Source organism: Anopheles ziemanni, chromosome 2 (assembly GCF_943734765.1).
Source record: "Anopheles ziemanni chromosome 2, idAnoZiCoDA_A2_x.2, whole genome shotgun sequence".
Lineage (NCBI taxonomy): Eukaryota > Metazoa > Arthropoda > Insecta > Diptera > Culicidae > Anopheles > Anopheles ziemanni.
In genome coordinates this window covers 77,723,104-77,958,961 of record NC_080705.1, presented here as the reverse complement: position 1 = coordinate 77,958,961, position 235,858 = coordinate 77,723,104, and the positions used below count along the sequence as shown (strand labels likewise).

The window sequence follows — 235,858 nt, the reverse complement described above, 5'->3', positions numbered from 1 at the left end:
TCGAGCGTTACTCCGGCGACTGTGCGTGTGTGTGATCGGTGCTTGGCAAAAAGCAGTCAGGGGAAACGCGCGACCGCTTCTGCTAGGTTACCGTTTTCTTGAAAAACCCATCCTTCCCGATCCTTGCTTCGGGACGAAGGAGGCGAAGAAAATGTTGTACTAAAAAAAACGGGACCAAGAAACCAAAGCAACCAACAATAATAACACCCCTTTCGGTTGGCACGAAGAAGCACACTACGGGACACGAACGGCCGTCTTCGGGTAGCGCCGTCTTCGGGAAACGCGCAAGGACCCGTCAGGCACCCCGTTCCGTGCCGCAGCAAGGAAAAACCTTCCCCCTGGCGAGTCCTTGCGCGTGTGCTAAAATCTTTCTAGCTCCGCCTTTTCTTTACGCCATCTCGGTCGGCTCGACCGAACGGGCTGAGGAAGCGGGAAAAACTCAGCCCGCAAGGATGCTGCGCGAAGAGCGCATTTTTCTTCCCGTCGTCGAGCGCATTTTTCGGCATCTTCGCGCTTCGCGTTTCTTTTTCCCCCATTTTTCCTACGCGCGAAGAAAACCGTCGAAGCAGCTCTTTCGGGTTTTCATATCGTGCTGTCCTTTTTTTGATCAGCTCCGCAAAGATGTTGTAATGAGGCGCGAATTTTTCTTCCCCCTCAGCACTCCCGAGGAGGCCGCGTGTGTGTTTGCGTGCGTGTATGGGTGCGGTGGCACATCCAATCGGAACATTTTATTTTACCGACGCGACTTCTCGAGGATACGGCGAAGGAACGAGTGAGCGTCAGAAGGAAAAAAACACACACCGAAGAAAAAGGAGGTCCTGTCGCGAGCAGAGAACGGTTAAGAAAATGAAGGCAAGATAACGTTACCGATGTACCTGACGTTACTTTATTTCTTTCGGTATATAGTAAGTTATTGTGTGCTTCCTTTTAATTTTACTTCAACATGTCAACTAAAATATGGAATGTTTTACTTTTAACAAGGACGACTCAAGGTTTTCTTGTAAAAAATCTTCAAGAATAATCATTTTTTCAAGCAACGCTTACTTCGATGAAACGTCTTCGGAACTTCGGCTCATGCGTCAACAGTGTAGTTGTGCTCGCAGCAGGATATACTTTCTTGCGCGCACTTTTCCAGACTTTCCCTCCGGTACATAACACCACAAAGCACCCCACACCGGGTGCGGGTTGGCGGTTGAGATTTTCCTCCTCGCGGAAAAGGGAGTCGGTCGGAATTTTTCGGGTACAATTTTTCGCCTCGCTCCCGGCAAGCTATCGCCGTTTCGTTCCATCGGCCGGTTGGAACGTCTTCACGACGAAGGATGATGGAGAAGACTCCTTTCCCTTTTTTTCTGTGCTTATTTTCACCCAAACGAGTCGGTGCCTTTTTAAACGCACGAGCGCGCGGAAAAGTTCATGTACCAAACCACCACCAGGTTTGGCAAAAATATACAACACACTACAACCGGGTTGGCCGTTGGCCGTTTTTTGGGGAGCACGCGAACACGGCCGGGCTCGTGTGTTTGTGTGTGCCTTCTTGTAAGGACTCTCGTGTGTGAGGCGTTCGGCGGGAAAGGCCAAGACGGCCGAGGATTTTCCAACGGCCAGCAACCGGCCAGAAGCGGCCCGTTCCGTTGGCAGGTTTTATTTATGCAAAGATTTCAACCGTTAACGGACGTGTGCCACGCCGTGTTGCCGCCTTTTGAAACGGAAGAATTCTAGAAGGTGAGAACAAACTGGATTTTTTTACTTCTTCAGTGTGTGTATGTGTGCAAGTGTATATTTTATTCGACTTACCTGGTCAATTGCATTGCTAGCATTTTTCTTCTTCATTTGAAGGGGTCGACTGTTTAACGGTCACTTCAGTCCTTTTTTCTTTTGGTCTTTTTATTTAATGTCAATGGTTTGCTATTAATTCTGCTATAATTTTAATTTCACCTTTTCCATTCCTTTACCATATCGCCGCAGGACCTCTTAAAGGCGCAAAATGGGCTGCTCGGAGTGGAAAACGGTTAGATACAAAGTCCGGTCCGTCCCGACTCAGGGCGAGAAGTAAGTTTATATAATTCGTGGAATTAATTTTCAACGTTTTCAACACGTCCTTCAAATCGTTGGCCACCAAAGACCAAAGCAGAGGCGAACCCTCAACGCACCTTCCCGGCTTTGACAAACCCCTTTTTTCCCAAACAGTAACCCCGTGGACTGGTTCCGGCAGGACGGAGACAACCGGCCACCGGCAGCCGAACAGCTGCTGCAGCGATTCGGTCAGCTGAAGCTGGACCAAACCGGAAGCCACGAAGGACGCGAGCGTCCGAACGGTTGGCTTGCGACGCTGCTTCAGTCGGTCATCCTTTAGTCGCCTTTCGATGACCATTCGGTAAGGACACGCGGTACTCAGGAGGACGAAATTAATCGAGGCGCTTCCTGGGTGTGTACGTGTGTTTGACTTCCTCTCGGTGTCGGTGGTTTGCTATTCGGATGGTTGAAGTACTCGGGTGCCGAGTGCTTCACAAGTGTAAGTGAATATCCTGCATCAAGGATTGCGATCTTATTACTCAAAGCTCCACAAACGAGCATTAATTGTCGTCATTCATCTTCACTGTAAGTTCAATAAGTGGTGTGACATAATGGCAACAAGGGGATCTGTAAACCAACTCAATGTAGCAGTACGTTAAACTATATCAACTAACACAAATAATCAATCGCTAGTCGTAACCGTGCAATGCTAGGCTTAAAAATGATCAACCAAACAGAAATAATAGAAAACATTGACAGTGAAGTAAATGCAAAATGGTCACCGACGTCCGGAAGACGGTCAACGTGCAGCAGGCAGCAAACAGAAAGTTATTTCGTTAAAGTTGCCCAACTCTTTTAGTTACGTCATTGAAAATTCTCCGATGTGCCACGTGGGCTGCCGGGAGCCAGCGCTCATCAGCAGGTGCTTCGAAAGCGTTGCTCGATGGCCTCGGGCTCCCTGCACCACCGTGGCACTGCGAGGGAAAAGAAGCAGCGGCCAAATGTTCCTTCTAGAATGCGTAACATGCGTACTTAAACAAAGCCAAATAGTAATCGTAAGGCACATTTTCAAGTTAGCAAACAGTTTCAAGCGAATAAGGAATGACTTCTTTTGAATAACTTGTGAGAAAACGTACCCTTAAGTCACGAGAAAAAGGCACTGAATATTATCTGTAAGCGATAATCGTACAACCGTAATGTAACGCGTACTCACTTTATTAATCCATCTCTATCTGCGTGTGTATATGCCTGCAGTTGTACTTATAATGGTGTATACTAACCAAATGGAATATCTATAAACAAAACGTTGCACGAATATGAAGCAGTGGGAATACGGTTTGAATAAACCAGTAAATAATTTTCTCATAAATCAGTATACATATATAAGACATCGGAAAATTTTTAGAAATATGTCCAATTTTGCGAATTAATGTCACATATTGACCTGCCATAAGGTAAACCAAACGAACATGTACTTTAATAATTGTATAAATATTTGAAAAACAACAATAAACAATGATCACACATCGAGTCCCAAGAAAACAAAACACGCAAAATGTATTTTGATTAATAACTTGCTTGATTATATAAATGATTTTTACTATATCGGTATAAATTCTCAGTCAAATGCATAGAAACAAAATTTTCTCTATTCCATATTTTGGTGTTAGATAAGGTACAACGTTCCCTATTTTTTTTCGTTAGCAAAGTACAGAAAACACATTTCACATTTTTCTAAATTTTCATAGAGTGAAAAATTGTGGAAAAATTGTAGACCTATGAAATTATTTAAATTATCGTTTATGGAAAAAATTAAGGGAACACGAGTTTCATGATAACTTATTTATGTTTAAGTTCGCTACCAACCATCAGCAATCTTACATTAAGAACATTTCGTTGCACAGAAATGCAATCCGACTTCTAAATGGCTCGCATCGTAAATCAGTTCCAAACAACAACCCTTGCACAGTTACAACTCGAAAGCAAATAATCTTCTCTCCCATGAATTCTACACGAATCACTTCATACTCAACTCATTAAACTCAGACGGCTCAGACCGTTTCGCCAACCGGCCAGAATGCATGACCATCGGTAGGATTCAAGAATTCCATCACGTATCCTGCGTCCTGGCGCAAGGGAACGGTGCACGGAAGTGACATCGACGCGGGCCTGCACTCGCCACGTTAATCCTTCGAGAAATCACGCTCTCGCAGAGGGGTTGTCTTTGGGAAAAGTTCAATTGCTGTCGGTATGCAAAGCGAAGGACACTCGCACCCTTCGTAAGTGCGTTGAGATGCTACTGTCCCGTCTCGGCTCGCTGTCCGTACCTGTTGAGGCGCAAGGGGTTTCTCCTTACAATCGAGCCGGCGCCTCATTCTGGTCATCTGCAGGAAAGGGTTGTCCTTCCGAGGGAAAATCGTCCTTTGGAACAAAAAAAAAACAAAAAAGACAACGTAACAAGACCGGCCGAGGACCGGTCAAACCGGTTTCAATCAGAGACCAATATGCGTCGGATTGTTGTCCAGATCGCGCTTGTGTAGCTTTTCCCCTTCACCCAGTGGCCCGCATGGGTTGTCCGCTCCCGGGATCTTCGGATGACCCGTATCGGAATGCCCTCGAGCTGGAAAGCGAAAGATGGTAAGCGTTTGGCCGAAGACATGAGGGTCTTATCTTAATATATCATCTTTTTCGTCCACCGGAAGGATTTTTCCTTGCATACCGCGCCAGTGACCCGGTGGAAGTGATGAGAACGTTTTCCAACGAATCGGTGGGAAATAAAACTGGTTTTGGACATTGACCGGACCGGGTGTCAAGTTGATCGTTAAGACATTTTCGGAAAGGATGAAACGGGGCACCTCGATTTTATTTTTATCTTGGTAACGTAAGACTAAAGTGCTAAAGTAAAGAAATTTATGAGTGATTTTGAGAAGTTTTAAATTCCATTCACTTAATACATTTAACCATGTTTTTTAACATTTAACCTACTGTTTAATTACTGGAAAAAAACATTCAAAACAATTCTATTAGTTTGTACTAGACAATGTATGATTTTGAAATCAAATTAATGTTGTTGTAAGATATAATTGAACTTATTCATCAAACAATATTTTTTGAAAAATTGGGAACAAAAGTAAAAACACACACAAAATGTAAAAAAGTCAAACAATCAAAAGAAACATGCAAACAATCAAAAAGAACATGCAAACAATCAAAAGAATTTAACAAGAAATAGTTCCTAAACTTATTCCATCGGTAAAAATGCTTCCTTACTCTGATAACTGACCGAAAATTCGCACCAAACATAAATAGTGATAAAAGATGGCAAGAAATTGCTGTACGATAATCAAATCAAAACAAATGTTTCCTCCTTGCGTCTCCGTTGCCTGTTGATCTGCATATCATCTTCTCATCGGTCCCTCCAGTTTGCCCTAATCCTTTCCTCCATTCAAGACGTCACAGACTCAAATCCCAGCCCGAAGCGAGCACCTCGGCGTCCCTTTTGCGTAAGTTCGTTGATGACCTTTCCCTTTTCCAGGCCACCGGTTCACCCTTTCCGCGTTCGGTGCGGTCGAAATGGTCCGGACCGAAACTGTCCCGAGCCCGGCTGGACGGGAAGGAGAGGAAGGGTGAAAATGGATTGTCCAAACCGGTCCTCTGGGTGACGCGGGAAATTCAGCCAAAAAAATCGGCTGGGGTGGAAAACTGGACTGGCTACTTTTGGTTCGGACGTTCTGCTAAGATGCGGGATTGAAACTGTCTGCTCGTTGGTTTGCATCTTTTTTTTTCTCACTTCGAGAATCCTCTCCGCCGATCATTATGGTGTCCCTTTTTTCGAGGTCCGAGTGCGTGATCTGATCGTGGGAAACGGAGCCACTCGGCCGTTTCACGGAAACGGGTTATTTGTTGGGTTTTCATTTGCATACGGTTGCTAGCCGTGGCAGTGTCGTTAAAAGTGCTGGTCCAGCGATTCGGGGCGAACGGATTTTATTGCCCAGCCCAGCTGCCGATCTCAGCGATCCCGGTGCAATCGAGAACGATGGCATTCGGTTCCGCATGACGTTAACTTGACCTTCGCTAATTAGTGTTGAACTGTTGCTCGATGTGGAACGTTGGTCTTCGTTTTAATTTTCCTTAGTGTGGAATCTTAGAAGGCCGAATTTGTTTTGCAAAGCCGTTAGAATTGAAGAGTGAGATTTTTCTGTGCCATGAAATGATTAAAATGTGCAAGAAGAAAATTTTAAAATATTCTTAAAGTTATTGATTGAAAAAGAGAAAACTTATAAAACCAGATTCGGTTGTAAAATTGAAAAAGTAAGTAACATTGTACGGTAAGTAACATTGGCAAATCCAGATCACAGTAAATTTGATGACAAAACAAAAGAAGTAACTTGTAGAAATAGATACTAAACTCTTTCATAGTAAATTAATTCTCAAGGGTAATGAGAAAAGTAATTAAAATTCTACATCAACTTCTGCGATGCTCTAGCGCCACACCTAACGTTTCCCCATTTGTGTCACGAAGTGATAAAAATGTATAAACAGAAAGTTTCAAAATATTATGAACGTCCAAGATTAAAAAAGAGAAAACCAATAAAATCAGACTGTTGTAAAAATGTAAGAGTAAGTAACATTTTACGGTATGAAATATTAGAAAATCAGGATCAAAGTAAATTTGAAAGTAAAAATGATGACAAAACAAAAGAAATAACTTGTAAAAACAGATACTATACTCTTTCAAAGTAAATTAACTCTCTAGGTTAATGATAATTAAAACTTTTACATTTACTTCCGAGATGCTGTAGAAGCACACTTAACGTTTCCTCATCAAAAACCAACCATTAAAGGAACACACCGCTAACAAGCAAAATCATAACCTGCATTTGAATCGTTTGATTTTTTCTCTTTTTCGTTTTTCGAAAATTATGTTTGTTTTTCTTTATTTCGTTCATCGGGCGTACTTTTTCCCAACAAAGTGCCGCACACCCCACTTGAAGTTGGCGTTTTTGTCCGTCTTTATGTAAGTGTGAACTGGCCCACTCGTGCCCCGGACCGATGCCAGCTTCCGAGGCGTTTCTTCCCACTGGTGATTCCTCCGCTCGGGTGAGTTGAGCTCCACCCGTTGCTCCTTACGTTGTCGATCGGAAGATGCCGCTCTGTGTGCAATCATCTTCACGGCGATATCATCTTCATCATCGTTACTTCGATCGCCGATGAACCCGCCTGCCAGATGCACCCGCGTCCGCCCGGAGCTGTCCATCTCTCTGAGGCGCTTCGGTGGTACCAATGGAGAAGGGGCTGGCGTGGGTATGGAGAAAGATTTATTAACCCTCCCCGGTCGGACAGTGTTTAGCAGGAAGTGGAACGATGGTTTAATGCTTACCCTTTCCGATCGCAACCGTGGACGCCGTCGGACGGTTCGAGCCAACCGTTAGCTGCACCAGACAAACCACTGACAGCACGAGCAGACATCGCGCATTCATGTTGCTGCTGGAGTTCCAAGGCACGTAATTTCACCGACTCCACCCGGGTTGACAATCGATCACAATCAGTAGCCACGCAGCGGAATGATCGATATATTTATAGACCTTCACAAGTAACTCGTGGACATTTCCCCGTGACGTTAGTTCCTACCTTTTCTATATACTGTTTTCTCTCTTCATACTTTTCAACTTTTTTCGCGTATTTTTCGTTCTCTTTTTCTATCTCTTTTTTCACACCCCTTGCTTAGTTCACTTTTACATTGGCTTCGGTTTTCCACGCCATTATCAGCGCACGGTTTTCTTTTATGGCTGTTATTTCACAACCAACTCTCCTTCCCTAGTCGGATCCAACGTACCGGAAACTCAATCAATCGTAAAATCGTAACCAAAAATGGAGGAAATCAGCGAGATTTCGATCAAGAGGATGAATTAAAACAAAAATATATCGAAAAGATAGACCGCCCAACGAAAGCGGGGAAAATTGGGTGTAGGACGGAAAACAACGAAAATTGTTGGCATTATTTTCTATTCCCTCCGCTCCACGCAGTCGGGGCAACGTCGAGGAACCAATCCGAAAAGGTGCCGACAAATGGTAAATTTTGTTTGATTTTTTGCCTTTTTTTGGCACAAAACACAAAACCCCGACCTGGTGGCCATTTTCGCGGGAAACAGGGTGGTGGTTTCGCTAATGATGAACTGTCCATAACGAACCAGAAAATATTTCCGCATGCATGGTGCTCTAACAAATTGATCGTTCCGCGCGATCGTTCGGTGGTGTTCGATGCAATGATGGTGATACTGAGATTAATGGGTAAATATTACCTACTTTCAAGCTTTTTTTACCAAATCGATAAATCTACTTTTTATTTGGTTGATTCCGCAATGGGTTTAAAGAACATTTTATACCCTTAATGGTCGTTTTAAAATTCCTTTAACAAGCGAATTTCTTTCAAAAATTGCTTGGTACTGATTATAAAACAATGATTTATTTATGCAACCGAAACCAGTTCGAAGGTGTTATCCGTCACATTAACCGCATGAAGTTAACCGACTGCCGGTGGTTCACACGCCGTAAGGCCGTCAGATTTGTTCCACTTTTCTGCTTCACTTCACCGGGGCGCCAGTATCTCAGCCCCGGGAGGTCTCCAGCAGTTCCCTGGTCTTGCTAGTCACGTTCAGTTTCGTTGAATAAATCTAGCTCGATATAAAACTCATTTCCATATTCTCCATCCCGGTCAGTATGGGTTGATATTTTGCATCAGGAACAGTGCACCGTGCGGGTTTTCCCGATCTCCAGTGGCCACATACACAGCTTGGTTTGCGAATTCAGTGCAGAAAGTGCATCGGTTTTTGTTTTTTGTGAAGGGCGATGGCTGTGACTTTGAGTCACCTCCCTGGTGCCGTGCTGTTGTACGCGTTGGTCGTGCCGTCCGTCACCGGAAGCTACCTGCGTGACGTGGAGCTGATCGGACCGTCACCACAGGCCGACTTCAACACCGTCTACTACTACCCGAGCTACGTCAAGGGCGAGGACCCGGTCGAAGAGTTCAACCGAAGGCGTCTGCACGTGGACACCGCGATGTTCATGGACGATGACGTAAGGGCCGCGAAACGAAAGCGCAAGACGTTCCCGGGCGCCATCGCAAGGCGCAATCCGAAACTGCGTGCCCCGGCACCGAACCGCGTTGGGCAGCCCTCCGACCACGAGCGCAATTATTTGAAAATTCGCCAATCGTCCGGCGGGCCACGGTACGTCCGGGACGATGTGGAAATCTTTGACATCAAGCAACACGCCAAAAGAATCACCAAGGCAACCGATCAAGCGAAGGAACCTCGTTCCCGTCGAACTCCTAGAACGGTCGCAATGGAGGCGTCCGATGATCGGCGACGTTACGAGGAATCTGATCCGCAGATATTTGCCTACGAACGTGCCGACAGTCCGGAGGTGATCGCTCGGACAAATGCTCGACGCACCGGGGAAGGATCAGAGGATAGCAAATACTTCCAGTAAGTCTCACTGAGTAGCCATTACTGTTCACTTTATTAAAATGTTATCCTCAAAGAGATACCTTTCAGCTGCAAAAGTCTCCCCTGGAACTAGAGTTCGGCCACTTGTTTGAGTCAAACGATGGCTGGGAAGAGCGGTACGAAAGGCAGGACCATCGCAATCATAGGCATCAAGGAAAAGTAATGATTCTTGCTCTTCAATGCCTTTGGGAAAACTAGTAGAACCTTTAAGCCAGATCTAAGATATTAAAACTGTTCCAAACTATTTAGCTTTGATTAATAAAATGTCTCATTTAATCGTCTAGATATCTACTAACCCCCACCTCTATCTGCTTCTTCTATCGCACCGTAGATTCGTTGAGGTGTTTGGTGATGGTTCGCATGTAGCCAGCTCGAGGCGTGGAAACGATCGGCACTACGTAGAACAGTTTGAGCGCGGTTCGCACGATGCGGGGGTGTTTCAGAAAAAAGTTAACTATCCTCTAAAGCTACTCGACGAAAAAACTCACCTAAACTAACACCACCTCGTGCCCACCTTTCCGCAGGTCAAATGGGCCGACAAGCAGGGAGGCTTCGGTGAACACTACTGGGACCTGAACCACATCCAAGCGGCCGAACCTCACGATGGCTAAAGGCGCACCACCGATTCGAGGCAACAGCCGTTCGTTAGCGTAAAAAGATTAGCGTGTCGTTTGTCCCAATTTACGCCGATTCTCGTCCCTCAGGGCAGTTCCAGGCAGCAGCGTCGCCGAGATCTCCGGATTAGCGGAGCAGTTAGGCTACAAATGTCAAGATCACGCCGTGGCTCGCGAATCTATCGTTCGGCGTTCGCGTTCACCAAACCGGCACCGCTTGGCTAAATGATGGACTGTAATAGGTATACCACGCCGCGTTTGTTCCTTCTTCCCTGGAGTATTAGCCGTTTCGGTATGGTGCAGAATTTTGCGATGATGATTTATAGCAAATAAACATTGCAAACGGACCTATTATTGACCTCATTACCGGTCTAATGATGTCATAGGGCAATGTCTTTCTTTACTTGGCACTCCAAGAAACGTATAAATTGAGGTTCACAATGTTCTTATAGCGTAAATGTATCGAATAAATATACTTTAAGGTTGTTTTCGAGATAAAATTGTCAAGTCCCTTTGAGTCATCCAATAGCTCAAATCAAGCTCAGACCGACCGTAACCGCTGCGAGCATACCGTTATGATGTTCCACATTAATTATGTCACGGGTTACATCAACCGCAACATCGACTTGTGTCCCATTAGTTGTAGCTAAAAACAAAAAAAACCCTAAATCGATTGAAAACAAATCCGAACGAAAAGGGAACACGAAAGGCTGAAAATAATAAAACATAACCAAAATGGATATAGTACATAATGCTCTGCCCAACATGCCAACGAGACGACGTCGCGGATTCCTTCGGGGGACCACCGAAGCGTATCGTGGTGGCTGAGGGTTTGTCCGACATCTTTTTTTTTTTCTTCTTTCTTAGCCCTCCGAAAGGGAGTAATGGCACGCGATGTATCGAACGGTACGTTTAGGTTACCCATTTCTCCTGGTTGGTAATTTTTCGTTTGAGCTGCGTTTTGCTTTTTTGTTTTACTTTTGTTTTTGTGCGTACTTTATGATTATGTCATCAGGCCGGCTGGTCAGGCAAGAAGGGAGTGTTAAAGGGGTGGGTGAAAAAACTGCACCGAGAACACGACACGATCGCGAAAACGCGACCAACGAAAGGGAACACTGTCTGCCTGATCAGACGCCGGGGTACCAAACGACTTCAAGAACCGGTTCGAAGGTTCATACGCAGACACACTTCTGTGAACATGCGTGTAACCACCTCCTTCGGTGTAAGTCGCTGTGCATCGCCGAAAAGGGCCCGCTCGGACCGAGGAGTTTCCCTGCAAGAAAGCGAAAGCTAACACCGAAAACTTACACTTCAAAGCGTGCAAAACGTCAGGGAAGCGTCCTCCTTCACAAACCGACATAACGTGATGCTGCGAAATCGTTCGATCGAACGCGTAACCTGCAACTGGATCAAGTTTACGCTCTCGGCGATGGACACATGTACCATAAGTGTCCCCCTTTTAGGCACCTTTGTGTGTCAATTACACGTGAGATCTCATTCGAGCGGACCTGAACGAAACGGACGCGAATTTGAGTCGGGGGCGATTTTGCCAACCGCATTCGTTCGTGACCACGAAAACCAGAAACTATAGATCTTCGCCATCGCACGTGTGGAAATGCTTTCGAAAGGTGGTGGGTTCTTTAGTTTCCTCCGACGAATCTTACGCAGTCGGCAAGATAAGACAATGGTCGCGATTTCGCGATGAAGTGATCATGAACCGGGCGCATGAAAGCGCAGCCACCGGGTTGGGGTTGGACTGGTTGTGATGTGTGAGACGTACACATGTTTCACATTTTCCACCCGACATGATTGGCCAATGTGGCATCAAATCCAGACCGAGATCGTGAGCAATCGCGAGTAATTAAGCTGCGGCTGCGGCTTAATCGGGGGTGCATTCCGACACTGGTCGATGGGGGTTCCATTTTTTCCAGCTTCGCTTCTAATTACGAGCGTTGCGAGATGATAAAGCTAGCGCAAAATAACTTTCATGTGGTACTCGTGAGATCTTCATGTGGTTTCGTACAAAAACGATCGAGTTTGACCCAAGAGGAAGCAATAGAATGGAGTTTTCATCAATTCTTACAGGGGCTTTGTAGAAAATTAAAAGAATTTAGGTATGGAAAACATCACTAATAGTTGTAGATTGTTTCGTGTTTCTCCAAATAATATTAAAAAATGGATCATGAAACAGTGATATTATGAATAGACTGTTAATTACTTTTCCCTTTTTTACCATTTCCATTTAATTTTACACTCGTTTTAACCTTTGCGGTTATTTTTAGCCTTCGGACCTACTGGCGGAAAAAGTTGAAAGTCTTATTCAACCTGATGCCGGGCGTTGCTGAAACAAAACGTTACTGAATTTCAATTGGGCACACAGTCTACTCATCACATGCGCATGCAACCGTGAGCCGAACGAATGAATCGAAACCCGGCTATTAAAAAATCGCTACATAAAGAATCGCCCAGTTCGCGGTGCACCCACAACGTCGTGTTGTGGTTATATCGATCGACGATCGCCCGAGAGGAGCCAATATCGATGAGTGTCTTCAACAAACCACCACACCACCAAGCACTTCAGCAGCCACGAAGCTGCCCGCCATTTGCCCGCCATTAAAGTGGGAAAATGTTTTTATTTGAACTGCTTACATTCGCAATGGCAGCGGGTCTGGTCAACATAAGTCAAGTTGCCCACCATGTGGGTCACCGTGTGAAGGTGTCGGGCGTAAAGGCAACAACTCCGGTCCAAGCACAACACAAAACCGTTCGTTCCACGTTCGGGGTGGAAAAATCCGGGTCGATCGTCGATGCTCGTCGGTGCAACAACATAATTAGTGTTGCCCAAAACAAGATCGATCGCCTTACGCGCGGGGGTGATCGGCCGGGGTTCGCAAACCGCCGCGGCGATGATGATAACCAAAGTCTTGAGAAGTGAGCCACGATCGCGATCCCAGCGGGTAAGGGTCGCCATCCGGCGGCCATCCGTCAAGAGCCATCGATGGCGCAACCGTTCAACCCCTGGCGAACTTCACCCATCGAAAGAGGCAAGATCGCGAATCAAAACGGTCCCCGATCTTGCTGGGCCGATCTGCAACGAGCCGGCTGGTATTTGGCGAAACCCTTTCCGCGAACCACCCCCGGTGAGGAGACGAAGGCCGCGCAAGATTGTTTTCCTAGCGGCTGCGGATTCGGGGATCAGCCGGGCTGTACTTATGTAAAGCTTCGTGCCCCGGAGCGTGCGATCTGAAAACTGAACTACCGAAAAGAAAACCGACCCGCAAACCGGGACACGATCGAACGAGGCAAGGGAACGAATGAACGAAATAATAACAACGGTGGCTTTACCACCCGCACGCCGACTGCCCGTCGGTCAGCGAGGTAACTTTTTCGAGAGGTTTACCGACAACAGTAACTCGCACGCAAAAAGAAGTAAACCATAGTCCCAGCCTTACTAGCTTCTGTTACGGATGACAGCACGCGTAACGACTCACAGGGCCTGCTTAGAGCAGATCGACAAAGGTCGACATACGCTTAACAATGCGAGCGAAGTAAAGACGACTTGCTATATTCTCGCTTTCGTCGGGCGGATTTAATCGCACGCCGTGTCCTTGAATCGAAAGTTATGTCAATTTCACCCGACCTGTCCGCCAGCTGTCCGCTCCCGCTGGACGATGATTACGTAGCCGCAATCCGCAATCTGGAGAATGGCAAACATTCACGAACGCAGGGTTAAAACGTAGGAGTGCGGGAAAGTGCTCCCACTCGTCCGGAGTCCGGTGATAATGATACCGGTCAGGTCAGCTGTTGTCGCTTTGCACCGTGTCAAAATAATGTCGCTGGAGTTGGGCACTATAAATCATCCGAAAGTAGGGAAACTGCAAAATACGAAAACTGTAGATCATTTGTGATGGATAGGTTGTGATTATATTTATAATAAAATTACTCAAAAGCTGCATGGATCATTTTGTTATAAGATACCAATTGGTTTGCAACCGCCTTCATTACACAATTTTTGTTCATAAATCCAGCTCAATAGAGTTATTAAATCACCCGACTTTGTTGTTAATCGACGAAAAACGGGACACAATCGTTACGCAATCGACCCAGTTCTAGCAAAATTTGGTACGCACTCCGCGATGTCGGCGTAAGTAGATCGACCGTTTCCAGCGCTCGACCAGAAACCCGCCGTCGGGTCTTAACAAGGGGGCACCTTTCTCTCTAATGCTGGCGAGCGGACTGGACTTGGTTTTCTTTTTTACTTTGCTGCTAAGGTTCCAACCCTACCTAACACTCCCACAACGCCTTTAAATGTCACCCTCCCAAGAAGCCTCCCAGTAACGGGTAGGTATCGCTTAGACTAGACCAAACTTATCACCACCCGTAATCGACCCAGAACGCAACGGCTCACACGCAGCCAATCGTTCCCTTCAAATCGTCGTGGCTGGTGGACAAACAGCTGACAGAAGAGAGGGGAACGGGGGACGGACCTACCCCTGTTCGAAAGTAAACCAATCAACGCCCAACTCGGAGCCTTCAAACTCGAACTATGCTTGAAGTGATAGGTTCCGAGTGAGAGATGGTCTATGACTACGAGTACGAGGGTCAGAATAATATGAGTAGAGTATGAGCCATATAGTTTTTCTTCTTCTTCGAGCGTTGTTCCGGCGCGACCTTAACTTCAACTTCACGGGTGATCCAAAACCTGGCGCACCAAGAACTCCCAAGTACCAGTTACTCGGTGTACCAATACTGACAAATTGATGGAGTTTTCAACCGCTAGGACCACACCCTCCACCGTTGGTAGACCGTTGTGGAATGTTCCCTTTCCAGAGGCCACATTCTAGGATGGGCTAGCCTCAGGCATCTTGCTGGGAGATTGATCGGTCGTCCAGCTTCTGCTAAATCTATATCTTACCTTGTGAGTCGATCGTTCTGAAAATGCTTACTAAGTTTGACTTACCGAGGGTAAATCTCAACTCTGGTCAAATCCTTGGAACATAAGAAAGAAGAAGAGCTTGTCTGACTTAAACTTGGAAGGAAGAAGCCTCGTGCTATCCAAATGAACTCGAGTGCAGCAATGTTTACAAACCTCTTGCCACAGGAATAACCCAGTACAGCTTGGTTTCGCACCGTTTCGTGTGAAGGGTCCAGTGCAATGGACTCCGCAAAGGGGGCTTGCCGTCGGGCTCCCGCCTGGGATGGTTGGAGGTGGTATCGGAGCTACCCGAAGTACCATGTTCGCGCCCGGCCGCCTGTTTCGGGCCGCGTGCGTCGGGGACAAATTGAGCGAAATTTAATTTCAACCCAATGGTGGTGGTAGACCCCCACCCGGTTGGCCGGTTCGATGTCGGGCGGACCGTTGGCGTCATATATAAATCGGCTCGTTCGGCACAGCTGTAGTTCATTGTGGATTGTCGACGTCGAGATCGCAGTAGGTAGATCGCAAACAGTACCGATCGAGAACGCGTGTGTGCAACGGTGAAAGTGAGCTTTTTTCTAAGAGCTCCAATAAATATCCAAACAAGAGTGAACGATAGTGTACCGACCGTAGTGTGAGATAGTGCAATCATGCGTGGCTTCATAGTAGCGTCGATCTTGTGGGTTGGATTCGTGTCCGCCTACCCGCAGCAGGCGGTTGATCCTGCGTACCTTCGCCAGTACTATCAGCAGATTGCGCAGGCTGCCGGAGCACAGAATGCGGCTCAGGGACGTGCCGATGCCACGCCAATCTACGAGCAGGGTGCCCAGGAGCAGCAGCACATCCCACAGTATCTGCCACAGGCGCAACAGGTAAGGCTCGAGCGACGTGTTTTCCGGTGTTTTGGTGGTGAAATCGAAAGAATTACCTCTTCTTCGTCTATATCTAGGCTCAGCGACCCCAGTACCAGCAGCCTCAGGCCAGACAGTACCAGGCTCAGCCTCAATACCAGCCGCAACAGGTAAGATATAGACATAGACAAAGATAGGCGCTTTCTCGCGTTCAAGAAACTTTGTAAACAAAAAAAAAGGTTGATCATTTCCTTGTTCCATATGAACATGGTGTATGTTTTTGTAAAGTAACTTGGTACTCTGATGCCGCCTCGAGATACTTCCAAATGTGTTGAAAACAGCCACTGTTTTGGGAGTGTACGATCGTTCGTAACACTCCACTAAAGCGGTTTAACATCCAGGAAGCTAAAACTTTCTTTATTGCCCACGTTTTTAACACCTTTTTTCCTCCCCCGCCTCTTCGGTGCAGATCCAGTACGTCCAAGAGCAGCAGTACCAGCAGCCGCAGCCGCAGCTGAAGGTGTCCAAACCACGGCCCCAGCAGTTCCACCAGGGAGGTCAAAGACAGCAGGAGGAAGAAGACAAGGAGGACTATGATGTAAGTTTACCAAGCGCTCGCGTCTTGACATTCACAATTGCAGCGGAACACGAACGAAAGCGAAAGTCAATTAAAGACTACCCGAACGGAGGAACGGCGATGCGGGAGTCCGATCGTAAAAAGAGGAGCGAGGGATCGCATGATGTTGCATGCGGACAAAGTAGAGAAAGACCATCGGCGGCAACGGGTTGGGGAAACTTGTATTTCCGTATTTCCTCAAAGACGACCCGAGAAACCAGCTAATTGTACACAGCTTTTCCCTCGTGTTCCTTTAACGAGTCACCGGCTTGCCTGGTAGAGGAGTCATCGATGTAGTCGGATTGCACGGAACAGGTTGTCCACGGAATGACCATCTTCGCCCGCCCAAACCAGCTGTGTACGTTGAACTTCAAACTCCGGGGCGGGCAATGGACCGGCGCCACGTTTGACGGGTTTGCCAATTATGTAGATCGCCGATGCAGAGCACATCCGGACGCTGCGGCCATAATAAGCACGGAACGCCCTGAAGCAACATCTTTCCGGTTTTCTTTGCTTTGGTCAAAGACTCCATTGCTTTCCGGTTACGGCGAGCTTGAAGCAAGGCCTAGACCGAGACCTACTGTACGGTTCGGCCTCGTGGCGATCATGCAGATCTTGTTTTCCCCCACCATGGTCCTTCTCCGACTTGATTTTCTCTTTCCGGAGCATCGAAGATGGTTCGATGACCGATCTCTCCGATCGCTCCAACCGTGATAGCTGCATCGGATCGTACCGGGTGGAAAATGCAGCACCGTTTTCACTGTTTTTCTGTGGCGTAATGTGCGCTCGGCGGGATGGTCATGATGCGGTGTTAAATAATCTTTTTTCCCTTGTTGCCCATTTCGTCAATGGAACCGCTTTGGAACGGGCGGCGGTGCTTACGAGTTTGATGAATGAACGCAACGCCTGCTGGGTACCGATGATTCTTGGCTCCAATTGCATTGTATGGTTGTTACCGAAAGTAAAAGGCAATGAAAAGACGGTTCAACCGCGGAAGAAATTTGGCAGTTTTCCACTCACATCTTGTGCAACAATTGGGGTTGCGAGCGGTAACGAATGGCCACTTAAACATTCCATGCCACATGCCGAAGGAAAGATTTATTTTAACACGAGTGTTATTTATAGCGGTTTTTGGCCTTTTTCTTTGCCCCGTTCAATTTGATCCATTGTAATTCCTGCTCCCTAAGCCCAGGCCCATGAATCAATCAAACTTTCACCCGCCGGCCCTCCTGGGCAGCCTGTGCTGCGACATGCAAATACATCGCCGTTGTTGTCGTCGTCGTCGTCGTCGTCGTCGTCGTTTTTCCTTTCATTGCTCTCGATCCGCGCAATCTCCGAAATACGCCGGGCTGAAGGGATGGTGAAGGTTTAACCACCGACATGTCGTTGCATAAGAGGCCGGCGACGCGCGCACCACATGAGCTGCAGTTCGCGCCGCTGCTCCAAAAGCGAACCTGGGGGAGGACCCGGCACTCGCGACGTGGTAGAAAGGTAGCACGGTACGGCAGCAAATGTGACAGCTGTGACGCGGCCTAGCGACCCCTATAATGGGGATGACATAATGGCGCGGTGCAGTCCCACAACCACGTGAAACTCATGATCATGGGTGCATGTTTTGACATGAGAGCGAGGCGAAAGGCAATTTCCCTATTCTCGGCGGGCAAAGAAGCTGTTCGAAAGAGAGTTCAGTTCACGAGGGATTTTGATGATCTTTGGAGATCTGGGGCCCTAAAGTGTGCCATGGTGAATATCTCTTCTAGAGCTTTCATGGCAGCTGGTTTTACGAAGTGTACGTCTCTTTTCTCAAAGTTTTGGATTGGATTAGCCAATTGCCATGAATTTCACACGTTTTTATGAAACGACGGTGATCTACAGCTTACAACTCTTACCTCAGAATTCTTCGGCAACTTGTTCCTCTCTAATTGTCACTCCTGATCTATTCCCTTTTTCAGCCAAATCCTTCGTACCAGTTCGGTTTCGACGTAAAGGATGACGAGTTCACCAACTACCAGAACCGCAAGGAAACGCGCGACGGAAACGTAATCAAGGGCAGCTACTCGGTCGTCGACTCCGATGGCTTCATCCGAACCGTCACCTACACCGCCGACCCGAAGGAGGGCTTTAAGGCCGAGGTCAGCCGCCAGCCGACGGACATCGTGGTCAAGATCCCGACGCCGGCCCCTCAGTCAGCGCACGAGCGCTTCGCTAGCCAGCCCCAGTCGAGCGGCGCGTACCGCGTCCAGCAGGCTCCCCAACAGCAGCAGGCCCAGCCGCGCCCGAGACCGCAGGAGTACTCGCAGTACCAGTAATCGTGGCAGCTAGCAACCTTAGTTCCCATAGCAACCTGAGGAGAGAGCAGTGGAGTGCTGGATCTCTTGCCCGCTGGATTTAGGAGTTCCAAAAAAAGAAAAGAAACAACCCGCACAATTATCGAGTGTGGGGAACCTTGGGGAACTACTCCTTAACTTATACGTGTTGTTAGAACTGTTAGAACTTGCAAAAGGCCCGACTAGGAGGCATAACCGCGCCGATCTCTCAAACGTCTCGGGCATCGCCTATACTGACTGAACACCAAATTACTAGCTGGAACGGCCAGCTGGTATGGGAATCCTCTGCCAGCAGCTTCTCCTAAAGATGGACACAACACTCTTTAAAAACACAGCCTCTCTATCGTGAGGACATGCCTAGGTGACGTTTCGCATCATCGCAAGCAACTGCTCCTTCACTTGTCCTCGTCTTAAAGTCATGATATTTAAATAAAACAAGTTATCACTTAAATATACCAATACATCTGTGTCAGTGTTTACTCTTTCCCGTATCTTAAGGACGGCACAGAAATAGCATAAGTTCATCTCATATTTCATTGGACCAATAACATTCATCGTAAATCCTCAGTACACCGTCGCAAACCTACTGACAGATGTACAAATAGTTTATCATAAACAATTTTTCCCTTGGAAAAAAGAACCTCTCCCTAACACTGCTTTGGCAGCATATCACAAACTCATCAATCATTGGATGAGGGGAAAATCCGCCTCAAACCCCCAACGCGACGCTAACTCGAACAGATCCCCAACAACTTCACCACGAGCGCATCGTAAAAATCATCCGGCCTCGATCGTCATCGACATTCGGTGGACGCCGGAAAACTTCAGTCAACAAGCGGAACGGCAAAAGAATGTTAAAATAAATGGAATTTATTTACTGCCCGCCGAGGGGTTTTCCGGACGTTATCGTTCGCGAACACCGCACACACACCGCTCCCCAGAAACCACCAAGCCAACAGCGTTGTGAATCTCGGGTTTTTGAGGTTAGTTCGTTATGCTCCGCGTCATCTTGCGCCCCCTAAACATGTCATCTTCTCTCTCTCGCTCTCTCCGTTTACCTTCTACTTGACTCAGGGCCGAGGACACGCTAAAGCTGTGATTCGTTTGCGCAACCAGGTTTCCTTCATGTTCCTACCCAAAGGGAACCATTTTTCACCTCGCGACACACTGACTCACGGCTCTCTAGGAACTCTAGGCGCTACCGACAGTCGACCTGCGCAAACGGGACTCGGTCGACTCTGTTTTTCCCCATTGAGAAAACCCCAAACCGCGCCATTAAATTCCCGCCAGCATCTGACAGCCGATCAACGGCTGGTCGCTTTTTCCCACTCTGAGATGTTCTGAACTGACCGGCGTGAAGAACGTGGGCGTCGAAGTAAAACAATCGCACCATACATTGACCGCGAACGACGAGCGTCCCTTAGCACCTCTAGCCTCTCCCGCAGGAAATCCACCAGGTCCTCTCCCTCGTTGCTGGGCGGGAAAAACGGTGAAAAACGATTCTCTCGGTGGGCACAGTCAGTCTGATAGGAACGCTCGGTGGTAGACGTTGGACCAGGTTTAAAGCTAGCTGCATCAAGACAAGCGTTTGATCACACCGTCCATTTTCTCATCCGTTCTCACTTGTTGTTCCCGGAAGTGTTTCGGTGTACGTCACCGTAGGGAAGGTCAAGTTTGACACCTGATCAGGTGGAGACAGGTGAAGTTCAAGTGATCGAAGCGTGCCAAGTCATCACCTGTCCCGCCACAAGAGGACGTGCTGTAGACGGCCGGAAGATGGACGTCGATCGTCATCAGTTTGAGCGACCCGCGTTTTGGAGACTCCCGCAGACGAAAACGTTCGAGCTGCCATACGGAAGGAAGCGGGTTCACTTCAGCGAACAGGTGCGTATCCGATTGCTAGACGACGCTTGTTTGGTTTGTGTGGTCGTGTCTGTGCTGGTTGTTTTCCCATCGTGGGAAAAAAGGAAAGGAAAAATCTTGATGATGCCGAATGCACAGAATGCAAATTTACAAACACCCTCGCGTATTTTAATGATCACCCAACAGAGGTGCTCTTGTGTTACAATTTGGCTACTTATCGCCTTCATGTTGTTGTTTTAAAAGTGGATCAGATTTGTCTTAAAATAAATTGAAACACAGTACAAAAATAATGACACTCGCAAGTGTGTGTCATCTCGCGCGACCGAACGTTCGTTTGTACCCTTGAATTATGGTTGGAAAAATTATGGTTCGCCACTTTTATTGTGTCATCTATTTATATGATACGGGACGCTCGAACGCACTGCGAACGCGTTAGCATTAAATAATTTCCCGCTGACAGCATGTACACGACGGGGTAAAGCAAAACTCCGCACATCGAGATTGGGATGTCGTTGCGTAAACAAACTTTTCAATCAATGCGGTCCCATACCGATCCGTTCCATTTTCTGAGGCTGGGAAAGCAGTTGCCAGGTGACACGACCAGGACTCGCGTTGTCGTTGGCGACGTCAGAGAGTTGCCTCGTCCTGCGTCAGCTAGGAACGATAACACACACAGCTTTTACGTAATCGGTTTCACAAGAATCGATCGCGATGGGTGAAGCGGTAGCGGGAAGGATTCTTCCTTAGTTTTTCCCGCTTGCGGTCTGTGCTGTGTTTTCCGAGCTCCGCTCTCGATAGAGGTTTCGATTGAAAATTCGTCTGGTGGTTCCTGAAATAAAACCGCCGGCCACTGTCCGGGAGCTGTCGGATAGTTTTGAAATGTTTGCCCATCGAGCCATTTGCCCGAACCGATCCAAACCTATCTTTCCAATGGTGAGATAGTTTGCCATCTTGCCGTTGTTTACTCACTGCACTACAATGTATTAATTGAATAGCTGTCTTGTGTCCGTATGTAACGCTGCAGCTTAATATGTCCGCTTTTGTATTACTTTTTCACAGAAAATTTGTGCCGTAGTATCTATAAGATCAATAAGATGTTAAATTAAATTAAATAAAAAGCGTATATTTTTGATTCGCCAACGTATGTTGATGTTTTTATGATTCATTTGGAAGTTTTTTGGTTATTGTCAGCAAATTTTTTTAAAATATGTTTTTGAAATGTTAATTGACATTGTTATTACAATTGTGAAGAAAAGCAATTCCAACATTTGCTCCAACAAAACGAAATGTATCTTTTATTGTGCATTTCCTTCTTCCCATCGCACAAGAATCGGTAGCCCCGAAATGTATGCAATGCACAAAGCACCAACAAGCTTTCCAGGGGTGAAGAACTTCTTTTTCATGTTTTGAACCAAAGAACAAGCTTTTCTTTAATACTCTGTAAAGGGGTTAAAAGAAACCCAGCTAGAAGCAACTACAGATTTTATTAAAGGGGTGCCCGACCCTCTTTAAGGTTTCCTCACTCCATTATTAATCGTAGGTACGAACGCGTGCCACAATGCATCTTTGTCCGTCGGCATCTTGAGTGAATGTTGACAAGATATAGAGAAAAGTAAATATGATGTAATGTTTCTGTTACATTGTTTTTACTTTGCAGTATATCATGTCAACAAATTATGTAAATTTTGCTAATTGTATTTCTTCTTAAAGCAATCAATAGAAATGCAACTAAATTATCGTAGGTTTATAAGCGGTCTTAACCAATTAGAGACATCTTAACCAATTAGACCAAATTATCAACGAGACATTTGAAACTCATATTTTCATTTCACAAACTTATTCAACAAGTAATTTATGGTCATTCTCAGGTATTTTTCCAAAAACAGGTTTTTCGTAATTCTTTCTCAAGAAAACAACAATTCTACACAACTTGCTTCTCATAAACTACTTTCCCACCCATGATGGCAATGCCTAATCCAACACTGAGGACGATCCGCAGACATTTGTCCCAAAAATCGTCCCAACGCGATGCACCTCGGGTCAGCAGGATTGACCTGCCGGAAAATGGTGTCCGGAACCGGAATTCGGAACCTACAAGGAGCCCATACTCGTTCCATGCTGGAAAGGCCCGACTTGAGAAACCGCGAAGGACGTCGTTCCCATTACCAGTTGTTTAAAACTTGGCCCATGGTACATTTTTTAAAAGTCGACCATATTTACCTTTCGACTCGATGTTTTGGTATCTTATCCAGGTTCTGGGACTTTTACAATATTTATGGAATCACTTCAGTTCAACTTTCTCGGTCGCAGGAGTAAGATCCTATATTTAGCGTTGTTTTTGAAAGTAATTCAAAGGTGATCACAAGATAAGCTTCAACACGTGAGGTAATTTTTAAAAGAGATTATGAACTATTCCAGCTTAAACATGATTGATTTTTCATCCGCAAAATTAAAATAATTTATAATCATGCATATTTCGCAATCATTATTGTGCATAATTAAATCAAAAGATCGATCGTTTCGTGTTGACCATCAATCGTCAATCATCTGTTCGCTCGCATCATCGACCGCTACGTGTGTGTGTGTGTACGTCTAGCTCAATCTCGGTAAGACGTTTGTTAACACCGCCACTTGAACTGACCTATATTTAGCCGGGCCGCAGAACCAGACGCCATCCAAAGCGCCGTGGATTGTTTTCCTAACTGCTCTGAAGAGTCGGAAACAGCATCTTTAAAGACGTAAACCCGAATCGATTGGACCCTAAACTCACCCCATTGCTCGCCGAACAACCCACTGGGCAGCCACATGCCCGGAAGCTGTCTGGCTGAGGTGGAGGTATGGCTCTCGTCTGGTCGGGGAAGTTCAACAGCCACCGGACAACCGAAAAGCGTTTGCCGTTTGTGGACTCAACAATCAATCGAAGTCCGGCAAGCGAACGGCCCTTCAAGGTGGTGAACGCCCGCACGCCCTGGAAATAGGACGTATTTTCCAACATTTTCAATGCCAACCTTACGTAGGGGCATGTGAAGTTATTGCTGCATCTTCGAAAGCCGTCGACATATCTGGCCTGGTAGCTGGCAAGTTAACGGTAGAGCTGGAGGTGCATTGATATCCGGTACGACGGGAAACACATGTTGATCGACTTCCTTCGTATGTCGGCCTTCGTATGGTACCTTATACTGGGTCGTGCGTCCGCCTACGGTGAATTCGTAACGTATAACGATAGGGGCACACATGAATGCTCTGTGATAAATGCAGTAGGATGCGTTTCAAATTGAGGATTGGTAAATTACCAAACGGATGATCTCATGCTAACAACATTTGATCGAATTTCCTTCTTGGTTCATCCAAAAGGTTTTATCTGAATGGTTTACTAACCATTTTGCTATTGAAAATCTGAATTATTTTCTTTTAAAGTTTTGTTGGATCAAGCTAAATTTAAGTAATCGAAATATTAATTGCCGTTTTGTGGTACATCTTGCGTTTAATTTTAATGATTGTGCTTATGAAATCACTTTTGCTTAGTTCCCATAATGCTCGACTTTTAATGATCCAATCAATTTTTTTTTTAAATCGTTGAAAATTTCCCAACATGCATGCCTTGAATGATAATGATTTAAATAAAGTACAAAATGCAAAACATATTTCCATCACAATTACACAACACGAATGTGTTGTGTACCGCGCATTGCTTGGCAAAACCGCGGCATAAGTCTTAGAAAATCTGTTTTCCAACTTCAACCGTGGTCTGGGAAGTAAAATGGCTCCCAGACATCGTCGAAAGGATTCGCGAAAACTTCTATGAACGCGCACGAACGCACCCGCGCTTTTGTATTGGTACTGAATACGCCCGTTACTAAGATGGTGGTGGTGGTGGTGGTTGAACGCACCCCATTCGCAGAACGGCTCACTCCTTTCGTGAAGGGATGAACGTAAACCACCCCGTCGCTGTCCTACCGCCGGTTTTCTACTCACCTACTGTGGTGGTAGTGGTGGTATGGAAAAATCCGCTTCACCGTGGGTGTGTTGCGTAAGTGCGCGCAGGAAGCCATCTTTTTCGCGACATTGTCATTTTAGTACAAATGATGATGGCGGCCACCAACGTCGGCCGGAACAAAATGATTCCAAAATGGTACCGAATAGCTTAATAAATTTGCTAAAATTAAACGAACTTGAATTAAATGTTCTGAATGTTTCTTGCTCCCATTGACGAAATAAAAAGAACAAAAGTTTCACCTAGTTCTTCATACCGCAGTAAAACCTTTTGTTTTCATCATCGGTGATTTTCGGAAGCGGAGTAAATGTTTTATCTCCCTTTAATCCACCATTAAAACCACATAAACCCGCATCGAAAAACACCCCTCCACCCATCGCACAACCCAAGGCGTCGACGATGGGTTAGTTGGGAAATTTTCTAAAAAACTCACCACATTTACGGTTATTTATGTACAATCAAGAACTGTCCACCAAAATCACTGCCCCAAAACACTAGCTGCACCCCGTGGACTTGGGGAACTCGCTGTGCAGCTACGCTTCCATGGGCGCTGTTCGAGTTCGAGTACGATGCACGATTTTCCTCCACCAGCATCACCGAGGGGGAACGGTTTTATTTTCGTCATTCACAAAAAAAACTCCGTCGGAACATGGTCTACCGGCACAAATCCACAAACACTGCACCAACTCCGTCGAGAGAGTGTCTGGCAGCTTGACGATTATGAGTCTCGCTGTTTCGGATGACGATTATGAATTTCAAAACCATCAATCCGATCGTCTTTCGTCAATCTCCAACAGCATGGCGATGTCTCAATCGATACGGAAAAGTATCTGAAATGTCTTGAGTAGAGAGCGATCCATTCGAAATGTCCTGTAGTTCTGGTGCGTGTCTTTGCGTGGATTAAGTTCGGGGGAATATTTTTAGAACCCGCCTTGCAACTGTTGCAACAGGTGTCCATGAAAATTCCCATTCAAGATTGTGATCGTTTCAAGATGTTCTCTGTGGAGCGTCGATTTCGTGGAATTACATTGGGGTAGTGCTTTTCGCAATTTTTGGAAAATGTTTCATGCCAAACTGACTTGAATTACTATCGATTTTCAAATAATTTGTTGAATTTTCTTGTTAAATTTTAGATTGACAGTACTATATTATGTTGACAGTAGTGTATCTTGATGCTACAAATTAATTTCTTGAAGGATCAGAACCGTTTCAGTTCAAAGTATATTTTTCATTCTATTTAGAGCATCAGTGATTCGCTCGCGGATTAATGCGGAATCAGTTTAATTACTCATCCGTTACTGGCCTCATTCCATTTCTTCAGTCATGTGCCGTCTAATCTCGATCGATGAACAGGTTTTCAAGAGGACTAAACACTAGTGCAATGTTCAGTAATCCCAAGAAGATTAGATTTTGCGCACCATCCACGAGGAAAGCCAAAATCAAAACCATTCCACATGACATGGAAAACGGTAAACATTCGTTTTCATGCGGACTCAATTGCAACACTGTCTCCTGCTCGGGTCATCCCAAAAGGCCACCGAAGCAGTTTGATAGCAAATGATTCACGAGCACCGTGTGTTCCCCGCCGTGTAACGTAAACACCGGCGGTCTCTCGAAAAAGAACCATGTTATGCCCGGACCGTTTTCGTCAAGCCAGTCATCAGAGGTATCATAACGAAAGACGTGGAAAACAGTGGCAATGGTTGCCTTAGACGTGAGTTGTACGTACGCTTGACTCACTGCTAGAATGTGTAACTCAGAGTGAAACGACGCCTGGTCATATGAGCCAAAGGAATGCAATAGCGTGACGATCAGGTCACAGAGTTCGTTTGGATGAGCTGTTGTTTAGTTACTCTTGTTGTGAATCATTTTAATTTTATAAGTAGATTTAGTAGACTCCCAAATGGCTTATGTATGTGCAAAAGAACTGACAATGTGGAAAAGGTTTAAATTTTTATGAAAACCACACAAGCGGATCTTTTGCGATGCAACAAAAATCGAACAAAAATATCAACTCATTTTCTTCCTGGGGAGGAAAACTCATCCGTGGGTGCTTTCATCTGCATCCTCCCTTCGATCAGCAGATGAGCACGTTTCTCTCGGCGCAACACTGAGTAACGCGAGTGCCTCCACCTCAAGCTCAAGACGTTGGCAGAGATCAGGCTGTCAACAAACGGCTCGTATATTTCTCCTCAGCGCCGTTGATCTGGTACGAAAGAAAAACGATACACTCAACCTGAAGCGCACGGGTTTCGCGCAGGGAAAATATGTAGCACAACCACCGGCGGCGATGCGAACTCATGCCGTGTGTCCCAAGCGCGGCCCCTAGCGAGTGACCACGTCCGTCGGTGATTAAAATAAATATTTGAATTTTCCGTTCCACCACGCGCGGGGATACGGAACGCTCCCGTGAAAATTCAAGCATCCCCCCTGCTCAGGTGGTGAGTGCTTGGTGAGCAAAACCAAAACAAAAAAGGAGCACGAAAAAGAAGCCGAACGAAGAGGGTGGGGGAGGGCTGAGATCACTCGAATCCCAAGCTGGGCGACCGTCCGCAAAGGCGAGCAAAAGTGCAACCAGATCAAACGGCGAGCGAGATTCGAAACAGTCGAAACGGAAGCGAGTTCGGTGCGAGCGCGTGCAATTCATATCTGGTGTCCTGAATTGACTGAGTGAGCGTGATTGTGTGTGGAAAATTGCAAGGAAAACTCCGGACTTTATATCGATTCCAGTTTGCGGGAAACGAGTGAAGTGGAAAAGTGAAACTTACCCAAACCTTGCTTTCGAAACGGGAAACCCTTGATTTCCCTTCGAGTTCGGGCCCCGAGAGTTCGGCTCGCAGGTGTGTGATATAATAAGTGGGAAGTGAAAATCAAGAACCCAACCGCCGCTCCGGTGCGCTGGTGATATTTTTACTGAACAAATTTTCTCGACCTTTCGACCGCGCAGTGTCGTTGAATTGATTCTCGGTCGCTAAGGCAACACTAACTTGCTCGGTCGGCTGGTGTTGGAAAAGAAGTGAAAGCAGTGTGCAGAAGTATTGTTGGTGTAGATTTTCCCACAGAAGCTAGCAAGCAGCTGCGTCCCAGCTCGGGAAATGAGCCCGAAACCACACGATTTCCTCGTCACACTGCGGCGTCCTTCGCCGCAGGTCGCTTGGGGCATCAGGCTCGTCGGTGGCACGGACCTAAATGCGCCCCTCATCGTCACACGGGTAGGTTTTTCCGAAAGGGGGCAGGAAGGTTTTTCGCGCAGCCCACAAAATATAATCTGCAGTACGATGGCGACACTTTACTTTCTTTTCCTTCTCGATCAAAACTGGCGATGACTTTGAACGATACAAAATAAGCGAAGGTTATGTCCGATTGTCACACGAAGCAAGAGTTTTCCCCACCACACACTCACACACACTTACACAAGGGCAGTCTCGAATGCCATCCTGTTGTGCTGAGAAAAACAACCGGGCACTCGGCTGCCCAACATCTGCAAACGGGAAAACTCTCGGCGAGAAGCGTAGCGGCAGCAGCAGTATGGAAGCAGGACGCGCTGTCAAAACAAATCGCGCTTGCTTTGTTCGATGTTGAGTCGAGGAAAAGCCGAGCGATGGTTGCCAATAAAATTTAAGTGCTGCTTGAAGTGCACCCAATTTTTCACCGGGATACGCTGTCGGGCTGGCAACACCCCGCGGGTTGGCAGAAGTAATTTTCCACCACCTCACCAACAAACCGAGAATCGGTGAAAACCCGTTCACCGAAAAGGAAAACGAGCGTTTGTGTTCTTTTTCTATTCGTCCGTTATCCTTTTGAGGGTTTGTTCTATCGTCATCGCAATACTTTTCGGGCGATGGTATAACTGCATCGATGCATCGCGAATTGCATCACTCTTTACTTTGGTAAGATTAATGATGGTTTGTTGCAGAAACGAAAACATTTTCCCTTATTTTCACGTTCTACACCGACTGGGACGAAAAAGAAACGACGCAATATGGCTCATTCTGGGACTGCTGTAATGTCTCTTGTTGGCGCATATTATTATGAAAGGTCGCTCGGCCACATGCTGATAAACATTCTACTTTATGGCCTCATCGCGCCGCTGCTCGTGGGATACGGTGCATTTGTGCTCGACTGTTTTCCGTCGATTTTCCACCGTTAACGGTTCCGTCGGTTGCTTCGATGCAGGGAACGATTTATTTTGATAAACCGACAGAAGCTTAAGGTATTAAATTGGGTTTGAATAATATTTTCCCAAGCGCAATGTAGCTTAAGGATGCACGCGAAAGATACAAATGATGGGTTTCGTAATACATTGTTTTCATTCTAGAGTGATGCAAAGGAAAGTTTTTCTTTTTCAAGAAATCAATTCTTTTCTCAAAGTGTGTTCTAACACATAAAAAAACACCTAAGTTGTATTACAAAATTAATGTTATTTGCATTGAGGCAAACTTCCCCTAGCCATGTGTTTTCCGAGCGCCACATCGAAACCCTTGACGGTTTACTTCCGCTCGAGTGCGAGGAAACGGTCATGACGCATAGCGGCGACGCATTCTTGGCAGCGGTTTAAGATTTTCCTATCGCTCTTGCCCGCGTTTTTCTGAGGTGAACGAATTTTCCGTCGTACGCAAATCGTGCTTCACACGACTTGCTCGCATGACGAAATGAGTTGGTGTGTACACGTAAAGGAATCTTTAGTTACGGCCAGAGCAAAACAAAACACAGTGCATCGGTCATATCCTCATTTTCCGTTAAAAAAAAGCCCATCCGAAGCGAGCTTCCTTTTGCCACTCGCCGTCCTTGGTGGACACTGATGGCCCAGGGTGACAAATTTGTACCCCAATACGAAACAAATTAGTACAATTTCTCTTACCTTTCCATGGAGCTTCGTAGAAAAATAAAACACAAACCTGAGTTGAATCATGTTTACGTTAACCGCGCAGAAACGCTTCGCCCGAGTGGGTTTGGTTCGTTTCGTTTTTCAACGCTTAAAATAATTTCCCACCGAACTGTAACGCTGTTTCTGTCAGCGATTTTTGAAAGGCGTCCACATTCAAGTTGATTAACCTTCACGCGATGGATAGGCTAATTTCGCTCACCCTTAAATCCTTCGTCACACCCTTCGGGGTTTCTAACGAGATTTCCTTTTTTTCCTGTATTCACTACGTTATGTGTTCTACATAACCAGCGACAAGATGCGTTAACGTTTATCGCCTCACTAATAACTGGGTTAGCTAATTAAAATCGACAGCGAGAGGCAAAGCAACGAGCGCCGTTTGAGCTTATCTTTTACAAGGCGGCGTTTGACGTCGGCAGAAACCTTGATAAATGGGATTTTGTTGTTTTTGTAGAACAGATTTGGTTGAACTAGTTTGTTCTTGCCGTTTATGAAAACGTATTAAAATACTCTATGCGATATTTATTATTTATATATGCAAAATAAAAACATCAAATAACGCGTAATACGCTTTCAATATTAAATCATCTTTTCTTCCAACAACCATTTTCCTCCCTCGTTTTAACAAAATTTCTAATTCATAGTGATTCTTGCGCAACTTTTCCTGAGACATTCCTAGCCGTAAGAAAACGGAATCTCTCACCTCCGATAGAGGGAGGCCCAAACTGCCAGTCGTAAAAAAGTCGCACTCGACTGATTCAATTCCCTTATCTAATTTTCTTGCAGTGCTAATTTATGCATGAGGAAAACTTTATCCTTCCCGTGCGCAAAGGATAGTGCTGTCGCAGACCTTTTTTCCTGCTTTTTTCCCGTCGTATACTTTTCGATAAGATAGTGTGCACAAACCCGGGGTTTGAAAGAAGAAAATTTTGCTACCGAAGCCCATCCGCCCGGCTTCCATTAGAGCGTTCTTTGCAAACTACTTCCCTCACTGCCGGCCCCGAGACCCTGCTTGCGGAAGAGAAAGCGCAAGCCATTTGTATTATAATTTATGTTCAAAGTGTTTTCTCCACCGAGGCCCCACACTCATTCACTTTTATCGAAAGCGTACCAACACACCGGTCGAAGAAAACCGCTGTGCAGCAAATGGTGAAAAAGATAAGAGGTTGAAAGAAAATTACACCCAGACTTTCTTACGAACCTTACCACCCACTCTTCCTTTACGTGACTACGTCTCTTTCTCTGTCTCTATGTCGAGTATCTCGGGGGGAGACTTTTTCTAGAGTTTATCGTAGGAAAACTTTGTCGTCGCTGATTTTCTTTTACGGCGTGCCCCAAACTCTCGCCGGTGGGTTGGAGTTGTACGGGAACGGGGGGTAAAGGAGGGTTTGAAGGTGGGTTTCCTTTCGAGTGCAAGACGTTCTCGTCTCGAGTACACAAAAACCCCACCACCTTGGGTTTATGCCGCTGTCGGAGCCATTTTTAATTAATGCGAAAATCTTAATTAGATTTTCATTTATATTAAATTTCTAGATAATTTATTATTTTAATCCTGCCGAACGGGCTAAGCAGCTTTGGAGCCCGGGCGTTCCGGGACGCAGTCGTGGCCCGTAAAGGACTTCCCATTTTCTGTAGGCAAACTGCGGGGGATGGGAAATCAACCGGGAGACATTTGCTCTAAGTTGGTTCATGCCAAACCCATTTCGAATGCGATGCAGTGAAGAAGCGGGCTGTGATTTCGAGTTTCAAGCACGCAGATTGTACACAAAAATGGACCCGTCTGAGACGATGCATGTAAAGGACCTTCCCAAGACATTGATTACCATTGCCACACTGGGAACCGATGGTTGTACAAATAAGTCACTTTTGGTTACATTCTGGTCGGGATTCAGGAAGGAAGAAATATGTCACCATTTTGGGGTGCATATCCTTCCCATAAATCTCCATCTAGGCAGAGGAAAAACACAACCCAAAACCATTGCATGGGTTGAATTTTGTCCAACTCCCAACACCGAATGGGGCCAATGTAGCGAGACGCCGGGCCGAAAGAAACTCCTAAAGATGCCGAGATTTTTCCGCCAACACCGCCGTCCCTTTTTATGGAAAACTTTTAAAAGGAACCACAGGACGGGCGGGGCCACACCCAATTTTTCTCCTCCCCGAACCGTATGCGACAGAGGGAAAACTCGGCATCCCCAGGAAAAAGGGGTTGGCTTTTTCTCGTCTTACCCTCGCATTCATTAGCATTACAGCGAAGTCATTTCGGTTGGGAAACATATTTACAAAGAACGGGTTTGCCGGGACACTGTTTGCATGATTTTCCTCCCCTATGATCTCGACTCGCCTGGGACGGGGATATCCCGTTTCGGGATGGAGTGGGAAGGGAAAAGTGTGCTATAAAACACGCACCAATCCCGAGCCAGGCTTATGCTTTTTAACGACCGAGAGGGGTGTGGAAATACAACGACGAAGATGAGGTAAAGGTTCTTTCGCTGCTCGATACAAGGCGAACGTGCGAGGGGATCTTTTATGTTTCGGGTCGATCGAAGAAAAGAAAATTCTAATCTTAACTATCCTTTCAACCTTCCCTTACCATCGGGAATGGATTTCTTTGAAACGTGTCCTTTTGAGCGGGTGTAATCTTGCAAGGATCATCAGTTATCAATATGAAGGCAAGATGTTTTCGAAGGCTTTGCTTAACCGTAGTGCACCGTGGAAATGGCGAAGGAAAACTCTCGTTTTTTGACGAAGGTAAATAATAAACATTACAACCCGGTTGAGATTATCAGTATATTTTATCACCAAAGCATAATGGAAAATGGTTTTCAAAGGGAATGTCAAAAATAATTAAATGATGAATGTTTAATGGATCTTTTGAACCCCTGAACGGATAAGTTTAAATAAGATTAACAAGCTTAACTGACGATGAAGAATTTGACACATATTTAACTAGTGCCTTGAATTCTTGAATATTGATTAAAAATAGAATATGTACAATAAACTTATTTTAACTAATTTATTTTCAACAGGGAACCAAATTTTAAACTAAATCGCCAAACCGGACTGGGTTGAAATGGAAATTTTAAATTTTGAAAATACAATAAAAAGAGTTTATTCGGGTATTCCAAAACTTTTCCCACGATTGTCACAAGGAAACTCAGGTTTAATTTGAAAACGATGATACACAATCCTACATATCCGGAAACGGGTTGCACGTTCGGCCAACGTCCCGAAGAAGGAAAATCCTGTTATGGAATCCAGTTTGACAGGTTCCGAATTGTGGCCAACTTCTGGCAGGACTCTTTGTCGCTTACGAAAAGGAGCTGTTTGAACTTCATGACTTGGAGAAGTTATCCTCAATAACGCTTTCTTGCTGACCGATCGAAACGAAATCAAAGCATTCCGAGGAAAACTGGATTGTCGAAATGTTGTCCCTCGTGGGAAAAATCCTCAGAGAGCCCCTTTTTCTCACAGTTCGCTCGCTTTTCTTTCCCCGACCCGTCCCGTCCGCAGGTACAAGTCAACAGTCCGGCCCAACCGGAGCTGCTCCGCGGCGATATCATCACTAAGATCGACCAGTACGATGCCCGCGACCTGACGCACAACGACGCCCAGAACCTGTTCCGCAATGCGGGCAACCAGATCAAGGTGACCATCCGTCGGGACGACAAGGTGGCCCTGCACCAGAGCGCCCATCCGGTCAACGGCAGTCCGGCGCCGGCCCCGGGAGCCTACGCCCAGCCGTACCAGCCGTACGTCGACCCGGACCAGCCCGTCGGACGCTTCCACCAGCCGTCGGCGGCCGCTCCGACCCCGACCAAGCCCCAGCTGCACCAGAACTTCCCGCCGCCGGATCCACAGCAGCTGCTGCCGAGGTAGGACAGCCCCGAAGCCGACGACTTCTTCCAGAATCTAACCGCTGACGCGCTCTCTCTACCCCATTCCAGCATGACCTCGCCGTTGCCGCATGGCCCGCAGGCGTACGCCGCCGCTCTGGAGCATCCGGTCGAGACGCTCCCGCGCACCATGTTCCCCGGGGTGGACGAAACCGGAGCGTACCATCTGCCGAAGCATCCGTATCCGCCACCGTCACCGGCTGGGCTGAACGATGCCGGCGAAGCGATTTCCAATCAGGTAAGCCAAACCATCAAGCGGTTCCGGGCCTAAAACCCCTTCGTTTGCTTTCGCTTTCGACCTTTCCATTCGAGTGAAGGCTTTCTTTTCGTACGGATCTCATGCGTTTGCTAACACCACCGGACAATCCTAGACAGTATTTGGATTGATCCTGAAGAAGTATCAAGAAGGGAAATTAAAAGGAATTTCTTGTCCAACCTGTTCTTAAAACTAAACAGTTTGACAGTGTGAATTGACCAATCATGTAAATACATGAAGCGTTTTGCGACTTCCGCTACATCATGAATCATATTTTATTAACTGAAGTTTAACTGATACAATTTTACTAAGTGATCTAACAATTTTGTAGTTTTTGGGTTTGATTTACATTTTGTTCTTCAAATGTGGACTTTTTGAAGAATATTTTCATGTTTATTTGTTAAATTATTGCGAAAGTAACCGCAGGGCCAGTTTTGTATGAGTAATAAATAATAAATGAGCATGAGGAGATATTCATCCCAATATGAACCGTTTCTAGTATCATTTGTTATTTAATTAATTTTTTAACATTAACATCGTTTTTATTCAATAATCGAGAAAAATCATCTTTTCGATGGTTCTTATTATAAAGTTACAAATGAATGGTTTTAACCGTCTTAATGCAACAATATGGGTGTTTAAAATATTATCCACTAGTTTGTGAACTAAAAATACTACAGTTCATTTTGTATTCACAGATATTATATTAACCTTTATGCAAATAACACTAACTGAAAAGAGTAAAATAAACAGGTTTGATTACTTACAATTTTACATTACCTTCAAAATCGAAAATGAACTCCGGCGCATTACATCCCTTGTTCGTTGTAGTTACTACTCTAGCGCAATCTTGCCTGTATAAAACCGCACGTCAAAAGCATCCACATCATCAAACAAACACGACGCAGAGGAAAGGGGTGCGCGACACGCGTTGGGAAAATTTTAAATTACTTTTCCCGCTTGCAAAAACGACAGCGGAACCGAAAACTTATGCTTCAATAAGACGAGCCAGCGGTAAAAAGGCGCGAGGAGCCTTTCGGAGACGGGGCGAAACATTTTAATATTAACCCACGCCTTCTTTGCACAATTTTCACCCCCGGGCTTCGCTCATTTTCAAAACGATAAGCGTCGGCGGGCGTTGTTTAGAGCTTTTCCATGGCAACCCAAGCAGCGAACGAGTTTGCTTTGCTTGAGCAACTTTCCGTACGGTTGTTGCGCCACCTGACAGTACATCTTCCTCGAACGGAGGAAGGATGCTTTCATGAATAAATTAAATTTTCTTCCACCGCGCGAAACCGTGTGCATTATAGCGGAGCCAAAGTAGACGCCAGTGCGCCGTAGAGCCAGAGATGGAGAGTCGGTATCTTTCGGTTTCCCCGGTGCGTGGAAAGATGGGCGCGCACTCACACTGCTTCACGCTGGGATGGAAAAGTGACAATCTAGCCGACGATGAGTTAGAATGCGATGCAGGGTTTGAAAAGGGTTTGGTAAACAGGGCGCTCGGGAGATCGAGCCTTCGTCGCAGGGAGGAACCCTTTTTTTCCAGCAGCCCTTTCTTCTCGGAAAGTTTCAAGACGCTATCACGATGCAGCCTCCCGAGCAGCCAACTTGTATTCTTGGCTCGTGCCTCGATGCCACAAGCGCGCGCGTGTCGCTAACGATGATTGTTAACCTGTGACACATTTGTGTCCTCTTGGTATGAATACAAACACACACACGCACGTGACCGAAGAAGGCAGGACCTGCGCCATGCGCGTCTTGGGGCTGATTTCAGGAAAGGGTTGAGGCTTCCTGCAGCATCTTTAAAGGTACATGATTGTGGGAAAAACAGGTATGGTTGGAAGTTCCATGAAAGTTTTCAAAATGGAATAAATAAAATGATAAAGAAGATTCTGCAATGTAATAGAATAAGACAAGGAGATCAGCTCAATGAAATGCTTTTAATAAAATTAAACATAAACACACATGATCCATCAGTTCGTTCATTTTTTATATTTAAAAATATTGTAAAATAACAAGAGAAGCCTTTGAAACTGAATAAATTTTCCTCTCGGTTAAAACTCCTTCTGGTTCATGAACTTCCATCATCCTCAATTCATAGCATACACATTGTCCTGCCATAACTCTGATCATTTCATTAGCGGAAGACTTTCATGACTTTACCACGAAAATGTTCCCCATTGCGGGGGAAAACTAATTATTTTCCAATACATTATTGCTACCTCGTACCAGAGAATAAACGTCGAATTGGGGATGAAAATTCTTAGTAAAATAAAACACTCAGCGCTACTCGCGTAAGAGGTACCACGATTTGACGAAGTCACGTGAACAGTATACGCCTTTTGATGGAATTTTCGAGTGAGGTTCGAAGGAGGTAACACTAGACCGCGGCACGGGGAAATCAAATGAAGATTGAAGCCCGGGCAAATCCACTTGCGGCACTGTTCCAAGAGTTAAAATTTATTAAATTTATCGTCCCAACCAAACCAACGACGCAGTTGGCGCTGGCTGAGGCGAACGGTTTGGTTGTAAAGGAACATTTTCCGAAGCCGAAGCAAGGAGGCTTCTGGAATCCCTACCATCGCTTGGGCGAACGGTACGGAGGGCGTACGAAGAGGCAAGGTACTTATCATGAGTTATTTTGGCTTTCGGATCGAACGCTCGACGGAGGATTCGCTGGGCAAATGAAATTACTTTCCACGGCTCGCAAGAAAGACGCGTAAACAATCTGCTCTTGCGCGAACATTTTCCCCCACACGCCAATGGTATCCCATGGCAACGGCGGGTACGGGTTTCCAGCGCAACGATTTTCCTCGGGCGAAAGTTTCTCGCAGCGTCGCAAAAGGGGCCGCCAAGCGAAAGTTTTCCCTGGAGCTGAACGATGGATGGAGTGCACGATGTGTTGCATACATTTAGGGGCAGCGAGTAAAGCTGTTCGGTTGGAATTTTCCCGAAAACTGTTCGTTGGCGTGTAACAAAATAACTTGTTCAAAATGAAGGAATTGGAACTTATAATTAGGTAAAAACTAGTAAAATATGTTTTATTATGCAAATCATCATGAAGCACATCCTCTTAACCACAAATAACCAATACAATTTTGGCGTAGGCAACAAACGAGGAGGACATAATCACAGATTTTAAATTGTTCTCTTAATGTTGTAATAGGTACGGTCACACGAGACGAACCTTTGATGGCGAACCTTTCGCACACTATTACAAACGAATGCCAAAAAAAGGTTCGCCGAACCTTTTAGCGTTCACACGTAACGAACCTTTGATGTAGTTTCATTGATAGTTGGTAAGAATAAATCAAAGTAAGCATTGTAAACAAATGGGGAAATCGAACGGAACGTCAAAAAGGTTCGCGGCAAAGGTTCGTGCTATCCACCAAAATCGGTGAACCTTTTCTGCTCGAAAAAGGTTCGCGAACTTTGCTCGATTCACTAACACATTCAAGAAAAGGTTCGCCGAGCGTCCAAATTCGAGCAGGGTTCGTCTCGTGTGACCGTACCTAATCAGTTCAGATTTCTCCAAACCTGATGTTCGGAATCCCAAAACCATGACTTAAGATCAATCAATTCAAGTTCATTACATACCTTGTTGGTATATTATCAAGAAGAACCAAAACATGCGCCATAGTCAAGCACGTTACGCGTATCACTTTGTTTACTACCATCACAATCCATGTTGTTTGTGAAATTGTTTGAAATTATATTGTGTACGACACAGGAAAATTGAAGGTTTTGCATGATCTTGCTATATTTTCGTACCGGCCTTGACATCGCATCGCTTTTCCGAGGCCTTCAGGAAACTGATAGTGAAACCAGTGCCGTGGCACACTTCGACCAAATAAATCTTATTTGCCCATCAGTTCGACCTTGAATTTCCCGACCACCCAGAGCACACGGTTGTGGCACCGATCCAACGGGCTCTGCCAGCTGTGTTTTGTGCTCCCGGTGCGCATCGGGTCAGATCCCGCCGTCAAGAGCAATGTGTGTGTGTGGGTCTGTGTATTCAACATGTGGCAGCATCCCACCCAAGAGTCCGGTCAGTTTAGGGCCCCTCTCCCCCCCACACCCATCTTCCGGACCGGCTTGCAGCATACGAATTTTCAAGTTCGCAGAAAACAACACGAACCGAAAATAGTACCTGAATAGTGTCCGTCGGTCGGTCGGAGGTGAATGAAAGTGAAGTTCTGCGAGCCCTTACTCCCCCTCCGTGACGGGAAATGAGAAATGGGCGAAGGTTGGTCATCCCGAATTCAGCGTCTCGCCACCTCGATCTGTCCACCATCAAGTTCAACTTGGCCCCTGACCCTGACCGACGACTAACGAGCTCACTCCCGCCGGAGTTTAAGAACCGGACTCCAATCACCTGTGGAAACATTCGCACCCTTTTCGCCCCCGATGACCCCTTCGATGTTCGGTCGAATACCTGCCGAGCGAAGGAAAGGTAGACGTATCATCTCCAACATTCCAACCGCCGACGGCCAGACGACACACGCTGGTTGGTACAATAAACTCATGCCTCCTCCTGCAAAATACCTCAGTCTCGACGAAAGAGACTGACGACGAAAGTCAGGGCTATTCTGTTCCTAAGAACTCAACACACACACACCCACGGAGTAGAAACGTAACTGAGCACAGCGGGGTAGAACCGGCCGATGGTCAACGCAAGTGGTTGGCACGATAATTTTAGCCAGCTTCTGACACCGACCCCCACACCCCGGTCTGGCCAGCCCCGTCACCTCATCCATCCACTCCCCAGAGCGACCGGCCGTTTCCTCTGCGTTTGCGAAACTAAAAATAATCTCCTCGAACCATTCGGGATGTAAATGAGGTCACGCCAAAAGTCCTCGGGTCGGCTTCTTTGGCGGACGGCGCTCATATTATATCGTCGCGCGTCGCAATCTTTTGCGTGTTTTTTGTTTTGCACGGTGCGCACAGGATACGAAAACAATTTAAACACAAAACGATAGCGGGTCGACATTTTGTTCGAAACGAAATAGGGCCAAACAGAAGCATAATAAACCCAAGTTAACAAACCTAACCGTGTTGGGTTGACATTAACTGTGAACTCTGGCAATAAGCAACCAACACCAAGTGCATATCATAACTTTTTTCCTTATCCTTCGCCAATCAAAGGCCAAAAACAGAGCATCCTCAAGTCCTTCCAGCTGACATGAAAAATGACTGCGAAACGGATTGGTGGAATTTTATGCTCCCCTTGGCACAGTTTGTACCGTATTGTGTCGTTCGCACTCCTCTGCAGGCCAATAAAACGTTTTTCACCGTGAAATGAGCTGGCCGATCTTTATTTTCAGATGTTCTCACTTTTCATTTACCACCTCCGTCCATGGAATCAAATTTTGCCAACCAACTGTGTTGGAATTTTGGTGCAGAAATAAAACTATAAAGAAATTGTTCTAGAACCACCAAATTAATGTTAAACATCAGAGAACATTTAACATTTCTTGTAGCACAACACATTGGCAAAGGAACTTTAAAGATTCAAGAAAACTTTACCTCAAATACGTTCAACTAAAAATAGTACACTGATCATTCATTCAATATAATTATAACGATAGTGATCATCCATTTTAATCGAACATTACCGCACTTCTTCAATCTGCATCAATTCGACAAATGTTTGTAAAAAACTGAATAAAGTAAACAATTCATGAAGATGGCAAAAATACTAAAGTAAATAAAGTAAATTAAATCCATTATCGTTTCATTAGAAACGTCCTTGTTCTCCATTAAATTCCACAATCACTAGGTATAAACTAAGTTTGGCAATTAAACATGCTAAAGTAAGTGATTTTCAAATAGAAAACAATCTTGTCTTTTCCCATATCGTTCTCTGGCTATTTTTGCAGCGATTTCCGTACCTAATAACACACATTTATACAAATGATACACAGTCTCGTTGACTGCCTCACACAACATTATGTAACATACTTGCTGCATCGTTACGATAATCTCCCTCCGTTCCGGAAAGCTGATGAACCAATATTTCCCTTTCGTCAAAATAAACAACACTTGCACTGAACGGTTCGAACGGGCATAGGAAAACCACCAGGCACATCGGAGAAAATGTGATCTTTGTAAAGGCAAAACGGAAATGGCTAGGAGTGAATGCACGCGTACAACCCGATCCATTTCCACGGCGAGACAGCTCGAGCGCGAGATCAGTCGATCGACAAATTCTTCTCCATCAACAAACGCAACCGGGGGTTTGGTTTTCCATAAGGCCCCTTAAGGGTGAACGCTTGCTTCAGTCGACTCTGCCCTTCGACCACCGAGTCGGAGGGGGGAACTCAGGACAAGGGAGGGAAGTGGTGAAAAACCCGACGGATTCGTGTACGTAAACAAAGTTGGCCACTCTTCGGGCAACGGTTGGCGCGCATTTCCCACGCGCTGGCAAACGTACGTTTTTTTTTATTTTTTGGTTTTTGCTGCTTTTTGTCCAACAAAAGCCATTTCGTTTCTGATGGTGGCTTCGAAAATGTGTGTTTTTGGTGTATTTTTATTTTTCCCCTTGTGTGCTTCAGTGTATTTTCACCATCCTGCCGCCACGTCCTGCCCATTAATCTATCCTGTCGGCCGAAGACCACAGACGTCACTTTCTACACTATACCGACACGCACTCATACAGACACACACGCAGGCCAGTGGAGTACAGCACAAGTCCTTGGTGAAAGAAAAACACCACCACCCTCCATCATCACCATCCCGCTTCCCCCCCACCCCAACCGATCGCGAACGATCGCGGCCAGCTATCGAAGATTTTCCATTCGCAAACACGACCGGTCAGTCGCTCGCGGGAAACGTCCATCGACAGATCGGAAAACAGTCGGCTCCGGTAGTTGTGCGGTTTACAGCTTCAGTCACATTCTGCTTAGTGCTGCTGGGCTTAGGGTTGCGCTTAGTGGTGGTTACTTTGTAAACACAGGAATATTTCCCTTTCACTTCTTGGTTTTTCTTGGCCCCGACCGTTTTTTTTTTCTCCAGGCCGTGGAAAGCCTTAATTTGTTTGTGTACCACACGGGTTGGGTTTTGTGTGAGTGTGCTTCTTTTCTGTGCTAGAGCCGAGCAGTAGGCGCAAAACAGCAAAACAAAATGGCCTCCGCTTATCAGTACCGTGGCTCGCCCGCGTTCATCCATTTCGCGCATCGCAATGAAAACTACGACGAGGCGCAGATTGATTACCAAGTAAGCACTTTTTCCAACGATGGAATGGGTGGTGATGGTGATGCCCATGTTGGCCAATATGTGTTCGTGTTTGCGCGTTTGTTCAAGTTGTTTCATTTTGGATCCAGAGGTTAAATGGACGCTGTGGAGGAAGCAAGAGTACGTACGGGACTTTTCCGACGTGGAGTACGAAAATAAACATTTCAAACTGCGTGAAACGTATTCCCATCTACACCCGTGCTATGATTATGTGGCTGACCGTAAGATTGCCCAACCGAAGGGAAGCATTAGTCCGAAGTAACGATTGATGGCCATCTTTGACCGGAGCATTGTTTCAAGGTTACCCGTGACGTATGCTTGATTCGAATGGTCGAATAATCCCTTATTCCGAGCTAAAACGATCGATCATAAATTAAACTCTTCTCAACCGTCAAGTGCTTCAATAGAATTCAGGCCCGATCGATTCCGTGTAACAACTTACGGTACCTCGATGATTATGAGTCAGTTGTTTTTCCAGCTTGACGAACGGAATTTCGATCATTCTAGAACATTTGTGCAAAAAAAAAAGGGAAAAATTACTTTCACTCACCAACGTTGGCACTAGAAAATGGCGATAAATCACCCACACCAGTTGTTCGTGGGGCTGAAAAGCGGACCGAAACAGAACGGACTTTGTGTAACGGGAGCGGCTTGAAGGAAAATCGAGGCTGTGTTGGTCGTGTGCTACCGATGCTGGTTGATCGCTTCGAGTCCTCGAGGCGTTCTAAAAATAAGGTTCCCTTGTAAACGCCCTCCAGCTTTCGGGTGGGAGGTCCGGCGGGCCGTTTGCTGACCATCCGCCATGTCGGTGGTTGACCAGAAATGTTGCCAGATTTTTCCACTGGTTTCTGTCTTGCAAACCGGGGGAGAAGGAGAGGTTTCCGTGATGAGGTGCTGGATAAAGCGGATGAGGGTTGGCATGCGATGCTGGCGTGGTATGATGCACGAGAAGGTGATTATGTAACCTGGCCTAATAGAAATGATTTATTATTAGTCATGGTCAGTATTACAAACAAGCTCTAAAGGCGATACGAAACTGAGGTCAGACTTGTCATAACCCTAGCATTCCATTGCAAAAAACAAAAATAATATACATACGAGGAATAATTTATATTAAATATGTTTTTTCAAGTCTCAACATCAAGTCAAAACAGATCATTAAAAAAGGTTTTCCTTCTGAAAAGCAATATTAGTGAAAGTGAAATTTACTTTAATGGGTTAAAATGGATAAGTTATTTATTCAAAAATATTGATTTCATAGTATTCCTACCTTTATCTAAACTCGTTAGCTCAATTTAGGAAAACACGTCTTACGTCATACTAACTGTCTGCCACTTTCTATTTCTTCCACATGGTTCGCTGCGCATTATTTACATTAAACTAATTAATCCTGGCACAACAAAACTGCCTGCATCTTCCGTTGTAGAACATTAAAACTCGATGTGCCATGAATGACATTGACATAGATTTTTCTAGAAGCAAATCCCTAGCCCGAGGTCAGAGCACACGGATTAAACACGACGCGTGATCCTGCCACATCCTCTGCCACCCCCGGGGGGGTAATATGTTCCAACAGCTGTACCGAAACTGTCCTAAAAATACACTTCATTCACTTTAAGGGCAAAACCTTCAAATCACGCCATTGCCTTCAATATGGGCAAGGAGTTTTTCTTTTCCTTCCACCTGTGCGCCATTTTGGCGCGCGTTTTTGAAGCGCGCGCTTGCTTGTATCCGATCCAAACGTTGGCGCAATCATTTCACGCACACATTGGCAAGACATGGTCTACATGGTTTCGCTTTTAGGAAATTTTTCTCTGAAACTTTTCCACTCTGGCAAGCGTTGAGATGGAAACGGGGCGGAAAATGGGTGCCTTTGCTTTCGTAGTAGGCTTGGAGAAAATAAGTTTAGCTCATTGAAACGAACTGAAAACATTTAAAAAACTAAAAAAAAACCTAGCAATTTTTAAATAACATTTGAATGTGCATAAGATATTTCTCGATCCACAAAAAGAAAATAGTAAATTGATAAAAAAAGGCTTTTCCGTCGTTCACAAAACTGGCAGTGTTGCCAAATAGCTTTTCTGTCGTATTTTCGTTTTACTCCATCATCACCAACATGAGACAACACAAAACCCAATACCGTCCTGTTTGTTAAACCCTGTATGTGTTTTCTTTCTTCCCTTTTCTTTCTCTCTCTCTCTCTCTTCTCGGTGTTTCTCCTCGTTCCAGCCGTACCGTACCACACCGTTAGTCCTGCCCGGTGCCAAGGTGCCGAAGAAGGATACGCTCCCGACAGAGTCCTACCTCAGACACCACCCGAACCCGGCCATGCGTGCCCCGCCGGCACATGATTACACAGACACACTGATGAAACAGAAGGTACAGCAGTGGCGCTAATCGCCAAGGCAGTGCGGGGGAGGGCTAGAGCCACCACCCTCCCGCCAGCTTCACACGACAGCTCCTCCCCTCACATACAGGCTCCTTCACAGAATTGGGAAATCGGCCGTCGGCTTAAGGAACATAAGAAATTCGCTTCAAAATATTTACCCTCACGAGATGAAAACACGCCACACATCCCACAAATTCTCGCCTCTAGTGAAAATCTGCCCTCCCCGATAGGATAGGTCCTTGAGTTGTTTTTGATTCTATTTAGGTATTCTTGAAATAAACTAGCTTTTATCGAAACGAAACACGTCGGAGGCGCGAGTAGATAATTATCAGCACCAAAAGAAAACCACTCATTCACAAACAAAAACCAAAAACAAAACGAACCAAGCGTTAGATGGGAGCTGTATCTTAAATTATTTCTGTTCTTCCTTTTCTTTCCGTCATGTGTCATCTCAATTGTCTCTCAACCCCATCTCGTACCACATATCTCTAAAAAAACAAAACAAACTCGAATCAAATGATAAACAATTGTAACCTTTTCTACTGCCCTCCCATAACGCCGAACGAAACAAAACAATATCAAACAAATCCAATGCCATGTAAAAACCCCCAAACCCAAACTCAACAACATCAACATCCTCATCGAACAAAACATCTCGCAGCTCGCGGAAACCGTGATTCATCGAGTGATTGGCGAAGAGCCACCGTCCGGTCCGAAGGTGTTTGTCCACTTTAGTTCTCTTTCGTTGGCTTTCCGATGTTTTGTTTTTACCTATTTTTCTTCTCTGGTGTGCGAACGTCCGTTTCACTTTGACACTGTGCTGGATTGGTTTTACTGTGCAAGCCCTTCGACAAAATGTGACGTAAAGCTCCCCGGAACAGAGCTGATACCGCTTCAATCCTACGTTGAAGGCCAGGGTTTGCCATTGCGCTTTAAAATTATTTCGCTTATTTACTTTGATCGGTTTGTTTGATTACTATACCATGTTGGTACTATTCAATCAAGATTATTTGTTCTTTCTTTCTTTCTTATTGTTCTGTTTTTATCTTTGTTTGCTTGTTTTGTTCCTTTAATTTCCCGTTTGAGTGCTTTTATGTTTTACGTTATTGTTTTTGTGTTTTCCTACATTTATCATCAACCCAAACGGGTCTGAGAATCTATTTTTCCTATCCTCTACTTAAACACAGCGTAAGCTAGTGATTTCTGTTTTCTTTGTGATTTTATTGTGTTTTATAATGTCTGTTCTTTGTTCAAGGTTTTCCCGTTATATATCTGCTTTCAAACAAATTTTTTTGTCCATGTTTCTGTTCAAAGATGATATTTCAACACTCCACATTTGAATCACTCATTTCTGCAGGTCGTCCACAAGCAGTTCAACTCCCCGATCGGGCTATACTCGGATAACAACATTGAGAACACCATCAGACAGAGCGCTCCGCAGCAAACACAAACTGTTCCGTAAGTATTATGACATGGCAGTCCACCCCTGGTCTTTACATTTTTCTGTTCCTTGTTCCAAAAAACGTATGGATAGCTATATTTTCTAGCGTGTCAGTAGAGATTTTGTCGGTTATAAAATAAATGTATGAAGTACAAGGCGCCTCCATCGAATTGAAATGTTTTAAAAAAGATTTCAAAGTAGCTCAAAAAATTTGAAATTTTATTTTTCAGTTATATAATAATGTGAATCGATATTCCCTAAAATAAATGTAATAGTGCAGCACCATACAGCTAACCATACAGTAGTTTCCTCCCGTTTTCCCGACCCATTCCGATCCACCCCGAAACACACAACGTTTCGCAATCCCGTACGCACCAAACCAATGAAAGAATTTTATACATTTTTCTATGCACACAACCAGATCGAACGGATACACCAATCGCCATCGGCCAACGAAAATTGAAGGGTAAAGCAACCGTTGTAGTATAGAGCTGTGGTTTGGATCGTAGAGCACCGCCGTAGAGATTATTTTGTCGTGCTATGTTTGTTTTATTCTGTTGCGTTTCGCTTGGCTTCGATATGCGCTTGTTGTTGCTCGTTTCGTAAGACGGAAGGTTGGACACTCGTTACTTTAGCCTATCCTTAGCTTGGATTAAGCAGTCGCTTATCATGCCCTAACGTAAATGCTGCCAGAATCCATCCTGATGCTCGTTCCTCGTGGGTTTAAACCACATTATTCACCAGCGTCCATTATTTCACCCCGATTCGTCCTCGTTCCCCTTCCGCACCTCCCCGTTACTCTCGTGCGCAAACGTTCCAAAACGTTGCCTCTATACGCAACAACCATTGGCACGCAAGAAGGCAAAAAAACCGAATCAGATTCGATCAGCTTTTGATGTCGCTAAAAGGTGTCTGTGCAATGTGTTGCTGTGCTTAGAACGATGAAAGTTGTAAATATTTGATGTAGTAGCATAGTGGCAAACACTTTTGAAGCTAATATGCTGAAGATAAAGTTAATCGACGAACGCTGTAAACAAGGCCAATCCTTTTCTTCCATCAAATCACCGAAAGTAAAGAAAAATCCCCCCTCGCAACTCGCATGCAAAATATCCCATAAAAAATCATTGCGGAATGCCTTCTTGTTTCTAGCATCTTCATCGATCTGTCCTTCCTGAAGCAGAAGCAAAAGATCCTCGACGAACAGCGCCGGCTGGAGCAGGAAAAGCAATCGCAAAAACAGTATCCCTTCCAGTCGTACGTCTCTCCGTCGGTTTCGGGCCGCACGTCCCGCCAGCAAACCGTCAGCCCTGCGCCGCCTGTTCCACCCCTACCGGAAGCGTACCAGCACGTTGCCGATCACTATCAGCCCTAGGCGTCGAATAACGTCCAACTCTCGTTCATCTGCTTTCATTAAACTAATTGCAAATACACTTAAAAGGACACACGCACCCATCGTCACTGGCATGTGCACACTAATGTCTGGCAGCTTATGCGGGAAATTGCGTTCGAATTTTAATTAACAACTTCTGGGAGACTGAAGAGGCCTTTCGCTTAATTTTGGGACCAAAACTACTCAAAAACATATAATGTCTTATTGGCTTTCGGTCTCTTGGGACTTGTAAAAGAGTTGTCTTGAGTTTATTGTGATTTTTATTGCGTGATAACTGTTACCAAATAACACTATTTATGTTAAACGTTAATTTGGAGGACCAATCACCTTTTATTTATAACATAAGAATTTTTTTTTTTTATTGTCAAAATTTAAATTTAATTATAAAATACCGTTTACTTCATGATTATTTCTCAAGTTTGAGTTTTTATTTCACATGTCAGATTTGGTGTTGATTTATTTAAATCTGTTTCGATGTTTGTTGAGTTCTTATTTTAATTCACGTGAAAAAAACTTCCACTCGTGTTCAAAAATATGTGTGCCATGTTATTTGTTATCTGTTGAAAAAACCTTGTTTGTGTGTTGTTTATAAAAATAAAAGAAAAACCTCAGACATAATTCTTCACTGAGGCTCTGCAAGCGTCACGGTCACGATCCTCTCATCAATTTGGATGGTTATCTAACAGTGTTTCGTTTTTTATCTCTTCCTTCAACCGTGCTCATCCTTCATTTTCGTACCACTTGCATACATTTCAAAATGTGTACTATTTATGATACATCGCGCGTGTTCGTCCGCCGGACTCCATTAATGTCGCCCGTCACATTTGTAAACGTGTCAAAACTAAAATGTTAAAAAAAAATACCTGCAACCTCCCTGATACACAACGTCACATCGCCGATCAAATGCCCACAAAAACCGATGGCCAAAAAATAATAATAATGCTGAAAATGAAACATCGAAAACGACAACAAAATTCTCGCGGCCCCGATGAAACGAAAACGCCCAAAAATTTGGCCACATGCCAAAAATAAAACGCTGCTCCATCTGCTCGTGCAAAACCAAAAACGAAAACACAAAAACACGGTCAACAAATGTAATGAAAATAAAAACCCAAATCAACGTACGTCATCGGCGGGACAAATGGGTGGAATGATGCGGGACGATCATGCGCGCGCCATTTTGGACCGCCGTGACCGAGCAGCTACAAGAAAACCGTCGTGTTTGACCCATGCAAGAGCGAAACGTACCGCGCGCTGCAGGAGGGAACGGGAGATGGTCTGCAGGAGGTGCCGAATCCGATTCAGCAGAAAACCTTCGCCCCGAACCGTTTAGTGCCAGGAAAGGTAAGTTCTACGTTGGTTTTTATTCTTACTTATCCAAAGTTTCACCACTTCCACTATTTTTGTTGGATTATTCTCATTCGATTTCGTTTATTTCATTTGAAACCTAAACTTGATCTTTAAAACGTTTCTAATCTGTTTTTTATTTACATTTCTCTCTTAACAGAAGCCTAACGCCAATCACCCCGCTCCCCAGCCAGAATTCGCGTACCGGGTCAACTCGATGGGCGAGCCGAACGAAAAGATCCACCAGAGTGGATCCTTCAAACGTTTGATGCTGCACGTCATGAGCGACATGGACTAAGGGGACCTGGTGTACCGTCACGGGTCACATTGCGCCTCCATTTCCACCACCGTGGACGATGAGGATGTTTCTTACATTACTTGTTTATTTTCTTTCAATTTATAATATTCTCATACAGTGCCTTCATCATCGCATACCATTCGTCTATCGTGGAACGAAATAGGAATACTCCATACAGACACGTTATGATGATGGAACGTCACATCCTTAAACCCATCGTTACTTTGTAAACCCTTGTTCGTGGTACACGAACATGACGTAGTAGCTTCACTAGTTTTTTTCCCGCAATTCGAAATTGAAAAAAAAAATACGATAACAAAAACCCATTCGTCTCTAACCTTCTCGAACGAACTAATCTTTTCCCCGACTAACACGAAGCAGCTGCAGTAAGAGAACAAAAATGAACAAATTGAGTTGTGTAAATAAGCAGCATTTCTCACCCTGTACCCTGTGAACCCTATGTTAATCTAGTAGCCCGAGGAATTTCAAGTTTTTTCCGTCGTTTCCTTCCGATAGCCTTCCTATCGATCATGCTTTGATATGATAGCTAAGCATCACGTTTTGCACACCCAATTATTTATTTATTTATTTATTGATCAACGTATTTACGCGATTGTATATTCGATTCTACTGGCCGCACCGCTTGAACGGTGCCGACCGCGAGTGTATGTTCTAGTCAGTCTGATTGTTTGTTGCCAAAAACTGGCCTGGGAACCACTTTCCGGAAGGCCGCACAGCACAACTTTCACGGGCAGTAATAGTTTAACTTCTTGAATGTTTTATTTTAAAATAATTTTACAAAACATCAAAGAACGCAATACAAAAGCAGAACAGGAGTTCACGAATCATACATATTTTACACGCAAGCGATCGAAACTGTGCTTCGTTTTACGAGTTGTAAGTTTGTTTAGTGTTAACTGTGTTTTAAATCACACGCGTATGGTTTTGCAACGTTACCTCCATTTCGGGGGGTCAGAAGCGGGTGGCGCCATGCCATGCCGGAATTTTGTTGCCATATTACCCGTTCAGATTAACCGATCCACTTTGCTAGGGGGTAGGGCTAGGGACGCCATCGGAAACGAGCGCACCAGATGGAAGGATAGATTAAGTAGCAGGTGGCACTCTACGGCTTTGGAAGAGATTTATCTATTTATTATATATCTACAGTTTATGTACAGTGATATCACACCACACATATGATCGATGATGCAGAATAAAGATGAACTTATTGTAACGCACCGCGAATGGTGAGAAAATCCGCTTCATGTTTTTCTTTGTCACGGTGGGGCGATCTGAAATAAGACAAATATTATAATATTATACATATTGCAAAACCAAATTGAATATCTAAAGCAGTTAAAAGAAATCTCGCGCGCATCAATACCTTGTTTTGTTAAAATGAAATTCTCCATCATCCGTATGCCGTTTGTCGATGAGTATAAAAAAAACGGACTTGAGGACACCGGTGTCATGATTTCATTTTATTTTTTATTGATAAAACAAACAACCATCATAAACCCCTGATATTGATTTTAGTGGAAAAAACAGGAGATTCATGATTTTAAATTAAATTTCAAACAACGCCTTTTAAATTTAAGTCCAGTACTTTCAAAACTGTAAGATAGATGGCGCCAACGCTTGCTTTGATAATTTTGAAAGGAGCTTTTGATGATTCAAAATTTAATTTCTATCGTTAGAAGTAGTTTTGATTCCTCCCATCTTTAGTAGCGTTCGAAGGTTGTCCTGAGGTTTATTAGAAGTAAATAATAAATGGAGGAAATGGATTCCTACTTGGGAATAATAAAACACCATTTGCAATCGTTAGCTATGGTTTAATACATTTATTTGTATGATTTATGTAAAAAAAAAATCGCTATCGATCAGCCACGATAGGTGATATTGTAAGTATACGTCCTATATAGTCTCAGATTAAACATCGCTACTTTTTCTCTCTCTTTCCCTCCTTCTTTTTTCCCAGTACCCCCTGCGAAGGGTAGCAATACAGCACATCGCCCTATACCCCGTTCCCTTTATGCGGGCAGCAGATCAAAATCATCGTTCACATTCACCATCGGAACGTACGTATCGTCGATGATCGGTTTTGCCTTGAACTCACAGAGCGCGTGCTCCTTCATGTTAAACTCCCAGTCCATCCTCTGTACCGCGTGCAGACTTTCTGCCTCGTTGTGGTGGCGCAGCAGCATCGCCTCCTTTATTTTCTCCCACTTGTCGTCCACATCCTGCAGCCAGCTCAGAAACAGCCGTCCATTGTACCGGCTGCGTGCATTCCGATCCTTTTCCTCCTGCTCGGGCGTAATGATGTTGTACACCTCTTCGTCCTTTAGGATCGTGCAAACAGAGAACGGCACCGACTGGTTGGCTAGGGCCCGGGCCGCCCGTCCATGTACTCGCAGGATCTCCTGCTCCACCGCCAGCACAAGTTTCTCCTTCTCGACGATATGCTGCATCTTGAGCTTGTGGCGCTCTTTCTCCTGCCCGTGAAAGAGCTCCCTCAACGTGGGCGGCAGCGACACGGGCACCTGAATGAGGGGTTCCGCGGGCATCTTCCCGGCCAGTGCGTACGTGCACCGGTTCATCAGGTAGTCCTTGAAGCCCTGCGGCGGTTTCGGCTGCACCGGAAACAGACCCCGCTGGCGCCGCTCGATCTGCTTGCGAATGTTCAAGTACATCTGGTAGCAGTTGGTGATCGGTTGATCGTGTGGGTGTACGTCGGGTGTTTCCTCGCGGCTACCCTCTTTTTTGTCTTCGCCGGATGTTCCCGCCCCGCCCCCGCTGCTGGTACTGGCCGTCGCGGCTGTACCGGAGGATGTGGAACCACCACCACCGGCACCGGAAGCCGTTGCGTTCGCACCGGACGCATTTGTACCACCGGACGACGCCTGTTCTTTATTGTTCTTTATCTTACGCTTGCGAGGATGGACGGATGAATCCGAGGTTGACGATGAGGACGAAGACGTTGACGACGCTGATGAGTTTCCGGAAGCTCCCGCTGCGGTACCAGAGCCACTACCGGACTGGCCAGATGCGTTTCCATTCGAACCGCTACCTGTCGAACGACCACCTTCGGTGTTCCCTCCTGCCGGGCCGGAACCCTCCACAGACGCACTACCGGCAGCGGTGGAAGCACCGGAAGGACTCTTCGGGTTAACACCACCACTGTTCTCCGTCTCACCAGCTGCAGCCGCTCCAGAAGCACCCGTGTTAGGACTGTTTGACCTATTACCGGCTGCTCCCTGGCTCGTGGCAGCTCCAGCTCCACTTCCACCCGTTTCGCAGCCACTGTTCGAATGCGGCGAAGGAGATAGACAGCTTTGCTGCTGCATCTGCGGCGAAGAGTTGTTCGAACGGTCCACGGAACCGTCCTTCAACGAGCTGTTGCTATTGCCACCGCGGTGCGAGCTACGGAGGACACGCTGCTGCGTGCGTTCATCCTTTGCCGCCTGGGAGGGGTTCTTTTCGTCCGAGCTTTTCGAATCAGCCGGACTTGCACTACGCGAGGAGGTGCTTTCTTTGTCCGCCGTTGAATCATTGCTGAAAGGAACGAAAACGTTAGGATAGGATAGTTCACAACGCTGACAGCTATTAGATAGCTCACCTGTTTGAAGATGCCACGACATACGGCAAGGCGGCATGATTCCTGGTGGACGCATTCTTCCCGGTTCTAGTAATTCCACCGGTTTCCGCATCACCTCCCGCATTCTGCTGTGGAATGACGATCTTCAACGGTGGAACCTTCGGACCACCAACGGAACCACCACCAAAGCCAGAATCATTCCCCTTTCCACCGCTCAGTCCATCATCGGCCCCCGTGCCCCCTAATCCTCCACTCTCCCCATCGCTATCGTTGCTACTACTCGTGCCGGAAAAACCTTTGCCACTGGACGACGACGAAGCCGACCCTCCGACACCGGTTGACACATTACCGCCTGCACCCTGCTGTCCCGCAACCGCTCCGGTGGCTCCACTCCCGGCCGCGTTCCTCTCACCAACCGCTGCGGCCACGGACGACCCGGGTTGAAGTTTGGGGCTGGCACAGGGGCTCTTGCGATCGAGCGCATTTTTGGCCGACAAACCCAAACCCTTCGACGATAGTGTCCCACCCCTGGAACCCTTTTCCTGGCGTGGTGTCGCCCCTCGACCACCTACGCCCGATTTTCCACCCCCGGACGTCCCGGACAGTGAGCCAACGGATGCTTCCTTAATGCCGCCAAGCGGGTCAACGTCCTTGCGCTTTTTGCGCCTCGTTTCTTCCTCGTTCTGCAGCAGGCCCGACTCGTCGCCACAGTCTGCCATCTCCGAGTACGGACGCTTGGGTACACCGGAACCGGACGAAGAAACTATCGATAGTCGATCACTGCCTGCTGCGTTCGTCGTCGAACCCATCGCCTTACCATCCGCATGACCCAAAGCACTGGCTTTCGATTGTCCATCACCCAGATGCGCGTGTAGTCCACGCTTTTCGTCGTGCTCCTTGGACGCCACCGTCCTATCGTCGTGCGTCTTCTGCCCTAAATGCGTAACACCGTCGTGATGGCCACCTCCCGACGAGTGTTTCTCTTCGCTCGCTTTATCGCCCTTCTTGGTGGCTCCACCGGCACTACTCTCTTTCTCATCGCTCGAGCTCGAGCTGGAGTCCTTCGGGGTGGATTTAAACTCGTAGATATCATCCTCGTCCTTATCCTTGCCGCCGCCAGAGCCGGCCGCCCGGGAACCTCCCATGCCACCGTTGCTCGCGTCGTCTAGGTCAGTGTCCCGGTGATGGGCCTGGCTGTTGATGCTGCTATGGTTGTTGTTGCTACTAGCGACGGAACCGTGTGACCTTTTGCCCGTACCTCCGACGCCACCGATACCACCGGAGCTGGAATCTGCGGATGATTTCCTCAGATGGCCATGCCTTCCGGTTGCATTGTCTGCAAAGGAGGAGGAAAAAGAGAGTTTAGCTGTTTGTCGATACATATTAAACAATTTAACAAAAAGGACATAATACATAATACAATTTGAACACATTTTTTCTCATCTTTGTGCCATAATATACAAATAAATTTAACATTTGACCGGAAAGAATATTCTGTAAAGTATCAGCAAAAAAATACGCAGATATTATTAAAAGCTACGACACGGAACTAAGGGAGTAATCAATAATCAATGTTACGCCAAATTGAAAAAAAGTTTGTTAAAATTTGCAACAACAAATCACCACACTCCCTCCATATCCGCTGAGAATATAAAGAGTATTGCTTTAGTATTTGCCAAATGGAATGTAAGGTAGTTCGTGTGGCAAATTTCCGGGAGTATACCAACGAGAATTCTGTTCCGCAGTAAATCAAACACGAAAACATCACAAACTTGTTGGCAAGATCGTTTCCCTTCCTTCCTTCCCAGTCATTTGGCTGGCGAATCTTTATCGCAAACTGTCGTTTATTTTCACCCACGACACAACCGTACCGCCATGGAGTACGGCCCCCTCCCGCCTAAGCCAGCCGCCGATAAGCGATACGACTAAATAAAGGCAAATATCCATTCCGTGGTTCCGCAAAACCCGCGGAACAACACACGCCGCCTCCGTGGGGGCCTCCTCTCCGTGTGTAATGAGGCCAGACAAACAAACGAAAAAAAAAACAGACCGCGCCGATTCGATTCCCTCTGGCTCCGATGGCGGCATCGAATCGCTGTCGAATGTCGAGCGTAATATATCCCGAGAGCGCACCGATATATTATTTGTTCTATTTTAATATTTCCTTCTCGCCAAACGGTGGGCCGATGTGGCACTTGGGTGATGGTTGCGTTGACTCCCTCCACACTCCGGGGCCAGAAGAGGGGTGGTAGGAGGCAGGGAGTAAAATACTTTATACCACAATAAAATCGCAGCCAAAACCACCCTACGGCACGCCCGGCAAGGGGTCGTCCGCATTCTCCTTCCTTCCCCCACCAATGATCCGGCGGCGGCCCTTTCCATTGGCCCCCATAAACCGTTGTCGAAATTGATGGATCTTCTCGCCTTCCAGCGTTTATTCCGAGAGCCGAGCGACGACGATTGGGTCGTCGTCGTCGACGTTGTTAGTGCTTCATTAAATCAATCATAAACCGATGTTCCATAATTTGAACCCATATCGTTTTCGATCGGTGCTTCCAGGGAATGAAGATGGATCTAATCTCCAGCCGGCCACATTTAGGAGGCAAACTCTATGGTTTTGCGATTGATGATGAAATCCTATTATGCTGAACATAGAAAGACATTCCGCGGTGTCCTATGATGTTGTCGAACGGGGAATGGACTTTTCGTCCTCGAACGTTGATCCACGGCGACGATCGAAATTCGTTCGAAGCCTTTTTGACATGGAAAGCAATTACAGAAAAAAAAATCTGCGCCCTACGCAGAAACAGTTTTACGACGGCTTGCCGAAATGGAGTTCGGGCCTAATCCTTTTCCAAGGAAACCGGGAAAACACATAAATCATTGATGTTATGCTAAAAACCGTTCAAAAAGCGGACGCGTCATCGTCGGCTTTGAAGTGGTGCGATTGCAAGCCCGATCCTGGGCAAGATCCTGAGAAAATATGATCCAACCGACATGGCCGTGGGATGGAAAGACCTCCCTCCGTGGCAATGTTTTCTTCGTTATAATTTTTACCAGCTTCCTCAACACACACACACACACACACAACAAGTCACATCATGCCATCGTATTGCAGATGCTTGCACGGTTTTGCCAAGTTCCGCCCGGCATCGTTTGTGCCGCGTGAGGGCAAACTTTTACGACCTTATCCCGAGAAACCCGCCGGGGTGTTCAGGTCTCGCCAGCAGCAGGAAAGGAGAGCTGCTAATAAGAGGGGGATGAGAAAGAAAAAATCATCTGGAAGTATTTTCGACACGCTCTAAGCGAAAAGTTTATTATCTTCCAAGAAACTGTCGTCGGTGAAGAAGGCGAAAAACAAAAAAGAAACCATCGCGCAGTGTTGCATTCGTCCTGCGCGCCTTCTTTTTGCCACACACAGAACAACTCGTTCCGACAAGCCATCGGTTGAGACGGTTGAAAAACCGTTTTCCCACACGCCGGGGCCTGGGAAAGGAAGACCTGGCATGACTTTTTCCATCGAAACCACTCGAAGGACACGTGACTAGTGTTGGGTAAAGTAACACTTTTCGATGAGCCGTGTGGCGGTACCACATACAGTTGACTGTGCTGTGCATTTGTGGTAGCATAGTAAAGTGCCATACAGTCATACAACGTTTCTATTTATTCAGCAAACGTACAAAACTGTACCAAACAGTTTCTAAGGAACAACTCGGATAAGGATAACTTTCTTCTTGGATTTGAACCTTTCCTTTCGCGCTTCATTCGTAGGCTTTTATTCCATGATTTTCGTAAGGTGGCAGATTTTTTATACAAACAATAATGTAAAGATTATGTGATAACGATGTTTAAAATTTCAAAGACTGGTTCATACTAGTGTTGTGCTTAATGAATGTTTTGAGGAAATTCTTTCATATGAATCTTTCAACTAAGCTTCATTCAGATGGATTCATGAATCTTTAGAGCAGATTCATCTTCAAACCATAATGAATCTTTCGAAACCTTTATGAATCTTTCATGGATCCGTCACGAATCTCTACGATTCTTTTATTGGCGTAGATCATGCGACCAAAAAAAAGAGGAGTTTCTCTACCCGTTTTTGGCTCATCACTTTTCATCGGTTGATGTATCTTTGGGATTCATGAATCTCTCATCGAAAAATTTATGAATCTCTAAAACGGAAAGAATCATTCAGCTTCGTGAATCTGAATCTGAATTACACAACTCTAGTTCATACATTTTATTCCTGTAACTATGGTAGCTAAGGAATTGATAACCCAAGGAACCAAAGATCTTTGGGCGAGATTCATTCGTATGAATCTTGCATATGAAAGTTGATTCATGAATCTTTTGGGAATCGAATCTTCAAAAGTTGATGAATCTTTCTAAACCTTAATGCATCTCCATGATTCTTTTAATGGTGTGGATCATGCGGCCAAAACAAAAGGAGCTCCCTCTACCCATCTTTTGGTCTTTAGTTTTCTGTTCTTTTTCGAATTAATGAATCTTTGGGATTTCTTGAATCTGAATCGGATTTACACAACTCTATATAACACTTTACTGTCGTACCACATTTTTATTTTTTTGTGTGTGTGTGGGGCCACACTTTACTATGCCGTCAGTGTGTTGGTTGGTTGGGTAGCACGATGACACACGACCCAACACTACACGTGACGCATGCAACGTGTGCGTTGGGAACGTGTGTTTGCGTTCATGAACGCAGAAAGGAAACACTGGAAAGTTTCGTTCGTTTTTTCAACTTAAAAAACTTATGCTGTATTTATAAAACTTCTTTCCCTGGCAGAAATAGCAAAGAAACCAACATTAACATTTGCAATCAGTAAGGTAATGATGAGAATATGTTTGGACCTCATTTTCATTAATCACTTTTTTCCCTGTTTCCAATCCGTCCAATGAATACATTAGATTTAAAAATGGCTTATAAATCATTTTCTGCATAAAAAGTCGTCGAACACGAACAAAACCTTCAACCTAATAGAAAGAAATGTTAAAAACGCCTCTGGCAGGATCTGTTCAATCTTTAGCTTGGTTTTACAGCGCTACCGCAGAACAGAAAATCCTTGAGAAGTCGATTCAACGAAACGCAATTCCACGAAAAAAATATGCAGAAATGAGTGGATTGTTCAGAAACAGGATCATTTACGATTTACGTTCGAAGATTTTTACAACTTCCTGCACAAGGGATATCTGCATATTTATGACTCGCTGCTGGCCCGGGTCCAGCACCTCTCCGCACAAAAACCCCTCATCCTCCTCCTCCGCCTAGAAGCACTTCGAACGATGACTGACTGATGTCGGTTGTGCAGCAACAAAGGCGCGCATGCAACCCTTAAAAAACCCATCCCATGTATCGCCTCCCGTTGGGAGATTTTTCCCCCTCGGGGCCACTACCGACACTCAAATGTCCACTACCATCGAGCACCGGTCTCGGGCCGGCCCCCATCGAACATGACCCATCACACTTGGGAGTGTGTGTGTGTATGAGTGTGCGGACACATTATTACTACTCGGGGAAAGGTGTGACTGATATCCGGAAGGTGGGTTGGAAGCCGTTTCGAAGGGTTGGAGAACACGACGGACCGATTCTCGTCCTCCGTCATCCTTCTATGGAAGGTAATTTGAATTTTCCCCTTCCCCATTCCCGCCGCACCCGCACCGACCGTTGAGATGATGACCGTTGCCGACGTACCGGTGGAGCAGTTTTTTTACAATTTTACTGCTGCACATTTTATGACACCTTTTTGCACAAATTAGCTAAGCCCCGAAGACCTTGCGGAGCCGGTAACCGTGGCACACAACCCGGGGATCATCCGTGGTGCAGCAGTTTTGCTGTCCTGCTGCCGACGGAGGAAAGCCGAGCTTTAACACGGCAGCAGCCTATTTCATGCGAAAGGATTAAAGTTTCCGGCCCAACTCGTGCGGGTGCGCATGCAATGATACGATGCGCTTCGATTTATGGCGCCCATCACGGTCATAATCATTCGGACGGGTTTCGCGTTACGTATGCAGGAATGCAAAGCGAACTATGAAGAGGAAATAATAATTCAATTTCGTTTTTGTGTTTTACGACCAAAGTACGATTGTGCACGTGTGCACGGGGCGTAAAAAAGCGGTGGATTTAATTAAAAATTAAATTTTCACGCCAAAGGCGTTGGCGGCGCACCATCGACAAGCTCCCCGCAACCAGTTCAATTATTGTCAAACATGTCAATGTGCTGGATGCATTCATAATGCAAGTCAACCGGAATGAGTTTTCCATTTTTGTAAACACATTTATTTTAACTTTTTAAGGCTACATTTTTTATTAACTTTTGTTTTGTGCTATGGCATCATCTAAAACTCGTATTTCACTTTATCTTCTTTGCGGTGATCGGATACTTTGTGTAAACAGAACAAAGTGCGACGCGAAAGTAAAGTGATATGAAAATAAACAAATTTTCAATGCATCCGCGTTGCGATCCTTGACAGTTTTTCACACAGAAACAAGTCAATCCAAACGATTCTACATTCAATAAAAAAAAAAGACCGAAGTTCGTCACTGCCCAATGGAGACCACTTTGGAGAAGACGAAGCAGAGACATCGTATCGTACGTAGCGTGATACCAAGTGTAAACAACAGATGAATTAAGATATAAACAAACTCCGTCCCGAAGATCGGCAGTTAAACCGACAACGGAGAATAAAATGATCGCTAAGCGCATAATCACTCCGGGCACAAACCACTCGCACCCGCAATGTGTGTGTGTGTGCCATGTTCGAGGAGCCACGCCAGAGGGCACGTACATGCCAGCGCGCGGATTTACTTGGTCTAGTTGGGCGGCTGGAGGGAAATGCGAACCCCAATGGGGGGAGGTGGGGGTGGAAAACAACGGAAAATAAATAAACAAAGGCGTTTGCCTTGGCAGTAAAATCTTAGACCATGAGCTCATTGGTCACATACAGCGTGACAACAGCCTTTTTTCTGGTGTGAACCAGAAAGTCGACCGGAGAGAGCAAAATGGCCGATGGCCCATCATCATCACGATGGCTGGCGGGCGCTTGTTGAGTTCTAATGTTTGGAGATACATTTGTTACTTCACTCAACGGGCAAGATAAACCTCCAGCTCAAACAATTCTTTACTTGTCATATTTTAATGTGTTTGTTCACTTGATTAGTGTGTCCCACTTTTAAATCATAATTCATTATTGGTCTTTACACTTAAGTCCCGACCCTTTCTAAAGAATGTTGCGTTCCATTTTCTAAACGCTTCCAAAGAATATGATAATTATTTAATTACTTCATGCCACAACACACTGCCGGAATGAGGATGGAAAATATCTACAACAGCTAGTCGATAAAGTAAACACGCGGTTGCAACGTGCAGACAAAACTTTGGCAATAAAACAAAAGTATATTAGACAACTTTTAAGCCTCCCTTTTAAGTTCCCAGTACCATCCCAGCAGGAACAACCGATGTTCGATTTATATTCACTCTGCTCCTGCGTACGTCGTCGCCACGTGCTGCTCACCTTGGTGTCTCATTTTCTCCCGCCAACCGGGGGGATGGGAGGCGTCACCCGGCAGTGACATTCGCGGTCCATTGCCGCCCATCGAACGTGGACGAGATGCCGGTTGCCGAGGCACGGCACGCAATCTATCACGGAGGTCTCTTTTATCGTATCGTATTAGAAAAGAAGAGTGCACCGTCGTCCCGCGGTTCGGTTCGCTGGTGGCCATCGGCAATAAATCACTTCATTATTATGACAGGCTCATGCATTCACTTGCCCTACCTCCCTCCCTCCCTCCATCCCTCACATCAAACCAGACAGAACATTTTCTTTCCTTTTTTTTTTGGTTGGTTGCCTACTCGACCCTCGACGGAATAAATCAGCCGTGTCCTTTTTTTCGCGCCGGTGGAACGGTTTCGGTGGCCGTTGTATTTATCGACTGTTTGTCGATTTTCCCGTTCATTTGCATCAGGATGAGAGGACACCGAAGAGAGAGAGAGAGTCCGATAGAGTGGACAGTTTCTCCTTCTACGCTAATTTTCCGTGCCACTTTAGTCACGCGAAATTTATTCCCAATGGAGCAACACTTTTTTTTGTAGGACACTCCGGTCCGGTCTGGATGGCCGATGAAATGATTATGTTGGAAAGGGTGACAAATGTGTTAGGGCGTTCCATTAGGTTATAACATTAAAGTACCGTAAATCCAACGGGATAAAATCCCCAACTTCAAGGCATGGAAAACGGATGATGAAAAGGAGCGAAGGCTTACGCTGTCGCTTATACAGTTGAACCTGTATAAATAACGTGTTTTAGCTAAAAAACTGTACAGCATAGAAACAAAAGTAGACCATAAGTAGGTTTCACCTTTACATTTTTCAGTAAGTAAGAAGCGTTACACTGACAGAGCTCTCACAACTTAGCGATATGTTTGTACAACATAAAACATTGGAAAACAATGCAATCTATTGAGAGGCATTATATAACGGAACACTTGAAATAGTAAATAGGGCTTAAAGCAGCACAAAGTCGTCTCATTGATAAAAGGCCAACCGATGACTACCATACCGCATCATTTCTCCGTTGACGAAAACCAACACTCGGGTTGCATCATGCGCACAATACTGTAGGGTAGAATGCGTTTTTCTTCCATTGCCCTCGCCGGGTTACAGGCAAGTGCACCCAATGATCATGAAAAATCGGACCATTTTCCCTCCGGTCGAAACACTCCAACCCAAGAATAATAATGGCTACCAGATGCCCTGACCCCGAACACCCCGAGAGCAGCCCGTCCTTCTACAACCCAGAGCGCACACCCTTTGGTAATGATTTACCATTAGTCACACAGCCCTTTTGCCTTCTCACTGTGTCCTCCCCCCTTCGGGTCTTCTCTCCGTGTGTCGGACCGATTCTCGGACTAATTTATCGAAAATGCACACATGTCCTCCCATGGTGGATCACTTTCCGACATTGGACGTCGACCTCGAACACACGAACGGGCAGAAAATCCGGACGAACCTCGCTCGGTCCATCCACCGTGTGTCGAGAACTGAGGGCGAAGAACTTGTTCCTTCGCGCCGCCAAACGCTATGTCAAGATGTCGTCGCCCGTTCGCTAATCGACGCGGCGAACCAACATGCGGTAAGTAATAAAACAAACGAATCCTTCTACTCGCAGCGCCGCGACGACGACGACGAAGACGACGACGGCTGCTCGGCGGTTATGTTAGCGAAGAGGAAAAACAAAATAGAAAAAACTTCAAACAACTAAAAGCAAAAACAAAAAATTGGAACAAAATAATACACAGATCAAAGAAGAATGTGTTCGAATCGAAAGGAGTAAAGAAAAACCGCCCGACAGCGGCTTGCAGTGCGCGGACTTTAATGTTTTTTCGTGCGGGAAGAATTCACCGAAAGGAAAACAAAAACAGAGAGAGGGCGGAAAAGAACTAAGGAGTAGCGAAAGTTTCAAATGAGTAACATTCTTTTTGTTCACTGAAAAAACAAAAACCAACAGACTCACTACTTCTAACGGACGGTTGGTGGAAGAAGGGAAGCAGCTTCGCGATTTGACGAACCTTTCGCGCGATCGAAGAGCGAACGGACTTCAATTCGCCCGGCGAACCGGGCCGGGAATGGATGGAATGCATCCTGGCGTATGCACCGGTGGATGGTGGAGGGACGGTGCATCGGTCCAATCACCAAACCCACATCTGGACACACAGACGGGTGGCGCGGACCAAGAAAACCAGACCGCGGGCCAGAATTGGTTCACGTTGACAGAAAGCGAATGGATGGGGAGGTGGCCGGTGAGGACGGTGGTGAGCGCGAGTCCGAGTGGGTGGGTGGGTAGGTGGTGGTTGCGGTTGGTCTACTTCTGATGCAGCGCCGACTGTAGCGATAATAAAATGGAATTAAATGAAATCGAGACCGGAATAAATTGGCACGCACCGGAGAGAGGAGCCACTCCGGACGCAAACCCCGGAGGAGGAGGTGACGATGAAGAGGTTCGCATGACTTGAAGCACTCGAAATCGCACCACAAGGCACATACACACGCATGTACCGCGGTGTCTGTTGGTCACTTTATTTGCACTCCCCGGGACCTTGGATAATGTCGTCCCTGACACGAACCGTGCACGGCCCATTTGCGCAGGCAAATTTATGAGTGGCGACCGTTTATGTGAAACATCATTAAAACTCAAAGCCCACAAACCCTCACCCGGTGACAAACAAAGCACCGGGGACACAATCGGGAAACTGTCTGTGTGCGTTTGTGTGCGTGTGACGAAGTAAAATAATTAAGAAAATTATCCGCCATATTTCTTCCAATATTCATTGCTCCATTAGTTCCTCGCGTCAGTTCTCACGCTTCCGAAAACTAGCTTCCTTGTGTGTGGGTGACGTAACCGTAATCTCCTTATTGTTACAGGGCACTAGAAAACCCAAACAACACTTGACCATCCGGAAGTCGGTGTTAACCCGGCGCTAGAGTGCTTGATGACTTGTCGCCGAAGGAAATTATACGTACCCCGAGGGCGGCGTTGGTACAACTACTTCTCGCGATTTCACAACCTCTTCTCACGATGGCTCACCGTACAAAAGGTGCTGCCTGCCCCCGAGTTCTATTTGTTGTGCCGCACAGGGTTCGAACTCCGAGCTGCCTTTCTTCTTCGCTAGCGATTAATACATTTCCCGGCCACTATACTTACGTTTCCTTTCCTGGCACCAGCCTTCTACTCCTCCTCCAAGCCCGGTTAGTCTCGCGTCTTGTTGATACAGTTGTACCGTTGGATTGAACAAACATGCATTACATGTGCGAGCTCCTTTTGCCCGTCATTCTCCATTCTTTCCCTTTCACTCTGCCTCCCGATTTTTCCATCCCATCTGGACCGTTTCATAGAAATAGACACACATACACACAGTGTGGTAGTGGTCACCATGGCGGGGTGGGGCAAAAGTTCCAATAGATTCGCATCACGTGCGCAACAACGGCCGTGTGGTCCGGTCCGTGGCTCGCCGCCATTCGCCGCACGACGCGTTGTGCTAATCCGCCTCGTAAGAAGGTGCCCACCGTCTTAAGCCACCGTTCGTTGGAAGAAGGTGCCCCCCGGGAGGGAAACGGTAGAGCACAGAAGTCAAGTGGCAACCAATGATCCCTGCCCGGTTGTGAAAATGATGGATGAATTCATGCCCCATGAATCCCATCGGCCTTGTGCATATCTGAGAATAAGGGACCAATCATAATAAGTAAGGATGTGTAGTGGTGGATTGTCTATACTATTGCTTTCATTTGTTCATTTATTCATTTGTATATATTCTGTTTAAATATATATTATGCGGATGGTAAATTATTATTCATACCATGAATCCTACATCGTTTCTTACTGCTTACTGTCTCAAACATATGCTTGACGCTTCCTGGAAGAACATCCTCAAATCGTTATCAATATCACGCTGTTTCTATTTTGGCACACCTGTGTACCATTTTTGGTTCACTTAAAAAATGCATATTTGATGTTTTTTATGATTTAAATAATCTTTTAAATTATTTGCTTATCATAAATCCACTCCTTAATATCCATCCATCCATCTTTTTTGCACGATGATAGCATTTTTATCTATAAAATCCCTGACAATCAGTTTCATTCTAAACCAGATTTCCTTGCATTTGTTTTGGCCCGCTTTTATAACGAAAAAAAAAAATAATTTAAAGCTCAAAACCATCAAATAACCTTTAGATTAATCTTAAAAACACTCAAAATGAGTTAAAAACACATACAGTGGTTGCTTATATTTCAATGTGGGTAAACTACAGCATTATGGGTTGATTTTCTAAAAAAAATCTGATACAATCGCTTGCAAATATGGCGCATTTAATTAGAATAAATCCATATTGACACTATCAAAAAGGTCAGGGAGCATTTTTATTTGAAAAGAGTGTGATAAATGATCTCTTTTCTAGTGAGTCAAAACTCCCACACTTACCCTGGTGTTGTGTGAATCTAACTCAGAACCATTGAATCTGACTGAGTCTTTGAAAAGAATCAATGAATCTGAATGTCCATGATAGAGCGCGATGTTTCTGCAAGGTTTATGCATCTCAAAGATTCTCCTGGAACCCCAAAAATTCAGATTTGAAAAACAGTTTAAGCCCAAAAAGCCACTAACTTGATAAAGCGAAGATTCCTTTTCCCGTTCTTATTCATCGCAAACCCATGAAGGAAAGGAAAACCCCTTAGGTTTTTGGTCGCTCGATCAATAAGTAAAATGTTTCACAAACCTTGGAGATCTGAATGAATCTCATTCATCGGATTCGACATTCGATTCGTGAGTCATATGACTCTCATCGAAAGATTCACGAAGCACAATACCACAATCAAGAGCTATCGGAACAACGTATTACCATTTGTCTTTTGCATCGTTCGAGCAACCCGGACAGATAAATCATCCTGCCAGCACAGTTCCATTAAGCCGTCGACCGGAGCACCTTCAACTCATCATAAGCGCCTAGGTTGGACTTAGGTATGTCTACTCGAGGCTTAACGAAGCTTAAACGGTTCACACTCGGTGCTCGGGCAGTTGGTTTGAATAATTAAGACGGCAGTCGGAATCCCGGAAAGCCCACCCTGCCCCCGTCCGTCCGTGCGGCCATCGCAATGGCGGGACGATTAATGTGTCTTTTTACCGCCCCGCCAGGGCGTAAACTCTAGGCAAAGTCCGGGGTAATTAGACGATAATAAAGAGAATCCCTGTACAAACTGGACGACTGGTTGGCTACCGCGCGAACTTGTGGATTTTGTTGCAATTGCGAGCGCGGCTTATCTCGTTTCGTTCCGATGGTAGAATTGCGTTCTTTTCGTTTTTTTTTTGCTTCCGTACCGGTACGGAAGAGAGTCATTGGTTGGTGTTTTTTATTTTGCTTTGTTACCTTTACTCTGCGAAAGCACCACCGCTGCCGTCGTAACCGTCGACGGCGGGTCTCTTGGCAGTGGGTGATGTTGTTGCGATAAAATCGCACCTGATGCAGTGCCTCGCCGTTGCATGTTGCAGCTACTCCTCATTCGTTCCGACGTTCTGACGACCTACACCGAAACCGGTGTGTCCTTGGGACGGCGGGTTCGTTTGCGATAAACTGTGAACCGTCGTTGTCGATCTGGAAGCGCCTATCCGTTGTCGACCTTTTCGGGCACAAAGCCAAACGCACACAGCGAGATTGGCCCACCAGCACGACGTTAGTCCATAGCGTCACACTTCACCGGCGGATGTGGACGGGACGTTGGGAGGGGGCCCCCACAGAAAGGGACTCCAGTTGTTGCGCACACTGCTCACGGAGAACACACACACTAACCCTCCCGGAGCGGTCGGGCGACAGTTACCAGGGCGATGGTCGGCTCGATAGTGGCACAGTGCGACGGATCGGTGTAGCGGTCCATTACGAACGACATTAACCGAGTGCCAAGTTTCTCGCGATTTCGCTATCGGACCAACATTCGCACATGCTGGTCGACTATAACACTCACGGTGGTCCGGTAACGAAAGGAGTCGCTGGATGCGGCCCGATCTGGAATTGCACAAATGTCACTCGCTAGTGCCCTCTCCTACGTAGATAGGCAACACCCTACTATTCCTATACTGTGGCAAGGATTGGGAAAATAGAGCACCACCGGATAAGCTAGCGAACACAACTCGGAGGAGTGGGTTTTCCAATTGATTTTTTTTTTTCATTGTCCTTCGTCAGTTTCGTTTAATGTTTCCGAGTTTACAGTCATAATAAAATCGATAATAAACGAAAGCCATCCCATTAGAAGATGATGCGCTCTACCAACTCTGTCTTTTTGCACACTTTTCCTAACACAACTTTCGAAACAAGAATCGATTCCACAACAGAATGCTTATTATTTCTTGGGCAGAAAAAGGAACCTTTCGGACTTGTAGTGAGAATAACAAAGGTTTTTTTAGGGATTGAAATCATTGAAATGAGTGGAGTCTTTCAGTAATTGTTTTGTGATTTAAACCACATAAAATCATCTATTAGTCCTCAGAAATTTGTAACCTTTACAGTAAAAGAGTTGCTAGTCTCCAAAGACTTTTGACTCGCAAGCAGGAATTCGAATCCTAAGAATGAGTAAGAGTAACTATTCGCTTTAAAGGTTTAAATCCCAAGGCGAAAACCGAATCCCTGAAGAGTTCATTAACAAGTAAAAGAAAAAAGTAACAATTTATTTCTTTTCTTCATTTTGGACAGTCAACCGCAATCATTAATTTGGGATTCGAATCCCTCTTGCAGATTTGAACTGTTGACTCCATTTTATTTTTTCCAAATCTCTGCTTTATATTTAAATCCTACCATGAGATTGAAATCACTTAGGAGTTACAGAAACTATCCGTGAGTTACAGAAACTATCCGTGATATTTGAAATCTTACAATTCATAAGCAAGATGAATTGTAAAGACACATCATTGTGCCTAGGCCTTCTTCAGTGTATCAAACACCCAAATTCGATTAAACCCACCAGAACGTACCTTCCTGCAAGTTGAGCGTTGTAACTAACATGACTAAATTAACTTTCCATCCCTTCCCGTTCCCAATTATCCCACCTTTCAGTGCGCTTCATCACGCGGAAATGCTACCCGCCAGCTCCACAACAAACCTTCCGCTTCCACCGGTCAGTAGATGTGTCTGTTTCGAGCGAATTCCCTCCGGTGGCTCACGTAACAACGGCCGGTGAGTGCGTCGGTGACCAATCCTGGGCCTTCGATCGGGCGCCGGTGGATTTCCAGGTGATGTGACGAGCAAAACGAGCCCCGGCTGTAATTCCAATCAGCGTTCCATCGGATTCTATTTCTGCCATCAAGCAACCCAAATGACCTGTGCGTACATCACGCGGGCGCTGGTGCCTAGACGCGTGGCTCCGTGTCGAACGCGACCGTTACATCACACGCCAAGCAAGCGAAATGTCGTCCCACCTTAGCGGTGGGAGATGGCTGTGTGTTACGGGGAGCGATGGGACCGATTGGAGAATCTTCTGGAGGGAAGGAATCGACTCGCTTGAACGCCCGAGTTTACTTGGAGTTAATATTCACTGAACGAGCACAGAAAAACCTCTACATTCTTGGTAAAACTTCCAGCAAGGGTAATGGTATCAATAGTGGCGCAATTAGTCATGTAACCAAATGATGTAGTTTATAATTGCCAACACAAACTTTCACATATTTGTACAAATTATGATCGAAAGATCACTATTCATATGAATCTATTCATATAAATCGTTTATGTCCTCCTAACCTTTTGTCCCTATAATGGACATATGGTTTCGAAAACTTGGAAAAGACTGAATATATTGCGACTGTAATTTTTTTTTGAAGCATATTTTGAACAAAAGAGCCAAATAACCCATAGACCAATGCATTTTTCAGCGATTTGTAACCATAAGAAAATCATGATTTTCTTTATAAATTCTTAAGGAATCCAGCATATTAGTACAACCTGTTTAGAAAACATGAATTTTGAAGCTTCTATATTACGGAATGGGAAGGTCTATCTTTTGAACGCTCTGTAGAAAATCATAGCACATTTCATACAATACTACAACCTCTAATTTAAAAGAAACTCTGATTCATATTTCATTCTGTTTTCTCTGTGACAGGATCATGCAGTTAAAGTCTTTAAAATCAAAGCTTATGATTGAAGTCACACTGAATTAACTTCAAGAGTAGAATTTGCTTCAATTATTCAACCTTGTTTCATACTTCCAGAACAGGCTTGTTTATTTCACCATAGCCTACAATTCGTTAACTCTTGCTAAGCGGTTTCCTAAGCGTCGGTACTTCTTCCACAACAAAAAAACGACACAAATAATTGCTTCCAAAAGGACAAAAAGTAAAACACTTATCGAAGGCATGTCGACGACTCTCGCACTTCCAATTCTCACTCGCTCTAACGGCGGGAGAGCTCTACATTCCAGCAAGGCACACAAACAAATTCTCGTACATTCGATATGCCGCGGAGGATGGAAATAAACATGCCACCTATCGCTAGCAATTAGTCAAGATTATGTAAAACCAACCGCGTCCCGATGCAGGGCACAACCTACCATCACAACCACCCCAAACCAAACCAAAGGAAGGCAAACGCTGGTAGCCGGTGTTCCACGACATCTCATTGAGCGTCTGTGTGTTTGTGTGTGCGCACAACAACAACTGCGGGCCAGTTCGCAATCGTAATTTGCATTTTTCACCCCTGCATGGCCTGACCCGGTGTGCATCAAACGCGCAAGCAATTGATCGTCTGCGTCTTATCAAAGCTCCAGCACGTCGAACGAACTCCAGAAGTCGAGGGGGATGCAACACATACGGGGGGACTCGCGCTAGTCGTCTCTGAGCTGAACTCCTGAAAGCTAATTGTCATCCGCCATTCGGACGGATTGCGCACACACGGGCCCTGGATCGAATGGATGGGTGAGCATCCAAGTTGCGTCGTGTCAAGGATGACACACGGACAGTGTGTTTGGCACGGGTTACCAACAACTCCTTAGGTTGAGAAGCATCACTAAACAGGGTGGGATGCAACAGAATGCACTTTGAATGTTATTTATCGTAATGCTTATTTGAACAACAGATTGTCCTTCCCGTTTCAAGCTCTTGTATCGTTTAAAAACTCTTGTAGAACTGAATAGAACTGAGTCAACAAAAGTAGTCTTTTTGTTAAGATTTCGTTCAAAAATACTTGGTTTTGTTTTCTGATATAGTAGCTATATGCTAACTTCCACTCCATTTTTTAAGTTTTATCATTTCTTCTATTTGGTTAATGTTTTTACAGAATTTTGTTTTTAATTCGTTTGATAACGAACTGCGCGTTGTAGGAGGATTTGTTCAACTTGCTAGATTATTTTTTATACAATCATGTTGGATTAACTTTTGTACATCGTCCACGAATGTAGCTTTAAAAAAGGTAGTAAAAGCATGCAATTTTGTTTTTCTCCCACACTGCCACACGTCTCCCTTATCTCCCTTGTTATCGTTCTAAGAACTGTCGACTAGAGTTGTTAGCCTACACAAGTGAGTTAATGCATTTTGCTTTTGTCGTTTTCCACCATCGCAAGCCATCATTACTCATCGCCATCGGAAACGATGTTTATAGCTTTCCCATTCGAACACTATCGTCTCGCTGAGCGAACGATGGAGCTCTCCTCTGTGCGGTGGCCTTCCCTTGGTGCGGTTGTTTTATGTTCCGTCGCTGACACAACGCGTAGTCCATTGGGTGCTTCGCGTTGTGATCGCGATGCATTTTCTAGGGTGAACACCCCCTCCTCCATTTGCTGATGCACCGGCACCAGCACCATCTCAATCGGCACATATGCTCAACCTGAGCCGACACCGAAACCCCACCGAAGCCGGGCCGGGTAAACATTATCCGTCGTTCGGACGGAAATAAACAGATAAACAAACGCTAACAAATAAACTTCCTGTGGGATGCAAAAAAATAAAAATAAAACGCACACTAGTACCATCTTCGCCGTGCCAAAAGATCGGCGAAAACGTGCAAATCGGCAAACTAGAAACTGCGGCTGCGCTTGAAGCTGTGTGAGTCGCACAAAAGCAAGCAAAATGGAAAAATACAAACGTTTCCAATAAACACTCTCCTCCGCACCCTTGGAAGACGGCGAAATTGTTCGATATCGCGTGAGGATCGACAAGCGGGGGATGCACGCAATAATTCCGTCTTCTAAGATGAGACTTCCTCCGAATTGCGATAAAAACCGTGAAAAGTGCAGCTTCCCCATCTGGTTTCCCAAAAGGGGGCAAAATCAACCAAAGAAATCAAACACACAAAAAGAAAAACCGAAACCAATGGAACGGGAGATCAGAATCGATATGGAACACCATCTCTAGTGCCAGTCATCTCTTTATTTCTCTTTCACTCTTCGCCGAAACGTCACCAACTGGTGCGCATTTTCTTCCGACAAAACAGCGCTGCTGTTTGTGCGCGTGCAAAGGGTGAAAATGGGTGAATCGGATGCATGCACGGAAAAGTGTACGGTGCAGCAGCGGGAAATTGCACCGTGTTGCATTCGCACCAACGTGAATAAAATAAATTACGAATGAAGCACATCGTCGTGTTCATCGGGAGTCGCGCACACTTGCACCGTTCGGAGGGAGAGGGAAGGGCGCGTAGGAAGCAGCAGTGACCGAGGGGGGGGGTTGACAGAATATTCTTGGAACGGAATGTGTTTTGCTCCCCTCGAGTGCCACACTTGAGAAGCCACTCGAACTAAACACCTCCAGCCTGCAGGGCTTGAGCAGAGAGTAAATGGTAGATTAAATTCACTGAAAACGCGAATCCGTTAACGGAAGCAATGGTGCTGGTGATAAACAAAAGGACCCGAATGGCGTATTGTGGAAGCACACTTTTGGGCGGTGGTAATGTTGGATTGACAAGTGTGCTTGAACAATGCACAAATGCACGCTGCAGCTACAGATGATTTACACGCGCGTGAATATTAAATTACTCCGTGTTCTAGTTTCTTTGCCAACCATGTTGTTCATCGGTAGCTGAAACGATCTTCTGACGGTTTGCCGAAAAGTCATTTTATATTTGAACAACGGGAGGGAGAATCCAAGTGAAGGAAAAACCACGTGCATCATTTAACTGCCAGACGACCGTGGACGGCTCAACATTGGACCCATTGGCCTATGTTTGTACAGCTGTCTTTTTATTCAAAATTTTTCTAACCTAACGCACGAATTCGTGGAAAAAGGAATAACAAAATGACTTCAAAATTCCGATGAACGATACGGAGAATGTCGCTGTGTAGAAACGATCAAAAGGTTTGCACATTGAGGATCTCAAAATTTGAAATAGTTAGCTTTGAAATGTTACAAAACAATTTCATTTCATTGAAACAGTAGAGCAACTTCAAAATTAATGCGTTTCAACTGTGTTAAACTTATCCAATGAAGAACTCATACATTTTATATCGATATTAATAGTATTAAATGTTGTACTTCCTTTTTTCACATTCTAAGATTGCATGATTCTCATTTGCCTGAGATAACAATACATAGACATTGCTGGAAGACATCAATTGTATACTAGATTTGATTCCATCAGCATCGAGATGCACTCTTTTCGTGCACGTAGAAAAAAAATCCTTTCTCCACCAGGATGAACCCTGGTTCCGATTGATTCTCTCACTTTACCTCTTATCCTTACCACGACACACGCGATGACGATGCACCTATAGTATTCGTCCGTCAAAGCGGATCGAATTCATTTGGAGGATCTTATTTGTCATGCTAACAAGTCCTGTAGTCTACGGGTGTCAGGTGGGTGTATGCGTGTGTGTATCATCACAAAAAAGGTGACATTTAGACGTCCACCGAGGGTCCCCTCAGAGGGGATGAAAATGATGGGGTGTGATTAATTAGCACCACCACGCACAACGCAGTCGATTGGAGGAAATTCGATGCCAAACCAAAAAAAAAGTGAAACAATCCGCGAGTGCGAATCTGAATGCTCACGCTCGAATGGAGATGAGAAGAGTCAAAAACAAAAAACAAAAATATGTACATTCCCCAACGACCGTCAGAAGAGCACACACAGAGCAACCGTGAGGCAACCATAATTAATTGACACCTTTGTGACGCTTTTTGCGGATGAATGCGGAACGAGCGAGGACCGACAAACATCGCACAGAAAAGAGACTCTTTATCGAAGTACAACCTCGTTTTTTTTTTGCCCCCATTTGCAACGTGCGTAACTACTATGGAGGAAATATTTCAAATTCCATTTCGATTCCTGTACATACAACTTCCTTCCTGCAGGTCGGCCGCCCCGGTGGCGAGGAACACATTCATCTGAAAATCTCAGCCACAAATCTCACCAAATGTGTGGAAATGTATGGCGACACACAATAAATTGGGTAAAATATGTCTTCCTTTACTTTCGGGTCCAATTGATCCAAGAAATGTTGCTGGCAAAACCTTGGACGATCCGAAGGGGGTTTGAATGATGATGGAGGGGGTAGTGGATGTTGATCTTGACACAATCTGCCAACAATAATGTACACACACACACACACACGCGGTTTCTCTCTTTGTCTCTCTCACTAGCCCGCTCTCTCTCTCTCTCCTTATTTGTTTTAGAAGTGAATCGTGGTTTTATCATCGTCGTGAATCCTCTTCATTCTCTTAGACGGTCAAGCTTGCATGTGCTTTATCGTCTCATTTTTATCTTCTCTCTTCGAAACATAAATAAACACACACACAGACACACACACATAACTTTCATTCATCCCCTAAAAGAAAACCGAACCAGACACAATAATCTCTCATTCAGCTCACTTCTGCCCATTTCTCACGCCTAGTGATCCCAACATCTCACACACCAACACACGCCCGCCGCATGCCCTTTTTGAACGACCATTGTGGGACGCGTTTCTTTGTGCGTGGTCACACTTTTCTAGCACCCCAACTCACCCCCCACGATGGAAAAGGGCGCCATTGATCACCCACTGCGGAATGGAACCACATCGTGGTTGAAACAAAAGACCACCAGTACGGAACAACGGGCCAATAGTAGTAGTAGTAGTAGGTTGAAGAAAAAACAGCTGTATGGTACGCTGCTCTTCTCGATTTCCGCGCGGAGAGAGATTTTCGTGGGAAAATGCACTCGGGTCGAGAGCCGACACCGATGAGGAGAGGAAAAACGCTACCACCCCAAAGAGGGGTCGTCACTTTCTAGCGCGCGAATCGCGAAGTTTGTTGTCATTTTTCGTACAACTTTCAACCCCAACCTCCCCCAAAACGCACCCCTATTTTCGGCGCCATGTGTACACTAGAGAAGTGTGCGGTCCTTGCTGGTACCAATACTACTACTCTGCGAAATGCTACTACTCACTGGTTGGAATGTTTTGTTGTGCTTCCTTTTTTTCTTCCACCCCGTACACAAATGAACCCCAACGACCGCATTCTACCAAGGCGAGGGGGTGGTGGGGCGGTTGGCAGGGAGGAATTACAAGGTATATCAATGCGTTAATAATTCATCCGTCCGTGTGGTTCATCAGCACGGCGAGAACACAAGGAGAAAATTTGGTTCAATACCAACGAACAAATAGTGTGTCGGTGGGAAATGTGCTCCAGGGAGAAGATGAATGAAAGTATAGAAACACGCAGAAGACACAAAAAACTCCAAAGGAATACCATAAAGGTCGGTTCGAGGTAAGAGACTACCACTTTATTATAAAACAGGCCAACTTTTACGAACATTTGACCTTAAACAAAGCAATACACAAACAAAACCTCTGTCGATTTCTTCCAATGGGGGTGAGTATCCACTCGGAAAACCATCCCCATCGGTCACTTTCAGCTGTTCGTTGATGGTGGTCGAGAGAGAGGGGTGGCTTATCCACTTTGCGGTGAGAGTTATCAAAATAATTCGCACACCGGAAGCCGGACCGGATTACTGGCTGGGTATTTGAGAGTGGAGAATATGAGTGTGAATATCTTAGTAGCATATCCCTCCCCATCCCCCCAGAAATCGTGCTCTAAAAACCACGCAACTACTGAACCGCGAAGGGTGAGCTAATCAGCGCCATGCAGCATGCCCCCCATCATGCTAACCCCGCATGAATCGAACGCACGAGGGACGGAGAGAACCAGAAACGCTGCACGTTTCTTTCGCACACAACGCTTAACGCGAAGGAAAACAATTAAAATGTGTTTAGACAAAATCGTCCGCGTTACGCGCTCGTTCGCGAACAGAAAATGCTTACTAAAAACACGACGGATGAAGCTCCGCATCACACGAAGACATTAAGAAAAAAATGCTTCATCACGGTTTGGAACAAATTTAAACCATGTCCTATAACGAAAATTAACAGTCAGTACTCCTCTCTTTGAAATGTTTATTTTAAAAGTCAGAACAATGTTTACCCAACATAATCTCATCTTTTTATATTGCATTGAAGCTGACATTACTGACAGCTACTTGGAGGAATAAGTAGTTTCATTCATCCCAATTAGCTATCTTTCTCGCCTTCCAATTTCTATGGTCCAATGAACGAAATAAAATTAAACAATAAAGAGAAACATTGGAGAGGCAAAATAGAATCCCCCGCGGTAGAAGACAAGTGGAGCCATAATTTCACCATCTCGATTTAGCGACACTCCGAATCCGATTGTTTATTGTTTCGGAAAGAAGAAACGCCGCTCGGACAGGTTTATGAGTTTGGATTTCCATAAGAGTTTAGCTTTTTTCCTTGTGTAGATAGCTTAGCGTTCTAGTTCAGTGCCGAGGGATTGTAGAACATTTGAGTTCACAAACGTGGTTCTATGTGTGTAAAGGCCAAATACAAGACATACATTTTTGAAAGATTTTAAAATAAATTACATTCTAAAAAGTTGGAGCTTAACTTGAGCTATGTTAACAGAGAGTATCAAAAGCATGCTGCAACTATTATCTTACTGAAACCTCTTCCTTCCACAAAGCGAACGAAAACAATAGTGTGAAGAAAGGGAAAAGAAAAACTGGATTAAAACAGGGAAACGCCGACCGGTGGGGCGAGAGGGGATAATAAAAGTGGACAGCATAAGAGGCGCGAGAGACAGTTTGCACCGCCGTCCGATGATCAACTCGCTATTCCTCGTTCTGTTGTGGTTCTTTTTTAGGTGAATGAACCATTCCCAACCTCTCCTCCTCCCCCAGGACAATCTTACGCCGCGTCGTTACTATGCCCATCCCCACGCGCTGCCTCCCCACAATCCATTCCGGAACTAAATGGCGGGGGGAGGGTTTCCTCTAACATTGAGGCCCTTTTTTCTGTTGTGTGTGAAGAAAGAAGAAGTGGCAAATCATTGTGCAAGAAACGCTGCAATAGCAAGACAGAGACAGTAGAGCGCAGGGAAAAACCAAAACACGAACAGAGGAAGCAATAAGGGACGACAACGCGGTGGTACAATAAAACACACGATACCGACGAACACTTGTTTCGAAGTGAAGAGGCGTAACAACGATGTGCACGCACGTCCATTCACACCGAAGCACACATACGGCACACTCTCTTGTTGCTAACGGGCGCGTGAACACACCGAGGCACAGCGTGGTTGTATTATTTTTCTGGCACAAAAGTATGACCATAGCAGGATAATTTCAAGATGCACCATGCAGGATGTGTGTACAAAGCATTGTTTGAACCGATGCATCCTTGGGAGGGAACACTACACAGCGAAAAACACACGTCATGCGAGCAATTCAGTTCACATCAAAACCACACGATGTGACCTGTCATTTGCGAACGATATAGAGATACGGCCGACACCCGCGCTCTTCCAGATACGCACCAACAACAACAACAACAACAACACGATGCTCTGTGTGGCGGTTATGTTGAACGTTGACGATGCATCACGTCCCACCGCGCGATCATCCCGATGACCATTCTCGCACCGCACACAACAATTCCAGCAACCAGAGCGCAGTGGGAAGAAGGTCAAAACAAAAAATCTAAATAACGGAAGCAAACTCGACGACGGCGACAACGGCAACGACGGTGGTGGAGGCGGCCGACGCGATGAAATTGAATCTTCTGCGCGTCCGGAAGTGAAACGGAGAACCGAGCGCACCCGGGAAGATCGGATCCGACACCACGTCCGTCGTTGGCAAAAGGTACGAGATTAAACCGGGTACGAAAGGGACACGGCAAGCCGAAGCAAACGGGAGAAACAGGGAACGAACGAGCGCGAGTAAGTGGTTGGTGCGTAGGAAGGCACACGCGGAGCGCGGCAAGGGAATGGACCACCGGGAACCGTGCAAGTATGCGCGAGGTACCCGCAAACAAGCACGAAAAACGGGAATTGTGACACGAGGAACAACAAGTCGCGAGTCGCGGCGAGTTTAGTGTGTACCGATGAACGTTCGACCGACGAATGAAACGGTCCACCGTTTAAAAGGCCGTCCCAGGGTGAACCGTGGTTGCGATGCGATGGTCGCAAGAAGACGCGAACGAGCGAGAAGCAACAATATATGAACCGCGCGCAGCGTGCAACGAACAATCGGTTCACGAGCCCACCGCCGCATCTCATCGCAGTGAGCGGCCGGACGCGCGAAACGGCGAGCGAGAGTGCATCTTGCTCACGCACCCGGTCACGTTCATCATTTTAACCCTTAAATCATCCGATCACCCGACGCAACACTTCAATGGGCACCAAAAAGTACGACCCACAATTGCATAAAACGAGAAATTAATTTATTCCATGCGAAGAGTGTTCGTGGTGTAGCGGATAAAGGCGTTAGCCACCGGAACCGATGATCGTTAGTTCGAATCCCAATCCCAATACGGGTAGGTACGAAAAATCGAAAAAAGGGACAAACAAAAAAGAACAAATTTGTCATTCTCTTCTGACTTTTAACCTTTAACACCAGCTGATTTTATAAAACAAAGAGATCTACGGATAAAAATGAATCATTCCAATTCATCTCTCATTCATGGAATCTCCGGCTATGAGATGGAAAGAGACCGCAGCCACGGCTTCTATATACCTTTCTCTCACTCACTTTCTTGCATAGTTTTGCTCTTTCACATATTGTTTCAGTACCTGAAACGATGGATCATTCTCAGTCCATTTCACTCACTCTCTTTTTTCACGAGGCCAGCTCGCGCGTGAGGAAGAGGAGCGTCTACTTTTACTTTCAAGTTTTACTTTCCAGTTCTTTAAAATGCTTCTACAATCTAACTAGAACTAACCAACTTAACATATTTGTTCATGTGTTATAAAGTAAATGAGTTATAAATAAAATAATAAAATACATTCCAAACAAGTTTCATAAATATAAACAACAAAGTACGCATAAAACAGAAAAACAGCAGGTTGCAAAAGCCGACTTACTAGACAGTTGTTGTAGAACATCGAAATGGTTCCGGGTTGTAAACACTTGTGGACAAATTTTGTACTTCCAATTACATGGAAGCAAGGACATTCCGTTTGTATTTAAACATCTTCTCATTACATCGATTCAGTTCACTTGCCTATCGATTCAATTGTTTCATTCAAAAAAGGCAATGTAATTTTGCAGAAGTCGACACAAAAATCTCTCAATTGTACTACGCTTCTTTGTCAGTGTTATAGATGAATTGAACCGGTGAACGATGAATACAGGAACCTTTGTCTTGCGAATATAAATTCTAATTACACCAAAACCGCCCAAGGCACGGGGCGAAACAACGGCGACATCCACACCGAACCCGAAGCTCCCCACCACACCGGAAGAATCACGCGACCCACTTGACATTATCGACTCGACTCGGCGCTAAAGAATGACGGCATGCTGCTAGCTATGACAAGGCCTGTTCAGCCGTTGCTAATGAGCGAACGAAGAAAATATGCTTTCTTCCTCATTGTACCAGCAAAAGTCCTTGGTTACCCCCGTAATGCTTCTCGCTCGACGATTTTTGGAAGGAAGGGGAAGTGAACGAAACCCCAGCACCGGGGTGGGTTCGGGTGAAATTATGTGATTATAAACTAAATTTAGCTTCCTCCTCCCTCCGACCCTTGGGCAAGCAACAGGGAGGATTCTGTGCGGAACCCCTCTCCCCATAACAGTGGTAAAAACATATTGGCGAAAACAAACTTCCGCCGACGCGCCGTGGAGAACGAAACGGGCCGGATGGATACGACGGAAATGTAGGATCATCATTTCACCGATTGACAAACGCATCTGGTGGTTTCACTTCCTTCCTGTAGGGCTTAGAAGACACTCCCGGAAGTGGCAACATCATCTAATGGGGGAGAAGGTGGCGAATGTTCTATATTCGAATACTTTCAGTAGATTAATAAATTAGCAGAGAGGAGGAGAGACATTTGTCCAAGAGCAAACTAACACGGATAATTTTTGTTATTTTGAAGCAGTAAATGAACTGGTTTACAGTTGGAATCCCCTTCATTTGGAAAGATTTTCTTTGCACTAAACACGACGTGTTTACACAATACATTTTTTAAAAAAACACAATACATTTTATTACATTAACAAGCTGAAAGTTTTACCACAGGACACGTTTTTTATTACGATAACAAAAATGTCCAGTCACATTTTCAAAAACGAGTGTTTGTTGATCAAATGGCATTCACATTAATTTTAATTTATACATGAAAAGTACTAGTTAAATGTATGTACCAGTCGGCTTAGATGTAGTTTACCTGCAAAAGACAAGTTACAAAACCAAGCAATGGGAAAGGACATACTCATAATCCAACCCGTCCTATCGTTATGCGCACTAGAGTCGCCATGAATAAATACTACGAAATGGCGTCCTTGAAACTTCTGGACATCAGCCAAGCGAAAACCCCGACCCGGCATCGCTTGAATTCCAAGTGGAATGCACCGAGCGTTACCTGTTCGTCCGAAGGACGGGGGAGAGGTCTCTCGAACCACTTCGACGCGAAAGCTTCTGGAAAGCGTCACCGCCGCGTACAACAAATGATTGTGATTTACTACCCACAACCCAACAGCCGCGCCCCGTTCCGACCCGGGCGCACGAGGGGCGCACAACACATGTAAATTTATTGATATAAAATAAAAATGGATTAAAACTGGACGATGATGCAGGGATCCCGCGGCCACCAGCCTCGTGATTCTTCCCGGTGCATAGAAGAACGAGCTCGTTATAAATTCCCTATCCCCTACCGGCTTTCGAAGTGTACTGCAAAGGATGGAAAATGGGAGCGCATGGGAAGGGATAAGAGAAAGCAAAGCATGGCAGCAGGAACGGGCGTCTTGATGGGGACGAATGCATTTTCTTCATGCACGATTTGCCGCATGCAAATGATTTGTATCCCACTTGGCGCGCGCGTCAGCGAAAGAGGACACGAAGACTCGGGGATGAACGGCAACGACGGCTTCGAAAATGCATTCCCGTACCGGACGGCATAGTTGTTGCTTGCGTCCCGTCGCATCGATTGCAGTGTGTTGCTGTTCCCCCTCCCGGAGGGATAGGCGGGGACTTGAGCATACATCAACATCAAGCTCGGACGTGCAAACGGGGGGAGGCACACAGCATGGCCAGAACAAAACCACACACCACCGGATGAAAAATAGTACATCCAATTCATCCCCCAGATGGTCGGTGAACGGAGTAAAAATGAACGATCTTGAATCTTGCGAGGCGCTAAAAACGACTCGAGTGTCGACGGCAACCAAGCATCGTGTCCGGTTGTGGTTACCGGGTAAGATCTAGTCTCGAACGCGAGCCTCATTCACTCACTCGCTTGCGCGGCTCGTGGTGGGATGATCACGATGCTGACGGCGATCAAGATGATGACGATGGCGATGGTGGTGGTGATGATGATCATGATTGCAAAATAAGGTGATCAACCTTCCCGGCGGCGGTGACGGCGGTTTACATTTAGTTTTTTTTTTGTTTTTCTTCTCAATTCATCTATCTCAAGGAAGCCGCAGATTCCAACGCGGGAGAGTATGCTCACGGAAATAGAACGTGATCGAGAGAAAGAAAGGGTCTGTGACAGGGTCAAACCGACGTCTGTTGAAGCAGGGCAGTAGAGAGATGTAAGTATGTTTTCACACGAGCCGTTTTTTTTGTTTCGGAAGCGGCATTGCTTTTGCAACAAGGCGAACTATTTCGAACCGTTAACAACGTTTATGAATTCGATCCCCATTCTGTACCTTTAAATGTCTCTTTAATACGGTTAAATTGAGCAGCCGTTCTCTCAAGGCCATGTAAAGTAACGAAATAATGTACAGTTGATGCATAGATAGAAAGTACAATTATAGATAGGAAGTACAAGTGCAAACATAAATCAAACTCTCAGTAAGTGACATTATTTTCAATTCGATAAATTACCGAAAACTCATTACAATAAGTACGAAAAAGTATCATTTGTGCATAAACGATTTCCCCAAAAACAAACTAGTATGCTGACGTCGTCTTGATGGTAACAGTCGTAACGGAACGGAGAACTGTCTTAGAAAGTTCACCATACACATTTGGTAGCGGTTTTCGTGAAGAGGTACCGTCAATGCTGAGCACCCCAAACCAGCAGCAAGTTATATGGGCAAGATGGTGGGGGCGAATAATTAGGGAGAGGGAAAGCGAACGGAAAACGCACGCAAACCCTCCGGCTTCCAAGCGCGCCGGGGAGGAAGCGCAAAAGAAGATGAGATGCTAGCGACGAGCCGACGAGCCGCGCATTAATCTTTGCCGATAACCTTTACATTGAGTCATTTAAATTATTCATCCCGTTGGGGTTTCACGGGCCGATGGAGGAGGGTGCAAAACGTAGCCAGCGAGGGAAACCCATAAGGTGGTGGCTCTAACTCTCATCCGCAGCTCCACTTGTCGCACGGTTGGAGAGCTGCGCTGTTCGACCAACGGATCCACCCGGGGGTAGTAGCGCTATGGCAACACCCGGCTGCCGGTGGGATTGGGTTTGTTTAGCCAATGTGAGGCAGTGTAACTACCACCCTCCCCCTCCGAGCGCGACAACCCTTGGGGAGATGAGGAATCCCGAGCGTACCACACCACCGTACGCCATCCGACGGAGTGTGCGTGCATCATTTCAATTAGACTTAATTATCGCCCGGAGTGTGTGCGTTCTTGGCCCGAGAGAGGCGCGGCCTTCAATTTGAGCCTAAAGATTTGAGATATTTGGGTTCGGTGGTGGTCGTGGTGAAGTAAGGTCGGAGACAGCGTTAGCAGTCATGACGACGTCCGGAAGAGTGAAAAAAAAGGAACATTGCGAACCGAAACGAAGGTTAAGTTGTTAACACCTTTTTTTTACCCGAAAATATTTTCGCTATTATGTATGTTGGAATGATTCCAATAGAATTGTCTTCCACTGAGACACATGAAACAAATATTTTAATTTATTAATTTAAGTTTCAATAAACACACTCTAACATAACGGCGAGTGCAGAGCGATACAAACAACGGATTGCCCTGAACGGGATTGATTTTATAGCTAACCTAGGCAAAAACAGGACAGTAAACATTCGTTAATAGTTCACGCAAAAGTTCCAAGAACATGTTCATCTGATTTCAGTTTTGTTAAACCAGAAATTAATCCAAACCGCTGGGATGACCCTCAAGTTGTTTCGTTTTGCTGATTCGGCCTTCTTTTTAACGCCTCGTCGCACTTCTAACGTCACGTAACGAGGAAGGCAGTGAGGAAAACATTACACAACAGCGTTAGTTCACGCCACATCGTACCAGTAACTCCGTGTTTTCCTTTGCCTACAGCGCAAACAGCGGTGGATAGGTTCAACCGAGAAAACAGGGGTGATGTTTGCCTGCAATGTTCCCGCATTAAAGGATAACGGCTAGAGCAATGCAAACTGGTGTAATTGGCAGTGTTTATTTGGATTTAGAAATAGAATAATCTGTATGAAATATTAGGAATTAATGGATAACTGTGCTATGAATCACGGTTAAGAAGGATGTTAAATTCTAGAACACCCATGCTCATGTTTTTGAATGAGTGCTAAAGTTACTAGAGTTCATCACAAATAATGAATTTCATGAAGATCTTTTAGTTCAGTCTATTTGCATCAACACCCATTTGTTCAGAAACAATTAGTTTCTATCGATCATAAAAAGTATTGGCGTTGGCAACAAGGACACCAGTGGCTTAGCCAACGGTGAGTTCGATTTCGTTATGCAAACGGGCGGGAAGGAGAGCATTTAAATTCCACCTCCAACGCGTTGGCGTTCGTGAATAAACGACCAAATGACGAACAGTTGGGTATTGTCCATCGCCTCATCCACCCCACACTCCCGATGCGTTCGTTGACCGCAGAGGTCGGCGGAGGATAACCTCTGCGATCATAAAAAAGACGGGAGCCGGATTTATGGCGCCTCCAGCAAATCGTGACGATTTGTTTTATTATTTCTTTTTTTTTGTTTGCTATGCTCAAAATGTGATAAAACATTCTCGTAGGATGTGAAAGTAATTGACATTTCAATTATGTTATTGCTGTCCACCCAAGCCGCTCTGTTTCTTCGGTGGCTTTGAACCATGATCAAGTTTTGCAGAATCAATTCTTTTTAAATAACTGATAACTGCTTGTGCTTGTAAACTGTTTAATAGATATGATTGTACATAAGTTATTAATAAGTGAAGCATTGTATGGTGTACAAGACTCTATTCAGTCTATTGAAGTGTAGAGACGTTTCTTATCAGAGAAACGTGCCCAAATCATCAAATATTTTTAATTACAAGAACGGACATGGTCCATTCGTTTATTGTTTACGCATATATAAACTACATATTCAATGCAGTACGATATAATTTAGTTGAAAAAAGAAAAGGAAATTCTACTTACCCCTCGCCTGTAGCAAATAGTTGTACACCGCCGCCGCGGCTACATCACACGGGGCCTTTCCTTTTTGATTTTTAAACGTCGGATCGGCGCCCCGCTCGACGAGCATTTTCACCAACTTCAGCTGGCCAGTAATGGCTGCATCGTGCAGTGGAGTATCATTTTCCAACCCGGTGGCGTTAATGTTTGCGCCCGCTTTTACCAGCGCCAGGGCGACGTTGTAATGGCCATGATTGCAAGCTTCGTGCAATGGTGTCCAACCTGCGCGAAAAGATGTAGGCAATATCGTATGAGTGCCGAATAAATACACAATTTTCACCACCTTTTAGAGTGGTGTACAGTGGTTTTGCTGAATTCTTCTAACCCGTTACTACTAAAACCCTCTGTTGTGTCATTAAAGGATTGCAGTAAAGAATTCAGTAATTGAAAAAGGGTAAAGCATTCTTCATCGATCTTATATAAGGCCGAATGCATAACCATAAAACGTGGCTTAGGACGCTTTTAGCCAATAAATCTTCTTTTTCTTTGGAAAATCTGGCCTCTCGTACGAGGTAGGTCCGGTCTCAGTTTGCAATCAAACGAAGCGTCTTCCAAAACCTCTAGCTCTACCTCGGAGCACCAGCCATCAAATATTACCTGCAAAATCGGTCACATTGGGATTAGCTCCCTGCTCTAGCAGCTTCTTCACAGCATCCTGATCTCCCTTCTTGGACGCGATATGAAGAGCCGTCTCTCCTCGTTCATTAATGCGATCGCGCGTCGTCCTCGAATGTGCCGACCCAGTAGTACTTCCGGGGCTCATATCTGAAAATGTGAACAATTGTAGTGAATCTTGCTACCCAGCGTTGTCAATCTTGTACCTACCGGCATCATTTGCGCTTGAATTCGAAGTCATCTGCATGAGCAGTGCCATCTGCTGGCGTTCGGACATTGGCGCCGTAACAGCTATGCGACCAGATCCGCCAGATCCGGCCCCAGACATTCCTCGTGGTCTCGATGATGAAGGCATGCCGCTTACATCCTACAACGGGAAAGAGGAAGTTTTGATGGTTAGTTCGTGAAACGCGCTGCAAAGTGCGTGCAATGCAACGAGAAAGATGATCATAACGACTCCTGGCACCAGCCGGATGATGCGGTACGTGGTACTGCTAGACGTAAACAAACCAAGCAGCAGCAATGTGCAAACCCACCGGTACATCGCATAGATAAAATACATGCCGGCGTTTCCATCAGCACTGTTCATTCGTCATAAAAATGTATACAAACTGAAGAAAACAAAACGGATTGACATTCTGAATTAAACAGAACGCTCTAGAATGCAAAGCAACCACCAGTCGACGGTCTCTTCCAGGACGCAGCGTATTTTGTTCGCAAAATGACGACCACCCACACGTTTGGACGGTTTTCGTCACAGGAAGAACGTTGCACACATGTTCAGTGACAATTAAAACACACTTGCAAGTAGCTGGACGAATGATAACATGGTAAAATATTGGAAATAAAACTCACTTTCTTAAGGAAGTTGCTCATTTCAAGTGACAAAATGCGTTTCTGAGCAGTGCTTGCTGAGGTACACAAACCTGTGTCACTTTTGCGTTGTGGTCTAATCTGGTCTAATCTTCACTGTCAGCAGCAGCTGTCAAATGGCCAGCTTAAAATGTCCGTTACAGTGTGCCTTGAAATGGTTTTATTTTCAAATTAACATTAATATTGGTTAGTACGAAGCTAATGAGTTGATGTATTATGTAGGATTAAGAATGGGTGGTCACGCTTACATCTGTGTTGGTCCAATTTATGAGAATAGAAACATTTGGATCAATTTTTGCTTTCAAGTTTCGTTTTAAACAACAATGCAACAGTCAACCAATGCGCTTTCTCTTTTCAACCAACATTTTGTTTGTGATCCACCGGGGAGTATCCACATTTTCCCGCACTGCGCGTGAATACGAACGTCTCGAGGTGCGAAAGCACTAAGAAGTGCCAATACACACGAATGGAGTGTAATCACACACCACAAAACGACCCATGCATAGTGGAGGATAAAACGAAAGAGAGCGTGCGCCTCCATTTCCTGTTATGGAGCCGAAGAACGCGCCAACACTCTCAAGTTTAGCAAAGCTCATACTCTCCGAAAGGAAAACCGTGCCAGTTCAAATGTCAGCACCGTGAGCTTGCTCGGATCATTTGTCGCTGTGTTTGCCTTTGGCCAGTGTTGTGGTTATTCGTACGGGGGAAATAGAGTGGAACTAGTCCTCTCGTCAGGTTCTCCACGGGACTGGTACTTATCTACATGTGTTTTACAGCACGCTAGGGACAACGCAACAGCCAGCCAAACAGTGCAGCGGAACGCCAAAACGCTGCTAGTCAGCCTCAACATTGCGCAGCCCCAACAACCAAAAGCAGGAGCGAGATAGTGCGTATATTTGGAGTAATTTCTGTTGGCGGGTCGAGTTGGTGAACGATAGCAACTATGCACACCCTTTTTTGCGCCACATAAGTATCAAAACATAATGTGGAAGGATGAGTGATGGGGGGAAAAAATACCCTGAAAGGAAAGCAACGCCATTAGTGTACCTTGAGAGCTCGTTACATTTCCCGGTGTGGTGAAGAAAGTGGAGGAGATTGTTGTTATCTTTTCTTCCGGTTCTTTTCGAATGCCATTCGTATATCTTGTCTTGCGTCTTATAGCAACAGCGATTGCATACTTTAGTGGGATAGAACGTGCGAGCGTAGAACACAACAAGGATTTATTGTGCATTTATCAAAACACTGCAATATAAGTATATTACTTGAAAGCACAACTATGAAGTGTGCAAGCTACTGCACTTATATACAGCTTTGCTGATTATTGTGTGAAAATAAGGACCCGAGGGATACGTATATTGCTGTGGTTGCATACCGGCAATATTGGCATAGGTACACGTGAATGTGTGTATCCGCAAAGTGCATCTACATTGGTGTTTCACTAACAAAATTATATTTTTTCTTACCATCAAGTGTGAATCATCTATTGAAATGTGAAGTGAAAGTGTAAAATATAATTATTCTTGAGAAGTTTCATTCTAAATAACGATTGAAAAAACTACAAAAAAGTGAAAGGTAGCTTAAAAAACAAAACAGCAAAAGTTCAAAGTTTTTTAGTCATCGAGGTAGGTGACGAATAAATCCGCAAAACTATTGCCGAAAGCGAACTCGCACGAACGCAAAGTGTCAGTGCGCGTATCGTGTGTGACTCGTAAAGACCATTTTGGCCACAATCGAATTTCGTAATCGAATTAGAAAAAATGTTTCCTCACGCTACCTGCCTGCTATGGAACATAAACAATCGTAGGAGAGCGCAGGCATTGCCCGTCGAAGCCGGAAGTAGAGAGTGGATTCATGTGACCGGTGGCACGGATGCGGTTCACTGCAGCATTCACAACATACCAGGCCCAAAGGCTACGCCGAATCAGGTGAGTTTATTGCATTCCATTTATTATGTGCTGTTTTGTGGTTTCGTGCGGTTGATGTGTTTTTAAAATACCAATTTTATCAAATCATTTAATGTTTCCAGTAAAACTGATTAAAACTTAAATAAATATTCTGTTAATGTTTACTCTGGCAACTATCGTGACCTAATTTCGTGGCATAGTTTATATTAAAGATAATGACTTACATTTAATTAAATACTGTTTCAGTTACCAGTCCATAATTTTTACAATCGTTGGTTGAATTTCGACGCAAGACGGTCGGTTTGCCAGAGAAAGAAATAAATCCCAATTCACAAGGGACCAGGCGTCTCCACCAAGTTCCTAAAAGTAGTTTGGTACATAAGAATGCTTTCCAATATACCATGTTGTAGCTCCTGAAGCTTAACCCGAACTTATTTTGCATAACAATATAGTTCCAGTGGTTCTGGGACTAATACTAAATATCGGTCACGGCCTGCTGTGCCCGTTTAATACGCATTTCGTAAATAAATTCATGTTTCCTCCGTGCCGTGCCAACGATACTACCTTAAGGAAGCGTACCTCTACGTTGGCATGAAACCTTGAAAGTCATTTTTTTACGTGGATCGAGACCTTCGCTGTAAGCAGCCGCTTTGCAGACTGCTTCGCTAGCTTTAATCGTTCGACTGCGGTGCACACAAAGGCATCGAATTTTGTACACGTGTAAACGATAGAATCGATTCCGAGAACACGACACGGTGTCCTGGGCGGGCTTAATTAAAGTAATTGAAATAAACAACATGGCAAACCTAACACCACATGCGTAGGGAAAAACTAACCGATTAAAATACGTATCGCAGGGAACTGGTATGGCTATCTGTACCCAAGAAGTATACCTCAATAAAGTCTTTTGAATATGTGATATGATACAAATGGGGGAATGTATTTGCGTGTTAAATCCCTCGGCATCAAAGCTAGCCTTGAAGGTGCACAAGGCTGCTGTCGCAAAAAAAGGCATTTATTCTAACAGCCTTTTTCCACGCCGCAATTGTTAATGTGAGAATACGAAATACAGTTTTGAGCTTTATTCCACGGTTTGCTACGACTACCGATAATACTTCACGCGCATCGGTTTATATACCGTTCTGGTCGTCACAACAGTGATGCCAGATCCTTAACTCTCCAAGCAGAGAAATGTCTACACAAGGTAGTTATAACTAAGGTGTGCTAAACGGTGCTTATTTCTAACAGCAATTATACGTATCGATTTGCTAGCGAAATAATTGGATAACGGCGTCACGAGTGCGATTCGCTCGGCCGCTAAACTCCAAATGGCAAAGTTTGCGCAAAGAAAAGAAACACAAACTTTCCCCATCTAATTCAGTGCTAGGGAAACAGCTTGTGAAAATCACAATAATCCCCAAGCCTTTTTCAATTGCCACGCTAATGGTCGATTGGGCCGACCGATAATCGACTCCCCCCGGGTTTGGGAAATCGATAGGGAGATGAGTTGTTTTTCACATTATTGGGTTCAGCGACAGCCGACCGCTTATCAAAATCGTTCGTCCAAATCCGACCGTTGTCAACGTGCGGTACAAGGAGACCGCAGTGGGGGCAGGGTATCGCCATGGATAACCTCTAGCCGATAACCGGTCTACGATGGCAGTTTGGGAAAAACAAGTCCCGATCATCCACCCTGCCGCAACATATTTGCCAATGCTTCGTCCCGACGTCAGGGCGGGCGTGGGAACGCCAAACAGAGCCATAAATTTAAATATCCATACTAACGACTGCCCTAGCTGCCAAGGGCAGAGAGAAAAAACCGGAATATACTGGCTTAAGTGTGTGAAAAACTAAGCACGGCCATCACTTTTTGTGCGGTTTTTTTTTATTCGCTTTTCTTCATTATTCTTCCAACCACCCGGTCGCTTTGCTTGGTACAGAGGCATCAAACGTGCGAAAGGGAAAAGCCGACGGACGCTGCTTTTGAAGGGCGGCTTGTCTGGTAGGAAAGTGGTGCCACAACTTCGTTGCCCCTAGCCCGTAAGTGTGCCATTATCCAATAATGAGGACAACGATCGACGCTCTATAGATTAAGTGAGCCAAGGATGGTAATGGGGGAGGCAAATTTATATGCTGCCGTAACTTTCCTGAATGTCGTTTATCAATGCCGGTCACAAGAAACCTTTTTTGCCTGGAGCGGAAAAGGGCGGCGATATGTTGTGAACGATGGGAAAGGATGGTAAGCTGGCAGTTGATGAAATGAAGAAGCGGCTAGTTGATAATCAACAGACGTGCTGTTTCTCTGGTCGATTCATATTCCATGATGTTGTTAACGCCACGATTGGTCTTGGGATTGGGATCAATAGCGTACGCGGACGTTATACTGATGACAATGAGTATTTGCACGCTGTGTTATTTTAAAGCGCGTTGTTCAAGATATACATAATTAGGTTAATGTGAAGAAATATTTTATGCAATGAAAAACATCCTTTTTTTAACTGTTTTTGTATGCTTTCACACATTTTAAAATTGACAGAAATCCTTTTCAAATATTTTGACGTTTATATCTGCAACCGATAAATATTTTGATTACTTTTGTTTACATTTGCCAGAAGTGTTGAGCGCAGTTGTGGGGCGTTTATTTTAAGAAGCAAACGTTAAATCTTTAAATAAAACATATATTTTTTGAATGACCTCTTCATAGAACATCTAGTGTTTGAAGAGTACATTGCATCGTGAGGCTACGAAAAATGCGAAATTGCTTTGTTTACAAGTGCGACTGGAAGCACAAAGACAATCCGAAGAGAGCCATGTTTGTCGTACCAAAGGTAATACTGTAAGCCGGTTTCAAACTTTACGTAAAACATCTAGATTAATCTCGTCATCCGTTACCTCGCAGGATCCGGAAAAGTTCAAACTGTGGAGTGACGTACTACCAAAGCACCGGCGGCTGACGCACAACGACCGCGTTTGCGAGAAACATTTCGACCCGGCCGACATAGTACGCGACTGGTTACACGTAATACGGGGAGAAACGAAAAAGTTGCAACGTTCCAAACCGTACCTTCGTCGGGATGCTGTACCTCGTTATTTTGAGCTGAGCGAGCTCGAATTGGATGCTATTGCTAGGAAAAGCAAACGAATGTCCGTCATGCCGGGACGGAAAGTAGGACCAGTAGAACGGCATTTACCAACCGAAACTCCACCCGAGCGCAGCCCACCACCGCAGTGTGAATTGAACGAAAGTGAAGCGAGTTCCATTTTTGAGGATATCTACGACAATATATTCGAAATTGAGCTTCCTTCTACACTTTGGGGGGTGCATCGTGATCCGGAGAGGAAATATATTGCCTTCACCCGCTTCAAGCTACTTGATAACCCGGAATCGAGAACATCGAGAACACTTTTGATTAAAAGTACATTAAAATGCTGTGCCTGGTGTGATTCTAATTCCCTATTCGAAGATGACCTTCGCGCGAAATTGGCCTCACAACAGAACGGCGAAGAACAATCAAGGTTTGAAGTCATTAGTAGTATGTTAGATTCATTAGAACAATTGATAGGCGAATCTCAAACCAAATAGCACATTACAACTAAGTCAACAATGTAAGTACCATAATACTTAATATTTAAAACATTGTAAAATCGTAAAAATAACAAATCGAGGGCATTAGGTGTTCGAGAATTAACTAAAAATAAACATGAAAAACACTTTGATGTATGCCGTTTCATTCAGTCGACTTTATTTCAATTAACATTTATACTGATTTACTGCCAAACTTCGGAGTTTCTATAAAAAGGAGAAGTTTTGCCTGTTCCACTGTATTCAATTTTACTTGATCGAGGAACAAGAAAAATTATACGAATGAACGTTCAAAGCGATAGCAGTCAGTACCATCTTCACGACGCCGTCGACGACGTGGCCACCCCGCCGGCCACCGGGGCTGGCATGACATTATTGATGCACTCTTCCTTGTTGATCAGGTGGCAGGTTTTGTTTACCAGATTCATCAGCTCGTTCAGTCCGAACGCCCAATCGTTCAGCACCTCGGAAGCCGTCTTTTTCTGCGAGAAATGAATGATTCCAGCCGGCCGGTCCGTCTTCACCTTGAGCGTACCGGTGTTTACCATTCGGGATAGATATTCTTCGCACTCCCGTTCGCTCAAATCCAGCAGTTCGGCCATTCGCTTCAGATTGATGCGTGTGTAATAGTTTGAAATGATGCGAACATTGTGCTCGATGAGACGATTCTTCAGCTCAGCCCAGCACTTTTTGCCATGGCTCGTTTCCTGGTTAAAGATGTCGAACGTGTTCAGCTCGGCACCGTAAACCGTGCAGAGAGCATCGAAGTTAATCAGTTCTTTGCACATGAACAAACGCAGCAGTTCTCTGTGAAAAGATGGACAAAACAAAATCTTAGTGTCTGTTCAAAAAACGATGATTTAGCATGCCCTTACTTATACACGGGAAGCTCCTCAAGCAGTTTGTTCTTCGATAGGTTGTGCATCATATCGACCTGTTCGTTGTCGTACGGAGAAAGAATGCAGTAAAGAACAGCGTAGATCATCATTTTCTGGCGCTTTTCGGCCTCCTGGGCGATCATGTCCGAGTCGACTACGGCCAGATAGTGTCGGGAAGTTTTGATGAAGGATGAGTCCTTGTCGAGCCGAATCATCAGATCGTAATACTTCAGCTTCAGATCTTGCTGTTCGGCGTCGTTGAAGAATTTAATGTTAATTTTCTTAGCAATAATCTGCGTACGAACGAAATCCTGCTTTGCCAAACATAGGCGCATCTGCTCGAGGATCAGCTCCACCTTCTCCCGCTTGTCCATTGTGCCGTACGTTTCCACTTGCAGCTCCTCCATGATGGTAGCGGCACCCGTCACGTCCCCGTCCGCTTCCCGAATGTCGGCAAGCATCTTTGTAAGCCGAGCACGTTCAACCTCCACGTAGATCTTACCTTCGGTGACCGTGCGTAGGGTGTCGATCAGTTTCAGCTTCGTCTCTTTGTCCGGAGTTTTGTCCACGTACGTGCAACACTCCTGGATCATCTTGGCGACGGCCTGCTTCGATTGCGAGCGCCGTTTCACCAGAATGGTAACGTACTCGTTCAGATAGTTCCAATTGCGGGCTTCGAAGCAAATCTGTACGATGGCTATCAAGACGCGGGCGCTCGATACCATGTCGGCACCGATGCGCGTTTGTTTTTCCAGCTGCAGCAGTACCTCGAGCGCTTCGTTGAATTTGCTCTCATCCTTGGCCATCTCTTTGCACAGCGGAATTTTCTCATCACACGTTGCGGTGTAATCCACTTCCATCTTCACAATCCGGCCCTCGAAGGCGTTTATGTCCATTGCCTGGTCCATTTTTCCACACGATTCTATGCGTATGCGATGATGCTAAACAAAATCACAAGGAAAGTGTCTATTGTTTGGGGTGAAAGAATACGAATTTAGCAGAGACAACTAACGATTTGGAGACACATAACCAACCTGTACGTATTTGTAAGTGTTTTCTCTGAGGAATTACCACCGAAATAACGAAAACAAATTTTTGCAGTACGCCACGAACTGCCGACAATGGGAAATGATTGGTCACTGTGGTTTGACAGAATTCGTGATTTGACAGACGTCACTTGCTGTCAAAAATGATTTCAAGTTGTAAAAATGGATAAAATAACAAATTTGCTAATAACTTTTAAGTCTCTCAACCGAATTTGATAAATAACTCCTCAAACGAAAGGTCTTTTTCATACAAACAACGTTGATGAATATTAAAACTTTTACGTGTTTTCAAGTTTTTGAGGATTTATTACCGGTACCACAGTTCACATTACCGGTTCGGCATTCGGCCAATTTTGAACCTACCGGTAAATTACCGTTGCACTGGTCTAAAAGGACAAAGTTTTTTGCTTTTTTCCAACATTAATTGAAATAAAGATATAATTTATGAAATTAAATCAAATTTTATGTCATGCAATAAAATATTTTTAATAAACAAAAATAATTTAAGATCACTTTTGTTCCACAAGCGGAAGAATTTACTGATGAACTCAAAAACAGCCATGAATCACATCTTTCAGTTCAGCTTGCTTGTTACTGTAATCTTAGGGACTCAGCTCTTCTTTATTAAATTTTTGTTTTAATTTCCATTTATTGCAAGTAAGTGTCTAAGTGTTTTGAAATGAAAATTGATTGAAGCTAACATCCAATTTCAAATTTGTGTTAGCTGTTGATAAGAAAATGTAGTTGCTATTCACGTATTTAAAATAAAAAAAAACTTCTGTGTAAAGCATTTCAGATGAGATACAAAAAGGTAAACATTTTCTGAAACATGCGCTGGCTTAAACTAACTTCACCATGAGATCAATGCTTCCTAAAAGAACCTTTCGTTTTGCCTGCGGCCAAGAATTTCCATTTTCTAAGATTTAAAATACGATAAACAAAATACACACCAGCTACAGCGAAAACAATACGACCACCAGGGACGACGGCGACGACGATGGGGTAGAAATAAAACATGGCATGTTAACCTTTTGGGCCAAACTGTCCCTTTCGATATCGGACGGGGACCATCGCTGCGGGCCAAGATGGCAGTCTATAAAAGCACTCACGCAGTGTACACTGTACGTCCGAGGCAATGTACATATCTGCTAGCATAAATCCATCGTGCCACCAAAGAAGGATCAGTAAAGTTCAAACACGCATTCAAAAAATAAACATACCGTACGAAGCCTTTGCCATTTTTCATCACAGGTCAAGTCGCAACGTGCCAACATAGAGCAACAGTTTTTCTTCGCCTTCGTGGAGCTCAGAGTTTCTATTGGCAACGAAGTGGGTGGCATGGTTGGTAGCTTGCTGTGATACAGATACGTTTCAATGATACTAAGAAATTAAACTTAAATGGTAGATGTTTTTTACTCTCGAAATTATGTAAAGTGTAATGTATTTTGCTAAACCATTACTAGCTTGAAGGACAAGTGCTAAGATATTTAAAAAAATAATAAACAGGGTTTAAACGAATTCAACTTCAAAGAAGCCATTCTTTTGAAAATAAAATAGACGTGATAGACATGCATAAATTAGAAGTTTAATTTAAATTATTCGGAGAAAAGGAATGTATTTGCTTTGATAAAAATGCAGTTATTAAATTCCCATAATTCGATGCCACCGATGTGTTCGGGGCTTTAATGGATCTGCCCTTAGTAAATACAATACACTGCCCTTCCATTAATAAATAATAAGCATTCCTTCCACTTTAGGAACGCAGAAGAAATATTCAAACTTAGTACAACATCCATACGACGTACGCTTCGAAAGAAACTCGCTAGCTGCAGGTGAAATAACCTTCAATTACCCTCGCGTATCGCAAAAAAAGCTCCATTCACCAGATGCGGGACAGAGTTTCCCGGAAATGTAGCACAACTTACAGCCGATCCCGGCTGCCCCAACACATCGACAGCTGGCAAGCCCACACACAGCTGATCCAAATAACCCAGAGTACCTTAGAGTGTTGCCGCTTCGAGGACCGCACAAACACAGTAACAAAAACACACATCGCATTGCCCGGAAGCCGGCTATGGCGGGAAAAAGGACCTCCCGTTCCGCGAACGTGAAGCACACGTTGCGCGGTGCTTTTATTTCTGTACGGAGCTATTTCCTTCGAAGTGCGAGAAAAAGAAGCATCTGGCGGCTCGGGCAACCCTAGCCAAAACCACCTGCGAAGGAGCACCTTTTCAGTTCAAGGTTACACCCCGTGAAGGCAGCGAGACTTGAGCTTCCGCCTTCGTTGACCTTAGGCCAGCCCGCCGACAGAAGATGCAAGTGCAACGCCATTTAGCTGGTCCGATGCAACAGCGCGCATAATCACTGACCACCTTTCACCCTCTCCCACCGTGGCTAATTCCGGAACCCCCCGCTGCCTGAATGTGGAGGATCCGACGGCGTGGGAGCGTGTTGCATTTGTCGCTCACTTTCTGCAGAAACCGTAACGGAAGGGCCCGTTGGAGTTTCCCGTGCCCTGGCGTAGGTTGGTATGGCAAAAATAACTTCATGCGGCCTTGTAGAAATTGCCGATAACGAAGGCAGAGGGCTTCAATTCACACAAACGCACTCAAACGTACACAAGCAGATGCTTCCGAAAAACAACTCCGCATGGGGGGCTCGTTTGGTGGAAATTTGTTTATGTAAAATGATCCAGCCCCAACGCATGCCAAGATTTAAAAAAAAATAAAATAAAAGAAAATATAATCTTACGTCCTCCGATACATCGGTTGGATAAAGCTCGCGACTCTTATGGCGGGCGGAAGCACTCACGAAAGCTCGGTGTGAGTTACTCGCGAGCGCGGATTTTCCCGCTCCAACGTGAGCTCCCGCAGGTGAGCTTTTCGCCTTCCGTGTCCTTGCATTCCTGCTGGTCGAAGGACGCTTCATTGATGGAGTGGTTGTCCGGAGGAAAAAATAAAGAAAACAAAATACCTCCCTGCTCGCATACATCGAAAATTCGACGGCTCGAAGATGCTTTTTCCTAATTTCCTGCTGTCACTATGCTTATGCTCCGCAGGGGACATTGTTCCGGTTTACCGAGATTAAAGGTATGCACGTTGTTCAAACGGAAGTAATATCTACACATCAGTCATCAGAAACATAAAAAACAATGTGTTTTGACGAGAAACATTTGTTTGTTGAGTTCATGAAACTTGAATGAAATGAAACAAAACAGGAGTTTCTCAGAAGCTGAAGCGAACCGATACGAAAGAGATGAATAAAATCAATCAAATAAAACTAACAGCCTCATCCGTATCAGATTTCCCTTCGATTTCGTTGTGTGGAGAAAAACAGAAAACGTTCAACAGGTATCGGTCGCATCGATTCGAATCCTTTTTTCTCCGAAGCACTACGGCCCGCCTACCGATATTGGACGATCGTGCAGAAGAGATACGCTTAGTCGAGCTCTAACAAATACATTTCCACATCCAACGCTGTTCGTTTGCTCGTTTGGTGAACCGTGGAAAATGCTTTCCTAATGTTGAATAAACGAATGAACCCTAAAAGTGGTGCCTTTTCAGCACTTTGCTTGTTTTGTTTCCGTCGGATATGGCCAGGAACAGTCCAATGTTAAATATTTGAGTGGATTTTATCTCTTTCCTCATCGAAAGAGTAAGCATTTTTTCGTTTTAAAAAAACTAACAAGCACACGTACAAAACGGCATTGAACCAACGCCACGGTTAGAATTTTCCATCGGAAGTGCATTTTATCGTGGCTTCCGGCAGCTCCGGTCGCTGGCAGGAAATAGAAAATAGTTTTGATTTTTGCATTCAATGCCAGCCGGAGGAACTTTTTGCGAGGGCTTGACAGAACGATACGCTCCCGATCGATCCGAACTTGTTAGCTTTTCCTTTCCAAAAGATGCGCCGTATGATAACAATCGAAAGTCCTTACAAGCTGCTTCCCAAGGAAAATCCCGACCATTTTCATCGTGGAAAAAGTCAGCCACATCAACAATCCATCCAGGGGGATTCGTTTCGTTTTTTGTACCAAAATACTGATGAAACGATTGCACGGTAGCCAAGTGGTTAGGAAAGAAGCTCAAGAACCGATCATGGCATAAATACGGTTGCTAACGGATTTTTCCTTCCAAACAATCGCTCTTCCGCATTTCCATTATTATGGAAAACGATTATCTTGCACAGGGGTAAGATTTTCCGGGTTTTTTTTCGGTGGCTCTCGACGGTTGTTTTTCTATCCGGTTTTCCTGCAGCTCGCAGCATAAATATTCAGGCGGGCGGGAAAATTGAAGTGCACACTTGTTCGTCCTTCGTCGGCATTGGCTTTGAGGTCGTTAAAGACAGTCAAAGGCTGTCTCCCGGACGAACACACACACAAACAGTGGACGAGCTTTGATGAGCAATAATTTGCCACGAGAAAAAACCGACTAACCTAGGACCTACTCACCAGGAGACCCAAAAGTCATAAAAATGTATTTAAAAAAGTAATGCTAAGGAAAAAAATGATCGATGGTCGGTGGGACGTTCCAGTCGAAATGTTGATGGGAATTTTGTGTCCATTCCGGTGCGCAAATCTCCGCCGAAAACTTGCCGGACCGGCTGGATGGATGGATGGAACATTTGCCACCGGAATCCTTGCCACCGGAGCGAGCGTTTTGATGTTTTACGTTCCGTTTTCCGGGTACGATTTTGTGCGTTTGATTATTTCTTACTCTTATTCACTGCCTATTTTCCCTTTATTCGTCTCTTTTGCAAACCATTCGAGTCAACGTTTCGGTGATGCGCCGTATCGCATCATCTGGTCTGGCAGAAGGTCTCTTGGGGTGGTTTTCCTTTCATTTCTTTTCCGTTTTTTCTTGTTTCCTTCACTTAGGGCTCAAGATGGCCTCTTGAGCGTGTGCCGCCATGGAGAAACTTTCCCGTATCTGCAGTTTATTTGAATTCCGCTTCGGCCAGCCAGGGTGGGTGGAGTGGGGTGGCTCGAAATTCGAGTAATGATTTTTATCTCCGGTATTTGATTCAACTACTGCCAGAAAGTCTCTGTGCAGCCGGTTCAGCAGAAAGAACGCTTGAGGTTTTTTTTCTCTAATTTTTGTTGTCCTTGTTCTTTTCTAGTTGATCATTTTCATTTCGTTTTGTGTCGCTTTTCCTTTACACATTCAGCTTTTTTCCAAGAACGGTTGGAGGGTTCATACTTGAACTAACTAGACTTCTCTTTATTGAACATTTTTTTCCGTTACTCAAGTGTTTGCAGGATTGTTTTGCCATTCATAAGCATTTTTAATTTAATTCCATCTTCGAATGGGTAATGAATCGGTTGGCACAGTTGGTAATTTTATGACTCGTAATTTGGTTAGTTTAACGTTGATGTTAGAGCATTGAGTAAAACGTTTCTCTAGAGAGATCTAGTTAAAACTAAGTAAAAGAAAACCAAATCCATCCGTTTCCTGTCCATTTCCAACCGCAAATTAGGGGCGGAAACTCTTATACACATTTCATTATGAAATTACATGCTCGGAATCTGGTGCTCGGAATCACGCACGATGGCAGGTTACCATGGTACCATGGGCCGGGACCTCGCCGGGCCAAATGTGTGAAGCCAAGTCATATACGGCTCGGGAAGATTGAAATCGGATTGCTCTCACATCGTGCGATTTCGTGGAAAAGTCGGGCGAAAAAGGGAGGAAAAAAAACAAAGGCCCGGGAAAACGGATAAGTGTTCGAGCGTAGCCATTTATCAACCGGTACCGTACCATCGCCTGGCATGGACTTGCACGTCCCACACAATTTTCCCAACGCTCGATGCTCCTAGCCTCCTTCCAATCTGGTGCTCGCCATCTCTACGTTGGGACCGTCATTCGTTTTTCGCAAGCAGAGCCGATCCGGAGCATCGCCAGGCAAAACCGACCGACCGTCCGACCGACCGAAAAACAGGTGGCGGTCGAACTGGACGAAACCATTGCCCCGGGCATTGCGAACTAACCCCTAACCCTTACCCCAGAGTCGTCCGTTGTTCCGGGTTCCGGTATGCTGCCCTGCCATGCTGCCCTGCCTAATCCCGGAGCCAATGGATGGTGCGATGCACCGATGATTTATCACCGGGGCCCGCTTGGTAAAAACGGGGACGCGTGGGGAGGGGAGGAGGGGCATAATGATGCGGGAAAGATGTTTCGGGAAACGTTTCGAGCGCACTCCATTTTGTGCGGTTTCCACGAGGACCAAGGGAGGGCACGTACCAGGTGGGATTGTGGTGAATTTTAATTCCGGGGCGGATTTTGGTCAGTGGAAATTATGTACCGTTACTTAAAATTTTCAAATTCAACCCCATCAGGAAAATTATGTTAACCTAATTTTGCTGATTCACGCACTGGGACTTAAAGCATTTGTTTTATCATACAAGTGAAAACTTGCTTCCCCGGAGTGATTTAAAAAATGGAACCAATGTAAAATCATAGCAGAATAATAATCCTTTGGGATGTTGTATCGCTTTTATTCTCAAAAAAACTTCCATTGTTTTTGTTTTTGCAGAATGTTTATTTTTTAAGGTTGAACATTCTCGGTAAGGGTAAATATATTTTCTTTTGTACAATTTTTCATCCCTCTGAATATAATAAAACACGATTTCGGTCGATCCCACTCGCCAACCACCCCACGCTTTTGGGAGGACGTTTTTGCACATGACAGCACCGCCTTTTTTCCACCCCGACTTTCGAATGCACCCGGGCTGCAAAATGCAAATGATCCGGAAGCTTATTATGATTATTGATTCGTGTTTAAATTAATGGTGGATCGTGTGCCCGTGCGCGAAACCGGTACGCAAACGTGAATTTTCAACATTCGGTAGCATTTCGATTATGCAGCGTTTACCATTTTAATTGATTGCCTTCCCGAACGGTGCACCGGCCGGAGGACATTCTCGCTGGCGTTGGTGGGTTATGTTGTTTTTTTTCTGTTTTTCATTTTGACCACTACAATACTCGTGAACTTGAATTTGACGGTTGCACATCGATTGATCTATTAAATTATTGGTTTTTTGGTCGGTTAACTGTTTTTCTCGCGCGGCAATCGAGAACTGTTCGGGTGCGTTTCTAATTACTTTCGAATTAAATGATAGCCAGTGGAAATACATTTATACGTGTTGTTGGCAAAATAATGGAAGGTACCATGGTGACTTCAAATGGGTGGAATGAAATTTACTTGATATCGAATGATGATGGATTCACGATATTTTTCATTTCAAATTTCGCTATTTGCAAACATATTTATAGTAGAGCTGTCAAAAAATAATGAATTTAAATTACAGTCAAGCTCCACATTCTAACAAATTAAGTTTGCATGCAAAAATCGCCGCGTGCCGAAAACCATTTCCATTCTTTGAGGGATGTTTAAACAACAGCACTGTTCATTAGCATAAAGAACGGCGTGAACAATCTAAAAATCACATCATGTTGATCTGATCCGATGCCACGGAATGAATTTGCAAATGCAATCGTGCCGGCGTGCATTTGTTGTACATATGCTCGATTAGGATGCACAACTGCTTGTCCTGCAATTTTCCCGTTTTTCTTCATTTTTCCTTTCCTCGCCAAAGTTATGTAGCCCCGAGCCATGCAACCCTATACCGAACGGACGGCCGGGGCGTTTTTCGTGCGGCGTTCATCAACGTCGTCGTCATCATCAACATCATCAAAATCAACTACCAAAGGCCCACCGGAAGCCGGGCGTTCATTCGGTCCCCTGCCCAAGGTCCCGATGCACCCCCTTTTCCTCCCCCCGATTTGCCATCCAACATGGGAATCTGCCGCCCACCAGCCGTGTTCTCAAACGGCCTTCTGCGAACGCTGGTTCCAATCACGCTCGAATCGTTCGTCCGCGTCCTTTTTGATTCCGCATCATGCTTCATGCAACCCCCGTCGGGTGGGTGGGTGCGGAGCATGGCCGGCCTGTTTGCATAAGCTCTCCGGTGGCAAAACTATCTATTCATTCATTTCCCCTCATTCCCCCCCCCCCCCCTCCCCCCCACCCGTGTTGGGCGGTGGTGTGTGCGTGTTTGAAGAGTGATTTTCCTGTGTTTCTTCTTTTTTCCTGTGTGTGCCCCTTTTTTCCCCCCTTACTGGTACTCATTCCCCGTGGCGTGGGCTTAGTAAATCTCGCCATCTAACCTAACAAACTCTCCCGTCTTCCCCTTTACCCCCCTCGGTGTCGATGAGACCACCGACACGTTCTGGCAGGAAGCAAACCGGAAATGAAAAAACATCTCCCTTCCGGTGCGGCCCGGGCTCATCCGGCGGGCACACCTTCAGCATGTAGGTTGGGGGATTCCATATTTGAAGTTTTCCTCCCCCGTGCAGGAGTGTATGCGTGTTGGTAACAGGGGAGTTTTTTTTTTTGCTTTCCTGCACACCTTTCATGTTCCGTGTGAAGTCCTTTGGTGCTTAGAACGAATGGTTTTCTCCGTTTGGAGGTGGCGGAGAGGGGGGTGAGTGGGTGGGGAAATCATTAACAAACTGTCGGTAGGGTTAAACTTTTTGCTTGTTTTAATTTTCTGCTAGCCTTTATAATCCTTTTGCTGCGAATTCTGCTTTTTCCACTCGTTCCGATGAGTTTTAAATTATTTCTTTTTGATTTTTCATTATCCTCTTAATAAATACATACATATCGGGTGATTTCTATTCTTTATTATTTGTTTTATTTTTATTTATTTAAAACATTATAAAACAGAACAAATGTATAAAAGCATAGTTAAAGGCGCTTTCTGATTTATTCAGTGGCGTTCTAGAATAGTTTCTTTCATGTTATTTGTAAATATAATGCATTCGACGTTAGACGTTGTTAAAATTTATATATTTCATGGGCGATACACTTGTCTAGCGCTTTTAATTTTGCTGCTCATGTTGATTACACATGACTTTAAAACACCTACCCGTCCCGGAAGGTCAATGCGGGGGTTTAAAGCGGGGTGCGAACACAAAAACAAAACCAAAGCGAAGCTTTTTAATCAACCTGTAACATATTCTCGTTTTTCCTCGTTCTGCCCACTCTGGTTGGAGGTCTTGGTTTCTCGATTCGACGTTCGTAGTTTGTGTGTATCTCCCGCTCAAAAGTTTCCCCCCAGCAGCGGAAGGTATAGAACGATTTGATGCACACGTAAGAGCAGAAAAAAAGGAAGAAAAAAATGAAACTTTCCCAGGGATCAGGCAGTAGATTTATGCTCGAAAGCGCTTTCAACTTGCAACTCGTACACAATCGCCCCGGTTCATCATCCGTCCGCATTCTTGCTCTAATAAACCCGCGCTCAGCGTGCAGCGCACGGCCAGAAGCGGCAGCAACAGTGTTACCAGAGTGTCCTCTAAAAACAACGAAAACGAGAAAAAAAAACCTCTCGGGGGAAAAGTCTTTGACAGTCGGAACGATCTTTATCCGCATCCATAATCCGCGCGCTGCGTCGTTTGGTCCGGAGCGAATTCGGAGCCTCTTTACTTGCGTTAGGGGAAAAAAGGGGCGAGCAGTTAGGAGAAGTGAAGGTTATGTCTTCTGGCGTGCCATCTACATATTACCCACTAACCTCAATTTTATGCAAACGCCTCCTCCACACGGCGACCTCCTTTAACTCCCCTGCCGTTGGCGGACGGGCATTCGGGTGGGGGTGCGGTTTTCCCGTTTTCCTTTTGCGTCCTCTCAAGGCTCTCGGCGTCGGTTAGGGGAAACGGAGTCGTCAAATAAAAACACCCATCGTTTTTATTAAGAGTCGGGTTTTTTTTTTCGTTTATATCATTCTGAAACTCCACACCACCGTTCACGAATTGGGGAAGGGGAGGCCAGAGGAGGAGGCCAAAACGGTGGGGTCAGTCAAGGTGACCGCGCGCTGCTGGTGGGCGTCGGAAGGAAGGTGACAAATAAACGTCCTGCAGGAAAAGCCACCCCTCCCCCTATGTATGTGTGTGTATGTGTGCGGGTGGCTGAAAAGCCTAAAGGTGGAAATACGTTTATTTTGCTGCCCCCTCTTAACCTTCTTTTTCCTCCCCGCGAAAACTCACCCATCGCTGCGTCCCACGGGACGGATTCGAAGCTGTGTTTGGGTTTTCGGTGTGCGAGGATTTAAAATCGCTGGAAAAAGCGCTCACCAGGTGAAATTTATTTACCCTCGTGTAGGTAGATGTTCTTTCTGATCTTTTTTGTCGGCATGATTTTATTTCATCGCTTTTTTTTCACCCGACCTGTCCGGGCATTTGATTCTATCGGAGCGGGAGAAAAAGAGAGTCGGTTGGTACGATGTATCTTTTGCAGGGCTCTTCCACCAGTAGCTTAAAGGTCGGTGGTGTTGAAACAAGACAAAATGAAAAACAAAACACACAAAATGAGAAGAAAAAAAACATGAGGAAAAATCGCCATGACTTAATCGTCGAGCTGCTGTCGGAAGCTTGGTGCTGTTCCACCCGGAGCTATTTTTCATCGGCGTAGATTTTGTTTAGTTTCGATTACGACTCCGAGCTGCAGGATTAACTTCAGCATCTGACTAACGATTGTTGTGTTTGCTCCCTCCCTCCCTATCCTCCCTCGTGCCAGGTAGAGCGAGGCTTGTGTATCCGTTTTTTATATCAGAGCTTTTGTCTTTATTGCGTCTTCCGATCCTTAACTGAAGATACTTATTGTTGATATTTGTTAAGGAAGTTTTATACGTTTTGAACAAAATGCAACTTGTAAAACTATTTTTAATGTAAAATAATCCTTCGTCTTAAACACGAACTGTATTTTTTTCAAATATTGGATGAAAGAGGCTTCATTTCGAAGGAGAAACATTAAAGGATGAAAGGATGAAACCATCTCTACGAATTTTCGGCTTCTGGCCGAACTTAGCCTGTTCCGAGTACCACTGAACATTATCAACCGGTCGCCGGCGTCAGTTCATAGGCCAACTACCAAAACAACGACGCGCGTCCGGAAGGTGAAAAATAAGAGTCGGAAAAGCAAAAAAAAGCAGGACAAATCGTTAAGTGAAAATGTGTTCTCTCTAGGTCCCTCGGGGGTTGGTCGCAAAAATATGAATACATAATCAGCTATAATGTTTCGATGTTTAGATGCCGTTGATTTGTTATGCTAATTCTACGCACGGGTCTTCACCACCGCTCCAGTCTCGCCTGCCTAAAAGGATAACGAGCCTAGGGTCGCGGGCGTGGAGAAGTGGTGTGCTGGATAGAACGAACAATTCCCATAACCATGGCAAACGATACTGCCGACCATAAATTCTTACCCGTTTTCTGGAAACTCACTTCCACCAAAGACTGAGCGGGCACTTCACCTGCAAATACGCCGATAGACATGTCCATCTACTTAAGGGCCTCTCTCTTATGACCGGATTTCTTACGATCCGCTGCTTAAGCCCGCGGTTACAGGGACCACATTTGGTCTAATCCTCAACCCTGTGGGATTCCTGATTTTTGTTTTTTATTTATTCAATGCTTTTCCCGTTTTCAAGCTTGCGCTAATTTTCCAAGTAACACTGCTCGAGAGCGAACCACGAAACCACCACTGCTGTTCCGATGGCTAATTGTGGCCAAATTGTTCGGGAGCTTTTAATTAAAATTTAGGAATTAAGCGATGCATAAGAATTAATTCGAGTTTACGCTCCCTCCACCGTGGCGATTGGGGGTCGGTTATTTTCCCGCGGGAAAAATAGCCATCGGAAACATCCAAGCGGGGGAAAAGTGAAATGGAAATCGCGGGAAACCGTTCAATAATTTCCCATGACAAGAAAAACCGCTCCATTGTCGGTTGTCGGGGAGAACCAGCTGAAGAGCACTTTGGAACAACGCTGTAAATTGCTTGATAATAGGCAGATGTCTCTTTAATCTTTTTTTCTGCCCAAGATGGTTGGAATACACAGGCTTTCTTCTAAGATGGATAGGAAAAAAGCATCGTTAGGTTTGATTTCATTTCGAAGTGAAAGTGACATCGATGGTGGTAGCTTCGCAGACCGCGAGCCGCAAACAACCGATCGTTGCTCGATCCTCAATCAGAGAGAAAGAAGGGGAAGAAAAACGAACGATAGAGAGAGATAACGAGACAATAAGAAAGATATTGGAATGGGAAAAAAACGTGACGGAGTTAGTATGTAAATTTGATGTAATAAATTAAAACACTGGGCCCGCGCTGGAGAAACGGGTTTTCCGTACCCACAGACAACCCTGGCGATTCGGTGTGATTTTATCTGAAGCTGGCCAAGACCGGCTGGAGCCGGTGGTTCGTCGAGACCATGGGTCCATGCATCATATCCGTGGTTTGGGGTTCGATGTTTGTACCGGTAAAATTCGGCGCAACGTTTCATGGGAAATGTTGGGAAAGAAAAGCGAAAGTGATTGTACGCATCAAAAGCCCCGAACATGGTTTTACAGCAAGTTATCATTAGCTCATTAGCAAAGGTTTGCATAAAATACCGAATCTCTCGAATTTCTTATGCCACAATTTATTAGAAATTGAAAATCAACTTGAAATCAACTGCATTTCCGCTGAATGTCTTGAAGAAATTGTTTTGAATAATTGTTCGCAGAGCACTGAGCGCTCCGGAGCTGAGATAAAAATGAGAATGAGCGGATCTGTCGAATGCCGAAGCTTTTTCCATCGGTTTTCCCGGGGAAATATTTTCCAACCGTCCGACCGGGCGTTCGTCAAGCGCTGGGAAGAGGATTTTGGGGGGAAGGAAACCTGTCTGAAGCTAGGCTGGCAGTGTTCGTTTTCCTCCCGCTGTTTTGCAACCATTTCACCAACGCCGTAAAGCTTTCCGTGCGGATTGGCTCGGAAGCTGGTCGTGGGTTGGCCCGCCATGGTGTGGATGCATCGCTGGGACGAAAGCTTTCCTCGGGACGCGGGTGCAATCGGATAAGCGTCGTGGGTTCGAGAGGCTCGAGCTGCTAAATAATTTATTATCGATCGCTGCCGAAGCAAGCGGTGGCCAACAGCAGTGGTCGCGGGCAACGTGTTTTTCCGAGCAAGGAGAGATGCTGTGCCGTGAGAGAAAGTCTGTGCCAGGGATGCCATGAGAAATTGGCGAACGGTTGGTCGGTTTGTTCGGGAAAGCAATTGAAGCGACATTGGCAGACCAAGGTGCGAATACCAGTCGCACAGGCCGTACCGAGCTTTCACACATGCCGCGACTGGACGCGAAGTAGCTCACTTTAGCGTAATATGTATGGCACATGGTAATAAATATAAAAATTCGAATCAATAATCTGTATGTAAAATGTATATTCAACTAAACGTGGGGTAGAGAAATGAATAGTGCAGGATTAAAATGGCCTAATTAATGTTAGAATGACAAACTATTGAAAGTGGAATTTAGTAGCTGTGTCTATGCAGAATCGCACTGCATAAGGCCTCAGTTTTACAGAAAATAAACATAATTACGATATGATCAGCCTGCCGGAGTTACCAAATCCGTCGTATGCAGTTATGCAGTTCATATATGAGCTGAAAATAAATGGAAGGTTGTAGGAAAACACGTGTGATGCATAGCACCAGCCTACGAGGATTTAATAGTTTCTATTGGATATCCAATGCTAGATAAAAGTTCCCAAATCTACATAATAATATTTAAAATGTAGCTCTTTTATACAAAAAATGCCTTCAGAATGTATAAAAATTATTAAATTTTTTATTTAAAATTCATATCGTTCATATTTCGCGGACAGTTCGCGAAATAGTTCGCGGCGATAGTGTAGTAGTATGTGTGGAAGCTCTGATGCTCGACCCGACATGCTGCGAGAGAGAGAGAAACATCAAAACATGTTTTTTGTCTCCAGGAGAGAAAGAGAACAATCACGCGAGAGGAAGAGAGAAAAAGAGAATGAAAGGCAGAAAATCAGAGAGAGCCAGAGAGAGAGCGATATGGGTTTTTGATTTTGTTGCGGCTTCGAAAACCCGGGACGTGAGGCTCTCCGTTAGTTTTAGCACAGCTTTTGACGGAAGAAGGTGCGCGCTTCGAAAGCAACCGACCGACGCGAAACTGGTCCAGACCCGCGTCCCCATGGCAGCAGTACCCTTCTCGGGTGTTGTGCAGCGCTAAGGTGTGTGACAGCTACGACAAAATCAACCACATTCCGCGATTGTTCCCCCTGGAATCGCGGTTTGTAGGATTTCGGTCTTGTGGACAGTTTCTTCGCCAGCGGCAGCAAACCTCCATCGAAATGGAAACGATGCTGTTTGGTGCGTTTATTGTTTAAGGTTTGCTTCGACACACTTTTGTTGTTGTTGTTGTTGGTGTTACTCGCGATGCCAAACGTCAAAATCGCGACTGCTTTCGCGGTGTGCTTCTTCTTGTTGTTCCCCGGATGAGGAGTGCACCGATTGACGGATGTGTACGTGTTTGTGTGTTTGTGTGCTGCAAACTACACTCCAGCAATGATCGTTGAAAAAGTTAGAAACGTGCCTGCACTCCCTCCCAGTTTTGAACTTTAATAACCACGATAATACTCCGTCGAAGCGAGAAAAAACCCCACCTTCAACTCTTGTGTCGTATGCTTTTTTTTTTTGCTGGAAGGCATCTAGTAGCCGTCGACCACCAACTACCCAGTTTCTGCCAATGCCCAACATGGTTCGCATACTCCTGCGTGCCCGGATGGACACGTAAAGAACTTCCATATAAATGCCGTCTGGTGTAGGGAATAAGTGGTACACACCCCACCTAACCCCGCGGGGTAAGCAGATTCCAAGATCGGTCGGAATATGCAAGAAATTGGAAGCGCCAGGGGGTAGTGAATGATGGGACCGAGCAAAGAAAACAAATGATCCATGCGATCCACGACACAACAGTTCTCATGCCACCGACAACAGTGCGTTGGACGGGTCTCGGGTGCCTCTTTAGGTCATCCGCAAGTGAATACCGTGTGCGTGTGTGATGTGCGATGGTTTCTTCGGGGGGAAGAATAGCTGGAAAAAGAAGGTTCTCCTAACAAGACCAGCAGCTTCTTCCGCGACGTGTTGTGCTGTTGATGATGATGTTGATTCGGTCGGCTGTTGGTGTTTTGATTGCGAATAGAAATGCCCACTGAAACTCGAAAAAGTATTTTCGCAGTCAAACTGTTATTGCCAAAGTTCGCCAAGTGTCGGTGGAATTGTGTACCGTGCTGATAAGCTCACTGCTTAACCGTGCCGTTTAACTTGGGGTTTTGTTTATCTACGTCGCCTGGAGCTATGGAGGGTGCATGGAAATGTCAAAGGTGTTTTAAATGGAGATAGTTGTTTTATTTTTAATTCATACAGGAAGGCACCGTCGTAACCTGTCTCAAACCTGTTTCGAAATCATCCACAACGTTACACCGCTGCGAGGGAAAGTTGTCCATAGCAGCTATTAATTACAATCAATTCCATTGACCAGTCCAGTGGTCGCCGTGGTTGTGCGTGTGTGTATCAATAAACAGGGCACCTGCTGACGGTCAGTTTTCCATGCAAAAGTGCTTGAATGAATGGAAATTGGTACAAAAATGGCATAAAAATACCTAACGTTGAATGTATGTTCCTAGAAATATATTTGTTTGTCAACAAAATGTGAAGAAAACGCCAAAAACCAAGAGATTTCCAATTTACCAGGTTAAAATATTTTGTGGTAAAAAGGTAAATTTAGTGTTACCATTATTGCACTAAAAATGACATTGCCTACGACTGATGAAACACAATATTCAAAGGTAGAAATATGCTATTGACATTTCAAATTGAACTGTAATACGGTAGGCATACTTTATATGAGAAAAGAAAAATATGATTGACATTTAAACCTGTTTATCAAAGGGGCTAGAGGGTTGATAGGGGTTGATCATGTGGATAACAACATGATTACAAAAAGGAAAAAGTAATGTGTGGAAAAACGTGACTGAGTAAGCAAGGGAAAGTCCGACTGGAAGAAACGAATAGCTGCCACAAAGTAGCAGCGAAAGATTGTTTATTTTAGAAAAAAGGTCTCTTATACTCTGAATAATTGATACATTTTTATGGGTTGATTCGCTAAATTCAAACGTTGAAATTATCAAATGACTGTGCAAACCACATGCGGTAGAATTTTGCGTTATTACACGAGTGAGCGGAAATGTTATACAAAACGGCCCGCGAGAGCCCATTTTGATTTTGATTGGCAAATTTCTAGGTACGGATGGCATTAAAACCCCACGTCTAATAAGGGTATTAATAAAAACCTTGATAGATCAAAATCAAACCTCGATCCTATGTTCATCCTTACTGGAATTGCAACAAAAATCAAACAAAACAACTGCGCGCCAAACGATGCGCTGGTAAATTTCTTAATGAAAATTGTATCTATTTTTACCAGCTCCATGTATAGGAATGGAAAGCTTTGCTATCCTAGTTATTTGCAATTGCAAAATGTCTTCAAAGTCGATTTGAGACTCTTGCATGTTCTTTTTAAAGACGATTCGTTTTTGATCGAAATGAAATGCCCGTGGAAGCAAATGTCAAACTGTGGCTTTTCCCTGTATAATTCAATGTGTAGATGCGAGAATTTCTCAAAATTATGCTAAAAGAGAGCAGTGGAGAGAAAATATGGTACGATGGAGGTCGTTCTCAACGACACGCTTTTATGTACAACATATTTGCAACCGTGAGTTTCATCTCTTGTGCTGGAAATGAATTTACTGCTAGCAGCGAGATTTATGCTGCCAGCAAATTGGTGGAGGTTGCCCACCGTTGTTCTATGCTGCTCTATTTTTCCCAGCATGTACTCGTTATGTGCTGGTGTTGTGGAAGCTCCCAGGTACTGATAATGCTGCTTCTTACCGGTAGATTCTACCTATACTAAATAAAAAAATAATCTAATTTGCTCGCCATGCCAATCATAGGCAAGAAAAGCTATTGCTGAGTGTGTTCGTAAATTCAAGGAAAACGTTCAGTGGCATTTATCACCAATGAGGGTTTAAAAATCGTGAAAATTTCTTCACTGCACAATACCATATACCTTTTAAGGGCCACCGATTGTAGCCCCCGGACACCGATGCGAGAGTAAATGACTGCCAGAGATGGTCCAAGGAATCCCACCGTCCTTCGACGCCGTCCGGAGCAGGATTCCAATGTCCCAACCGTCACAACCCTCGTAAAAGAGAAAGCACCACGGGAGCGAAAAACGACGAAAAGAGAAATTTGTTTAGAAATACCAAAATGAGAAAGTGTGAGAGAAAACTCTCGGGCTGTTACTATGGTTACCGAAAGGAGCAGGAGCTACGCTTCCTTGCTGCAAACGACTAGTAGAGCTCCATCAAGAGCTTTCTTTTTGTTTTTGCAATGGGGAGGAAAAATAAGCGCGAACTCTGGGAAATAGCACGCACGGAACGCATGCCGGGGAAGTTTGGCTGGAAAACCAGCCCATTGGCAAATGGAACCGAGGAATGCAAGTAGATCGTATGAACTTGCTTTGGTTTTGCACCACTTCAGCGTCTTGCCTCATCCCTCGGCATTGGTTCCGCCATGGAAAAGTCCTTTGGCTTTTCTTTTCGAGGGATGCTTTTTAATTATGGCTGCCTGGAAGCATATCGACGCAAACTTCTTCGAGAGAGCATACTTGTCCCGAACCGAATAAACCGCAGCGATAGGAGAAGAATTTTCAAAATGGTTTGAAAATGACGCTTAAAGTTCACCTTTGAACTAGAATTTTTAATCTATAAATAGACATCGGGAAAAAGCGCTCTTCGGAAGGTTTAATGGCGTTGTTTGATTTTCTTTCAAGCGAACTTTCTCAGCACACGGTGTCGTGTGGTTTTTTGCCCCACTCGCGGAAAATCGCGCGCTTATGCGCATGTATTCGCCACGCAATACCGCTCAACAACACAGTTATCGGTAAATGGTAAATAGATCGGAACCCCTCAACGTGGAAAACTCGCAACCGGTTTGTTAGTTTCCAAAAAAGCCGTCGAACACAGCAGGACCACGAATTAAAAAGATATCACTCCTGCTCAGGACCCCAGTATATTCCAAGGGTGAAAATGTTGGGCTTTCCAATTTTCCCAAAACAACGCGCGCGCACAACGGTACCCACATTTGTCTCGACCCTCTCCCCTTTCCTCGACAAGGCCCCATCGATCCACACCTCCGCCGGAAGCCAACCCTAGGAAACGATGTTGAGTTAATTAAAGAAAATTAAATTCGTGTGTGCCCTTGACGGTTGCGAATACCGCGAACGTTTTCGCGCGGAAACCCATCGCAACCGGAGGTCGAAAGGGTGTACGCTCCAAGCTTTGCTACAATGTGCCGATTGTGTTCCACAGAGAGGCACACACACACACACACCGTGTGGCAGCCGGAGTTGATGACGCAAAACAAACGGCGAGTCCGAATCTCGGCGAGTCGGACGGGCTCAGTAAAAGGGCAAACGGGTTTGCCGAGATTTCCCAGGAAAGCATGTGGCTCCGGGTTGGTGGCTTCATCAGCGCACCATCCGGCAGTGGTTCGATCCGGCGGGACAGGAAAATTGTGCGCTTTCGTTGCTATCTCGTAGTACGGGGACGTCCCAGTTCGACGATGTTGAGGGACACAAATTCAATTTATCTACTAAATTGTGCACTGGACAGTATGCTCCTCCAGAGGTGGCCAGTGACGTCAAACGGCAGCTAGCAATGTATGCTGCTGGAGGTATAGCAATTTTACGATGTTTAATTTTTTTTATAATTTTAATCAAATATCGTTTTCCTGTTTTCTGGCTTTTACTCCAATATTTTAATTTTCATGATGAAAAATGTTAACACCCGCTACGTAATCCTTTATCAATCCGCAGTCGAGTCCTTTTAACACTGCGGATTGCACAGTCCTTTCTGCACCGTAAACGAACACGGGAAACTTGCAAAAAGCTGCAGTCTATCAAAAAAAAGAACGACGAAACATGTGAAACAAATAAACAACCACCTAGGTCCTATTCAAAATAGAACACCCCGGACATTCCCTTCCGTTCTTCGAGGAACTAGTCCGTGTACACGTCACCGTCCATTTTGCCAGATTGCACCGTTGCCGAGGTCGCGTTTAAGCCATTTCCCGGCTGAAGAAATGCCGAAGGACACTGGTCAAATGACATTTGATACTGTGTCACGAGAACATTTGTTACGTTCGTTTGTTCGTTCGTTTGTTTTAAATGTCAACGGAACAGGGAGTGGGGATTTGGACCAAGTTTTTCCAACAGTGGAAGGGGGGTGGGGGTGGAATTTCTTTTTTGATGGTAAGAGGTATTTCGGTAGAGTTTATGTGCCACTCCTCCCATCCCCCTTTTTCCCTGTTGTTTGCAATTGTGAAACTAAGGTGTTCTTGGTAGCTTCAACTATAGGCAAAAATGAATCCTCCTTTTGCTACTCTGAATGCCAGGGAAGTGTGCATAAGAAGAAAAAACAAACTAAGAAACAGCCATAACACTGGATCGTGTTCGTGTGCAGCAAATCAGGCCGACGGACATGATGGAAATGATGACGACAACGCATGACGATGAAGCCAGAACGGACGCTTCAGACGGTGGGGAAGAGAACGGCAACACACACACATACAATCGAAACGTAATATGAATTTAAAAAGGACCCCTCCGCGGCATCCTCCACTTTCCTTAAATTATCCCAAATCTAAACGAAAAGAAAAGGTGTACAAAGAAAAGCAAAACGTCAGTGAAAATTCTTCGTCCCATGCAGAAGAAGGAACGAAACAGCTTAAAGACAATTTCCACCGAGCACATACACACACATCGACACCACCGTCAGCTTTCGAACGTCTGCTGGGGAAGAGGTGGGTGGAAGATGCAGGTCCGGAGGGGTGAGTTAGTGGGGTGGCCCGATTTTCCGTCGCTCTTTTCCGTCGACTGCAAAATGCTAATGAATGTGGGTCGGAACACCCCGGGTTTCTCTTCATCCCATCTTCTGCCCCCCCCCCCCCCCCTCCCTTCCCCGACCCCTCTTCACCGTGGTCCGAAATGGGTCGTGCACGGAATCGGGCGGGAAGGATGCGAGCAGCAAAAGAAGAATTTATAGCGTTTTTATGGAAAATTTAATAGAACGTCATCGTGAAAAATGGATTCGCCCGGCGCCCGGGGTTTGGGGGGTTGGGTGCAAGGGAACGGTAAGGGCAACCGCGCCAGCAAAGGAAGGTAGGTCTTCTTTTCGTCCTCCGGCTGACTCGGTATGCCCTCCGCGTCGTGCGTGCGTGTGTGTGTGTGCTGTTGTTGTTGTTTGGCGTGTTTGTGCGATTTGGGTTGGCACGAAAACCGAACAAATATGGATGCCACGGGCTGGAGTGGCGGGGAGACTGGAGCCCTGTGGCCGGTTTTTCAAACGATGCACACATTTGAATTTTAGAGAGCTGAAAGCGGAGGAAAACGGTACGGCAAGACCTCGCAAGAGGGGGAGGAAAACAAAAAAGTTTCCCGCCGGGACTCGAGGGGGGAAAAAGTATTCTCTTTCTACTCCTACCTTTTCAGTCCTCCCCCCCCCCCCCCCCCCACTCCAACCATTGTCCGTCAGTGCTGGCGCAGTATCGTCATCGGTGGCGTCAAACTGTAGGAAGAATCACTTCCCAAGGTCCACATTTCCCGAGCCCGAGCGTGTTGTGTTTCAACTTTTCGGCCGGCGTTAATCCAGCTGTGAGCGTTATTTTTGGTCCGAAACGGAATCGGTCTCGGTTTCCATCTCGGCATGCTGCAGAAGGCGAGCCGAAAAGGTCCACCGTTTGGTGAAGCGAAAATTTCGGGCTCATTAGGAGCAGGGGGTGGGTTATTTAGTTTTTTTTTTGGTTCCACGATGTTTTTCCACGGTCCTGTCCTCCGTGAAATCCAGTGCAACTACGCGTTATGCAAAACCGGACGTGGGAGAACCCGTAGAGTTTCAAAAAGTCTGCCAGTAACAATTGTTTCCAAGGATCGAAAGGATTAACGCCTTGTTTTTGTTATTGTTGAAAAGATATTAGGAGTGTTAAATAATTCCTGCTTCATTTTGCAGCGGAATGGAAAGGAAACATTATCTAAAATAAAAGAACCGATCGCGAACCCTACTCAAAGGGAAAATGAAAGCAGGATAACAACTCTTATTGGAGTAGTCCCGGGTCGAAGTCCTCGAAGAGAAGTCCTATTTTTAAAAGCAGCATATTTACACTCTTCACGCCTACGTCATGACTTCCAAATTGTTGTTTGGCCAAAATAATTGCCATCCCGCAGTGGGGAAAAAAGAAAACGATCGGCACCCAGCATCCCTTTGGTGTACTCGCGGCTAATGCCGGTTGCCTGGTGACTTCATTAGAATTAATTTAAACCCTTTTTCCATCGCTTCATTCTCGGCAGCTTCCGGAGCCGCTGTTTCGAGCCACGGTTTCGCGGTCAATCAACGGGCTATCCACCCGGGCACGGATATGGATGAAAACCAAGGAGGGTTCAAGAGTGGTCCTTTTAGGAAATTCCCTTCTGTTGTGGTCGTGTGCCGGCCCGTTTCCTCTTCCCGGTTGCGATGAGCTGATTTTTTGATGGTGTCTTCACTTGTCGCACTTTCTTCCGGACGCTCGGACGCTCGGTTTTTCTACCGCACTCCAAGCACGACGGGGAGGCCAATGGCATTAATAAACATGAGCCAAACGCACGGGACCGCAATGCATGCGGAAAACCGGTACTGGAAAAGCGACTTAATTGATTTTGCAAAACTTTTGCCACTCCGCCTCCTCGATTTCCTCCGTTCGACCGGTGCGGAATTAATATGCCGAAGCTCGGGAGGGCGTGATGGGCCGTGCTGTTTGTGGATTGTTTCGTCAGTTTCAATCCGGTCCGAATGAGGCGGCAAAACGGACCCCACTTGTGGAGGGGTTAAAAATTCAAAATGTGTCTCTACTCAGGGATGTAAACGCGCGCGCGGGGGGCGCGATGGGAGTTTCTATTTTTTTTTATGGGGTTTTGTTCGTAGGCTCTCGTAGAGACCCGTTCCGGTTGTTTCCCGGATCCCTTTTGTGCAAAACTTTGATTGAACTCCGTCCGCGCCTTTCGTCTACCGGAGTGAGGGTGTGTTGGGCAAAGTTTTATTTACGTTTGACACCCGATTGTCCCGAGCCGGGGTCTGAGTGGCTGATCGCGTGCCCGGCCAAGGGAATCGAGCAGAACTTTCCCAAAGTGATACACATTCGTGTTCGGGTGGATATTAGAAAATAAGGACAGGGAATTAGCCCAGCTGTGACCGAATGCTAGCGAACACGCTGCTAAAGCTGCGTGTCCCTGTTTTCCGTATCGAAGTTTATGACAGCTTTATTTAATTTCCACCCCTCCCTTTGGGTTGAACGGTTAAGCGTTCGTAAATTAATTCCACCGGACTTTTCCAGAGACCAGAGACAATCAAGCGAACTCGCAGGTACAATACCAATTCCCGAGTTTCTCATCCTAGACTTACCTGATTTGAAGCCCCTTGGGTTGGGTGTTGAGGACATTCCTTTCGCCCGGCGGAACGTAACGCACATTCCAGAAAACATCCACAAATTTATGATCCGAAACCGCTTTACGTCGGCGGCGTTAATCCGGTGTCCCGCAATTATAAACTTTTGCCCACCGCAGGATCGCAACGGAAGTCATTCCGATGTCCATCGCTTGCGAAAGAAACTAACCCACACCCCCTTTTGCTCTCGGGGAAGGGTGCTAGCGGGGGAAGCCAACCGCGCGTCAAAAGTTGCACGGATGTTTTCCCCCCCGACACCCGACCGAGCGAAGGTATTCAAAAAACTAAACTAAGTCCGAAAGTGGTCTTAGTTGGATTATTAGAAGCGTCTACGGCTCCGGGGAATCTTGTCCGGTGCGGTGACGGTTGTCTTTAGGCGGTTCAAGTTTTAACAGCGTCCTGGTTCTACAACGGGAACTAATTTAAACTTTTAACCGTTCAGCAATGCTGGCAGAGGGTTGAGTTGATGGTTTTGCTGTTATTTTCGTTGAAACTCACCTCGGAAAATCGAGACAACATTTCGTTTTGGTTTTGGTTTCATAAAATTATCACTATCATCTATGCCTAAAACAAATTATATTAAACCTAATGTTGACAATGAAAAAATGCCCTGAGACACGAGTTTTTAATAAAACGAAAATTGGAAAATCCAAGATATTTTTCACTACCTTGTCATTTGATACAAATGTGTTTTGTTTTGAAGCACTTAGACTATAATCATTCAAAATATTTGTTTCAAAGGTTGTACCCAAGATCAATACAAAGACAGGTCGGGTCGAAGCTATTTTCTGGTCCGCCATTGTTGTGACAGTTGGTTTAAAAAGTGTTTACAAATATACTTGCATGCTTGTGGGCGATCTTCGCACACATCGTCGCGAAAATGGATCCTTTTGGTCGTCATTATTGGCGAAATTAAGTGTGTTGGTCTGCCTCATGCGCAGCCTTCCTCCCGAACATATTCCGAACGCCTCAATTCCTTGCTCTGTTGATGAAACATACCAAATTTGCAATTTTACCCCACCATCCTGGCTGCTCGTGAGCATCAACCGACTGTCAAAAAATTTCCCATGATCGTTGGCTCGTTACATATGAATGCTGCGACCTCTTTTCCATTGATCTTGATTGTACCTTCTTTTTTAAATCGATTGTGTTTTATTTCCAAGTCCTTATTTAAAAAAAAAATATTCAAGGATTGCACGCTTTCAAATCAGTTGTAAGATGCAAACGTGAACAATATTTAACACAATATCGATGTATAGTATTGTGCACATAAGTAAAAAAAAAGTATTTTGCCTGTTTAACCCAACCATCGTGCTATGTATCTACCACAATTTTGTCGGAGTGAGTGGTTCAACCTTCGTGGCTCTTCACGGCGGGTACTTAAACCTTGCTTGTGTACTTACAAAGTTGACTGCGAGAAGAACTCTTACGGTGAAGCCCGATGACGAAGCTGAGCCACATGTTCCCCACGCTGATGCTGTCCAACGCATGTGTATGTATGCACGAGTATGGTGATCTTCACTCCAGCGCGGAGATGTTTTCGAGACGGTTGTTTTTGACCACTCTCCCGAATTTCGTCCGGATCGCGATCGTTCGGCCTTGAGTCGCGCGTTCGTCATCCGTGGTGGTTTGTTCGCCGTGTGTACGTCTCTATCCGGACTGGAGATCACCAACAGCTCGTGGAGGTGAGCATAGAGAGCCCGCTATGAGCCGTTCCCTTCTGTTATCGAGAGGCGCTTGCAATGATGCTTTTTCGGTTCACACATTTTCTTGCGCGAAGCTCAACCGGGGCATTAGTGAGAGCGCGTTAAAAAAAAAATCTTCGATGATCGATAATCGAGCTCAAAGCGCGGTCTCCGCCCTGTGTGAAGAGGCGGGTGGCTGGCTGCAGCGTGCTGTCACTGGCACTAAATGGCAGTTCGTTCGGTTATTTCGGATCGTTAGGTGAACGTGTTAATTTTACCAAAACTGACGGGGACCGCCTGTCGTCACCGGGTACGCCCTAGGTTCACCCAAGTGTGTGGGGTACCTTCCACTCACGGCCAGGTGATGTGACGTGCAACTAGTCCAGTCTGCGAGAGAGAGGTAGTGGGGGTGCGAGGTTTTTGTCGCCCGAGGTTAGGGGTGATGTGCCGATCCGATTGCCAACCCGTCGTCGAAGGCAAACGGGTTTTCGTCGAGTACTCTTTCTTTCAGCTTCGGTTAGTCGGTGTTGTGACTGACAGCTTCTTCTTGATGCCTGCTGCTCGGTTTGAAGTTGAGCTGTCACTTCTTGGGATTCGGTTCCACCGGGGACAGCACTTACTATTTTCGTGGTTGAACGAAAACGGGTAACAGATACTACACACGGTACACGCTGTATATTAGTAAACGGTCTTCGCGAGTTCGTCCTTCGACAACAAACCATGCCCGACATAGCTCCGGTGCGTTAAACTTTGTCGCCTACTTAAGAACTTCGAGGCCTACTGTATGCTCCGAAACAAATGTCATCTAATATCCTTCCCTCCCAATTGTCAGTATAAATCAACGTAAACAGTTTGTGCTTCGTTGCCAAAAAAACAACAGAAAAGAGTGTGCCGAGTGTTGTGCATCGTGGAAAAATGATACCACTTGGATAAAAAGCAGGTGTTGTTCAAAAGGTGCGGAAGGAGAAAAACGTTGTCGCCCACACCTTGTAATGTGCACTCATAAATGTGCAAGCATAAGTGAAGTGCAGCAGTGCGGTGCAGTATACCGAGTGAGAAAGTGAGTGTCACAGCCGAAAATTATGACCCAGCGTTTTGCTTTTATCAAGTGTTGCATGCTCGTGATTTGCATAAGCGTGTAAATTATTCCTGCCACATGTTTTCGTGTCCAGCCGGGGGGAGGGGGCGTTCAACATAAAGCGGCGAGAGCATAAAACTAGTGAGAGCAGCATCTGCTGCTGCAACGCTTGCAGTTCAAATTAACACGTGTCGGATTGTGTTTGTGGGTCTGTGTGTGTGGGTGTGTGTAAGTGCGGTGTATGCACACACACAGTCGGTTTTCCATGTTTTCACACTTCACGGTGCGCTTTAAGTGCATTTTTATCATCTCCCGAAGCAAAGCGTGAAGCAACGCTGCTAAGGTTTTCCCGTTCTAAATCAACGCTGCTAAGGTTTTCCCGTTCTAAATCAGTGGAGGATGCTTTGTGCCACCGTTGACGTATTGCTGAAGATGCATCCTGTTAAACCGGTTTGCTTTGATCGCTAGAACCGAAAAAGGGGAAGGTCGATTGATTGGACCATGAATGAATGCGCGCCAGAATGAATCGGTAGATTGAATGAAACCGTGCGGCCATCTTGAACTCCATTCGTTGGTCCTGTCCGAGTACAGGAAATTGTGTCGAGCCCGGAAGGAGCATAATTGGTTCCATTATACAACAACTGCAGCATAGTTGTTCGACCTTTCCGTAAGGTGGTGAGAAAGAGTGAGTTCCGGAACTCGAGACATTCATCCTCCACCGTACCGTGCCCATTACCATCGGCGTCCTGTGTGCGTGTGTGTTGTGTGTGTGCGAGGAGCACCGGAGGGGTGAGTGAGACGCGGGAACCGACGGAAAGGCAGCCAACCCGGAAAAAAGCCGTCAAGGTGGCCGCGACGAAGAGATCCCGCGGGACCTCGGCGTCCGAAGGTCGCCTGGCAACGACGGCAACAACGGCGGCGTCGGTGGAACACACTAGCGCCACGACGGGCGGCGCCGGCGACAGCAGCACCATCAACAACACCGGCCCCGTCGGTCCCTCCTCCTCCTCCACCGCCACCGCAGGCCCCGCTCCGGTCGATCCTTCCGGCGGTAGCCTTCGGTCCTCGCAGCACTCCCGCCAAGGATCGGTCGATGGCGTGATGCAACGATGCGGCCTCTGCTCCATCATCTCGAGTCTGCTGCGGCGCGCCATGTGCGTCGGGTCGCGGCGTGGTAGCGGGGAATCGTACTACCAGGAGCTAGCGGAAACCAATGTAAGTACCGGCACTTTTCCCGGCCAAGCCAAGGAAATCTAGAGCTGGTGACGTTTTTTTAACGAACAACCAGGCGCCTCCATTAGTCCGGGAAGGGATTGAAAGGTTGTATTTTGCGTGTGTGTAACCCCTCCGTTTTAATCCACAACCTTTTGTTCTGGAAAGTATAAACGGTTCCTTTACTAGAGAATTAGTTTAGCTCGGAAGTGTTTTTGACGATTTCTTTATTTTTTGTCATTTTGATTTTTTCATATGGAGTTCATTTTCAATGAATATAATAAGCACAAAAACAATTCTATCAATAATACTAAACAATAATATCTATCGTTTGTAGATAAGAGTAGCGAAATAATAAAAAAAAAACATGTTAGTAGAATTTGTACTTTCAGAACAATACTAAAAGGCATAGAATCAAAAGCTCATGCAGATGATGTATATTCCAAATTAATAGAAAATGGAAAAATAGTCTTCTTCGGAACTATTGATATCATGGAACTATTGATAAGAATAACAGTATCGACTGTAACGAGTTTGATCTGTTTAAGGTTTGCATGTATGATTGAAACTAATTAAGTTAAATTATTTTTGAACTAAAAAGATATATTTGTAAAATGAAAAGATATAATTTAAATGAGAAGAACATAATTTTATCAAAATATGATTGATTTGAATTGGTGTTTGGTAAACATGCTAACTATCAGAAAAAAGCCATCAAATTAAAATATGTCTCAAAAATTGCTTAACATTGGCATGAATGTGTGGCTATTCTAGCATAAATTAAATTCCACAAGAAGCCAATGATGATGTTAAAAAATTAATGTTGCAAAGAAATAAGGCGATACTTGGCATACCACCGTTACTCATTCGCTATTTTCCACCGAAAGTTGACGCATCAGGTGTAACACCGACGTTTTGTCACTATTTTAAGCCACCTATATTTAGCATTCCCGTTAAACACGAACGAAAGGGAAACTCCAAAAATTGCCCAGCTTAAGATTCCAGATAGATCTGCTAATTGAATGATAATCGGGCGCCGTTAGAGTCGTTCAGATTACCGAGTCTCCAAGCCGGTTCGTGTTTGGAAGGAAAAAAAAGGACAGAAATTAATAGTCAACTGTTAATTAACACTCAACTGGTTTTACCATTGAGATGTTGTTGAAGCTGTGAAGGTAATTTTGCTTTCCACAAAAACGCATGCTAATTGGTGTTAGTAACTAGAAGTGGGGATGTTTCGTTTGAATCTCTTTTCATACTAATTTTGCGCACATCTACTGATACGGAAGCATGTGTTTGAATCAAGCGGTCGCTCGGACGTTTCTCGGCTGAGTAACTTGTCTTTTCGGTTTATCACCTCTGCAGCTTAACATTGAAGAGGGTGTCGTTTGCTTTCTTCGCGGTTGATTTATCCTAGTACTTCTTCTTATGTAACAAGTTTCCAGATACTCGTCTGGTTAACTTTCCTACGCCATTTATCACAAATGAATTGCCTCGGGCAAGAGCAGTTCCATGCTGATGGTCCCAATCGATCGGGTTTCCTTCCGGCGGCCAATCTTTTATCCCTTCTAGCTTAAGGGACAAACACGCTAGACCCCAAACTAATCCCCGCGAGGTAAATAAAATATAATTTGGTTACCGGGGAAGGAAAAGTTCGCCGCGGAACACAGTTTCCACAAAATATGGTGAAATCCTTCGCCGTCCGATTTGACTAGCTTTACGACTGGAAAGCCATAAAGAATCTTGATCTATATGCTGCGATAAGAAGTTTACGAAGACGAAGGTTGTGCAAAATCCTTTTCGGTGTGAAGTCGCTCTCTCTCTCTCTTTCTCTTTCCCTCTCCCTCTTCCTACTTCCGACCATCATTCGGCGAACCTTTCAATTCAATTCCGCATCCGTCCGTTGCAAGAATGACCGGCTTACAAACACGACCCGCTATTCCCTTCCCGGGGGAGATCCAAAGAGGTGGGGTTGGGGCGATGGGGGCGGGGGGTGTTCGATTCGCCAAGTCGTTGGCTTTCGGCGGCTTTGCCTTTGGCTTTCGCTACTTTGCGCTGGAGATTAGATTGTTTAACAACGCAAACGGTGCAATCCCCCGAAGGCAACCACCGACCTTTGATGAAGGCGCTCGGGCGGCTCCGGCCGGGGGGGATTAAGGAAGCGGACCCGGCGGATCGCGGACGACGACAGCGCGAGCCGAGAGGGTTTTGTGATGTTTATTTACACGGTGCAAATATGCATAACGTCCGATTAAGTACTGTAAACAGCACTCTCGGGCAACACGGCTGGCCGAAGACGGTCCCACCCGGGGTGGCTCGGGTGAAATGCGCCTCCTTGTCGGCTGACTGGGAAGTGCTTCTTTGCCTCCCGAACCCTCAGACAATGCGGAAGCAGGGAGTGACTTAAAGTCCATTGCGTTATTACGGCCCGGGGTGTACACCGTAATGCAATGGCATTTTGTTTGTTTTCCGACTTACTTTTTTTCAGATCCAGCAGATGTTTGCTCGCGTTTCTCACTCAGTTAAATTCTGATTTGAAAAGACTTTCATGTTGGATTCGTTGCAGTTTACTTGCAACAATCAGTTTTTATATGAATCTAAAATAACAATCCGTTCGAAAACATTGTGACACAACTAAAGTGATTCTACATCTTATTTTGCCGAGGCTCCCATTTTATAACAAAACTACTTCATCCAGCACAAAAAAAATTGGCAGATGAAACTCGTTGGTTTGCTTGTTTTTTCAACCATCTGCCGCCATGAAGATGAGTTTAAGTGTGGCATCGCAGCACAAGGAAGTGCAAATAAACAGTAAAACCCCTTCGTTTGGTCCACAAAACATGCCTTCTCATGCCAACACATAATACTCGTTTTGGCAAAATAAACCAAGACATTTCGGGGGGGTCGGGGAAGTAAAAGAATTGTACACAGTGAAAAAAAAGTATTAAAACACCCAACTCCCTGTTCGACAACCGTGTCCTAACCCACCCGGCGTAGCGTATGTGTGACGCGGAGAAACGAAACAGATGGACTCTGGCTGGGCTCTGCTGCGAACAAAGGATTGGCAGGGATTTTCATCTCCATCCGTGCCGCGACTAAAAATCAATAAACTTTTCTCAACTTTTTCCCAGCACGTTGCGAAGGTAAATGGAAAGGTGGAGAAATGGGGGGAAAAGGGTAGACTTCTGAAGGGCTTCTCCCATCAGCAATAAAAGTTGTGAGAAGTAAAGACACATTCATCGCCTTGGATCGTCCAAGGGATTAAAAAAGGAAAATAAATAATTAATTTTTTTTTATCATTTTCTTCCTTCTTGTCCTTGGAATATGATTTAGTTTGAAATGTTTTTATACTCACATTCTATCGTAAATACCGGTTGCAAAAAAAAAACAGTACCGCGGTAATTCTCGGAGCAATAAAACCACCGCCATCAATAACTAGCAATGGTAGTTAGACACCCACGGGAAGCCCCATTGTATCGGGCCATTTAGTGATCTTCCGACCTGTTGAACCCCCCCCCCCCCCCATTTATCCCCACGATGGAACACCACCAGGGAAAAAGATATTCTTCCCCGCCAATCGAACCATTAGCGAGCGCAAATGGAAATGGGTTGTAAAAGTGCTTCCACCCGCCGTCACCGGGCGATTGATGGGCAAACACACATCTCTACTCGCCGTTGTAGTTTCTTTTCTTCCCTTCCCTTCATTATTCTCTCTCTCTTTCTTCCTTTTACACCCTTTTCTAATCCCTCCGTTCGGTAGCTGTTTCACCAAACGGCGGTGTGCTGATGGAAGGGTCCGTGGCGCGCGCGAGCAGGATCAAGCAAATGTTGCCTTTTGCGAATGTATCGACGCGCGATGTTTTCCAGTGTAATTATTTATAGTTTAATAAACAAACTGAAGCCCCCCCCAGCACGGGGTGGTGGGATGGATGGCAGGGGTTTGCGCCGTAAGCACGAGGGAGGCGGTCGCGGTTTGTTTACATCACGCAAATGCTTCTTACGCCCAAACCGCCAAGCGTGTTGAGCCCCCCTTTTTTGTTGCCCGATGATCTTTACTACGATGGCCAAACACATGGAACGCCCGGTGGGAGGAATGGAGCGGGGTGGTGGAATGGAAAAATAGTAGGTGGTCAGCTGTACGAAAAGACGTATTGGGACGCGGTAACGTGGTGAGAAATTGATTCGGATTCGGAAGGTTTCGTAATCGAAACTCGCTGCGCGCCAGTTCTTCTTCGATACTTTTTTTTTTTGGGAAGGGAGAAACGCGGGAGGTGGTGAGTGACTGCCGAAATCTAAATCCCCGTTCCGGAGTTGAGAACGTGCCGTGGATTTGCTGTGCGTTTGTTTGTTTGTGCAGTGAACCGGTCGGATCTCACACACGCGCGCCCAAGCGCATGATGCAACCAATTCCTGCACCTGTTGAGTTTACGTTTTTCCTTTCCTTTTTTCTCCAGTGTGAACCCCCTCCCAAGCCGGTATTTTTATCAGACACTTACAGCAGTGCCATATGGGTGTTTCTTCATTCAATCATCCTCTTACTCCTCGGGGTTGTTCCTTGCCCCGACGCATCGGTCAAGCTGGTCACCTTTACAGAGATTAATTATCGGTGTTTGAATAATAAAAAAGAAGTAAGGGAAAAACATGTGAAATCAGTTAAAAGACTCAGTGTGGGGGGGCTTTGCAATGTGTCCTAGGGTCCGATGTCACCCGCATGTTCCTTTGACATGTCTAATAGACTTGTATGTTTTTTTCTTTCTCTCCTTTGACTTCGCTACTTTGATCAACTTTTTCTTCTAACTCGCAGCAAACTAGCTGACGAAGCGATAAGAAAGCATGTCTAACAAACTTGGAGGTTATTACTTTGTACTCTTGTTACACTCTACTGCTACTGCACCTTCGGAAAAAGATTGGGTGTAGCTACTAAGCCGTTCCACTGCGGAACATTGGCAAGTCATTGGCGACGAACTACTAGTAATACTGTTACTCACGTTAGTATTGGAAGAGAACTGGTACTAACTGCTGCACTGCCTTGTCCTGTTGGAACCCGGGGTAAACATCCATCGAAGATTGTCGTCCATTGGCGTTTGTTTATCGCTTAATCGGTTTCTTTTTTTCCCCCGGCACTCGCTCTATTTGTTGTTGCCAGAGCAAAGATCCACCTGCTTCCTGGAGTGGGTCATGAGTCAGACAATATATTGGTACAGGTGTGATACTCTTCCACATGTTGGAAAATTCATTTCTGAACATCGACAAGTAAGTGTAGTCGTATTAAAGTTTGAAATCAAAACGGACAGTTGTTGCAACTCTTTTGCGATTAACATCTCAAGCAGAGACCCGAAAACCCATACATGAATTTCATTCCAAAATAGTGGTTATACCTGCCATCCATTCTAATTCTACTTGATAAGTACCTATAATCCTAGAAGGAGTTTCACAGCCCAATTTAATGTCTTTTGTAAAGTTGTGTAAATCTGATTCAGATTCATGAATCTGAATGAATCTCTGCCTCATAAGGGATTCATGGATCTTTCGTCGAGAGATTCATGAACCCTAAAGACACACAAGTGATGAAAAGTCACTAGCCAAAAATGGGTTGAAGGACCCCTTTTTTTGGTCGCATTGTCGACGCCTATGAAAGAATCGGGGAGATTCATGACAGATCCATGAAAGATTCATGAAGATTAATTAAGGTTTCGAAAGATTTATTAAGCTTTGAAGATTCGAATCCGCTAAGATTCATGAATCCATCGGAATGAATCTTAGGTGAAAGATTCATATGAATGAATCTCGCAAAAAGATTCACAACACTAGTCCTTTGCCTTCAAACATTCAAAAACGTTCATCAGGAAATCAACAAACTACATTTATGTTGTCTGATAACATTTATGTTGTCTGAAACGGTGTCTGATTGTCTCGCACCTTCGCTGATAGTGTGGCTATCACTTTGGTGTGGTTTTATCCCCTCTCCACCATCCGTTTATCGACGCTAAGACACGGGAAACCACAAAAAACAGATCGATAATGCTGGAAGAAGTCTCAGATTGTGCACGCCTTTCGGTTATCGGCCTAACTTCGGACGCGTAAATCTCTTCCAAAATCCAAGCCAGCAAAAGCCGGTAAACGAGCAACCGATGGATGGCATGCGGGGCAATCGAGGATTTCGGTCCAATTCCGGAGCGTTAGGTTTGAGGAACGACCATGTGTGAGTGTGTGTCCATATCAAGCATTGATGATATATTCGATGTGTTTTTGCGCGGATAGTCCGGTTTTCCCAGTGACAAAGGTTACGCCGTAAGTTTTCGTTCATTCATCCAACATTAGCTCATCCTCTCTGTTGGCAGCACTTCGTTAGTTCCACTCCCCCTACCTTAGTTCTGTTTTCCCTACCCCATCCATCTTTTTATCAACCGTTATCAATTGTGTTAATTACTACCAGTTGATGAAATCGATATTCGTAAGCATTCCGAGGCTCGCTGTCCAAACCGCTTCCCTTTCCCGCCAAGGTAAACGTATCCAGGGGGAGGGCAAAAAGTTCAGTTTCTTAAGACGCTGACGTCTGAAGAGAAAACCAAACCACACATACACACACCCCCACACACGAGTATGACGAATTCATTTCGCGCGTTTGTTGATGTTTCTTTTTTCAATTATGCTGTTGTTGATAAGACGTCCACCCCGTCCACACGCTTCAAACACCGTACGAGTGAGAGAGGGGGGGAAGGACCACTATCTAGCTTTTGGTCCGGGGATGGATGGATAGGCAGACAGAGCCCAGTCCAACCCCAGCAGAGTTGAATTGCGTCCGGCTGGTGGGCTTCGCTGTTGGGCCGGTGGTTGGTTCTAGCGTTCAGATCTCGGTGCGTGGCGGAATGTTGGGCGACGGCCGGACGGGGTGTTGTTTTGTAATTGGGTGTCTGCGTCAGATTACGCAAGCAAAAGAAACCCCCCTGTTTCGCGTCAAACACGTGCCACAAACGTGACCTTATTCCTTTCTAGGTCGGTGAGCAGCCAGAATAAAGAGAGATCGTTCAGATCGTCAGTAAACGAAGTGCCCGGTTTTGCTCGATCTATTTTCCGGCCAATCAGATAAGCCTTTTGAATTATATAGATTACGGAGAAGAATAGTTCAAAATTGAAGAAATCTCGTCGCTTTTGAACGACGAGAGTTTTTGGATTTCTTTACTTGATTATTTTGCTTCAGAGTAAATTAAAAAATTAAATTAAAGTCAAAACATTTTTTACGCACTCGTAACGTTTTCCTCTTTTATTGCGAGCTACAATTATGGTGCTGCTCGGTCTTTCCGCATTCAAATTTTGTTTTATTGCCATTTGATTAATTCTCTCCTCCTGGTCCCTCTCTCCGCCATCGGTATTGTTGACGTTTCACGCTCGGGTCGCAACGAAACGCAAACGAAATAAGCGTGTCCCATTAATCCAATCTCTTTGATATACTGCGCGGCGATGCTCGGGCGAGATAGCAGCTCGGCCGGACTGGACACACGGGGCAAGATTTGTGTTGTTATCAAAATCACGGACCTGTTAGCAACCGGGGCCGGGTTGTGTCGCACGGGACGACGGATCTTGCGTGACACTCGGCGGGGTTCTACGATGTTGTGTTTGTTTGGTTTGGTTTCTTTTTGTTGTATCGAACCAATCAACGCAACACCTCTCAATCAAGCGATTAGAGAAAATCGCTCCCGGGTCGCGCGTAAGAAGCGTAAAATATGTCCCTTGCAAGCCGTGGTGGAGTATTTTTGTGACTCGCGTGTCCATCGGTGTTGTGTAGTCGACGCTTTTTAAAAAAATCGTCTTGGGCCCCGCAAACAAGTGCCGCATGTGGCGCTTGTCAAGATCGCCGGGCCTTGGGGATTAAAGCAAGCCGTTGCAATTGCGATGAAGTGGTCGTGGGCCACTTCACCAGCGAACCGACCATATAACGCCCACCACACACGGTAGCCGTTTCGGGCGCGCCCCGGGATGATGTGAATTACGACGCACTGGCCGAGCATCATTTGCGCTCTGAAGTGGGTCAAGCCCCGCTGAAATCCTTTCGCCACCGATCGAAGATTTGTTTGTGCGCCTGCACACTTCACACAATAAGCTGGAATAATGGGCTTGCGCTTCTTCTTCTGCGCCTTCGACACTTCGGGGGGTACTCGAACTTGGGAAGTTTGATTTATATGTTCCTTTGAAGGTGGCAAGGCAAGCATCCATCGACCATTTGTGTTTTTATTTATGTAATCTCTGAGTTACTCGTAAAAGAGCTTATGGTATGGAGATACTACTAACAATATTTATATTTTTAATCGTTCAATCCGTAGCGATGGAACCTTACCTTCTCTCTCTCGTGTTCTGTTCGGAATCGTCTAAATGCTGGAAACTTTTCAATCCACTCTCGGCGCTTTGGGGACCGGCTTCCTCCACGGTTTGGATCGCTGGCGCAATCGTTTGTGCGCCCGTCCGTATGCGGTACGGTATGCGATTCAAATTAAATTGTTGACTTTACGACACGTAGCGTTGCTCCATAAAGTCTCAGGCCCATCCACCCTTACCCCCTCTTGCAGCCTGCTCATCCCGGCGCTCCTGTCAGCGACGACGATTGGACCATAAAGATATGTGCCTCCGGCGAAGCCCGACACTTCACGAGTGTTGCCCCACGTGTGTGTGTGTGTGTGTGTGCGTTTGCAAGGGATGGGTTGGGTGGACGAAATACCAAGCCCCCCTCGTTTTCTTGGGCGATGCGTATAAGTGTTTGGCAAGTTATATCAATTGCATTTAATGACGAGTGTTTTTTTTTTTACTCCCGCGATTGCAAATATTATACATTTTTTGAAGGCAAAAGAATGATTGTATAAATCTTGCTAATCCTTTTAAGGTGCTACACAATATGTTGATTGATGTACTAAAACCATATATGGTTGTTGTAAAAATTTCCGCCGTTCTTTTTTATCACTCGTCCAGCAACAGCTTAACTCTTTGACTACCAATGACCGACAAAGTGGGTGACAGGCAGTTTGGAACTTCCCACGAAACTCATTAGGTATTCCACTACACTGGAAGAGTTATTAAAAATTCGCGTTAGGAATGCTTACTCTATTTTTTTATTGGTTTAAAAACAAGTTTTAGAGTTTATTTTGTAAATAAATTTTATCGAAAATGATTGTACTAGCAAAATGTTCTAAAACCGCTTGGCAGTCAAAAAACACGCTTACACTAGGCTAAAATAATTTTTTACAGTAAAATAATTTTTGACAAAATTTGTTTGTAAATTTTCTAAACCAACGGTTTTGAGACACTAGGCAAAGACTAAGCTTCCCAAAAGATATATGTTTGGAACTTCTGCAGCTTGTTTATCTATGAGTGCTTTTTATATCACGTTGGGTACCAAAGCTGCTGAACGTCAGCTGTCATTAGTTCTGAAAATTGGTTGACTTATGGAGATAAGTAAAAAAAAATGCAAGTAAAAGCTATGATAATTGTTAAAAAAATGTTTTCGAAGCTTTGTTTTTTGCTTAATTTTCGCAAAGCTTCAGTTTAACACGTTGACTGCCACGTCACCCAAAAGTGGGTGACAGCAGCAATAAGTTCTAAAACGTGTTACACCCATAAATAAATGGAAATGCAACATCAAAACTATAGTAATGTTAAAAACATGTTCTTTGGAAAGGTTAGTCTTTGCTTGGCCTTCAAAAACCGTCGGTTTAATAAATGTTATAAACAAATTTTATTAAAAAAGATTGTACTAAAAAAGTGTGCTAAAAACGCTTGGCAGTCCACATGATATTAGTGTAAAGCGCTGATGAGGATTGCTGAGGTCACTCGCGAAACGGGTCAATGTGTTAAAGTACTAATTTAATGCTCTAATGCAGTATGAACAATATTATGTTCGGTCTGTAAACATTGTGGTGAAATGTTTGACGAGAAATTTTTATGTATTTGCTTTATTTCAATCAATCCAGCTTGTACTCATGAAAAACCTATGCAGAAGGTGTGTTTTGTTGCAGTTTGTTCAATGTTTCCTTTTTCTGTTGACTTGCCTCTCTAGAAGCCGTGTTCGTCGGCCAGATGCGGTAAACAGCGCCAAAGCAAACACATAGATTAAAATAAACAAGAGCAAGGGAGAAACGGACAACCCGTCGGGTGCAGCTCCGAATCGAACCGGTGCAAATGGTTTGCCATCCGAACCGATATTCACCGCCGATTGACGGTGTGTCGCACCGAATGCAACTGAACTTCGTGCTGGCGCAGCGTCGGCCGCGGTATCGGATGGTTGATTGGTGGTAGTTGAAATAAAATATGAGAAAAAAAAACATCCCTGACCGTTACGTAAAACGTGCCCGATGAGAACGTGTCCGGCCGGTGGTGGCGGTGTCCCGGGTGCCAATTGCGAACGGGGTGGTATCATGGCGTGGCGTAACGGGAGAGAACTTTGTGTTTCTTCCCACCCGCATGGATCGTGATTGTGATGGCATTTTTGTTTTTCGCAATTAGCCTCAGTCCAAACAGGAACTGGAAAGATTCTAATCAAATTTGGCTGAGCGTAGGAAAGTTCCGGAGAGTTTTGAGATACTTTTATACTAGTTTGCAATTTAAAAATCTGAATATTGTTTAAATTACACTTTTACTTTTTAAGCTCATACCTTGTTTAATTACCTATTCAAGGAACTACTTTTAAATAAAATAAAATTACCTTTTTAAATTACACACTACACGTTGGTTCTATCAATTTCACGTTTTTTTTTTAACAACACCCACCCTTATCGTCAACCCTGAAAGGGTCGATCCGACCCTTGAGCGGTCGCCAGCAAACAAGCGTCCTCCATTGAAACGGGCAATTTAAATCACCGTATCACCCGGCATGGTGGTGGTGACCCCGTGCTCGCCTTCGTACCGGTGCAGCGCGCAATTAGTGGCTGGCGGCGGCGGCCCTTACGCAATCGAGGCGAATCGAAAATTGCCCTAGCGAAACCCATAACTCTCACTCGTCGCACACACGAGACGCACAAAGTGTACTTGAGCGAGTGGGGGAGAGGAGTTGGCGGGTTCTAATTTTCCAATTGCTGCGTTGTTGCCCTCGGCGTAAGGCGAGCCCCACGCTCATTACCATACGCAATCCGTACTTCCGAGCGGGCAGGAGCTGCTGGTACGAGGGCCCTTGCGTGGGCCCTTAAATGGACGAAACATTGCAGGGAAAAAGGACCACCGTGTGTGTGTGTGTGTGCGTGTGTGCTAGCAGGGAGGTTATCTAGGTGGTCCTCTAGACGTACGAAAGCGGCGAAGGAAAGCGAAAAAAAGGGGAAAAAAATAGTAACACACGCCGGGCGCACGTTTGAAAATAAAGCCAAACTACTACTGCACGGTGTACCAAGAACAACACCACCATCGTCATCATCGTCGTCGTCGTCGTCGTCGTCGTCGTCGTTCGCGCCACTGAACCGCGTGTCAAGATAAATAGAGATAAAGTGGGACAGGTTGATTGAGGTATGCAATTGATAAGTGTTTATTGTGGTTGATGAAGATAGACGGGTTTGCGATTGCGGGCGATACATCCCAACAGCGGGCGAATAAGGGTCTGGTAGGGTCTCCGGATCCCGGCGTACGGTGGACGGGGGTTCCTAGAGATGTTGATCATAGTTTTATGCAAGTGTTGATCCACCAGCGTCGTGTCGGTCTCATCGGTAGCGCGGCGGAACCCTTGCTGACATTTTGCGTGGCAAAGCGGACGATGATGACGCTGATGCTGGGTGAGAGGAGGTGGCGGGTGGTTGGTCATCACGGCTCGGATGAAGAGGAGGAGGAGGAGAGGAGTGCCCTCGTAAGGCACGATCGTAAGCAGCACTTTAGTTCCGAGCGCTGGCAACGATCGTGTGCCAGTTGAGCTTAGTTGAGCATGATTGATACTGATCTGAGCTCTCGTGGATGCCATTCTCGGCCGGCTCGTCTATGACATGATCGCGCAAAAATGCCCAACAAATGCGATTTACCTTGTACATTTGCGTGCACAGTGCTGTGTTTGACATTAGAGCTCAGTGATCACATAACGATTAACAATGGAAACTTAATGAGATTGTAGATAAAATGATTTTTAACTCTTTTTTAACAACAAGTATGGTATTTAGGGAATTGTTTTACAGAATATGTTAATTTAATAACAAAAAAACACACTTCTTTTTAACAAACTTCTACGGTTTATAAAAAAAATTTACAAACACTAATGGAAAAAGAAGGAAAGACTTAGGTAGCACAACTTGGAGAAGGGAAATTATGAAATGAACAATAAAGATACCAATTATAGTGAGTAACAAATTCGAGATCAAGGCAAGATAACGTGTTTGTTATTTAAAAAAAAAAATAAAAAGGAGTCACAGAAAGCCATCATCCTCATTCTGTTGGAAAAGCGACAAAAGTACAAAGTTTTACTTTTGTAACGCCGCGTAGTACGGTTTTTAGCTAAAATAAAGTAACGAGAAATTGTAATCGAATAAAACTTTTCCAACACCCTTCCCATAATTATATAACTTCTTTGCATAAATTCTTAATTAGATTATTTGTGATGGTTTCTTTGTTTAGATTTGATAATTAAACATGAGTACTCAATTTCTTAAATATCGTCGATCTAGTATTTGCGCACCAACCTTGAACACAAAGTAATGTCATAGATCCCAGAAAACAAATCCGCATTGAAAAGAAAGCCTCAGGAGAATGCAAAAGATGTAAAAAAAATTTGAAAGTATACAAGAAAAAAAATAGATAACATTTTTAAATAGCACTCAGCAATACTAACCTCAATTGCACTTCGAAATAACTCCTAGTTGAGGAGAAGAAGAGTCCTAGAGTTTTACAGTTGGGCTTGTGAATCTTCATACAGGATCCTATAAAACCAATGCTGCATTCTGTTTTCTGAAGCAGCCGCAATCCAACTCATGCACTGCATCAAAAACAAACTACTAAAACATTCTCCAAAACACTATATAGACCACAGTTGGGTTTAAACTTTTACGTGGCTTAAACTAACGATCCATAAAACACCAGCCTCTCCGAGAACATAAACGCTGGTACGCTTTAGTGTTCCAAAAGCGGCTTTACGGCAGCAAGACGAAGTCTTTCCTCCGCGCCTCCCCCCAGGGCCCTGCATAATGTAATTCACTTGCCATCATAAGTTACCGTTGCGATGCGCTCGGTGCTGGGTGTTGGGAAAATAAAGGCATTATAAAAATGGAGATGTTACCGGAAAAGCACAGCCTAGACCCCGCTAGGTCCTGGTTTCAGAGTGCACCGAAGGTAGCACTCGAAGAAGCTGCGAATGGGTCCTCTAGTGCATCAGCCAGTGCAGCCTGCAATGGCGCTCGAAGGGCTCGCGAATGCGAATGTCGTAAACTGTACTTAAGAGAGCCCCCACGTACTAAAAAGCAACGGCTTCATCTAATCGAACGCGGTTCTGTGGTGGTTTGGCGAAGGATAGGTACGTTTCTCGCGGAGCAAGGACGGTTGAGAGGTAGATTATTAAACTAAATTTTCTGATGAATCATTACAAAAGTTCCCATATTCTCAGCGTGTTGGAGGGTACGTATGTATGTGTTCTGGTAGGTTGCTAGAGGACTACTTCTTGCCCCCCCCCACTTTGGCTGAACCCACTTTAAGCTGAACCGCTTTTATGCTCAAAAATGGCATCGCCCACAAGGGGCCAACAATTGTGGTGCGAGGATGTGTACGACGCCAGCGTGGGGAGGGTGAAGTTCGTAACCTCGGCTTCGTATACACGCCCGTGTTCCCAAACCCATTACCTTGCGGACATGCTGCATGGCCGTAATGACGATGATGATGGTGATGATCATTGGGATGATGCGGTGCTGCTGCTGGTAGGATCTCTGTTCAACTCTCCTCTCCTGTACGCGTTTGGGCTTTCGTGCAGATTCCAAACACACCTGGAGCGCGCACAGGTTTTGTGCGGTACTACCGAAGTACCTCAGCAGTAACTCGTTTCATTACGAATTAAGAGCATTTATAAGCGGCGTGGGAAGTTGTAAAATTTGCGTGCGGGTCTCAGATATCTGTACGACGCGGTGGCCAGCTGTGCATGTGTGTGTGTGTACCTTTGGGTACCCCTATAAGCAAATCCCTTAAGGTAACCCTTAACGGTTGGAAACATATAGTTCGTTTTGGTAAGCTGTTGCTCCGTTAGTCCTGGATTTCGTTACTTTCAAAACTCGCCTCGGAGTTTGGGGTTTGAGGGGGCAACCTGTTGTTTTCACAAAAGGACTATTGCAGTACGCACGTAGAGTACATAATAGTGGTACATCTGATAATAGGAGGATTAAAGGCGAGTTAAAACTTGTAAATAAAATATGACCAAAGTAGTCTTTAATAGTGTACAATATTGTGAAGTAATTCGAAAAAGTCGTTATACAAAAGCCATCCGTATAAAAAGGGTGTACTGAATGTCTATATGTACATTTCAAGGGTCTTAAAATTCACGTCGAATTTTTAAAGTCCTGTTCTACTTTGCATTCCTTCTTAAAGCATGCTTTTTTCCGAGCTCAATCAACACGTGCATTAGCGGATGCCGTCAGATAGACCACTTAACAGAAGCTACAGATTTAAAACTACCTCTATTATCATGTCTGTCAAAGACATTTCCAACAGTTGTACCGATTGCCGCAAAGTAGTCTCGCCTCGCCAACTACTAAACCCGGTGTGTCGGGCAATGTAATCTGCCACACGACGCGCCGATTATCTTCGCTCGGCGACGGGTAGAACTGTTGTAACTGTCATCGAAACACCTGTTCCTGATTGGAGAGTAATCTTTTTTGTGTTTTTCGCATCACGACGGAGGTCTTTCGGACGAGTTCTGTTTGCACGATTGCTAAAGACAACCAGCGCCTCATTGAGTAGCAAAGCGACAAAGACAAACCGAAATTGTCTAAAAGAAATTTCACAACTAATCTAGCAGGGCATTTCAGAGGGGATCAGAGGCATTTGTGTGTGTGTGGAAGGGCACGTGTGGAAAACTGATTACTTTTTCCCCAGTTTGACATTTGCTATGCGTGAAGCAAATGGCGGCAGCAACTTTCTTACTTTTTCTCCCCACCCGCTTGATTTGGAATTCTGCCTTTCGTATGAATGTTGATTTTTGTCGAGCCATTTTTCACAACAAAAAAAAACAAACTCGACATCGCGTTCCAACGGTGACAGCAGTTGTTCAAATATGTTAAACAACCGCGGGGCCGCCTTTTTCGAATCGCTTCGAGAACGCCGTTTTGTTTCGGTAGCAAAACAACGGCGACTTCGGCAAACAAGCCCGCAGTTCCTTTCATTCGTTCGTTTTTCTTTTTCCTTTTCTGATACGACCCTTTTCTCTTCTCTCTTTGCAGGTGAGTGAATGCGGAATGCGTTGAAACATGTGACTGGTGCACGAGCGTACATGTTTAAGTATGTGAGCGATTGGCTATGCTTTGGGAAGTGGTGAGAACAAGATTCAACAAACAGCAACACTGGCAGGAACTTATCGAACATGTTAACGATGAAGCATTTCGTCAATATTTGTTCGCCCTCTCGACGCTTTCTTTGCCGATTTTTATTTATAAATTGATAAATTCATATAGGTACCCAGTCCCCAAACCGCTGATTCATTAAATCAATAGGAATAGGAGACACAGTATGAAAGTTACATTCATTACTCGTAAGGTTTTCTTTTCGAATATTGAATGTTTTCAACTTAAATATGATATAGCATTCTAAAACCTGCAGGTTATGCCAAAGGTGGAAAAACGAAAGGCCACAGTGTCGTCTTCTACTGGGACAGCAATTGAAGTGGGTCTCATAGGTTCATTAATCGTCGTGTCGAATGCCTCGATGCACCGCCTTCAGAGGGAAGAAAATTGATTCAAACGCGTTGGTGGACGTCGACAAGATAGCGATCTCGATCTCGGTGTCTAAACCCGATGGTCATCTACCGTAGCCGATCGGGAGATGTTTAACCGGCGGCGGCGCATCGTTGGCGTCGTAGTCATCGGCGTGATCACACGCGACCTTTTCGAGAGATGCCCATATTAACGCTGTTTGTGCTGCAATAGAAGTAAACGCAAAAGACAGAACGCTCGTCGTCGGTTTACGATTGAATAATTGATGTCTTTGATTGGATGGTGGAGCGATGGACACGAGGGGATGGCAGACGACGGTGGAGATTAAATAGATTCTCCTAACTCGACGAGATCCAGTCCTCCAGTTAGCCACCCTCAAGCCATTAAATGGGTGCGATTTGCCCTGGAAATGATCGTTACCGATAGATTCGTTCATTTGAATCGATCGTCTGGTGTAAAACTGTATGGTGCTTACGACATTTACCAGGAAGTACCAGATAGAAAACATTTATTTTTCTCGATATCCTATTATTTATGTAAGGTTTTCTATATATTACTTCTTCTCTAGATACTTCCTATAATTTACAACCTTATCCTTTCACTCTCTGAATTCAACTCTACTGCTGTTTTTTATATCACTCCTTTTTGTATCCTCCTCTATAATATTTCAATGTCTACTTGATTGTTCCCAACTCACATTTATAGCATTTAAACATTTCGGCAACAAAAGAAACTACATTTTTTTGACATAGGCTTTATTAGTATTTATATTAGTTTGGTTTATTTAAGTACCTAGTTAGTTAATGTTTCAGTATTAAACTTTATTGAAACCGCGACTGCATTAACTTTTTCTTTAAAGCCGCAAACCGGACACAATATCGCCCGTTAATGAGGTCCATTTGCATGCCAACGTTCACACGACGCACGTAACAACCTTCCCCTCCCCGGTGCGTTGAAGGATGCGGTGCGGTTGAAGGATTTATGAAAGTTTCCCGGCTAATCCTGGGCTACTTCCATGGAATTCGCTTAGTTGCGGTAGAGTTTGCCATTATGCACCACCAACTACCACCACCTTTACTGCGATGCTCTTTTCCCTCCCCATTTATGTATGTACGTTCGTGTGCGGGATTGAAAATCCTTTTTTGTTCCCTTTTTTGCACAGTTTATAATTATGTTATCACTCGAGGGATGTGGTAAAACAAAAAAAAAAGTGCTATCCATACACCCGTGGGAGCCATGTTGGTGGCAACCGGTTGACATGTGTATTAATTTATGGTCGCTCTGATGACGTCCCTGTCCCGTTTTGCCCCGGGCATTATCATTCGGCTGCCCGGCTTCGTTAATGCAATCCAATTAATGTATGCAACCGGCTGCCACGTTGAGTAAAATAGATTAATTTGAACTATTTACTGTTGCCGGTTGGGAGTATGTGGTTACAGCGAAGTGGATGTAGGAAATTTATGATTTAAAGTTGATGATAAATATGTTCCCTTTATCGACGAACGAACTGTAAAGTTTAAACTGGCAAAAAGAGGTGGGAAGATATAAATGGCAATACAAAACTATTAAATAACGAAAATATTATACAAATGACATTATTTTAATGTATTTAACCCCATCGGCTAACATGTTAATGAAAATAAGAAAATCAATTACCTTCCCCAGCCGTTAGTTTCGTATCGAAGGCAGTAAAGTGTAGTGTAACATGCATTAATCTAGTCATTTGCTTCGGCTGACATAATAATTATCGTTAGTAAAATGGCTTGCCGAAAGCAAATTGTGTGTGTAATAAATTTACATCCTTTCCCCCTTTTTTCATTTAATTATTCGTTCCTATCAATCATTGGCCCTCCCTCCCGGGACCAACAACCCTTGCGGGAACTAGGTGTAATTTATGGAAGCGTTAAGGTATTGCACTGGATTTATTTAATCATCCGCCGGGGGGAACCCCCACACATGTTTGCCATCTGATAGTCAGGATACAAAGGAACCCCCGAATACTTTTCAAAACCTCAAACTAACCAATTTGCAAAGTATCGATCGGGTCGGTTTTTGGGGAAGGAATTCACGGGTACCGGCACACCTCGGTGCCGAAACATCCGTTCACATAACCGAGACAGTCTGGCTAAGCCTCCCATCGGATGCCCATCCATACCGATGTTCTTCGCCAAGCCCACAAGAAGGCGGCGTACCCGAGCGGTAAGGAAGCGATGCGAACGAGAAAATGAGAGCAATTCCGTGGGCAATTTGAATTGCTCGTCTACGGGTGGGAGTCTTGGGATGATAAGACATCTCGCCCCCGCCCCCCTTGGAGAATTACCCGAACGGGTGGAAGTAGTCTCGGTCGGTGGTTGCAGTAACTAACGGTTTCGGATAGCAACCGAAAATGAAGCGCGCACGATCAGCGGTTGTGCCCCCTTTGGCAACGGTGATAATAATTAATTCCAAATATGCGCTCACGTGTCGGCTAACAATGGTTGAGAAGCCGGTTGGAGTCGGTTGAAAACGAAGCCAGGTCTAACGATAGTAAGCTCGGGTAACTTCACGGTTGTAACAGAATCTCGGTATTTAACTTCATGTTTAAACATCTTTGCATTTGACTAAAATTGGTAATCAATAAGTGTATGAAATTCCATCAGTTTCCTTGCGAGACCTAAGGGTTTATTAGGTTTATTAAAGGTCAAGCCGGTTCCCTGCGGTTCACTAAACCTATGGTTTAACAACCTTATTTATTGTAGCATTTCAGCGTGCACCCCCAAAACATCCTCGAACACAAACACACCACCACAAGTTTAATCCGTAACTACAACGCCAACGATTGTGTTCGGAACGCTCGGAAGCTCTCAGCTCAGGTCAGGGTGAACAAAACCTCGAAAGTAGCGTGAGCCATAAATCAAGCACCTAAGCTTCAGTTCGTGCTTTTCTTCATCAGCCAACCGACCGACCGAGCAGCGCATCATCGCCAGCGTCATCACCACCTTCCGTCCACCCGGGACGATTTTCCCGAACGAGAAAAGCAATGAGAAGACGGTCGCATCCTGGATTGTGGAGGCGGCACACAGGGTGTTGTTGCGCTGCACAAGGGACTGAGGGTATTTCCCTACCCGCGCGACGGCGCAGAGACGGGAAGGTGGAAAAATAAATTGGAAACGGAGAATATTCTAACTTAAATTTCATTATCGCTCCAGCAATTGCGAGCGTTGTTGTGTCGAGGCGCAGAAAGAGCCGAGCCGAGAGTCATCAGCGCGCCGGGGAAGAATAACACCAAACGGCTGGCAGTCGGGAAAAGCCGTCGCCATTGCCATCGGGGGTATCTGATTTTGTTTTCCCAACTTGTTATGCCATCGGTAGAAACGACGACGAGCCAAGTTTAACCAGCGAATGTTCACTGGAGGAAAACGATACATGAACAATGGCTTTCCTCCGTGGACTCCGATGTAGATACGACTCCCACTTGGAAACACACACACACGCAAAAACGTGCGTTGCCGGTAACAAGGTCACGAAAATGCCATCTTTACCTTGGCAAATTCTAGTAGTTATACCCCCGCTCAACGCCTCTTTGCTCTTTTCCCTGCAAAACCGCCGAGCAAGTACACAATTTTCCGGCTCTCAAACGACTCTCGATTGCTTGGGTGGGAAGTGATAGACACTCGGGTATCGGGAAAGGACGAACGGCCTCGTCGAAGGGCAAGAGGCGCACTCCAATATTATCGGTTCGGAATGTGTCTGTTTGCGTGTGTGCGTGCGTGTGTTGGTTTTCGGTCGTCATCTTTGCCCGCCGCCATCATCAACGGATCGTCGGATCGAACGGATCGATGATCAAAACCAGGCCAAACAGCCACACCATTATTATGACCCCTCCTCTACCCCAAGAATCCTCACCCACCCTTCTTTCCCCCGACCTTCAAGAAAGGCCCGGCTCTAGCGAACTACCGGGCGCCTCCATTTCCGCACGATACATAACCACAAATTACCGCTCTCGAAAACCCGGGGCGGCGTATCTCTGGCGCTTCGGCAAGCGTTTTATTCCGCAGTCACATTTTCCACGCCTTGCGCCGTATCGTGTGCCCAATTTCCGCTCTCACTTCTTCGCCTATAAGCTGGGGAAGAATGTGAATTGTCGTCTAACCAGCTTCCACCCCGTTTGGAAGTTTAGTAGTTTTGGTATCCCATTTTCATCGCGTTCGCTTTTTCGCCTAATGAAGCAAATCTATGTTTTGTGTGAACCTGAACTATGTGTAATGATATCGCTTCGGTGAGGAGTTCTTATGCAGACCATTTGCATCCCCCCTGGCTCGCCTTTGAAAGAAAGGAAAATCCACACCCGGTGGAAGCATCAGCATTTTCGAAGCTGAGTTAAAAAATGCTGAAGGTGCGAAAAGAAGTTGGTAGGTGCTGGGAAAAGATTTAATATTCTCTCCACCGTTCACGATGGAGCACGAAAGTGCCCGTGGCTACCACTGTAACATGATCGTACACGTACACAGTAGAACTCCACTATCGGGCGACGTGCATACGTGACTGTAGAATGATTTATTTTTATTGTTTGTTTTCTTTGCTTTGCTACCGTTGCTAAATGTTGGCAAATAATCAACTCGAACAGAGGTGGGTTAGCAAATTGTGCATATTTGTTGAACCTCTTCACTAAAGAGTAGACTTAGCAAAGTAGGTTGAACACTTTTAATGTTGCTTCTTTGTAAAACGATCGTTTTACATGGAAGAAAAATTAAAACGATGAAAGGAGAACAAATTAATTCTGGCGTCGCTGCGAACGAGTTGCTTTCCTGTGAAAGAAATATAAAAATCATATCAATTTCAAAAGAATCACATTGGAATTGCAATGCCACTGTTTACGGGGAAACAGCTTTCAAAGAATATAATTCTGTGTAAGCAATGAAATGTGATTGCATAAACCCCCAATTACTGGGAAACCATAAATATTGTGTGTGTTTTTCGACACTGCAAAACAAAAATGAGACGGCTGTTTATTTTCCTCCTCCGGTATTTGATTTAATGATGTTATTCGTTGTCAAATTACTTCTTAATTTGATGTTATTGTTTCTCTACTGCTCGTGACTAGGTTTCTTCCATGTTTATTTCATGTAAACCCCCCTGTTACACGTATTTTGGATGCGAAACTGATTATTCATACGAACCTCCCAGCATCCTCAGGCACCGTTAGTTTAAAACGCAGTCAACGAACCCAACGCGACTTGCCGAAAAATAGCCTAAAACATGTCTCTTCTCGGCAAACGCAACCCAAAGAAGCGCTCGATGTCGTCGACATTCACGCGGTGACGCAATGTTCCGACGGCGACGCTGTCCGAATCGATGACGCGCAGCTTACGTGTGTGCCAACAGTGGCGTTATGTGTGTGTGTTTTTTCGTTACAATCCCAATCCAGAACATTTTCGTGCGCGCCAATGCGGCGTGGCGTAATTTTGATAATTGTTTTGTTTTCGTTTGGCACTTGTTTGGCTTGGCTTGGCAAACGGTGTCAGGTTACGGCACAAGACGTGTGCGAGGGGGAGGGGGGGGGGAATCAAGGGGCACCTGAGCCGGGTGTGGGGGTAACGAATACATCCGTGCATAATGTTGTATGGTTTGTTTCATTCGTGAGATGCTGTTTTCCTCGAAATTGCTTTATGGATGATTGGAAATGGTTTACAAACTGAAGTTAAATACCTGACAATCGATGTAATTAAATGCATCGTTTTTTGCATTGCATTGAAGGTAGAATCAATTGGAAATAATTTTCATCTTCTTACTGGTTTCCTTCAAGAGATCCAGCAATCGATTTAACTCCTGACTATTCGTGCAAAATGGCATCTAAAGAGAGTAAGGTCGAATATGGGGTAAACCGCCTGATTTAGCAGAGTGTTGTCCTTTTCTACAAACTTGTCGCAAAATCCCCCCCCCCCTCCCACCCCCCCATAATTTCGCCCTGAAAACCGCTGTGCACGTGCCTTTGGATGGAGCGAAGAAGAACACTGTCCGGAAGCGGGAAACCTTCAAATACGATAAACGATGAGCCGAGCAGAGTCAACTCTCCATGGTATGCCGGTGATGGATATGGTAGTCTGCGAGGAACGGACACCCGGCCGTCCATTTCTTCCTTCTTTCTTCGTCCCTGCAATGGGACATTTGTTTCCCACCCCGGGGCAGAAGGAAGAAAGAAATTCCATTCGAATGGAGAATAGATAGGAAAAAGCACCAGCACCCATACCAGGAGTCGTTCACTGCACGAGATATGTGTGTGTCCGGCAGCTTCCTTCAGCCGAGAGTAATAAGGATATATGGCGCAGACATCCTGAAGAGAGGAGGGGGGGGAGTTGGCCGTCGAGAGTCCTCTCGGGTGCGTCCTTCATCCCGCACCGAACCGAACCGGCTCACTTAGGACGTGCGCTTCATCTTCATTCCCTGCGGGGGGTCGCATAAAGCATACATCGAACGTAAAAATTTATTGATTTATCTTATCGGATCTCCGTGTGTGCGGCCGTGCTTTGCGTTGGCCATTCTTTACCCCGCCAAACGGCCCTCCGCAGGCATCCGGTTGGTCCCGGTCCTCGGGTGCCTATTCATCGAGATCTTTACTCTGCCACAAGCCGGCCGGACGATCGTTCGTCGTCTTGTGCTCGAAGGCTTTAAGGCTTCGTTGTCCCTTTCGGGAGTGGCCGGCATTCGGCGAGCATGTTTTGCCAGCCACGGGGGGAGGGGAAAGACGGAGGTGGGGGTAATGATGGGGTGAACGCCAGCGAAGAGCGAGCAGAAACGCTACTTATAACCTATAATAGAATTATTTATGTACACACCCACGAGAACCGGCTGTATTCAGCCGAAGCCGACCACCGACCGGAGCTCGTCGGTTTTCCGTCCGTCCGTCGGTTTGTGGAAATGGTTCGGAAGCGCAGGGGGAGGGGAAGAGGGGGGGGGGCGGGGAAGGAAGTGTACGGAAAACCGACAATCGTACATTCTTCACTTCACCCATTGTGAAACGCGGCATTGTTCACGACTCAAGACAGCCCGCTGTTTGCGAGAGGCTGGTGTTGGCGGCTTGTACTGACATTCGGCAGTTAGTTTAGCTTTTGCGGACAATCGGAGAAGTTCTTGAACGCGGGGACTCCATGCAACAAGGGTTGTAAAAATTGTTTCCGAACGGAGCAAAAGTTCAATTGGGTGTTTGGTATGTTTGTTATGTATTTTCGCTTCATTTCATTGGTTGACATTAATCAATCCTTGCAGCATGATTTTCCAGCCGTTGGCGTACACGACATTTAATCACTCTTATGTGTTTTCGCGATATGCTTTGTTTTTTTATCGTTGGCACTTGTAAGCTGCTTACAAGGCTTCATAAATTTCATTAGATCATTGGACAACGATGGTTATTTTTGGAACATTTAGAGCCAATGGTAGGTTTGTTATTTTTTGTAGAGCATCAATCACACTCGTCAGTGGGAGAGATCTTTTCAACGTAATCGACGCACATATCATTTTTTTGTTTTTCTCACAAAGAGTAAGTCACATTCCCACCGGGAGTAGTTATGGAAGACAGGTAAACATCTTCACAAGAAGCTTAAAAATGATCCTTATTAGTTTTGTGCTTCATGATTCTTTTGGCAAAATTCATTCATATGAATCTTTAACCTAACATTCATTTATATGGATTCATGAGTCTTTCGGGATTTGAAACTTTAAGAGGTTTGAAAATTTTTCGAAACCGTAATGAATCTTCATGAAATTGCACAAATTTCCATGATTCTTTCGTTGGCCTGGATTATGACACCAAAAAAACAAAAGCGGTTCCCTGTACCAATTTTTTGTGCATGACATTTCATCATCTTACGTTTTTTTTGCGATTCATGAATCTCTAATTAAAAGATTCATGAATCTCTAAAACACAAGGAACCATTCAGATTCATGCATCTGAATCTGAATTACACAACTCTAATCTTCGTATATTAGATAGAACTTCTAAGCAACTATTTACCTTCAACATGGTCTCCATTGTGTACTCTCAGTTGAGATGGTTTGTTTTCAGAATTTTAGTTTTACAATTTAGTAAACATTCACTTTTTTTTCGTTTATAGCTAAACGCTACCTTCTTTCCTTTTATTAAGAAATATTGAATTCGCTAAATATGAATCGCACACGGCGAATCATTCACCTTCAGCAAGCAGCTGCGTTCGCACGCGTTGCGAGGAAAGTTCAATCAATCTTCGCAATTTCCATATGCTTCACTCCATCACCTAATCAGCGTCAGCACCGCCTCTCCCTCTCCAGCCAGCCCTTGCTACCCGGCCACACTCGGGAGTCAACTTCGGTGGCACTTTTGTCAAAAGAGGTTCCGTCATAACGGGGAGGAGGGGGCAAAAGTTTTCCGCAAAGTTCGGGAGCCAATTTTCCGTCTGTCGATTGCTTATGCCCTACCCTAGGACTAAGGACGAGGGAAACTGGGAAAAAAGGAACGAAGTAAAAGTTGACTTTCCCACGGGTGGAAAACCCCGGAAAAAAGCTTTCGGACGGAAAATTGTATCGAGCTCCTCGTCGTGTGTGTGTCGGTACTGACGTTAAAGTTCTCCGGCGGCAGCAAGCGGGCCCGTTGTATACCTTTCCAATTAGAGCCTTTTACTTCACTGTCACTGGTGCTGATTAGTTTCAGCTGGAGGAGCGTGTTCACTTTCCGTGCTCTGAATCATGGTGAAGGGTGGGGGGGGGGGGGGGGATGGCAGGGGGAGGCCGCATTGGAGATTGATGTTTGCAGAAGTTGTGAATTTTTCTCCACCACACCAGCTGTATTTCGGCACGACCCTCTTCCGCCACCGGGGAAGGGGCTAACGAACGTTTGATGTTTGCCCTTGTGGCTCCTTCTCCCTTTTCCGAAGTAACCGAAGTAACTAGCAAACTTTGTCCACCCATCGCAAGGGGACGCCTCCGTTTAATCATGCTAAGGGGGGAAAAAACATATCAAAACGGTGGGAATTGTTTTCGCTCTCCGAGGGGAAATATTTTCCCGCGTCCAGGTTTTTTTTGTTTTGCGGTCGACTGTCATTCGCAAAATCTTTGCATTATTTTTCCTAAGGTCGCTCCCCTCTGTTTTCTACAACGACAGACCCCGAATGGTCTGTGTGTGTGACTTCATGCCAAAATCAATGCAATCACGCTGATTAACTTTGACTCGCACTCGGTTGGGGGAGGGGGGAAGAGTTTCCCTTGGTTTTTGGGGAAGCAATTTTTCCTCACGTAACTTTGACACCTTTTCGACACCTGGTGTTGAAATATGAAAATGAACTTCGCATTTTTATCGACACAGGGGAGTGATTGAGGCTCGTTTGCCGGTTTTGATTAAGTTATGTTTTTCCGATGGGGTGGTTTTACGTTTTCTTTTTTTTCTGGATTTTGCACGAAAAGGAAAGAAAATATTCGTATTGCGATGAAAATAGTATCAAGCATTACATCTTTAAATACTTCATCCTATCAGTTCATTTTTATATCCCGCGTGTAAAATCTTTTCCAAGAAAAGTAGCTGTAATTGAAGCGGTGCGGAGTTGGAAATATCAATGACAAAACCCATCATGTAATCAGTACAATGGGACAGAGAGTTGAATTAAAAATATACATGTTACAACGAATTAATTTCCCTTCCGCCAACGCCAGATGGATGTTTCAAAAATAGCAGTAACTTTACATAATGGTGGGAGGTGGCTGGAAAACGCGTTCCCACAACACACACCCACCAAAACCACGAAAACACCAGGACCTGCCCCCTTGCAACCGGACTTGCTTGCGCAATATGCTTGTACAAATGTTCTACAGATTGAGTGGCCGGGGGAAAAAACGCGAGGGGAGTGGCACAAAGAAAAACGACCGGCAAGGGCCTGGAAGCGACTCGTGATTCGTGTAGGAAAATCAATCCGAACGTATCGTTTGAATACGTTTTTCCCCGTGCGCCAAGTGGTTTTTTGCAGGTGCATGGGGAAGGGGGAGGACGGACGCATACCTACCGCTCCCGGGGACAATCGAAGCGGGAAGCGACAACTCTTAATGGCCGTGGAAAAATGGTTCAACTTTTGCTCGTCTGTACTGACGTAACGACTGCAATTTAAGCCGTTCCCGAGACATTGATCCCTGTTTGAGCACCGACCGGGTGGGAGAAGAGGTAAGAGAGAGAGAGGGATGGCTTGGGATAAAAATGGCACCATGCCAGCCTGAAAGTAGGGATTGCGGTCCGTCATCCATCCTCTTCCCGGTGCCGCCGCCGCCCCGGTCTGTGGTCCGGGTTTTGGTGTCCTGGTGGATGGCGAAAAATAAATCCTTCTCGCAACGGCAATGAATCACTCGAACCTGCACCTCGAACTTTGCCTGTGGATTGAGGAACAGCAAAAGTTTTCAGTCGGTATGCTACTCCTCATGCATGCATGTGTGTATGTGTGTATGTCACAATCCTTGAGTGAAAAGTCGAAGTAAAACAGCGACAATTCAGCGATCACCATTGGTGTGCCTCCCTCTGTCTGTCCAGTTTTTCCACTAGTTTCAACAGAACTCTATTGCCTTCCGTGTTCAGTTTCGTCCCAACGCTGACTAGCACAACATAACGAAGCAAACGGCACGAAAAGCACATCCTGCCGCCTGCCGTCGTCGACCTAAAAAGCTTTTATTTCTGGCTTCCCTTTCTGGTCAGCGGCTGCAATATGATGTATAACCTCCCGTTTCCTCCCGGCGGGCGACGCAGAAACCGGGGTGGGAGCGTGAGGTGACGTTTGTTGAATTTTGCACCCAAAGCATGTCCCGCATGATGGAGGAAGAAGGGAAGGAGGGGGAGGGGAAAGTACAACGAATGATTGCTTCGCAGCTTTTCCGCTGCAACTGGCTCCGGATGGTCTTGGGATCGGTGACTTTCTTGGCTGTTGTTTGCCTTATCGTCCTTCGCTTTTCGCTGGTTTTTCCTCGAATCTAAGGATAATTTGCTTTTTTACTTCCCAGTTGTTTTGTTTTTACAGTCGAAGGAAGAAAATTTTAAGCATCTGTTTTTATCTTACCACTCTCAAATTGTTTGGATTTTGTTTGTTGGAACTTTTTTCTCAACCTTTAAAAAAAAATTACCTTAAGTCATGAGTGGCATCTTCACTATTCAGTACAAATACCGAAATCGAAAAAACCCTTCCCTTCTAAAAAAATAGTTCGCAGTTTCAATTTCGGTCCAACGGTTGCACAATATTTGTAGCGTTAGTTATCTGATGTAGAAGCCATGTATGCTGAAATATAGTCGCTACTCTCGCCCGGTTTTCCATCATCATTTTGGTTGCCCCCCCCCCCCCCCCCCCCCCCCCCGTTTGTCCAAGTTGGCATCAATAGTTCGCCGAACAAACTGTTTTCTTCCCCGTCTATCAAATATCTCCATGGCGGAAATCAAATAAAAATGGCTCTGGAAGGAAAGCAAAGGAGTAAAAAAAAGAGCGGGAAAATGAATGGAGCAAAGTGTGCACAGGAGGATAGCTTGGGAAAAAAACTCCGGCTAGTCCGGTAGTGCATTCTGGAACCAGGTCAGCCGGAGGGGTGTGTCAGTGACAACGGTGGGGGAAACGAGGGGGGGGAACTAAAGCTTGCAACCGAAAACCAACTCCAGCCATTCCAACCATTCCGTGGTGGTGTGATCCTTCTGCCGGTACATCTCTCGTTGGTGCTCGGGAAAAATAGGCTAATGACCCGTTTGGAGCTACAAACGACCCCCCCCCCCCCCCCACCCATCTTCTGCCCCTTCTCCGCGCTCCCCACGGATCGGTCGGATTGGATGGTTGCCCACTGGTGCCTGGTATCGATTGCTTCGCCAGACTTCCGGTCTGCCAAATGCTGCAGGGAAAACCAAGTGACTTTAGGCAGTCATCGCGAGAGGAGGGGGGCGAATGAAGAGGACAACGGTGGTCGTTAGATTGTGGTTTTCGTTCGTCTCGCTTGCTTGCAGAGGTGAAGAAGGGGGCGTTGTGTGTGGTGGAGTGCTTTTTCAGCACATTTTCGTGGCTCGCCTTTCGCCTTTCAGGCGTTCCCTTTTTCTCCACACACAAGAAAGTTGCACTTTGGAGTTGTGTTTTCTTTTCCCGTACCATCTTCTCCCTCGATTTGGTTGTGTGTTTTTTGTCTGTGTTTTTGCTGTTGAACATTTTATTTACCGAAAGAGGTCAGAAGCGCGCGAGACAAACCGTACGCAGATGGCACTTGCTCAATGTTGTGTGTGTTAGTTTGTGCTACTGAAGATGGACTATCAAACTTGCAATGGAAAAAGCGGGCAATCGGTCACCGGGTCCGTTTGGCACTGGTGTGCACTATGACCCAACTACATAACCCTAGTGGGGTATCGAGACGAAGAAGGAATGATGACGTAAAACGACGAAATTTCTAATTAGGACACATGCTGTTTTTGCTTTTGTGGTTTAGTTTCATCAAAAGTTCTACGAAACTATTCTTGATGGTCTAATGATCGGTGTGAGAAGGATATTGAATTGTTCATAAATGAATTTAGTTTTGTTTTCTATTCTATACACGCAGCTTTTTAATTTTATTTAAGATCTTTTTCTCTTTTAAAACACTTTCTGTGGTTATATTTATTTTTTAAGGAATGACAATTATCACTTCATGTTAAATTTTTTGGAGTCATATTAAAATCATAACCATAACATTTTGTTTAGTTGAACATATTTTCACGTTCTCTAATAGCCATAATTTCCAAAGCAAGCAGGTAAAAATAAAGAAAGAAAAGGTTGTGGGTTACAAGCCTTTCTTTTCTTTGGGGCCCATCACAATGTGCAACATACTCCAGCGTTGATGTAATGAAGGGAAATTCGGCGAAGGTTGCAAATGAATTCACCAAATTCCTCCCTAACGCACTTGTTCGCTCGGTCGTACTCCGCACGGCCAGTTGGGGCTAAGATTTCGCTAAAGTTTTACTGCTCCTCATCGTCCCACGCTCGGCATGCTTACGCTAAGAAAACTTGCAAAGGCCCACCGCTAGGCCAAAAAGGAAGAGTACGCCTTTCGTCAAAATGGCGTAAACGCGATCGTAGCAAATTGCTTAAACGAAACGAGCAAATGCGCAGCCCCCCCAAAAGGAAGCCGGTGGGGTGGGGGGAACGATGTTAAGGGTGTAGGACATCTTTAGGCGTAGGACCGTTCTACCGATAGGGAACGGTCGAGACGGAATGCGGGGGCTTGGGAAAGCCCACTCCAGTCACGCATACCCCGATCCCCGTTTACATACGCCTGAATTATGTTTTCTTAGTGCACACACTAAGGGCGCTTTTGTCGGGCGAAGAAAACGCAACAAGAAGGATGTGGAGGGTGGAGCCGGTAGAAAATGGAAAACAGGGTACGGGAAGAAAGTACGGGACAACACGTTCCGGTGTACGCGAGTGTAGCGGTCGGGATGTGTCTAAGTTGAACATTCTTCGTCGCTAAGAAAATGTGAATTAGAAGGAATTCCAGCACTCAGAAAATGTGCGCCCATTTGCATACCATCGTGTGTTTTCGGGAGGATGGAATTGTTCAAATTGTATCAACTCTTCCCTTTCCTCGGTGCCAAGGGGGTCAGGTAGGAAGGCTGTGGTGCGTGGCATTGCTGACGTTGGAAAGTAATGCTGAACGAGTGCTGTCATGCTTGATGATTCCATTTTCTGCCCACTGAATCAAGAAGCACCCTTGAATACGGATGGAAACAAGTTTAATGTGTGTTGAAGTAAAACAAAAACCCAAGAAACAAAGTCAACTTTCAAAACAAAACAATATCACCCTTCCGCGGGAGATTTTGATTTAATTATAGCCGCATGTGTGTGTGTGTGTGTGTGTGTGTGTTCCGTGTGGAACTCAAATGGACTTGGAAATAAATTTGTTCACCCAATGGAGGCGCCTGGTTCGCCGTAGCAGAACCTTTCGCTCGAAAAAAGAATCCCCCGATCGATGACGTCATTAACGTCAATAATGCTCCAAGCCGACGCACTTTCGAACGGGGTGTTAGTCGCCCTCCCAAGCAGACGTGTGTCACCCCATATATCATGCCGGGATGAGCCAGGCAAACTAGGGAAGATAAATTTCATTACATAAGCACCCAACCCAACGCGTCGAAGCGCCGCCGTCATCGTTTGCCCGCGAAAGGATATGGAACTGGGTGGTGGGTGGTAGCGCGCAATAGAGCGTTGAATCACACGTCCTCGAGCGGGAAGAAACGGTTCCGATAAAAAGTGTGTGTGTGTGTGTGTGTGTGTGTGTGTGTGTGTGTGTGTGTGTGTGTGTGTGTGTGTGTGTGTGTGTGTGTGTGTGTGTGTGTGTGTGTGTGTGATTTTGCTCCGCTTTCGAACCGGTTCACTCGAGATCGATCCAGTTTCGTGTTCCGATGGATAATTCGGTCGAGAGGATAGAACGAGGAGGGGGAGAGGGGAGGTAGGATGGGGCAAATCCGGAGGGTGAGAGCATCACCACGCTCGGGCACGAAGCTGTTAAGATTTTCCCACCCAGTATCGTAGATCGTACTGGTTTTGTCATCGTTTATTTTGTTTTTCTTTCCCGGTTTTCCTCTCCGGGACTCCGGAGGAAGGGGAAAATCTTCCGCGCTATCTCGAGTGTGCGAAGGCGCTGGTTACCACCAGCAGCAGTTGTGGTGCTATTTTTAACGTCCTCCGGTGCCACTTGACATGTGACCGAAAATAGCACCCGACGACGAGTTCATAAGTGAACGTACACTTGCTCCGGTCGCCTCCGTCGGCCTCCGTTTGGAACACGCGGCGACAACGTTGTTTTAATGGGTCGGCGGGGGCCATGTGTGTATGTCTGTGCCGATGTGCCCACGGTGTTTTTTTAAACATTCTTGGAGAAAAGATGCGCAAGAGATAAAATGCTTCCATGTTTGGCACGAACAGGAATACACGTAGTCTGTAGCGTAGTTCTCGTAAGCCGAGAGCGATCCGTTGACAGATTGCATTGATTAAATGCTTGCTTGCGCGTTTTGGAGAAGCTGGAATAGGCTCGTCTCGAAAATCTCGGTCCCCCGATAAAACGATACGCTTAATTTGTTCGACTAATGCATGGCCACAGTAAACATGGTGCACATAAAGATTAATTTATTCTCTCTCGGAAATGATGAGGCCAATTTAAACTGTCCATAAAATATGTATGCAAATGTGGCTCGCATGAATTTGAAATTCATACGAGCGTGTTGTGATAACGTTTCAATTATGTTTAGCTATGCTGATTGCATTCAAAACGAGAACAATTTCACCAGGCCTCGGTGGAGGGGACACAACCTATCAAATTTAATACATCCTGTGGCATTTTTGGAGGATTTTGTTTGAACAAAGAAGCTGTTCCACATTATTATTATGAAATTTTGACATGGTTCTTTAAAAGGTAGACAATTGTACGACTCCTTTTCTAGATTAAATTGACGCAATAGTAATTGCTTAAAGGCTTGAGGATTGAGGTTTTTTTAGAGCTTTTATTTGCCTTAAAGACACAACACAGATTGTGTGCATTATTCAACGAGCTCATTTGTAAGGATCTCAAAACAAACACACTGGAACAAAACTAGATTAGACCTCCGTTAGCCAAATGAAAATTTCTAAACAACATTTACGCTCATTGCGCCAAAAATTTTCTCATTTTTTTTTCTCCTTCCGGTTTCCTCATTTTATTTTTCAAAATTAAAAAGAGTAGAAAAGCATGGTTGTTGCTGTTCATGACGAGTTTGTTAAAACAAACCTAACCAGAGTAACAAATGTAATTTATTTTCTTTAGCATTTGAATGCTTTCGATCCTAGTGTACACTTAAGGATCAGTTTGGTTTACGGTTACCAACTAACTTGTATGGTTATTGATTCACAATAGACTTCCTAAACTTCCTAGAAGTCGTCGTTTGGAAAAAACAATCCCTCGAATTGCATTCCTCAGATGCATTACTTTTATTGATTACTTCTGCAATTTTCTGCACAACCTATGTATGTAGTTCAGTAGTGTCTCTTTCTTTTGGCCTGACTATTTTGTTTTCTCGAACGAACGATGAGCGGCATCTACTGAATCAACGAATGACAGGATGCATCTATACTTCATCACTCGTGGTAATTACATTTCCGGACCATTTCATTGCACTTCCACTGGTCCGGATGCGTACGTCGACTTGGAAATGCATCCCGTTGAATTTCTCTAGATATCCTTATAACTTGCGACGCACGGAACCGACGTGAAACAGAGGGACCGAGAGAGATAGAGGGAGAGAAACGGATGATTGCCTGTGAAGCAAAGAGGACGATCAAGAAACCGTTGGTCGGTAGCAACCGAGCAAACCGACTGACGATGCTGTTATCATTCACCGTAGAAACCAATTAAACGAGCGCATTCATCAAGGGACGATTTTCCTACCATTAATTTTTCCCCACCAAGGGATCGACGGTCCTTTCGTTCCGCAAGCTTCTTGATGTGATTTCCTGGGAATGTTGGCGGTCACGTATGAATGCCGTTTTTTGCTACTGTAATGTGTACACTTACTTAACATCCAATTTTCTCCGTACATTGCCAATATTTTGTTTATATTGTTCACTGTCTTATGTAATGTTTTTTTTTTTTGCTTTTTATTTCCCAGGTAAGTGATCCTGAGAACCTGTTTAAATCGATTGGATTCGCGGTAGGTGGACAACACGGCAAACGATTGTTCTGACATCAAAACTCATCTCCTAAACTATTCATCATCCCTAAAAAAAATATGTGAATTTCATATTCCATTATTATTGTAGAAAACAAATTGCTTTACTCTTTTCCAGCATTCCAGTGAATTTCTTTCACTTTTAGATATGCTACCATTTAGTTGTATTTTCTGATCTCAAAAGCAAAATTAAATCCGCACTAGAAATGGTTTAATCTAAAGACGTTCTACCGTTTTGAAGGAGAAAAGGATGATAAACTTGTGATTTTTCCACCCTCCGCTTTCCTTATCTGTCGCATCTAGCACCGGTTGCTGGCCGAACACAACGCGCACAGAAGTCAATAAATTAGTTTACATCAGTACAGGGAGGGTGAACCCGATCGCCAGATAGCGCGCCAATAATCATCCACTTTCTGAAACAACATGAAAAACGTATCGGAAATCATATCGCCCGATGCCGCGTTGCGCCACACATTCTTGCCTCGGAATGCTATCGAAACGATGTCGATGCGCCCGCTCTGGAGAGTGTGGCCAGGGCGTAAAACGGGGCGTCCAATTGGGTCCATACACACCCCCTCCCCCACCCTCCCCAAAGATGGTGCTCGCCATAGACATGGTAGTGGGTGGGTCGTGTTAAGTGTGCGCGGTCGTGTGATAGTGATGATTGAACTTTCTAAAAATAAAATTTTATCACGCTAACCACCGGCGGCTGACGTTTTGGGCAGTCGGTTATATCTAGACCATATACCATGATAAATGGCATCGGATTTGCAGACGGTGACAAGGGTTTTTTTTTGCTAGCTGGGTGGAAGAGAATGGCGAGAATGGGGGGATGGGGAAAGAAATTCATGGTCACTAGGAAGCAGGTCTCGCGCTCGCCACAGATCGATGCGCGTCCATAGTTTGGTGCGGGCTTATAAATTGCAACGTGCCGGTGCGCAGGAAAAGAGGAGAAAATAATCGTCGTGGTGTAGTCGACACGCTAGGAATGCGGTATGTGGCAGTTGAAATATTTGGTTGCACACCCACCGAAAAGAGGAGAAATGAAACACCAAAAGAAAAAAAAACGGGAGCCAGTTTATGGAGTTGTTCGACGGTATATATATTGACGTATGTTTATGATAGACATATTTTCATGGGTCGCGTGCGTGTAGGGGGAAGGAATATTTATACGACTTTGATCGATGATTGACTTGCATGACACGTATTCGGGTGTCGAATTAAAAATGTGTCGATGACGTAGAGACGTCGTTAAATACCGTTTGTTTGAACAATTAAAAAATTCACAACCGGTAAACAACGATTGGACGGCGCTGTGACGAAAGCAAATTTTGTGTTCGCAAGGAGGTTTTAATTTGCATTAGTTTAATCAACTTTTGCAAACCTTGCCGTTTTATTAATTTATTTTCTGTTTATTGAACCATTTTTAAAATAGGCAAAATGGCCTATTTTTACACAGCTCGTATCTTACGCCATATTATGACAAACGTTCCTGAAATAGATACGAGTTCTGTCGACAGATCTGGACAACTGTTTAATCTGGTGCCCTTTCCACCACTCGTGCTCCCGTCAATCACCCCACGGCCGGCCCACCGTGCGCCATCGCTTCGATCGATTTGCTTATCAGAGAACTCATAGTAATGAGTGATACGCGTAACGGAATCCTGACTCACTAAACGCGCTATCTCATCATCAGGCCATACGAGACACGGCATTTGGCATCAGGTGTATTCCTCGCTGTGGTGTGTTTTTTTCTCTTTTTTGTTTTTCGATATGCTTATACACACACACACACACACACATTCTACCGCTCCTTATCGACGGCATCCTTTGGGTGGCGTGCGATCCGGCGCTGAAAACTGTGAGGCCTCACCTTCTGCGTTCCCAGATGGCTCGCCGTTTGGAGGCCGTGCCGCTTTGCGCCCGAAATGAAACGTAACGTGAAAACCTTCATGACGCATTCCGCTTTCATTTTCCTCCGTACTTTGGAGGAGCCTCACCGGGAGGTCTCGGTGGGCTTTCGGTTTTGAATTTTTATAACCTCCTCGCTCCTCGCAACAACCATCGGGGATGGTTATTTTAACAAAACGGTGAAGAAAATGAACCCATCACCAGGTTGTCAGTTCGGCGCACAGTTTTGACAATGCAAGCGTGTCAATGCAAACGACCATCGCCGGGAGGCGCGTGTACCCTCTAGGGTCTCGTTTGTGCGTATTATGTATGCAGAGCAAGCAAGGCGGGGGGCAAAAAGTTTACGGAGATAAACGGACACAAAAACTTCGGCGCAAAGTGTCATTGGAAATGGGGCGTCAAAATTTGAAAATGGGACATTAGCTGAATGGTTAATTTGCGGCGCTATGGTAATTGTTGCACCAAGATGAGCTTTTAATCGTCTCAGAAAGTACCATCAAAAAGTACACTCACGTTCTACGATCGCTTGAAAGAAAACTTTGAAGGTGAAACACGGATTAATGTATGTGGAAATTCGTTGTTGAAGAAGACATGAATATTTAAATCGTGTAACAATCTTTCGCCAAACAAGGAATATTTAATTTGTGGGTATTAAATAATTTTGATTCCACAAAAATCGACGTCATTTAAATGAAATAAATAAATAAATAAATGGCAAACCATTATGATTATCTGGTAGCAACCAGAGTCAGGGGCTGCTTAATTATCGTTCCGTTCTTCATTTTGGCTTTGTCGCGTTATAATGACGCACGCACAACGTGATAGCTAAACGCCTTTCGCATCGTGCCAATAACTTCGTCGAGGAAAATTGTCTCCGGCACCGGTACGACAGCGTTTTCTCCGGAAACAATACTCTTGAACGAAAGCCGAAAGTTTTCCCCCGCCGTAACTCCGGTCGGTCTCGAATGTCGTCCGTTCCGGCGGCACTGTCAAATGAAAACTCAATTATTAACGCCATATTCAATTTCCGGCGTATTTTGCACGCAAAATGAGCGGCCAGCGGGGTGCGTAGGGGCGTTGGTGAGGTTTGTTTTCTGATCGTCTAGAGGCTGGAAAATATGCATTCGCTGGGGGAACGCGTTCCCATGAAGCCTGGGAAGACATTAATTTTGATATCGTTTTTGACACCACTTTATTAATTATGTACTGCTAGTTAACGGAACAACCGAAGTTGTTTTGCGCTGGTGATTGGTCAATCATTAAATAAGACGTGAGAAGATAAAATGTTGCTCATGCTTAGGAGATACGTTTTCTCACAAATATTGTCAACTCGCCATTTTTAGGAAATTTTCATTAAATAAAATGCAATTGTGACCCAGACCCCATAAAACTTTTCTGTTGAGCCACAAACGCTAGAGCCTTTTCGATACCTTTTCCCTCTTCGTGTGTTATATTGTTCCTGGGAAAAAGGAAAACGGTAACTTCGTTGTTGTATCCGGTCCGGAGCGGCTTCGGCCAAATTTTCCAATCACAGCGCCTGATTGGCATCTTCGTCAGAAGAACAATCTCTCAACAGCAGCTCATTAGTGAATGTCGCCGAGCTGGAAAACGTTGTCGGGTTTCTCCGGTCGCGTCCGCTTCGCTGCCACTATCGCCGTTATCGTCTTCTCGACCGAAGTTCCCACAGGACAGACCTAATCGCAAAGGAGAGCACGAGGTGAAAAGTGGTGTGAAAAAGATTTCATCACCTTCGCCCGACCAAACCGCCCCCGGGGGGGCCTTTTTCAGGTGGTGTTGATGGTCGAATTTAATTTACTTGACCTTCTTTACGCTCCCGTCCGCGAACCCATGCCCATGTTGTCGATAGAACCGCTGCAGACCTACGAAGGAGGAAGGGTATGACACACGTCCGGCGAAAGGTGTGTTCTAATCTGGATAGCTTTGGAGAGTGGACAGAGTTGAGAGGCCAAAAGTTTTACAGTTCGGGTCAGTTTGACATCAGTTTCTTTGGGATTTCCATTTTTATTTTTTGGTTCATTGTCATAGATAAAGAAATTCAAGAGGGAACAAAAAAGATTCACTATAGATCGACCCAAAGGTAAGGTAAAAAAGTGAAGTTAATTTAGTTTTCAGAGGTTTTTGAGCTGGTACAAGGGTTTATGATTCATGTAATTGATTTAGAATCAATTTTAAAAGCGATTTAGTTTTCATTCTAGTATGGTGTGATGGTACAGCGAAGTTGATAAAGAATTTTCAGTTGAACTTTGGTGCATTTTGTTATCTTTCAATCAATCGCCAATCGCCAATCAAGAAACTAAAAAACACATTTTGTTTTTTATTTGTTTTACAAAGTTATATTGTTCATAACAAACTCAAGGTTTAACTAATGCTTTCGTTGGTTGTTGTTCCCGCTTTGAGGTAACCATTTTGTCACACTTTTTAACGATCTCATTATTCGATACACCCCGCCCTGAAAAGGCAAACAGTTGTTACTTTATTTCATTATTTGAACTTCCCGAAATGGCACTTTTCCCCTTGCACAATAAATCATTCATCCATGGTTTTGTGGTTAGCGTGGCGGTGGATAACAACGTATCGCTGCAACGCGGTCGGTTTTTGTTTTCTATTTGTTCGTTCGTTATTTTGTCCGCCGACCAATCGCTCAACAATTTCCAATCGTCTCGAAGCACGACCGTGGTGTTGCCCCGTGTGGTCGGAACCGTTGGAGGAAAAATAACTACAAAATGGCAACAAATACTGCTCGAAGTGACCGTGCGACGGCAGGGGGGGAGGGAACGAATCGAGCCGGAGGAGGGGCGGCCGGGGTAAAGCGATGGGAAAGTAATAAAAGCGCTACTCCAGCGCAATATTTCAAACACTTTACGAGCCGAGCACGGTTTGTTGTTTGGCGCGAAACGCGGAACGTCACCGGCAAGCAGCGTAACACAAGCGTATTCTAGAAGGTGGGCAAAGGACGGAGGAGTGCTGACTCGTTTTTTTTTTGTCTTTTTAAGTCAACCCACCCTCCGAGACTGGCTTAACAAAGTTGTCTTGATGGGTTTTGCTCTCGCGCGCTCTCTCTCTCTCTTCGTCAACGCACCCCCGCCCCAACTGCGGACGGTATGTCGGTGGGTGGTGGGGGGCTATGGACGAATGAATGAATGACCATTTTTATGGCCCGGGCAGTTTCAGCCCACCTGCCAAACATTACCGGTGGCTGACATTTCCCACGCACCGGGATTCGTGTGAACTCCGTGGCTTGTTTTCCGTTGGCTTCGGATCAATTGGCAAGGGATTTGCAGCGGCCTGTGGCTGGCGGAGGGTGGTTGGGGGGCAAGATTTACGAAGTGGAAAACGGGTTTTCCGGCTACCATTACGCGCCTCCGGAAAAGCACCAATTAAACGGTGCTAGTGCTGTTTGAAGTGTGCGGGCTGAGCAGATTCTGGACGCGATTCGTCCGTTTGTTTCGTCCCCCCGGAATGTTCGAGGCTGACACGGTGTGCGTAGTTAGTAATGAGTTCGTGAAATTAACTACCCCTAAAATACTTGTTTATTGTGCCGGTAAATTTTTATTGGAAAACGAAGAATGAAAGAAGAACAACTTGGTGTGATAAATGATTCTGCCGATTACAGGATTACACATATTGAATGTAGAAATAAAGATAAAGTAAGCGATATAATTGGATCTTCAATGTGTTTGCTTTATCTAATTTTTTAAAAATAATAAGAAATACATTTTGTATAGATGAAAAAACTAAGTTTTTTCTTATTCTTCATAATGATTTATTTTCCCAAGTTAGATTTCTGCATTCAATGAAAACCGATGAAATTTATGGGAAAGACTTATGTTTAAATCCCGGAAACATCTGTGTTGGGGAAAGTACATTGAAACGCAAAGCACGCGATAGTGCGTATAAAACATGAAATGCCGTTTGCTGTTTTATATCCGATGATCTTTTATATTGTTCATGTATTCCCGTTTTATCACTTTACGTTTACATCATTGTCAACAGTGTCATCAAATGGGAAGCAATCCACGTTCTGATGCGGGTTGATTACAATGTTGACAACCCTGTGGATTGATGATTTTCATTCTTCCATTCTTCACTCGAAGGAGAGGGCGGTTTCGAACATATTTTCGTGTCTTTCTGGGCCTACGCTATTGTTCTAACGGCTCGTTTCATCTCGTTTCCTTGTCTCGTCTTTTTTTTTGTTCTGGGTCCATCATTTCCAGTAGACATTTCTCCATACCCACTCCATCCACCGTTTTCCGACCCCGTTTCCAACCGTCGTCAGGGGTTTTTACATTTGAACATAAAGAAAAAAAAAACAAACTATTTTATTACAACCATTTCAGAGCCGGGCCCGAAACGAGAATGGATTTGCCGTCTCCGCTCTTTCATCGCATCGCCCGAGCGAAGAAGGCACCAACTAACGGGGCCACGATCAAACCTCGCACATTAAAGTAGCTTAATTTGCGGGGGTACGATTGGCCGTTTGAAATTTTACAACCCGGTGACAATTTTATTCCCGATCGGTTTGGGGGCCCCCCCTGGCAAGTCTTAAGCGTTCGAAAAGAACATCATTAGCACGCAGCGCAGTGTTACGGTCCTAAAATTGACGGTGCGGTGTGTTGAGATAAATAAAATGAAACTGCATGCGTGTTGGGTTTTTTGTAACACAATTTTTCTGTGGTACCAGATCTAATAAAATCTTTCTCGAACAGTATGATGATGTTAGAACTAAAGAAACGTGCTTTTTCCAAAAAAACCAAGTTTCCTTTAAGAACCAACGAATGCTATGTAACTTAACTTTTTATATCCTAATTCTTTTTCTTTCTTCGAATTATTTTCATTAATATTCTACATAAGACTCCAAGAAAAAGTATCTATCGAAAGTGTAAGCGATCGATTCAAAGAGTAATGGATAAAACTGATCTAAACACCTTCCCTGCATTCCAAACATTCACCAGAGTTCTTAAGCCTTGATGAATTACTTACCTTCGCACTAAACTTACCTGACCTTCTCTAGTGGAGTGATGAAATATTCATCGATCGTAATCGTAAATGAATCGATAACCCAAAAGGAACCCTTTTCCCCAAAATGACCACCGTTCAACGACGTTCCTGTTCATCTCGACGAAGCTACCGATCTTCAGTTCGAGTTCAGCCGTTCTTGGTGGAAAGAAAACGGATGTAAGGTTTTTCTCATCACCATCATCGACTACAAGAGGTTTTCCAATTCATTTGCGCAGTCAATGGCGGTGCACACGAAGGCGAAAGCCGAAAAATGATTGAAAATCCCGGTATATTGTAGTGAACAGACGGTTTTAAAAAACGATTTTGGTTCAGTGCTGTCTTTGAGATGTTTTCTCACTTCCATTATGGTTCCATTTTTCAACTCAATAGTCTCTTTAAACGATTGAAATCAAAAGGTTGAAAGGAAGCTTTTTCAACCATGACATATAAAACTGTTAGTTTATTTGCAAGCCAACTAAAGAAGCATTTTGTTTGAATTGTGAATTGAATCTATCTCATCTCCTTTGAGAGTTTTGTGCAACTTTCTGTGAAAAGCAAAACTTAAACCATTTATAGGTCATCTGTCCTCCATCCTCTCTCCAGTTGTCTCCATGCTGCTCCTTTGAACGCACGACCGGAGGATTGGCAAATGTGCTGCTTTGCGCGGGCCGGGAAACCACCGGGAGCTGTTACTTTCAATTATAATGTCACCACCTTTTCATCGGTTGCCTAACCTTCTGCGGTTAACCTTCGAGTTGACAACGGTGTACTGCCAGTGCGGTGTTTGCTAAAGCATTGATTTTTATTATCCACTCCCCATCTCGATGTTCCTTTGAGCACGTTCTCCATGTTTTTTTTATCAGCACTCGAATGGCGTTGAATGTGTTCGTATCGGTGCCATGAAAATTTTTGGTTATAATAACTTTGTTTTGGACCTTAAAACCACACGTTGGAAAGTATCCTGACCATTGCCGCATGAACGCTTCTAATAAAAGCGAAAATTAATTTGGAATATATACGTCCTTCTCCTATAGACGCTTTCAACATCTGCAGAACTTTGTTTTGGATTTTTCAAATGTATATTTGGACGACATTTTCATATGTTTTTGTACAATATTAGATTTTCCAGGATTTCAATTTGTTTAATTTAAAGACTCTCTGTTATTATAATTTACTTGCGCGAAGTATGAACTCACACACATCGGAATCTGAGTGATTCATTGCTAGCACAAATCAAACAAGCCTAGACTCGTTGATTCAGCTAATGAAATGCTCGTTACGGGTTGACCACGGCTTCCTGATAGGCTTGAGGAAATCCCTTCGCTTCAATCAGTTTACGAACTTCTACCAACTAGGAGGAGCGTATCAAATCCGTTTCCCAACATCAACTAACTCAAATAATCACCCCACCCTGGGAAACATCACCATGAACATCGTATACCAGCGGAGCGTAACCCATTCCGGGGGCCAGTGCACGCACCGACATTGTTGGGCCGATTTTCCCAGGCATCGTATTACGCGGGAGGAAAACAGTAACTAATTCTGCTGACGGATTGCATGAACTCAACTGAACCCAACACACCGAAGTAGCCGCTTTTGGTGTCTTCCTGGCCAACCTAATAGGAAAAGGAATGCGGGGGGGGGGGGGGGGGGGGGCAATATTTTAGCAGATCAGTTCCAATTAGATCCGACCCGTTCCGTCCGCAACGCACACGCGCATCCCGTCGGCCATAAAGCATGCCCCCGTCATAAAGTTTGAGTGGTGCTGCTTTGGGTAATTAGGGCATTAGCCACATCATAAACTTTGACAGCTTTTCCACGCACTCGGTTCCGTGGGGGTAGGGGGGAGGAGGTATGGTGTTTGGTTCCTCGTGTGTAGGTGCGTGTGTGTGTGTGGGTACGTGGAAAGGTCGTAGTGCCACGGCATAACCACGTACGTTGTGGGTCAATCTTTCTTTACAACAATCTCGGGGCTGGTATGGAAAGCGAATAAAACGCCATGATTTCAGCCGAAGAGAATGAGAGACAGAGGAAAACCCCCGATTTGAAGCAAATTTTAACGCTAGCCGAAAAGGGCCATCCTTGGAACCATTGTTGCGCGCGATCACTCACCCTACGGAAGATGCTAGTGTCCAAAAACTCAACACAAACTCGATGCCCGGCTCTTCTACATCCGGTAACAAACACCCGGACTCTGGTTGTTCCGGCAACGGTGCTGCCGTAAACCGACCCGTAAGCTGACTGACTAGCGTTGAGTAATAATCCCAAAAGATATGACAATATTTTATTGCTCGTCCTCGCCCCCCCCCCCCCCCCCCCCTCCCCGCACGCCTGTGAAACACGATCGTCGACGCTTTCGGTCGGATTTGATCGCTTGAAATAAATGGCCCACCGCCCGGTTCCGTGCTTCGCGAAAGGACTCTTCCTCCCTAGGACCGGACTCGTTGATGCATAGTAAAGTTGCGTGGCGTGTGGGCGAGTCAAAAATGGATGCCGGGGAGACCGGTTAATTAGGTGGGATAAAAATGAGGATTTCTCTTTTATGCGTTTTCACTGCGGAAAGTGCGTCCCCACACAGCGTTATTTCTAGCTTGAACCCGGTGTGGAGAATGTCCTTTGATAAAGTGGAATGTTGTGTAATAAAAAAAACGGCGAGTTGATTATTTTTATATATTAATTATCTCATTTAACATTTTCTACCGTTCGCGTTGTTCTTTTTCTAGTTTCACTTTTCTGATTTGTGCGCTATCTAATGTGACACAATTTTAAACGGTTTTATTTGGTTTACATGCACTGCGTGTCTTTGTGCCGGTAAGACAAACAAGATTATAAACGATAATTATAGAAATCTCAAGGGCGGGTACCGTGTTATCTGTGGTTTTAAAATAAAGGATGCCTCTGCGCTCGTGCTAAACCAAACTCGACTTACAGATAACGCTGATCGGTATTTAATCAATGCGTCAATCAAAGGATTAGCGATTCAATCCGCAGATATAGATCCACTGCAAAGAGGGCTGCCCCCGGTGTTTGGAGATAAACAGCGTACAACCTTAGCGCACGTCGAACCTGTGAAACAAGAAGGTGAAGTAAGGAAAAAATTAACCCTTACAGTTGTGTCATAAATAAATAAACACCTCCTGCACCTCCGGGACGAACGTGGGATTGAAATTTTGTTTTCATCACCGTTCCGCCATATGTTTTACGTAAGGGCAGCGGAGAGAACGTTTCTCGTTTCTATTTTCTGCGCGACGAACAGGGGTGTTTGGCGTGAAATTTGTTGGCCACATTTTCGTACCAGCTGTACGAACTCGCTGGGGCATATGTAGATATGTAGATGGCATGGTGAGTGCATTTCGAATGCCGAACGCTTAATGAAATCCGACACGGTCAATTGTAATGTCATCACACTTCGTGTACGGTTGACGTTGTTGTCTTGACCGGAAAGCAAACGAAAGGTACCGATTGATTGGCACGGAAAGTAGTGTACATTTGTTTTTTTTTTGTGGTTAGAAAGATGAAATCAATTGTTTAAGGAAATATTTTAGTGTTGTATTAACCTAGACATAATGTTGTTATTTTCGGAAAAATGCACAAACGCAAATTTCTTTCATTTGATCACTTTCACGGTGGATCACAATCTTTTCTTTGCTGTGAGAAACGTTGTGACAGTTCAATTTCCTTTCTTCATAAAACAATTCTAGCATTGAAGCAAAACATCGGAAACGGCACCTTGACGGGAAACACATTTAGCGTGTCAGTTTACAAATCACTACCCACAGTTGAAGTGCGCAGAGGAACTTCCTTTCTCTCTAACTGCCAGCGATCAACATGCAGTGTGCGTGTGTGTGTGTGTCTGTGATGTTTCCTGTACCTGTCGTCATAAAATTCGCCTGCAAAACATCACCCAGTGTCATCAGTCACTACGAAGCGGGGGGATTATTTTACCGACTTGCGGAAATAGATGTCTTCATCATCTTCGTGCTTCGGCCGTGTTGTTACTGCATCAGGGAAAAATCCATGCAAAAGTGCTTCATCCAAATGTGTAAGCTAGCGTTTTCGGTAACATATTTTCCGACTTCACTGTCTTGGTGAGTGATTGGAACGGTGAGGCGAAGGAAAAAAATAACAATTTTGCGTTGATATGCCGCATAGCAAAAGTACCTGCAGCAGCAGCGATCCGTAAGGGAACCGGGGAAAACCTGTCGATCAAATAACTTCCCCCCCTCCTCCCCCCTCTGTAGGATGGGGAACGCCCGTTTCTCTTTCTACCTTCCGCACCGATGGGAATTTCATTGTGCTTCGTGGCAAAACCACTCGCCACAGTTGTCGAAGTTTGACTAATAGTTTTCTATTTCCAGTGTGCCCACGAGAGATGCGGTACGTGAGGCTTAAGCAAACACCTGCCACCGGGTCAGAGTAAAAAAAAGCATGGCAAAATGATGGCACCGCAAGCAAACAGTGATATTGAAAATATCGATTAACATGTGTGTAGCAACGTACATGTGTAGCTAGAACATCATCCAAAGGACGGTAGAAGCTCGTGGAAAGCGGTTGCAATCTAACCGAAAACGTATTGAATTCGGTTCGTGTTTGATCCCTCTTTGGTTCAAGGCCATTTTTAAGGACAAATGAGAGAAATATAATTACAATTGAAATGAAATCTCAGCTTTGCAATGTTCATATGAGAAATTATGTATCTAAAAGGTAAACACTAAAAAGTTCTTGATCCATCAAAACCGTTATCATTATTTGGTCACTTTTTCAACGTTTTCCTCCTCTCAGAACTGATTTAACAACCGTGATCATTCGGCTGATCAATGACACTGAGCAATAAATCCAATTATAAGTGTGAGAAAGATGAATAAAAGTAGAAGCTTTTCTAAAGCACTACCAAATAAACCGACTGTGCAAACCAACTAGGAGCAAAGTGGCTATTTTCACATCGGCAAAAAGGGAAACGTAGAAAACTGACACGAGATGAATCATTTTCTTGCGTGACGGGATGCACTTTTGAAGCAATTTATCACGCCAGAAAAATGCATCCTTGGTGGAGGTTACGTGCGAGAGGGGCCGCTGAAGGTAGTGGTAACTCCATGCCATGCAGTAGCGCTGACAAATGATCGAAAATTTGGGAAAACGGACAGCTGCATTCGTTCGCGTGGGGCGATGAGATTCCTTTTTCCATCCTTCATCAAAAAGCGTGGGAAAACCATACGGGAGGTTATAGTTCGAGACCGAGAAGTGCAACCATCAATCAAGTGACCAAACGTGTAAAGTTTATGGTCGCTGGTAGCAAAACATTGACGCACATTTCATGCGTACAAAAATTGTTTAAATTTAATTGAAGGTGAAAATAACACTGGACTAAATTATATTTGTAACTCATATTTCTTTCGCCTACATTTAAAATCGCAAAACAGCACGGAACAAACACTAATGACATAAAATTGAAAACATTCTATTTGGGTACATAAAACGAAAATTAATGTTGAAGAATGTATTTTTATGTTTTCTTTCTTTGCAAAAAGAGTTTGAGTTATTTGTGGAAAAAAACTCTTTTTCTGTAACAAAAGTTATGTCTACGCTTTTTCGACTTTATTTCAAATCGCTCACGAGCTGGGAAGCCTGTCTAATTCTTTTTCCCCCCTCACCCGTTCCTACCTCATTGTCAAGCTTTTTATTTTAACTTACATTCGAACGGGACTACCTTTCCCATTGAATTGTTTTCAAAAACTCCTCTCGCCCACGTTTTCGGGCACGTGAAATCTGGATGTCGAGGGTTGAGGGAGTTGTAAAAACAATCTACAAGCCGTATGTTTGCGCCATCGTCGTTACGTGGTTTCCGCTTCGAAGGCGGCTGTGTGCCATAAAGAGTTTCTTTCCCTTCAAACCATCCGGTTCCACCGCACAATCGGGAGAGAAGGGAGAGGGAAACATTGCCAAATATCAAATTTGGAAACCCATCTTTCATCGGCTGAAAACAGGGAAATCCTCTTGGCTGTTCGTTCCTTCGCCTCCCGAGCTTTTGCAGCACATGTCGTGAGCTTTGTGTGTTAGGTGTTTTTTTTGTTTGTTTGTTATTATTTCTTTCGCGCAGCCGAAACGTTCTCGGGAAATAAAACTCCAGGGAAATAAATCGATCCTGGCACGAGTTTAAAGACTCCCGGGGTATTTGGATGAAAATGGATGGTTTTAGACTGCTGACACAATTTGTTACCCTGCTTTGCGTTCCGTGTGGAAGCTGTATTTTGCCCGGTCCTGGCTCACAAGATTTGAAAAAAAATCAATATATTGCCTTGTCCTTTAAGATTTTATTTTATTACTGCCTCAAATGTACTTTTCCTTGATTTGTATTTTCCATGATATTGGTCGGCTGTATTATAAAGAACAATTTTCTCTTTTTTTGCAGGTACGTCAATGCGTTAAATATAATGAATCTGCTACCGTGAGTATTTTTATCTTTAGCTGTTGTTTGCGGTTTAATACAATGAATGTGCTTCGTTCCCTGAGAAAGAGAGAACTTTTCTTCAAAAATTAAATTAAAATTATTTATTTTTTATCACTTTTAAGGACAAAAGTAATTGAAATTTAAAAATTGCATATTGCAAACACCATAAGGTCTATAAGAGATTGGTAGAAAATTTTGAAAAATTTCTTTAAATACCGCGCGTCAAACCAACCAACACTCTACCCGACGCTTACACTACCGAATTCCGTTTCACTGGAATAGCAAATCTGTCAATATTCATTTGCTGTACCAACAGCCAGATGTATGTCAATGAAAATTCATCTAAAAATAGACGTTCCTTGAAGTGCGTTGCGAAACACAAGATAAAAAAATACAGAAGCCCGCGTGAAGATGAAAGTAAAGCGCGCTTTCGCCCGTGCACCGTTGTCAATAATCAAACGAAAATTCATGACGCCATAAAATTTCCAGCCCGCGCGGCCACCGAGACTCCCGAGGGTTTCCCGAGGGCTAGATATAGACTTCGAGGCAGCGACCAAAAGTACATTTCCTTGTCCTCGTTCGATTTCGCTATGGCGCTGATGGTTCACTAGCTACTTGCAACCCCACTTGACGTCCGACACTTGTCCGTCCATCACATTAACGTTTGACCTTTTCGGGGTGGGACTGAAAGCAAAAGAAAAGCTCCAGATGCCCAGTGGCGACTTCAACTTTTCGCATGATGAACGAGAGTACGGAGAGATGTGCTTCACCATCCAAGTAATGGGGATGCACGAAACGAATGGCGGCAGATGAGAATGAAAATGAAATGAAATTGTTCGTTTTTCGACTCTGGTTTATGTCGCTTTCGGCGAGATTAATGAATGACGAAATGTGCGCCACGGTTTCGGAAGTGATTCGTTTTCTTCCATGTGTCAACTTTTGATAGGCCTTTTTTTCGTTTTTCTTTACTTTTGATGCCGACGATAAATTCTTCCAAACATAGCTACGTCCTTTTCGTTGACTGTGAATAGAAACGGAGATTGACCACCTTTTAGCCCCAGCTAAAATTTGATTTGGTAAAGGTGAAAGATAAATTTGGTGAACTTTGATTTCAGATTTATCGTACATTTTAGCGGATATCAAACTGAAAGCATTAGTTTTCTTCCTTTCAGAGCATCGCTCGGAATAAAACCCCGGGCCAGAAGCGTCTTCTCCGGTATTTCCGTTCGATCGATGAACGTTGTTTTGGCGTTGGCGTACGTCACAGCGTGGCCAGCACGTGAGGAAACTAGCTGCGAGTAGGTGGGGGCGGTACTGGAATACAAAAAAAATCGTTTTCTTCGACATTCAAATTTCATTAAACGAACCAAACGAGGGAAGAAGCACTCGTCCTGTCCTCGCGTTGTTTCGCTCTTTCTCGCTCTTTCCGACTCCCGGATGCTGCCCGGTCGTCCTTCGATCGATCAAACGTCAGTTCCGGTTTATTCTCTTACCATTTTTCTTCCTTCAGCTTTCTTTGGTCGAAGTTTTCCCACTTCTGGAGCCCCCGTTTGGCCGTGGTGAAAATTAGATTAATATACCCACCAGACTCGTTCGAGCCGGTGGGGAAAGCAAACGTGTTGCAGAAACAATAGAATTATCGGATCGGTGATCCGATTTTCCACGTAGTTCAAGGAGAAAGGATCTTCAATTATGTATTTTTAGAGGATAGAGAAAATGTAAAAGATTACTAAAGTTGGGTATGTTTTTTTTGCTGGTGTATTAAAAAGCAAATGAATGTTCACGCGTGCCCTATTTATATTTTTCAAAAATAAATCATAATTGTAGTCTGATGGAAACGCGCATTCGTACCAACTTTTTTAAATTTATTTCAATTAAGATTCACGTTCTCATTCTTCGGGTCGTGAAACGTGCCGCACAAGACCCCATAAATGGCTCCGTTTTGTACGCCCGTGATGGAAAACATGGCGCCCTCAATTCCGACACGCGAAAGCTACGCGAACCTGTGCTGCATCAGCTCGCCGCCTTGCATCGCCTCCCGGAAGGGTGTTTTAATTAAACATGCATAAATTTATAGCACCAATCGCCGCCACTAGTGCCCCATTTACACTCCATTCGCTTCGTTCGTTTCTACCTTCTCACTTCCGGCTTTTGGTGTTGAAGAAGGTTTTGATTTTTATTGCCTCACCTCCTACCGCCCATCAACCTCCTGCGCAGAATACCATGAACCACGCAACAAACGGGCCCACTAAACGTGTGCGAGTGCTCTAATTAGTTTTGGACACAATAATAATCGGCTCCCGGTCCCGGAACACTCAGCACACACACACACCGGGGCGTACATACTCGCGGGTGCAAATATCACACCACACGTGATAGTTAAATTTAGAAACCCCGGAATACCACAGGTTCCATTAAGCACCTCCCTTCCAGTGCCCTTCCACGCAGCAAAATTCAACCCCAGCAAAAGTGGGTGTGTTAATCCATCGCTAGTTGTGTGGTTTGCAAAAGCAGGTCGTTGTTGAGGAAGGCCCGGGAAAAGTGGGGGAAAAAAAGGCTTGCGGTGCATGGGCTTAGGTACGTGGTTAGCAAGAGTAATTAAATCGTATATGATTTATAGAAACAACACGAAAATATAAAAACGACAATGGCCAGCAGGGAAAGCCTCATAAAAAGTGCACACTCGATCCAACGTCGGTTGGCAGCACTTTCACACAACGCAAACGTCGCCTCTTTTATGCGCTGAGGATGAAAAACAAACGCCTCAACCACAGACGGGCCTAACGTGGACAAAATGCCTGTCTCGTTACATTGTATGGATGGAATGAAGGTGGGTTTTGTGCAGGGTTTAAAACTGTATTTTTTCCCCCGCTTTTAAAATAGCCACACGCGCAAACCACGTTGTCTTTATGCATTTGAGTGCTTTGCGATAAACATTATGTCTACGTGGTTGTCTTTCTATTTTTTTTTGTTTCGTTCATTCAAAATTCAAGCCAATAAAAAAACAAATTAACAACAAATGAACATATTCAGACAAAATGGAGTGTTTCGTTACCGTTTTTATGATCTTATACGTCAAATGTTTTTTTTTTTCAAAAACGCAGAAACATTTATGTGCATTTTTATTTACTCCATGCTGAAGTATTTGTACGGATATAGGATAGGTTTGAATTTGTAAATTGAAGCTTTCATGAAAGATTTGTTTCGTTTTTTTAATTTTTTATTTGCGTAGAACTAATTTTTGCCATTCTTTTAGTAAAAAATATTTCGAACAAAAGCTACACAACGGACAGTTTCGGAAAACAGTACACCTTATTTGGAAAATGAACTTCTGTTCCTTAATCGGTACTTACGAAAACTTTAGTCGGTCTGCCGGAAAGCTAGTTTTTTTTTTATTCGTAACGTTCAGTACTTTCACGAATGCAGTTGTACAATTGAAGTTTGCAGTAGGTGCAACTATGTCTACAAAATTGAGTTTTTTTTTATTTTCCCCCGTTTAGATTCTGTTTACTACCATCCTCAGACCTAACTTTGCAGAGATCCTCGTTTGACATTTTTTCTAAAAAAAATAAATTGTGTGGATACCAACTGCGACTGGAATTTGATTACCTTTCTGGGGTACAATTTAATTTTCAGACACTCAGTTTTCGACGTTGGCAAGTTTAACTCCGTCACATCGAAAATCACCACCAATGACCAGGCGTCTCCACCAATTTCCCGATGAGCCACCAGGCGCCTCCATCAATCCTTACTATCCCACCAAGGCCTACCGTGAATAACCGATATAACCGATTTTGTACGGAATCCTCTCTAAGGCTTGCTAAAAACGGCTCACCTGTTCGCTGACGTCACAAATACTGCGTCACTTGAACGGTTGCATATGAAAATGCCGTGATTGCGAGTTCACGTGTATCCACATACCTTCGGTTCAATCAATGGAATCCCATTCGTTACACAATGAAACGGACTATGGTGTAGCATTTTCGTTCTTCGTGGCTTTGGCACAGATTGTGGAAAGCTGCTCATGGAAACAAAAACCCCCATTCAATGTTCATTGAGGAACACTTAATTTTGGTGGTTTTGACATCGAAAGTTTTCGTCTCGTATTTTGTTTATTAATCGTAGAGTCTACAATTGACCTTACAAGGCCCAAATGGAAATAATATTAAACACCGAAGAATATTTGTCTAAAAGCAAATAAAAACAGAAAACACGCTGTTCTGTTCCCATTAGTCCTAAGTAATTGTCTACCCGGCTATGACGTAAGGAAAGTAGAACAATCCCTTTCGCTGTACGTCGGTGTGTTAGTCCACAGTCGTGGCGCTTGTAGGGGAAAACATTGCAAAACAAACGACACCAAAAAATAAGCCAAAACTGCATTGAAGCAAAGCGGAAACATTGCCGGGTACGGAAGCGCAGGAAAAACACTCCCGTCCCTCCCCCTCCCCCCGAACCGAAACTCGAAGCCGGAAAGTCTGGGGCCAAATGGCGTCAGTCAGTGCTGGCTGGTGATTTACGTTTACGGTGGCATAACGGATCACTTTGCCGTTCGCTCGGTCGAAAGTGTTTCTCGGCATGACCGGTGCCGGCGTCCTCGGTCCCTCCATCCCCTTCCCTCTTCCCCGTTCAACGTTCGCGCATATTTCTGATGTCTTTAGCAGACGGCGATGTCGGACGGATGATTGCAAGACAAATAGACGTCTTCGTTTCTGCGCGCAAACGCCCCCCTGTCATCTCTTTACCTCAGCACAGGGTGACGTTGCGTGGAAAACCTCAAACGAGGAAAACTCCCACCCTGTGTCCGCTCTGCCGAGCGCCGGTTGTTTATCGAGGGGATTAGGAGCAAATTCATCAATATCGACTTCCGGCACGAACCGACGATTTGTCTTAGCCACCGCTGCGTAGGCCGAGGACCGTCCAGGTCCGGGTCCGATGAATGCAAGGTTCATGGTGGTAGCAACAAGTGATTGAAAATTTGCATATTATCTAGCGCAGCAGATTGGCCAACGTGGTGAACGTGGTGAACAAAAACGGTGAACATGTAATCCGGCGGTTTAGGATTCATTTATCGCACTCTTAAAGCACACCTTCCCGTGTAAAGCGCAACGATTAGCTTAGGTCAGTATGATTATTCCTGGTTTTAAGAAATAATTATCACTAAGATCCATTACGTTTCTTGAGTATACCAAAACAATTTTTCTTTAGTAAGGAATGTTAGAATATGCAAATGTTCGTTGGGTCGACCTGTCAAAAAAAAGGACCATGTTCTTCTCACTCCTGTACATCACGTACAAATCGAAAGGGAATTGTAAAAGAAAAAAAACCAACTTAATAAAACAAAGAACCGATGAAAACAAAGCAAACGACATGCCGTCGTCACCCGTCGGCGCGTCATGTGTCGGTCAGGCACTCGGTGTTGTGTATTTCTTTGCCTCCACTGCTGCTACTGCTGCTCCTTAAGTGGAAACGCAAATATCCAAACACATCAAACCACACACGTACGGTCCCTCCCGCATCTACACACACACACACAAGAAGCGTGCAAATATTACAGCATCATTGTCGGCTTTCTTCGCGCGCCGCCCACGACGTGCATGCGCCCAGAACCGTTTGCGTGGCGATGGTCAGTGACACACGGAATGGGGTGTCGAACTGCCCCCTAACGTCGGCCTCCCGAAGGTCTGCTCACTTCTGGTGCGTGTGTGTGTGTGTGTGTGTGTGCGGGTACGCGTTTATGGGCAAAATGCTTGTGCACAAAAATCACGTTCCACCCGAAAATCGAGAGAGAGAGTGCGGCAGGAGGCGGGTGACGGCTTTGGAGCCGTCGAGGTCAGGTGGATGTCGGTCTCGAGGTTCGATCGACGGAAGGTTCTGAAACACACGACCTTCATCTACGACGGTTTTGTCGGGGGGGAGCAATCGTGTTGGTTTGCTTGGTGTTGCTCTTCGTCGCTCACACGATGACGTCAATACCGATTACATAGTTCGAAACGGCGCTAGCAATCTGAGCGAAAACGTTCTTCTTCACTCATTGTTTCACATGTCTTGGAGGTTTTGGTTTTGCTTGTTGTTCTGTACTGGTACATGTTATATTTTTTTTCATTGCGGTTCAATTCACGAGGAATTTATTTGACAGTCTATTGCCACTTATGTTTCTTCTGTTCAATCATCCCAGACGATGGGAAGTTATTAAGAAAATTAAAAACATAAAACAAGAGCACTCATATGGTCTCAATGGTTGTCTGAGAGGCTTCACTTAAGTCGGTTTTTACTTATCTTTTTCTTTAAGTGATTTTAAAACATTATCGTATTTTGATGCTCGTAAAAAGAAACAGTTAAACATATAATTAAACCTTACAGAAAATGACATTTTGAAACGGAACTTGCTAAGGAAGTTACCAACCAGCGATGTGAGCAAATGATGGTTTACACATTTTCTAGCAAGTAGAGAAGTGAGGAAAAGGACAACTTGAGCGGTACAAGTAAAAATCGATAAAAAAGAAAACAAATACCATACACCCAACGGAGCTATTCTTTTTCGCCGAGCGAAACAAGGAAACCCCACATGCGTGACGACATTGAGGGAAAATCTTGACCCTTTTGACTCACCGCGTGCAACTGACCGGACAAGAACCAACCGTGCATCAGTTTGTGTGCGGGTGGTGTGGTGCCCACTCCCTTTCTACCGTTCTGGTTTCCCCGCTCGCGTTGGCTGTCATCAGCATCGTCCTGTTATGCGTTTGTCGCCACGATCGGATGGAATTCAATTTTTAATAAACTTAATAATCGTCTCCTTGGCTGAGTTCATCGGCCATTTGACTCCTGCTGGGTTCGGTTGTTGGGAGGGAAGAAAAGACCAATGAATGGAGAGGGAGGAAAGAGTGTGAAAATGTTGTGCAAACCATCTGTTGGAGCTTCGGAGTGAGCTGGCCCCCGGGAGAAAATATCGAGCTGCAAATGGATGGTCCCCGGCGAACTCGATAATTGACGGAATAAATGAAGTGCTGCGCGACTGTTACAAAGCTTGTCAATATTTCCTATGATGAGTCGTTCATACAATTGTTTTCCTTTAGTCACTTATAGTGAGCAGTAGAATGTGTGAGGAGGATATTTCACAGTTTAATAATAAAAGTTGTCTTTTTCATTTATTGCAAACAATGCCTCTTTTCCGTCATATTGAGGATGGGATTTCCTTAGGAAATAAGGTAATCTAAAACGGTTCAACAGTCATTCGCGTCTGCGATGGTGATGTAACTCAAAAGGAGGACTAGTATGAGCTAATCATTTCGTTTTCTATGCGCCAGCAGCAGACGTTTCAATGACACACCGGGAATGTCAAATACGTCATGAATCTGTTTGATCAGTCATTTCTGACATTTTGTAAAACGCTCTCGTCACAGCAGTTTTTTATTTTTCGTTGAATAAAAAAGATACTGACAATCTTCGTATCGAACAAAGAGAAGAACAAAGGTCGTGCAAACACGCAAAAGACACAAAGTTCAGTGATATCTGCCCGGCTCGTGTACCGGTGCACACCAAGCCACTTGACTTTCCATCGATAACGCGCTCGAACGTTTGACTCATGCATGCATGCCGTTCAAGTGGAAAACATAAAATTTTCCAATAGATTTTCGCTCCGGAGGTGCTACTTTCCGGTTTCGCTGTCCTGCCTCACGCCGCCGACAACCTGGGAAAGGTGGCGGTGACAGCAGATGCGAACGATGACGATTACGGAAAACCAAGATGACGATTACGATGTCGTTTCTGTAATAGACAATTTCCCTGCTACCATTTTTCCTCCAGCCTGGGTCCAGGGTCCGAGTCGCACAATGATATGAAGGCTGTAGTTTTTTTTGTTTTACAAAAGATTGTGTCTTATCCTGCCTTGACACCTGCAGTGAGATATACCATCCATTCTGCACGAACATCCTTTCGACCAACGTTTTCATAGTGGCAATCGGTTAGCTAGCTCAAGAAAGCTTGTCTTGCCATGAATTTTAAAAACACCAACCCCTGACTCTGCTGAAGGACGGTCTAGCTTTGACCGGAGAGTTGTGCTTGATGATGAGCTCGAACTCGATCCGGACGATCCGGACATTCGGATAAGTGATGACTTGAACTCCTGAATGGAATCACGAATTCGATTCCGACTCGAATCCGAAGGAATACTGGATTGGTCCGGTTGAATCCGGATTGCTTCTATCCCATTTACTTACAATTCTAGTTGAACAGTGAAAATATAAAACAATACTATGCCTCTTTCTTATTTCTCGGCCTTCGAAACTTACTCGTACTGCTTATGTCTGCTAACAATCCAAAATCGTACCCCACGCCATCTCTCTCGCACAATTGTGGGGAGCTGATCCGGATGCACCTCCGGTCCTAATCCTGGGTAAGCCCCATTTTGCTCATCACTGATCAATCCGAATCTCTGGTGTGACAGGTGTCGGATGAGATTAAAACATAGCTGATACAGATCCGAAGGGCTTTAATCCCTCACTCTTGATGTAGATTCCACAGGGTTACAATATGGCATCTTAAGGGAACTAAATCCGGATCCAGAAGAACCTGTATTTGAGATCAAATCTACAACGCTCCGATTTTCCAACACTAGTTATGACCGTCGTTCGGAATGCTTATCGTACCGAAGGAAAGCAGGAGGTTGAAGGATTACACACATGGCGTTCGCCCATCCGGTGGGCGATAAGGGAGGGTTGCTCGTTTGTTCGTCATCTTTCGCCCACTTTGTCGTCCTTGCTCGTCCATCCGGTTTCTTCCCCCAAACCAGCTGGCGAGAAGACGTCCACTGAAAAGATGAATTATTGGTACTAACGAGAAACGGTCTCGTCTGTGCGAGGAACGGAACTCACCGCCTTTCCCCCAAGATATCTTGACAGTTCCGCTTCCCCCCTGCGGCGATCAGTAATGCTATGCATTTGGAAGGTAAAAGGTGCATTCCGGCATCGCATTGCTGTGCTTGTCTTCTAGGGCGACCATAAGGCAGAAGGCAAACTCTCTCCCTCTCTCTCTGTCCCTGGGAAAGCGGTAAAGATGGAGGAGCGTTGAAATATCAATTACTTTGTGTACTTCCGCTGCGCTCTCGGAACGGAACGAGAACACGGTCCACAGAAACTGGCCCCGCAGAGCTCCAATCTGCCAGCGGGTGCTGATCGGATGACAAACTACCCCCGGATGGGTTGTGCGAACAATGGGCCCCACCTCCCCCATTGCTATGATGAGTTCCAATGGCAATCGAGCCTGACCGAAAACCGATGTATCACACGGACACGGTAGTACACACATACACAAACCCACACACCGTTCAGTGCGAATGTAAATCAAGAATCTCGCCCAAGCACGTCCTCCGAGCGAGCCTTCTGTGGCTAGGTTCAGCACTCCCTGATTATGATCGTGAGTGGGAGCATTTCGAGGCTGGATTGATGGGTCACCACTTGGGTCATCGTTGAAAGCAAACTCGATTATCGTTATCGATCAAAGCATTTCCGAGCCTGCCTCTGTCAGTTGTTACCCACGGAGTTCGCAGGAAGCCGAGGGTCTTTCGATGCTTTTGAAGAGAAAATCCTTCTCCAGCTTGCAGGAGTGTGGAGCCCTTCAGATCCATAAGAACCACGGGTTCTTCTCTCTCGACACAAAAGCCAACTTTGTATTACCACAATCGAGTGTTGCTGGGGCTCTTGTAAGAACTGCCCCTTTTTGTAGCCGTTTGTTGGGAATAAGTTGATTAAGCAGGAAAAACCCCCGGTGCAAAACCAGAGCAACAACCAAATCAAACCTATGAACTGTGCAAATTAAATGAGCTCAAACGGTGACAAAAGTTGCAGCCGTGCGATGGTTGCGCTGCTGCTGCAACCTCATTGAACTGAAAAGTTTGCGCTATTTGACCTTTTGCACCATTCAAAACCTTCCCCGTTTAGTAACGAAGTGAAAACTTGTTCACCCTTTAGTTGAAAACTTTCCCTTTGAGCCGGCTGTGGTAAGGGGTCGGTAAGTTGCTCGGTAGAGGGTGTTTGTTTGTTTGTTGGCAGGTTTTTTTTCATTTTGTTTTGTTGTAATATTATTTCATTAATTGGTACACCTCCCGGAGTTGCACTTTTCTCACGGCGAGGAAATTATTCCCGTTTCATTTGCCGCCCGCTTCGCAGCGAACCGGGATGTGCCTTCGCTTGCGGTCGCTTTGACAACTAACTCCGCGCTGGAATAGTTCTTTTTCCATCATTTATGTTGATAATTTTCTCTTCAACCTGGAGAGAAAAAAAAAATGAGATAAAACTTTCACCACTCGCTGCACCGACCGGTGCGAGCTGCGGCAATTTGTAGAATCCGAGCAAGTGCAAACTTTTCCCCGGCCGGGCCTGCTCGTGCGCGCTCGGTTTAGTGCTTTCCTCCACACTGCTGAAGAAGTGAAGCTGAAGCGCTTCCGGTTACAGCCGGCAACCGTGTTGTTGCGTTTTGATTTCGGTTTTAATTAGTGGAATTGAAGTGGTGACGTTCTAATGACGTTTTCCGCATCCCTTTTACCGAACGGGAGGCTCTTTTGGGGTGGAAGTAGTGTAATTAGTAGTTTAAAAGAGGATAAATATCGGTGGAATAGTTTTTGATCGTAATGAGATATGAGGAGAGGGCACGGTTTGACTTTAGTATGGTTAATTAATTTTTATGGAAGAGATAAATCACATCCTAGCACTTATTAATACTTTATTTCCTTTGGGGTCTACTTATTTTGACCAACTATTAGTGTTTGCGCAGTTGATATTCACTCCACAGATGTTTATTCAATTCCTCTCTCTTTTTCAATGGGAAAAACGCATCTCATGAATTAAAAATAACTTCATGCTATTTAATAAAACCTCTCAGAATCTTTGCATAGCCACTTGAGGCTTGTAGAAAATACCATTTAGCCGGACGGTAATGAAGGAAGAAAATTACCTGCTACGGTTATTTCGTACTTGATTGTTTTTTTTCTCTCTCTACACACCATCAACCTGTTCGTGATCCGGTGGAAAGACTGGCGTGTTTGTTTTTCTCCGGTTATTTTTATCAAAAGAAGAATTAATTTGTGCAAGTACTCGGCGCGCCCGGCAGACGGACATGCAATCAGAGGGATTACAGCGGATTGCACCAATCCCGGTTTTCCCGCCAAGGGAAACGCATCCACGCTGGTGATGATGATGCGATCCTTAAGAGATTCGTAATAGGAGAACGAACGCAACTGCGGCCCGCCGAGTGGGTCGAGATGGAAATAGCTGTTTTCTGTTGAATTTGCTCGATGAGATTGTTTTGGCTTCCGTCGTTCTTCGAATCGTACATTCCATACACGAACACCAGCAAGCAAGAGGGGGGGGAGAGTGGGAAGGTTCGGTCTTCCTTCGGAATACGAGGCAAAGAATGTAGTAGATAGTGGAGGGGAGAGTCCTGAAAATGCAGCGATGCAGAAAAAAATGATTGGAATGCTGTTTTCCGAGCGCAAAGAAATTCGAAAAACAGAAGGAGCAAGGGGAAAGAAAACCGGTATAAAACGGAACGACGCTCGGTTCTGGAGGGGAACAAAGACGGGCTGCGGAAATGATGTGTCGTGGATGTGCAAAAGGCCGGTTCCGGGAAGCGAGAGTTAATATTCAAATCACTGGGCGAACCGAGAGCGCAAAGTTCACGTAACGGGATTATCTTTCCGTGACCGTGGAAAACGATGTCCGATGGGCCGGGAGCCGGAGTGGTTTCGGTTCGATTTTTCCCTTCTTTTTCCCACCCTCCCGTATCTCTCACTCGCACTCGGACAATGATCCCGTAGGTAAGCGCCTTCATTCTTTCGCTCGATTGCGAGCAGGAAAGCGCCAATGGAGACGCCTGGTCGCTGATGGCGGAAATATCATCAGAACGGACCCCATGCATGTTGATTCTCGAATGGTGGCTCTGCTTGTTGTCGCTAGTTGTCTGAGCTCATGATAACTTTTTTTTTCGTTTAGTTTTTTGCATATTTTTCCTCTTCGCTTCCCCCGGGTACATCCATGATGGCAACGCGCCCCTCGGCCGGTGGGTGTGAAAAATAGCTGATGTCGACAGAGATGGATACCAGAATTTATGATAATTTAATCAATCATTGGACTTGTGTCACGGTGGAATGGATGGAACGCCACCACCGAAGAAGGGCTAGTAGGGGGGAAAAAGTCTGGACGTGGCATTCGATTCATGGTATTTCTCCTCACTCGTGAAGGAGTGCCCCAACTCCAATCCTCCCCCCCCCCTCCACCACCAAGTGGGGAATGTTGCGACAGGGTTGTTTTGGAAGCGAGCGGTGGAAATTGTTACAAGCGGCTTTGGGAATAGCTTAGGAGTGCCAGGGAAAATGATGAGAAACAAGAGAACGAGAGAGGACCATCGACACGAGAGTGTGCGAGAAAGCGAAGAGGAGGAAAGAGTTTTCCCCCGGTTGATAGATGGGTTCTTGAAAGTACATTAGAAAGTCAAGAGGCACCGTTTGAGATCGTTTGACAATCTGTGGCTGGCGTGTTTGGTACACTTAGCCAGAACGGAATGGATAGCTCCAGCGTGCCGTGATTCCGGGGCGTCCGGTAGATGCGTTTAGGTTTCCCCCCTCCGCCCCCGGGCTGGGAAACGAATTTGTCTACAGCTCTTGGGTTTCAATTTTCAACCGAACCACAGCTGATTTTGACCGTTCGGAGAGAAGCGACGGTGGGAAACAGTTCAACTGGAATCGAATCTGTACGGAAAACCTATCGATCGTCCCTGTGTTTGGCGTACGGCGTGATATTTTTCTGTCACTTTCGTTTGGTTTGTAATTTGATTTATTGGACGTTTAATGTCTGGTTTCGGAGCAGAGCGTTGGTCGGGCAGCTCACACTGTGTGCACCCAAGCAATCCATCAAAATAATCCCAAAACATGGTTACCTTTTTTGACAAAATAGTTCCGCTGCGTGAATCGAGAGTTTTGGGTTACGAAAACAGTGTCTGATGTGCTCTTGAATCTATGTCAAACTTCGGTTCATATTTAGCTTCCAAGGATCTTTTATGTTTAAAGTAAATTTCCCAAAGATTACCGCTTTTCCAAGGCAAAAATAAACCATTATCCTGTGTAGGGAAATTCGGAATAGTATCTAACCCGCCTCTTTTATTTTTCTTGACGGTGGTTATACAAAACACGTCACACGTCGGTGTACCGATTTCACTACCGATCATCTCTCATGTACAAGAAACTAAACGGACTTCTTTTCCTGCTAACCCGGCAAGGAAAAGTACTACCGGGAGCACCAATGGGTAGGATGCGTGGTTGGTGGTCGTAAAATTCTGCACCACAGCGCTCGACACCATGTCGATGGCGATAACACACGCGGCCCGGAACAACCATTGACTGATGATGGGGTCGTTTACATCGACAAGAGCGGGAACCCGCACCACTCCTCCACGTTGTTTCGTGAGCCCTGGTTGGACGGGAAGGAAAAGCAAAAAAATAAAAACAGTTGATATCGACATGTTTGAGTCCACCTGCGATCGGTAACCATCTGCGTTTAGCGAGACACACGACTTTCGTCACAAGGAAAACTCACCGTGAATTGAATAATGCCGGTGGCGTGCGGCAATATCAAGGACCGGGCGGTAGAAACGCGAAAGGCTTCATATACTTCACGCGCAAAGGAGAGTTTTGTCGTGAAACCGACGGACCGTCAACGACCGATAATTAAATTTGTAAAAAATATTACCTCACTGAGTCGCGTATTGTGTGCGTATCTGTCGTGTTAACCATACTGTTTGAGCAGCTTAGGCTGTCATTAGTGCTTTGCCTCATGAATTTTCATATGCCATCAGTGTCGTTAGGCGTGAAATTTGAATTATACCAAACATTTTTATTTACAATAACATTTTTGATATTCAAAATGCTACCAAATAAAAGAATATTTCCCATGGAATTATAAAAAACCTACGCAGACTGCTAGCTGTTTTCGGTGATATGCTCTTATTTTACAACCCAAATAGCCAAAATATCGTGTTGAATTGCCAATTATAGTCATGAATAGCTTATGGTCCTGAAACGGTTAAACATGTCATAACTGGGTTGTTAAAACGCCTCTCATTAAACCTCTCCCAAGGAAGTTTCATTCCTTCAATGTAGAAGATCGGAACGCCTTGCGATTAGATCACTCTAAACTCACCAAGTAACCGATACACCTCCAAAGTCGATTACCGTTCGATTATCGGGATACTCTCCCTCTCTCTCTCCCTCTCCCTTCCTCGGTCGGTGATCGGATGATGAGAAAATCCCCCTCCCACGGCACGGAGCTGTCAATGTTTCACATGCTCGCCTACGGACTGTCGACTTTTGGCGAAAGCCGCCTTGACGAACTGCTAGCTGCGCGTGAACTCTTCCTTCGGGCAATCACGGGCGGAAATTATACCGAGATTGATTCCAAAGATGGCGCGCCGTGCGGCAGCTCGACTGCCGATACGATTGCTGACGTAATGCCGGACCAAGTCCAAGTGCTCTTGCCTGCCGCCCGAAGGTGTTTCTCGGAACACGCGGCCGGAGTGGAAACGTGACTGTCTAATGGTGCAAATACAGGAAGGATGCTCGAGGGTAGATGTTAAAAAGTAGGAACGGGACGTCTACTTCAAAGCGCTATTAGTTTTGTAATAGAAAATTATCAACGGGTGTCGGTTTACTTGGAATTGTCGTTTAATCTGGAATTGTGTCATCAGATATCTCTGTCGTAACAAGTGCGTCGATCGCTCGAGACTTTTATGTTTTTCACGTTATCAACCTATTTTTCTCTTATTTCGTGCATTTGTTTCCGAAACCTTCAGTTGAAGAGTGAATAATTTCATCAATCACCCACTAATCTTCGTTCATCTTGTTGCCATCATTCGACTGAAAAATGACAGTTTAAACCTTTCCGCGATCGGTGAAATTTTTATCTCACGTGTACGCAAACTATTCACTCGCCAAAGGGAAAACACTCTCAACGTCATGTTGATATTCACACCGGGAAGCAAATGCACTTGCGGCGCGGCCTACTGTGTCAACCGAAAGTGTCACCAACTCTTGTTTACCGACTAAAGACGAGCTGCTGCGTTTCGGTGGGCGAAGAGTGCATGCATAAACGCGGAATCAATACTCTCCTTTTCCGCGACGGGCCGACAATATAGACCCGTTTGTCAGTTCCGACACGCGACATTCGCACTCATTCAGCGTACCACACACCCAAGAGTGTCACACATCTCATGGGTTTGTTTCTACAGCTTTTGCCGCCCATCAACATCAGCGTCATCGCATTTCCCTGAACCGTCCGCCGCCTCCGGCGTTTAAACCACTTGTCTTTTTTCGTCGCGAGGCCACCGCGCAACCCCTTCCACACACAGAGTTGGTGGGAGCGAGGTGGCGGGAGGGCTTTTGCATATGTGTAAAATGCACCAGTGCGCACTGATTCAGTAGTACGGTATCGTTGTCTCGTTGCAGATCGCGGACGTCGCCACGATGGAAACGACGGACAGTTCGAGCTACAAACGACTGATATGTAAGTACCTTTTAGAACCGTCGCTTTTCCTTCGCAAACTGTTTTGGGTAGCTCCAGTGTTTTCCTCTTCGTTTTACTGTTGATTTGTATGATTCTAATCGATGGGTTCGACGCAACCCCAAACCGGTGAGTAATAAGTAGCAACAGAGTGACTTTCTGAAACAAAAGTGAAACTGTGATATTACTATGGAAACCTGTGCAATGCAAGAAGGTGCGCCTTCAAAGCGTTTATACCCTACGTGTCTCAGCGTTTATACCTTTCGACAGAACTTTGAAGGTTTTACCGCATCGGTGTATGTGATGAGTTAATGCGAGCAATGTCACCTACTTTAGGCCGTAGTTGCGAACAAGGTTTAACTTTTTTTTTCGTTTCGTGTGCGTTGTACGAATAGTTGAGTATTGGAATGTTTTTTTTTCTTCTTCTAATATAATCTATTCGCTGCGCTCCGTTACGGCTCGGTGCACTTGGCACACGCGAATGCTAACGGCAATGAGCACATATCGACCTTAGTATAATTGGTTGGGTCTAATAGTTGGTGTGCTGCTAAGTGGGTTACGGTGGTGTTCAGTACAAAACGATTGAAAAAAAGTGTTATTAAAGCGAAGATTTGTATAGTCAAAATAATTTTTAAGATGGATGTACAAATTACAGCCATCTTGTTTCTCTAAAGCAGCATTAACTGAGTAGTGAACTGACCTAGATCATACAAAACCTCTCCAGATAACATTGTTTACAAATCATTTTCGAAATAGTTTGCTCACCGAAGCGTGCAGATGCGATGCAACACTTGGAGTAATAACTTCGTCGAACAACCTCCTCTCGAGCACGCATAAATTCCCCGTTGTTTCGAAATATGCTTGGAACCGAAAGTGCATTCCGCCCGACTGCCTTACGCTGGAAACGCTGGTCAATCGTAAATTCCGTAGCCCACGAACATGCCGTTATAATTATGGTTCACCGAGCATCCTCGAAGCCGTCGATCCGCCCATGCACACCACATAAACGAGTCTTCCCTTGCGCCACGGAAAATGTCCACCAACGATGATTGTTCCGTAAGCCTCCGGCCGGTGGTTGGCTGGAAAGATGCAAATTCCAAAATTTCACGACGAACACGAACACACAGTCTTGGACTGTAAGGCCTTGTCTACCGATGGCCTGAGGGTTGGCGCAGGGTTTTATGCGATAATTCGGAGAATAGAAATTAGCCTCCACCCATCCACTACTCCCCTGCCGTGCGTGTAGCCTTCAAAATGAACCGCTCTTCTGGAGTCATTCTGGTTTCGATCAACTACCAGGAATTTGTTGAACACGCCCCGTTCGGTGGAAGCCACCCAAGCAGGTCGAGGGAAATTTCGTGGCATCAACGTTTTGTAAAATTACCACGCTCCCTTCCAACCTCCCCTCCATCCCTTCCCTCGAGGATCGAGCACGTGCGGAACAATCGCAAGCAAATCAAGCTAATGCCCCATCGCGGTACCATCGGTGGTATGTCCATTTTCCGTTTCAAAGCAATCGAAAGACAACGCGCTCAGCTTCGAATGATCTCGAAACGAATGGGTTATGTTGCTGCTGGATGAAGCGGATGGGTATCTTATTTATCGAACCGCGTCGCCACCGTTCCGGGAAGCACCGACCCCGTTCGGCACGATTTCCAACGCTCGGGTTTTTGAAACGCGGGAAAACGAAATCCTTTAATTAACGCTAATGAACTCCCAACGCAGAGCAACGAAAGGAGCGTCGGTTTGCCATTGTACATCGCGCTCGCAGTTTCGGAGAAAACCAACTCCAGTACTCCTCCCGGTAGCAGCGAATAAAGGAAGTTTATTTTGTAAGAATTTGTTTTTATTTTCCGTTGCTATTCCTTTTTTTTTTGTTCAAGCGCTTTTCCCGATTTTATTCCCGCAGGGCGGGACAATTAATCCTACCTAATTAGAAATAACTCTTCCTGGAGTTGGCTCACCGTTTTAGTTTTGTTTTTCCTATCTTAATCTCTCTTTCAATGAGAAAATGAATCGATTACCTTTTGAAAATTGTAACAGGTTGAATCAGTGCAAGCAAATTGTAATTAGATTCCGGGCGGTTTATTTTTCGTAGATTTTTTTTGCCATTCGACGTCAGCTTACCTCCCAATATGACAACCTGTCCTTACCTTTAATGACAGACCTCGGGCAGATAAGATGCAAATACTGTGAGGCGTTGCTAAAACACCCATCGGGTGAGAGGTGATTTTTATTTTTTAGCGCTCCAGCGCTACAACGGATGCACAAGCGTCGTGTCAAACTGGACGTTACGATACACCTTTGTATCGCGCTCGCGAGCTGGAGAGCTGCATTGATAATTCGTTAAGCTGTTGAGTAATTATTTTAATTGCACGCTTGAACTTGAAACCCGCAGTTGATCTGCGGCCGGCCACAAGCGCTCAGAGAAGTGCTATCAGGTTTAAACAACAGACACACACGCCTTAAACTGCATGCAAAAAAAAGTACAAGAATGGTATAAAATGAGATAAATATGCATTCGATGTACATCATCGACATCATTAAAGATGTGAAGTGGTCTATCTTGTTGCAAGATGATGTTGTTTTAGATGAAGTTTAAAGAGTTTTGCTGCGGTTCAGATAATGTTTTGTGGGTCTCCTAAAAAAACTGTGGGTCTTATATTAGAAGTAATATAACAGTTTAAAATAATCGCTTCTCAAATTGCTGAAATAAAGAAAAATGCTGGAAATTCGTTATGTTTCGCAAGCTACAACGTAATGTAGCCAAAAATAAATAGAATAAAACTAATGGCAAAGTGCAAGATTAACGAAAAGATAAATGAACTCTACCACGGTTAGCACAAGTTAGACAAACCACAAACATTTTCCATGGAAGCTTTGAGAAAGGTACAATTCACATTGTATTTTACGCTCTTCGGAGACTTTGACGTTGTCCTCGTCCATGCGTCCGACACTGCGAAGCACTGGATGCACCATAAAACATGGCACAAAGCATTGGAGACGAACCGACGTAACGGTCTCCGGCAAGCGCAGTTCGACCACGTCGTTACGAGCAGATAATTACGGTGCTGCTGCTGCTGGTGTTACTGACCGGGAAAACGGGCTGGGAAGCTGCTAGGCAGAGTGCATTTTACCATCGTTTTCCACCCCCTCCCCCCCTCCTTTGCTGTGGTGTGGACAAACCGACCGGTTTAGGGCAATCCTCCCGTTGATGTGCCGGCAAACTCCCGGGCGGAAATTAACCAATCCAGTGGTGCGTTCGATACTTTGATTGCCACTTTACGAAAGCGCTTAATTGAGTTTACTGCCGGATAAAAAGGGGTTGGGAGGGAAGGGGGGAAGGAGGAATGGCTGTGTGCTGAAGAGACGCTTTTACTAGTATTTCCTTGTGCGCACTACGCATCGCCAAGGCCTTGACCTTTCAGGCGGAGCGAACGTTACCCTCCCGTAGGCAAGCCGGTTGGTGCATTTTCCCACCATCAATGTGCATCCAGTTTTCCCGGGTCGGGTTTTCCGATGTGATCAACCGAGACACGGCAGACAGAGAACAAAACATAAACTTGCAATTCCGATGCGTGCTAAAAACCGACCAGAACAAGTCTGCTAGGACATTCCTGGCCGTGTTCGATTGTGAACCACATTCCCCGGTAACCGTGTCGTTGTTGGTTGCTGCCACCGCCCGTCGTATCCCCCGCCGTGGGAGGGAAAAATGCACACTCGACATCTGTTTGCGATTGTGAAGGATTCCCGGCATAAGCTGCCTTTCGAATGCCACGTCGTCTGACAGAGTGGACATAACGCTCCAGTTTGCGTTTTCACACGATCCAATTTGATGTTGCATCGTTTTGAAACGTACTTCAAATGGCTACAATTTGATCTAATTAGTTTTCGAATATAAACCATGATATTTATTGCTTTAGGTCACTTTATTTTCTATTTTGTTTTTTTTTAACATTTGCTTTCCTAATTTGTAGTACTCCAAAACATATCTAACGTCATCTAATATGTCAAATAATATTGCGTCTACGGTTTTTGCCCCGGTTTTTGTTTTTGGATCGATGCCAGTGTGCGGTTTTTTGATAAATCGTCCCATTAGGGGGGACCCTTCCTTTTCAACGCCCCACTTAGTGAAGCGTCGTTAAAAATGACTAAAAATGTAACCAACCCCTTGCCAGATTTTCTAACGCTTGCAAAATAATTTGCCGCAATTAATCATACTTCTTGCACAGATGGAAAAACATTCCGACTCATTAAGGGCAAAAGGTGAACTCGGACGTATCAAACACGGGGGTCATATGTGATGTAATATTCATCATTTTAATGTGGTAGGAGATCTTGCTAAAAATAATTTATCTAAAGAAAACACAGTGAGTGTATCTAGTAGATTGTAAAAATATGGTCAATTCTTTAGTTTTCAATCTGGTTGATTCCATCCAAAAATCTTTTACATTTAAAAGTAGCTGTCTAGAAAAAAGCAAAACCAATGCACCAAAAACTTGTTATCTAATTCTGCACTTCGGCCCGGTAGCAGTTTGTTAACTAATTACTGCGCAAAACAGGAAACTAATCAGGCAATTGCATTAACGGTCAACCGGCAACGCACTACCTCCAGAGCGCATCCGCTTCCATCGGAAATCGATCGATTGACTCACTCGATGCGCTTTTAGCCACCAATCGGCGACGACCCGTTCCACCCGTTGGGCTCCACTAGGCACACTTCTTCATTGGGGGTGGCCTCACCCTTCATTTTTTATCAGCAAACTCCCCCAGCTCTCTCCTTCCATCCAAACAAACGCTAATCGAAACGATAGAATATGCATGTAGCACCTTTTTTATCTAGTGTTTTCCTTTTTTATTTTTGTTTTATCTAGCTATATGCTCACTGACCTTCCACCACCCACACGATGTGAAAGGTTTTCCGTGCGCCAGGCGTGGCAATGAAAATGTGCTTTTTCGCTTCCGGGGTCCGGCCCTGGGAGGCCCGTGCTGGCATACACTTACACACACAAAGAGAGAGAGAAACTTCGCACAATCAAATACCAATTTCCGTTCGTTGCGATAAACAAAGCGCGTCCTGCATTTGCAGCAGAAGAAGTTCGTAGAAGGCGTCGTCCTCGAATGGAATGGAGAGAAGAAAGAAAAAGGCAAACTAAACAATACCCGTTGCCAAAACTATCGGTACCCGGAAAAGTCGATGTCTATCGTCCACCGAGCAGGAGGCACAAAGCGGGGGGAAGTGTTGACGCTTTCCAAGCGTACGCCATATTGCAACCCTTTTCCCAGCCTTCCACGGCGCCGGGTGGAGTGTGGAAAGGGTTCGGGTTGAGGTTATGTAGTCACGCGATCACGCGAACAGCGACAACTTAGAGGCCATCAACGTTCGATGAGTTTCTCGTATCCCATCCTCGTCCTGCCGCTTTCCTTCCTTTTGCCATCAGGCTTCCGTTTTCTCTTTCTCTCGCTTTTGATCCTTTCTCTTTCCTTCTCTTCCACTTCTATCTCTCCTGTAAGGAAAGGTGACGCTCGCACCGCCAGATACCGGATGGTGGTCTGTCGCCATTTTCATAACCTTATCTGGGGGCAAATATTTGCGTAGGAGAACGGTAAATAACTGGTGCATTGGAATGAACTTTAGCTTCCGTTCCAGGCAGCTGCCGAGAGGGTGGTACATTAGAATTGAGAAGAGGAGAGAAAGAGAAAGAGATCCAGAGCAGAATTGAGTGAATAATAGAGCAGGGTCCAAGATAGAATTGATCTTGAAATTTTATCATTACACATACTGCACCATCGTGCGTGTGGTGGAGGGTTTTCATATTCATATTCGGCAGCATATTCTCGAACATTTTCTTTTCGTAAAACGGCAAGAATCGTCTCTTTTGTACTGTAAAGTCAAGCCTGTAATTTATTCTTCATTCTTTCTTTCCATCTTCGAAGAAAACGTAATTGAACCTTTAGCAAACCATTTTTTGTTTGGTTCGAAAGTGGATTTGTTTAAGTAGAACTAATCTTTTCTTAAGATATCATCCCATGGAAAACTCGTAGAAGAAAATTGTCGGCATCCCTTGTTCTTCGACGAGGCGTCGTGTATAATTAATTCCATCTGATGATCGTTGCTATTGACTCAATTTACTCTAAGCTATCCTTTTATCCCGCCGTCGAAAGCATCACCGCACGCGGGCCGGTCAACCTTTCTCGCTTTAATGTTGAACTTTATTTCGATTGGATTTCCTTTCCTTATCACCTCGTACGGTCACGTACGATGGCAGAAGCCCGTTGTTAGAGGATGGAGCTTAGGCGAAAGCGCTTTTCCCGGACGTTGATAAAATAATACTAACCCTCTAGCAGGGGGGAAAAGCGGAAGACTGGACTCGCATGTTGAACGGGGACAAATATTTGCATACTATTCCCACACCTCAAGGCGTTCCAGGCTGAATCCATCCACTTTCAGCCTGGTGCCATCGGTACGACACCCCGTATGCAGTTCAACGTCTCGGCAGGATGTCCCGTTTCTAAGGCACACCCGGCAGGGTATGGTTGGGGATCCGATTCGAGAGCGAGGACCGGAGGGACACATCGCGCGCCATCCTGTATTAAGTGATTAATGTTACGTTTTTCTACGTCCATTAAATCGGAACCAGCCCAAAATCAAAACGGACGCCTGCTTCCACCGACCCCACGTGATGTCTCCATCTCGGGCCGGATGTCCGAAATGCTCTTCGAGGAATTTTCCATCACTCCTGCGCTGGCTTTTCCCGGGCCTCCTCTCACTCGCTACACCATCACTCAAAACCAACGGTATCTGTCCGATCATGTAAACAAGTTTGTTCAGCCCGGTGTGCGTGTGTCCGCCGCGTGTATGTGTGCTACCGTTTCTGTATCGTTTTCCATCGAATGCCCCGGGCATCGCTCGCCGGCCAAGAGCAAGGTTGGTTCAAAATAAATGTTAAGCTAATTAATTGGTTCACTTCGGGCGAACGGGCAAACGAACCGACCGGACGAAACTGAATCCCTGTCCGGAAGTGGGGGGTCTCGGAAAACGGAAAGGTCGATAGGTTGCTGCGGGGTCGGATCAGGCTACCGCACGTTCGCTTGAGCGCACATCTCGCCCTCCCCACACCCCCCCTCCGATACAAGAATGCTTAATGCTGACGATGAAGTCCTTTCGATCCTATGATGGTTTTTTTTTCAATCGCTTTTACTCGCCCTGGACTCGACTCGAGTTAGACACTGCATAACGAAATGCTGGTGGAGTGTTTAGCGAAATTAAATTATCTGCATCATGGCAGAACATGAGAAAAAGGGCTAAAGATTTTCCCGAGAGTTTCATTTCCTTTAGTAGCGGTAAATATTCGTATTGAACTCGAATGATAGCTCGAAGCTTTGTTTTTTCTTTTCCTTTGAAATTAACACCGCAATCAGATGCACCGGAGCATAATCTCTTTTAACAAAATAATCATCTCTTACCAAAAATAATTCCTCATTCCATCGGCACGTATTGATTTGGCGACCATCGTTTAAATGTTACTTTTCTTTTCTTTAACAAATAACCGACTGTCAAACGAAATCGTTTCCATGCCAACGTTCGTTAGGGAAACCCCCATTTTGTAAGCCTTTCGAACATCCGCCCATTCTCTTCCTTTCGGGTGCGACTGCTCAACTTTGCAAACGAAAACAGAAGTTGTCCTTTCCGCCGAACTCAATATTTCAGATAGGACGCTGCGACCGAACCCCTGCTTAAACTTAAACAAATGTTTGAAGCACAGTTTAACTCAAAGGTTTTGATTAAAGTTCTGTCCTTACGAGAAGGGGCAGCCCCGGAGCCTGATGCGCCCCGGTGGTGGTGGTGGTGAGCTTGAACGTAATGCGGACCAAAAATAGACCACCGGTTGGACGAAGATGAGTTCGAGTAGGCCGGCTGGACTTTGACAATTAAAAAGTTTTGCCATCTTTGCTCGACCCTGCGCGTCGCTAGAGAAATAGCATCGCTCGGTTTGTTTCTTTCTTTTTCGTTGCCACAAATGCTGTCAATAAAGGGACATGTCTTGATGGAAAATTTTGTGCTCCACCTTTGGTGTTGCTGAGAAACTGTCTTGTGGAAGAGATAAAATTTACCGCTTGTTCAAAAGTTCTTCCTTTTTTATTGGTTTCGGTTTTATCTCTCCACCGCAGCGGGGGAGATGGAAAACAAATTTACCAACAATGATCACCAATGTGATCCCACGTCCACCAAATAGCGATAAGTTTGTTCTTTCGAATCCGTACAACTGCATTTTACTGCCCCATGAAGGTAACCACCGAACGAACCGCCATTATCGTCAAACAACGTACCCAACTCCACCGATGGAGGCGCCCAGTGATTTATCCATTTTCAATCTCCATTCATTATTATTTGCACCGAGCGGGAAAAACACTGTCGAAGTTTGAAGATAAAAATGCTTCACTTGATCCGTTTACATTTTCCCACCCCATAACGAAGCACATTTTGCTGGGAAGAATACCAACAAACACACACACACACACAACCAGACGGAGCCGGGAAGACTAAGACAACGCTTCGAGAATGAATATTTTATCCCGAGCATGATAATGCTTCTGCCAAAGTACATCAAACGACCATTTGGTGAAATTTTCTCCTCCACCCGCTAATTGTGATATCTTGGAATCAAAATTTATTGCCCCTCCACAATGGACGCCCGGAACACCGGAATGAAAACGGATGCGAACGAAGGGACGAGAGCCGGGGGGGTCAAGAATTTTGCACTCTGGCACGGTTGTCCCGTTGTGGCGCGTGTCTATCGACGGAATTGATGGAGCTGCAATATATCACAATTAATGTCAGACGCAGTGCAAAAAAGCACAACTGCACACTTCAACATTTTTGACCGGACAAAGATGTTCAAGCCGGTACATTAGGGGAGAAAAAAATGTATCATTTGATGTTATTATTTTTGACCTGCCTGTGTGAGTTTGGAAATGTGTTTTTGAAAATTTTAAAACATTATTTTTCAAAGTAGCTTGCAATTTTTTACATATTAGTAGCATATGAAAGAACCGCATTTAACACGTTGACTGCCAAGCGTTTTTAGCACATTTTTTTAGTACATTCATTTATAATAAAATTTGTTTCTGACATTTATTAAACCATCGATTTTTTAAGGCCAAGCAAAAACTTAGCTTCCCAAAGAAATGATATTAAATATTACTTTAATTTTTATGTTGTATTTTCATTTATTTATGGGTCAAACACTGTTTAGAACTGATTTTTGCTGTTACCCACTTTTGGGTGTTAACACGTTGACTGCCGAGCGTTTTTAGCACACTTTTATTACATTCTTTTCTAATAAAACATGTTTATAACATTCATTAAACCGACGGTTTTGGAAGGCTAAAAATTTAGCTTCCCAGAGAATTGATATTAAATATTACTATAATTTTTATGTTGTGTTTTCATTTATTTATGGGTCAAAAACTTATTAGAACTAATGACAGCTCTCTATCAAAAATGATAGCTGTTGGAACCGCTGTAATGTATCGGTCCAACGAAGCTGTCAGAACGGAAACGTCGCCGCGATGGCGATGTTTTGGAAATATATAAAAAGGATCGAAGGATGCGCCTTCGTCCTCTTAGTAAAAACGTAAGCGAGAAAGCCAGACAATTTTTTGGCTATTGCGATTACAATAAAAAGGTGTTTTCACAAAGGCAAGAAAAGCTGGACATTTTATATTCTCGCTCCACGTAGAGGCCGTTAAAGATTGTCTTTAACATTCCAAAAAATTAGTTTGGAACTAAGATTCCGTGAGTTTCTGTCGGAGCTTTCGCGCCGTAAATTCGTTCGTGAAACGGGAACGTGCGCGTAGAAATCTGCTTATCGACGACTCATTTTTTTTTCGTGATAGCGTGCGTTATAAGTAAGCCGACGTTTAGTTCGCGAGTACAGCGGAGTGAAGATGAACATTAATACTCCGGTGCAGGGAATAAGTGATGTAGTGAGGTGTTACTTTGTTTCACCCGCGAGGAGCCCAACGACAGAACGCGATGGCGTCCACAGCAAACCGTTCGGCCCGGGACCATCTTATTCGGCTGCGGAAGGAGTAATGCCTCCAAAGGGCAACGCCGGGTGCATTACGTTGCGTGATGCGAAACCTGCGAGTTCGGGGCCCAGTTGGCAAGTTTCATCAACATCCTTCGCATTGTCGTCAAGCGACACGTCCGCCGAAGCAACGACGCGCAGTGAGACGAGTCGAATGGCTCGTATAGAAGAAAGGAGACGGAGAATGCTCCTTGATTTGGCGATGCTGGATCTGCAAATTGCCGACGCGAGAAAAGCGGAGTTTGAAAGGAGGAGGGCACATTATGCTCTTAACCCAACCGAAGTGCCGGTTGCGACGCATGATCATCCCGGTGCGACCCGATTAGAAAACGTAGCCGAGTTCGATGCGAGCAAGGAAACCCGGCCGGCCGGGTTTGATCATCGGGGGACGCGCGAACAAGAATATCGCGAATGGTTCCGGACCATGGCGCTAACACTCGGACAAGGTGAGGCAGTAGATGACCCGACGAGAGGTCATCAACCTTGGATGTTTGGCCACGCGAAGGAGTACGGCACGGGAGTTGACGGGGGAAAAAACATTTGCCTCGCATGGGGTCAACCACCGCAGACTCTCCCGACACCATTTTATGCCATCAACACTACCACACGCGCACCAAATACTTCTACACAATTAGGCTGCACCACGGTTCCGAACCAAAACAAAGTGGTTGGTTGGCAAAGGACACCGACAGAATTTTCGGCGACGCGCAGACCGAGGAATGAAACGGCACCAACGGGGTACGATTCCACGAAGCTTCGAACCGCACACCGTTTCGACACGACACACACTCTGGAAACCACAGGCACTTTGGAGGTTTCGAAAAAAAACGAAACTGACGAGAGCACGATGTCATCATGCTCCCAGGAAACGACGATGGTTGATCGGAATTTGGCGCGGTTGATCGAAGTGACCATCTGGGTCCAGCGACGCTTCCGAGCGAGACGGATGTTGAAGCTGCTCGTTCTAAGCGGACATTCGAGTCGCCAGGGTAATACACATCCAAACGGTCAGCGCAAAAATCATAATGTGTGCATCACAAACGACGATATGAGCATCAACGCCCGGCCGATCGCGAGCGCTGCCGACCTGGGGCAGACGTACGATGTCAAGCTGCTGGAAGCGAACGGCCAATACGGTGACACCGAACGCCACGACTCTCTACCTCACATTCTCGTCTCGAACTCGGTGTCGCACGTCATGCTCATCCAGATCGGTTGCGGGGAGTTTACCAGGACGATCAACTGCTTGTCGTTTAGTTGCTCGGACAGCGGGAACGTTCGGGCTGCGATCGACAACTTGCCGGACAAGATCATCTCTTCTTGGGACGAACAGACAGCGGAGAGGGAACGAAAGATCACCGAGACGCGGTGCTTGATCGATAACTCGTTGGCGGCGGTGTTCCATCCGATCGAGAAAGGGCAGATCATCACGATCGGGATTGACCATATCACATTTCGGTCGCTGAAACAACACGGCATGCAGTACAAGCGAATGGATGCGTTCTTGGGCAGCGAAAAGTCGAAGACGGCGATCTCGTTCACGCAAGCGAGCAAACCCAGGTGCTCCAACGTTATCGGCCGCTTCCTGAAGCAGGCATACCCGGGGTCACTATCAATGATGCGTGCGCAGCGTGACGGTGAGTTTGTAGCGGGTGCCAAAGACGGGTTGCTGCTGTTGTTGCTCTTTGACGACCCACTCCACATGCAAGCGGAATTGGGCGTGGAGGATCGTTTCGGCGCAATGAAGGTTGTGACCCATTGCACAGGCTTCAAGCTACTTATCGCTGCTGTTGCAACTCTACTTGTGACCGATGGCAAGCACTGGCGGCTGCAGATGCGGTAAGGGGGCGTGTACGTAAGACCTGCAAGTAAAATTGCAGTGTTAGATGTAGGTAGTAACTAGTAAACTTACCTGTGAGGTAGCTGATACTTAAGTTGAAAAAACACACGCGGTTTGATGCGTATCACAACAGCAAGTTCCCAGCGGGCATTGTTGCGCATCATTAGCTTGCAACGCTACACATTTTGGCTAATCTTTAGCTAATCCTCGAAAAAGATTAGCCAAAGATTAGCCAAATATGAATGAACGAATCGTGACGTCACGCGTGACCAGTCGAATGGTTCACGCGATCGCCTCGCGTGAACTCTCTTCTGTTCGTGTGTACATTCGACCTGCACCTCGAGGTTCCCAATACCCGAGGCTAACAAAACACCCCAGAAAGAAAAGAAAGCAAATCATGTGTTTTTAAGAAAGATGTTTTTTATTATTTCACCACTAATGATGTCGTCGCCTCTCCACATGCGTTCTTTTCACATTTGGCATGAAAACATAACGTTTTCACGTGTGATTTCGTCAACTTATTTCACTGAAAACTTATCACTGTGTTCGCACCAAAACCCAAAACAACTATGATCAAGTTGTCAAGTTTCACTCGCAAAGCTCGCTCGCATCGCAGCGCTAGGAGAGGGAATGCAAAACACGCCATACACCCGCATGTTCATGTACCGTATGCGTGATAATGTTGGCACCATTCAGCAATAACAAAATTTTAAATATCCTCGAAAATTTTAGGATTTATTGTTTCATTTATTCTAAAGGGACATGTTTGTCGATGTTTTGAAGCATGTAAGTCTTCGATCTTCATAAAGCGCCATATTGAGTAACACGGAATCGGGAACCATATTATTACGATGGTGCAAACAATATCACGCATACGGTACACAAGTGCTCCGGAGTAGTGTGGCGTTTTAAAAAAATGAATTGTGTCGCACTTCGCGAGCAAGTGTGGGATCTTACGGGGGTGCGGGGAGAAAAATCATGAATTTTGAGGGGATGTATTGCAACAATGCCCGCTGGGTTCGACAGCTAGGTTAAGTGCGACAACGGTGACAGATGACAGGGCTCTATGACAGGCGATTAAGCTGCGTGTAGACACGAGCACCTGTTTCATACGTTAACAAAAGTTAAGCCGTCGCCACACTAGGAGGGAGAATGTTGGAACCGCTGTAATGTATCGGTCCAACGAAGCTGTCAGAACGGAAACGTCGCCGCGATGGCGATGTTTTGGAAATATATAAAAAGGATCGAAGGATGCGCCTTCGTCCTCTTAGTAAAAACGTAAGCGAGAAAGCCAGACAATTTTTTGGCTATTGCGATTACAATAAAAAGGTGTTTTCACAAAGGCAAGAAAAGCTGGACATTTTATATTCTCGCTCCACGTAGAGGCCGTTAAAGATTGTCTTTAACAATAGCCATGGCAGTCAATGTGTTAAACATTGGATTCGATGTTTCGAGTCATGTTTGATGACTCATACAAACATCTCCTGCTCTAGTGGGGGAAAATGCGTGAGTCATTCTTACCAGATGTTGGCATGCAACCAGTTTCTTTCATTGTTTACTCGCCAAAGCCCACGTTTGTTTCCAAATCCCTGCTAATAGTGGAATTATTATTTTTTACTCCCTGGCCAGCTCGACCGAGAACCGCCCAGCGGGCATTGTTGCAATACATCCCCTCAAAATTCATGATTTTTCTCCCCGCACCCCCGTAAGATCCCACACTTGCTCGCGAAGTGCGACACAATTCATTTTTTTAAAACGCCACACTACTCCGGAGCACTTGTGTACCGTATGCGTGATATTGTTTGCACCATCGTAATAATATGGTTCCCGATTCCGTGTTACTCAATATGGCGCTTTATGAAGATCGAAGACTTACATGCTTCAAAACATCGACAAACATGTCCCTTTAGAATAAATGAAACAATAAATCCTAAAATTTTCGAGGATATTTAAAATTTTGTTATTGCTGAATGGTGCCAACATTATCACGCATACGGTACATGAACATGCGGGTGTATGGCGTGTTTTGCATTCCCTCTCCTAGCGCTGCGATGCGAGCGAGCTTTGCGAGTGAAACTTGACAACTTGATCATAGTTGTTTTGGGTTTTGGTGCGAACACAGTGATAAGTTTTCAGTGAAATAAGTTGACGAAATCACACGTGAAAACGTTATGTTTTCATGCCAAATGTGAAAAGAACGCATGTGGAGAGGCGACGACATCATTAGTGGTGAAATAATAAAAAACATCTTTCTTAAAAACACATGATTTGCTTTCTTTTCTTTCTGGGGTGTTTTGTTAGCCTCGGGTATTGGGAACCTCGAGGTGCAGGTCGAATGTACACACGAACAGAAGAGAGTTCACGCGAGGCGATCGCGTGAACCATTCGACTGGTCACGCGTGACGTCACGATTCGTTCATTCATATTTGGCTAATCTTTGGCTAATCTTTTTCGAGGATTAGCTAAAGATTAGCCAAAATGTGTAGCGTTGCAAGCTAATGATGCGCAACAATGCCCGCTGGGCGAATACTTCAAAGAGTTATTTTTGTGACAAAAATTCCCTTATGGGACAATGCCAACCTATCGTTTGGTTCTGTGTGTGTGTGTTCACCGTTACCAGACGATACATTCAACAGGCTTCCACCGCTAGTGTGCTCTGGAACTGATGGAGAATGGAATTGGCCCCCGCAAAAGGCTCCGAACGCAAACCAACAATCGCATTCCACCCCGCATTGTGGCACGGCGCAGACAACGAGCAACGGGCGGGGAGCAAGAATGGGGAGAAAATTACCCCAAAATTAGACTGGGAATTGCAACGATTTGGTTGGCCCCCGAGGGGTGGGTGTCTGGGGGAACCAGATTTACCCGGCAAATAGAGATGTGCCTAGCATGTGTTGTGATTGAGCATGTGCAGGCTAAAACTAGCTCATTTACCGATTGTCCGACGTTCGCCGGGGTTTGGAACACACAAACAAGAAAAACGTTGACACTGGTCGGTACACGGATTTAAGCTGAAATTGGGTTTTTGTCATTTCGCCCCGGCACAGTTCGGTTGTTTCCTTTCCCATCAGCTGGGGGTGATTAACTTTCACAATGTGCCCAAGTTTTTCAGAAGGCCTTTTTTCGTAAGTAAGTAAACGCAATCAGCAAAAAAACGCACCGACGTACCATCTTTAACGTAATGAGAAGTTTGTGACGGGTATAAATCCTATTTACCGTCTCTAAAGCTTTTAGAAACTGTCATTAACAAGGCTTACCAAAGGGCTTCGTAAAATGATTACGCCCAACGTAACCGGCAACCCCCTCCCGTGTAGCGTGGGGGGGGGGGGATAAAGAAGGCCCCCGGAAAAGGAAAAGTGCCATAAACATTTCATCAATTACCGCGAGATGGAGGGTACATCGTTAGTGTCGACCGGGCCGGGGAAGGATTTTCATACGCGCATAATTTTTAATGTCCCTATCCAAAGAAAATGGCCAACATTGGAGGCCGGAGTTTTGTGGAATTAATACCTGAAAGGTGGTCGGTGAAAGGTCTGTATGTTTGTGGAAACCCCCTCGCAACTATTCCATCATCATCCATTGGTTGGTGAATTTTTCATCATGCACACAACTTACTTACCAAGCTTTCGTGCTGGTTGATTTTATTCCCGTTTTATTGCTTAACTCTCATGACAACCGCTTTTTGCAAGGGGGTTTCCCTTGCTTTTAACCTTCTAAAGTACGGTCAGTGTAGGCACACACACACACAACCGGTATGAAAAATAAAACTTAATAAACTGATGCTCCTCCGGTGTGGTTTACCTTCTCTTCCCGTTTGAGTGCGTTTCTTTACGGAGGACTTTACGAGAGCACATCATGCACGGTCGAAACGGTCTCCTTTTTCCTCTACATATTGTTTTTTCGCTCCCGCTCGGCAACGAACAAGCCTCAAGTTTCGTCGGGAATGTGATAGGATGAGGAATGCATGGACCACCCGGGCGTCCATCGTCCAACGAAGCGGGCAAATTCCGGCTCGATACCAATTTCGAACCGAACTACGCATCCTTGTTGTCATGCCTTTAAACCGTCCCAACCCCATGCCCGGGGTCCCAGGGTCTAGCAAATCCCCGTCGGTTGAGTGCGAGCGAAATGTTTGCCAGAAAGGAAACCGAGTCCCCGACCTAAACTCCTCCTCCCCTCCCCCCCGCCTCCCTTGCTCAAACACCGGTCGGTTTTGGGGTTGGTTTTGAGCTTTTGGGGCTTCGTACCGAGACCGGACTCCGGGCTAGGCTTTTCCTCCCCCGCCAGCCTTAGCTTGGCCAAGTGTACGTGTTGCCCGGACGCTGCTCGGGCGGGGTTTATGATCAAAGGATAACGGTACGGTTTTGTCCCGGAGACGATGAAGTCGTTACCCGACACGACAAATCCAGAGGAGGTTTCATTGGTTTCGAAATTCATTTATGCATACCTGAAATGGTTAGGAATGGTTCTGCCGGCGGCCACACTCGCACTCATTCGTGTTTCTTCACATGAAGCCCCCGCCCCCCACCCAGCGTTGCTGTGGAGCACAGTGATCGTGTCAAATGGGGGAGGAAGGAAGTGTTTCTTTTCCCTTTTCGTCGACCTCTTTTCACGCATCAAACTGCGTGTGTTCGGGAAAACTACAAGTTAATACGGGCTCGTACGGCATCCCCGTGGTTCTTCTCCTCTCCTTCTCTTGCCGGACTAGATCAAACTGCATATTCAAGATTCCTTACACCACAACGGGGACGCCACTGGAAGTGACAGAATTTGTAACATTTAAAGAATGTATGAATACTAGAATTAACTAACGTTGAGCCGCGTGGAAAAAAGAGAATCTTCCTCGTAATGCCAAAATTAGTGACAAAAAAATGTAAAACCAATATCGTCGGTTTCGCTACATCCTTTCACTGAACCAAAAGCCCATTAGGTTCATTTAGCGTGCAAGGGTCAATTAGCAAACACGTGTCCTTATTAACTATTGAGTTCAAACCAAATTAATTAACTTTCCTACTAATTAATGTTTTTTTGTAGTTTTTTGCTTTGCTTATTTCACTGAACGGGTAGATTGTGTTCAGCAAAGATAAAACTTGACAAAACCACTATCACTTTTAAAATATTCAATTACAAAAAAAAATGCTTGTGAAGGGCCTAATGAGCGACATCAAAAGGAAGGTCCCAAAGTGTATGTCGAAATGAAAATAAAAAGTACGTGGCCTAACCACTGCCGATGGGGGAAAGGTGATGTAGCTGGACAGAGAGTGTAGAGGCGTTTTCACTATTGCTATCGGAGTGTTGCATAATTAAATGATAATTATATGCAAATCCTTTAGAGCCCGCATCCCTGCAAAATAACCGAAATAGGTTGGTTTTCAACAAGCGCGTGTGTGCCTGTGCCGGACTGTGTGCCATCAAATTCATTTCGGCACGATTTTTCCCTATTTTGCTCCCTTTCTCCTTTCCGTTAAAGTATTCCGCTTTGTTTTAGCCAAAGAGTGGTGAAATAAAAACCACTCACCCAAATCGCCAATCACCGTTTAACTGTCGTTCAATTACAGCGCGCAGCAAAAACGATAAGAAACAAAAATATCTGTCCAACAATTAATTGACCCCCCAGTTTCTTGTCGCTTGGAAGGAAAGTGGAATTGGTCGGAAAAACGGATTGGGAATAACTTACCCGTTCAAGCGGAACAGTTTCCGTTTAGTTCCATTTCGGCCACGACGCTGGAGGGTCGAAATTTTCTTTTTCTTTTGTTCTAGCCGAAAAGGATTGTTTGGTTTTTGTTATACATGTGTTTTGTACGTCTATTTCCGGAACAACAAATGGTGAGATAAGTAAATAAATCCGTGTATTTAATGACTCTGCTTAAAACGAAAAGGATACTAAAAATAAGGATAACGATTTTTAAGCAGAAATAAAGTGAAATTTGTTTGGTTTTAGATGAAATATTGTTAGCATGAAATTCTAAATGAACGTCTTACAAATTTTCTTTTCTGCATTTTGATTTAAAGCTTTCTATTTATTTTGAACATCTAAATGGACATCTTACACATTTTATATTCTCTTCCCATGCGTTTTGATTTAAAGCTTTTTATTCATTTTGGCATCATTTCAATATAATCTTAAATGCATAAAAAAGATCCTGACTAATTGCAAGCGTTTCGACAATTCTTTTTAGTTATAATCCTTGCAGAAAAATTGGAATGCAATTTGCAAAACCCAACCGAGCCAAACGAGCAGTTAAAAATGAAAGGTTACTATTTTGTACTGGTATGCATTCAGGCACTTTTGCTGGAAGTTCCTCCCAAATTTCCCAAACATTTCAAGTTTCGTTAACCATCGCCAGAGCATTCAGAGCAAAGAGAGAAAAAAGAGTAGGACATTTCGTCGCACCGAGAACATACTTTGTTGCAAAGCGTATTCCATTTAGTAGCAATTGTCAGGTCCGGTTCTGACAGTTTGTGACTTGGTTGGCTTTTAAGGAACCGGGTGACACGTACACATGTACATAGGCACGCAGAATTTACCTGCTGGGATAGAAAATAACTCCCTGCCACGTCTGCAAAACCCGTCAACTTGTGTGCGTTGGCCAGAAGGAGAATAATACTACCCGGTACCCGGTATTTTACCTTTACCACGCACAACTGCATCCTCACCGACGAGATTGCTGCTCGGTTTGAAATATTTTCTCCCTTTTCCCACCTCGCCTCAGCCCCAGATGCTCCGTCCGTCTCGTGGTTCAGCTTTTCCAAAGTCAAATGCGACTACTTTCCTCTACTTTGGTGTGGAAATTAAATTAGCTTAAGTGGATTTCAGTATCTCGAGCCTGTCGGAGGCAGGCCAGTGAAATGATAATAAAAAAAGAAAAATTGAAACAAAGATATATCCAGAGCGTAAAGTGAAGGAAAGGTAGCTCGTTCGAATGTCGCTAGCTTTGTGCGGGAAGAAGTTCCATTCAAATCAAAAGCGAAGGGTTGTGCATCGGATGGATTGAGCAACAAAAACCCGGCGAACAACAATTGTGCACCGTTGTTGAGTGCAACGAAAAATGCTATCTAATGAAAAGTCCAGGTTTCCATTCCGCCGGAAAATTGGACATAGGAAACGTGTCGCCGCAAAGAACGGACGACGGTTCCGCTGGAAGTGCACCTCCCCGATGAATTCAAGTGCAAATTGTAAAGCCAAATTAAAAAGTTCACTTTTCGATGCAATGAATTTGCTCGGGCTTGCACTTTCGGGTTTTCGTGGAAAGCACAACCGGGTTGTGGAGGGTGGTTGCCTTCCCGACCTACCGCGAAGGGATAAAGTCAATTAGACTTTCCCGGAGGAAAGTTTCCGGACTTACTTCCCCGAGCGCACAGCAGGAAAGAAGTTGAAGCCAAGCCACCTGAGAGAGGGTCGGTGATAGAATGTCGCAAATTGAGTTTAAGTTAAACGAGAAATGAGCGTTGAACTTTAATTTGCAAATTAGTGCTGAAACTGTTACAATTTATTTATGTTCCAGTTCATACACGATGTCAAATGAATTCTACGTTACTTCAATACTTCAATTATTTGCGTTTTTGATCAAAATAACTAATGATTCATATCATGATTCTACGTGATAAAAATAAAATTGAGTGAATATTCATATCTTAACAAAGTAAATTCCCCATCTACTTTGCAATAATAACATGATCGCAAGGATGTCTGAGGCGTCATGCAGAAATGATGCACATTTATGCATTGTGCAAACTCTGGCACTATGCAGAATGCTCTCCAAGCCATTCATTCGAAACTGTCTGAATGCTGGCTGCATCTGACAGCTAAATCTAGCTTCGGGTGGCATAGGGAGGGATAGAATAGAGACCTTTACAATCGTTGTCGGGGTGCACATGTACATGTAGTTGGGATAAGAAAATAAGCCGGCGATCGAAGGATGAGTTGTGTCCGGAATAATTGTCTGAGTGGTCTCCAGATCTTAAAGTTGAGTAGTCCTATTTTAATTTGCTTAATACTGGTCTTCATGATGATTAAATTCTAAGCAATCTCTATAACTAGAAGATTCTACTTTGACGTAAAGAAGCTTTTTTCCCAGAGCATACATTAAATGGTATTTCTCTACGATTGCCATACCACGCAGAGGCTTGGAAGATGGAGTTTCCACTTGCTTGTCGGGTGTTTCACTCACTGCCGAGAAGAGGAGGAAATGTGGCCCACGTTGCACATTCCGCAAACGAATCTAATGAAATGGTTTCCGCAAAGAATGCGTTTCCCTGCTCGGGCTGCTTGGATTAAATGCAATTACCTGAGAAATGCCAGTTTGAAAATTACTTTTCGTAAATAACTTCTTTAATGGAAGCTGTCTACTAATTTTAGAAAACCACTTGCTGAATGAGTTGTCAACAATTTGTTTAATAACAAATAGTCAAATTTTCAATATGTTGTACATTTTCTTTCAAAACGTAATACAAATCCTTATAGCACACTATTTAATAGGTTATTTACCAAAGTTTTTTAATCTCTTTAGTTGTTTTTCTTCATAATGGTTCCTTTAAAGATACCTTAGGATTTAACTGTTCGCTTCATGATCTACCCATGAATAAATTATCATCTGAATCCAAGAACGAATTATTACCGTCCAAAGTGTGGAAAAAAGTTAAATGAAACATGCACATACGAGCACACACTCCAAGTTAACCAAGCGTACAGTTTGCATAACAACACTTCAATTCGCCACCTACTTGAAATTCCCACGGAAATTCCTCCACGAATTGAGTTCGCTTCCGGTGCAGAATTTATTAAAAATTAAGTTTCCCCTGTCTATGGCGCCCATAGGGATAAGGCCTGTATGAGATGAGTATGTTTTTTCCATCGCCACCACGCTTCTGAACCAAACTAACCGCTTTAAACCCTCATGTTACACGACAAATCATTCCATTCCGGCCACAACTAGACACAACTCCTGTGGAAAACCCAACCGCACGCGCGTGTTCCGCGGCCCAACCGGATGGAATTACGGCAATCGTACAATTATTAATCAACGTCAAATCATATCACCATCACTATCGTGGCCGCCCACCGACACCAACCAGTCCATTACAGTCGCCAGGACAACGTCCGGTACTCTCAATGCACTACGGTGCATCTGTCGGTGCATTTGTGTGTCCCCATGAAATGCAATCATGGAGCGAACACAGCACAACAAACAAACACATAATAAAAACAGGTACAGGCTGGTTCTTTTCCACTTCGCGAATTTTATGGGATTTCGTTGCTGAACATGGAAATGGTGGGTTCGCTGCAACAAAGGGAAATTCAACCCATTTGCCAGCGAGCAGCAATTTTCCCGGACAAGCCTAAAGTGGCAAAGAGAATGTTGGGTTGCCGGTTTTTCCTCCACCCTCTCCACCCTTTCCCTGCACCGGAAGCGACCCGAGTCGATCTACCGGCTGTTGATTTTCATCCACTTTACTTGTGTAATGCGCTTTAATTTGCTTTCACCGAGCCTCTCCGAGGTTCGGGCGCGCTACGTTAATTTACTCGGTTTCATAAAACTGGAAAAAAATCGTCGAGAGCCGTGTGTGTGGGTTCGCACTTGCAACGAGGGTATTTTAGTTGAAATAATATATGATGAATAATTAGTTCTTCAGTGCATAAGAAAATATAGAAAAATAGAGTAATTTTATCAAAATTGAAATAAAATGTTGTCCTCACCCGCATCACAAAAAAAGACGGCATGTAATAAATTCGCAATATTAATAGTAATCATCAGCTAAAGCCGGAAAAATTGGTCAACCATTAGCACGTTATTATGATTATGTGTGCATATTCGCGAGAGCCAAAAGTGAAATATATGAACATCATGCGTGTTCAACGTTACAACGTTTCCTAACTAAGACTAATGCCAGCGTTCGGAGCGGTTGCGTTACGGTGCGGGATAAGAGCCTTTCTTTCACCAGCGCCATTTTATTCCTGTGATCGTCCGGGGACAATTGGATTAGTGGTTACAAATGCCTTCCGTGCATGCTTTCCGTGCACAGAGGGTAGAGAAATCTTTTGATCACCAACGACGCTTGTGCATATTTCTTTTTTGGGTTATTTTTTTTTTTTGTGCTATTCCACATATTGCTAAATCATTTTATTACCTGGTTTTAAAAAAACTAAAAGAAAAAGGCGGCCGCAAGGGTTCAAAAGAAAAGCTTCTTACCACCTTTCGGAAGCATCGTGTTTCGTATGGGTTTCCCCGAAATCGGGCATAAGGTATCCATCCAATCGCACGACAATCGCCACCTTAATCCGCTTAGTGAAAGTGTTTATTCGTGTTCCTGCGAATGTTACTGCCGGCCCGAACACTTTAAGCCAGCTTCCATGCGCACTTCTTACTACCAAACGCAGGAAGGAGGTAATTGGAATCGAAATGTTTTTGAAGTAAAATTGTGCCCTCCCTCCAATTGTTGAAAGATTTAGCAGTAAAATGATCACAAACTTGCTTGGAATTGACGATAAGAATTCTTTCTCTTTTCCTTGACGAAAGCGAACATCCAACGTATTATAAATCTAATTAATCTTTATAGCTGTTTTGATTGGTTCGGTGTTTGTTGTCAAACAAACGGCGTTCGGCTGCAATTCGCAAATCCGGTTCGACAATCCCTTGCCCAGAATCGAAATGAAAGTAAACTGTCTACCATTTTGCTTGAAACGGAGGGTTGGGAGGGAGGGAGAGCCGTTTGGTCTTGTCATCGGTTTGTCATCGAGCCAGTTCGATCGGATGTCTGCGAAACACTTCTGGGAAAATCTTTTTTCGTTGGATGCGTTTTGTTGATCCGCCAGCCATAAATTGACCTCCCATTTAGTCGCCATGTATCCGCTGGCTGCCATTGTTGTGACGGAGAAACGCAAGGGGAAGAGAAGGGGAGCGAACGCCAAGATCAGTCCAAAACGACGGAAAGCGAGGGGGAATTTATTTCCGGTGATAACGAAGCAATTTGATGGGTTCTTCAATCGCGACACTAAACTTCAGCCAGAGCTTTACCGGTTTTCATCGTCAACCGATGAAAAATCCCCAGGAGAAATAATGGCGTCGGCAAAAGCGACGGCGACGACGAGCGCCGGTGCCTGTGATGAGAAAAGCGAGGCGAAGATAATCGGGAGTGAAATAAGGGACCGGTGACCATCGTCCTCCCGCCCACCAGCAAGTGCCCGCACACGGATCACCTTTTACCGAATCCAATTTCTTGGGATTAGATTTACACCCGTCGGATGGGCGTAGGTTTTCTCCATTTTTTTTGCTTTAGTTTTCCCGACACAATATCACACTTTCCCACCCTTGTGCGGCCAACCCGCTCCCCGTCTCCCGTTCCGGACCACCACCGGCCGAATGAGGCGATTATTCGTGATGTTATGAATACGGGAACACGGAAAAGGCGGAACACTGTTAACAGGATTATGGTGACCTTTAATTTTCTCTCCCCCCCAGCAGAGAGTGGGGAGAGATTGATTTCCTCCGCCAAAGCCGGTTCCCGCTTTGATTTGCTCGGGGTATTTTTCTTCATTCTTCACTACATACTCGGCCCCTCACAAAAAGCGGAAAGGTTTAAAAGGTGCGCTTAGCTCTACGCCTTTTTCATACCGATGAAAAATAGGGCCCCCAAAAAAGGCGAACGTTGGGCACGTGTTTGCTCGTTTCAATGCCAGAAAACGTTCCCAGGAAATGGCCAATGCGAATAAATATCTCTGTCGAGCTTTTAGAGTCCCTTTTGTTGGAGCTGACAGTGTATCCAGATTACTAATACGAGCACATGTTTGTCACAAAGAATTATGAAACGGATCTGTTTCGTGGAAATGTGGAAAATCCAGGCGAACATAAAATATAATTCTTTGTAGACTTGTGAAATTGGTACGATTCAATTATTTTAATAATATGGAAGAAATGCACAGTTGATTTGTTTTCCTTTAACACTAGAAGAGTGTTGAAGAAAAATGAAACTATCACCCAAAATAATGCCGAACATGTTAGGTTGCAATTTTCGATCCATCCCGCTGATCCAATCTAAAAGCATTATCGAGTACGCCATGTTGCACCAAATGTAGTTTTTCCTCGGAAAAACCCCTCCTGCCATGGTCACTTGTGTCACGTAAATCACGACACATCATCATCGCCGAAGCCACATTATGGCGCATAAATCGAACGAGAAAAATCATTTAGGCCGCCTGCTGTGCAAACGGGCACGCAACTAGGTCAAACATTTGGCGGCGATTGTCGGTGCAGGTTCTTCCGGTTACCTACCATTCTGCTGCTGTTCCGTTCCCCGATGCTTAATGATCTGAATATTGTCACCCTGGCTCGCACAACAACAACGGTCGGCTCTCGCTGTCCTGTGGATTTTTAACACCCCGAAACGACGCTTGACCTCGAGTGGCAAGTTGTTGGGGGAGATGGTCGTTTTCGTCAAGTTTCGGTTGTCGCTTTCAACCCCCTCCCCGGGAGGCCATTCGCTAGTCGTAGCATAATGGTGCGACCCACCCCCGACCGAGCGAACAGGAAAACGATCTTTCATTTCCAATTCAGTTCGCCACTTGTTCGTTGTGTTCGATTTTGATGTTCATGTTTTATAAAATGAGGGAAGTTGTAGGTAAAGTTTACTTAAATTTCTAGTAAACTTTCATTGAATATTCATGGTTTTTATTTGCTTCAGTTTGTGCTTCTCCTTTTTGAAACTCTTTGCTTTAAAAACTTGTTTGAAAACAACAAACAAGTTTTTTTTTTTTGTTTTGAGTATTTTTATGTACATCTCTTGCTACATTTAGAGAACGATATAGAAAGTTTTCATGCACCACTGGAAGTCCATTTCGGTGGACGCATTAAAAAAAACCCGAGTGGAGCCCTTCTCCCCATTCGTAACTTTTGCGATCGAACAAAATGCAGACATCATCCACTAAAAGGCACTGCCAGCCATTTTTCGAGTGTACCAGCTGTGCTGTTCTCTTAATCTTCCATCGGTGTGCTTTTTTGGGCGATTTTTCCTCTCCTTCCCGTCGCGCCTAACACCGCTTTCCACGTTCCATTCTCCTCTCCTTTCGTGCTGTGTTTTCCGCTGAACGTCAACTTGTCATCTCACGCGCCGCGGCAACATCAACGGCCATTGTGGCCGGACGCCTGCTGCAGTCATTTTCGGTCGCCGAATGTTAATGTGACGATTGTTTTATGGACATGTGCGCTACCGACTGACCTCCCCGCGCCCCAGTCCTCGGAACCGGAAAAAGGAAGAAATAAACGCGTTCGCCTTCAAGTGGCCCCACTTTGCAGAGTGCAACATCCGCCTCAGTCAGTAACGCAGTTAAGGGAGGGCAAGAAAAGTGAAACAACAAAGGGAGAATATTAAACACTGCAGATTTTTCCACCTGCGTACCTCTCCGAATGCCACCGCGAGTAGAGTGTCCGCCCTCCCGAAAAGTTTCATTCCATTCCGTTCGGTGTGCGAATCCGTACCGAATTTCACCTGCAGGCAAAATACAGTTTTTGCCAGCGTTTCCTTGTGATTATTTTTCCATCCCGCGCACTTTCTTCTACTCCACTCGGCGCTCGGGGAAGATAAACAGAGAGCTTCGAATCGGATCCACTTTTCCGAGATGGAAAAACATAGCCAGTTGTGGTGGAAAGCCAAAAAAAAAGAACACAAGGTACAAAACCATCAGCCAAACGTGGCACGCGTTCAAAATTTTTGCAACGATTTTGTTTTTTTCTTTTTGGTGTTTGAATGAAGTGAAAAGTTTTTCTCGGCGCGCGGGAAAAAAAGAGAGGAAAATCGTCGAAAACTTTTAGGTTATTTTCGCCGCCAGGAATGACAAAACGCCGTTCGGTCGAATGTGCCTGAAGAAGCGGATACATACGGGGAACATGTTTGCCTTCGCTCCGTCGCTGATGTGCATTGAAATGTTAGTTTTGGATTTCAATTTTCACCTTCTATTTTTCTTCGGCCCTCTTGCGGTAGAGTCCTGCACGCGACGTCAAATGAGCTTTCCTTTTGTTCAAGGCTCGACGACGAAAAAGGAAAAAACAAACCATCGTACACTTCGTGAAGTCGGTCCGCTCAGATGGCTAACTAACTCGCACTCCCTGCGCTGGCGGGTGTTGTTGGTCTTTTGTTAATTCTACACCTCGCAACGTTGGCCACCACCAGTTTCCATGTGTGCGCACCGGGAAAAAAAAAATGGTGAGCCAAAGAAATGCCGGTAGCTGTGCTCGTATGAAAACATCATTAAAAATTTAAACCAAACATCGAACGAACAAACGCGGCACACAATGGAAAGAGGAGAAAGCTTTTTCGTCTTCTGATTTCGTCTTTCGGTTTGCGCTTTGCTTTACTTTATTATTTTTTTCTTCTTGATTCTTTGCCCCACGCACGCGGTCGCGCTCCGTTGCTGGCAAGGATCTTCGCCGCCCTCCTCCCACCCTGGTGTGACGGAGGAATGGTAACGCTGGCGGTGACATTCCCAAGCATCTGCTGGCGAACGCTGAAGGTTATGAAGTTACAAAAGCGATAAAACAAACTTTTGCCTTCTGTTCTAACGCCCGCGCGTGTGGTGGTTCTGCGAATCCGGGGCCGAATGAAATATTGCGAGCGCTGGCGGTAAGGGGGGGGGGGGGGGGGGGGGGGGGGGGGGAAGGGGGAGGGGGAGGGCTGATGGTGGTGTATAATTTGTCAAAGTTGGCAAGCTTTTGCGCGGCGAACGCATCATAAAAATGCTGTTAGCTGCTGCACTCAACGCGAAGGACAAACATAACGTAACGGTGATGTTTCAATTAAACAACACAGATATATTCCCGTCCAGCATAAAAGTGTGTGTTTTGGTGACGTCAAAACAGTGTAAAGAACTTTGAAAAAAATAGAAAAACTTCTTTATTACCAGTACTATTCAGCATGGACTTACAGCTGTTGGGGATAAGAGTTATGATTATTCACAAGAAAAGAAGTTGTTTCAAAAATATATAAGTCACTTTTAACAAAATAACACTGAATGGGAAGCAGAAATTTCAAAAAGAAATCATACGGATTTAGAAAACTATGAATTAACAGTTAAGTTATGTATAGTACATTTTTGGACGAATTTCTTTCATATGAATCTCTTTCGAGCTTCATAAACCTTTAAAGATCTGGAAATATATCCCCTAAATTTTATACACTGTTTCAATTTCTATAAATCTTCCAACTGGTAATGGTAATTTTATTAAACTTTAAAGGTCCATGAATCTTTACTTTGAAGAATAAGATTTATTCATTTAGGAATAAGATTAATTCCAATTCATGAATCTCTATCTGCATTATCCAAAGCTAGATCAAAGAGTCATGACTAGTCTTGTGCCCTATGAATCTTTCGGCGAGAGTCATTCATATGAATCTTTCACCTAAGATTCATTCCGATGGATTCATGAATCTTTTGGGATTCGAATCGTCAAAGGTTTACGAATCTTTCAAAACCTTAACGAATCTTCATGAATCTTTCATGTATCTTTGACGAATCTCCTTGATTCTTTAATTGGCGTGGGTCATTCGTCAAAATAAAAAACAAGAGAGTCTCTCTCCCCATTTTTGCAAATCACTTTGAATCAGTTGAAGACACTTTGGGATTCATGAATCTCTAATTAAAAGATTCATGAATCTTTAAAATGCAAAAAATCTTTCACATTCATGAATCCGAATCTGAATTACTCAACTCTAGGCATGATCTTCTTGGGTACGCTGCAGCAGCGGGCATATTTATCTCATTTCCTTCTGGGAAATTATTCAACATACGCTTATAGTTATTCAATAAATACAGTGGGATTCAATAATAATAAAACTGTACCTTCTTTTCCTATTCTCTTCCTCGATTCAGCAACCACATCCAGCAACGTTCCACCGGTTGCGGCCGGGACGACGCAAGTGACGATCACCACCGCAACACCCACGGCCGACATGCTGATGCACGATCCGGACGACGACGAGCGGCGCAGCCGAAGCAACAGTCTGAACGGTGCCCGTGGCGCCTCCCTGCGACGAATCTCCGAGCACGATCGGCCCCTCTTCGAGGCGCTGCTGGCGGAAGAGCGGGGCGAACTGCCCCGGCGGCGGCACGCCTGTACCGGCCGCTTCCTCACCATGCACAAGCGCCGCAGGAAGAAGCTGCTGACGCGCAGCCTCGCCCTCGACCAGGCCATCCTGGACGATGTGCTGCACGGGCAGGTGCAGTGCATTCTCGATCGCGTGAACCACTGGCGCTTCAATGCGTTCACCCTGGAGACCGTTACCGGTGGTAGGTGGCCAGAGTCGGTTTTGTGCGCTGTTCGGTGTTTTAATTCCCCGTTGTGCGATTCTTTTACTCCTTCTCGCTCCAGGACGCTCACTGCCGGTGTTATGTGTTCATCTGTTCCACTGGTACGGCCTTCTGGACCACTTCAACCTAGACGTAGTTAGAGTATGGAAATTGTTTAGCTTAATCGAGGAAGGCTACCACAGCACGAACCCGTACCACAACTCGATCCACGCGACGGACGTGACGCAAGCGATGCACTGCTTCCTGCAGGAGAAGCGCATCCTGGAGAATTTGAGCCCGCTCGAGATCATGGCGTCGCTGATCGGCGCGGTGACGCACGATCTCGACCACCCGGGCGTCAACCAGCCGTTCCTGATAGCGACCTCCAACCACCTGGCGGCGCTGTACGAGAACACGTCGGTGCTGGAGAACCACCACTGGCGGTCGGCGATCGGGTGTCTGCTCGAGAGCGGCGTCGCCGAGCAGGTGCACGACATCCGGCCGGAGCTGGAGAAACAGATTAGCTCTCTAATACTGGCGACCGACATCACGCGGCAGCAGGAGTTCATCGGCAGGTTCCGCGACTACCTGAGCCGCGATGCGCTCGACATGCGCGACACCGCCCACCGCCACTTCATACTGCAGATTTCGCTCAAGTGCGCCGACATCTCGAACCCGTGCCGGCCGTGGGACATCAGCAAGAAGTGGAGCATGAAGGTGTGCGAGGAGTTCTTCCGGCAGGGTGATTACGAGCGTCAGCTGAACCTACCGGTGACGTCGCTGTGCGACCGCCAGACGACGACGGTGCCGAAGATCCAGACCGGGTTCTTCAAGTTCGTCGTCACGCCGCTGATGGACGAGTGGCACCGGTTTCTCCGGACCGATCTGTCCTACTCGATGATGCACCACCTGAAGTACAACCAGACGCAGTGGGAGAGCAAGCTGCAGGCGGAGATCAACGAGGAGACGCGCACCGAAATCTCCGACGCCGAGCTGCTCGACGACGAGGATATCGACGAGAACGGTGGCCACGGTGGTGACGACGACGAGTGCGACGCGGCGCTTCAGCTGGCCGACCTTTCCGACAGCTCGGAGGTGCTCCTCCCGGCCATGGCAATGTCGAAGCTCGGCCGCCGCAGCTCGCTGCAGGTTGCCGCTTCCAACCACGGGTTTGGCGGTAGGGCACGGAACGATCGGCGCCTGTCCGTACCGGCCACGCACTGCATCCCGAGGATAATTCTCCCGGCGAAGGAACCATCGTCGGGCAGTGGGCGGGGCGCGAGTGGCGGCGAATACAGCCTGCCGCACGAATCGATTCAGGAGAGTGACGAGCACCGGTTCGACAACGACTCCCTGTCGATCTTCTCCTCCGACAGCGACAGTCTTCACCGGGGAGCCCGTGGTTCCTCGACCGGAAGCACCGCCGACCGGGAGCGACCGCTGAGTGCCGAAAATCTCCTGCCCGACTGCAGCATCGCGTCGATGACGGACGGAGCGTGCGGGGATCGCATCAATCTCGTTATGCACGGCGCGGCCAGCATGGGCAACACGGCCAACCTGCTCTCGGTCGGTACCTCGAAGCATCTGATCCGGCAGCAAACGTTCCCACCGCTGCAGCCGTACGTCCGCACGCGCTACATGTCCTCGCAGGCGGAACTCGGCGCCTGCCCGGAGGCGCTGCTCGAGTCGTCGAGTAGCAACTCGAGCAGCAGCTTGACCGCGCGCGCCCACCACTCGGACACGGTGGCGGCGCTCGGCTCGGGGGTGGAATCTCGTGGACGCATCCTTTCGTCGGCCTCCCGGAAGGAGAGTGGCAAGCGGGAACAGCAGCGGGACGAGGCGACCGGTTCGTCGCAGGCGGACGCTGGTGCGAACGGTGGCAAAATCAAGGTGCCAAAGCTGTCCCTCGGCCAGAAGGAGAACCTCGATCCGGTGATGCTGAAGCGCAGTCTCAGCAGGCGGCGCGGGTCAGCCCCGGTGACCGTGGCATTACCACCGAAGCAATCGGCCACGGCAGGGTCGACCGGAGATTCCAGTACCGCCACGGCCGCCGGAACCGCCGGTGGCATCGCGGGTGAGCCGGCGAAATCGTTCGTCATCAAAACGTGCGATCTGATGCGTCGAGGATCGATGCCGGTCGATGTTCTTTTCCGTAAGTTGAACAATAGTAGTCGGATTGTAGAAAGAATAGTAGAAAGGATTTTCACTATTCATAACACGATATTTGTGTTGCTATGGAGTCCTTCGTCCGTTGTGATGAAGCGTTTTCCATTTTGCCAAGGATTTAGTTTTTCGTTCTTTGCTATCAGAGTAAGCTTGGGGTTGTTGCTATGCAGCCAATTGTTACTATTGTCGTTTCTACTCTCTAGCCAATCTAGTTCAATTTAACAAGTACGTATTATTGACACTCCTTAAAAGCTTTAAATTTTTCACCATAACTCTAGTAATTCCCCAATCTTAGTTGTCAATTCAGAAAAGAGAACGTTGCAGTTTTTTATCCATACTATTTCCTCCCATCTGCAGATACCAGAGATCTTCCAGCGCCACAGGGCACGACCGGGGGTAATGGCGGAAACAGCTCCGTCCACCCGGTTGCCACCCTGCCGAACAGCCTGATGGGACCACCGAGCAGCATCCAGCGCCGTGGATCGGTGCCCTGCGACAGCAGCAACGTGTCCCTGCGCAGCAGTTTCAGCATCAAGCGCCGCAGCACGAAAAAAGCGATCCGTCGACGGTCGTCCGGCGGGGCCGAAATCCTCAGTCCGATCCTCTCGGAAGACGCCGGTGCGGACGGTGGCAACGGAGGCGGTGGTTCCTCATCGTCTTCCGCCTGGTACCGGATCAAGCGCGATGCCAACTCGGGCCACCGGCGCAGCGATAACGAAAGTCTGCTGTCTCGGCGTCGTGGTTCCCTGCCGGTAGAGGTCCTCGCAATCGGTTACTCGGGTGAGTAGAGGAAAGACCCCACCCCGTAAAGCGAGGTGCTTAGATGCTAGCCATAATTTATCGACTCCTTAAGGATGCCATTTTGCGTCCGGCCAAAAACTCTTCCAAACCGGAAGTAGCTCGTAAAAATAATGTAACTCCCCATCCTGCGTGGTGCGGTGAAGGCCGCATAAAGAGGCACAAAAAGCGAAGCACAACATCCGACCGGTTCAAACCAGCACCACCACCGCCTCCTCGGTGGTCCCCGATTACCAATAATAAGTCTCGGCACCCGATTTCCATCTCCCCACCCTCGACCTCTTTCAGGACGTGTTCCGTAGGTTCCACCAGCGCTTCGACACTTTCCGGCACCGCTGCTCACCTGGGCCCTGGGTGATAAAGTTGTCGATTCACGGGCTTGATCATATCTTTTTATGGCCAGCCGGGGCTTTCTTCCCATCCGCCACCATATTTCTCCGTTCGGGGCTCCAAAAGAACGTACGCTGGTCGCGTCGTTCGCTCGGAAGGAAATCAGTATTCGCACCTTGGCAAATAATCCAATATCAAAACCTCAGCACTCCCCCCTTGCACCGCACCAGCACCAGGTTCGGTGCCCGGGTGGCCGGAAAAGTGAACGTACCGAAAGCAGCTGCTTTATTTCTTCGTGTACCTGTGTTTATTTTCGTTTTGCGTTTTTTCCAGACAACAGGATACGGCCCTACGAGAATCTGCTCCACCGTAGATTGTGCGATTGCGGGCACTGAGATTTTTACCAGTCGAGCTTTACCATTTTCCGTTCGTTCAACCGCCACCCTGCAAGGATAGGAAGGAAAATGGCTTTTTGGAGGGAATGTATGTGCGTGTGCCCTCACGGCCCCTGGCGGCTATCGGGGTACTACCCCAGTTTGCATGCCTGCTTATGTGTGTGTGTGTATATATTTACGGGCACCTGTTTACATGCTCATTGTGCGAATATGAATTGGGTGGTTGAATTTATTCCTTTCCGGCTGCTGGTCTGCCATTTTTCACGCTGAAGGAAGGGAAGAGTTTTCGCGTGCGCCCCGGGTGCAGTCGACCGAGGTGGAAAAATGTACGCGCACACAGCCCCCTTTGCCAAAGCCACTGTCTGAGCGAAACTCTTCTAATGCATGCAGACGAGCTGAACCTCCCCTCAACCTATCTATTGGTTCGGTTGTTCGATGGGAAAATGGAGGGAAAAAACGAAACGGAAAAATAATCCATAAAATCCTAACGCAGAAATATACGACCGCGGATAAGGTGTACGGCTTAGAGAAGAATGGAATTGGAGAATTCTCGCTACGCTAGCAAGGGGAACTAGGTTTTATGGTGCGCTCGGATCAGGACCATCGCAAGGATAGTGGATGATCCGAAGAGCTGTGGGCAAATGGAGTCATCATTCTTGTTTATGGGCATCTACCGGTGGAACGGTGTTACGGTTCCGACCATTGCCTTGCGTGACATTTTGCATAGGCATAAACCTATGCGTCAATCCGGGGTACACATTCACGGTTTGGCATTCTTCCACTATTCGTTTGGATTAGGATCCTAAATTGCTCTAGGTAAGGGTGGCCAGATTGATTTCTGGACACCTTTCCAACCCGATCTACATTTATTGTGATTATGTGTGTTTTTATTTTATTTTATTTCCAAGACTCATTTGCATAATTAGTATAATTTTATAACAGCTTGTATTTATTATTATTGTATGTACCTAAAAAAACATGACACAGAACTACCGCCCGATAAACGATAAAAAACGATATCCCATCTTATCCCATACCCAGTCGAAGCGGATTAAAGTTTACTGCCAGCAAAAGCACCCATCGCATATTTTCCGAAATCCGACCGTGCCGGGATGCCGGGAGGATTTGTTCGGGATTTGCAGCATCGGCAGGCGAACGCATCGTTCCGATGTCATTTGCAAATGGTATTTTCCATTTCAACTTCTTCCATTTTCCACCACGAGTTGGTCGAAACATTTCTCCCTTTTCATTCGTGTTTTCCAACTGAATCGGAAGAAAAAATCCCGTTGTACATTTTATCCTCCGTTTCCGTTGTTCCTCTGCTCGAAAACGCTAAACCGATTGACCCTCGATTAGTGTTCCCCACCACCCCCTCCCGTGTTTCACTTTCCCTCTCGCAGCTATGGCTGGGGATTTCCCATTAGTTTCGCATAAGCCCACGGGATCACCGGAGCCAATCGGGGACCAATTTTTCTCTCTCCCTCTCTCTCGATGGTAACCACTCAATCTACCTTTAGCCACCGTTCGTCTCCTGCGTGCACCTTCCGCGGGGGCTAGTGGTTTTCTCGATGTTCGCTTGATTTATCGCTTTCCACGTACTGTGTCTGTGCGGTCGGGCAGGGAAGGGGTTTCCAGTTGCACCTGCACTCAACGGTTCGGCCCAAAACGCTATCGAGCTCCAGGTCCGTTGGTGCACAAGTGCTCTACCAATAGCCAATAGAGTGAGTCTTTCGCTGGAGTGTTTCTCCAAACTCGCACAAACCAGCGTGTGCGGTGTGTGGAGTCCAATGTGAAGGATGTGCACATATTTTCTCGATATACCGGTGCAATTTCATATCTTTCCTCCGGGTGCACGTGCAATGCAGTACGGTTTAATTGTTGTACCACTCGTACCACCAGCTTATAGAGACGCCAGAACAGGAAAAACATTTTCCAGGGTTGTCGCAATGGTTTTCTTACCACACGGCTCGATTTGATAAAAGGAATATTTTAAATTATTGAAATAAATTTTTATTAATTTTTCCTGATGAAAAATGTGTTAAATCAAGCCGTTAAAGTTAATTTAAAAACCTTAAAAATGTATACTCGTTTTAAACTAACCAATTTGACTTCCCTGTACAATATCGGTCAGCTACGGCCGCAATACGTTGGGTAAAGGAAAAAAATAAATGGTTAAAAGCACACTCTAGTACAGAATTAAGTTGAAATGGTCCGCCGTACAGAAACGATTTGTCTATCGGTCGATTGTAAAAGATGGTATTCGTTCTAGTTATGTCCTAGCGCAAACATGGAGATGATAAATATTTTATAGACTCTTGCTAATTGGGTGGAGAACCGTCTAGCTTAGGAAAAAAAATGTGTTATTTGTATTTTCTATGCTTCAACTACACTTTATTTAACTAGCGGTAAAAGAGCTAGCGTTTCTTCAAACTTTGAAGGATGACAAATATGACAAAACATTTGAATACTAAACAAAACTACTTCTTAGTTGCAATAAAACACTAACGAATTTTCTTTTTTTCTTCCGCTTACGATTTAGGAACCCTGCGCCACTAGAGCCAATTCGAATTTGTGTTTGTCCGCATCCATTCCATCAACGGCCGGGTACCGAAATGGCAGACCCCGTAAGAAAGACCAAACTCCCAGCTTCAGCGAGAACGGGCCAAAGGGCTCGCCCTTTGTGGAGAAAAAATTATGCCTCCCAACCGTACGGCAGCAACTGTTGTGGAAAGATGATGTCCAGAGTGAGGAGAAGGAGAAAAACTAAACCCCTTTTGCTCATTGCCCTACCACCGATGCTTCCCGCCTATGTTTGAATGTAATAAACGGAACTGAACAAAAAATTAATTTAAAAACGGCAACAAAACTAAGCGCACTCGCAAAATGATGCGGCGATGGTGCAAACAAAAAAAAAACACACAAACAAAAATACACGAAAAACAGGTGTGAATGAAAGACCTTTTATTGTAGTGCGTTTGCGCTAGTAACAAAACACCGTAGATTACAATTGAGAGTGGGAGAGAGCTAAACATCGGAAAATGAAAGATATCGTATAAAATATTAAAAAAACATCCAACCGTTGATAAGTGTGCATTGGTGTTGTAGCATGTAGTGTTAGGAGGGAGAAGTAAATCTAAAACAACACAACACAATAACACACAAACAAAGACACAGTGGTAGAGGAGTAGGAAAATATGTCCCTCTAGTTAGAAAGAAACGGTGCTTAAAACATGATGAACCCGAAGGAAACTGGCACCACTAGCGACTAGCGCAAATTACGGGGTGCATTACATTATTATTATTATTACTTTTATGATTATATAGGTGGCTATAGGCTAGACGAACGAAAGGCGGACGATCCACGGATGTGGTTTTAGTTTGAAGAACAAAGAAAAAAACACACACACAGAACTATACATACAAACTTCGCGAGTAAGTGCCATCTCGCGAGGCGAAATCATTCGATTTGGAGGGCGCAAACCCAATTGGAGAGCTTATTATAAAAAGAAAAATCTTTAACACGATAGAAAACAAACAAACAAACAAGAAAAACCAAAGGCGCGCGCGTAGCACATCAACCCCATCCGACCACCGTCGTACCACTTTCATCCACTTTAGCTACTTATATACAACTGGATCTTTGCGGAGAACTTTTCGGAGCAACAAAAAAAATAAGCAACCGACAACCTTTCATACCCGGAACCGGATTTCCGGATTAGGAACAATATTTATAGTACACCGCACAAGGTGGCAAAAGTAGTGCGCTATTGCCAACCTATCCCTTCCTACCTGCGCTGGACCGGACGTTTTTTGGGATGCGGGGGAGATACGGAAGGGAATCGAATACTAACACCCAAGCACTTTCGCTTTATGTTATCTTTTCCATTAAAGTCAGGAACTGGTTTTCCTCTTTAATTTTGTTTTTGTTTTAATTTTAGTTTTCACCCATTTTACATTTAATCCACTGTCTGCCTTCGCACTCTCCATACGCGAGCATTGTCAAGCGTGCGCCAAACGGAGCGAAGTGACGATATGAATTACAACACCGATACACGAGAACACACAACATACACGCAGTGGAATGGATGGAAAGGAAACTTTAAATGCAAACCTTTAAATATAGTATGGCATTGTGGCACATCTTGGTGCACGCAAAAAAAAACAAAGGGAAGCAAAAAGATGATGTTAAAAATGGTAGGAATTTGAAATCTGGCTGGTTCCAGTCGAAGCAGTCGCGAACGCTGCGGAAAGTAGAAGAAGTAAGGAGATGCTCAGTTGCCGATGGTAATATAGGCTAAACAAAAAATGCACCTAAATCGTATACAACATAAACCCAAACACACAGACACACACATACAAATACAACTGGAGCACGTGTATGTATATGAAGCAAGAAGCAAAATAGTTAAAATATGACAAACAACAAATAACCATGTACGGAAGAGTAGGTGGACGAGAGAAAGCCATTGGGACAAATTTCGGTACGATGTGTTGTTTGCTGTGAATGAACCGAAAACCTAAATAAATCAAAAATAATCCAGTGAAATAGAAATGAGTAGCCCGTTTATTTCGGCGCCACCCGCATGCAACTAGTTAAATAATCGAGCATACATAGAACAAGAAAGGGGAAAAAACATAGCAGGCGACAACAGTTCGAAAAAACGAGGTTATACGCGCTGTCGCAAACTAGATAGCAATCACGGAACATTATTTATTGTTTTAATTCGATAAGGTAAATATTATGAAAAACTTTACTAGATTAAATATCATACTTTCTCTGCGAATTATAATGCAACATCTTTGGTGCACGATGGCTATGTGAAAAATGCCACACCGTACGATCAAAGGTTTTTGTTCTACATTTAGGGATTATGAAATTAAAAAGTTAACACTTACTAAAAAAGCAACACACATTTATAAAACTTTTTCTTTTCAATACTATGGCTCTTGAGTTGTTTGCTGGTTTGACCGAAGTTAGCCTGTGTTGAATTGCAAAAGAGATAACCCTCATTTCAGTCACTCAATGAATTATTGAGGCTGTTTGTGGTAGGGACTTTGGTTTTTTTTTTCTCGAGCAAATAGGCATCGTCGTTAGAATCAATAAAACAAAATCATGTTTGTAGTTTACAAGAGAAACGAAAACAAAATATCAAAATGTATTCCCAACCCGATTTGTGCGCCGTTCATAGAGAAAAAAAGACAAGCAGAATGACATAAACAAGAATAATATACACGTAAATGATCGAACGATAACTGGAGAAAGATATCCTCGTAAAGGAACAAGCCGTTTTCGAAAAAACTTTTTACCAATCTCCTTCCACACGGTAACGGTACTGGTAGGTTCGATCTGGTATCGACCGCCGTACAGAAAATGGTTTTTTTTTTTACTTTCGAACAATTTTAAAATCCTCCTACAAAACAAACTTGTAGCAGAAGCTGTTTTTGTTTTCTATCTCCTCCCGGACATAAGTGTGAAAAATTCTTCAACAATCTACACCAGGACAATGTCCAAACTTCCGGCGAACGGTTGGCAAAGGGAGACCTTCTTTTTATCGTTATCGGTACAGAAACTGAATGAATGGACACTAGAAATTGCAAACAGAGCCGCCGAAAGCAGCAGAAGAGAATAGAAAGTAAGCAGCAATAGTTGAAATTGTAGCAAAACTTCGGTAGAACCTTACATGGGCAAAAGCAAAAGAGAAAACTGATCGTAACCGAATTTCAATCGCAACATACGCTACACGTCAAATGTAGGACGTGTTTACGAGTGTAAAAGTCCACCGTGTAGAACGTAAACGCGTGAAACTGTGAAGCCGTTCGGTGTTTGATCGGCAGTTGAAAAGATACTGAATCAGTGTATTATCATCGTTCGGTGTTTGCAAACTGCATAGAAAGCCCACCCGGATTGGAAAACCATTGCCGTCTACACTCCTCGAATATCGCAACCATGAACCGAAAGGCAGTCAAAACTTGAATGTTCCACACATCACACCCACATCGTACCGTGCTCGACTCCGGTAGTTTCCGGTAGTGGCACTTAGCAGACGTTAAATAAAAATTCAACTCAATCAACTGAAGATATCCTTTCCCAATAAAAGGAAGTGGGTGAAATGTAGCAAATAGAAAATGTAAGAAACAATGCTAAATAAAAAAAAACTGGAACAACATTGAAAAAGCAGAAAAGTGAGACAAGAAAATTGCAGAATATAAAAAAAACGAACAAATCAAAATGTAAAACCACAACCCAGAATGTAGCAAAGCAGCATTACCTACTTATATCGACGTTCAAACCAATCAATATGGTAGGACTTTTCGAGTACCACTCTACACGCAATTGCTATGATTATTTAAATCACTATTTGAAACACATTTGAAAGGACTTTTACTACTACAGCTACTTCTATGACGACTGTTACTACAGGAAAAACTAAATAATTGGAGCAAATGTGCATTTGTTTAAGTGAACACACAGATGCGAAACACTATTACAATGACATTGAAAGACAAATCGGTGAAATAAAATAAGTGAACAGTAAACATTACAAAAGTGATGAAAAAATAATAAAAAACTACAACTCATAGTCCACGTAGATTAACCATTATCTGAAAACCAAACCGCTGGAAACGAAGCAGGGAGTAATCTATTCATGAAGAAAGAAATTTTTGCGTGAATCGATGTTGTAAAGAAGAGAACAAAAACACAAATGAATCCCCATTTCACTCTAGGTTGAAGAGAATGTGCCCCTAGGTTTTATTTTGAATAGTGTTTAACCGTTTTTTTTTTTTCTTCTGTTTACTCCTCTTTTGATTGTTCGAACGTCCTTCCAAAATGATCAACTAAGTTATTTAACAGATATATCAGATTCCCGCTGTGTAATGGAGTATTGTTAAATTAAATATCCTAATCCTTGCTTAGTTTTGTCAGCAAATGTTTTGGCCATGCCGTCGACCATATTGTGCGGGAAACAAAACTAAGGACCAATTCTTCACTACTCTTATACTACCTACTTACCCTACTGTATAAACGTAGCTCGACATTTAACCGAAATGCTGAAACACTGAAACACATGTCTCACAACAGAAAGTCGGCAAACGTCTCAGCTCATTTAGTCACAAAATGTAACCTTTTCAAAATAAGCTCATGAACAGGAGAAAGTTTATTCTTTAATCACATGCCTTTGATTCTATTTGTTTCTGACGCATGACAAGTCCAATCTATATTATAAGTGTTAGAACAGAAACAAAAAAAACTTTTATTTGGTATCAATCATTTAAATAACATGCAAATGGTAGATTTTTTTTCATTCTTACTCGTAAAAGCAACTACGGTCGGTTACAAAACAGAACTAGAATTAAATACAACCAACCATAGATTCATTCAAAACGCAAGCTATGAACTCTGCTGGAAAAGCCAATCCTAAATTATGATGAAATATATTAAAACCAATCAAAATACACGAAAAATTGAAGCTACGCAGCTAACGCAAATGAGTAGCAAAGATAAGAATATTTTCATTTTATTTACATTTGCAAAATTAACACAATTGTTTTAGTTTCAAGTCGAGTTAGAAATATGTAACAGGTTAAAATAACCCCACAACAGAAGAAGGAAACACTAAGCGAATGGGTTAAAAATGGCTTAACTCATGCAAGTAAACTTGACAGATGTCTTTCCAACACCTTCATGAACGAATCAAATATAATCGAGTCTTGCGTAAAACGATTAGTGTTTGTTTTTGAAAGGAAAAAAATATAGAAGTAGTGAAAAATGCGAATTCGACAAGAGTGCGATAAATTGAAAATTAAGTTTGAATAAAACCAAGAGCGAAAGTTACGCCAAATAGGACTGACATATTGAAATAAGATTTAAAAAAACATAAACATGTTAGGAGATGATAACAGACAAACAATCATATCTCTTACATTATCTTCTTCGCTAAAGCTAAGCATGAGTATGACCTCCATTCATGGGTTTTGTTTATCATCTAGAGTTGAAGTAATATAAGAACCTACCCGTCTACGCTCGTTCACCATCACACAACATCACATGTAGAAGAAACTAGCTCAAAGGTGAAACATAAATTTCGAACAAATGCCAGCAGGTTCTGGCAAACGGTAGACTTTTTTGTTCCTTGGCGTTACACTTTTAGATCGAACAAATTCGTGGGTAATCTTACACATTTATTATTTCGACAAAACGAAACAAAAAATTCAACTGTCCTTCCAACAGCGTTAAGCAGGTCAACAGCAAGCAACTAGTTAAAGTTTAAATCAAAACAAAATTGTGAGAAAGATTTGTGAGAGAGTGCTATAAGAAACTAGGCATGTATAACGATTCTCGGAAAATTGGTAGCTCTTGAAATGAAAGTTATACACAAATAAGTATTCCAGCGTAAGAAACAACGTTCTTCAAGCACAGCCCCACAAACTAACAAATTCTATGTCGATCCCGCTGAATCTGAATGCCCCATGGATGTTGTAGCTCTAAACGATAAAGAAAATAAGGTAGAACAGAACAAAGGTTTTGTGCAAAATATCGACAAAGGAAACCAAAAACTAAACAAGAACTATCTGAAATAAAAGTAAAGGCAAAGAAGCATGAACATGAAAAGACATGATAAAAAAATGAACGTATGAACAAACGGTGTCACATTGGTAGCAAAAAGGGAAAAAATCATAAAGGACTCAATCAAAACCGAAAGAAAACTTAAAAATTAAAAGCAAGCAAGTAAACGGTATGAGCTGTACTGAACATTAAGTGTAAACTATATGCTGCTGTTGAAGTAACTGTTACCATGAGACATCCCATGTTAGTTATGGGAAGAGACGACATTTGGCGGCAACAAAAGTTGCCCAAACTGAGGAAATGTGGAATTAGAAATAGAAAACAAAAAATAATCGACGTGAAGTAAAACGGTGAGTGCAGATGGTTTGTGTGTGTGTGAAGGAACGAGTGAATATCAACAAAATTCATGATAATAAAAATAAGTGAATGAAATAGTAATAAAGAATATTTCAAAAACAATACAAAAAACCCACACGTCAGCCCAAAATCTAAATCCGAAACTTATGGAAAACATCAATTTTATCAATAGAAAGAAAATTTTATGGATTAGTATCAAATACTCACCCAATGGCAAACAGTGTAGTTTGATGAAAGGTGATGTACAACATGTGTGTATTCATTAGTTTATTTCTTCACTTCTCATATATTTTCATAATGTATGTATACAGATTTCTTGTTATTTTGTATTGATTGATTTTGTTTTTGTTACACAATAATATTTTTTACAACGTTTTGGTAAGAAAGATAGAAAAAACGAGGTGCATCCCTGTTCACGGTTGATATATCATGTTGTTTTAATTTAATTTGGTTGTCGTTGTAGTAATTTTAATTGATTTGTGTGTAGAATAGATCAAACACATGTAGAAATAAGTTTTTTTTTCCTACAACAAAAATCCTTTCTGAAAAACAGTACTAGCCTTCGCATCAACAAATCCGTTGTTTGTTTTTATTTTTAAAAATTATAATAACATCACGTAGATTTTAAAAGTAAGTAGTAAAATACCTCTATTATCAACTTTATGCATTGTTGTATCAGTCGTTCCTCCGTACACTAGCTTGTAATCTGTTATACTAAGCGTTCAGGAACAAATTAAATTTACTTCTTTGCTAAAACAATCACACTACACACACCCACCACAAAATGCCACATAGCTACCCGCAAGCGTTAATTCGTACGATTAAAATTGAAACGTATTTCTCTATATGGCATGGTGATAAAAAAAAACAAGACGGAAATACTAGCACGTGTTTAAAAACATTAAGTAAACCTATCTAAAAAATTCAATCGTTCGTCGCTTGTGCAAGTAGATGGAATTAGTTAATAGGAAACCAACGGTAGCGTTCCAACCCGACTCATTTAACTAATGTTAATGCTGACCCCGGACGGACCAGCATGGCTTAAGTAAATTATAACAATAACAAATTCGCTTAATAATTCACAACAATCGCATCCGACAAGAAACGGGTAACCAAACATAAATGCACAACGGTCGGCCAATTGGAATGTTTATCGTTCCCGACGTTTCAGAATATCGAACAGCACGTCCTGCGCATCGTTCTCGCCCGGATCACTGTCCTCCGATAGGTAGTTACGGTTTTCGACCACCAAATGGTCGGAATCGTCCGCATCACGCGCCTCGTTGACCAGCAGCGGTCGGTACTGGCCGCTCTTGAAACGTGTTACACCATTGCCGAACTTTAGGGTACCGGTTTTTCCATCATCGTCCTCCTCGTCCCGGTCTTCCTGGTAACCGATGGCTTTGTCGACCGAAGCCAATGAGCCAAGTTTGGAGTTTTCCTCGCGATACGTTAAAAATTTGTGCACCACGTGGCAACAAATGCCACCGAGACACATCACCAAACCGAGTACGTTCACGGTACTAAGATGTTCATCGTTCAGCTTAACAGCGAGCACCAGTTGACAAATTTCCTAAATGAAACAAAATATTAATAAATACATCAGATAATTTTTAATAAAAATGTTCGTTGAAATAAATGTCATCCATGCTACTTTGCATGAGCGCTCCTCATTCTTGCACTTCCCGTCAAAAACGCCATCTGTCACCAGAGACAGCTTGTTTGACAAACGATTGCCCAAAGCTGAAGCAAACGGAATATTGTTGGCGCACTAGCTCTACTAAAACTTGTTTTTACATTCATTCGTCGGAAAAACGATACCGACAAGATGCAAAGTAACGTAAAGAACATTTTCGATAGCTTCAACGATTATCTCGTGAAGGAACAGGAGCTACGCACGGTATGTACAGATTGTTTACGCACAACATTTTATCGGCACGTCGTAGCCGGCTACGCTTGGTTGTGGCGCATGTTGACTAACTAATTGTTCGCCTGAATGGTATGTTTTCCCGTAGGAAATACGCGATATCGTGCGAGATATCGACCAGGCGGCTAAGGAGGCTGCGATCGCACTGCAAGTTATTCACAGCAGCATTTCCGACGTGTCGGCCGCTTGTGCTACCGCCAGGGAACGCTTCGACACATGCCGCACCGGGTACAAGAAGCTGGCAGAATTAATCCCGGTGGGACAGTACTACCGCTACCATGATCACTGGCATTTTATGACGCAGCGAATTGTGTTCCTTATCGCGCTCACCATCTACCTGGAGAAAGGCTTCCTCGTCACTCGGGAAACAGCGGCTGAGGTTCTTGGACGTGAGTATTGATTCAGTATTCAATTTCTACCCGATAGAGGAACGTTATTTAATAGCAATTGTTTCGACTTTTTCCAGTTCATGTTGATCAAAAGGATGGCTTCCATTTGGATATCGAGGACTATTTAGTGGGTGTTTTGCAACTTGCGTCGGAACTGGTAAGATTATCAATGCCAAACCCGTGCCTTGCCATTGTGTCGCATCTCTAATGTTTCATTATTATTCCAGAGCCGCTATGCAGTCAACTCTGTCATCTTGGGAGATTATGAGAAACCCCTGACGATTTCCAAGTTCGTAGCCGATCTTAATTCAGGATTTCGACTGCTCAATCTTAAAAATGATTCCTTGCGAAAACGCTTCGACGCGCTAAAGTACGACGTCAAAAAGATTGAAGAAATCGTGTACGACATAAGCATCCGGGGACTGCGTGCAGAACCAGCGCCAGCTCCTCCAGCTGTCCAGGAGGCTACAGAAGCACCAAAATAGTGCGGAAAATTTTTTTTTTCATTCGTAGGCTTAAGATTCATTCTCCATTTCCACTTTGAGAGAACAAAGGTCAATGCGAAATAAAGATTCCCTACTTCTGGTAAAATGCACGTCATTTCTCGTCTTCGACCATTTGATATGAACAGTACCTGATACAGTCAGAAATTGCCTTACCTTAAAAATTCCTGCAACGGACAGGGTCAAACTGGAGGTGTTCGTGAGAACCATAAACTCGCTCACTTCCATCGCGAATGCTATGAAAGCACCGAAGGAAATCTTCAGCCACATATCCACGACAACGCTCTGGGCCATCGTCTGCACCACATAGTATCCTTCGACTAGCTTTTGTCCTGTGAACGAACCAAACATCGTTTTTCATCTCCAGCGCAATAGCATAAACAACGTAAGACAAATGCCTACCCTCGAATCCGATGGTAAAGGGCAGCACCGAAAGAATCATCCAGGGTTGCATATGAAATATCATATCGATCGGATTGTGCAACCCAAGCTTTGACTTCTGCATGATGAGCTGTGCAAACGTCCAGCGGATGCCACTCGATAGCGACGCAAACAAAAGGAAGGAAAACCCAAGCGCATCGAATTGGGTCGATTTGTATGTGAACATAAAGAGACCTCCGGAAATCATGATCACGATAGCGCCCAGAGACCAGCTCTGTGAAGGAAAAAAGAATACATTATACATTCACTGAGCAACACATCACACAGCTGCATTGCCGTACCTTTTTTTCCAGCTTAAGCAATATAGCAAATATCAAAATAAAGACTATGGTAGTAGATTTGGTCATTGTGTATCTGCAATATGAAAACAGAAAGATGTTAGAAACCATTCTTCGAAACGATGCAAAATATCTCTACTTACAGTGATATTTTTACCAACTCGAGTCCCCAGTTGGAAAAACTGATATCGATGCCACTGGCCAAACCAGTGGGCAGTATTTTCCTCACCGACGTTCGCCAGTCGAGCAGGATTCGTGGCTTTTTCGTTACGCAACGCAGCACGAAGCGTACCAACGCCGAAAGCATCAGCTTAATTACCAAATGGTAAAGTACCACAAACAGTGGTAGTTTAAATTGCTGCAGCAAGTTGCGCTGGTAGAACGTCAACCCGATCGACATGGCAAAGTAGCAAACAATCAGCACCAGCGTGACAATGATCCGGTTGGCAAATCCGTTTTTACGTTGTCCATCTGCATAGGACTTTCCGCTCCCACCGGTCGTCGCCACGATGTACTGATTGTGGTGCCCGTAACTATTACTTTGGTGGTACTGGTTGTGGTTGTGATTGTGCAAAGCGTCCTGCTGCAGGTGGTCCACGGCTCGCCTGTTCGCCGCAAGCTCAATTTCTTCACCGGTGCCAGCTTCGTGGTCCGTCGTTTGCTTAACCCGTTCATACTTGATGTTGACCATGCTTACTGAATGGCTCGCCAAAGGCCTACTGCTCGTCCGAAGGCGGTGAAACTTCGACAGATGCTATTCGTGTGGTAAAATGGCACGATAAGTAACGATTGTTTTTTTTTTTTCACCTGACACATGTACGGTAGCTCAATACTGCGTTAATAGAAGGAATGCATCAAACGGCATGTTCGTTGAAGCAGATTTCTAATCATTCTGCAAATCACTAGTGACTCCTTTTCCAGCACTGCTCCTTTCGTTGTAGCAACGTTCCTATGGAAACAAACAGAAATCAACTGTTAGTAGAGGCATGCAAGTCCAAGTTGCCACGTTTCGTCATTTGTAATACCGAAACATATTGAACATAAGCTTCTGAAGTTCCAGTTCAGATAAAAGGTAACATATGGTAGTTCCGTAAGACTAACTCTGGAGTGCCAAACCGGAAATACCAAACGATATAATCAAAGGGGTTGGTCCATTAAACCCGCTAAAAATCCTTATCGCGCTGCTCTTATCAAAGGCATTAAGGCGGACGATTTAATTACCCACCTAGAGCCCACGAATACACCGTGCAACACTTTTTTCCACAAACAAACGCAATTACAGTTACATCGCAAAACTGACCTTAAGCTGTACAATATCACACCTTTGTGTAAATTCACTGCTGTTTCGGCGGCATTCAAATTTGTTTTTCGGGTCTCGATGTTTTTGTTTGTCCCGATGAAACCTGTGTGCCGTACACTTTCGTTTTCAAGCAACAATTTTTCACATTTCTCACGGTAGCAGCTGGAGAATGCGCTTCTGAGGAGCAGGATTTGTTTATTGGTTCAAGCAAGGAGAAAAGAGAAACCCCTTCTACCGTGCGTGGTAAATTACCTGCAGCAAAATTACCAGCGCGGCGCTGGTTCTGTGCGCTGACGTTTGACACGGCGACATACGGCACTGTTTTGATGTCAGTTTTTACATCAACAAGATTGCACCTGGCGGAACGTGGAGGAAATCGGATTCGCCTACAGATTTTTGTATGAAAAGACAGAAATATTTACACGGAGCGTATATTTAGCAGAATGCATTGCGTTAATTCTTATATTTCTGGTGTTCCAGTATCACAGTCTTCACAAGAGGGCGTCTCTTCTTTGCTGAACTTATCTTCTTTTTCTGGGCCGTTGGGTCGAAAGAATTGTTCCGTTTTGAACACCGGCACCGGCTCATATACCCCATTGGCATTACGATTCGTTAGCTTTTCCGTTTGCTTTGGCTTGCCGAAAATATTGAGCGATTTCAACAGCACGTTTATCGTTTTGTCCGGTATGTCCAATTCCTCTTCGGCGATCTGGACCTGCTTCTCTACCGCATCCAGGTTCCGGCCGACGAGCCCAACGAACTGTTCTAGTTTATCAATACGATCACAAAGGCTGTTTAGTTCCGGCTGAAGCGCCAGCATTTGTGGTACATTCTGGGTCAATGCCAAGGCCGATTCTGCCTTCACGAGCTCCAGTAGGTTTTCAAACTCTTCCAATCGCAGCATCATTCGATCAATGCCTACCGTGATGGGTTTAAGCTGGGTGAGAAAAGAAAACAGCCAATTGGAAAAAGCAGCCTAAAGATTTGTTTGTGCTTACTTACCTCCTGGTCCAAATTAGACGCTTTAAAATAGCCGGAATAGTCATTTGCTAATTCCTCAGCCATTTTAGCAATAGACTGATTTTACAAACAGTGCAATCACCGAAATATCAATACAAACGCTGACAAGAATGACAGCTTACGTGTTCCAGGAGGGCCCATTTTCCAAAGGCTTAAAAAAAATATAAACAAGATCCTCGAGATCTTCCGCAGTGGATGCATGCACCCTAATATGAAAGAAAATTTTATTATGAAATGAAATGCACGAAACGGAAGGAATCATTTTATGATTGCTTTGACTGTGTCGCCTCTCGTTGCAGGGCGCGCTGCTTGGCCTTCTCATAGAGGGGCATCAACTCTCCATTCTGTGCAAGTACCTTTAACAACTCCACGATAAACGGAAGATAGTTGTGTTTGCGGCGAACGTTTTCCACCTTGTATCGCTTACGTTTGGCCCCCTCCTCTTCGACCAGCATCTTCAGCCGCGTGATTTCTTCCTGCTTCAGATCAGTCTCCATCTCGTTGTCGTCCGATTTCATCAGTTCATCGATCTGTCGTTGGTAGATCATCTGACGGTCCGACACTAGTGCCATGAGATTGAAATGGATCTCTCCTTCGGTGTACTTTTGCATACGCTTTTCGATGATGGGTCGGACCACCTTCAGCCAATCCTGTCCCGACCCGACAGGACCGAGATCGATTGGACCTTCCTTCAATCCGTCCAGCTCGTACAGCCTTCCATCGATAGGTACGTAGCCGACAAAGTGAAACACATCCTCGTCCTTCTTGGCATTCTTATTGTCTAACTCGAACAGGGTCTGTCGAGCGAATGAATTATGAACGGTACGGATTTGGCCAGCGTTGCTGAGGGCTAGTCCTTTGTTGTACGCGTCGAACGATGTGACAAAGTCCTTGAAATCGGTGAGCGTGGATCCGAGCTGAATATCCGAGTGTGCCGCGTTCAGCAAGATGCTCAAAATCGCCTGTGTAGCGCACGCATTGTTGATAACCTGTTTGGCGAAAAATATTTTCTCCAGCCGACTATCCTGCACAATTGATCCAGCTGGTTCATCATCTTTGACCCACTTGAACAAAAATATCAGCCCATGGATTGGTCTGCAAATAAGAGTGTTACAAGGAATGTAAAAAAAAAGTGCCGGCAAAACATCCCCCACCCCAGATACCTACTCCAGATCTTTGAAGTTCCCTTCTTCCAAACTCCATAGCTCCTCCACTTGAACACCTTCGACGCCTGAAGAAGAGCACAGTAAAAGGGTAGAATTTACATGTTTAATATCAGAAATGTGTTTCTTTACACAACTGCTTACCAAACTCCTTTATCAACTCAGTGAATACACCGGGATCGCTTTCGATCAGACACCATTCCCCAGCACTGTCTGCCATTATGTTGCGATTTGTGGAGTATCTCGGTTCGTATTAGCAGGAGCTCTAGCTTCTCGAAAACGAAAACTGGATCAAATGTTCCTTAAACAATGCGGCTATATGCGGCAGGAATAATAAATTCACGAACAAGTGTATACAGAACCAAACTTTCGCCGCTTTTGCAACGCAATCTGATTCGTCAGTTTTTTGACACACGAACGCCACTGGAAGCCCAAGGTTTGTAGTGCACGATGGAACTACCATAAACTGTGGCTTCTTTTTAAAGCGTTGTTCAACAACAAGGCGGCAATTTAACAATAGTTTTGTAAAATAACTGTATGTTTATCTAGTTGCTGATATTTTGAATGTGTTAGTTGTGCATTCTTGTTTATTTTTTATTCAAACATTTCTCATTGGAAAGTTGTGTCGTACACAACCCTGACCAATGATGGCGTCACTGACAGCTGGAAGTCAAAAGCCTTCGATCGCTGCCAAAAATGAATAGTGATTTTCGCAGGTATCTTTTTTGTGATGCTTCAGTTTCGATATCTACAGGCTTCTATTATTACTCATGATCACAAAACACACTGCGGTAAAGCATAATTAAAGGAGTGGTTGTTAAACGACAAACATTTCGGAGTAAAGTGCGTAGCTTGTTCGGCGAAAAAAACAATGGAAATATCATCCGCTTACCCCAGCGCAGCCGAAGCGTTGATGTCGTAGCGCGCGGAGACTGGCGTTGGTTGGTTTTACGACTTGCTGAACGAAAAAAGTCAAGTCAATGTGGCAAAGGGGCGAAGACGTACGGAGAATTGGGTGCTTTGCAATTGGCAAATAGAGTGCGTGTGAGGGTCGCATCATTCTTCGATAACGTATGCAGCGAAACGGCAAACTACGCTTTGTTCCGGTCGCGCTTCGATTCCAGCAGCTACGCGCGGCAGGCTGCCTGTTTGCTCCGTGCGTAAGCAAAGCAAATAACACCGGCTGGTGAAGGGTTGGGTGGTAAAAGTGTTGACGATCTACGTGTGGGGTGACGGCAATCTAGTAAGCGCGTTACGACAATGGTTGTTTCCAAGGAAGGTAAACGACGTCGCAAGGTGACGACAATCCCGCAAACCGGCGGTCCCAATGCGTCCGGCGGTAGTGGACCAGCCTCCAGTGCGGCGGTGGAACGGGATTTGTCTCCTCCGGATATACCGAAGCGGTACGTGTTTTAAATATTAGGTGACTCGGTTAAGTATGCAGAGATATCTTCGTCAGCAATTGGTGGAACATATTTTCGTAGTCCATATTAGACGTAGTGAATGCTGCTCGTCTCACTGCAATTCTCCTTTTGTTTTATTTGCAGACCGAAAGTCCACGCACAACGTAAATTTGCTCAAGGTCAAGGAGCTCCTTCGTCTTCTTATTTGAATTATTCAACCGCGCCACCCACACCGGCTAAGGATGGCCAGAACAATCGAAACAGTACGGGCGGCGGCAATAACAATGGAACGACAGCAAGTGCCACCGGGGGAGCCTCGGGTGCAGAATCCACTCCCCAAGTGACAGAACTGCTGCCAAACATGCGCCCAAATACAGAAGATTTTCTGACCTTTCTTTGCTTCCGTAATACGACCGTGTTACCGCCTGCGTTGGATTTCTTCAACAAATCCACAAACGCTACATCCAATAGCAGTGAAAGTAACCAACCTACTGCCGGCACAAGCGGCACCACCGGAGCAAGCGCCGTCAGCCGGCAGAAACCAACCGAAAACGCTGTGCAATCATCATCATCCAAAGTGAACAGTCAAAAACAAACGCCTTCGGTGTCGGAAAAAAAGGAAACCGTACCGGAGGCGTCGAGGAGCAGTGCAGAGGAACCGAAAGAGGAAAAGTTAGTCGCAGCTCCCGCTCCGCCGACGACGTATATGCCTTTCGCGGTACGAAAACGGGCCGAACAGCATCCGGCCGAAGCACGACCGGATCGCAAGCGGACGCAGGATAAAATGCAAGCACTGAGGAAAAAATATCACGATCAACGGGTGGCCAAGCTGCGGGCAACAAACCCAGGAAAGCAAGTCACAAGGGGCACTACGGTTGCTACAGTAAGCACTCGATCGTCCAAAACGGGCACGAAGGAACCGCTGAAGAGCTCCGAAGATGAAAAATCAGACGATGAAGAAAAACCGGTACCGAAAAAGAGCATCGAAACCGATGATAACGACGACGAAGATATGGATGGCGTTGAAGATGAACCGAAGACAAAAGATAAAGCTAAGAAGAAACCCCCAACAGGTGGTAAACGAAAAAGCGGTCTTCGTAGTGGATCCGTTGTGGCTGATAGTCCGAGTCCTGCCAGAGAAAGTAGCAAAGTGCAACTCCCGACAAAGAACTCGCGGACGAAACGTGACTTGACGCAAGCAGCTATGAAAGAGGAACCTTCAGTGAAAGCTCCTAACAAGAGTAAAAAGTCCCCATCCCCGGAACAACCGACGGAGGAAACCGCCAAAACGACATCGGGACGAGCCGGCAGCGGGGCCAAAAAGTCTACCACGGAGACACCAAAACAATCTCCATCGCAAACAATCTCCGGAGCAACGGAATCGGAAGGAAGGGAAAAGCGTACGACGCGGCTCTCCGCGCTGCGTGGTCCAGCGACTCAATCGTCCGGAAAAGCGGAAGGAAAGTCATCACCCGTTCCGATTGCCGTAAAGGAGAAGGAAAAGAAACAACAACCGTCTCCGTTGCCAGATCCACCGGTTGACTATTCATCCGAGGACGATGAGCCACTTTCACGGTCCGCTCGCACGGAGAGACGATCGTTGGTGAAGGATACTGCCGTGGCCGTGGTCGGCAAAACTACTCGCTCCGGACGAAGCCGAAAGTCGGAACCGGTGGTAGAAAAGGAGCCCGATGAAACGCCCGATAAAAAGCTGCGCCGATCAGAGTCGGTGGTAAGCCGGCGTTCGGATATAAGCTCGAAAAAGTCGGCTGAGTTGCGTGAGACTGGCAAGAAGACTCCTCAATTGCAGCAGCAGCAACAGCAACGGGGAACAAAAAGGAAAGAAACGCCTACCCAGTCGCATGAGCTGAACAATGAAAAGGAGCTTTCTTCCCCAGAAGCAAGTCCTGTTGTTGCCGGTGGTCGAAAGCAAGCGAATGCAAGTAAAAAGAAAAGAGAAACGCCAGCTGCCAAAACACCGGACATCAGCACGAGTGTAGCGAGCGAGAGTGAGGAGAAAAAGGCGCCGAAAAGTGCTCCTTCCACGCCGGTGGAATCGTTGGGAACGGGACGACCGTCGCGAAAAACGAAGGAAGCCGCCACACTCTATATGGAGCTGATCGGGCGGAGGCTCAATCACGACGATAAATCGGACGACGATGCCTCCTCACTAGATAGCCTCGAGCTACCGAACGTGCGCAAGCTGGAGCAGATGGAAAACGAACTCAAGGCAAACGCGGGCAAAAAGGCAAATGCTGCCGGGGTTAGTAAAAACACAAAGACTGCGGCCAATAAACAGCAGCAGCAGGCGGATGCTAAGAAGAAAAAGCTACCACCCGAACCTGAAATCACAGCCAAGGTTGACGAAGAAAAAGAGGAGGATAGCAAGAAAGTGGCGGAGCGAAGTTTTAGCGATTCCGACGAGGAACCATTGGCGAGTAAATTCCAGCGCAAAAAGCAACAAATCCGACAACAGCAGCAGGCGAAAGGCGGCAAAAGCCAGCAGGCAAAGGCAACAAAGCCTAGTCCAGGCAAAAAGGCGGCCAAAGGCCAGAAGGTGGAAAGTCCATCAAGCGAGCAGCACGACGCGGGATCTCCCCGCGGAAAGCAAGGCACGAGCCAGTCGAAGGCGGATGAAACCCCTAAGCAAAGTTCTCCGGCATCATCCACACCACGAGGGACCCCGAAAAGATTGGCAACTTCTCCAGTGGGTAAACAGAACGGTACGACAACGCCATCCTCTCCCGTGGCTGTTACTCCAACCGTCACCTCGTTGGGTTTGAAAACCCCTCCAACGACTAAGGCCGGTGGTCCGAAGGTGGTGACCCACAGTACGCCACATGAATCTCCCTCAGCGAAGGAACCACCCGATGCTAACCATAGTTCTGCCGGTTCTCGATTAAACAAATCACTGGATAATACACAACCATTCTCGACGATGGCGGAAGCAAGCGAGAGTCCCATTAAGATACCGCAGGTGTTGAACATACCGACCGTTCTAACGTCTCCGGTGCAAGCGGCCGCGACGCAGCATCCATTTACACGTGCTGTGGTAAAGCCAGCGGCTGGTCTGAACTCTACCTCCGGAGTGGATAATGTACCAGGAGGAGCAGGGCATTCTTTTTTGGACAAATCGACTGTCCCTCCGCCGTCGGGAACCGGCATCGTGGACACCATTCCTTTTAATCGACCGGCACCGGTAGCGCTGGACGAATCCGACTTTCTGAAAGGTTTCGAACAGAGTCACTCACCAACCGACCCAGCTGCCGCCGCTGCGCCAGTCAAGTCACCCGGCACTGGTGGCAATTCGTTGCTAGGCAACCTGCTACCGAGCAAGGAGGAGTCGGAGAAAATTTTCGGCATAGCAAGCGTCAGTTTGGCGCAAAGCTCCGGTCCGCTGGATACCAAGTGCACGCTGGGAAAGTGCGGCTCGGTGCACAAACCGCCCCTCGGCCCTCCGGTACTTACAGAGTCGCTGCTGGGAGGGAATCTATCGCCGCGTGACCGACGGAAGGCGAAGGTGAACATGACGCATGAACAGATACAGAAGTGGATCGACGAATCGTCCTGGTCGCCGATAGAGGACGACCTGAAGGATGATGATTTAGAAGTGATCGAACCGGGCGGTGGTGGTCGGGGATCAGCGTCGGCGTGTCCACGTACACCACCACCACCAGCACCATCACCATTAGCACCACCAACATCATCCACTTCCGGTCCGGTGACAGCGCAATGGGAACGGTTGAATATACCGACGCCTGGAGGAGGAGTGTCGGGTGATCCTGCGACAAACTCTGCATCTGTACCTGTGCAGACCGGCACATCCACACCAGTGGCCGCAACTCTTACCGTTGGGAATGGACGTACGAAAGAAGAAAACGACCTTCCGAAAGGACAAACACCCGGCGGCGGAATACAGCCGAAGTCGGCTGCCGGTTCGGGAAAAGTGCCAGCTCAGGACGTAATAACATCTCCTTCCGTTGTGACCACCGGAACCGGTGATGTTGCTGGAAAGAAAATGACCGCGGGTGAAACTAGCACTACACCGACCGGACGACAAAAAAGGGAACCGGTAACTCCCACCACGACCGGTGGGAAGGGACGTGAGCTAAAAGAGACGCGTAAATCGAAAGTAGAAACATCGGGCGGTGGCTCCTCATCGATGACGAACAACGCACCACAATCACGCTCACCGGCGACTACTCACACACCCACAACCCCCGCCGATCGTAAGCCAATCTATCGGACGGCAACTGGCCGAACGCCGGTGTATAAACAAGATCCGCTTGTATCGCCGACACCGAAACCCAGCCAATCCCAAACGATGACCCCAACATCGCGTCCTACAGTACCGACTGCTGGCCCACCGGGATCGTCCTCAACATCACAGCAACAACAATCGAACAGTAACAAGTTTGGCGCCTTTTCCCCCGTCAACGAACCGAGCGTTTATTCATTCGATAAGGAGGAAGATTTTATGCCCGTTGCGACACCCTTCCGGAGGCAACAGCAGCAGCATTCCGGTGCTGCTACTGGTCGAAGAGAATCGTGCAATTCATCTGCCCGTGATGAACCAACCGCAACCGGTGGTGGCGTTAAACGTGAACCAACACCCGTGGCGCCGGAGGACAAGCTTACAAAATCATCCTCCTCCGTGCCAGCACAGGCGCCTGGGGGAAGCGGTCTCCCGAAAGCGAATTCAAGATCGAACGAAAATGTCAAACCGGGAAGTGGAGTAGACAAGAAAAAGCAGTCGGAGGATGAAACGCCGAAGAGAACGGGAATTACACCGGAAGTACCGCCGAGTACCGCGAGCGATACGGATGCGGATGGTGGCGGTGGTGGTGGTGGTGGACAAACGTTCTACATTCCACTACAGGGACCTTCGTCAGCGGCGGCGGCCGGTGCAGGTGGATCGGCGGGTGGTGGCAAATCGGCGGATCAGCTCATCCAGGGTGTGGCCGTGAAGCTCGGTACCGAAGGACCGGACGGTCCAAACCAGCGTGTCATCATGCACGCGAAACTCGTGACCAAGGCTGAGATGGGCTCGAATCCGACCACTCTGCCGGACTCGATGAACGTGCAGGAGCTGGTGAAAAGCTTGACGCAGGCGGGCGGATCAACGGCCTGTGCGCTGAGCAAGGAAGGCCTGGCGAAACTTGTCCCGATCGGAACAGTACAGCCACGCTTCAAATCGACCGAAGCTGCTGCAATAACCGCACAACAACAGGAGGATCGCAACAGCGCCGAACCTCCGATGTCTCGTGGTGGTCTGTCACGCATCAACTCCAACTCGTCGCTATCCTCGCAGCGCTCGAAGCCGACGAAAGCTGCTGGTACGGGTACTGGTGGGACGAATGCAAAGATCAAGGGTGGTGAAACGGTCGTTGCACCCAACCCTGACAATAATACCGTGTTTCCGCGGCGAGACGATCCCGCCCAGATGGTAGAGGCGCCAGTGTTCAAGCCTACCGAGAAGGAATTCCAGGACCCCGTTGAATACATCGAACGGATCGCGCCGGTTGCGTCACGGTTTGGCATCTGCCGGATCATTCCACCGGCGAGCTTTAAACCGGAGTGTCGCATCGCGGACGACATGCGTTTCATGGCGTACAACCAGTATGTGCACAAGATGCTGCACCGGTGGGGTCCGAGCGCCAAGGAGTACGCCGCCATTAAGAAGTATTTGGCCACGCAAAGCATCAACCTACAGGCACCTCCCGTCATCGGTGGGATGGAGGTAGACCTGCCCCGGCTCTATCACACCGTGCAAGAGCTCGGTGGGTTGAAGGAGGTGATCGAAAAGAAACGGTGGGCTCGCGTTTCGGAGGACATGTGCATACCGAAGGCGGCGCACGATCGAGTTTCGAAGCTGGACGACATCTACTGCAAGTATCTGCTGCCGTACGACACGCTCTCGCCGGCCGAGCGCCAGAAGCTGTTTGACGAGGTCGAGGCGGACTGGGCGAAGCGGGAGGCGAAAGCACGGCGCAACGCGGACAAGGGTGTCGGTTCGGAGATACGCAACAGCGGCGATTCGGACGACGACGACGACGGCGATGAGGACGATGACGGTGAAGATGAGGACGACGACGAGGAGGACTTTTCGATGGAGTGCATCGTGAAGGGGCGCAACATGCCGCTGAACCAGTTCTTCCGCATCGCGCGCAACACCATGTCGCTGTGGTTTAAAAACAGCGAGCCGACGGTGGCGGAAATCGAGGCGGAGTACTGGCGCCACGTGGCCGTCCGCGATAGCCACGTGTGCGTTCACTCGGGCTCGATCGACTCAAGCGCTTTCGGATTCGGCTTTCCCAACCCGAAGGTGAAGGGTTCATCGTGCGCCAAGCATCCGTGGAATCTGAAGGTGCTCACGAACAACAGTGGCTCCATTCTGCGCTCACTCGGGCCCGTGATGGGCATAACCATCCCGACGCTGCACGTAGGCATGCTGTTCAGTGCCTGCTGCTGGTACCGGGACCCACACGGTCTGCCTTGGATCGAGTATCTGCACACGGGCGCAAACAAGATCTGGTACGGTGTTCCGGATGATCAGAACGCCAACTTCCGAGCCGCGCTAACCGTGCTGGTGCCGACGCACTGTCAAAACAAAACGATCTGGCTACCGTGCGACACGGCGATGGTGCCGCCGCATATGCTTACCGACCGGAACGTGTCGCTCTGCCGGACCGAGCAGCAACCGGGTCAGTTCGTCGTGGTATTCCCGCGGGCGTACACCTCCAGCCTGTGCACCGGGTACGCAGTGTCCGAGAGTGTCTACTTTGCCACCAACAGCTGGCTCGACACGGCAAAGGACGATTTTAGGGTAAGTGGACACTATTTGCACGGTTTTTGGGGGTCAACAAAACGCCTGTCAGTTAGGCTTTCTCCTTCGTACCTGCCAAATGTAACCAAAGTTACAGCTAAAGCCAACTGTGTAACGTGTTGATTTGTTTACGTCTAATTTCGACAGGATATACAGGAAAGCTGTGAACCGACAATGTTTTCCGTGGAGCAATTACTCTTTGCGATCGCGAACGATCAACGTAGCAACCACGATACGCTCGTGCAGGCTTACCCGATGATCGTTGGTATCTACGAAAAGGAAAAGCAGCACCGTCAAACGTTGAAGGTAGGAAAAAGCTTGCTCCCCACACCATGTAAATTTAATCGTTTACTTATTCATTTCTTTCGCCTCTCGGCCCAAAGGAACAAGGTGTAACTAAGTCGGAAAAGATCGAATCAAAGAAGAAAACCGTCTCGCTGGAGGAATTCGAATGCGAACGGTGTCGAGCGAACCTATACCTTTCGTTGGTGAAGGTGAAAGTGACCAACTCGGCGAAGGATCGCAGTTCGTCGGTGAACGAAGACGACGACGACGACGATGATGACGAGGAGGAGGAAGAGGAACGTATTTACTGCCTCAAGCACGCGGTGAAGCATCTGGCCGATGGTGGCCTGCAGACGAAACATTGCCGGCTCGCGTACACCTACTCTCTCGAGGACATCGAAGATCTGCTGAAGAAGCTGCAGGATCGGATCGCCAACAAAAAGTCCTCCAAATCAAGTGCCGCTGGTAGCAGTGCTGGTGGCGGGGGTGGAGGTGGAGGAGGCGGTGGTGGTGGTGGCGGTAGTGGTGGCGGAGGGAAAGGAAAATCATCTCTCCATCTAGCATCCACCTCGTCGCAGTCGTCATCTTCGTATCAGGCACCTAGTCATAGTAAGTTCGCAGGTATGGCAACGATGTTAAAGTAGGCGAAGACGAATGGCAAATGTCATTTCGAATGAGTTTGAGTTTTCTTTTTCTACTAGCCCTCCATAGTAACAACAACTAAAGTCGATCTTTTACCAGGTGAACATCCTTATGGGTTTGTGCTAAGTGTAAAGTAATCAATCTAATCCTCGAATGGGATTTTGTGAAAATTTTACCGACACGATTTCGAAATGTCAGAGAAAAAATAATAGATCTATTCCCTGCCCTCTAGGTAGAGTTAGAAAGAAGTGAGAACCGGGAAAAAAACAACCATACCGAAACACTTATTTTCTAT

General features: G+C 45.2%; 12 protein-coding genes across 14 annotated transcripts; 7 read left to right on the top strand and 5 right to left on the bottom strand.

The window, feature by feature from the left end:
- Positions 1-8,862: 8,862 nt before the first annotated feature.
- On the top strand, positions 8,863-10,132 carry LOC131294438 (uncharacterized). The gene is made up of 3 exons (XM_058322484.1): positions 8,863-9,500; positions 9,557-9,680; positions 10,046-10,132. The coding sequence occupies exons 1-3, from the start codon at positions 8,863-8,865 to the stop codon at positions 10,130-10,132; spliced, it is 849 nt and encodes a 282-aa protein (XP_058178467.1).
- A 5,571-nt stretch (positions 10,133-15,703) lies between these two features.
- On the top strand, positions 15,704-18,829 carry LOC131281682 (activating signal cointegrator 1 complex subunit 2 homolog). The gene is made up of 4 exons (XM_058311030.1): positions 15,704-15,925; positions 16,003-16,074; positions 16,374-16,502; positions 18,473-18,829. Exons 1-4 carry the CDS (start codon positions 15,704-15,706, stop codon positions 18,827-18,829), a joined length of 780 nt encoding a protein of 259 aa, XP_058167013.1.
- An 8,970-nt stretch (positions 18,830-27,799) lies between these two features.
- On the top strand, positions 27,800-47,839 carry LOC131286537 (proline-rich protein HaeIII subfamily 1). Its single transcript, XM_058315503.1, has 9 exons — positions 27,800-27,916; positions 33,103-33,464; positions 33,537-33,723; positions 43,204-43,353; positions 44,025-44,081; positions 44,721-44,821; positions 45,226-45,270; positions 47,397-47,538; positions 47,702-47,839. Exons 1-9 carry the CDS (start codon positions 27,800-27,802, stop codon positions 47,837-47,839), a joined length of 1,299 nt encoding a protein of 432 aa, XP_058171486.1.
- Positions 47,840-49,818: 1,979 nt separating this feature from the next.
- LOC131294437 (ankyrin repeat domain-containing protein 11-like) lies at positions 49,819-83,299 on the bottom strand. Its single transcript, XM_058322483.1, has 6 exons — positions 83,279-83,299; positions 82,634-82,790; positions 82,406-82,573; positions 81,773-82,030; positions 51,456-52,770; positions 49,819-51,391 (listed from the first exon to the last, which is right to left on the bottom strand). Exons 1-6 carry the CDS (start codon positions 83,297-83,299, stop codon positions 49,870-49,872), a joined length of 3,441 nt encoding a protein of 1,146 aa, XP_058178466.1. The 3' UTR covers positions 49,819-49,869.
- Positions 83,300-87,825: 4,526 nt separating this feature from the next.
- LOC131282673 (uncharacterized) lies at positions 87,826-88,827 on the top strand. The gene is made up of 2 exons (XM_058312200.1): positions 87,826-88,028; positions 88,100-88,827. Exons 1-2 carry the CDS (start codon positions 87,951-87,953, stop codon positions 88,781-88,783), a joined length of 762 nt encoding a protein of 253 aa, XP_058168183.1. The 5' UTR covers positions 87,826-87,950; the 3' UTR covers positions 88,784-88,827.
- A 92-nt stretch (positions 88,828-88,919) lies between these two features.
- LOC131282672 (26S proteasome non-ATPase regulatory subunit 12) lies at positions 88,920-90,809 on the bottom strand. Of its 2 annotated transcripts, none has more exons than XM_058312198.1 (3): positions 90,696-90,809; positions 89,659-90,627; positions 88,920-89,590 (listed from the first exon to the last, which is right to left on the bottom strand). In XM_058312198.1, exons 2-3 carry the CDS (start codon positions 90,567-90,569, stop codon positions 89,101-89,103), a joined length of 1,401 nt encoding a protein of 466 aa, XP_058168181.1. In that variant the 5' UTR covers positions 90,570-90,627; positions 90,696-90,809; the 3' UTR covers positions 88,920-89,100. The 2 variants fall into 2 exon arrangements, with proteins under 2 accessions (XP_058168181.1, XP_058168182.1); XM_058312199.1 differs by having other exon boundaries at positions 89,659-90,602; positions 90,696-90,760.
- A 26,179-nt stretch (positions 90,810-116,988) lies between these two features.
- On the top strand, positions 116,989-213,855 carry LOC131282671 (uncharacterized). The gene is made up of 6 exons (XM_058312196.1): positions 116,989-117,112; positions 178,510-178,567; positions 206,358-206,774; positions 206,857-208,926; positions 209,298-209,720; positions 213,003-213,855. The coding sequence occupies exons 1-6, from the start codon at positions 116,999-117,001 to the stop codon at positions 213,017-213,019; spliced, it is 3,099 nt and encodes a 1,032-aa protein (XP_058168179.1). The 5' UTR covers positions 116,989-116,998; the 3' UTR covers positions 213,020-213,855.
- Positions 213,856-220,120: 6,265 nt separating this feature from the next.
- On the bottom strand, positions 220,121-224,468 carry LOC131282665 (solute carrier family 35 member C2). 2 transcript variants are annotated; one of them, XM_058312189.1, is made up of 6 exons: positions 224,225-224,468; positions 223,068-223,873; positions 222,928-223,000; positions 222,608-222,860; positions 222,362-222,537; positions 220,121-220,959 (listed from the first exon to the last, which is right to left on the bottom strand). In XM_058312189.1, exons 2-6 carry the CDS (start codon positions 223,613-223,615, stop codon positions 220,537-220,539), a joined length of 1,473 nt encoding a protein of 490 aa, XP_058168172.1. In that variant the 5' UTR covers positions 223,616-223,873; positions 224,225-224,468; the 3' UTR covers positions 220,121-220,536. The 2 variants fall into 2 exon arrangements, with proteins under 2 accessions (XP_058168172.1, XP_058168173.1); XM_058312190.1 differs by having other exon boundaries at positions 224,247-224,468.
- On the top strand, positions 221,132-222,287 carry LOC131282666 (translin). Its single transcript, XM_058312191.1, has 4 exons — positions 221,132-221,286; positions 221,402-221,702; positions 221,780-221,859; positions 221,930-222,287. Exons 1-4 carry the CDS (start codon positions 221,215-221,217, stop codon positions 222,185-222,187), a joined length of 711 nt encoding a protein of 236 aa, XP_058168174.1. The 5' UTR covers positions 221,132-221,214; the 3' UTR covers positions 222,188-222,287.
- Positions 224,469-224,651: 183 nt separating the features above from the next.
- LOC131281511 (biogenesis of lysosome-related organelles complex 1 subunit 4) lies at positions 224,652-225,338 on the bottom strand. Its single transcript, XM_058310845.1, has 2 exons — positions 225,227-225,338; positions 224,652-225,161 (listed from the first exon to the last, which is right to left on the bottom strand). The coding sequence occupies exons 1-2, from the start codon at positions 225,287-225,289 to the stop codon at positions 224,685-224,687; spliced, it is 540 nt and encodes a 179-aa protein (XP_058166828.1). The 5' UTR covers positions 225,290-225,338; the 3' UTR covers positions 224,652-224,684.
- A 96-nt stretch (positions 225,339-225,434) lies between these two features.
- Positions 225,435-226,801, bottom strand: LOC131284642 (ubiquitin carboxyl-terminal hydrolase isozyme L5). Its single transcript, XM_058313509.1, has 3 exons — positions 226,552-226,801; positions 226,412-226,475; positions 225,435-226,339 (listed from the first exon to the last, which is right to left on the bottom strand). The coding sequence occupies exons 1-3, from the start codon at positions 226,625-226,627 to the stop codon at positions 225,508-225,510; spliced, it is 972 nt and encodes a 323-aa protein (XP_058169492.1). The 5' UTR covers positions 226,628-226,801; the 3' UTR covers positions 225,435-225,507.
- Positions 226,802-227,236: 435 nt separating this feature from the next.
- LOC131282224 (mucin-2) lies at positions 227,237-235,656 on the top strand. The gene is made up of 5 exons (XM_058311634.1): positions 227,237-227,810; positions 227,955-231,436; positions 231,488-234,636; positions 234,784-234,942; positions 235,020-235,656. The coding sequence occupies exons 1-5, from the start codon at positions 227,668-227,670 to the stop codon at positions 235,563-235,565; spliced, it is 7,479 nt and encodes a 2,492-aa protein (XP_058167617.1). The 5' UTR covers positions 227,237-227,667; the 3' UTR covers positions 235,566-235,656.
- Positions 235,657-235,858: the final 202 nt, after the last annotated feature.

What these genes read in the sequence shown, in the direction of transcription:
- LOC131294438 (XM_058322484.1), top strand. Translation starts at nt 8,863, where the DNA reads ATGGCTGTGACTTTGAGTCACCTCCCTGGTGCCGTGCTGTTGTACGCG. An exon ending in GAGGATAGCAAATACTTCCA is followed by an intron (nt 9,501 to 9,556) that starts GTAAGTCTCACT and finishes TTATCCTCAAAG; the next exon opens with AGATACCTTTCAGCTGCAAA. An exon ending in ATCATAGGCATCAAGGAAAA is followed by an intron (nt 9,681 to 10,045) that starts GTAATGATTCTT and finishes ACCTTTCCGCAG; the next exon opens with GTCAAATGGGCCGACAAGCA.
- LOC131281682 (XM_058311030.1), top strand. Translation starts at nt 15,704, where the DNA reads ATGCGTGGCTTCATAGTAGCGTCGATCTTGTGGGTTGGATTCGTGTCC. An exon ending in ATCTGCCACAGGCGCAACAG is followed by an intron (nt 15,926 to 16,002) that starts GTAAGGCTCGAG and finishes GTCTATATCTAG; the next exon opens with GCTCAGCGACCCCAGTACCA. An exon ending in AAGACAAGGAGGACTATGAT is followed by an intron (nt 16,503 to 18,472) that starts GTAAGTTTACCA and finishes TCCCTTTTTCAG; the next exon opens with CCAAATCCTTCGTACCAGTT.
- LOC131286537 (XM_058315503.1), top strand. Translation starts at nt 27,800, where the DNA reads ATGAGCCCGAAACCACACGATTTCCTCGTCACACTGCGGCGTCCTTCG. An exon ending in AGCCACCGTCCGGTCCGAAG is followed by an intron (nt 44,082 to 44,720) that starts GTGTTTGTCCAC and finishes TCATTTCTGCAG; the next exon opens with GTCGTCCACAAGCAGTTCAA. An exon ending in CAGCAAACACAAACTGTTCC is followed by an intron (nt 44,822 to 45,225) that starts GTAAGTATTATG and finishes GCACACAACCAG; the next exon opens with ATCGAACGGATACACCAATC.
- LOC131294437 (XM_058322483.1), bottom strand. Translation starts at nt 83,299, where the DNA reads ATGAGCAACTTCCTTAAGAAA. An exon ending in TTCAAGCGCAAATGATGCCG is followed by an intron (nt 82,574 to 82,633) that starts GTAGGTACAAGA and finishes TCACATTTTCAG; the next exon opens with ATATGAGCCCCGGAAGTACT. An exon ending in CTATTTGCTACAGGCGAGGG is followed by an intron (nt 52,771 to 81,772) that starts GTAAGTAGAATT and finishes CCTCCTTTGCAG; the next exon opens with ACAATGCAACCGGAAGGCAT.
- LOC131282673 (XM_058312200.1), top strand. Translation starts at nt 87,951, where the DNA reads ATGCGAAATTGCTTTGTTTACAAGTGCGACTGGAAGCACAAAGACAAT. An exon ending in CCATGTTTGTCGTACCAAAG is followed by an intron (nt 88,029 to 88,099) that starts GTAATACTGTAA and finishes GTTACCTCGCAG; the next exon opens with GATCCGGAAAAGTTCAAACT.
- LOC131282672 (XM_058312198.1), bottom strand. Translation starts at nt 90,569, where the DNA reads ATGGACCAGGCAATGGACATAAACGCCTTCGAGGGCCGGATTGTGAAG. An exon ending in GAGGAGCTTCCCGTGTATAA is followed by an intron (nt 89,591 to 89,658) that starts GTAAGGGCATGC and finishes ATCTTTTCACAG; the next exon opens with AGAACTGCTGCGTTTGTTCA.
- LOC131282671 (XM_058312196.1), top strand. Translation starts at nt 116,999, where the DNA reads ATGCAACGATGCGGCCTCTGCTCCATCATCTCGAGTCTGCTGCGGCGC. An exon ending in CCTGGAGACCGTTACCGGTG is followed by an intron (nt 206,775 to 206,856) that starts GTAGGTGGCCAG and finishes TTCTCGCTCCAG; the next exon opens with GACGCTCACTGCCGGTGTTA. An exon ending in GCCGGTCGATGTTCTTTTCC is followed by an intron (nt 208,927 to 209,297) that starts GTAAGTTGAACA and finishes TCCCATCTGCAG; the next exon opens with ATACCAGAGATCTTCCAGCG.
- LOC131282666 (XM_058312191.1), top strand. Translation starts at nt 221,215, where the DNA reads ATGCAAAGTAACGTAAAGAACATTTTCGATAGCTTCAACGATTATCTC. An exon ending in AGCGGCTGAGGTTCTTGGAC is followed by an intron (nt 221,703 to 221,779) that starts GTGAGTATTGAT and finishes GACTTTTTCCAG; the next exon opens with TTCATGTTGATCAAAAGGAT. An exon ending in TGCAACTTGCGTCGGAACTG is followed by an intron (nt 221,860 to 221,929) that starts GTAAGATTATCA and finishes TTATTATTCCAG; the next exon opens with AGCCGCTATGCAGTCAACTC.
- LOC131282665 (XM_058312189.1), bottom strand. Translation starts at nt 223,615, where the DNA reads ATGGTCAACATCAAGTATGAACGGGTTAAGCAAACGACGGACCACGAA. An exon ending in GAGTTGGTAAAAATATCACT is followed by an intron (nt 223,001 to 223,067) that starts GTAAGTAGAGAT and finishes TTCATATTGCAG; the next exon opens with ATACACAATGACCAAATCTA. An exon ending in TGCTTAAGCTGGAAAAAAAG is followed by an intron (nt 222,861 to 222,927) that starts GTACGGCAATGC and finishes TTTCCTTCACAG; the next exon opens with AGCTGGTCTCTGGGCGCTAT.
- LOC131281511 (XM_058310845.1), bottom strand. Translation starts at nt 225,289, where the DNA reads ATGGCTGAGGAATTAGCAAATGACTATTCCGGCTATTTTAAAGCGTCT. An exon ending in CGTCTAATTTGGACCAGGAG is followed by an intron (nt 225,162 to 225,226) that starts GTAAGTAAGCAC and finishes TTTCTCACCCAG; the next exon opens with CTTAAACCCATCACGGTAGG.
- LOC131284642 (XM_058313509.1), bottom strand. Translation starts at nt 226,627, where the DNA reads ATGGCAGACAGTGCTGGGGAATGGTGTCTGATCGAAAGCGATCCCGGT. An exon ending in TGAGTTGATAAAGGAGTTTG is followed by an intron (nt 226,476 to 226,551) that starts GTAAGCAGTTGT and finishes GCTCTTCTTCAG; the next exon opens with GCGTCGAAGGTGTTCAAGTG. An exon ending in GGGAACTTCAAAGATCTGGA is followed by an intron (nt 226,340 to 226,411) that starts GTAGGTATCTGG and finishes TCTTATTTGCAG; the next exon opens with ACCAATCCATGGGCTGATAT.
- LOC131282224 (XM_058311634.1), top strand. Translation starts at nt 227,668, where the DNA reads ATGGTTGTTTCCAAGGAAGGTAAACGACGTCGCAAGGTGACGACAATC. An exon ending in CCTCCGGATATACCGAAGCG is followed by an intron (nt 227,811 to 227,954) that starts GTACGTGTTTTA and finishes TTTTATTTGCAG; the next exon opens with ACCGAAAGTCCACGCACAAC. An exon ending in AGCACCGTCAAACGTTGAAG is followed by an intron (nt 234,943 to 235,019) that starts GTAGGAAAAAGC and finishes CTCGGCCCAAAG; the next exon opens with GAACAAGGTGTAACTAAGTC.